The sequence below is a fragment of the Colossoma macropomum genome, unplaced genomic scaffold (assembly GCF_904425465.1).
Source record: "Colossoma macropomum unplaced genomic scaffold, Colossoma_macropomum, whole genome shotgun sequence".
In the NCBI taxonomy this organism is placed as follows: domain Eukaryota; kingdom Metazoa; phylum Chordata; class Actinopteri; order Characiformes; family Serrasalmidae; genus Colossoma; species Colossoma macropomum.
Window position 1 is genome coordinate 38,826,353 of NW_023494792.1, and position 266,167 is coordinate 39,092,519.

General features: G+C 39.5%; 13 protein-coding genes across 24 annotated transcripts; 3 read left to right on the forward strand and 10 right to left on the reverse strand.

Moving 5' to 3' along the window:
• Window positions 1-223: 223 nt before the first annotated feature.
• On the reverse strand, window positions 224-54,755 carry lrp6 (low density lipoprotein receptor-related protein 6). Of its 2 annotated transcripts, none has more exons than XM_036577121.1 (23): window positions 54,499-54,755; window positions 50,696-51,095; window positions 33,623-33,820; window positions 32,998-33,194; window positions 31,179-31,313; window positions 28,053-28,449; window positions 26,277-26,448; window positions 20,613-20,829; window positions 19,085-19,374; window positions 17,611-17,837; window positions 14,665-14,849; window positions 13,722-14,048; window positions 12,452-12,654; window positions 11,936-12,147; window positions 11,042-11,232; window positions 6,313-6,522; window positions 5,538-5,663; window positions 4,792-5,028; window positions 4,504-4,614; window positions 4,124-4,354; window positions 3,688-3,824; window positions 2,207-2,304; window positions 224-739 (listed from the first exon to the last, which is right to left on the reverse strand). In XM_036577121.1, exons 1-23 carry the CDS (start codon window positions 54,551-54,553, stop codon window positions 439-441), a joined length of 4,857 nt encoding a protein of 1,618 aa, XP_036433014.1. In that variant the 5' UTR covers window positions 54,554-54,755; the 3' UTR covers window positions 224-438. The 2 variants fall into 2 exon arrangements, with proteins under 2 accessions (XP_036433014.1, XP_036433015.1); XM_036577122.1 differs by having other exon boundaries at window positions 439-733.
• A 6,164-nt stretch (window positions 54,756-60,919) lies between these two features.
• On the reverse strand, window positions 60,920-66,446 carry mansc1 (MANSC domain containing 1). 2 transcript variants are annotated; one of them, XM_036577123.1, is made up of 5 exons: window positions 66,014-66,446; window positions 64,932-65,031; window positions 63,992-64,304; window positions 63,472-63,612; window positions 60,920-63,323 (listed from the first exon to the last, which is right to left on the reverse strand). In XM_036577123.1, exons 3-5 carry the CDS (start codon window positions 64,233-64,235, stop codon window positions 62,314-62,316), a joined length of 1,395 nt encoding a protein of 464 aa, XP_036433016.1. In that variant the 5' UTR covers window positions 64,236-64,304; window positions 64,932-65,031; window positions 66,014-66,446; the 3' UTR covers window positions 60,920-62,313. The 2 variants fall into 2 exon arrangements, with proteins under 2 accessions (XP_036433016.1, XP_036433017.1); XM_036577124.1 differs by lacking the exon at window positions 66,014-66,446 and having other exon boundaries at window positions 64,926-65,007.
• A 655-nt stretch (window positions 66,447-67,101) lies between these two features.
• Window positions 67,102-72,616, reverse strand: cunh11orf98 (chromosome unknown C11orf98 homolog). The gene is made up of 4 exons (XM_036577125.1): window positions 72,528-72,616; window positions 71,684-71,808; window positions 70,900-70,997; window positions 67,102-67,913 (listed from the first exon to the last, which is right to left on the reverse strand). The coding sequence occupies exons 1-4, from the start codon at window positions 72,561-72,563 to the stop codon at window positions 67,792-67,794; spliced, it is 381 nt and encodes a 126-aa protein (XP_036433018.1). The 5' UTR covers window positions 72,564-72,616; the 3' UTR covers window positions 67,102-67,791.
• A 4,103-nt stretch (window positions 72,617-76,719) lies between these two features.
• On the forward strand, window positions 76,720-127,852 carry snap91b (synaptosome associated protein 91b). 4 transcript variants are annotated; one of them, XM_036577130.1, is made up of 24 exons: window positions 76,720-77,715; window positions 89,201-89,343; window positions 91,655-91,730; window positions 92,116-92,218; window positions 94,022-94,115; window positions 95,169-95,280; window positions 95,403-95,509; window positions 95,644-95,685; window positions 102,289-102,350; window positions 102,927-102,932; window positions 103,039-103,051; window positions 103,143-103,270; window positions 103,547-103,623; window positions 104,671-104,685; window positions 105,699-105,869; window positions 108,409-108,507; window positions 114,335-114,409; window positions 118,133-118,252; window positions 120,666-120,690; window positions 120,814-120,880; window positions 123,716-123,769; window positions 123,851-123,949; window positions 126,178-126,275; window positions 126,718-127,852. In XM_036577130.1, exons 1-23 carry the CDS (start codon window positions 77,586-77,588, stop codon window positions 126,262-126,264), a joined length of 1,905 nt encoding a protein of 634 aa, XP_036433023.1. In that variant the 5' UTR covers window positions 76,720-77,585; the 3' UTR covers window positions 126,265-126,275; window positions 126,718-127,852. The 4 variants fall into 4 exon arrangements, with proteins under 4 accessions (XP_036433023.1, XP_036433021.1, XP_036433019.1 ...); XM_036577128.1 differs by lacking the exon at window positions 123,716-123,769 and having other exon boundaries at window positions 76,721-77,715; window positions 105,699-105,794; window positions 120,814-120,850; window positions 123,851-123,907; XM_036577126.1 differs by lacking the exon at window positions 123,716-123,769 and having other exon boundaries at window positions 76,726-77,715; window positions 105,699-105,794; window positions 120,814-120,850.
• A 1,202-nt stretch (window positions 127,853-129,054) lies between these two features.
• On the reverse strand, window positions 129,055-131,399 carry ccdc167 (coiled-coil domain containing 167). 2 transcript variants are annotated; one of them, XM_036577131.1, is made up of 4 exons: window positions 131,255-131,399; window positions 129,785-129,879; window positions 129,649-129,701; window positions 129,055-129,535 (listed from the first exon to the last, which is right to left on the reverse strand). In XM_036577131.1, the coding sequence occupies exons 1-4, from the start codon at window positions 131,312-131,314 to the stop codon at window positions 129,423-129,425; spliced, it is 321 nt and encodes a 106-aa protein (XP_036433024.1). In that variant the 5' UTR covers window positions 131,315-131,399; the 3' UTR covers window positions 129,055-129,422. The 2 variants fall into 2 exon arrangements, with proteins under 2 accessions (XP_036433024.1, XP_036433025.1); XM_036577132.1 differs by having other exon boundaries at window positions 129,055-129,540.
• A 2,647-nt stretch (window positions 131,400-134,046) lies between these two features.
• On the reverse strand, window positions 134,047-139,556 carry si:ch211-214j24.14 (uncharacterized protein LOC559160 homolog). The gene is made up of 2 exons (XM_036575526.1): window positions 139,447-139,556; window positions 134,047-135,232 (listed from the first exon to the last, which is right to left on the reverse strand). Exon 2 carries the CDS (start codon window positions 135,082-135,084, stop codon window positions 134,383-134,385), a length of 702 nt encoding a protein of 233 aa, XP_036431419.1. The 5' UTR covers window positions 135,085-135,232; window positions 139,447-139,556; the 3' UTR covers window positions 134,047-134,382.
• Window positions 139,557-140,001: 445 nt separating this feature from the next.
• On the forward strand, window positions 140,002-146,922 carry atp6v1e1b (ATPase H+ transporting V1 subunit E1b). The gene is made up of 9 exons (XM_036577133.1): window positions 140,002-140,221; window positions 141,422-141,487; window positions 141,707-141,816; window positions 142,378-142,444; window positions 142,553-142,642; window positions 144,666-144,734; window positions 145,337-145,431; window positions 145,591-145,678; window positions 146,267-146,922. Exons 1-9 carry the CDS (start codon window positions 140,189-140,191, stop codon window positions 146,327-146,329), a joined length of 681 nt encoding a protein of 226 aa, XP_036433026.1. The 5' UTR covers window positions 140,002-140,188; the 3' UTR covers window positions 146,330-146,922.
• Window positions 146,923-147,094: 172 nt separating this feature from the next.
• ada2b (adenosine deaminase 2b) lies at window positions 147,095-156,322 on the forward strand. Its single transcript, XM_036577137.1, has 10 exons — window positions 147,095-147,282; window positions 148,463-148,815; window positions 150,140-150,359; window positions 151,043-151,253; window positions 152,059-152,186; window positions 152,651-152,741; window positions 152,867-152,975; window positions 153,595-153,752; window positions 155,913-156,115; window positions 156,208-156,322. The coding sequence occupies exons 2-10, from the start codon at window positions 148,503-148,505 to the stop codon at window positions 156,293-156,295; spliced, it is 1,521 nt and encodes a 506-aa protein (XP_036433030.1). The 5' UTR covers window positions 147,095-147,282; window positions 148,463-148,502; the 3' UTR covers window positions 156,296-156,322.
• Window positions 156,323-156,341: 19 nt separating this feature from the next.
• LOC118812277 (probable polypeptide N-acetylgalactosaminyltransferase 8) lies at window positions 156,342-167,965 on the reverse strand. Of its 2 annotated transcripts, XM_036577134.1 has the most exons (11): window positions 167,773-167,965; window positions 166,431-166,674; window positions 166,057-166,223; window positions 163,960-164,143; window positions 163,548-163,745; window positions 162,859-162,973; window positions 160,898-161,083; window positions 160,487-160,624; window positions 158,517-158,612; window positions 158,261-158,410; window positions 156,342-156,509 (listed from the first exon to the last, which is right to left on the reverse strand). In XM_036577134.1, the coding sequence occupies exons 1-11, from the start codon at window positions 167,963-167,965 to the stop codon at window positions 156,366-156,368; spliced, it is 1,815 nt and encodes a 604-aa protein (XP_036433027.1). In that variant the 3' UTR covers window positions 156,342-156,365. The 2 variants fall into 2 exon arrangements, with proteins under 2 accessions (XP_036433027.1, XP_036433028.1); XM_036577135.1 differs by lacking the exons at window positions 166,057-166,223; window positions 166,431-166,674.
• Window positions 167,966-174,572: 6,607 nt separating this feature from the next.
• Window positions 174,573-184,854, reverse strand: LOC118811192 (dual specificity tyrosine-phosphorylation-regulated kinase 4-like). The gene is made up of 14 exons (XM_036575356.1): window positions 184,695-184,854; window positions 184,054-184,140; window positions 181,890-182,045; window positions 179,793-179,919; window positions 179,116-179,279; window positions 178,872-179,008; window positions 178,190-178,330; window positions 177,882-178,020; window positions 177,148-177,229; window positions 176,869-177,041; window positions 176,345-176,405; window positions 176,126-176,255; window positions 175,862-176,022; window positions 174,573-175,322 (listed from the first exon to the last, which is right to left on the reverse strand). Exons 1-14 carry the CDS (start codon window positions 184,716-184,718, stop codon window positions 175,072-175,074), a joined length of 1,833 nt encoding a protein of 610 aa, XP_036431249.1. The 5' UTR covers window positions 184,719-184,854; the 3' UTR covers window positions 174,573-175,071.
• A 26,893-nt stretch (window positions 184,855-211,747) lies between these two features.
• Window positions 211,748-221,590, reverse strand: rad51ap1 (RAD51 associated protein 1). Of its 5 annotated transcripts, none has more exons than XM_036575530.1 (12): window positions 221,291-221,590; window positions 221,051-221,094; window positions 220,234-220,378; window positions 219,999-220,105; window positions 219,819-219,875; window positions 219,632-219,712; window positions 217,957-218,094; window positions 217,678-217,842; window positions 216,136-216,273; window positions 215,851-216,021; window positions 214,080-214,223; window positions 211,748-212,168 (listed from the first exon to the last, which is right to left on the reverse strand). In XM_036575530.1, exons 1-12 carry the CDS (start codon window positions 221,305-221,307, stop codon window positions 212,041-212,043), a joined length of 1,335 nt encoding a protein of 444 aa, XP_036431423.1. In that variant the 5' UTR covers window positions 221,308-221,590; the 3' UTR covers window positions 211,748-212,040. The 5 variants fall into 5 exon arrangements, with proteins under 5 accessions (XP_036431423.1, XP_036431422.1, XP_036431421.1 ...); XM_036575529.1 differs by having other exon boundaries at window positions 211,749-212,168; window positions 219,632-219,715; XM_036575528.1 differs by having other exon boundaries at window positions 211,750-212,168; window positions 219,819-219,878.
• An 8,020-nt stretch (window positions 221,591-229,610) lies between these two features.
• Window positions 229,611-231,852, reverse strand: fgf23 (fibroblast growth factor 23). Its single transcript, XM_036575533.1, is given in 4 exon segments — window positions 229,611-230,042; window positions 230,044-230,354; window positions 231,348-231,451; window positions 231,598-231,852. Coding segments are annotated over 4 exon segments (771 nt in total). The 5' UTR covers window positions 231,833-231,852; the 3' UTR covers window positions 229,611-229,921.
• Window positions 231,853-239,346: 7,494 nt separating this feature from the next.
• On the reverse strand, window positions 239,347-243,869 carry fgf6b (fibroblast growth factor 6b). Its single transcript, XM_036575357.1, has 5 exons — window positions 243,807-243,869; window positions 243,429-243,659; window positions 242,375-242,723; window positions 241,736-241,839; window positions 239,347-239,636 (listed from the first exon to the last, which is right to left on the reverse strand). Exons 1-5 carry the CDS (start codon window positions 243,867-243,869, stop codon window positions 239,460-239,462), a joined length of 924 nt encoding a protein of 307 aa, XP_036431250.1. The 3' UTR covers window positions 239,347-239,459.
• Window positions 243,870-266,167: the final 22,298 nt, after the last annotated feature.

The window sequence follows — 266,167 nt, forward strand, 5'->3', positions numbered from 1 at the left end:
TGGAAATTTAACCACCCGCAGTCTTTTCCCATGTTTCCCGTAAATCCTTCCGCCTCGAAGAGAAGGTAGTTTGATTCCGAACTCCTGGATTTAAGGCAACATATGGATGTTTGTGTGAATTTAATAAAACTTTCCTTTAAAAAATGTACAAATTTCTTTAATAATACAAAGCTCTATGGCATAACCAATAAACGCTGTATAGAAAATATATAAATATGCTTTCTTTTAAATGTACAAGGATCTGTCAGCTCTGTGCACCAAAGTCTCTCTTCTTTTTCTATTTCTTGCTCTGTACAGAACAGCCTTTCAGCTCAAGCATCAGTCACTTTCTCTTTTTTTTGTAAAAAAAACAAAACCAAAAAAGTTCATTATATGCACAATTGCTATTTACACCAATGGGGTGATAAGGGGTGGGGTTTTGCACACGATTTGCAAGGCTCATGATGAGTCTGTGCAGGGCGAGGGGGGAGGGGGATAGAGGTGGTGTGAGTAACTGCGCTCTGTATAAGGAGATGGAGGGCAGCTCTCGCAGTTCTCCTCGGCTGATAGGTACTGGCTACGTGGGGTGGGGGGAGGGGGAAAGGGCTCTGAGTCATAGTTGAGGTCGCTGGTATAGCCCTTGGCCACAGCGCTGGAAGCTGGTGGGGCCCGGCGCCCCGGTGTGTAGTCACTGTCACACACATCTGTGCTACACGGTGTGGTCGGAGGGGCGAAGTGGCGATAGCTGTATGGCCTATAGCTGGGAAGACAGGGGTTTGTAGTTAGTTTAATTACAACAACAACAACAACAACAACAACAACAACAACAACAACAACCATCATCAAACAACAAATACACACAAAGGGTGGCTTCAAGATATCTGCTACTAATGTTTTGTACTGTAACAAACTTTTACCCATTATTACAGGTTTTCTAGATGCATTTTTACAGGTAACTGCAGGTCATACCACATAAGCAAGTCTGGTACTCATTACACAGCCTGAGGCAAGCGTGTTTTAATCTTTTTTACCTTATTAGTTCATATTAAGCATTATTTATTATATCACTTAAAAGGAAAAAAATACTTATTTTCCTGGAATACTACATAAAAATGTAATGACTTCTGGCCATCTCTTCTGATTTTTGGCTACAGCACCATACACCAGAGGAAGAAGGGGAATAATATTAATCAATATTAATATTAACCTATCATCAAGCAAAATTGCTCAGCTAGTTCGGTGACCCTCCATAATACTGTGTTTCACTTGGAAATATGTCAGAACACCAAGAAAAATGAGTTATGATTTGCAATTCATACTGACTTTAAGCAGGTGGTCTGCAGGCTGCTAAGTGGTCAATTTATAAAGCGGTCAAAATTTATAAAGTGGTCAAAAATATAAGCTTCCATTACTTGTTAGCTACATTAGCTGTGAAGTTATAGTTACAGTGCCAAAACGCAGATTCAAACTTTGGACACCAAATGTCTTAGCTGATCAACTTCATTTGGAGTAAGGATAAACCTGAGCAGACGAATTCAGTAAAACTGGAACACTTTCTGGTAAACGCACTAGAGCATACTCATAAAAACTATACACTTGTGTTTTTGTGAATTCATACATGCCTCCCATATGTAAATGTGTTAAAATTGTACTGAATATTTTTTTCTTAGGACATTATGGACCCTAGAACACAGTTAGGCAACATTTATCACTTCAGCTGTTTTTCAGGTAATGTGGGACAATGCTTTAGTCTCAAGAAACACATTTACAATGGCTTACGGGCAGTACAGCAAAATCCTATGTAGAGCAATGAAACACTTCACATTTGTTTGAATGTATAACAACAATGAACTGAACTAGCCTCAAATTTGTAAAAACAAGGATGGATTTGAGCAACAACCTTTCTGACTGAGTCTGCTCACTACTTCAATAATGGCTGCTTTCCATTCCTATGTAGTCTATACATTCTGTCCTCTCTACACAGGGTTTCAGTTCTTTTTCCTTCATGCTGTCTTTTCTCTCTGTCCTCTTTTCCTTGAAAACTGTGTCCAACTTGACCTAACATGTTGAGCAAAAGTGGGACAGTACTTAAAAACACACATGGCCACATGAACTTTCTTGTGCATTTGCGACATAGCATTAATTGCCACAGGTCACCGTTTTTAATCCCAGTAAAATAAAGCCATGCAGTTAAATGATCCAATCATAGCAAGTCACCCTGCATTACCTGTATGAGCGATGTGTGGAGGGACTGTTGGACGAGTAGCCAAACTCCATAGTGTACTGAGAGCGAACTGTAGCAGGAGAGGGGGGAGGGTTAAGGATCTGCAAAAAGAAAAGAGAGGGAAGAAATGGAAACAGGAGAAAAAGAACATTAATCTTGCACATAAGCCTTCCAACTATGCGTGTATTTCTCATGGCGACACCTTAAGCTTTAAAACTTAAAATGTTTTCTTTATAGCATCATTTAAACGTTGCTTGGGAGTTTTGAAGGCTGTTAATCAGTTTGCACACTCCACAGTTCACCCTCCTTCTACAAGACCCTGAGATATCATAAAACAGCTTGTTCAAGAAGACTGTGGTTACGTTTAGGCATAACAATGGAAAGAGAGCATTTGGCACAGCCATAAAACTGAGGTACAGATTGCTCAAATGGAAGGAACCATTTGAGTGGGGTGGGTAAGAGTCACAAATGCATGGCATATTTTCCCTCTGGCAAGTTGGAATAACACTGCAAAGGTCATGCTGTTGCCCAAGCAAAGTATTAACAAATTACACTTTCCTTTGGCCGGCAGCCTCTGAGGATAAACCAAATGCACTAAACTGAATAGGACAAACATTTGTAAACTCGCAAACAGCCACTATCAACACAAGTATCTACATCATAATATGGAAATTAGTCTGTTTTACTGCCCTTTGATGACGACACCAGCTTCACACTACGCTGAACAAATAAGAGATGGAAATATGAGAAGTAGACTATGAAAACTGAGATGCAAGTGGTCATAACTATCTTACATTATGTTAGTTTAGGTTAGCTGTGTGAGAAACTGGCACATCACAGCAAATCACATTAATGATCTGGAAAAAGGCCTTTTACCACCCTTGCAATAAGACTTATTTCTAATAGCCTGTTTATGGGGTTTTCAATGTTATGTTGGTCAAGCCAGTGATGATGAACTTTTTACTTTGCCAGATTTGATTTAACATTACCCTACTTAAACACAAGATGATTTCAGACAGATAAATCACACCCATTCAGTCCTTCCCTCTCTGTTTTCATTCTGGTAAGTCTCTCTCTCTTTGTGTATGTGTACTAAGACTACAAGAAAGTGTAAGTCATTTTGTAAAAGGATGTATTTGTTTCATCAGCCTTACTCTAATGGTGTTAACAGGCTAGGTAAGGCGATATAGACTGCGTAGTATTACTTTCTCTGTTTACTTTTTTCCTTCATAGCAACAACCTTTTCTTTCCCAAATGGTCCTGTGTCTCTCCCATTGTTGAGCTTTTTTCAAAGTTGAACTAAAGCTGAAGTTATATGAAACTAGGACTGGAACTTTAATGCTCATCGTGCTTTTAGGCTTTTCCTGCAGCTTGTTTGGATGTGTTCTACAAAGATAAATTGAAGTGAGCTCTTACTTTATTTACAGTATTGTAAATACGTGAGGTGTACTTGAAGAGCTGATATAAAGTTGCTTTCTGCTTACAGGAGGGAAGTAAGTGCCCTTGGTGCTGGACGAGCTGCTGGAGGAAGCTCCTGTTACGTGGGCACGGTCATATGGAGGTCCGCTGCTACCACCCATTATACTTAAGGAGCCAATCACAGATTTCCCACGGGACATGCCTACAAGAGAGTGCATAAGACATTGGTGAAGAACAAGCCAATCTGATAGAAAAAGAAGGAATGGAGACTAAATGCAATCGCAAAACTGTTTCAGTTGCTATCTACACTAACATGGCTAAGCCTGGCCTTAGATCCACCATTCTTTCCATATACACAAGTCAAACTACACACAAACATGAAAAACTGAATATAGGAGGGGGTGGCCCTTCATGCCCTTTGTCATTTATTCTTGAATTCGTAATTCATTAATTTTACTTCTATTCTTCCTCCTGTACTCTCAAGGGACCATCAAGTCTCACCTGGCAGAGAGCCTGACAAGGAGCTGGGGTGCGGCACATAGCCTAGTGGCACAGAGGATGGTCCGTGCACTACAAAGTCGTTGGTCATGGTCTCACCGTCGTCCTTCATCTGTGGGCATAGCACCCGTTGGCACACAAAGTAGACAGCGCCTACGACAAACAGGGTCATCACGACACCAACGATGGAGCCGATGGTGTTGGTGGGCTGCGGGGAGGGCTCTTCAGTGGGGTCTGAGAGAAAGAAATTATTCATTTATGAATATTATTACATTAAACTCATGTTAAATCCTATCTGCAAAGGCAAGACAACTGCCCAATAAAACATTCTGTACTTTCAGACAGTAACAGTGGGATAGAATGTAGTTTGAAAGTGAGCTTACAGCAGCCAATTTCATCAGAGTTGTCCATGCAGTCCATGTTATGGTCGCACTTCTTGTGTTTGCCAATGCACTGACCATTGTTACAGGTGAATTGATCTGGAGGGCAATAAACTGGATGGGAAAGACAAATTTGTTAGTAAGCAGACAAGCCCTCTTACAGACAGTGAAACTGAACAAAAGTCAATAAAATAAATAAAATCACGCATAAACACAAGAAGAGAAAGAAGTCCAATTTCCTTTCAAAATTTACTATGTGACTAAAAGCAGTAGCGCCTAGACAAGGTGTACCTTCGCATTTGTTCTCATCCGAGCGGTCCTGGCAGTTGATCTCTCCATTGCAGCGCAGAGAGATGTCCACACACTGCTTGCTGTCACACTGGAACTCCTCATCTGAGCACACAGGGCAGTCGCGCTCATCACTCTCATCATCGCACTCGGCGAATCCATCACAGCGCCATGCCTGCGGGATGCAGTCCACCTCACCTGACGTGCATGAGAACTGCACCGGTGAACAAGTGGGTGGCTCTGGGGGAACCACGAAGCGAACAGGTCAGCACTGGCATGGCACAGCTTTCATGAGGTTATCTGGACTGGTTTGATAACACCTCCACTTTTCAAGCGCATGTATGTATGATACTGAACTTTTTGCCCTTCATGCCTTTAACATTGGGCTTCAGGGTTACAGCTGAAAATCAAGACAGTTGGCTAATACTATCACATTTAGCTTTATTACTGTGCACTGTCCCTGATTATCAACATAAAAACTAAAGAAAAAACACAAACATACTGACTGACTAATGGTTGAGCTCACTGAGAAACAGCAAACAAACTGGAGGCCTATAAGGATTTCAGTGCTCTAAACTGATGTTTATTTAACCCCTTAAGATTCCAAGCTTGTTACATACTAAGGCTTATTATTCAGTAAGTACAGGGTCTTCAATGTAAACTGGCTGAGCTATTCTCAGGTTATAGAAGTGTATAATAAACATTGGGCCCACCGGTGGGCCATTTAAGGGGTTAAAGAGTGATATTACCTCCACACGAAAGCTCATCTTGCAAAAGAACCAGGTGAACAGGGCAGGAGCAGCGTGTGGTGCCGTCTCCCTTCACAATACAAATGTGGGAGCAGCCTCCATTGTCAGAAGTACAGGGGTGTTTATCTGGAACACAGAGGAGGAGGACCATCAGGTCTTGCTTTGGTTTTAGATGTACTTATTTTGGAAGATTAATGATGGTTTTCAGACATAGGTTTGGCTTTTCACATATGAACGTCATTTCCCTGGGGCAGATGTCTGGATCATTTAGGGAGACAGCACAGTGTATGTTTATATGTCACAAAACAACATGGGTTTTGATGCTGGGGAGAGAAACATTTCACATTAGAAAAATGCCGGAGTTCCGACAAAGCATGCTTAACAACCTGAAGTCTAGTCTTGGCTTTCTTTTTAATAGGGATTCACCACTGATTATGATTAGGTTTAGCCTTTTGCTGGAATTTAAGCTCTGTGTGGCTGACCTTGTAGTAGATCTTACTGACAAACAATGCAGTCAGCGCATATCTTGTTTACTGATGAGATCAAGTGCTCGACCCCAAGAGGCAAAAGTATTTCTTAAATAAACAAACTTTTACTCAGTGACTGCACTGATGGTGAAATGAGTCATTTGTTCCAAAACCACACTATAAGCTCAAGAAAGCAGCACAGTTTGTTTCTGAACCCTGTGGAAGGGTATCAAAATGATCAGAGTCAAAAGAGGGAGGACTCTCTGTCATCTCTTTCCATTAAAGTGTTGCAGGGGGTCAAAACTCACTGTACTCCTCCATGTCGAGCTCATGAACAGCATGGATGTCTGTCAGAGAAGCAATGCGCGCCTGGATCTTGGTGCGGCCCTCACGTGTCGTCTTGTCAATTCGCTCAATCATCTGCTGCTGTCGGTCAATCCAGTAGAGGTGATCTCCAAACACAGTCAGGCCGACTGGCTGCAGGATGTTCGAGTCCTCGATCACGATCCGATTGGCACCTGAAGGGAAAGGCACGGCAACAGGGAAGCAGAGAGAAGGGACTGATCAGGAAGGACTATGGGAAGGGAAAGGAACCCACTGGTCTACGGGGAGGTTCAGTGTGTGTGGGAAGCAGCAAGGGACAAACACGATTAACCAAAAAGGGAAAGGGGATATATTTGGATAAGCGAGTAAAGCTCAAGCAAAAGAAGTGATTTACGGTGTTTTGGCAGTGGGGAGCATTTGCGTAACCTTCTAATGTGTTACAGCAGAGGGGAAATCATTTTTGCATGATGAGAATAATGACTAAAATGTGTCTGAATCCTGGCCAGACCTCACAAAAGGGGAGGACAGCTTTTGTGCAGCGATTCAGGGACCATGAGTACATGGTGCAGAGAAGGCAACACCAAAGCACTCTACCTGTTTTTCCTTCAAACTAGTAAACACAGGCATTAAAGTACATTTTTCACCTAGCCTGAACTAAACTACTGATTTTAAACCTTTAGTTTAAAACCCTTTAGATTTTAATGGTGACAATTTGAAACAGTGAAACAGACCAATGACCAACACCCAGTAACAGGGTGTTGTGTGCTGTGATAAGCCTTTAATCTAGTTACTGTCTTGTTTGTTTCTGTTCTGTTGTACAGCAACGAAACAGAGTTCACTTTGCACAGCAGGCTACGTCTCATAACTCGCTAAAATGCACTGCACTCTGCTGGGGAAAAAATGAACACAGAAAAAGCTATATGTAGTTAAGTTAAAGGATGAAGAATACCTGTCAGATAGGAGATGTGTCAGATGCGGATATTTCAGAAAGGGAGAAAGAGGCTCCTAATTTTACAAACTTTGGAAATACACAGAAGTGGAGCATTTAACATAAATGTATTTTAATGTTTATTAAAACTGAATGAGCTGTAACAATTCTATTAAGTCTGACTGAACATTATATGCCTCATACTGAATACCTGACTACAGCATTAACGTAATACAATATGTATCTGCTATTTCTCCACTGCATATTCTGATGTGTAAACACTATCATAACCAACTCCACAGAAACTCTTGTGCAAGTAGTCAACTGTGAACACATCCACTCCAAATCTACAGATCCGAGGCTAAGCTTGGTAGGGTATTTGGGGTGGGCTGGTGCATTTACTTCTGTAATACCCTGACTGCAAAACACATTCCAGTGGTGGTGGGGGAGGCCAAAGGTCGGGGTAAGCACGAAGCCTTGTTGTTAACACACCAAGTGTGTGTTTGCTTTGAAGCCCCCCTGCCAGAGCTTCAGCCTGTATCACTGTAGTCCTGCTCCAGCTGGTGTGGTGTACGCGCGCAGGACATGGGGTGTGCTGGGAATGTGCTAAGCACGAGGCAGTGGGCCAAGCACTCTTTATCAAAGGGATCTGCTCATTGGGGGGGAAAATTTTCTTAACTTCTCTTAAAAATAATTCTGACGATAGTTGTCACTCCTGAAATAAATATTATATTTCTTCTAAATCTTCTATATTCTTCTAAAGATTCAGAAACTGTGGCCGACAAAGTGCCTGCTGGTGTTCACTTGGAAGCTGCTGAAACAAGCAAGCTTGCTAGCTAGCTAAAATGTATTTATTTTCCTTGACTTCCTAGTTAAGGTTGGCTTACTACACACGCTTTACTATTTTACCATCACTGACAATTTTTGTTTAATAAAGTTTTTTGAACATTTTATAGCTTTTTCCTCTATTTTTGCATCGTCATCAGATGCAGAGCGAATTAAACAGAATCTAAAGCGCATTCAAAATGTCTCTTGCACTGACTATAATGGGCTGTAATTGACTGAATAGGACTGACTACTTGACTACTTAAGCCCACTTAAGACGTCTATCAAATATTCTTTTGAGAAAGTCTTTTTTTTCCTCTCAAGAATCACATTTAAAAACATTATGAACTTCAATTTTTTTTTGTAAGATACTTTGAGGTTTTTTCCCCACTGAAGTGCTATCATGACTCCAGACCCTGGTCTGTAAGCTCTCCTGTTTTCTCTACTGCTCACCTCATTTACCTGCCAATTGAGTACTCCATGTATCTGTGTCTCTCTCTAAGAATGAGGATCTGGCCTAAACCGGCAATTTACAGTATGCCCTCTTAAACAGAACATCAGCCATGTTATGCTAGTGCAACTCAGAGTCTTTGGTGAAGCCATGGGGACTGGTGCACAAAATCCAATGCAAACATTCCCCTTCTCTGTGTGACCCACATGATGTACGTGCTCATAAAAAAGGTGTCGGGATGTGACGGCCAAGTTCAACACTTCTGACACAATTATAAAGTGGGGAGTTACTCAATCACAAATATTTAAGACCTACATAAATTTGTCTTCATAGAGGACCAATGTGCCAGTTAAGCTCCTTTATAAGCATACCTTCTAAACAGCAGCCAAATATAAAAGAGCTTTTTACTACCTCTAATGCTCTGCCAGATGCATCTCTCACCATGTAGTTATATGGCATAGTTATGGTCACACTACACATATTTAACACAACCCTGTTTCCAAAAAAAGCTGGGACCCTATTTTTCATTGAAAATAGTACAAAGACAACATATCAAATGTTGAAACTGAGAAATTTTGTTGTATTTGAAAAATATATTCCCATTTTGAATTTGATGCCAGTAACATATTTCAAAAAAGTTGGGATGGGGGCATGTTTACCACAGTGTTTTATCACCTCTTCTTTTAACAACACTTGCGTTTGGGAACTGAGGAGACCAACTGAGGTCCCAATGCTGTTTTTTGGCCTTGTCCCTTGCATACAGAGATTTCTCCGTCTTCTCCGAATATATTTTAATGACACTATGTACCATAGATGATGAAATCCCCAAGTTCTTTGCTATTCGCTATTTCATGTTGTTTAAGAAAGAGAATGTTGAGAAACGTTATTCTTGAGTTGTTGGTGAACCCCTCCCATCTTTACTTCTGAAAGACTGAGCCTCTCTTGCATGCTCTCTTTATACTTAATCATGTTACTGACCTGTTGCCAGTTAACCTAATTAGTTGTGAGATGTTCCACCGGCTGTTTTTTTTTTGTTTTAGCACTATGCCACTTTACCAGTCTTTGTTGCCCCTGTCCCAACTTATTTTGAAATGTGTTGCTGGCATCAAATTCAAAATAGGCATGTATTTTTCAAAAAATTATAAACTTTCTCAGTTTCATCTTTATCTAAATATAGGGTTTAAATAATTTTCAAATCATTGCATTCTCTTTTTATTTAGGTTTTTGGGAAAGGGGTTGTACAATTACATAGTTAAACACACAACCCGATCAGCCATCACATTAAAACCTCCTTGTTCCTACATTCACTGTCCATTTTTGTATAGCCCACCTGTTTCTCTGCATGCTTTCACCTTTTAAAAACTATGTTCACTCACTGTCCACTCTATTAGACACTCCCACCTTGTTGGTCAACCTACAGCCAACAGATGTAATGTCAGAGTAAAAGTGAGCTCATCGGGGCTCCCGAGTGGCGCAACCGTCTAAGCGTTGGCCCTATCATCAGGAGATTGCGAGTTCGATCCCTGGTGATGCTACAGCCATCCGTAGCCGGGAGTCACAGTTGACCTCGCTCTCTCTGGGTGGGTAGGATGGCCCCTCCTTCTCCCCCCATCACTCAGCGCGATGCTAGTCAGTGCAGGCGTCTGTTAGCTGACGTAACAGATCTGGCGGTTGGCGCTTTCCTCCGAGCGCGTTCGGCTGTCCAATGACGTTGCGTGAGCGGCAGCTCGAAAAGAAGCGGTGGTTGGCTTCACAGGTCTCGGAGGAAGCCTGTGTTAGCCTTCACCCTCCTAGCGTTGATAGCATCGTGTGATTGGGGGAGTCCTAACTAGCGGGTGGAATTGGAGACGACTAAATTGGGGAGAAAATCGGGTAAAAATTTAAAAGTGAGCTCATCTGTTGTTGCGGATTCTGTATGTTATCCTTTAGTTCTTCTTCAGTGGTAACATGACCCTGCTGGCTGGATATTTTTGGTTGGTGGACTATTCTCAGTCCAGCAGTGACACCAAGGTGTTTAAAAACTCCAGCAGCGCTGCTGCGTCTGATCCACTCGTACCAACGGAACACACACTAAACACACTACCATGTCAGGGTCACTGCAGTGCTGAGAATGATCCACCATCCAAATAGTACCTGCTCTGTGGTGGTCCTGTAGGGGTCCTAACCATTAAAGAACAGGGTGAAAAGGGGGCTAACAAAGTATGCAGAGAAACAGACGGACGACAGTCTGTAATTGTAGAACCAAAAAGTACTCCTATATGGTAAGTGGAGCGGATAAAATAGACAACGAACGCAGAAACATGGAGGTTTATATATACAAAAGATATACAGACAGGCGGTGTGTGTGTGTGTGTACCTTTGTTTGTATCATATGAAGCTTTTTCCAAGTGGTTTGGCAGCCTTATTTCCATCTTCCAGATGCACTAAGTGGAACGCCATTTACTTCTGATAAAATCCCCAAATAGCTTTTTAAAGATTTCAAGGCAATAACCTTTCCCTGAAGACTCACCAGACAGGTCACTGCTCTCAATGCGGCGCAAGTCCATGTCCACCCAGAAGAGCTTGCCCAGCTCGTTGTCAATAGCCAAGGCAACAGGCTTGCCCAGACCACTGAAGAACAGCACCTCTCTTTCAGTGCCATCCAGAGCCGCTCGTTCGATCTTAGGAGAGCGCTCCTGCAGATTGGTGAAGTACATGTACCTGTGGATGACAAAAGCAGATAGCACTAGGGTCAGATCAAGAGACAGGCAAAAGGTATCGGGTCTATTAATTGACAATGATTTATAGAAATATATAAAAGGCTTTTACTCTTTGTTGCTCATTAGTATTTGTATGTGTTTAGTACAAATACTGAACAAGCTAAGAATCATAAGGCAATCTCAAAACATTTAAGCACACAAAGTCAAATACAAGAAAGAACTATATACTATGCTTACAATGCTTCCACAGTTATATTTTAGGCTTATGTCTACTTTAACCAACTTAAAGAAGGTAACAACCAAAAACATGACAAATCAACTGATGTTATTTTGTAAATATTTCTCCTTTCAGAGTAATAAATTTTATTGCAACAAAGAGCCACAACTTGACCCACAACTTGACCTTAAAGACGCATTCTAATTATAAAATAAAGCTCTGCAATTTGGGTTCAATGGAAGTTATTTGGCATAACTTTCTAGCAGAAGCGAGACCAAGAAATGCATGACCTTTTATTACTAAATATAGCCAAACAACCAAATGACCGGGGAAAAAAAAACAAAAAAAAAAAACATAACTTCCTTACTGGAAGCATGCCCAAAAACAAAGAGCCAAAGCCATTGTTTTCTTCATCTGAGTACAGAAAAGCACCAAATGAGCCTGGAAAGTAAAGTATATATTCTGGAATATCCTGGAAGCTACTCACCCTCTCTCTGGGTTGACCACGATTGCTCGGGGTTTGTCAAGCTCTCCGCGAAGGACAACTCCCACGCGTGTACCATCAGTACGGGTAACATTAATGACGTTGGTGACCTCACTGGTCCAGTAGATGAAACGGCTGTAGATGTCAATACTCAGGTCGAATGGCTGCAGGCCGAGGTTGTGGCCCCCCAATGAATTGGACACCACAGTCATACTCTGAGGGAAAAGAATGACCAGTCTGACTCGGAAAGGCATGCAAATTTGACATTTGGTTGAGCCCAAGCTGACCAATACTGTCACCATTGCCATTGCCCAGAACCGTATGCCAAAAGAACCTTTGTGTAGTTAAGTGGTTCTCAAGTTACCCTATTTTAACGGGTTATTATAAAGCACTTCATTAATGGAGCCAGGTGGGTCACAGCACAGCAACACACAAAAGAAGAATCACTGGGATTAAAAAGTATTTAATTAACAAGAATTAGCACACAGTTCTATTGTGCACTGATGGCTTGATGTTTACCTGATTGCCGTTTTCTTGGGCACGACGAATGACGTTCTGTTTGGAATCAATCCAATAAAGCTGCTTGTCGAGCGGGTCATAGTCGATGGCTCGAACATTGCGCAGGCTGTGAATTGGCAGGATAATGTCAGGGCTTTGTTGCTCATCCATCACCATGCGGTTGATAGCTGTTTTCTGGCTAAACAGTAGAAAGGAGGTGGGCGCTGAGGGAGGAAGAGGAAAAGATAAAAATTGCGAAGTTTAAAAACAAGGTCAAAACGTTTAAGAACATCTTGCTTTCTAAACATGGGCAGATGTAGATAAGACTGCCAAGCTTTAACTGTACAAAAAAAATCCCCTTTCAAAAAGTAGCACAAGCTGTGAATGAAGAAAAAAACTTTCTGTGGATGCTGTTCTTCTACCATGTTTTCCTCTGGATTTATAGCACATTACATACTGCAGTGGTATGCAAGTTCAATTAACTCCTTTGAACTGGATTTAAAAGCTCTAGCTGTTAGTATGTTCACCCAGTGACCTCTGCATGACCAAATCGGTGGTGGGAGTAAAGAGAGTAATCAGTCACCATGGTGGCTATTACAATAAACACACACATGCACACACCTCCCCAGCGCAAATGCATACACACACGCAGCCCTCGCTGAGCCTCCCATGGGAGAGCCGCGGCGTGATTCTGAAGTGTTTTTACTATGTCAGACACGGCGAGGGAGCCGAGGACGGCTTAAACCAGGCTTTGGTTTCCCAGCGCCTGCCAACTTGGCAGCGGCTCGGCCAACCGCGAGAGCTTTAAAAAGAAAATAGCCTGCAGAGAAGCAGGCAGGCAGGGAGCAAACTCTCTCCATCTCCAGGAAAAAGGCCTCTACACTACCCTTGCAAGGGCCTCTCTTAGCTCCAGAGCTACACGCTTCCTCTTCCCTCATCCATCCAGAGCCTCCCTAAACCTCACACAAGCTACTCTCAGCTGTACAGGACAGAGCAGAGGAGAGAACTTCTGGTAATACACACATCATATTCTAGCTATGAGCCTGGGCTACAGCAACACGAAGAGGGCAATGCTTCTGAATATAAGCAATCATCGGAAAAGTTCAATATAGTTGGGGGAAGAGTAAAATGCTGAATAACTGCCAACCCAGTCTTGCAACAATGTCCAAAATGAAGTTGTGAAACCTCAACCACTGTGAGACATAAAGTGAAATGTCTACCCTATTCTGATTCAAATAAATGCATGAGGAGTGAACAAGGTTCACAGTATTAAGGCAGTCATATAGCTCACCACTGCAGGTTTTGTTGTCGTTATTAAGCGAATAGTGGGCTGGACAGCCGCATACATAGCTGCTAACAGGCACAGCCAGGCAGAGGTGGGAGCAGTGGCCGTTGGTGGATGCGCAGGCATTCCAGCCGCCCTGCCGCGATGAGTGGAACACGAGGATGTCCATCACATAGTCCAGATGACCCTGGATGAGAGTACGATTCTGACCGCTGGTCTTGTTAGCCCGCTCGATGCTGCGCTGGCTCCAGTCGGTCCAGTAGATGTAGTCCTGGTATTGCGTGAGGCCAAATGGGTGAGGCAAGTCATCGGCAATCACTTCACGTTCGAGACCTTAAAAAGAAGGAGGGTGCGTTAGGATAGTTATCAAAAGTGTGTGTGGGGGGAGCCATTATCAAAGTTATTCAGCATCATTGATTGATTAGTGTACACACAGAGCCAAAGGGAGAATTCCAGGCCGAGACTCCTAGCATGTTAGTGCCAACAGCTTGAGTTTCCGGCCTTTTTAACTCCCTTTTGAAGTCCCCGGCTCCCCCATCCACTATTACCCAGCGGCATAGCAGACTCAACCGGCTAATTGAGAACATATCTGCTTTATGTAAGCTAATCACTAAATGAGGCTCATATGAACATCGGTGTGTTAAATGAAAATAAAAATAAGAAAGAAGAAAAGGGAAGACAAAAGCAGTGTGAACAGAAATGATTATACAATGAGATTATGGATATTTATAACTTGTAGAAAGGGCAAAAATCTACCACACAATGTCAGACTTTCTACAGCACGTACAAACTTCGATTTTAGCTAAACTAACCCAAATCAACATAATAGTGGATTGATGCAACACATTTAACAATGCTGGCAACATGGGATATTTCAAATCCATAAATCCAAGTAGAGCCCCATAAACTGTAAAAGTAAATGGTTTAACCAAAAGGAGACGGCAATCACCAAGCATGTTGGATGATTCGATGAGCGTCGTATCCAGGTCAGTCCAGTAGAGCCGTCTCTCGGCGTAATCGATGGTGAGACCGTTGGCCCTGCCCACGTTGGGCACCAGCGTTATGCGGCCTGTTCCATCCATGGCTGCTCGGTCAATCTTGGGCCTCCCACCCCACTCAGTCCAGTACATGAAACTGCGGGGGGGTGAAAAATATCATACTAAGAGATTGCAGTGGTTATGTCTGATTTCTGGTTTGTGATTAAAGCCCTCTGTCCAACTACCATGCCAAGAAATGGCACGCTGGCAATATATATACACACATACGCATGCACAGTTGCACTCAAAACTATTCAAACCCTTCTGACACTGTAAGGATTTCCAAAATCAAGCTTTTATGACGACCCAGACAATTTTTAAACCACCTGTGTAACAATAAGTGACCTATTCAAACTGATAGTAAAAATGTATGATGTCATATTTGAGTAAAATGATATTTTCTTAATAGAGCCATTTCAAAATTATGCAACCCCTATTTCATATCGGTGTTTTTTAAATTACTTCTGGTCTATGAGGCTACAAAATTGTGCTACAACACAATCAAAAGTAATTGCATATTGAAGCTTGGTGGTCCCAATAAGACAATGGCTATGTTTACACGCAAAGATTTTTGCCAATCCGATTGAATACAATCCGATTACAGATTCAGACTGAGGTGTTTATATGCACACTCTATTCAACGATTTGATGGAAAATCTTCGTTTACATGCTCACTACAAGTAATCCGATGCAAAATGACGCGCATGCGTGGAGTAGCGTTTAGAGTAAACGTTACCATGACAGCGAACATCACGTGAGGTCCAGTCCGCGTGATATGAGTTTCCAGTTGGCGCGCTTGTGTTTTAATTGCTTTAAAATTATGTCAGACTCAGGAAAACGTCCTTCACATGTCCTTATAAAGGAAGCGGCGAGAGGAAGACGGCGTGTTCTGAGACTCATAAGCTAGACGTCCGTCCCATCACCGTCTTTTAAAGCTCAGAGCATAAACTTCGTCTCCTCTGCAGACCCGTTTCTGCTCCGCCATGCTGAACGGTATAAACTTTCGCCATGATGCGACGCACATGCGCAGAACATACTTACACGTTCCGATTGGGAATCGGATTCAGGCGTTTACATGGTTATTATTCTTATATTTAACGGATTATTTAGAGGTTTACCCACCTCGTTCAATCGGATAGAAATTGTATTCCGAATGGCCTCAATTGGACTAGTCTATTCCGATTGAGGTGTTTACATGGACGTGTTCTATTCCGATTGAGCTATTAGTCGGATTATTAACGGATTATCAGGCTGCATGTAAACGTGGCTAATGATTCCAAGCATGTATCGGAATCATCCAAAGCTCGGTCGAGGGATCGCTCCTTGAATGGCCATTTCAGTCCCTGGATTTAAATCCCACTGAAAATCTTTAGTGGGATTAAAAGAAAGCCGTGATGGCACAAAAACCAAGGAACATTAATGAGCTAAAAGGTTTTGCACATGAAGAATGGGCAAAGATTCCAACAGAGAGCTGTCAAAAGCTTGTGAGCACCTACTGGAAGCATTTATTGGAATGCAAAGGATGCACCACAAAATACTGACTTGAGGTGCTAAATAAATTAACTTGAATTTATGTTCTCAAAATCACTTAAACATGTTGTAACCAACCTTCTTTAACTGTTTACTAAAGGCTTGGTTAAAAGATTTTCACCGCCCCCCCCCACACACACACCCCAACACACCCACACACACACACCTATACAGATGTTGAGAGATTTGTGCAATGATAAACAGAAACTAATACAGGCCAACACTGCTATTAAATTAACAGCTCAATCAGGAACTGAAGTAATGCTTTGCAGTTGGGAGGTATTTGGCCTTTAATCTTTGAAACTTCATTTTAGAGAATATTTTAAGAGGGCTTGAGTGCTATTTAATAACCTGCACAACAGTAAACCGATCATTACCTTTGTTATGGCTAATAGCCTTGCCAGCTAAAATGGAGCTCTGGTGCCAAAACATTTTGGTTAAGGGTCATTTAAATGGATATCATACCCGAGACTGCCATTACCAGAAAACAATCCTTTGGCCCTAAACAACAGCTTTTATCTGAGAGACAAGTAAAAAAATATAGAAAGGCTTTCAATTACTCATAGTGCCTAACGGTTAGTACTGATCAGTAGTATGCTATGGCTGTCACGATTGCTCAATTAAAAGCTATTACCCTGCTTAAAACAAACATACAAATAGAAAACAAAATATACATTAACATTCCTGACAAGATTATATATAGCCACACTCAGGTGAAGATTCTCTACAAACCAGAGACACTGGAAGTTGTTCTGTGCGTAACTGAAAGAAGAAACTCACACACTTAAAGTTACAAAGTGAGGGTATAAAAAGTAAATGTCTGCAACTGAACTATTTACTCAAGAAAATCACTGTAAAACTGCACCACACAAAGTAAAGAATATGCCACCACAAAATCTCTTAAGCTTTATGTATTCATGTTTAAATAGATTTGATGTATTTGAGCCAGTGTGTAAACTGAATGCACACCATCGCTAGCCTGGCACTAACATGACCCTGAAAATTCCATAGAAGGAGACAGCAGAGATTAGCATTATTGTGGCAGTGGTACTCATATTGGGCTCTGTATGTTGCTTTGACTGAACAGTTGACTGTAGCCCTCTTGTTCAAATAAACAATGACAATAACAATGACTAAAAACTTCTTATACATAGAGTCCAAGTATCATTTAGCCAAGCAACACTTATGTGGCAATATCAATGATTATGTACACACACATACAACCATACACACACCTCTACCTATCTACATATTAACATACACAAACAAAATTAAGTACATATATACACACACATGCGTGGATATATCAATCATCTCTTTTCTCTTACCCTTCAGCAGGGTCCAGTGCCAGCGCTCGCGGGCTGTCCAGGTCCTTCCACACCAAGACCTGCCTGTGTTGGCCGTCTAGTTTGGCCACCTCAATGCGGTTAGTGCCTGTGTCTGCCCAGTACAGGTTCTTGCCTAACCAGTCCACCGCCATGCCCTCAGGGTAGTCCAGGCCGAACTCCACCACATGCTCCAGAGCACTGCCGTTCATGAACGCTCGGCTGATGGTCTGTTGAAGGACAAGGCAAGAGAGAACACAAACCACATCTCATTAATAATCAACAAGACCTTAAGAAAACACTACCCTTCTCAGGTGTGACTGCTTTGATTTTAGTTCATGAAATAGATGCTTGCTGACTCATCACCACTGCCTTTCAATTCAGTTTACAAGCACCAGACACTCCCGTACAGGTGCACAATGACTAAGGTGAGATGGAAAGGAAAAGCATGAAGGGGGATGCTGCCTCTTTAACAACAAACCATTTCTCTCTCTCTTACAGAGAGAAAACTGACATTCAAGGTCTGGGTTAGTCTAGTACATAGGAGGGCCCCAGACGCCTCGTTAGAGAAATGAAAAACAAAACCTTTGACAAAAGAACTACGGTAACTCCAGCTGCTGGAAGACCCGAAGCAAGGTCACACACACAGACACACACCTACTGTATCTCCCAACCCCCATCACACTTGCAAACACATACATACACAAAACTTACAAAATTAACTGAACAAGTTTAAACACAAACACACAAATAACACCATCTGCCAGAGTACGCTCAACTAAAATGAAGCAATTTCTGCATCTCTCTAAAATTGCACTTATACTGCCCCCATTCTGTCTGTCTCTAATGAATACAATGTCCAAAAGACCAGTGTTTCTGTCTTTTTTCTTATTTTTTGTTTTGGGGGGAAAGAAACTGAACCAACAAATTAATCTAAAATAAGAACATAAAAGAACTCTAGCCATACTAATGCTGAAATCTTCAAGTTTTACTGAGCAGGTGTGGGAATATTCAGCTAGAGAGGGCTTAGTCAACTACAAGAGTTTTGCAGTTTTTATTTAATGGTCTACCTTACTTACCAAAACTACTTTGCAGAACTGCAGAGTGCAGTAATAAGACACTAGAAATACTGAATACACCATCCAAGGCTTACAGAAAAAAAACAAGTTCAGGAGATATGAGGGAGATTAGGGGAATATGTGCGAGGGAGAAGGGGAGAGAGAGAGGGAAAGGGGGGAGAGAGAGGGAAAGAGAGAGAGAAAAAGCCAAACAAGCAAGCGAGAGAGAAGTGGGGGGGGGCATCAATTATTTCCAAACTGGCATCTCCGGGGAGCCCATTATTGAACCATGCTTTGGGCAGAGAGCCAGCCAGTCAAAAAGAAGAACAGGCAGGCTCCTGTGTGTGTGTGTGTGTGTGTGGGTTTGTGTGTGTGTGTGTTTGTTCACACTCCATGCTCATTCTCATTCTCATTCTCACCTTCAGTGTGATGTCAGTCCAGTAGATACGGTTGTCTGTGACATCGAAATCCAGCGCGGACGCTTCCTTCACACCAGACAGCGGGATAGCCACGTTGTTATTGTTGGTTTCCAGGGAGATACGCCTGATGTCACTGTGGCGGGAAAAGAGCAGGAAGGCCTCAGGCACGATGCAAGTGCTCATGTCAGCAATGAGCTCAAGGCCGATGGGGCACGCGCATGCCACACCCTGCGGCTTGTACAGGCACAGGTGACTGCAACCGCCGTTATTTTCAGCACATGGGTTCGTACCTGAGAGAGAGAGAGAGAGAGAGAGAGAGAGAGAGAGAGAGAGAGAGAATAAGAATGAGGATGAGGATGAGTGTGGGGGGCAGGGGAATGTAGTACCTCAGTCTTGTAATCCTCTTGGAGGCAAAGGGAAAACAACAACAGTCTGGATGCAGGCTCCCACCATCAGCTGAGGTGAAGTGCTCAATTATTAATAGGCAGACAGCTCCCCATTTCCCCAAGCAGCCTCCAGCCTGCACTGCCCACAGATTCAGCTTTGTGATTACTGCAACACAGACTTTTCACTGCCTACTCTCACAGCTAGAATTATGCTGCCAGGAAATGTTGAGGAAAGATATTTTTAAAATGCCTCACATGTTCCACATTTTATTTAAAGGGTCTTTTTATTCACAGATTAACCTATTTTTTGCATCAAACAGGATGAACCAATATAGAATTCCTGGGCTGATATGACAACTAATAACACTTTGTTGTAATGGTACCAATAACTGGTCTTTTCAGACACAAAGCACCTTATCGACCTGGCCCGCAACTCACACACACTCACGTGTAGCAGGCTGAAGATTCTCCACAAGGGGGCACTATTAGCACTAAAATAGCTTCTGGTGCTTTGCTGCAGTGACAATATACCCTTGTTTTACTTTTTAGATATTTCTTTTTACACCGTTTTCAGGCTATAATGAATATATTAAGTGCCACAAGCATTACACTCTAAAAATCATAGCCACATCACAGCTAAATCAGACATGACAACTACTGTAAACATTCACATTATGTAAATATTTTATATTCTTTTGCAAACACTTTTTACAATGGGAGGTGAATGAAGGTAACTTCACAAATCTTGTCAAAACACTAGTTTAGTATAGTTGTGTGTATGTGTATACTCATACTGACCTAATTCCAATATGTGAACAATAATAACCTTTGCCCATTTACCAGTTTATACTAATCACAATAATATGTCACCATATATTATGCACCCCTACTTCAAAAAGCTACTGGTGCATTCATTTGTTTATGTTGTACAATGGCATTAACGGTAGTTTACTGAAATGCTAAAGCGGAAAACAAATGTAAGCAGGCATGCCACTTGCTAGGCTTCCAATATATGCCACCCAAGTAGGTATGTTATTCCTTTAAGCGGGTTATGTGAAATTTATAACAGGCTAACAGTTGGTTACCAACTGGATTAGCTATGGCTCCTTGCATTACTGTTCGACAATCTGTGGTCTACTTACCAAATACTTGGTGCACATACGTGGCCTTCAGGCCCATGAGGTCGGGCAGCTGGTCGACAATCACTTCCCTTTCGGCAGTGCGTTTGTGAACACGCTCAATGCTCCTGAGTTGCCAGTCGGTCCAGTAGATGTAATCACCAAGGAGTGTGAACCCAAATATGTGAGGGAGTTTGTCTTCAACCAGGATTTTCCGGCCTGTTCCATTCATATTCATCACCTGAAAGATGATAAATGGATTGAACGAGGGGAGGAGGAGGAAGATGAGAAAGAGCAGTGAGGACTGATATAATCACTGATATTTCCAAGATCCACTTAATGACATTTACATTTTATGTTTACAAGTGTTTAGACAACTGCTCATCAAAAGTTAATCCTGAAATCAAGGGTATTAATAAGGAGTTTTCTCTCCCCACCAGTCTCTACTTTTCTTGGAGGGCTTTACACTAGATGTTGGAATGTTGTTGTGAGGGGCTGACGGGCTTTTTACAAAGGCTTTTATATAAGAGGTTCTTCAGGTTGATGGAAAATTTGCATGACTGTGCTATACATGGTTCTATATAGAACCTTTTTGAAAAGTGTTCTATATAGCACCCAAAAGGGTTCTTTTATTGTTACATGATAGATTAACCTTTTTATGTGCTATACAGAACCATTTTCAAAAAGATTATATATAGAACCATCTACAGCACATTTTCCATCAGTCTGAAGAACACTGCCATGATGCAAAGAACCCTTTAATCGTGCAAAGGGTTCTTTAAATGTTCATGGTTCTATCTTTTTAAAGAGTGTAGCTGGGACTGACAGTAATGCGTGAGAGCTGAAGCTTAATTTTGTGAAATTAAAGAACATAATAAAAGGGCAGTTCAGTGAAAGTTGTGGTGGTGTATATTGTCACCTTTAATATGGTCATGAAACTTTAATGTAGAAATAAAGAACAGAACTGTGAATGTCACAAGAACTTGCGAGGCTGTTTAGCTTAGCCTATTGCCTTCTTTTCTGAAGCAATTTCCCTGAGGCTGTTTGCAATTGGCTGTTGTGCCTTATGTTGGACAGCACAGACAATTTTACTCATGTGTTACTCTTGATACCTGAAGCTGTTTTGTCAGATGCCTGAAACCTGATGCTGTTTTCTGAGGATGTCCACCGTTTCATACAGAGTGCTTTCTGCACAGACAAGATATCTGCCTGCAGCACCAAGCACATGCAACCAGCACAGCACAACAGCTGCGTTTACAGAACCTATGCTAGGTACAACAAATGTGGTATTAATGTAGGTCACATAACCCAACATGTGTAAAAGCTCAAATACGTTCAGGTATGGAAACAGTAAGTTTAACCTGGTGGTAAATGAGTTTTTACCAATCACTGGGTACTGATACTGCAGTAACTGTGTTAACCGCCACCTAACACAGGCCTAACTAAAAGTCTTACAATACTTCTCTCTTCTGTCTACACAGTATGCAGCCATGCATTAAACAGATATTAAAGTCTCATTAATGAAAAAAAAAACAGCCATGATCAGGTGAAAAGTCATGGATCATTGGGAGTCCTTGTGAATGTTAATCAATAATGCTCAGTAGGGTACAGATTTTCTCTGAGCCATACAGGTCTTATCAGCAAGTACAGTGCAGATTAAGTATGTGACTATGATTTTGCAGGGTGGGGGTATATTAGTGAGGAAATCTGACTTCAGAATTTTTTCGGTGTTTCTGTGGGGGGAAGTGAGAGAGCGCAATGAGAACTCGTTGCAAACTGGGCAAAACAACCAGCCTGTATTAATTGGCAGCAGCCGGACAAACAAACAGCAGCACACATGGCTGCCACATTGCCTCTCCTCTGAATTGCAGAAGTGCGTGAGAGAGAGTGAGGGTGAGAGAGCGAGCGTGTGAAAGAGCAAGTGTATGTATGTGTGACTGTCAAGGAACGTGCACAGAGGGAAGCTGTTTTTCGTCACTCTGAATACCACAAGTTTTTGTTTACCTTTGCTCAGCCAATCCAAACACACAACCATTCAACACTTTTTTTCTGAGTAAGAAAGTGAGCTTAAACAGGACTGCCCATTCCATTGCTTTGTTAAGCAGCTGACACATTGGTTTTCTATTTTCTTCTATGATTCAAACACAGCCAAAAGTATTCTTGGAATATATTTTAGTTAAGTAATCGCCTACCAGCTGTTTAATTCATCTAAGAAAACAAACTCCGGCTTATAAGACAGAAACTTCAACAGCCTGACACATAGCGACAGTGATAGGCCTTTGATTTCAATCTCTCTCACTTCAGTCATCCGTCCAGATCTTCAGGCTTCAGAAAAACTACTCGGGCTTCCTTTCAGTCCAAACTTCTTGCTCTTTGTTTCTCACTCACCGTCATTGTTCAGCTTATGAAATGAATGTATTCAAAGTCCTGGTTAACATACATTGATAGCACTGAAAGCTAAGAGCCAATCTAAATGGCAAAATGTAGCATCTGCCATTGTATGGATTTACACATATCACAAAACACAACAGCCTGAAACAAAAAACTAGAAACTAGAGAGTAGGCTCTCCTCATTTTCCCCCCATAAACACATATAGACACAGGCACAAGTGAGGACGCACAAGCACACAGAGCATATATAAAATGGAGTTTCCATCCTTAGTGTGATGGCCTCAGCCAAAAGGTCTCCACTGGTTTGGGAGTTGTGACCACACTGTGGTTTTGGTTTCAGATTCTGGGGCTATTCTAAACAGTGCCGACCGCAGCTGGAGTAGAGGCCGCAATCGGAACCAGATGTGGGCTGCAGCCGCAAAACACCGCCTTGCTGAGCGGACCCAGGATAGTCTGTGTGCCCCTCCCCCTCTCAAAACCCCCACGACACAAACACACACACAAACACACACAATCTCCTTCTCTTGGACGACAGACAGTAACCTCCAAGGGACTGGCCGGAAGCAGGTACCGTGAAGAGGAATGGCCCTCAATAAAAAAGGCAATCATTATCCATACAGTCCGTGCCTGTGTGTCACAGAGATGGTGCTTTAATGGAAGACTGAATCCATCTCTAACTGAATCAACTCCGTTACAGTTTACTCGTTTCAGAAAACTCTAGAATTGCAGAACTAGATGTGCCAAGGTTTGTTCACTCTGGCAGCGGAGCCGTAGAATTAGAATGAGTTGCAACTCCTACTCAGATCAGTGGTGCAGAGTGGGTCGGCTCTCAGCCATTTTTTAAAATACCATTTGGAACATCTGAGTTAGGCAAGAAACAAGTAAAAGCAGTGGTTCCAGCTGCTTTACTCGTCCTAAAGTACCTCCTTGTTTTTTTTTTACTAGGCTTGGGGTGATTTGAGAATACTAGTGTTGCAATATTTACAGCCCTGTCCAACAATATTTGTGTGTTGAGACGGCAACTGGCAACCTTACCGTGTCATTGTGTGCATGTTTAAATGGTTCCAAAGGACGCCTTCAATAAGCCAAGCCTGTTTTAGACCAGAAAGGGTTACCTGGTGCGTGGCTTATGATCTGGATGTACAGGGCAAGGAACATATCAGCAGTCACATGCGCAGGAAGTACAGATTTACACTTGGAGTCTATTTTTTGTCAACTGCTGTGAGTGGCCACTAGAGGTTTCTAGTTAAAAACACACTAAAACCCCATCCATACTACATATTTTAATGGTTTCTCTGCTTTAATGTGCTCACGTAACTCAGAAAAAGTTGGAATTTGCTCATTACTTAAAGCAGTCTTAGCAGAGCTATAATTGCACTCACCAGGTTATGAATCAATAATCTGTGATTACTTCAATAATACAAATGTGTTCTTGACAAAGTCAGAATGTTCTAGTTTAAAGTAAAATCCGATGCTCTTTGCAGACCAAAACAGAACAAAACAAAAACAGACCAACATGCTCTTCGTTGCTGTATGCAGAAACTACCTCAACCACCAAAAGAAGCTGGCCCAGTGGCAGTTAAATCACAAAACCTTTGATGTATTAGCTTGCACCAGCACAGAGCAATGGCCTGTGTCCATTCTCCTCAGTCTGAGTGGAATGCCTCCAGGTCTCTAAAAGCAAACCAAAAACTATTCACTCATAATTGAGCACTTAAATTTGGCCCATTCAAAAAGAAGACACAATTACCAGGGCCCGGTTCCATGAGTAACGGCAGCAGCTTTGAGACAAGATGCTGCAGCGGCCTGTGTGAAGTTTTACTGTGAAGACATAAACACCTTACACATGTGGGCACTACCTTAAACGGCCATGTAACCTTCCATTCTGTCTGCCGCCATCCTGTCGACACCTCGCAAAGCGCTAAACTTTAACTATCGGATTTCCAAGCAGCAGGAGAGCTGTGATGTGGGGATGGAGAAGGGTGGGGGCGAGCGTGAAGATGTTGAGGGGGCAGATGATGTAGGTTTTACCACTCGAGGCCAGGAAAATGAGGCCGTCCGAAGTGGAGGACGTGAACAGAAACTAATCACCGCCTTGTTTGGATTGGCACACGTCAGGAATACGCACTGGCCTTGTGCTCGGCTATGGCAAGCTCTCGCACTCCAAGCTGCATTTCATTATTACAGGCTCCAGGCGAAAGGCTCGGGTTTGAAATTCAAGGAGATGTGCCTGTTTTTCTGCCGGTGTACATTTACAGCCTTTCCCATTAACCATGAAAAATAACTCAACTGAAATTCATGTGGGCAGGGAGAGGGCTAAATTATGGACATGAGCAGAGCACTACAGCAAAACCTTGCCAGGCTTAAAATTGCCCTCAAAAACCCTACGGATAGAGGGAAACAGCTCACACCCCCTCTATAAGTTAAGAGAATCAATCAATCAAACTAATGTACTATTGTAACCCATTGGAGGTAGCAAAATGCACAGCCACACACACTTAATAAGGATAACAGGTTCCATTCACTTATTAAAATCAGATTAAACATTTGTACAATGCATGTCACACACAAACAGTATTCATGGTTTACTATGAATTGAAATGGGTGGGATTTGAAATGGATGGTTGTTAAGTTTTTCAAAATCCCAACTCCCATTCTCAGTGCTCACAAACCCACAGAGACTGCCAACATCCTTAAAGCTGATTGCTGGCAACCTTCATGGCGTGCGTGTGTGGGGTGGGAAAAAGGGGGGGATATAAATTCCTAAGAGCATGGTCTAGTGTAGCTGCCAGTCTCCTGGCGCTGGCGTGGTGTGCTGTTAGCATTGTGACAAAGCCAGCACCAGAGTTCACAGCATGGGGTAGGACTACTGCAGGCTGCCAGATAGTGCCAAGGACAAAAGGCCTCCTGCAGCATGCATGTGCGCGCGCGCACACACACACACACACACACACCACACACACACACACACACAATCTGTCTGGATTATTGGTGCTGTCCGACCCCCACCACTTAGCAAGACAAGCCAAAGCAGAGGAGACTAAACGGAAGAGGAGGAAGTGAAAGGAATGAAACAGTACATGGGTAAAAAATATTAAAAGCAGGGACACTATGATGTGTCACTTAACACAACATACAGTTTTGTTTCTCTTTTTTCAGACAGATAACTACTGTTGATGTATCCTACTTGAGGTACTGGGGAACGACATGGGACAACAAAGATTTATCACAGAGAATTCAAACAGCATATACTGCTGTATACATTATATTTAGATTCCAAACACAGCTCAAGCCTACCTCAATCTTGTCAGTCTTGGCATCCCCCCAATAGATCTTTCTCTCCACATAGTCGAGCGCTAGTCCATTGGGCCAACCAAGAGAGGTGTTCACCATCACTACCCGCTCTGTGCCATCAAGAGCAGCACGCTCAATCTTGGGAATCTCTCCCCAGTCGGTCCAGTACATGTACCTAGGAGAACAAAAGCCTTAGGGATCACAGAAATACTTTAGGTAAAGGTACTCCATCTTTAAAAAAAACAAACAAACAAAAAAACAAAAAAAAAAAACAAAAAAGGTCTACTCTATAATATATAAATACATGCAGTCTAGTCACTGCAGCACTGCAGAACAGGGGCCACAGTTCCTTGGAAGGTGGGGGGTAGGCAATATGAACTAAAGTTATAACGCAGTATTTCTACTATTCAGACGACAACAATGTCACATCACAATATCAAAAAAAGTGAAAAAAAAAAAATGTATAATACTAACAGTGATAATACCAATAACAAAACCTTGCAAATTATAATTGTTGTGACTACTACTGTTGCCATTATTATTGTAGCAGCAAAAGCAGCAACTAAATATTATTCTTCATTGCGTACCTCTTCACTCTTCCTCAATTCCATTTTGCATCTTGTATTTGGTGTCTAAGATAATATTTCATTGTTTGCCATATCTAACAACGATAGCTCACTATTCCAGGCTTGTTAAGTTTATCACATTAAGTTTACTCCATGCCAGCTGGATGGGTTTTACGAGCTAATTCATTCTTCTTCGTCGTGCTTAACAGTTTCCTGGTCCACCAGGCTTGAAACGATTGCCCAGTCACAAGTCAGAATGCTGTCCTGGATAAACAGATGTACAGTGCTCTTTTAAGAATTATATTTTTATTGAACGAAGTGACAGATTTGACTGTTTATTCATTTGGTAAAAGTATATCTTTCCTGCTGTTTCAGTCAGCAGCACAAAAACTGTGTGAATGACCAGTGCACACGAGCTGTAGCAGTCTGAAACTGACCCAAAATGTGTTCATGATGCTTCATACACAAGCATGTCCAACAGTTCACTCGTTTTGTGCGTGTGCCCGCGTGAACCTATACTGACTAATGTAGGAGCCACTGCAAATAGCACTCAGCGATGGAGTTTTGTCTAAAACACCATTTTGTTGAGTTTATGAGAGTTATTTAAGCTGTTCATATTCATGTTTAGTTTGTCTCGGGGAAAGATAGAGGAGGAAGGGAGAGAAAAAGATCTGCAGCTGAGTAATGCTGCCACCCTATAACCCCTTCCCTGCAGATGCTGCAGCAATGGCTAGACTACGGAGAGAAAATGATGTAATCGGCTGCCAACTCTCTCTACCACTGTACAATGACCTGCAACAAGGGAGACCAAGCAGGAATCCCACCTGAGCTGGAGTTTATGCCACAGACATACAAATACACTGCGCTCTGTCCACTATAGCTAGCCATCACAATCTGAGGCATTCTGCAGCTGTTGCTATGGAGACTGTTGCTCAGCAACAGGAGGCTGAGAGAGAGGCCAGCAGTTCATATTGATGACCTCACTTCCTTGAAAACATTTGGTTTACCTCAGGCTTGTGGCTAATCTTGCACCCAAACAAAACTCTTGCAGCTGGCAGTAAATAAATTCAGATATAATCTTAACCACTGACTTTAGTACAACACAAGAACGAGATGTTGTGCTGCTTTTAGGATAACTAGAGTTTATACCGTGGACATTTACACATCTGTGACCCTCTATTATAGTATATCAGGGGAAAAAAAAGGGACCCACCCTGAAACAGGATCCAGAACAATGGCTCTTGGCTCATCTAGGTCTTCCGAGATCAAAATCTTCCTCATTGTTCCATTTAGCCGTGTCACCTCAATTCGATCCGTGCCAGTGTCCGTCCAGTAGAGGTTCCTTGCGATCCAGTCCACGGCAATCCCATCTGGGTGGTTCACCTGGGAGGTGACAATGAACTGGGCTTCGCTGCCATCTAGACGAGACCTGCGGATGGCCTGCACCTCATCGTCTGTCCAGTAGATGTGGCCGTCTACAGGATCGTAGTCGATGGCGATAGCATGTCGGATGTCCTCGGCGTGCAGCACAACGTCTGTAAAGTCTGGAGTGTCCAAGGAGATTCGTCGCAGGTCTGTTCGACGGGCCAGAAGGAGGAGCTGTGTGGCACCTGCAAGAAGAAATGTCATACATGTTACTGAGAACGCTAATACAACACTTCTCCTACTCTGAGACCCAAGGAAGTGCCTTTAAGCATCTGGGTTTCTTTACCTACCAGCTGTGAGCTCTACTTTATAAATCACATAGCTATAGGCAAATGTACTAGGTAAATGCAAAACCTTGGCAGGTGAAGCCTATTCCCATCAAAACAATTTTCTCAGCAAAAACAGAGGACGCAAAGGACCTTGTTTCTATCAAACAGTGTCTTGTTGATCTGCAATAATAAAGCCTTTATGATCGTAATTAGTAAAATCCTATCAGTTTGTGTGTAGTGAAGGTGGGCATGGGCAAAATCTTCTCTTTCCTAATAACACCCCAGAACTCTGGGTTTCCACAAATCATTAAATTTAATGAAGTCATCCTTCAACCTATAGTCTTGCTGTCACCCCTCAGGAGACACCTTGGAACTGCAAATTTGCTTAAAAAAAACCTGCTGTTCACAAGAAACTTCCAAGCCTACATAATCCTAGAAATTCATTCAAGCACAGGGCCTTTATCTTTGATCTCAGTGCCCCATGTGGAAGACTGGGCGTAGTCCAAAAAAGGGCACTGGACATCCTTCATTCATAGGAAGGCAAGGCTGCTTTATTTAGCCATCAGACTCAAAAGGTTTCCAAGCTAGAAATGCCTGGCTTTTGCATTTTCTACTAGAACTTCACTCTTGCTTTGCATGTATTTCACTACAAAAGCTTTAAACTTTTCAAAACAAAGGCAAGAAACTGAACCAGTATAAGAAGGCATGAGTATTGGCCAATAACAACACACTATCTAGTTCCTGTCAGAACTGATGTATCACTGCTCTACTGTTACTTAGAGTCCTGAACAGAAATAGACAAAACAGAGCTGCTCATGGGGTGCCTGTGTTATTGAGTGTACTGGGAGCATGGCAAGTGTACTTCACGTTTTAGTGCAATTATTGAAAAGCTCACATCTGTTGCAAAACTTAAAAGTAGACTTCAGGTTGCAGTGATTTCTAGAAACTGAAGACATCCTAGTAAGATCATGCCCAATTAGAACATCGCTACAGCAGTGTCATGTACTGAATGACTAATACTTTCACTGTTGCTATGCACGTTTCAGAACAATCTGAATCAGCCGCTTGGGAGGCCCCTGGACGCATGTGACCAGCAGCTTGGGTTGCAGAGAGTGCCCGCATATGAGAGAGAGACAGAGGGAGAGAATAATAGAGGGAGGGAAGGGGAGACAGGGAGAGAATAATAGAGGCAGGGAGGGGTGGAGAGACAGAGAGAGAAAGAGAGATAGAGAAGGAAGAGAAGGAAGAGAGAGAGAGAAAGAGAGAGAGAGAGAGAAAGAGAGAAAGAGAGAGAAAGAGAGAGAGAGAGAGAGAGAGAGAGAGATAGAGAGAGAGAGAAGAGGAGTGTTTTTTTCCCCCAGTAACAGAAAAAGATGAGAGGTTCTTGGGGGGAAGGACAATACAGAGATGTCACTTTGTCAAGGGGCTGGTGGGTTGCCCGGTGAGTGAAACTCAGGTCTGTTAAATGCTTAAGGGAGAGTGATGGAGGCCCCCAGCGGGACAGACACACAGTGCTCTTGAGCTGTTAAAGGCTGACCAGTGAAAGGCCGTATTGTGAGCATGTGATCCGCTGCTCAACAAAAGCCTGCTCGTCACTCTTTCTGCTGACTGGGGGAAATGAAGCAGAAAAATACAGAGAGAGAGAGAGAGAGAGAGAGAGAGAGAGAGAGAGAGAGAGAGAGAGAGAGAGGAGACAGAGAGAGAGAGAGAGAGAGAGAGAGAGAGAGAGAGAGAGAGAGAGAGAGAGAGAGAGAGAGAGAGAATATGAATAAAGAAGGAGAATGGCCACAATTGTGAGATCTACAAGCTCCCTCAATGAAGCCATGTTGCTATAGCGACCACAGGTCAGCTCCCCCTGCACCTTCAGCTGCACACATCAACCAAGCAAAAGTGAGAGAGAGAGAAAGTCAGTGAAAGCTAGAGAGAGTGCAATAAAGGAGTAGAGATGGTAAACGAGCAAAAGAGAAAGGCAGAGACCGCTTGAGAGAGAGCAACAGAGAGAGAGAATGAATATTTGGGGAGAAAGTCTCAATTGCACTAGCAGCCTCAGCGCAAAGAATTCTATTACTCTGAGCTTCAATATCACATAGGCAACAGAAGACACACAGACAGACTGTGGTTGTGTAAAATTTAGAAAAAGTGCAGTTTTCTGGCAATTGATTCACTGAGGAAAGAAAAGGGGGGAACAGCAATATAATCTCAGCCTCTGCCCTACTAACAAACGTCTGCATATCAGCTCAGCAGTCTTTGTGCTACTTGAGTTCAGATTTCTTATGAAGTGCAATACCCTCCATTAACAATCTCCTACAACAAATATGCTTCAGCTGAAGCCTAAAATGCACAAGCTTAAAACTCAAAGAGGTTTCCTTTTGGCCACTTCAAAAGACAGAACAAGAATTTCACTCACATATGTAGCAAACAATGTGAGGCTGTGTACATATATTTATGTACAGGTCTGGGAATCTCATCTCCCTGGGAAATTATCTTCCTTACACAGTTCAACAACAACTGATGAGAAGTGCACTACTCTAGTTTACAACAGCTTATCTGATCTGACTGTGATGATATAAGCTTATTAATTGGGCACAATACTCATGCCAGTTTGCTGAAGAGTGTATATGGGTGAGAAAGAGAAGGTATCTCACCATCTCGGCAGGTCTTGTTGTCCTCCAGCAGTTGCACACCGGTGGGACAGGCACACTGGTAGTAGGGCTTCATTGGAGACAGCAGGCACAGGTGCGAACAGCCACCATTCATCAGAGAGCAGGGAGTACTCACATCTGTAAAAGACCAAAAGATACAAACTTTAAGACCAGGCAAAAATCTTATCACAATATATTTTTTCTCGCATTTGATATTAATAGTTATAAATAATGCTATATGCATTTTATAACACTTTCTATTAAGTCTGAGTAGCATTTAGTACCCTGTAGAAAATAAATGGCTTATTCTGGAAGAACATACAAAATTATTCACTAAGATAGCATATAAAAGGAAGTACAAATAAAAGAAACCTCAACAATTAACATCCAGTACCTTTAAAATACTCACATGATTTCAGCAGTTAAAGTAGTTTGCTAGCTAACTCTGCTAACTGCCCCACTGGTGTGTGCTGCTGTGAGTGAACAGCTAGACTTCTCCCTCCTTGTCTTGCAAGTAAAAAGCACACTTCATGACCTAGAGTACTGAAGTAATATCTGCTCATAGCTCAAGCCTCTGCTGCTAATGAACAAAATGGCATAATCATGATCAAAAGCAGTCTACCTCAAAGACACACTGTCAATATTATAGATGTTTGATTTTTATAACTTTTACTTTTACTGCATTACACCCTTAAACACACCAGGTTCATTTTCTGATATCACTGTGCTGGTGTGTTTCAGGTCAAATAAAGCAGAAGAACCTACTAGGAATGTGAATATTTAAAAATGTTTAGGTTTTTTTTGGGAAGTGTCACTCACTATTGCATTCATAGCTCTGTCTAGGGTTTTTAGATGAAGACGCCCACAGCTCCACTCTGTTTTTGTTTCAACAAATTCAGTGCCGGATCTGCTCTTTTGTTCTGAAAACGACTGTTATGGCTTTAAAAAGACTTTTGAAGGGGAGAAACCTTCAACTACCTTTTGTAGCACATTCAGCTACAATCATAGATAGGGCTAAAAATGATTTACAAAGGTCTTTGCATAAAAATGGCATGCAATGAGCATTCACTTGTCTGAATTAAATGGAAGACAAAGTGGAAACAAGCTGAACTGCTCTAGCCTGGAACACCCTTTATGAAGTCAGACCCTCAGTGAAGCCAGAGTACAGTTTTCCAGGAATTTAAGTCAACGTGTTTACATAAAGCCATGTAATGGAGACATTCAGCACTGGATTTCTCAAGAGAGAGTGCAAGCGAGAGAAAAGCAGTATGGCAGCGTAGCTCGGATTGGTACTATGACCGAATCCCAGGCTTTTCTCTCAGCCATGAGAAATTCTCTGCATTCAATCAGAACAGGGGCTCCATTGTATGTCCTCAGCACAGAGAAGCAGAAAGGTGACTGTGCCATAATCATTTCTGCAGAGTAGTATTACCAAACAAGCCAATAGAGCTTTGTGCATTGTTTCAGGAAAAGACTCTAAAAGGCACCAGTGGGAGGGAAAATAAAGGCTAGACGAAGCTCTAGCTCTTGAGTCTGGTTTGTGGTACATTACGCTTCAAAGCAAACCTGGCACAGGTAATGGAAAGCGTACGCGCTTGGTGGGACGTAAGCCTGAAATAAAGGGATGCACGTTTTAATGCCTAACAGTAAGAGAAGAGTGTATTTAAATCCCAGTGAATAGTTCAGCTGGCTTGTAACGACTGAGGGGCCTTAAACATGCTGTTCAATGTGTTAAATAAATAAAGAACACCACTACGCAATTAGCCTCAAAGGATTCTTAAACTGGCTGTGTTGCAATTAGTGTTGCTTGCTGATGGTTTACCAGTGGGCTGTCTCTTCTGGCTGAAGACGTGGATGTCCATGGGAGAAAAGATGTTGGTGTGGATCTCACGACGTTCCTGTCCCGTCTGCTTCTGGCAGGAGTGTATAGAGTGTGTGTTCCAGTCTGTCCAGAACAGCGTGTCTTCGTACAGCGTCAGAGCAAATGGGTGTGGGAGTGAGCCCTTCAGCACAACCTCTCTGAGAGTAAAGAAACATCATAGCAGTAAATAAACAAGTGAGTAAACAAACATAAGAAACTGCAGTAGAACTTGCCACCACCTGGGGTGGAATTTGATATGAGGCAAGCTGGGAAAAGTCAGCGGCTTTGATTAAAGCCCCAGCCATGTAAATTGAATGTCATCGACTTTCTCGGTTTACATAGACTACATCAAGAAAACATGCCAACTTAAGGAAAAAACCTCAACAACTCCAAAAAGAATGTTTGTGCAGCTTGACTGGAATTTTAAAAAGAGACTACACCTCAGTGAAAACAAGGTATGACAACATAAGTCACAGATTTGACTACTTTGGTTACAATTGGACTAATTGCAGTGACTTTGGTTTACATCATGCAATTCTTTTAGTGAACTGATCAGAAAGTAAAATGAAGACTGGACAAGGCTTACCTTCCCATGCCATCCAGGTTGGAACGGTGAATAAAGTTAAACTTAGCATCGGCCCAGTACAGTTTCTGCTGGCTGTAGTCTAAAGTAAGCCCGTTGGGCCAGTAGATTTCAGTGTCAACGATAACAGCTCGATTTGTGCCATCCATACCCGCCCTCTCAATCTTCGGAATCTCACCCCAGTCTGTCCAGTACATGTACCTATGGCAAAAAACATTAGAACTTAATTAAAAAAGAAAACAAGTTACCATTCCTTTTGTTCTTTGGTGCACCTGGCACCCTTTAGCACATCCTGTCAGCAATAACTTTGTTATCTTCACCTCTGTGAATCCCTGGGACCCCTATCTGGGCCACTCACCTTCTGTGTCTTTGGCCAACATAATTAGTAAAGTTCAAAAAGGATCTTTCAATAACTCTCTTAGTAAAGAATACTATTTATTTATTTACCTGTATGCACATCAATTATTCTCATTAATATCTGCTTCTGGCTCACTAACCTACACAATTTAAAAAGATGTTTTTTTCTGTAGTAAAAAAAAAAAATAATAAAAAGTTCTATATAGAACCATGAACAGTCAAAAACCCTTTAAAGGGTTCTTTGCGTAATAAAAGGTTTCTTTAGACTGATACAAAATGTACTGTAAACAGAACCTTTTTGAAAAGAGTTCTATAGAGCACAAACCTATTGTTACAAGCTTGATGTAATAATTATAGAAGAACCCTTTTTGGTGCTATATAGAACCTTTCAAAATGTTTCTATATAGAGGCATCTGCAGCACATTCTCCATCAATCTGAAGAACCCTTTCACCATGCAAACTGTTCTTAGAGTCTTCACACTTTTATGTTTAACCACTGTATTGGCTAAAGGAACGCTTGAATAACCATCTTTTTTTTTTTTAATAGTGTACATAACCCAACTTGCCTGTAATTCCAGACAATGGTGTATTGCCCTGATTCTTAACTGCTCTTTATTTTGTCATCTAAGGGAGTAACAAATGCTTCATGACATTGTCCATCTGCTCAATTCTGGACAAATAAAAATGAATCAAATTAAAATGGATGTACTCTGGACATCAGCATGAAAAAAACCATGATCAGAGGCAGGGGAGGGAGTCTTGCTAAACAAATAGAAATAGTAACAACAATCTGCAACTGACCAAATCAATTTAATAAATAAATAAATAAATAAATAAATAAATAAATAAAACAACAGGAGTAAACCATCAGACTTAAATAAAGTTTAAAATATCACAGGACCTCAAGGTGCCAAACAAGCACATTTACAACAACAGAATGCACCTTCTTAACAACCATATTAAATCCTGTATACATTCAAATGTACAGTTAAAAAAGATTACTACAGCACATAAATAGCTAGTAACAAATCCCAAACACTGCTAAAAACTACAGCATAATCTACATCAACACAGTATGTTGCACAGTGCAAAACATCCGGCTGGCTTTGTGTGCATGCGTGTGTGTGTAGGGCAAAGGTTGTGCCTGTGACAGCGGAAGGGTCACTAATTGTAAATCAACACTGTGGCTGCAGGGAGCGCTGACCTTTAATCTTTACCAATGCAGGGCCAATACTATGGGGTAAGTGGCGGTCACATGGCTGTCGGAGGCCAGCATTTCCGACAAGGAAAAGGGTAAGGTTGTTGAGGAACAAGAACAGTCAAGGTTTTAAGTGGGCATCTGGACACTGGCCAAAGAGGGGCCCAGCAGCAGAAGGAGCAGGTTTACCTTTCAGCTGTAAAGGCAAGCTCACATTGACCCAGCCGAGGGTCCTGGAACAGGGGGGGTAGACCAACAAGCATGTCAGTTAGTGTACAGTGGTCATGGGGTCCACGTCCCAAAATGAATATGTAGGCTAGGAGAACTGTTGCTGAGCAACATGGAAATACATAAAACCAAAGCAACTCAGTGCATACAAGGAAAGAATGATGTTAGAGTCTGTCTTTCAGGGCAGAAGAGTTAACTGAGCCTTTTTCTCCATCAGCTGAACGGATGGCAGGAATTCTGAATCTTTGAGACCAGCACCAATAAAACAAGAATATTACAACAGTAATAGGATCAGATCCTTTGTGGGTACTTGGTACTCTTTCCATTCAGCTGCTACTCAAACCATTGACCCCCACATTACCTTGTGGGGGTGGGGAAGTGCAACAGCTGGGTGGAGAGTGCTGATGGCTCATGGGAAGTGGAAGATCAGGTAACCATTTAAGCATTTAACATAAAGCACTACAAATGTTTAGCACAAATGAAAGGACAGTTATAAAAAGGTGCACAACACAGCAGGGGCATCACTACTACACCAGTTCAGCCCCGATTCTCATGTCAGACACATTTTTGGGATCTGCAATTAACCCCTTAGCTCAAACTACTGCATGTGACTTTCATGACCGCTCATTTGCGTCACACGATTCCCAGTCTGGGAGCTGTTGCAGATGGCCTGATATTTTTAAGCATGTTTGAAATGTTCTAGGGTGATAACCTGTATGGCAAGTAGTAAGAACAGTGCTGAGCAAAAACCAATAAGAGCCCAAGGGGGGAAAAGAAGGGTGGGGGAAAAAAAAACAATTATTGGAGAAAGGTGCCATGAAAATTGAGTGACAGGCTCTGCCTCTGAGGATTTGCAGGACATTTCTCCTTTGTGCTGCTGATGGTCGCTCATGGTCTGCATAAACATTGAAAACGAAGGAGCAGCTAGCACAGCTCTGGAAACAATACTGATTCACAAGAAGTGTGAAACTACAGAACACTGTTGTTTTTGTAGTTGTCTCATTTTTGTAATTCCTATTTCTGCAAAAGTTGGCTAGGGTCCAGTTGTTTTTTTTTTAACTGTAATTTTTCCAAGACACCGGTATTTTGCTTTCAGACTCGCTTTGTCACAGGAAGTCTCAGCATGAAAAACTGAACAGTATTTATAGTGTAAAGTGCATACCTCTATATAGGGCTAAAGGATTAAGCATTTTTATATCAAAGAGTGCAATTTTTAAAGACCTACAACTGTTATTAGAGCCTACATAATCATCAAGCTTTAACTGAGTAAATTAACCCTAAAAACAACAGAGCTTGTAAACTACTTGTAGATGCAAAATCAGAAACGTCAGCATGGCAGCATTCAAGCCTCAAGCCAGAAAAAGTGGATACGCTGGTCCTCTTGGCCAAAAAACAGGCCTTCAAAAGTCCTAACTCACAATATTAGCCAGAAAAAAAAGCAAAGCAATAAAGTACCAAGATGCATGAACAGCGCAGTGATTCTTAGATTTTGGAAGCTGTGTAGTGTCTACAAGAAACAAGACCAAAAATAGCTTTGACCAAGAAAGTAACTGATTTTCCTTCTGCTATCATTTTCTCATGAAGGCATAAACATCTAAGCAGAGCTCACCTACTAAGCAGGGAAGAGTGTGTGTCTTACAGCAGTGAAACAGAGACAGCAACTTCCTGACAGGCCACTAAAGAGAACTTGTCCGTTGAGTGTTTTAGTGCTTTGTCACAAATCTGGGGAGTTCATTCTGCACCACAAAGGGCAACTTGTTTGTGGAGGTGTTTGACAGAGGGGAAAAGGGAAAGGTGTGAGAATGGTGAGATCCAGAGCTTTTGCCCAGGTCTCCTTCCATGAAAATCTGAAGACAAAGAGCGAGTGGAGAGACAGGAAGTTGTGTTTGTTTGTATAAGTGTACTGAGCTAACGGGTGCCTATGTTTTCTTAAACTGCCCTCTGACCATCCTCACAGCTAGAACGTGCTCCTACATTAACCTGTGGAATATTTCTATCCCCCTCTCACTGTCATTCTTTCAACGTCTCTCTCTCTTTTCCTCTCCCAGTCTCAATCTTCTTAGCATTCTTCCTCCTTCCATAATTTCCATAAATCTCTTTAGCCCCACCACCCTCTTTTTCCTCTCCAAGGACTCTTCACACATTCTTTACTTAGGGTGACTTTTCTCTGCAGTTTAAACTGGCCTGCTGTCTCCTTTGCTCTCTTAGCCTGATGCATTCCATTACTAACAAAGTACACACACACACACACACACACACACACACACACGCACACACACACACATCCCTATGTGTACTACAGAGTAGAGATTAGTCAAATTAAGAAACAACAGTTCAACTGAAAAAAGACCCTTTCAAATGCCAAACTGAACAGACTGGGGAGGGGAAAAGGGACAAAGGAATATTCTACACCAAACCAGCTATAATTTATTTGTAGCATTTTCCTTATATTAACAATAACTAATGTACTTAGGCCTTTGCTTATTAATCATATAAATGAGGCAAAAAATTTAATGACTTGGATTCAGATGTAGCTTTTGAATTCTAGAAAGAAATAAAAACACCACCGTAATTAACGAATACTTGAGTATTTAAATTATTTAGACCAGCCATAACTTACGCATAATCGTTTCTAGAATTGAGTCGGGGACACATGTACCAGGATTAGCATTACAAAAAATACAGCATTCACTTATATAGCATTACAATGCAGAAAAATTTATGAAATGCAGATACTGCAGCATATTAGTCCAACACTAAATATTATCATTCACAGATCAGTCACATTTGACCAAGAGCTGATCTGTTCCACAAAAATTAGCATTACGTTTGGATGCTAATGTAACTTTAGACAAACAATTATCATCTGCAGAATTACCACGATAAACAATATCACTGATCCAAATACCACGTGAGCGTTACAGTGCCTTAGTTTAGCTTGCATTTTTCATTGACTAATATAATTACCATATAATTACCATCTGGGATAGCTTCTTATACTACTTATTTACGAATAATGTGCCTGTTTGGTAATATTTTGGTTTCCATCCAAGCAAATGCAGAGAACCATTGCATGTTAACAATATTACATGCAGTCTGTCCAGAAAACAGATTATAGGTGAGGGTGGAAATACTCCCAATTTGCAATTACATCTCAGGACACATCATCCAACTCAGTATGCTGAAGTGGGACTGGTTGGTAGCAGAGAAGACAGTCAATCAAGTCATTTAATAGTCAAAATCAACAAAGTGGCCCCTTTTACCCAGACAAACTCGCCCATTCCTTCGACAGGGAGTAGGTCTCATGCACTGGAGTCTTTGTTTCATTTGTATGTATCCCAGCATTCTTTGCAAGGGTAGTCCATGTTATAATGTACCTACGTTGCACGAACTCTAGCATTCTTTGGCTTAAAGTCTACGTTATAGTGCTTCGGTGTGCTGTTAAAAGTATGTATGTAATGACTTAGTTGTTGATGTTCTGTTTTGTGCAGTTTGTACATAAAACACGATATAGCATGTGAAAGAGAACAAAAGAACAATGATCTGTATAATATTAATCACTCCTTTAAATTATTACAATATTCAATATCAACAATCTGCCAAAGGCTAGCAGTATCAGTGCTAATACCAATCTAGTAAACAATTAATTGAATTTTCGTAATGGTGCTAATCTCTAAAAGTTCTGAAAGCACATCACAGGCTACCCTCCCTCACTCCACCTCTTTCTCTCTCCAGACCACGAAGGCCAAACACAGAGTGCCAATGTTAACCACAACATACACGGACCAATGCCATACAATGGCAGCGCCAAGCTTAGTCCTTTCTGCATGCACAGTGAAGTAAAACACTGCAAAACTAAGCCTGATTCAGTGCACTTCAGTTGAAGTTTCATTAATGTTACATATAAAAGTTCTTCACATGAAGCACAACGAGATCCCTGCATAGAATTAAAAGTTCCCTATCAAGAAAAACTGAATTTTCTTTTCTTAAAGAGCCTAGGCAACATCTAAAAATAATTAGCAAGATATTTTCTAGTTAAAAAAAATTAATAAAAAAAGCATGATTATCGATGATATCGCTCTTCCAACCCCTTATGTGGTTTTACTAAAACCACTTATTAAATAATACTGAGCAACCCAACATTTATTGAGAACAACTTTATCTGTCATTATAAAACACTACTGCAAACACACGCATTCATGAGCTTCTTCTGCCACATATTTGTGGTGACTTGCGTGCTAACACAAACTTTAGACTGTACAAAGCCGTGCTCACTTGCTTTCCACACTAAAAACAAGCCGTTTTCCATCAATATGTAGCATTTTCAGTCATTAAGTAATTCAAATAACCACTGCACATTTTACTCAGTAAATCACACACAGCAGACACAGTGGGAAGACTTTTAAAGGACCCATTAAAACTCAGTGTTTTAACAAAGTGTGTATAATGCATACATTTAATTAATACTATTTATTATCTTTTCCTTAGAACATCAGCTGTAGACGCACATCAGAAGAACTTTCTCTCAGGTTAGAGCTAACTTAGCTGCTCTTCTGTCAGTCATTGTAGCAGTTATTTTTCCCACTGCAGCGAGTCACTTTAAGCCAAGCTAAAGTTCTAAAGCACGACAGCATTTATTTTCAATTCTCTTCCAAGTATGGCAAATAAGAAGGGGAAGCTGTGTGGCAAAAAAGTGGGAACTGATTTTCCTTCTGCTATCATTTTCTCATGAAGGCATAAACATCTAAGCAGAGCTCACCTACTAAGCAGGGAAGAGTGTGTGTCTTACAGCAGTGAAACAGAGACAGCAACTTCCTGACAGGCCACTAAAGAGAACTTGTCCGTTGAGTGTTTTAGTGCTTTGTCACAAATCTGGGGAGTTCATTCTGCACCACAAAGGGCAACTTGTTTGTGGAGGTGTTTGACAGAGAGGGAAAAGGGAAAGGTGTGAGAATGGTGAGATCCAGAGCTTTTGCCCAGGTCTCCTTCCATGAAAATCTGAAGACAAAGAGCGAGTGGAGAGACAGGAAGTTGTGTTTGTTTGTATGAGTGTGCTGAGCTAATGGGTGCCTATGTTTTCTTAAACTGCCCTCTGACCATCCTCACAGCTAGAACGTGCTCCTACATTAACCTGTGGAACATCTATCCCCCTCTCACTGTCATTCTTTCAGCGTCTCTCTCTTTTCCTCTCCCAGTCTCAATCTTCTTAGCTTTCTTCCTCCTTCCATAATTTCCATAAATCTCTTTATTACAATATTCAATAATATCAATAATCTGAGAAAGGCAGCGAGTCACTTTAAGCCAAGCTGAAGTTCTAAAGCACGCCAGCATTAATTTTCAATTCTCTTCAAGTATGGCAAATAAGAAGGAGAAGCCGTGTGGCAAAGCTAGCATTACTCATCGTAGTAGATAAAACACACACAGTTTCTTAGCAAACCTCTCTCTCGCTTTGTCTAAGAGAAAAAACTGACTACCTGTGTGCACCCACATGTTAACCCCAATTTCCCAACATACGTACAAGCTGTTTAATGCTAAATAAGTCGTCCACCATCGATGATATTCAATTACATCGCCTTATCGCCCAAGCCTAGTAAAATGTGAACATTTTTAAACGTTCACTTGTTCACTCCACAGTCCACACAGTCCATATATGGAAATTAAACTGCAAAATACAGCCTACACTTGAATCAATGATTTTGTAATGTCATGAAAACCAGCACATTTACATATATTCACCTTTTCAGTCTGCAGTGCTTTAACCCCACCCATTCATGCTGAAGCTGTAAGTGTAAGCATAATAAGGTTATAAAAAGAATGAGGCACAATACAGGACAGAATTTTAGAACTTGGGGATAAAAAGGTTAGAAAATGGTCATGCAAAATAAATTATGCCTGTTTCGGTACATACCCAAACATAAGTGGACCTTGGGTATAAAAAAAAGAGAGCAAAAATGAAGAATTTAGAGCCTTTAAAGTCAACTGTGCATTCTCTGGAGTTAGATAATTTTGTTGTTAATTGAGATAAAAAGCAGTCAAACATAAGCATAGTAAAAGCTGCTTAGTTGGATCACTAACTTTGTCAAGAGTACAAAATTAGCAAAAGAACTATTTTTTTTCCCCAGCTTCCACAGGCAAATATATAAAAAAAGTGCATTCTACAATAGTCTCTGAACTCTCTGCTACAATTCTGTAGCAGAGCCACAGAGCAAGCCACCTCATTCATCACTACTCATCACACAGCTGAGAAAATACAGCCCAATGGCTTGGTGGGGTGCAGTGAAGGTGGGCTGTGGTGGGGGTGGGGTGTGCCTGTGTGTATCCTAGCACATTAGGAAATGGGGTAGTACTTTTTACTACCTAGAGAAGACAAGAATTGACTGAACATAGCTAAGAACACACCTGAGAAAAAAATGCCACAAACTCATTGCTGAAGTGTAATGTGTGGCAGCTGACAATCTATTACATATTCTCGAGTCTTCTACGCATGAGCTTGGCATTTTGCCACATCTCTGCTCTACTGAAGGCAAGTCTAGACATCGCTGATAAGTGTGTGTGTCCATGCGGGACATGACTCACCACACGCGAGCCTCTGCTACAAACTTTCAAGGAAGTACCCTGAGCAGAGCGCAAGACCACGGTTAATGCTTCAAGAATATGAATGAGCCAGGGATATTGAAACATGAGAGATTCCCCAAAGTAGGCATGAAGCCATTTCCTTCTAGTGTGAGGAGCACAAGCCTCAGACAGGGAGAGACAGAGAGACAAAGAGACAGACATACAGGAGCCTGCAGTTACACTGCCAAAGAGTTTATACTTATACCAAACAGAGCACAGAAAAAATGTGAACAACACTGCTGTAATATAGAAGTCATTGAAAATGGTAAAACGTTTTTTGGTTTTCAGTCAGTAAACACTATGCTGATCCATGACTAATGCACAAATCACAAAACTTTTTTTTGATGAGAAAACATACACAATTTTCCACTTACCCCGAAAATTGATGGGCCAAGACATGTTTGGTGTCCAAATGTTGCTTCTTTAGTTTTAAACTGCAGCTATGAGGCTAACGTGGCTGACAAACACTAGAAGTCAACAGTCACTGAAGTCTTTTTAGTAAACATATGCCTAAAAATAACCTGCATCCAGGTCTTGATGAAGGTGTGCAGACAACATCGATGGGTTTTAGGACAGTATGACCTACTGTGAACGACAAAAACTCTGTTTGAACATTTCAAACAAAGGTGTTGTGTCAAAATCAGGCTTGTTTGCAAAATCTGGCTCCTCTTTGAGTGCACATACATCGCACAGGCATATGGACACCTGATGAGTCCATATGCCAACAACTGTTGTTTCTACATCTAAATATACTTTATATTTTTTATCTTCAAGTGAAAAATTCAAGATCAACAGTTATTTGTAAAATAAAACAAATCGCAATCATAATCCGTAGCATCCACATGACAATGATGAGCCAAAATTCGACTGCCAGTTGTGTTCACGTACAACACCTGCTGTCCCCAGCATTCAGCTACACAGTAAAATTCTAATAATTTACCACATCGTCAAGTCTCTGCCGCCTTACTGAAGCCTTGGATGTGGTTTGAGATGGTTGAGAGAAGTTTTGGGGGTGTATTATAATGGAAAAAATCTGGGTGACTACTGACTTCTGTATTTTGTTCCACTGCAGCTCCAGAGCTAAACTGAAGAAGCAAAATTTGGACACCAAACATCACCGAGCTATTCCTTTAAGGCCCACAAAATACTGACAGATATTGTCTCATGTACATCACTACATACAAATCTGCGCAATGCATAAACAAATATTTGAAATAATAAAATCTTAATAATAAAAAGCCTCTAACGAAATGAAGGCTAACAAAAACTAAATGTCGCGAGAAAACAGAAAACAATACACTGGAAACCAGAACAAAAACAAAAACAAAAACAGAATTCTAGTCCGTCCTGGAGAAGGAAAGGAGAACGAGGGTTTACAAGCACAGTCGCACAGAAAGCCACTTTGGCCAATTACACGCCTTTTAAAATGCAAGTACACAGTCCTCTTCCTCTGCAATATTCCTGTGGAATTTTTCCAGGGGACTTGTATTGTGAGCTACAACCACCTCAGCATTATAGTGATATATCTGTGGTCACTGGGCCTTGCTAAATTCTCCTTCAACCTTTCAGTATAAAAGACAGTATATATATAAAAAAAACAAACAAAAAAAAAAAAACACAAATGGCGGAAGGATTAAACATTAAAAATGCAAAAAAACAACACTAACTTTAACAATGCATTTCTGTTGAGGCAACGTTTGCTTGACATGTAACATCTGTTCAGGTTCTGCTGTGAACTTCAGTGGCATTTTGACCTTTTCTCCCTGACCTGTGCTATTTGCAACTTCCATGTAAACAACCTCTGCATGCAGTGCATTACCTGACCCATAATCTCTCGAGTCAATAAACATCAAGCTGGAAAAAAGCAAGACACCCAGTGCACAAGAGGTGCATCGTATCTGGTACCTGAAGCATTATTCATTTCTGCTGAACCTGGTCCAATGATGTGTTCCAGACTGGATTTAGGGTAACCACACGCTCTCTTTTTCTAAGATCTCACATCAGCAAGCTTTGCTCTCCAGGCCACTGTATGAATTGGACAGATGGCAAGTTTTCACAACGGAATTTGAGGAAGAGGAAGTATGTTTCAAATACAACTCAATCGTGTTCCTCTAGCTACCCAAAGTAATTATGCAAACGGAATACTATTTATTGTGTGTGGTTCCACTCAGCCAGGGTTCTGCTTCCCAATGAAATTATTCTAGGTGTAAACATCGCAACAGTACTCCACCTTTAATACTGTTCACCAATGCACTCCTCTATTCACACTGTTCTAGAATGTTCCCTCCAACAGACACAGTTCTAGAACACTCATCTTCATTCAGGTTCTAGAATGCACTCCTCCATTCACACTCTTCTAGCACATCCTTCCCAATTCACATTGTTCCAGAATGTTTTCGTGCATGTTCTGAAACGCTCTCCTCCATTCACAATATTCTATATATTCACAATATTTTCCATTCGAAGTGTTCCAGAATGTTCTCTCGCATTGATCCAGTTGGTTTAATATTAACATTCTAAAATACCTGCCAACATTGGAATGATGGTGTTTGTCGGGGCAGCGTACTCTGGCATTTAGCCTTGATGTCAGTGTAACTACATATCTGCTCATTTGTGTCTGAGCGTGTGGGTTAAAAGCCTCATCATGAGTAAGTAGGTGTGTGTGTGTGTGTGTGTGTGTGTGTGTGTGTGTGTGTATATGTGTGTGTGTGTATGTGTGTGTGTGTGCGCGCACAAGTAAGTGGGTAAGAGTAAGTAAAGTCTGTCCCATGCAGCGAGGCCAGGCTGCAGCCCGGCTCCTCCAGAGGAGGATCAAACGGGTGGCACACGTATGAGCCAGACACCCGCTGAGACCCATTAACACGCACACACACTCCCAGCCCACACAGCAACTGCCTGCTGGAGTGCTCTGTCTCTCTCTTTCTCCTCTCATTCTCCCTCTCACTTTCTCAACATCATTCTTTTTTCAGTATTTTTAGGGGAGTGTGTTTGGAGGCAGGCCGATATCCAATGCAGGATGCCAGCACAGGCTGGCTATTATGCTGAGTAAATATGTGCCAGTGCCTTATAAGATGAAAATAAAGGCTTCCAAATCACTCCCTCTGGCTGGCTTTGGATAAAGAAGAAACAAAAAAGAGAAGGTGGATGAGGAGGAGGAGGGGGTGTTTTATAGTAACGAATCCTGTAAAAGGATAAGTAAAACTGGTGTGTGTGGTAATGAAAGCATTATCCTGCTGTTAACAGTCATGCCATCTTGCCACACTTAAAACAACAAATAGAGCAGAGGTGTGTGTGTGGAGACCCATTTTGTCTCCAGTCACCCAAGCGATGCAAAAAATAAATAAATAGATAAAATAAAATAAAAAATAAAAAAAATAAAAAAAAGCAGTGACAGTTCAGGGGCTGGGAGTACACACAATGATATGTTTTAGCTCACTCAGCACTAGTACACAACAGTGGGTATGAGTGACAATCTGATTAGAACACTGATCAGATTTTATTGAATTTACTAAGCAGGAATCAAATGAGACAAACAATGGAGTAATGTACTCATCATACATACAAATAAAACTGACACAGCAGTGTAAAACACTACAGAAAAAAGGATGCTTTCGCCCTTCATAGTTAGACACGCAGCAAAAACAGAAACGTGCAATTCAAGCCCATATCTAAAATGGCAAAGAGCTCCACTGAATCTATGACTGAAAACAGCTGGCAGGACAACAATGGACCTTTGTAAAGACCACGCTACCAATAAAAGGGGTGTTTTGGGAAACAAAAGTGGAATTAGGGAGGGGGGAGCATTATATTCGTAATTTCACAAGCATATAAACCAGATTCCATCCACTTGTACGGTCACTCTAATAAGCTAAAAGGTGCTTTTACATAGCTTGTTTGTACTTAGCTGAGATGGTACAGTGTAACATAGGAGCTGGTATCAAAGCGCAACTGTCCGAAAAGTAAAAATTAAATAAATAAAAAAAAAAAGTTTCATTTTAACATTGTCTCCTGTGCGATATGTAAAACCGAGCCTAGCAGGCAGCACGACCGGTAGTTGATGGTACGAGAGAGAACATACAGGGTATCCACAGAAGAAACTCGACATGGTGAGAAACCTGTTTTAGTTAGTGTGATCTGTATTATTTGCCTTATTTTTAGAGAAGAAACAAAGAAAAGCAGCCTATGATATAAATCTATATCATTTTGTTTCATTCTGAATCAGAACCACATGCAAATGAACTAGAAGTTGATACAGAACTTTCGCTTTCAAGCAGACTGTGCAACTAAGATTACAGCTGATTACACTGAAACAACTACAGTTAAGAGCTTACTTTTATGATTACAGAGATTATCATCAAATCATTCAATTCCATAACTAATCAATAGTTTACTGTGAATGGAAGTGGCAAAGCTGTGGAAATGTCACTTGCACTGTCTATTGCAGGCTTTGTTTTGTAATCTCTCCATAACCCACTAGACAATGGATGCTGAAGACATTCCTTTTCTTTCCTACAGCATGGAGCTAAAACTCCAAATGATTATTTTTCAAAATTGAGCAGCAAAAATCGAAGCTAGACTATCGTGGTCGCATATGGCTTATGTTGCCTAAACACACACTGGACCACGACGTTGCCGGCTCTACTTACCAAAAGATCATGTTACATTGATAGCTCCATGTTTTCTGTTGGCTTTTCATATCTTTTCATACCTCAACTAAACAACCAGCACTTCAAAGAAATTCCACACATTCCAATATAAAGGAGGAAAGGATTGTAAGTTACTAAAATTAATATGACAAACATAAAAACCCAACAGCCCAACTTTAAATCAGCCATATGAATTACCAGTGTCTTTCTAATGACAGGGAACATCTCAGATTACAATAAACTAGAAAAGTAACTGAGTAACGCACGCTTAGGGATAATATGCATCTGTGTAATAGGTCTGGAGAGCAGTGAGAACCAATTTTTAATACACTGACCTGGGAGATAATCAGGATAGGTCAGTGCTAGTGCAAGTCATGGAATCATTAGGATTTGGACTCCGATCCCAGCGACAGGACACAACCCTCTCAGCTGCAAAACTCTGAGGTCTGTAATAGGCTGTGTTTAATGCATTCTCTTTCACACCCTCAGATACAGAATGATTTGATTTAAATAAAGCTAATGAATAGATTAATGGTGGAGGGCCTTTCATCTGCATCCGCATGGATTTAGATGCAAATGCACTTCTCTCTTTGGAGATGGGGGAGAGAGAAGCGACGGGGTGGACGCGTCGGGGTCTGGTGATGTCAGAGGGTATATGGTTTTATCAATGAGAACTCCCTGCTCTCATCCTGTTTAAGATGCTTATTTTGAAGCGCACAAACAGCCTAGATACAATCTGTATATGAATCTGATTGCTGCCACTACTATAACAAACCATGAATATTAAATCGTATTCTTTTCATCCTGGGAAAACCGTCAGGACGTAGAGAACGTGTGTTAAATTGACTACTTCATATGATAATTATTTAAAACCTGGCGTTCCTCTTTGAACTGACATGTCAAGTAAAGAATTGAGAAGATGCTTGTCGATAGACTCAGGGTAGAAGAATAAGAATACAAGCTGTGGCTAAACCAATTTTTTTTGCAAAAGTTTAGTCTACATGCATATAAAAATACATTCAGAACATAGGGAAATGCATATCTATCTGTTTATGGGATACTTAATGATGAATGATTACACACACACACACACACACACACACACACACAAAATACTTAAGAAAGCATACTGATAAGAAGACAGATTCTGCCAAACAGATTCTGTTGTTCAGCCACAGTCAGGGCCAATTTGGTTTCATCTGTCCAAAGTATGGACAGGTAGTCAGCAATGGTCAAGTACCAGAACACTATATAGTTTTCAGTTCACAGCTTTGAAAGGCAGGTTCTGGGAAGCTTTTTGATCAGGTTCTGTTTATGTGTGTGCACGCTGGGGGAGGTTACAGAGAGCCAATAGCAACAGCAGTGTTTAGTTACCCATCAGGCTTTTGTCAGCCCTGTTGCTGCAAAAAAAAGCCACACTCGGGTTACGTCCATGTTCATCTGGTTCCTACAAGCAGTCTGCCACAGGTAATGAGAGCTTCAGCGTAGCACATGACACAGGTGAATCACCACTGCCACTTTTATGAGAGTCATCCAAAAACCATTTGACACTTGAAAAAACACTTTTCACTGCCAGATGTTTGCCAGAAAACTCTATGTGGACACAGGATTTGAACTCTCTTAACTTCAAACTGACCCATAAGACTTTTTCTTTTTTCTTTAAGAAAGAAAAAAAACATATGGTCTATTGTTCAAAATACGAATCATCTACATAAAACCACTTTCCTCATCAATAAAAGCTACACAATTCCATGCTTTACATTATCACACACAACAGTCAGAACAAGCTTAAAGTAAACCTAAAATCAAAATGGACATTTTTACCTTGTTAATTCATGGCCATTTTAAGCACAATCCATAACGTCATATCATTCAAAACACAAAATTCTTGTCTCCCCCTAATCTTTGATCAAAATGTAGTGACTTTGCTGCCTCCAATATTTAGTGGTGACTACACTACACTTAATAATTATATCTTAGCAACTGTCCTGCAACGTATTATTAACCTAATATTCACCAACTGAATCTTTAGGTGAAACAGAGGGCCATCAGCAGGGACCCAAACATTGTTAAAAAAAAATTTGCTTCTCAGATTACAACAGCCATTTTGAATATGACAATGGACTGGTAAAAAGTGATATGTAAAAGTATGAAATGGCATCAGACCTTCAGATGAACTACATTTTTCTATGTTTAGTCACTCACTCTTACAGCGTCAGGCTATAGCAGTATATAGGCCAAATGTAAACCAAAGAACAAACCAACAGTAAAAAACCAATAAATAAATCTTCAACATACTGGAGACTATAGCTTTATTTGCCCCAATGAACTAAGAATTTCTTGGGGTTAATCATCTACCCTTGCCACTGAAAACTCAACAGAAGCGGACCAGACATGTGGCACTTTAGTGAATAAATAGAAACTGTGGAAAAATAAACAGATGTGGGTAGACAGATTCTTGGTTAAAAAAAGGACAAAAACAAGCATTTTTCTAACAATATCTAAGGCCAAAATTAAGTACTGTAGGAGGCTGGCATCTGCACCCACAAGGGTTGGGCAGTGCTAAAATTCTCATAATGCGCCAGTGTGCATTGTTCTCACAGTTTGGATTTATAGAAATTCTAAGTAGAGCACTAGCTAAAAATTACAGCTTTTAAATACATTCTTGGCATAGCAAGGAACACAAATATCTAATATTTGAATGAGTAACACTGTGTGGCTGACACAGTTTTCATATTAGGATGCAAAATCATCTTAATCCCACTGGGAGTTCAGTTGTATGCAAATTCAACGTCACCTCTTTGGCCATATGCCTCGGATTTTACTCATAAAGCAGCTGAACAGAATCAGTTATAAAAGAGTCTTAGTTCCAGTAGTATCAGCTCACCTCTGTCTATATGAATGTATTTTGGCCAGTATGAAATTGAAAAAACTAAAGACTAGCAACTTCAACCTGACTGTTCCGTCACTAGTCAAACTCATGACCCAAACCTTTAGCATCTTCATTTTGTATCAAGGGATCATCTCAAATTAAGATCAACTCAAGCAGCTTAACTCAATTGGCTGAGAAAAGTAAACCCTGGTGTACATCCGGGCTCTATCATGCAGCTGAGAAAGGTAGGCTAAATACCACTCTGTGCGACTCTTAGATCATAGAGATAGAAGTCATTTCCAGGGCATGAGTCAGAGGCAGCGAGAGACTGAGGCATGGGGGGAACTCAGTGAATGGCTTTTGTTGGGCTACAGTTAGTGGCTGATTTCAATCTACACCAACAAAAGAGGATATTCCTGTCTCTCCTCTCAATGGAGGTGCAAAGAAAAGACAACTATTGAGGGAAACATAATCTTTGCACATAGTTTCATCCTGTTCTTTAACTGCAGAATATGAGCCAGTCATATCTTTGTGAAAAGATGACAAGAAAGGCTCATTCTTTGTAATTTCAACTGTCAAATTAGAAAATCTGTCATACAAAGGCAAATGAATCCAGAGTTACACAGACAAGATGTACACAGCTGAGCTTGCAATTTTCAAGCAAAGCAAAAGGGTGTCCACATCTGTTTACTCAACTTCATCGAGTAGCCTCACAGCCATGCTGAACAAAACACAGTCAGTTCCGATCAGCCTGACTGACTTAAGAACTGTACCAAAGGCATGCAAATATTCACTTGCAATACTTTTTCTCCTTTGTTATTGTTTCTGGGACATCAAAATATTTTCCTTACTCATCATGGATCATAAACCTCTGACATCACTACAACTCAATTACGATTCTTCAAGAAACTAATCAATGTGTAATGAAATCTCAAATTTCATCATGGATTATTTTTTATTATTTATACTTTTATTATTTACTTTGGTACAATCCAAAATTATTGTAAAAATACACAGATTTTAATCAGTAGTGGAATCTAGAAAATAAACCCATACTTTACTGAGTAACATTATTATTATCATCATCATCAACTACAACATTCCAAAAATCAATGCAGCTGAATCACCACCATGAATTTTTACATAAAATGCTCACTCACCCTCTGCTTGGATCCAAAGCAATTGCTCTTGGCTGATCGAGGCCCTGCCAGAACAAAACTTTCCGAAACGATCCATTAAGCTCTGCCACTTCTATCCGGTTGGTTTCTGAGTCCGTCCAGTAAAGCTTCTTCCCTAGCCAGTCACAAGCCAGCCCATCAGGGGAGGCCAAGCCGGACACCACGATGGTCTGGTCGCCGCTGGGGCTAGAGCCATTGAAGACCGTGCGCTTGATGGCCTCCTCGCTTACATCACTCCAGTAGATCAGACCCTGGGCATAAATAAAATCCACGGCCGCAGCATCCTCCAGGCCACTCACTACCACCGTGGCATTCCCACGCCCATGAGCCGCGTCCACCAGCCGCAGGTCGCGCCGGTTCGCGTACAGGAGAAGTGGTGCAGCTGAAAGAAAAGAGATCACACATTGAGCATGCGCTGTTTATTCACAGAAAGACCAATAGCCACTGTCTATCAGATCATGTCTACATTTTTTCATGCCTGAAATTACTGCTAGCAGTTTCTCACACTGCCGCTACCATATAGCTCATGAACATTCTTCATTTGGTTAGTCTCGTCATACAGATTTTACAGTTACAGCTTTTGAAATTACATTCTGGAACTGAATGTAAGTGACTTCGGTCTTGAGTGGTTCTGGGCTGAACTATCATTGCACTATCATATCAGAAGGCACAATTATTACGGCTATGTGATGTCATTTCTAACTCTATATTCTGATTTGACTTTTTAGTTTCAGGTAAGTTTATTATGAATAATAAGCATTATTTGAGGCCCTTAAAACAGCTGTGTCCTTGCTGCCAAAAATTCTGTTTTGTGCATTTTCCTCACGCTACCCAATCAACCATGTTTGCTTGATGTTTCAAGTAGTTTTTAAAAACAGTTTAAAATCCTTAAAACTAAACAGTATGTTTGCTTTCTATAAATGTGCTTCCAGCCTGGATAACATTTACAATGCTGTGCAACATTCCTTAATTTTAAAATCAAACAACAAAGCTTAGTCAAAACATGTCAGGGACTAGGCCTTTGTTAACCACAGAGCATGCTTGTAAGGAAGAATGGTATCATTAACTTTATTAACAGCAATTTAACTTTATTAGCACTCACTTGAATATCATCTCCTATCAGATTATTTGGAAAATATCATGATATTTGGACAATTTCACTACTCAAATTTTATCAATATTGCCCCACCCTAACAATGATCCAACATCAATCATGCTACCTAACTATTAGATGCCCATTTCTCAGCTACTCCATTCTAACTAGCACAAACTGAGCAAAATATTTGACTCAGCAAATCAAAGTTGGTCACATGCATACAAATTTTAAACCTCAGAGATCGTGGGACACTTGTAGTTACCAACATGCTCTACGGGGAAAAATGAATGGTGTTTTCTAAATATCACTCTTATCTCACACTGTGGTAAACAAAAAATGTTCCAACACAATTTGTCCTATGCAGCATTTCCAGTGAAGGACACTGGATCCTCTGAATTATGAGGTCACTACGAAGTTGAACATCACAACATACATATTACAAGCAAGCGAATATTTGCACATTTAATTGCTGTTCAGTACTTTGGTAGGGCTGCAAGTCTTCACAGGAACAGAAAACTGAATACATGCACTTTCTCACCCAAACGGTGTTACCATCTAGTGTTAAGCTGCATTAAGGCCAAATGAAAACATGATAATCAGATGAACATCACTACAACCACAAAAGAAACTCTGAAAAGGTAGCTTAAACGCCATGCAGTTGGCATCCATCTAATCAACGGTTATGAAGTCATTTTACAGTCACACAATATTCAGGTGCCAACATAATTCAGAGCTTATGCAGGCAACAATAATCAACCAGCTTGCCATTGACACAGCTGCCTTCTCCAGTAAAACTAGTGTAAGCTAAACAGATGGGAGTCTTCTAGAGCCAACACAAGTCCTATATTTCTCAGTCTTTAAGTCATCAAACAAACAATAAGAGGAACTTAAGACCAAACTACATTGGCAAAAAGCCATTATTGGCTGAACTCACGGTTAATTTACTGCCTTTTCCTGAGTTCTGAAAGCAATGAAGAAGAGTTCTGCTTATTTGCAACTGTTATCCAGGCCTCTGCACTGAAGCACACTAACCTCAGAACTTCCTCAGCTCTGTGTCTCTTACCTCTGCAGGGTTTTGGCACAGACTCAAACCCCAATTTGACACATCGACCACCGCGCACCAGTGGATAACTTTCGAGGGCAACCTCAAGCTCTCAGCCCTCGACTGGCTCTTTTTTTTCTAACAGGGGGAATTTCCTTTTCCAAATATTTATAAACTTGCAGAACACCGGGACAGCTCACTGAAGTCCATCCAACACCCTTCACTCACTCGCCAAGTGTAAATAGAGGAAAAACTGCATTTTTTGGACACTTAATATTTGGCTTTTGATAATATCAACTTTTTTGTAGGTGCTGTTTGCACATTTGTAAACCTTTCTCAGTGTTCTGGCAGTCAGCTGTTCACATGAAGGTGACCTGGCCTCTCCACCATCCTTTTTACTGGAGAACTTGTGTTATAGAAGAACGAGCCCTCTCCAAAAAGGGACACTATTGAGAGGACTGAACACTTTAAAACCAGGATCTGCCTACTGCTTGCTCATATAAACTGAGAACAGAACAAAACTATTACGTTTGCACACTATAAGCGTTTTACATGTAAAAGAGTTTTTTAAAAGATGGAGGGTTAATGGCAATATTGTTTACAAACATAACAAATGCATTAGTGACAAGTTAAAGAATGCCTGGCCTATTTATAACAAAAATATCAAGAATAACTGCCATCATTCAGTGATCATGTAGCTCTGTAACACAGCCCTTTTCCAGAAACTACAACAAATAGCAAAACATCTCACAACCATAGACATAAACACGTGTATTTTGAGGACTGAAGCAAACGGCCTAAAAACCCTACAAAATAACTCAATCACATAATGAGGATCAGTCAACTCATAAACTGGAAACCAGTGCACGTTAACTATAAGCACAACACTAAATATGGTGTTAATTTGAATACAAAAGGAGCTGACAAGTTTGGGAAAGCCACGCCATCCACAAACCATGACTGAATGCAAGAGCCAGAGTTTTAACTACTGACCCTTACCGTTAGCGAATGCCAGCTCAGATTTAACCTCAACACAACAAACTTGCTTCTCAAATTACAGGCACAAAAACATGTACAGAGCAACTGACATGCATTTAACGCCATTTCAGAACGACCAATATTTTCAAATTCAATCCAGTCTTAAATTACCGAGCTGCTTTAGCCAAAGTTAGCAGCACAACAACCAGTTTAGCTACAACAATACAGGCAGGACGGCTAACTAGCTACCGAAGCCAGGGGCAGACAAGTGACGGAAAACACGTTATTATTTTGTGAAAACACAATACAACATTGTCAGAGTTTTATCCTTTGTAACAGGACAAATGGCTCGACGTTTCTGAGCTCTGGAAGAAAGAAAAACAAGCATAGTGTAACCTTGGCTAGCGCTACACGAACACACTAAACCACAGCACACAGGCTAGTGGCTGTAGCTGCGTTTGCTGCTAGCTGGAGTGAAGAGCTCTGGTTATAACCGGGATCCTATAGAAATACTTCTAAAGCCACACTGTTGTAAACGAACTAAACCAACAGCAGGATACCCCTGCTCGGTCATGAGCTGTCCGTGAGTGAAAAAACACACAGCCCTGTTTCGGACCACCGTTTCCCAACAGCTTTCCCAAAAGAAAGACGACGTAGGTCCAAACTCACCCCGTATTTGCAAACAGAAACTACACAAAAAGAGACTCCGTAGTACGGCGCCCATCTTTTCCTCCCGTTTTCTCTCCTCTGCTCCTTTTTGGGCTTTTTTTCAGTGCGGGGCTCGCATCGCTCCGTCGTGCCCCTCGCACATAAGTTATTTGTGGGTTTACGACAAGAGATTTTCGGAATAACTGTTATAAAACGGCCGCGGGTTTTCTCCGCTCCATTCTTCCTTTCCTCGCTCAGGCTTCAGTGGCGCTGCGATTCCAAAATCCTGCCGCCGGAGCGCAGCCACACGCTGCCTCTCAAGCCGTGTCCTTCCGCCAGCAGGAAAAATGCCCCCTTCGCTTCTCTCTGGAAACGCTCGGCCGTGGTCTATTGTTTGTAGTGGATTGTCCGGAGGCGAGCAGATTCTTCAGCTTAAAAACACGCGAACTGGACCTTGATATTAGCTCTGTACAGTACCAACGCAACGGTACTTAAATAAACGAGAAGAAATCTGTACGCTCACCGCGCTTGTTTTAATGCAGGAAAGCGCATTCCGACGGAACTAGTTTTTCACGGAATTATCGGTGATTCGGCTCAGAACACACTAACACGCATTCGCGAGCCAGCTCAGAACACGCAGGGACACACACGGATTGGGGGATCACTCGGGCGACGCATCGCGTCACGGCGCAGTCATCGATCTAAATGAGCCGTTTTAACACTGTGAGGAAAGAGCTTGCGTAAAGCAACGACCACTGAGTCATTCCACTGTGATCGGTGCCGAATGATCATGAATGACATTTCTACCTCAATAAATTACACTTTTCGTTCTCCATAGTCTTCATTGCACTTACCAAAACAGTTCAGTGATCATATTTATTTTTTGTGCCAAGAACACTAAGAAGAACTTCATCAGTCCACAGCTGTGATGACTGGTAATGTGACGTGGTGAAACATTTCAGGCTTTGCTGGCTGAATTATTTTTATGACTGATGCTAACCGTACACTAGAAGACTTTGAAAAGACTTCTGAAAGACTAAAGTCTGACACCCTCTCACATCTAAAGACAGTGTCGCGTTTTTTAGTCAGAGACTATGATTTTGAAAAGACAGGAAATCTTGCAGTATCACTATTTACAAGTCTGCAACTAGACATTTGAGATTATTTCCCATCATGCATCTGTTGGAAATATACAAGCAGAGAAACCCTTTTCCTTCCACTCTATATTGGTACAGATGGGAAGATACGCTGGCTGAGCATGTAAAGATCTGGGGCTCAGCCCAGTTCACTGTAGAGCTGTATATTCTGGCAGATCATCACCCAGAATCTTTTAATTAACCTATAAAATGTGCAGTTACTTTTTTATTTAACATAAAGATTTACACATCAACACAACATGCAGCGAATCAGCCTTGTTGATTGGATATTATGAACTAAACCATAAAAAGCAAACAGTGTAACAGAAAGCCAAAAATAAATAAATAAATAAATAAATAAATAAAATAAAATAAAAGGAAACGGCAATGATTCTTCAATGATGCCATTCTTAAAGTCAGTTTACATTTTAAGTGAATATGATTATTGTATTAAAGTGAAGCAGATTTGCCCTTTTTCAGGCTCTCATACGTACATCCCCCCGCCCCCCCTACCGCGCCGCGCGCATGCGTTCGCCCGCAAGCACTCACGCGCGCCCCTGACGCGTCACTATTTGCATGAGCCAAGACTTAAAACTTACGAAAATATTAAACACGGTTGATTTTGTCGCAGCGTCAAGACGAGATAAGGACTGATTTAAGACCATCATCTTGACCACCTTACACTAAACGATCGAGATGACGTGAGCGCGAAGCAACTCTAGCAAGACTCTCATGATTTTATCCCGACATGGATATTTGTCTGCGACAGTGAAATCGCTTGAAAAGTCGTGTGGTGTAAGGCCGGCATAAGTAAGTTGGTGTGACAGGGTGGAATTAAGCAAACTCCAGGATGCAGATCAATTACAGTCCAGTTAAAATTAATTTTTACATTAATTAAATAGATTTTGTGTTAGAAACAAGAAACACATTAGAGCTCGGCAAAGGTTTAATTTGAATACAACCTTTATTTGTATTTGAGTTTCAATGACTTCAATGTTCACTTGCAATAAAAAAAACTTCAAATTCATGTATTTAAGCTAGTAAAACACTTAGCACATGAAATATGGACATATATTGTGAAGCCAAATGGCACTGTTTTCATTAAAATACTCTATTATGCTGGCACAAACGCTACTGGGAGACTTAAGTGGGCTGAAATAGTTTCTAATATGAGTCAACATGGATAGAAAGGCATATTATTTAAGCTGTAACCTGGCCTTTACCAGGGCTGGCTTTTTTAGGACCCAGGCAGCATGTTTGGGGCCCTCCTCTTGCTAACTGATGTACTGTCAAATTAGAGGCTAACTAATAACAGTGACTACCACAAGCTGTCTAAGTAATATAAATTTATATCTGGCTAATTGTGTATTACTGATGATTGGATGCTCATTTGGATTCTGATAAGTTACAATTTAAATTACAGATAACCTTCTCAGCATTCTTGATCCAGGAGTCTGTCTCACAACGCGGTATTTCTTGCATACCCAGCTAACTTTAAGCTTAGTTTGATAGAACTGTGATAACATTTCCTTTTCAGTGTTATAAATGCTCTACTTTCAACATGTTTACGTAGTATGACCTCTTTTTCTTTCTTTGTCGACTCCTCCTCATTGTCCCACGCAATCGGCTGTTCATCATAAACATTACACTTTCATGTGCACACAGGAATTAATCGCTGCCTGGGTATCTAAACCTGTGTTAAGTGAGAAAGTTCTTAGTTGTTGTTGTGTTTGATTTTGATTTTATGAAGCCGAGTCAGAAAGCCTGTTTAAGTTAAACCTATGTCAATTGACAGACCCCCAATCAACTGCTTCTTGTTGTGCAACTACAAGTCAAAACAAAGGTTCACACCATAAAGAAAACATACCGTTACACTGTTAGAAATAAAGGTACTCTGCAGGTACATTTTTCGTTCATCAAAGTACAAACAATATAAATGTTCCCTCAAAGGCACAACAGTAGTTCTAAGGTCCAATTGTGTACCTTAAATTAGTTTTTCCCAGTGGAAAAGTACATATTTGTACCTTTTCATAACATTTTAAAACAGAACTACACAATGAAAAGCCTGGAGACGATGCAGGGTGTGTGGAGTCAATACAACTTTGAAAAGTATAATTTTGGATTATGGTACAATTATGTTCCTGAATAGAAGTACTGAGATGTACCTTTGAGGGTACCACCCCAGTGACAGTTTCGTACCTTGTTTTCTGAGAGTGTAGCTTTAAGCATTTTCTCCCCATGTTCTCTTCTTCTTCTGTGTTTTTTGGCTCCAAATGTGTGTATACTTTTTTGAGACTTTGAGATTTTAGGCTTTCCTTCCTGGGGTGCCCTGGTGACCCTTGGGGCTTATTAGGTAGAGCTGGCACTGGTCATTACATTATTATAAGGAGTAATAAGAGTATGCTTTATTAGCATTTGTTCTTGTTTTGACACAGTTGATTATAACATTCTTCTGGAGCATCTCAAACTACAAGTTGGTGTTCAATGTACTGCATTAAATTGGTTTGCATCTTATTTAAATACCAGTACCTTTTCAGTTAGCATTGGTGATTTCTCCTCTCTACAGCATCAATGAACTGTGGATACTTATTCTGTCTTCATATGCTCTGATTAGGTTCTGTCATTCAAAACTACAACATATAGTACTGTTTTTATGTTGACTATACACAGTTGTACCTCCCACTGAGACCTGGGGAAATAGTTCCATGCTATCCCTATTTTAATGCCTTAGAAACATTGAAGCATGGATAGTGATGAACTTCCTCCAGTGAAATGAAAGCAATATAAGAAATGATTTAGGTCCTTTGTCCTTGTGTAAAAGGACACTTGTGTAACACATATTTGAATCAGCCTTAAAATGTGACAGATTAATTCTGTAGTTAAAGCAAGTTTTCCTTGCACTCTCAGAAATAAAGGTATGAAAACTGTCACTGGAGCAGTACCCTCTTGTCACTGGGGGGGTACCCTCAAGGGTCCATCTCAGTACCTTTAGTCAGGGAACATAACTGTACCATAATCCATTCAAATTATATTTTCTAAGTTGTACTGACTCCACACACCCCGTCTCGTCTCCAGGCTTTTTATTTTGTTGTTCTGTCTTAAAACAATAGTTTATGAAAAGGTACAAATATGTACTTTTCCACTGGGAAAAAACCTATTTAAGCTACACAATTGAACAACTGTTGTTCCTCTGAGGATACGTTTACATTGTTTGTACCTTAATCACCGAACAACATACCTGCACAGAACCTTTATTTCTAACTGTGTGCTTAGTGCTATTCATAAATTAAAATTTTTCCTTCTATTTAAAGACTTAAAAGTGGTTGTCCATGCATTGATCTCATCTCTAGGGCAGACTTTTGCAATTCTCTTTACATGGGAATCAGTCAGTCATTAATTTCTTAGTAGATGGTTTTTCTCCTGTACTCATTAAATTTTTTAGATTTACAATTTAAAGTTTTATTGCTTGTTTTTAAGGCAGTACACGGCTTGGCAGCTCATTATCATCTGATAAATTGCTTTTGAATATTCCATGGTCGAGACTGAGGTCTAAGGGAGATCGTTGTTCCATTAAGTCCTCCACTACTCTAAATATTTTCAAATCCTGTATGAAGACCCATGTTTTTTCCTTGCCATTTGCCTTTGTTGTAAGGTCTGTGGTGTGTCACCTTGATGTTTTTATTCCTTATGTTTCTTTGTTGATACTGTTGCTCACTGTTTTGCTAGTTTAAATAGTTAATTTAGTTTAAATTGTTGTGTTGGATTTGATAAATTGTTGTACACCCCTTTGGCCAGTGGGTGTTGATTTTAAATGTGTTGTATAAATAATCTGCCCTCCCCAAATATTGGCTCACCTGGTAAACATGAGCAAAATGGTCTATAAAAAACATTAAAAAAAATACAATAATTGGTAGAAAAAAACAAACTCATCATAAAATAAACCATTTTCTTAAATCTAAGTGTATAGGAGTGAAATCTAACTATTTTCCCATTTATATTTCATGTTTTAAAGTTCACCTGAGTGTTTAGGAACACTTAACCCAGAGGTGTCCAATCTTATCCACAAAGGGCTGGTGTGGCTGCAGGTTTTCACTCCAAACAAGCTGGAGCACACCTGATTCTACTTTTAATCAGCTGGTTTCGGTCTTCAAACTGCTGATCAGGTGATCTCCTGCTTTGTTGGAATGAAAACCTGCAGCCACTCCAGCCCTTTATGGATAAGATTGGACACCTCTGACCTAAACGGTCAGCCATGACTTTCTGTTTCACTGGGGTACAAATATGAGATGACACACAGACCAAATTGACTTAGTCACCCATCAGCATGAGAAGACGAGAGAATACAGTAATTGTGTGTGACTAAAGGTTTTTGAGTGGCACAAATCATGAAACGTCTACAAGAAAATAGCTAAACAGCTGTAAATGTCCATTTCAACTACCAGAGCAATTACCAAAGAGTTTTAAGCATGTGGAGATGTTAAGAATCTGCCAGGAAGAGGACATATGTCTATACTGACCCCACGCACAAGGAGGAGGTTGGATTAAGTGGCCAAAGAATCTCCAGGAATCACAGCTGGGCAATTAGTTGGGTCTTGGGGTCAGATCGTCTCCCAAACTACAATCAGACACCATCTACACCTACTCTTCTTTTGGAAGGTTGCCAGAAGAAAGGCTCTGCTGTCAAGGACCAACAAACTCAAGCGCCTTCAGTTCGCCAAATATTACTGAAACTTTCACTGTTCAATGGTCTGATGAGACAAACTTTTTGGCAACAAACATCACAAGTGGGTTTGGCGTAGACACAAAGATGCCATGCAAAAAATGACCTCATCCCCACCGTGAAGTATTGTGGTGGATCTGTGATGTTGTGGGGCTGTTTTTTCTTCCAAAAGCCCTGGACAACTTGTTCATACTTGTATTAGATACATGGGATCATGGACTCAAGTACCAGCAGACATTAATTTGAAACCCTACTGCCTCAGCCAGGAAGGTTAAACTGGGCCCTCATTTGGATCTTCCAGCAAGACAATGATGCAAAGCATGGCTCAGAATCAACGTAAAAATGTTTCACGGACCACAGCATTAAGGCCATGACCCCCCTTCCCCAGTCCCCTGACCCAAAACCCTTAGAAAATCTGTATAAGTGAATGTGATCTTGATTTTCAGACTAAACCATGAGCTGTTTACCAGCAATTTTTGCATTTTAGTCTATTTATGACTCTTACTGATGTGAGAAGAAATCATTTAATGGGAATTTACTAGGGAAATTAATAAGACTATTCTGAGTGACAGCAGGCTGCCAAGTGTTATTCAAAGACATTTTATTTCTTGCAAGAGAAAAAAATTACATTAATCAAAATCCTTGGAAAAGCAACAAGTCACAAAAAACAAGACCAAACCATTACCATCAACGTAGAATGATATAAAATAGAAAAGCAATTGAAGAGAAAAAAAGAAAAGGTTTGTGCAACTTAAACCAATTTGGCTTCTTGAAAGTGTAGTGTTGAGTAAGAGGTGGCAGCGCTGCATGCCAATAGAGTGTGGAACCGAGGTGAGGGATTGCTGCCACCTTGTGGTCAACCATGTCAGTACATCCAAGAAAAAACATTACATTTGCTTATCACGTTTGTTACAATGCTCTGCCATAGACCACCTCATTGACTGATACCAGCACTCACTCTCACAGGCGTGCACACACACCTATTAATTAATAAAGATCTTCATATGAAAATAGTGCACAACCAGTGTAATGTACCTCTAAGAATTAGTGTTCATTCAAAATGTGTGCAGGACACAAGCTAGAAGTGCGCCACAAGGTGAACTTTGCATCGGTAAGTGAGTTTCCTGTGGATCAGTGCAATTAAATGTAAATACAGCAGTACAACAGAGTGAAACGAAGAGACCAGACACAGAGCATACAATAAGTACAGGTTGAAAAGCAGTCATTTCCATTGAGGGAACAGCAGTGCTGAATGGGTGTGTTATAAAGGTGCTTTTAGTTTATCCAAAGAACGATACTAACCTTTAGTTTACTCAGAGATTTTTATTTATTATTGTTCTGCAGTTACCCAATTAAACGTTAAACTATCACAACCAAAACTTTGAGAAGATATGCTTAATCTGATAATCTGACCAGGAGTCAGTACCAATCCTGGAGTACCAATCCTGGTATGTTTGAACTTCAAATCCAATCTGAACTAAAACCAGTCTTACCAAAACAGGCAAAAAAGATGGAACAACTGAAGCCTCTGAAAGCAGTGGTTATGCAGCTGTCCTACCACAGCTCAAATGTTGATTGCCTCTGTTTTTGCACCATGAACATGTTAACAACCACTGCATTGGGCCTCAGTAATGTCTTGCCATAGCAAGGGATGTCCATTAGTTTGATAGTCCTTAATTCTAAATGTTGAGGCTTCCTGAGTTCATTGTATTGCTATTCATTCCCCCCTAAACCTTGTGTCCTTTCTCAGTCCCCATCTTGTTGTTATCTCTCCATTGGTATCTTACAGTTATAACAACCTTATGTAGACACGTGGGGGAACAATCTCATTTTCTTAACCAAAAAATGCCCTAAATATCAAAATACAGTATTTTTTGTTCCAGTGAGTGGACAGAAAAAATACATTTTAAAATTCAGCAGGATTGTCTCTTTGTTTCTTTCAGTTAGTAGTTGTGGTGGGTAAGAGAGTTTGGTCAGGCTTCAGATTTCATAGTGCAGGTCGTTGAGCTCCAGTCTCGTGTAGTGTCTCCTGTCAAAGGATTCCATGGCTTTGCGGCCCACGATGGCCAGGACCAAAGTGAGGCATATCAGCGTGACCACCACTATGGCCACCAGACTGTTCCTCCACGTCATTCGCGACCCCTTAGCCTTATCCAGGCCAGAGCCCACAGCTGGAGGCAACAGAGTATCAGGCCCTGACGTCTCATCCTTTAGATCATTCTCCATCTCTACAACCACTATAGTTGTCCTTTCAGTGGTAGCTGTGGATGTAGTTGTAGTACTGGTGGTTGTACTTGTAGTAGTGGTGGTTGTAGTAGTAGTAGTGGTAGTTGGAGTAGTAGTGGTAGTAGTAGTAGTAGTAGTTGGAGTAGTAGTAGGTCGAGTGGTTGTTGGTTTCTGAGTTGTGGTTGTGGTGGTGGTTGGTTTGGTGGTGGGAACTTTGCTGGATTTCCCAGCTTGGGGTTCTGGTCTTTTTTGTGGTTTAAGGGGCTTTTTGGGAGGCCGGATTGGTTTTGCAGGTGGTTGTGGTGGCTTTGGTGGTTGGGGTGGTCGTGTAGTTGTAGTGGTAGTGGTTGGTGATGTTGTGGAAGCTACCTTTGTGGTTGTACTGGTGAGCTGTGTTGTTGTTGTAGTAGTTGTTGTGGTGGTGGTAGGAGGGCTACTAGGCATGGTTACAACTGGCATTGTAACCAGGACAATGGCAGGTTCAGTTGGTGGGTGTTTGGTGGTGGTAGTTGACGTAGTTGTAGCTTGAGTGGTGGTGGATGTGGGTAAGGTTGTGGTTGTGGTGGATTGTGTAGTGCTTGTAGTTGTAGTTGGCTGGGTTGTGGTTGTTGTAGATGGCTGCATGATTCTAGGTGTTGTGGTTGTTGTTGGTCTTATGGTCGTTGAGGGGGTCTGAGTAGCAATTGCCTGTTTTACAGGAGTGGCACGAATAATGGGCATGACAGTCGTCCTCCCGTTTCCTTTTGCAGTAGGATGAATCACATCTTCAAGTTCACAAAACAAATGTAATCATTAAGCATTTGATATTAACAAGTAATCTAAAAAGAATGGTGTAAACAGTCAAACCACAATGTAAGACCAATTCCACACTCTTTACTCTAAGTTACATTTTAATTTTTAAGGAAAAACTACCTTTAGAAATATCGTAAGTGTTGATCCCAGACTTGGCAGGCACCAATGGGCAGTCTTGCTCAGTCTCACAATGAAACAGGTAGCAGTTGTCAATGCCGGCTTGGCTTGAAGGCTTATATACAACCATGTTACACTTTATACCTGTGAGAGAAGTTGAGAGGGAGTTACTTCAGGTCTTTGAGATATAGACCAATACCACTTAAAAGGATTAAATCCTTATTAATCATCTGAATTAATTGTGCTTGCTTTAAAGACATAGTTTTAGCACAAACTGGCTGACTCTGTACGCACTTATCATTTATTTTAATCCAGTTCTATGTGACAAAAATACAGACACAAAGGCCTCCACTTTGAGTAGAAAAATAGTGGTGACAGCTTGAAAAAAACTGTGAATGATAAACTCAGTGAACGTTTTTTTTTTCTTTTAAGTATCAATCAGTAAACGCTTTGATCCATATTTAGCATGCTCAGCTGATATGTAAGTCCAAGATAGAAATCAGCTTCTGCCTCAGAAACCTACCTGGCTCCACCTCTTCTGAACAGCAGGCCAGGATACAATCTTTCTCTGCCTGTTTCACCCTAGAACTCGTTATGGCCCCATTATGTTCCACGGCTATGCGTACATTCACAATGGCATCTCGATGCTGTCTAGAGTAACATGTCTTCCCATTGGAGCCCAAGGCAGGACCACTGGCCTGGAGGAAGAGCAAAGCCGCAAGCAGCAGCATAGCTGCCTTGTAGGAGCCTTGGTAGACAAACGCCATGGCTTTAGGGCTCAAGAGATCCAGAGGGTTCTCAGGGGCAGCAGAGTTCCGTTGAGAATGGTTTGAGGTCTGTTGGATAGCAGTTGGTTCTCATTTATTATTGAGTCAAATATTGCTCAAATTCATGGCAAACATGGGAGCTTTATCATTTTAGTGATGCCCTCACAACTAATATTTACTTCTTTATATACATTTCTGTAAATCTACAAAAAATGAGCCATTCATAACCAGACTTGATTCTAAATACACCAGTCCTCAGGGACCCTCAGATGGTCCAAATTTGTGCTCTGTCCCAATGTACTGCAAGTCAGATGGGCCATCTGAGTGTCCTTGAGGACTGCTTTGTGAACCGTTTCCCTAAAGTAATTTTCTGTTCATGGATTTTCTGTCAGACCACAAAAGATCAGAGAAAGAACCTTGCTGCTACTGCTACACTTAACTTTAGATACAATCGAAAAAACAACATTAGATATGAAATTCACATCACAATCATGGATTAAAATAGCCCGATTTTGAAAAATCTACTAGAAAAGAGAGAACGTGTAGAATATCTTAGATAAAATAAGTAATTTGATTAACTACCAGTAATCCACATGCAACACTAGAACACACATTACACAAATCACTTTTGTAAGCCATTAAACAAAATGAAATCTAAAATCAGTTATTAAAATTATTCGAGTTACTGACCAGTACCTGGTATACACAGACAAAACTCCATCAGATGTTCTCACGTCCTCTGGGTCCACAGTTCATACACACTCCTCTATGTCAGCAGGACTTTGCTCCTTTTTTTCTGTAAAATATTTCTCAAGTTATCATGTTATCTTAAGTAGTTGATTATGTGCAGTAATAGTAAACCAACCAGCTTATCAGTAAAGGGTTTCATAGCCCATTTATCACCATGCTATAATTTTAGATGAGTGGTGAAAGTTGGTAAACACATTTATGTTTTCGACAAATGTAAACTACACTGGTTCTACAATTACAGGATTTTTAAAAATAGATAAGGTGATAAGAAGTCTGACAGTGACCAGCATCTTCGATTTACAAAATTCTGGGTGTTGCTGTTTACGATGGCCTCCAGAATCGCTGGCACCCTTGGTCATCCCAATCTCCCGACCAAAACCTCATTGAAAACCTGTGAGCTGAAGATGAGGATAGTCCACAAATGAGGACCAAGGACTGGAGAGGTCTGGAATAGATAATAGCCTCACCCTTTTTATCTAGCGTTACAAGAGAAGACTAAATTGTGACTAAATTTACCTCACTGAAAGGTTAGATTTTACTACTATTTTCAGTGCATGATCTAGCTGAAAAACAATGTACTCCCCACCTCCATTATCACCAAAGGTGGCAATAATTCTGGAGGACACAGTCGAGGCCTTGTTGTTTGCAATTAACACAAGGTAGTTACTCGTGTAATTCTCTGCTCTACGGCGGACTATATGAGAGTAGCGTATTTTCGGCTGGAGAACACACTGACTATTCCAGCTGGAGAGCTCTGATAAGCAGGGCCTGCCTGCTGGTGCTGAAGCTGAGCTGATGCGTCGCTAGGATACCGAGCATCACCCGAGAGGGCATCCCGAGCCGAGACCAGACCGTGATGCAATCCTAATGAAATATGCAACGTCGTCTTTCCTCCGGCCTCAAAAGCCAACCGCCACCTTCATCTTTGTCCCCAAAACGATTCGCTTTGCTGTTCGAGGTCGCTAACTCAGCCTCGGGACGCTGCTCGAGCTGCAGCCGCTGTCTTTCTTCATCGCGGGTCCACTTACTTTCACTGAAACCGTCCGAACGACCGCCGGTCAACGTCTTCTCCTAACAGACGGTCGCGGGCCGGTTATGCAAACGAGTCTAGCTAAGGAGTTCATCTCCACATATCCTCCTCGTCGCGCTCCTTTAAGACGTTCAGGGGTCCGTCGCTTTAAAATGGTGTCTGTGGTCACGGACTCGCGGAGTGAGTCTCTCTCCCGAAACAAACACAATCACAGTCTTCTTTATTTCTCGCCTCGAAGCCGCTCCGCGCGGGCTCTGGAGCCGAGCTGGTTCCCGCTCAGCACACAATAGGAAAAAGAAAGCTGCGAACGCGACACTCCGAGCGACCGGACTACAAAACCGTAACGTTTTCACAGCAATAAACGGTCCAAACGGCGCTACTAAACGGTACCGAGCGCAGCACGCAGCCTTCGCTCTGACCCACTTCGGTCTCTTTGTGTGCTCCGCGCGACTGGCAGGACGGTGACGTCACACGCTCGCGCACTCAAAGCCCCGCTTCTTACGTTACGAAAAAAACATACCCGAAGGATGTACTGACTACAGAGCTAAATCTGTTTCATTTCCTGAAGTAAATTTCTTTCTATTGCTCAGGTTCATTTACTTAAAATTAATTTTTCTTATCCTGAGGTAACTTTTCACACCCGAGGTAATTTATTTCTGAGGTAAATTAACTTCATTTCACACCTTCAGGTATTTCTTTTTCTTATTCTTAAGTAAAATTGCTTAATGCTGATTTTCGTATTCTGAGGTAAACCTGCAAATCCCAAAGTAAATGTCACACCCCGAGGTCCTTTCTTTCTAATTCAGGTATTTGTATTTTGTTTTACACCCTGATGTAAATTTTTGTTTTGTTTCTGGTGTAAATTCACATCTGGAGTTGAATGTACTTCATTTCACACCTTGAGATAAATTGTGTTCTCATTATGAAGTAAATTTCCCTCACATCCTGAGGTAAACTTATTTAACCATGAGTCAGGTAATCCCTCAAAACTCCAAAACAAGACAATGAAGTCCACTTAGGTGAATATTTTGCTTTGTTTTCTGCTAAACGTGATAAGGACACAAATAACATTACTGAGAAAATATATGCATTTTGGCCTGTGTTTAATATGGTTCAGAAAAATAACCTAACAGGCACATATAGTTAGCTTTGTAGGTACTTTCTGGTCTGCTGAAGCCCCTCCGTAATGTTACTGACTGCACTAACGTACAGATGTTAGTGCAATTCACAGGAGACCAGGTGTGACCGTATGCTTACCCAGAGAGACAGTGAATGCACATCAAAAATCGAGCAATACAAAGAAGAACACTTAAGACTGCTGGTATATTAATAGCCTTCACACACTTCAACTCATTTCAGTTCTTTTGAGCATTATCAAAGTAGTCACTCTGGCATTTATCTTCCTGATCAAAAAAGAGAAGTAACTCATGTACTTCAAGGTATCTCCGTACTATTTTAAGTGTTTTGGTGTGGGTTTTTGATATGCAGATCTGGTACAGGGCACAGACATACACAGTCTAAACCTTGACAAAAATGAAAATAGGAGCAGCATTGGGGGGAAAAAACAGCATTACAACCACTTACTGTTTTTTGCACCCATAGCATTTAAGACAATGGAATTTGTGTCTGAAAACGTTGGCCTCAACGCAGCAAGCAATATTACTAATCACTTGCTTTTATATATACATTGTACATCTAAAAGTCAGCATAATAAACAAAAACTTTCAGTCCTTTGTTGAAGCACAAACGTTAACATTGAATTCCAGTACTGATCACTTATTCCACATCCATCATTTCCATCTCAGCAGATGAGGTGGCACGTTTTGTTTTCTTCGGTTGTTGTGCAGCAGGGGTCGTCTTCTTGACGGCAGGAGCTTTCTTCTGTGGTACTGTTTCAACTACAAAGAGAAAGATATTTATTTGTCAAATTGTAGAACTGCTCTCACAAGACATGTTTAAAGTCAGTGCTAATTAACTGGACAATTACATTTTTGTGGAATGACAATCTTTACATTTTTACCACTAATTGAAAAGTTCCTGCATACAAAGCAGATGACAGTGTTCTGTTCAAATAAATCAGAGAAATAATAGCACGTTTCTAAATGTGTTCTCTCTTTGTGTTCTGTCCTGCCCTATAGTTAATGAAAAAACTAGCAGCTGAGCTGCTTCCACTTGCATCAACTGTTCTTTCTATTAGCACTGGCTTTTAGTTCTGCCTTTGGAGTTCTTAGGCACACAACAAGACTGAGAAACTGGTTGAAATAACAAGCAGAAAAAAGCAGGATATTATCGGAACCACTACACTGTAAATAACATAAAACAGCAACATAAAATATCTTATGTGTTTAGAAAGTATCCTAACAAAGCACTGTATTCTTTGACAGAAAATGAGCAGATATGTCAAGAAAAAACTAACGTAGTGTGGGGAAAAGACAGCAGATGGCCTAAAGAATGCTACATTACCTGTAACATGTAATATGATTAGAAAGCCTGTGGTATTGGCACACTCTCTAATGACCACTACCACACTGACTGGCTTTGTTCACTGACTTCGCTTCACATTTCATCATTCAGCATGGCAATAACGCAAAGCAAACCACAAAAGCATTCATCGGCCAGAAATTTTGATGTTTTGAACTGTCAAAAGCAAATGTTTATAGCAAAGGTCTGGCAAAGCATAGCAAAAGAAGATGATGGTAAGGGTCAATGTTTGTACGTACTCAGTGTATAGCTGTATACTGTATTTTACTTTGTTCTAACACTTATGCACAATAAAAAATGAGGTGCTCTAAACGTCAAAAGTGCTGCACAAGTGAGTCAGATTAGAGCTGGAATTAACTCAGGGCAGCTCTCCAAGGAAAACAATATTTGCAAGGAGCAGATCTGTGCTGTCTGATCATGGAAACAATGCAAACTGACAATACAAGGTGCTCCCATGTGAAACATGAAAGGACTGACATCATCAAATTACAATTACTTCATTATTAAGAATAACACTGAGAAAAAGACAGCAATGGCCCACAGTTGCATGCAAAATTTCTGGCACCCCTGGCCAAGATTTACATTTTTCTGTAAATGTTAATGCACACTTTATATATACTTCACTTAACAAATAAATAAATAAATGAAATAATAATTGTGGCTGTGCAAAAGTTTGGACACTCTACATCTTAGTACCTACTAACACACACTTTGGCAGATATCACAGCATGCAAATGCTTTTTATATAACCAGCTAGATGTCTTTCTATTCTTATTTTAGGAATTTTCACCCACTCCTCCTTGCAGAATGCTTCTAATTCTACAATATTCTTGGACTGTCTTGCACAGACAGGATGTACCCACAGATTTTTGACAAATTTCAATGATGTTCAAGACAGGTGACTATGAGGGCTATTCCAAAAGCTTCAACTTGCGTTTCTTGAAGTAGTTCACAATGGATTTTGCTCTAAGTTTTGAATCATTGTTGCATACTTCAGACATTAACTTTTGTGAAGAGATCACAAATAAGTCTTCCTTCTGATAACTCCTCCATGCAGATCATGTTTGGGCAAGCAACTCCAAACAGTGGAATGGTGCACTGTGTCGGCTCAAACTTCGTGCAGATCTTTTGCTGTCATATTGGGGTTTTGCTTTGCATTTCTAAACAGCATACAAGCAGTTATATCCGAGAGTTTTCTTGGTCTTCCAGATCTTGCTTTAACTTCCATAGTTCCCCTTAACTGCCATTTGTAATGACATTTTGGACAGTGGAATCTGTGAGCTGGAAGCACTATGATATATTATTATAGCCCTCCTCTGCTTTGTAGGCATCAATTAGCTTCATTTTCAGAGCCTCAGCCAGCTGCTTATAGGAGTCCATAATTGACTGTTAGCACAAGGCTTGGAGACTCTTTATTTATGCTCATCAGTTGACAGTTCCTAATGACAATTAGGCTACATTCACACAGCAGGTAAAAGTGGCCCAAATCTGATTTTCTCAACAAATCTGACTTTTTTGTTTGAATGTTCACAATATCTTTTAATGTGACCTGCACGAGACATTAGTCTGAACAGATCACACCCCTAAACTGACCCGCATGTGCAAAAGAACAGTGCTTCACGTTGCTTCACATGGCCGCTCATCCAGAGGTAAACAATCATGACTGCCCATGAACGCAATGGCTACCAACGAGCTTGCTGTAAAAAAACGGCACGGTCACTTCTTTGGTTTGTGTCCTTGGATTCTTTAAACTTTGCTTTCAGACTTTTAACTTCTCTTTGACACCGCAGCCTCATTCTCCTACAGCCATGTTTGGCCTTGTCTTTTAAAATCTCTTCGGACATGGAGGGGTTTGGACAGGTTTCTTCTAATTTTTTTTTGTACAGAAACATTACCTGAAATGTTTGAGGTCTCAGCAGCGTGAAATTATGATGAATTTTGAGTTGGATTGATGTAAAAGTCGCATGAATTTCGACGTGGCTGTTCAGACTGAGTCGCATTGCCGCATATCGGATTTCAGTACCACATGCCAGAGAGTCTCAAATTGGAATTATATCAGATTTACTGTGTTTTTGCTGTTCACACTGACACACACATAACAGATCTGTGTCACATATGACGAAAAAGATTGGATTTGGGCCACTTTTACCTTCTGTGTGAACTTATTTTTATGTTGAAATAGTTCAAAAATCAACAAAATATGGATACAACTGTATAAGCCAAGAGAGCAGATACAGGATAGATGCTCTAATACACCTCATTCAACTTATCTGTTGTCAGGTCTAGTGGGTGTGTTTAAGTAGGGAATTCACTAAACTGTGCTAAACACCAGTCTGCCATGACCAGAACTGAAGAACCCTGCCCTACTCGAATGTAGAAACTGCTCTAGTTTGTCATAACTACCTTCCATGCTGGATTTTTCTTTCTCCATGTGCTGCAGCTGCTTGAGCAGTTTGCGTCTTTTCTTCCCAGACAGGGTGATGTTCGCCCTGGAACTGGTGCTGTACACATACAAAAAGAAAAAAAAATAATCCATATTGTAACAAAAAATCTTAGTTGTATATTATATACACACATACCAACCTGTTTTAACACTCTTTGATGCTATTTCAGTACTGCAGCAGAAATACATGGAAAAATTAAATGTGAAGTAACTAAATCACATTTACAAAGGCAGCTACATAGATGAGTCATATTAGAGGTAATACCAATTAAGAGTATTTTTCAGCCAGTACATCGGTACAGAAATCTGTAAAAGTATATAACTGGGGAATGAGAAGTCTTATCATGAAAATCATGAGAAAATATGCCACAGACCAACAGCATCAGTAAAGTGGTTGCGAATCAAAATAGCAAGTAAATAGCACTACATAGAATTTAATCTACTTTTGTGTTACATTGTTGCAACAAAAACAAATGTACATGTGTACATGTTAAAGTTTGGGGGGGAAAAACTGTATAACTGACAACAGAATTAGGCTAGGTTCGCCTTGTGAAGAAAACACTGTTCCCTCACGATGTTCCTATTGTTCATGCAAGCTACAAATCAAGTTATAAAATGATTGAGTTCAGTACCTGTATGGACAGTGATGCAAAAAGGACTAACACTCCTAAATATGATGATATCTATCAACAATAATTTAAAAAGAAAGATGCTGTTTGCCCTTCTGCGGTTCAATTCACAAACCTCCTCTTTTTCAGGTGATGTTTTGTTATAAGGCCACTGTCCACCACTGCTCCAACGATACGATGCTTCTTCTTCTTCTGCTTCATTAGAAGTCTTCGCCTTTTGAAGAGCTTCTTCCCTAAATCCTGCATGATACATCAAGGGCTGTATTAATTTCCTTAAGATTTAATAACTAATTTTCTTCATAATTTCATGACCTTCTCAACCTTTTGTATGGAAATTATAGAAATGGGTGTAATTTGATCTTACTCATTTTGGCCAGTGTGTTGGTAATCAGTACGTTTGAACAGTCTCTGGAGAGACCAAACTGTTTCTGAAACCTAAACCTGGGGTGTATTTCACCAAGCAGTTACATCACTTATGCCAGAGCTCAAAGCCTGTCGAACTGAGAAATCCTGCTTTGTAAAATACTCCCGTGATAAAATAGTGGTTAACAACTATTCTACCGTTGTAGGTTCACCCTCATTTTGGTTAGTAAATAAAATGTCTAAATGTGTGTGGTGTAGACAGTGTAACCACTTCTTATTTTTTCTATCACTTCTGTTTGTGGATGGATTCAATGTAATTAAATGTTACTTTCCAGTTATTGTGCAATGTATTTCATGGTTGTTCAAATCAAATTCAGAGAAAGAGATGAGAGAAATGCAGGCTGATATATTTGCTATATTCAGGTAAAAGGAAAACTACTAAATGCAAAAACTGTCGCTATAACAGTCAGTTTGTTAGCGATTATAACCTGCATCACCTCCTTTAAGCAAGCATACAGTGTAATTTGATAGAAATTCAACTTTATTTAGACATCTATAAAAAGATAGCCGTCTGACATACAAATAAAAAGACGTACTGTTTTTGGTTTGTTGATCTTTCCTCCCGGAGCCATGCTTGCTGAAAACGTGAGTGGTATTTAGGTCAAGTAATATAAATGTCTTCCGGTTCACCAAAGGCAAAATATAAGTCGAACTGAAAGCCTTTAACAACATTACCTAAGCAGATGAATCTTGTGTACGCCGTCGTACGCAAAAGTATGCAAAAATAAATGAATGAATGAATAAAATACCCCAAAATCACATTTTATTGTTGAACGTTAATTTTATTGTTAAACATTAAACGTTCTACTCATTTCCCGAGTTTAACATATTCGGAAAAAAAAAACATAAATATAAAACGTGCCATAACTTTTGCATAGGCTGCATTTTACGTTTAATTTTTTTTTCCAATATTTTAATTTCAGCAAAAAAAATAAAAAATAAAAATAAAAAATAAATAAATAAATAAAAAACTCAATTGTGCATTACAATGTGCAAATATTAATAATTTGACCAACATTGCATACAACTGCAGCTCTAGTGTATAGACTTTCTTTGGCCATACTGTTCAATAAATTTTAAGATAATCTCTTAAAAAGCCCAGTACAAATTAAATTAAGCCCAGTACAGATTTGTTTTAAATTAAAGTAAGATTAATTGACGTTAAGGTGTGTTAAGAGAATGTTTAGACATTAAACCTTAAATTCTTAAATTAATTAAATTTGCCAGTCGGCCTCCTGAGACCTCCTACGATATCCTTATTAGGAAATAAATTAAAATGGTATCTTCTAATTCAAAAAAGTTGCTCTTTCAGTTATGCCATAGGCACTGACTATGGAGTCCTAAAACAGCCAAATGTGAAACTGTATGTAACAGACCACAATAAAAGACATTTTACATATCAATGGCTATTTTTGGCCCCCTGCAGCAGGTTTGACATGGTGGTCAGCAATAGCAAAAGACCAGTATAGCATCAGTTTTTGCAACTCAATTTTGTATTTTTATTATGTTTTATTTTCACTTGATAATGACACTGTGATATCAATTAATTCAGAACATATTTTAAGGACTCATGGCTTGTTTTATCTATTTTCACACTTTTGTGCTGTGTCATTTGATCATAACACTACAAGACACAAGAGCAGCACAAGGCAACTACATTAAAGCGATTTTTATTTAGAGACGGCACAGTAGTACTTTTTCTTTTCCAATACTGAGTTTTTGAAGCTTGAGTTTTTCCCCACATTGTTCTGCTATTTCTTCTTTAAAAACTTTTTTTTAATCTTAAGCATCTAAAAGTAGGCTATCATGTTCTAACTACTCAGTCACTCTGCTGCCCCACAGAAAGAAATACACAGCTAACAACATCAAATCATTCAGTGTGTGTGTCAGGATAGATTTGTTACACAATTGGATCAGATTCGTTCTTTTTTTCCTCCAATATCCAACCCCGTCTTTTCTGCTGACATCACCCTAATACCAATACCTGTTGACGCAGAAATGCCATCTCTAATTTTATCTGTCCTTTTTATTTCTGTGCTGGTTTTAAGCACTTTGTTTATTATTTACAGTTGATTGCAATATCCTTTGTAATACTTTTTTGTAAAATTAACTCAATACATTTACTAAAGTGTACGATAATGAAAACTAAATGAATTGTTGATTGAAATCATTGGATTGGAATCACTGCCTTCCCAATCAAGTCGGTATCCATGAGTTGCATTGCAGTCCCTGGTGTTTGGCATGTTGCATCCACATGCAGTTCTCAAACTTCACCACTGAAGGGCAGAGCAGCAGCAATATGCTGTCCCTATGTTGTGTTAAAGTACACAACTGGACCTTAAAACCACAGATGTTCCTTTGAGTGTACTATAACTTTGTTTGTACCTTGATGAATTAAAAATGAACCTGCATAGTACCTTTCTTTCTAACAGTGTAGCCCACCACACACAGTAACTAACAACAAATTTCACACATGTACAGTCACATAGACTGATTAACACCAAGGGTATTTTCTGCAGACCTAATAATATGCTGTAGTTTATGAATGCTATTTTTGGTTGGAGGGATTCACCAATGATGAAGGTGGTGATGACAGACTCTGTAATGGCTGTATAGAACTGAACATGCAGCTCTCAAGGCTTTTTCCCCTGGCTCAGTAGCTACATTCTCTGCTGCGTTTTCTTTGTAATGGAGTAGATTTTGGTGTCACACTTTAGCTCCCTGGTGACTGTAGTTCCAAGGAACTTAAAGGACTCTATAGACATCACATTCTTGTTAAAGATGGTGGAAGGGGTGGGGAGCTTCTCCTGAAGTCGACTGTCATCCCCTCTATTTTGAGTGTGTCCAGCTCCTCTGGTGACTGCTCAAATGGGACCAACAGTTTGACTACTTGTCTGTAAGCAGACTCGTCACCGTCACAGGGAGACCAATGACGGCAGTGTCATTTGCAAACTTTAGGATTTTGAGGGGTCTGTGGAGGTGCAGTGGAAAGAGCACACAACCTTGTGAAGTGTGAGTACTGATTTTTTGAGTACCTCATGATTGTGTTAAACGCTTAGCTGAAAAAGAATATACTTACGTAGGTCCTTGAGTGGTTGAGGTGTTGAAGCATAAAGTGAAGTCCCATGTTTACTGCATCATCCACAGGGGGTTTGTAATATCCTTCAGAATTGTATCAAAGGATTCTATGATTACAGAGATCAGGATGGTGGGTCTGTAGTCACTCAGTTCTGTGATGGTTGTTTTTTTGGGGATAGGTAATATTGTGTAGCCTTTGAACTAGGAGATATTTTGCCCTGCTCTCGTGTCCTGTTGAACATATATGTGAACACAGGTGTGAACTGTTTAGCACAGACCTTCAAACTGGAGGGTGAAACAGCATCTGGGCCTGGTGCTCTCCTAACCTCTGAAAGAGTTGGCACAGCTCAACCTTGCAGATCTTCAATGTGAGCTGGGTGGCCGGCTGTGTGGTTGTCAGGGTTTAAGAAAGGGCCGCTGGTGTTTCTGTTGTGGTTTGTACGAGGAGTGAATTGGAGCTGGAGAAGTGTATGAAGCCGAGCTTTTCAAACCCCCTGCATTATGTATTCAGCTCAGCGGCTGACGATCACCTATTGTCTGGATGTTGTGCAGGCTTTTTCACCCAGTCTGCCAGTCTGTAATACAGGAAGCAACAAACTACATTATGCCTTTAGAACTCAACAAGGGATCCATAAAATGATAGGAAAAAAAATCATAGAATCACATATGGGAAGCTCAAGCAGAAGCAGAAACCACTGTAAACATAAATCTGCATATCGTCGCTGTCCAAAGAAAAACAAGTATCTCCAAAATAGTAACTTTACTGGAGAAGGCAAAAACACTTACCTTTCAATGTAAGTTAATGTAAAGAGGTTTTATTACAAGTGATTTTAGAGCATTTCTATTGGTCCATTCATCATGAAATTTTCACACACTGTAAAGGACAGCTGGTGTGTTGAAATGATCAGAAAAAATGAAAATGGACAAAAATGGAGATACATGGTTTTCTTTGGACAGTGACAATATTCTTAATCTTTCTCAAACCGTCGTCTTAGCATATTGAACGTCTAGGCTCAGGTCCACTCACTGGCTACTTTATTAGCAACGCCTCCCAGGTTCACGTAGCATTTAGATGCATTTTTGTGACTTTACAAATATGAATTATTGTCCATCTGTTTCTACTTTGTGAAAAAAATATGTTGTTCATCAGTGGTCAGGACCCCCACAGAGCAGGTATTGTTTGAGTGGTGGATCATTTTCAGCACTGCAGTGACACTGACATGGCTGCTGCGTCTGATCCGCTTGTACCAACACAACACATGCTAACTCTGCACAGCTGAGAATGATCCACCACTAAAAAAAAGTGGCCAGTGACTATAAATGTGTTTGATATGTTCAGCTTATTTCTGCCTGTATGAATCTGTTACTGTGATATGGATCGTGATTTACGTATGTCCTCTTGTATTTGCTACGCACAGCATGTTTCTCTTCCCTATCTAAACGAGATTTTCATTTAGCAGGCAATATCTATCTATCTATCTATCTATCTATCTATCTATCTATTTTATTAACCTCGTCGGTAGGATCTGTCTATCCCCCTATTATAATACTGGTATCTGCATCCGGAGACTCTTCTAACCCCTACAGCTTTCCTCCTCTTCTCCTTTAAGAGCCGCACTGTGCGTTCACCGGGCGTCACGTGACCCTTGGCTAAACGAGAAGGATAGAGGACCGACAGAAACGGCCCAGCCGCTTCACAACCGCCGCTCGACCGCAGAAACTGTAGAAGAATCTGTCTCTGAAACGTCTCTGCTCGCCCTTCACTGCGGCGCTGTGCTGTGTGTGAGGCAGACTGAAGACGGACCGAGGCTGCTCCGCTCTCCTCACTGTCGGCGGACACTGAACCGGAGAGTCCTTCAGGAGCCCGCGCGTCACCCTCACATATCCGCTCCATATATACAGGGTGTTTTTCTCGTTTACGTTTACATTTTCGCCAGTATTTCTTCTTCTTCGTTTTGGGTCCCTCGGTATTCTGTGTTGTATTCTGTCATCTCATCGTCGAGATTCGGTGGAACAGTCGACCGTCCGCCACCGAAACATCAGAGTTTGATCAGAGTCTGTCGAGGTTCGGCCGTTTTTAAACCCCGATTATTTGAATCCTCGGGTTTTTCCTCAGACAGAGCCGCTGATCTACGCTGTGTCTCCAGCGGAGGGCGTTACGTAAGAGAGCCGTCAGAGAGAGAGAGGGAGAGACAGAGAGAGAGAGTGAGAGAGAGAGAGAGAGAGAGAGAGAGAGAGGGAGGACAACCGGAGAAAATCCGCGGCACCCCGGGACCGAATCCCCTCATGTCCGCGGACCCTCTGAGCGCTGTTGTGTGCAGTGGGCATTGAGAAGGACACCGCTCGCCTCGCGCTGCTGACCGCGTTATTTGGTGTGTGAAGGAGCGGACAGGCCTGTATCTGGCGCAGGAAGGCTCTGCTGGAAAAGGCTGCCTTCGATTTTTTTGGTCGGCGAACGACCTATGCTTGTGTCCCACCGTTGCTCTGCTGTGTGGTGAAGTGGCTTGTTGGAGAAAATGTCGGGCCAGACGCTGACTGACCGCATCGCCGCCGCGCAGTACCAGCTGACCGGGTCAGACGTGGCGCGCGCCGTGTGCAAAGCCACAACGCACGAGGTGATGGCGCCCAAGAAGAAGCACCTGGACTGTAAGTGTGTGTGTGTGTGTAGGGTGGGGAGGGGGTTAGTCGGTGTGCGTGCTCGTGTAGTGTGTATCAGAACTGTAGTTCAGTCCAGTTCTTTCAGGAAACAGGCGTTAAGAAGGTCACATTTCTGTGTCGGTTAAACCTGGATCTCTGGAATAGAGGTGCACCGATATGAGAACTGTGGGCCGATGCCGATATCCTGTATTTTTTCATGTACATATCTGCAGATGTCGATACATAAACATTTACATAATGTAAAATTAGCACTTGGTCTGCTTGGTTTAGCAGTACAAAGAAATATGACATTCATTTATAAGGCTACAAATGCAGTAAAATAAATAAAACACAGACATTTCAGCTCAGTAGCCTAGAATCACCTAAACATTCTGCTCTTCCAGAGGATAAACATAAATACACCATCAAATATTGGTTTGAAATATCCATCCGATCCAAACATCTGCCTCATGATGAGCCGATCCTTTTTTTAAATAAATTATTTGCTTATGCCAGTATTATTTTAGTATTGTTCTGCATCCATCTTCTGGAATCATGAACATCAAAACCAGTCAATAGTGTCAACAGAATGAGATATATGCCAGGACTACAATTTTATGAGCTGGTTTCCAGGTCTAGACCAGGCGCTCAAGAGCATTACATAGTTGCTCTTGAGCTCAAATTTGAGCTAAAAAAAACTACAAATAAACAAGCAATGTGATACTGAAATGATTATTATGTGTTTCACTAAGGTGTGCATGGTTTTAGAAGGTTTGATTTGTTAAACTGTACATATATAAATTATGTGTTTGGAGCAGGGGTCCACAGTTAAGCCAGGTCATCAGCAAATTTGAATGCCTCTAGCAATAAAACGTCGGCTGCTAGGGGTCACAGAGGACTGGACTAAACGCCTGGTTTAACAAGTGTCCTTTACCCTCCAGGTTCAGTCCGGTGGCGCTGTCCATTTCAGCACCACATTGTAGTGATACAGTGCCCTCTACTGAACTTCCTTTTTTGAAGGAGAGGATGGGTGTGTTGGATAGGCATGCATGTACACACACACCCGCATGTGATAATGTTTAAGTGCATAGTGCTACTACTGAACAACAGTACCCTTGGGTAATAACTAGGGCTGCACAATGAAATCAAAATTATATCATTGCAAATTAGTAGCGTCGGACAGATGTTGCTGGTCCAAAAAGGTTCTCTCTCTCTCTCTCTCTCTCTATATATATATATATATATATATATATGTGTGTGTGTATATATGTGTGTATATATATATATATATATATATATATGTGTGTGTGTGTGTGTGTGTGTATATATACGTATATATATATATATATATATATATATGTGTGTGTGTGTGTGCAATGTGTTACCAAGACTTCTTCTATTATGAACTTCTGTAATGAGCGGATTTTGTGATAACTTAACAAGGGGCAACATAAGCATGGGTGTTTTGGTGATATTTACTGTTGTTGGGAAAAATTACATCACATTTTGTCTGAGCATTTTGTGGCTATTGTCAGTACTTAAAAAACACTGACCAGCTGCATATTTCATTACAAAAGGAGCATAATAATTAATTGTTTCAGTGCAATGCAGTGTGTGAAACAACAAAAATATTGTATTCATAGTGTTAGATAGTATTTTATGAGGTGTAACACCACTGGTTCATTTTTCTTCTGTTTTCAAACCTAAGAAAAAGCTAAATGTCTTAATATAAAATGCAAGTATTGTTAAGTATTGTAACATTATAAATTTGATATGGCAACACTGTGCTTGAATCATTTGCATCAAATCATCTGAAATGACTGTGCTCAAGCTGGGCTGTAGAAACCTGTTAATGTAATGTCCCTTCTCGTCTAGTTGCATAAGACAAAATTAATGTGACATAATTCTGGCTTGTAACTTTGTCATGATGGCCCTAACTGATAAGACTCACCTTGTGTCTGTTGCTAGCTCAGGTTCAAGCGGTAGTGTCGTGCACACGATTTCTTAACTCACAGTGTTTGTCTGCCTAAACACCTCAGTAATTCACTTTACCAGTACTTCTACAGTTTCTGATATGCAGTAATTGTGTACCTGGGTGTGTGGAGGTCTGTTTATTTGTATTAGAAGAAGGATAAAGGAAACCTCTAATCCAAAGGTTGTCTTATAGTAATAGTCAGATTCAAAGTAGACTATTTCTTTCAGTGGAATTACATGAATATATTCTCAATTATGAACTAATAATACGGAGCTCAAAACTGCGTTTTCATTAGCAAATGGAGGCAGAGCAGTGTCTTCACTGCTGAAGTGGCTATTGAGCACTCCGTCCTAGAGGACAAGGCCTGCTGAATTATAAATTGATCAGCCCATGCATGCATTATTCACACAGCTAAAGATGAGGGCGCTAATACTGGGACAGAGAGGGAAGTCTGCATAGTTGCAGACTTAAGTGTATATGTCTGTGTGTATGTACACATTATTGTGTGTGTGTTATATGAAGGTGTATGTGTGTATCAGAGCTATAGTCAAACCCAGAACCTTTAACCCCTTAAAATCCCAGTAACTACAGGGACTTCTTTGCAAACTGGCTGAGCTGTACTTAGGTTATAGTACTGTGTAATAAAACCTTGGGCCTGCCGGTGGGCCCTGGCCGTTTAAGGGGTTAAGAATTAAGAAGCAGACGAAGACTAATTCAGATCTGAAAATGAGGTGGTTTGAAATGGCACATTTATGAGGTGCATGTATTATGTACAAATCTAAAAATGAGGACAGATACTGGGACAGAGAGGAAATTCAGCATGGTAGTCTTAAGACAACAAGTCTTAAGACTGTATTTACATCAGTGGAACGCCTAATGATTTCTGTAAACTAAGAAATACATGTCTGCAGTTTCAGTTACATGTTTTACGATCTTCATTCTTACGATATTAGATTTCTGGGAGTATTGTGATAATACTCTTATGCTATTGTTAAGAATTGGTTGTAAACAAAAGATCTTGAAATGAGCAATGGAAAATTATCCAGTCTGCATAGATACAGCCAAGTGAGCTATCCTACTAAGTAGCCCTTAAGGATCTTGGCTGAAGGCCTCACACAATAGATTAACTAGCAACATAATTAGGAAGTGACAGTGGAATCAACCAATCACATTTTGATTTACATGCCAGGCTTTCTGAAAGACCTCAATACACTCTTAATAAAAGATTGGGCTTCATCTCGTAAAAACTGTGTGGATTTTAAGAAAAGTGGATTTTAAGAAGACATTTCTTCTTAAGAACAGTTGGTGAATAAGGCCCGTAGTTCTTAAAAGGTTCTTTAGTAAAGAAAATTGTTTTCTATAGAACCATGAACATTCAAAGAACCTTTTGCATGATTAAAGCGTTCATTGCTTCATGAATTGGCTCTTAAGATTGGTGGAGAATGTGCTGTAGGTGGTTCTATATAGAACCTTTCTAAAAGGATTTTATGTAACACCAAAAAGGGTGGTTCTTTTGTTACAATGACAAGCTTGTAACAATAGAAGAACCTTTTTGGTGCTACATAGAACCTTTTTAAAAATGGTTCTGTGTAGAATATCTATAGCAAATCTAAAGCACATTTCCATCAATCTGAAGAACCCTTTTATGATGCAAAAAAACCCTTGAATCATGCAAAAGGTTCTATGAGTGTTCATGGTTCTATAGAAAACAATTTTCTTTACTAAAGAACCTTTGAACAACCATCATTTTGAATTGTGTACATCACTGACTGTTTTCAGTCTGATTTCAGTTAATGTTAGAAAAGGAAAACAGAGGCGGAAACTCTAAGCCAAGGCTCTTTACTGAAAGAATCATGGTAAAACCGCTACATACAAAGTTAAATATATGTTATTGTCTGTTACAAGTTTCAAATAAAATATACAGAATTACCTTTTCCTGCTTTAAATTGTGATGGTTAATCTAAAATGGCCAAAAAAGTTTATGTGCCCCAGTGTTAGCTTACATGCTATTAGAAATGCAATTGGGGCATCAGCAGAAATAAGAATTATCATAGAGGTGTTTTTTTTCTTGTTTTTTTAAATTGAGTTTTGACATTTATTGGTCTGTTTACTTGCTTAAGCACATCTAATTACAAAAAACACTTCGGTCTTATTGGGAAAGTAGTAAATTGGTGCTAAGAAAAACAAAATCTGTTTGGGATTTTTGTACCCAGTGAAGTGAACATATGGCGTATGTCAAAGGTGGGGAGCTGTTTTTGGCACAGGTGGTGTGCCTTAATTGAAATGTGCCATTTTTCCTGTCAATGGTCATTAAAACAGTGGCCTCTAGATAGGACTGAGTTTCCATGGAAACTGGAACAGTAGGGAAAGGGTCAAAGGTGAGTGACCAGATGGCAGGGCTCATATATTGATGAGAGAATTGCTCAGGGAGGGCTTCTCAATAAGGATCTACACTTTAGCAGCTTTCAGGGAGACATTGGTCTTTTATGTCTAACCTAGGACTGAACGATTTGGGAAAAATATCCAATTGTGATTTTTCTGAACAATGTTGTGAATGGAGTTTAAATTGTGATTATTTTTTGTAAATTAAGGTCAAGAAGACCAGATTATCCACTTTTTCTGGCTTGTACACAGCATGTGATTGTGGTTGCTTCTGATTGGTCTGACTCATTTACAGGCAGATCACAATCTCTGTGTTACTGGGTTAAATTTACGCTTAAGACAGCATTGTTGATAATGTAGCCTGTAATAAAAATTGCACTCTTTAAAATGGTAATTTCAGCCCTAATCGTACCACATGGCTAACATATATTGCTTTTATTCTATTATTTTTTTTAGAAATTGTCTTCTGTCACCTGCTCAGTGCCTTTTAATCAGTTGGTTCACGTAACCGAACAGATTCCACATTGACCGACGCTGCTGATAACAGTCCAGCCATGTGTTTGCTGTAACATGGCAGAGCAGATGACAGTTTGTGTGTGTGTCTGTGTGTCTGTACTCTACCTCTATTCACTCTAATCACTTAATCTGGTCCCACCACAGCGGTGTCGTAAATAATACTGTAATCCCAGTACAGTATTACTACTTGAACACACATGAGCACATACACACGCATGTGAGACAAAGGAATTCAACAGTCAAAAGTAGGAGGACAAGGAGTGGCTAATTTATAGCTGTAAATTATAACAAATGTCATTTATCATCTATAGTTTTATGCACATTTAAAATGATTATTTTTAGAGCATATTTTCATTTAACATGTTTACCAGCCACTTTATTAGAAACACCTACCCTATACTTTTACTGACTGGCTACTTTATGAGGTTCACCTACTTTATAGGGCCACTATTTCGGCATACAGTTACACACTGTAAACCATCTGTTGTTATGCACCATTTGTCAGCTCCCTCTATTCCATTCATCATTTGTCAGTTTCTGACCACAGGACCACTGCTGACCAGATATTATTTGGATCATTCTCAACATTGTGGTGACACTGACATGGTAGTTAATGGTAGTGTGTGTGGTGCGGGTATGAGTGTATCAGACATAGTGGTGTTGCTGGAGTTTTTATCATTGTCACAGCGGTGTTAAGAATAGTCCACCCTCAAAACATATTCAGCCAAGTTCAGAAACTGACCACTGATGGTTAACACAAACTGTGCATGGAAAAGATGAGCTATACTATCTAACTGTATACCTGCAAAGTACACCACATAAGGTAGGGTGTTCTAAAGAAACAGGACAGTAAGTGTATATTAAGACTTCTACTTTACAAACAACTTTTCTATTGTATTAGAATGCTTTATAATCAATGAACAACTAGTACTTTTATCACATTGTACAAGTTCTTTAATATTGTAAACTCAGCATCACAATAATAGAATTCACCCAGTCCAAATGAAAACACTTATATATTTTGCTCTGTCCGAAATTAGCCTGTGTATTGTAGCTTCTTTCTGGAACCACACACAACACACACACACACACACACACACACACACACAACACACACAGACACACACAGGCTGTATATACCTGTGTTGGGCTAATCTGGGCTATTCCTGCCTCTTACACAGTGCAGTCTGACCTGTAGCAGTTGCATGGGCACTTTCCAGAATGCTGCAACCACAACTGTATTTAAGAACTAATTTGTGATTGCTTGTACCAGTCTTCACCTCTCTGATCCAGTTTTCAATGGGATAGTTAGATCTGACATTAAAACAGTGAGTAGCACTACTACAGTTTGTGTTTCACAGCTGTCCTTGGTGGCAAGAGCAGTAGTATGTTCTATATTTACACTTGTCTATTATGGTTAATTACGCACAAGTAGGGAGACTTCGGGGCCTTCTAGGCCTTCAGAGAGGCCTAATGATTTCTGTGAAATAAAAAAAAAATACATCTGCATACATTTTTTTCCTTTTTAATTAAACTGAATCATCATGCTTGTCGTAACTGATAATGGTATGCTGTGTCGTTTCTCAGACATTAATCTTTTGTAAATACCTTAATGACAGTCTAAACAACTCCTGAAGTTCCAACATTTAACTTAGCTAACTAGCCAAAGTGGGCTTATTAATGTCAAATCTGCATTACAGCAAATTCCTTTGTTTTAGAAGAATAAGCAAAGCAGGACAAAGTAGCACACATTTAACTAACTAACAAGACAGTGAACGTCCAAACTGTGCTATTTTCCCGTTAATTTAAATTCATTTCACAAACTTCGGACAACAAGAGGTTTGTTGATGTTACAGCTTGTAGCAGGCAGAGGCAGTAACCCTGAAAAATAACTCTGACACCATCTCTTACTGCGATCAGGTTTAGCTACAGCATCGGTACAAACACTGTGGTAGTGCAAGTACCTGCAGGACTAAAAGGTTGCAGCTTCTAACGTGAATATTTCCATGTAATATATATAATAGCAATGATAAGTAATGATTCTGTCAAAATTAACTTGAGCTAATGTAAAGTACTATGTTAATGATCCAGTGCTGCACTCATGACCTGTTTTTTGCCGTTGCTAAAGAGAACTATCAGAGCCAGTTTATGAGGAGCCTGGCCTCTTTCTGTTTCCCCCGTTATATTAAAAACAGGACTGCAGAGGGCGCCCGCGAACGAATTCTAAATTAATGGGGGTAAATGGAGGTAAACGGCTAAAAACAAAAAGTTAAAATAGTGTCTAATTACCTGCCCAGAACTTTCCTTTAATTTTACAACGTAGAAGGATGTATTTCACTAAAAAAGCAGAGAAAACACACCTGTATGTTTCCCTTTTTTCTACAGCAAATAGGTTTTGGTCAGTACAACCATAGCATTACTGCTAGTGAGTGATGATTGGTTGGCAAGCGGAGCAGCTCATTGGCTGTTCGTGCTTACTGATGTCATAAACGTACATGAGGCGCCGTATATAACTCCTATAACTCAAGTTAAAAAGTATTTTAAAATATAACAGTGGTGTTAAAATGTTTTATGCTGCTCTGTGTTTAGGAAATGATTGCATTCTTTATCTTAAAAATGTTTAAGCGGCTCCCGAGTGGCGCAACTGTCTAAGCGTTGGCCCTATCATCAGGAGATCGCGAGTTCGAGCCCTGGTGATGCTACAGCCATCCGTAGCCGGGAGTCCAAGAGAGCACAATTGGCCTCGCTCTCTCTGGGTGGGTGGGATGGCCCCTCCCTCTCCCCCCATCACTCAGCGCGATGCTAGTCAGCGCAGGCGTCTGTTAGCTGGCATAACAGATCTGGCGGTTGGCGCTTTCCTCCGAGTGCGTTCGGCTGTCCAGTGACGTCGCGTGAGCGGCAGTTCGAAAAGAAGCGGTGGTTGGCTTCACAGGTCTCGGAGGAAGCCTGTGTTAGCCTTCGCCCTGAAGCCGAGTGATACGCTTTTCCCCAAAGCCAAACAGCAGAGGATTGCCATGTCCCCTTATGTTAGAGAATCTTTGGTTATTACTGATAAAGCCATCCTAAAATCAAAATGGACCTTTTTACCTCGTTAGTTCATGTCCCTACATTATACCTCATTTCATCACTGTACTGAAGGAAATGCATTATGATTTCTGGCTCACGTTGACGTAAGATGGGTGTATGGAAATGGATGGTAATACATTCTAATAATCTTAACATGAGTGAGAGCTACAATAATACCAATTTCCTTTAAAGCCCGCACGTTACTTTCAATGTTGTTAGGCTCTTAGCTTGTTAGCTGTTTGATAAGTTATCTTGTGAGGGCAGTGTTTATTTATGGAGAAACTGTTAACAGGAGCCCGCAGTGTTACATTTTTCACCTGGTTGGTTTTGTTTTCATAGATTCCAGTGATGACATACTGGCAAACTGCATTGTTTTATTTGATTTTTTTCATGTAAGAACAAGATATGTTTGTAATTGCGCTTGTTGGATGTTTTCAGGCCTGAGGCCTTGAAAATGGACAGAAAAATGGCAGTTAGACAATTTCTGTAAATTGTTCAGCCCTAAGCATCACCAGTATGTTCACTGGTCTTGAAGTAGAAATGGACTGAAGCCTAAATGACCTACAAAAATAGTTTACTCAGGTAAAATGTTAACATTTTTGCTTGCACATTTGCTTTTTTAAAGAACGTTAAGTCTGCAAATAAAGAGAGAGAGAGAGAGAGAGAGGAGAATCATGGCCTTTGAGAAGTTGAACCTGTGAACTTCCCTTGAATGTTTGAAGAGATTAGCTTCCAGTGCGCTGCATAAATACAGCTGAAAAACAGCCCCACGCAGAATTACACTTTGTACAAAACCTCATTGCGTTTCTAGGGAAAAACTTGATGATATTTCTCTTTTACTATGTCTTATGCCATATTTAATATATTTTTCTTGTCATGTCTGCTGTTTAAGGAAAGCCGTTAGCAAGGTAGTCATAGATATATTCTAAGTATCTTAGGGCTCAACTGAAAAGAACATTTTGTGGCCAATACAGATTGGCCATTATTATAAGTTAGTTAGGTGTGTTGATATAGTGTGTGTTGATAGCAGACTGTATGAATATAGAAAATGCATATGAGATAGAAAAGTAGAAAGAATGATTCACTGACGAAGACTCCACAACAAAAGACCTCAGTCGCTGCTCACACGCTCTCCGTCTCCCACCGCCATTCCTCAGGTCTCTTTACATCTCAATTTCTATCCATTTTACCCATTTACCTCCTTTTGCTCGCAACTTTAGTCTTTCCATTCGTTTTTCTCTGTTCCTCTGTCCTCTGCTACCCAGCACCATCCCTTTTCTGCTTCTCTGCTTTTTTGTTTTTCTCTGATGAATAAAAAAAGTACGCCTTGTATGATTAAGTCCCAATCCCATTTCTTATTTTTAGCCTTAGCCGTTGTTTTCGAGTGTCACCTTGCCCCTTGGAACCGTGTTACAAGGGGTAGTGGATGAAATCTTCCCCTACGAAATGGGACAACCCTGAAATAAAAAAGAACATTACTTCATTAACAGGCTATTAGCGGTGCTCTGTAGACGACCCTGCCAGTCTGCAGTGATAGCAGAGGAGGGTAAAATTCAGCGACCTCGCTGCTGGGCTTTAGTTACATTTATCGCCCACCCCTAATTCTTTAGTGGCAATGAAGCTGAAGTCAGCTATTCACCAGCTTCTTGTTTGAATTTTCCTGCTCCACCTTAACTGAAACAGCAGTTACGTTCTGGCACTTCAGGCATCAGTACTGCTGGCTTATTTAAGGTGGAATGGGAAATTTAGCTAGCTTGCTACCGAGACATTTGCATACTGTTAGCGATTTTTATGCTTGTTATGAAGAAAAGAAACATAGTACATTAAAATTACTTAAACAAAGACATTACAATGGTTATTGTAATTTTTCAGTGGAGAAAATAACCACATTTGTGGGTTTCTTTGGCCGCTTATGCAGCCGTCTTGCCGTTTTTTTCTCACAACACTCCGTTTGGAGTGTGCCTCTAAAAAACCTCTGTTTGGAGGGCCATGTAGCCCTAACACTCCGGCCTGCCCCTCTACCTCAACAAAAATCGGGACACCCTACCCCTAGGCACGAACACGCAAAACAAAGAGCTAAGGGCTAAGTGGTAGGGGCAAGGGGTGAAATGGGATTGGGCCTAAGTTTGAGGAGAAGTATCATGCAATTCACATTTTGCCAGATTTTAAAACTATTGTCACATTTTACACTTTTTTTCTGTATATTCAGACTGATGTAGTCTGAATACACCAAATTGAGCATGAAATGAGCAATAAAATGTAAACATGAGGACAGCAGGTTTCTTTAAGAATCAGTGTCTGGACTTAGTTGGAAGTAAACAATGAACAAAATAATTTTGCATTAAAATGAATATTATTCAACAAAATTGCTGTGGAGTTCTCTGTGGAGCCTTTTAAAACTAAACTATTATTTAAAAAGACTTAATTTCTTCTTGATCAAATTCCTATTGTACAGAATTAAGAAATATGTTTTATCTAATAAAGCTGAATCCTTATCTGCTCAAATTAGCTCCACTGGGAATAGTTCCCTTGTCATGTTGCCTAACATCCTCCAGATGTTAGCTGATCTAATGCAGAATCTGGAGTGGTCCTGGAGAGGGATACCATTTAATGGTGGTGATTGAAAGAGATGAAAGCATGCAATAAACAACAGCTTGGAAAAGCTTCCTTATTTCCTCAGCTGAGCTGCATTGATCTGAAAATGCATGCATTCAAAATGAATTACTTTTGCTTATTTACAAATCATACTGCATGAAACAACAGCGTATAAATAGTTGTTTATGTGAGATGGTTAAAATTAGTTGTGACCAGCTCATATGTGACCAAAGTGATAGTTAGCCAACTTTACACATCAGAACATGTATAAACCTTCTCTCTTTGGCCATTTCAGCTATACAGACCTGTATGTTTCCTAACAGTGACCTCCTATGCAAGATGTCCTCTGAAACAATGGTTGTCCGTATTCAGGGATTTGGTATCTAAATCTGTTTAATGCATTAATCTAAACTTTCTGGCTGTCAGATATCAGCTAAGGCTTCTGGTACTGTGACCTGAGGTGGAATTTAATTGTTTAAACAATATGTAGTTCAAATAGTGAGCTTATAGTAAATCATTGTAGATAATTGACAGTAAATGAGAATTTAAAGAGATTAGGGATGTTGCTTTCGTTAATGAAGTAACAAGAGGCTAATTAAATTAGGGCTGCAGGTTGGTCCATCAAGGTGCCTCCTGCTTGACCTTCTCACTTTTCTCTTGATGATTTATGTTGATTTGTTTGCTTGAACAAGTTTCAGTTCCAGCTCAAATTGGTTTGAAAGAATCATGAAGAGAGACAAGCATCTGTATGCCAAGATCTCTGAAAATTGCTGTGATGAGAGTTGAATTTTAAACTTAACCCTGAAAGAATCTGTGTTGCAGTGTTTTACAGTCTTTTTAGTTAAGTGGTTTATGTATGTTGTGGTAATCCAATTGAGAAAAACACACTTCATTCCCTTTATTTTTATGGACCTGTTTCAGAATGTTTCTTGAACTTTACTGCTTTGTGTTCCTCTGCAGATCTGATCTCTGCCACCAATGAGACAAACGTGAACATCCCGCAAATGGCTGATACCTTGTTCGAGAGAGCCATGAATGCCAGCTGGGTGGTCGTCTTCAAAGCCCTCGTCACCACCCACCACATATGCATTCATGGCAACGAGGTCAGTGACCACAGAAGGGTGGACCTTACATATTGTTTACATAGTGTTTTATTGAGATGTGCAGAACAATATCAGTAGCCAGACATTTTCATTATCATTAATATGGGTTGGGTTGATTCTCTCAAGTTGTCTCTCAAATAGTAATTTTCCATCTACTTCTTTTATGCAAATTTTCTTAGAAATGCTGGAAGAAAAAGCCAGAAATTCAAAAAATGACTAAATATTGCTGAAGGAGTTGTTATGCTTGAATAATGTGGAAATGTTGGTTTATCAAAAATGAAAAAAATTTGAAAGAGTGTTTGAATAAATGTTGATGAAGCGGGAACAAATTCATATGTTTAGCACTATGCTGTGTCCAGACTTGTTTGTCCTAGTGGTGTTCGCAGGGTTTGGGTGAGTGGACGTGAAGTGGACCAGTGCTCTGCTCAGCATCTCTGAACTGTTAGGCCAACAGCTGTGTACATCTGATAGAGGGCTGTAAAAGCTTCTTTACTGGGAGCTAATGAAATTTTGAATCTTTCCATTGTATACGCCAGTCACAGCGAGCAGGACTATTGTCTGACGCTGACTGGTGCTGACTATTGTCTTGCACAAAACCGTAGCTGATGGAAACACTGCAGTGTTTCCCACAGTTCTGAAATAAACCCTGGGGGGAGCGTCTAGCAGGAGGTGGAGTTGAAACTGCTGGGCAGGAGGTCTCCAGGCCAAGGATTGTGAAACATCTGTTTTCTATCCACCTTTTTTATGCATTTTTTGACATAAAAAAGACTGAATGGATAAAAAAATGACCTGAAGAAAATTCCAGATATTGAATCAAATGTGAAAGGTTTGCATAAAAGTTTGTATGCATGCTTGAGGTGGATATAGAATAAGGTCATATGACTGATCAGCCTTTTTCGTTTCTGCCCAGCTGTAGCTACAAAACATCACAGAAGGCAGCAGGTAGCAGTGGACTAACAAGAAAAATAAAATGTGCCTTTATCTTACCAAAGGAAAAAACATAGCTGTGATTAGACAAGTGTTGATATTCAATTAAAAAAACTTTGAAATACAGTCACTACATACATAACAACCAACTGTTAAACTGTTTTCTATTAAAAATGACACTCAGAGCAATGCATGCATGCATGTGTTAGTGGGCTGTATGGACAAAAGTGTATATTTTCAGTTCCACCTTAAATAGAGCAGCAGTTACATTCTGGCACCTACACAGGCACTTGAATGTAACTGCTGCACCACTTGGAACCACGTGGAACAACAAATTTGAATAAGGAGCCAACTTCAGTTTCATTGAGTTTCTCAAATCATTTGTCCTATACATGTGTCCTGTACACTCATACCTCAGATTTGCAGACACTGCTGCATTTGGATCTTAATCTATGGGGGTCAGGGAGATTTGCAGAGCTGTAGTGCGCATTGTCCTTAGTTACAGTCATTCACACCATTCTTACCAACTGGTCTACAGCTTGTAGACCACACAAGGTCTGCAGCTGAATGTGTCAGGCAGCTTCTCAGCCCACCCTCATCGGTTTGGGGTCAATGTTAAGGGTAACCCCAAAAGACCAGCAATACATTTATGTCTATTGCCTCGAAAACAAAGTGGACGACTTCAGATGCAGTATTAAGTCAGTGAAAAGGTTCTGCAGTGTTTTCATTTTCATTTGAAATGTGACTGAAACATTCCAGGCTTAGCCACTCAGCTAAAAGGGATAATGTTATCATGGTTTGCACTGTTTGTATGTCATGTTATCTGCACTTATTTGCAGCATGTAGATATAGTGGTTCAGACAAAACTCATACTTGAGGAAGAATTTTGACCAATATACTGGAGGAACTGGTATACCACTCAGTACTATGTTCATGTATTATCTGACACAGTGTTTTTTTTTCTTAATACAATATCATGATATCGTATTGATAGGTAATATTAGGTCATTATAGTGATGTTCTATTTTTACAACAGCATATGACCCCGATGTTAGTCAGTAAACAGACGTTAGATACCTGACACCTATTAATGGACAATTCCTGAGCCGTTAGGGTTCAGTGCCAAACGGCAACGAAAAGCTGCTGTTCATTAAAGATTTCTCTGTAGACACATATTCTGAGTGTTTATAAAGTGACGTAGAAAATTCTCCTGTACAAAACTCCAATGAAGTCACATGATTTTTTTGTGATGAATTTCATTTGACATCTGGTTGGAAAACTGTTTAGCGATGTAGATAAGACTAATTCACCTTGATCTTAATCTATGGGGGTCAGGGAGATTTCCAGAGCTGTAGTGCTCATTGTCCTTATTTGATTTTTCCAGAGGTTTATCCAGTATCTGGCTTCCAGGACCTCTCTGTTCAACCTGAGCAACTTTATCGACAAAACTGGCAGCCACGGTGAGTGTGTGTATTTATGCATGTGTCTGAATATTGCTGACTATACAGTATATCGTCGCTGTTGGAACAAAACTACGTATCTCCATTTTTTTTGTTTTTTCATTTTTCACCATAATTTGAAAATATCAAATGTCCTTACATTGTGTCAGAATGTCATGATGAATGGATCGTTAGAAACGGTTGAAAATTACTCAGTACATTCACTAACATCAAAGTTTTAATATTAGAGATATGAGGTTTTGCTCCGACATCACCGATATTATAATATTATGTCTGTCTATTGGTACACTCAATACCAGCATGAGATTGTTGATGGTGGGTCTATACTTGTAAAAGACTGCACTTCCAGACCTATTTTAATCTCTTCCTTCTTTTGCATAACAAGGCTATGATATGTCCACATTCATCAGACGATATGGGCGGTACCTCAATGAGAAAGCATATGCTTACCGCGCTATGGCCTTCGACTTCACTCGAGTCAAGAAAGGGTACGTCAGTCTTTTCTGGAACTGGTGCTTATTTTGGAAACTCTTAGCCACTGGTCACTCAATGCTGCTATATTTGGCACACCCTTGTTTCTTGTTGCAGTACATTTGATGTCATTTCTTAATGGGGATGACTGACCATCATTAGTTGGTGATCAGTAATTAACCAGCGTGTCTAAAATCAAGTACACAGCTTATTAAAAATATCAGTTATAAAATAGATATTTCCAGTTTTGAAATGTGATTGGCTAAAACATGTTTGAAGCTTTTGTAAAATACTTCATATATGTACACTTATGAGCACACACCTCAAATCAAGTCTATTTAAAAGTTGATAGGTGGGCCAGGCAAAAGAATATACTTGAAGTAAACCTGAAACCATATTAAACAGAATTTAAACATTTGTTTAAACTGAGGGGCTGACAGCTATAGTATATTTAAGCAATAGAACACGAGAGGGAGTGTGTTATCCAACATACAACAGTAAAATAAATAAAGTAAAAACAAAATAAAATAAACTGGGCCGCGAATGTGACATTTAATATGTTTTAATTCCTTAACGAGCAGCTTGTTGCTACGTCAGATTGACGAGCTCCGCCCACTCGCTGCACAGCCGGCATTTCATTCTCCAGCTCCACACAGACCAACTGACAGTTTGGGAATTTAGTGTAGTCTCATCTTCACAGTCTGACCAAATCGGCTGTCGGTCAAATGTGATCATAAAAGTATCATTTTCTGTTTGTGTGTAAAGTATGAAGTGAAAATATTCAAATGGCTTGAGCGTCTCCTACAGCTGTCACTTAGCAGTGGCGTCTCAGTGGAGTGATACAGTGTTTGTGAGAAAAAAAACCTGTGCTGTTATGACGAAATAAGAACACGATTAGAACTCTTCTCAACCAATCAGCTTGCGTGGCCAGAACTAACTGTTGTATAATTATGATTATGTGACCAAAAACTAAAAAGTTGATTACAATGACTGGAATGTACGATGATGAGGTGCTACAAGTTCTATATTTCAAAGTTCTAATGTTACTTTACTGCTCATTACTAGCCCAAACAGATGTAAATGCCCTGTCTGGTACTAGCTTTGGCACAGAGTACCTCAGCAACTCCTGCCATCCACCATCCTTCTCTTTAATTTTGAACACCCATGTACTTTTTCTTGTGGAGAACATGGACAAAACTGTTGTCTGCCTCATTGCCTTCAAATGTTTGCTTTAAATGTGGTATGTATCATAGTATTGTGTTGCTGTCCTGATCACAATTATTTTTAGTTGCATGCTTTATCCCTGCTGAAAACACCAGCACAGAGCAGTATAAATTTCATTCGGGTCTAGGCTGGTTTATGCTGGTTTGTGCTGGTCTGGCGCTAGTTTACCTGGTCATCGAGAACATGGTGCTAGCATCATGTTCATGCTGGTTGACCAGCATACATCCAAAACGCAGTATATGTTGGTTTTGCTAGTGACCCGCTATGCTGATTTTTCTCACAGGTCTCATGCGTACAATCCAAAAACATTCCATAACTTGAATGATAAACCCATCTATTCAGAGCTGTAGTTTGTTGAGAATTAAATAAAATTGCTTTAACGTTTCTTTAACTGCTAGTGTTGGTCAAAAAATGGTATTAGTCAGTTAATGGTAATCTGTTAATCCCTCTTTCTTGCATTTCTCGTGAGGTGTCATTTGATTAGAAAGTTGTAATGCCATTTTGTGTGTTATACTTGCACAGTAATTAGATTAAAGAATGTGTAATATTTGATAGCAAATTCTTTTCACCCTCTTTGTGTACATGTATATGTTCAGGGCTGATGGGGTAATGAGGACTATGGCTCCTGATAAACTGCTCAAGGCTATGCCTGCCCTGCAGACTCAAGTGGACACTCTGCTGGAATTTGATGTATGTACAGTCAGCAACAGTAAAGCAATGTATAAGATTGTACAGACATATTCCTTTAGATATGAAAGGTAGTAACTGGTCCTTACTCAGAGAAGATTCATGCATACAACATGCATACAAATGACGGTGCTACTCTAATGCTCTGCTGCTCAACATCTTTTTCATAATTACATGGTTAATATGTAAACAAAGTCCGTCAGATTGGTTTGATGTAGGGGTGGGAATCTCTAGGAACCTCACGATTCGATTCAATTATGATTCAGAGGCTGCAATGCGATTATAAAACGATTATCGATGCATCTCGATGCATCTTTTTTTCTGTACAGGATTTCTATTTTCTCACTGTGTGAGGACTTTCAAAGCAAAGTATTTGTAATGATCCATAATGAATTTACTTCCAAAATCTTTTATTAATAAAACAAATGGAAGTGATGTGGCAAGTGAACTGGAAGGCTCTCATTCACTGCTCTTGTTTGGTGCACATGAGATGCAGGCTGCCACTCATCTGCGATAAAATGCAGTTACGGTGACATAAGACTCTGTGGCAATGGATGTCCACGCAGCACATGTTCGGTTTTGGTCTTGTTGTTCACCACTTCATCAAACCACTCTGAATGACTGTTCACATCTGAGCAATTGAAATATGCGGAAAAATCAGTGTAATTCTCCTTAATGACTGAGAAAGCTGCATAACATTGAGAAAGAAATTATAGTAAGCATTCAGAATGCCTTGTATTTATGCCTTGTAACTTTATGGTGACCAAATCTCAGGTAGGTAATGGATCAAAAATTACTATAAATAAATCTTATCTTAAACTAAGCTTATCATTTACCATTACTCCAAAAAATCTGATATTATATATATATATATATAAATTTTGAGCATCAAGCTATTAAACATACAGTAATACATTTATATTAACCCTGAGTACCTTGGGTAATCTTAATTTCTTACTCTTTGTAATCTGGACCTTCTTTAACTTTTTCAAAGTGTTTAAGGCTGTAGTTGTCACGTGTGTGCTTCATGGCTTTCACTGTTTCTTTTTCTTGCAGGTTCATCCCAAAGACTTGAACAACGGCATTATCAATGCGGCTTTCATGCTTCTTTTCAAGGATCTGATCAAACTGTTTGCCTCCTACAATGATGGAATTATCAATTTATTAGGCAAGAGGCATTTTACTGAAACCTCGCTTCCACTAACCATAGGATTCTTTTGGCATTAATGGGGCTCTTCTTTCAAAGTGTCGTCAGTAAACGATAGAATGCTATGATCTGTGTTTCTGCAGAGAAGTATTTCAAAATGAAGAAGTCTGACTGCAAGGAGTCACTTGAGATCTACAAGAAGTTCCTGACTCGAGTGACCAAGATTTCAGAGTTCATGAAAATTGCAGAGGTATGAAAAGCATGAAACCTTCTTTATGAAAATGTGTATTTTAAAAAGTGTGTATAAATAATGCTTGCTGTTTTGTATGGATTAATCTGATGCTCTTGTGATTTTGTTCTGAATGTAAATATCCTCTTTTTCAGCAAGTTGGAGTGGACAAAAATGACATCCCTGACATATCTTATGTAAGTCATCAGTAACATCTTTCACTTTCATTCTGTTTCAAACACTTACAAATGTTGGTAGTTATATATCTACCCACTTTGAGAAGGGGAAATTGAAATGAAAAATGGTGGCATTTGTGTTTCCCTTTGAAAAATTGAAGGCAGTCCCTAAAAATAATAACCCTATTTTGCAAAAGTATTTGTAATCTGATATCGATTTATTATTTCTCAAATGGATCACAGATTCTTATTTTAATCCTATTATATGTATTCTGTTTCTCTGCTCATTTGATGAGTTCGAATATGACCCAGTTTAGGCTTGTTGTTAAGCTTAGATTCTTTCAGTTGAAACACCCTGCAACAAGGTCTGTGTGATATGGTTAAAAATGGTGTCTCAATATTTTCCTGTTGGTGATGTCTCAATATTAATACACTCTCTCTGAAATGGCTGAAAATTATTCTTTGGTTGGAAAAAAACAGAATTTGGACTATACAGCCTTTATGCAGCCTGCCTCCACCTTTAAAATTTTTATTCAACACAATATAAAATTAAGCAAAAGAATAATTTATAATCAAGGTCTGACTATTTTCCACTGAAGTCTGGTTTTTACTAAATGAACATAAGAAAGAATACTATACAATCATAATTCTTTTGTAGTACAAAGGATGTGGTTTGAACTGGTGAAAGATGTTTGTTTTTAGATACTAAGTCTTAGTAAATCTAAAGAGTAATCCCTCCATTTCTGTCTCCCAGTCTTGCGGGTCCAGGCTGGCGACAACTTTTGGCAATGAATTGTGCTCCAAACAAGAGTATGTCACCTCCGTGAAGCTGGCCCCCCATATGGTCAGAAATTGAATAAAAATGCAACTATTGGTTTGTGCTGCATTTGTGCTGGTTTGTGCCGTAGAAATAATCATTTGTGCTGGCACCATTTTTAAGACATTAAATATTACATGTTATTGCCTGTGACGTCACACAGCCCCCCACCAACGTCCAAATCGCACCAAAAGGGTCTCATTCGTTTGTGCTACGTTTGTGCTCGTTTGTGCCGTTAAAAGAAACATTCCAGCTGTTTTAATTCTCGAGTTATAAAGCCATAAAGGTTGGATGTCTGACGTCACTCAGCCCCCCATCAACGTCCAAATCACACCAAAATGGTCCCATTTGTTTGTGCTACGTTTGTGCTGGTTTGTGCCATTAAAAGAAATGTTTGTGCTCTTTTAATTATTAAGTTGTTGTATAAACAGGTTTTGTCACTAACGATGACATCATTTACCACAGGATTAACACTAGTTGATGGTGAAGATCTGAGAAAGGCCTTTTTGCCTCCTGAGGAGCAGCTGTCCCTGATCACTACAGAGTCATCTGGCTTTTTCAGCTTTAGTTATTCAGCTTCATTATTGCACTGAGTAGAAGTCCAGAGCTGAACTAAAAGTGATGATTAGAAATGACTACTTTGCTCTTTAAAAACACTTTCAAAACGAATCAAGGGGTTTGTGAGGTCACACTTAGTTTAAGGAATAAAAACATTCATGTTGGTCTTTCAGTGTATCATGTGTGCTCGTGTTAATGTGTGACTTGTTAAAATGCTCATCAAATATCAACGACAATTTACTGGACCCACCAAGAACACAACAGATTTTAACAGTGACCAATGTGGGCTTTATCCCACTCTGGAATTTTTGTGGATATTTCCTTTTGGTAGAAATGTAGGAGTAACACAGAAAACCTATATATGGCAAAAATAACTTTGAGAACTGACTGAAGAATTCAGTTTCAATGATTGCATTTTGCACATAAATAGCATGACAAAAATACAGCCTCAAATGACCTGGCCTGTTGTGGGAATTTATTAACTTTAAGCTAGATGACTTAAAGTGAAATATAGTTCCTACTGTATTTACATAGTTAATATTTCAGCTCAATTTGTAAGAAAACTGCATATTTAAGAAATAATGTACAGCAAGTTGGGCAGACTTTACCAACAACTCAAGAATTAAAAGAGCACAAACATTTCTTTTAATGGCACGAACCAGCACAAACTTAGCACAAACGAACGAGACCATTTTCATGTGGTTTGGACGTTGAAGGGGGGCTGAGTGACGTCACTTATTAAAAAAATATTTTTAGCCTATAACTTGATAATTAAAAGAGCACAAATGTTTATTTTAACGGCACAAACGCAGCACAAACAAATGAGACCCCTTTGGTGCGATTTGGACATCGATGGGGGGCTGCATGATGTCACTCGTCCAACCTTAATGGCTTCATAACTGGAGAATTAAAACAGCGGGAATGTTTATTTTAACGGCCCAAACCAGCACAAACGAATGAGACCCCTTTGGTGCAATTTGGACATTGATGGAGAGCTGAGTGATGTCACTCGTCCAACCTGTATGGCTTTATAACTGGAGAATTAAAACAGCGGGAATGTTTCTTTTAATGGCACAAACGCAGCACAAACGAATGAGACCCTTTTCGTGTGATTTGGACGTTGATGGGGATCTAAATGACGTCAGAGGCAAAAATGGTACCAGCACAAACGATGATTTCTACGGCACAAACCTGCACAAACACAGCACAAATGAATAGTAGCATTTTTATTCAATTTATGACCACATGGGAGGCCAGCTTCACGGAGGTGAGTACGTCCCCTCTGAAACCCTCCCCCAAAGTCCTCTAGTCTGTGCTCTTTTAACTTTTGAAATTAAATCGAAACACAAACAAAAGAAGCTAGGTAGCAAAATACTGTAGTTAGCTATTGGAACAGTTTTTCGCTTGCAAGAGGTCTTTTTTTTATATTAACTGCATTATTTGTTTTCCACACATTTGACACATGTCTATATACTTAAAGTTTTCTGGCAGGACTAGCTATGCTAACTTATGTTACGAGTGCCATCGCCCCCTACTTCAGTTGGTTTGCATCCTAATAAATCTACTTTCCATCCACTTTCAAATGTCTCATGGTTGTCCCCATGGGCCTCATTTATAAAAAGCACTTTAATTTCATATTGAAAAAAAGTTCTGCAAATGATTTATCAAAAGACCTGTATGAGTATACACATGCAACGTTGAATTGCAGCTGATTATTTATAAATTACAAACAGTCCTAGAAGTGAGCACATGTGAACGAGCTTTTCAACTCCACCCATGCTTGAATTGATTTGCATATGAATGTTTCCAGCACTAGGGACGGCGCAGTGTGTTCTCTTCAACATGAGTGAATGAATGAATGAATAAATAATAAATGTTTTTTTTCGTGCAGCCTGCCGTACTAAAGCCTTATTTGCCTGAACAATTTTGAAAAAAAGGCAAAACAGTGTAAATTGTATTTTACTGTGATTATTCAAATTTGCACAATTTGCAATAGAAAGATTAGACCTATAATATCTGTAAGAAGCATTTGTTCACAACTGTCTGTTACTGTTTGTCTCAGTTTGGTTCATTTTCTGTAAGGAACCTAAAATATAAGAAAAGTATGGTATACCTCATGAGAAAAAAAAATTCATTGAGCTGAACTTGGATTGCAATACGTAATAACTACATCATTGCTATTGTTCTGAACATGTTTGTTGTGAGACTTTATCTTTTGTGAGAGTCCCTTCAGCAGAGCCGCATGAAGAATGTGGTGGTAAGGTGTGTTAACATTAGTGGCTTAATCATTTATCATATTGTCAAATAAATTTTTCAGCTGCGTGGTTCTGATGAGGTGGGCTAGTGGGCTAGATTGCTCATGAAGAAAATCTAGTGAAACAAGCCAGGCCCGGTCAGGTGGTCATGAACCACTGCTGTTTGTACGTGCTGTTATAGCGGCAGGCGGCAAACTCAATCAAAGTGAAGCAGAAGCAGAGCGCATGAAGTGTATTTTCACTTTGATTGCTTTGCTGTCTGTAACTATAGAAGCATGAACAGATAGTAGTATAAAAGGCTAGATCGATTAACATAGTAGGGTTTGAATGCTTCATTCTGCCTTGGCTGTATTATTGGCATGTTGTGAGAATATAAATCTGCAGATTTCATAGAAGCGTGGACGTTTGGTGACTTTAAATGTGGCTCTCCTTTTGATTCTTTCCTGTATATCATGTGGTTCTTTTGTGAATATCACAGAGCTCTCCTGCTACCCCAGGTCCTCTGTGGATATCCCCACTGATTTATCCTAATGAATCATTTGGCAGGGATTAATTGCCAAATGTTTGTACGTCAGGCTGGAAATATTCATGCATACAAATGTTTTATGAATGAGGCCCAAGATATTCTCGCTACGAGATCACATCTGGCCCTCTGAGACTACATTTTAGCAGACAGTCATTCAGAGCAGCTTAATATGGTAGACAAACACAGCCTTAGGAGTCATTCTTGTATTCCCATCCCAAAGAGGAATCAAACCCAGGTGTCCTGGTTGAGGTTTCTGTTAATGAGGCTTAACAGTGCTCAGTGTTGTTATGTGATTCTCACTGTCTTTACACCATCTGTGTAAAACATACTTTAAAATCAATCCCCAAAACCAAAATCATGAATTTGTCCTAATTATTTGATACTTTGCTTAGCCTTTTCCCCAACCACTAGCTTTCATGTTCCTACATAGCCTGTAGAGTTTTTTTCAGTTATTTTCTTTCAAATGTGTTGTAGAGAATTTTTAAAATCTTGACAGAGTATGGATTCAAGTAGCAGTAAATCTTACTGGGTCTTCCTCCTCCATCCTGTTCCTCCTGATACTGGGCATCTTTAGTGTCTTCACCCTGGAGTGGTGGCTGACCTGGCGGACTCAGACAATGAAGATTGCCCCTTTAACAACTGCCGGGAAGAGGGCCCGGTAACCATGTTGACAGCAGAGTCGCCCAGACTGAAGCTCATTGCATTGCTCATGTTGATTGTCAAGACTTAGCATATAGTGCTGTGCAAAAGTGAGAGACCACCCATTATTTATTTAATTTACAGTCAAAACAGCCATTCAGGACAAATTTATTTTTTAGTGTTACAAAAAGCAGAAAATGTTATAGAACCCTCAGCAACTAAATATTATATTCTCTCTCTCCCTCTCTGTATATATATATATATATATATATATATATATATATATATATATATATATATATATATATATTAGTAATTAATGTGTCCATCCTTTGTTTGAGTTTTCCAAAGAAACCTGCAGGGATATTTTAGAAGTTGCATTTTCTGCTTCAAGTAATTCAAGCAATTCAATCCAAGTAATTCCAAACGCATTCAGTGATGTTTAGGTCTGGACTCTGAGGTGGTCAGTACATTTTTCTGATAACACCAGCAGCCTCTTTGTTTGACTTGGAAATGTTCTTTTTCCTTCTTTTTCCTTTTCTCCATAAAGTTGTTGATAGCTACAGATCCTTTGAGACTTACAGTGTGAGGTTGTCTTCTTACAGCGGAATCTAAAGCAAGAGTGAAGCTTGATTTTCTGTCAAAGTGCTGTTTATCTGATGGTGACAAGTTTGGTGGTCTACCAGGTCTTGCATGGCTGCTAGGCATCCCATTTTCTCTTTATCTTTTAATTGTTTTTAACTCTAGTTTTGGAGACTCCTGGTTTTTCACTTATTTTCCTTTGACTTTCAACTTCCTTATGTAAGACGATTATATTCTGTCTAATCTCTTCAGAAATATCTCCTGAAAAAATGAATAAGATTGCTCTTAACTCTGTCTATTATATTCCAATCCCTAAAGAACCTTTAGTGTCATTGTTAGGAGTTGTCCCCCAGGGATTTGATAATAGGTGCCAAATCTACCTTCTTCAAATTTTATTTGTAGCAGCCATTAAAGGTATAACTGCTGATTGGCTGAAAACTTCTGTCCCAACATATGAGTCCTGGATTCAGCGTTTATGGGAACTATATAATATGGAAATGACACACAATTTTAGACTACAGAAGCAGAAATTTGTGAAAAGATGTCCAGCATTGTCAATAATGCTTTGAAGATATGGTATAATTAAATTTAAATAGGTAGTAGGCATCAATCCTGATGCCACTACATCTCCTCTCTTCCATCCAGGTTATTGTTTTTCAAGTTCGTTGTTAGTCTTTGACAAGTATATGTGAACACCAGTGTGAATGTATGTATATATGTCTATATACACCTGACTTACTGTGGCCTGACTGCGAAGTTGTGAATCTTTTTGTGATCCTTTAATAAATAATAAGTTCCAAAATAAGACATACTTAATGGATGTTTTGACTGAAAATTAAATGAGTGAAGCACAGAACATTTAAAGTATCTCTCTCCTAGATTTTTTGTAGAAACTGAACTAAACTCTAAATACCATGTGACAATTTAGCTGTTCCTCCCTGCATTATGTGTTGATTTCTGATTGGTTATTGCTTTGAGCACACTAACAACATATGGACAAAACAAAGCAATGAGTTGAGATTCAGCAATGTTGATGGGCCTCTGTGTGCACTGTGTGTGCTGTGTGATGGTGTGATGAGCTGATTTGAAGTGCCTTTCAGAGTGTTCTTAGTAATTATGTTAATGTGGTTTCAAGGCTTGCAGCTGAGGTGTGCTCTTGCTAACTGACAGTGTGGAAATGAAAGTTTGGGGTATTTTGCTGTTTCCATGTTAACAACCAACTACTTTGTGTGTATAACGCTTCTTAGGCCCCCAGCAGTATTCTGGAGTCTCTGGAGACACATATGAACAGCCTGGAAGGAAAGAAAGGGTAAGAGACGTCAGTTTCCATCTGTTTACATTTAGACCTCCTTCATGTACAAATCTCAATGCAAAGATGTATTTAACACTGGCAGATATGTTCCTGCTTTCAACATCTTTGATCTAGCACGTAATTTTTTCATAAGCAATGTTTATGTATTCCTATGTGTTCCTATCCTATTCCTATACACTGTGCAAATGGACTATTAGAAATGGTCCCAAATTAATGTTCAGGTTTTTATGTAAATTAAGAACATTTTTCACTCTATAACAGGGGTGTCTCTCTGGGCCACTGCTCTGCAGATTTAAGCAAAGTGCCTGAACAAACTAGCTAATTAGCAACATCTTCATGAGTTGAATTCAGAGTATCTGTAGAGGGAAAATGCTAATTGTTGCAGAGCTGTGGCCCAGGATGTACCTCAACTGTATAAAGTTACAGTTTTGAAGATACAAGATTTCTTACGACAGTGACAACACACAGAATACAGTTCCACTCGGGTTTGTTCAGTGTGCAAAAGTGTATGTATGTATGATCGCATGACACTTTTTCCTTTTTTTCCTATGTGTGTGTCATTTGGATTCTCAGAGAGGGGTGAGTTTCTTTGTGTTCTATGCTATGTATGTTTGTACTTACTTATTTGTTGCTGGATATACAGTCTTTGGTCTGAATGGGTGTGCATTCTTTTCCCATCTCGTAGGTCTCCAACAAAGGTAAGTATATAAATTCTCATATGCACACTCCTATACACATGCAAACAAACACAAACTAAAACTCACACCCTCTTTTTGTACTGTGCTGCAGGGATCACCCACCAACAATGTCTCCCCAACCTCCACTCCTGCCAAAACCGCAGGTGCTCTTCCCACCCTGGAGCCACCACCTAGTGAGGCCACGCCTGCGGCTGCTGCACCTGCTGAGGCTGCCACTGAGTGAGTGATGACTTCCTTTGTCTTACGTTATAAAGAAAAAAATATCAAAATAAACATTTTTTTTACATTCATGTTTATTGGCTGTAGATATAGATAAAGGCCATATGATAATCTTACGCATAGGTACTCATCCAACATGTGAAAGAAGTTTATGAAAAAGATGTGAAGAAAATTTTACAAGTTGAAAATGAAACTCATGAATCTAAACACTATTCTTTTCCATTTTTAATACTGAGTTGGGAAATGTGGCTTAAATTCTTCACCACTTCTCTCTAGTTCTCTGTTGGACTTGGACCCGCTGTCCTCTTCAGGGCCATCTGGGGGTGCTTCAGCTGCTCCTACATCCTGGGGAGGTAAAGGGTTCAATTATACAATGACATACAGTTGACGTGTCTCACACAAAGCGAAGGCTGCAGACAAGGTAGAAGAGACCTTCCTACCACAGGTAGGAAGATCGAGATGGTCTGAGCAGGTTGCAGCAACATGTCACAAATACTGAAAACAACGTGACATATTTATGTCCTAAATTAAACAATGTTAACTTAAAATGTACATTTCATTACAGTTAATTACATTACAGCATATACTCTGGTGTAGGAGCTTCTCACCAGGCATTCTCAAGTTGTTTTCAGATAGGCGTAAAGGATTGTGGTTGACTGGCAGTCTCGAAAGATACACCAGATGCATCTCGCAATTTCTCTCAAATGAAACATTTTTTGGCCACATTCGTAGGATCCTACAAAACAGGACAGACTTCAGTGATGTAATGCCAAAGCAATACAGCCTTAGCTTTTAGACACAGCTTGTATGTCCAGAAGTTTGTAAAGGCTTTACATTGGATGTTGTAACATTGCTGAGAAGATTTGATAGCATTAGTATTAGTGGGGTCAGGTACTGATGTTAGATGATTAGTTCAGGATCACAAACTCCACTCTAGCTTATCGCACAATTATTGGATGGTGCTCCATCAATCCAGATGATGCAGTTCCACTGCTCCACAGCCCAATGCTGGGGGACTTCATACACTTCTAGCCAGCACCTGGCTTTGGACATGATGACCTTAGGCTGATATGTGGCTTCTCCAGAGCATCCAATTCAATTGGCAATGCTTTTATATGGAAGCCTTGTGTGTAATTGAACACCTATGTCAGCAGTGGGTGCACCTTAAAGTAGCTGAATTCACTCATTAGAAGGGGTGTCTGGATACTTTTAGACATGTTCTGTACCTTGAACCACTCCACTGACCTGAGTAACAACAATGCTAGTATCAGGGAACGCCTTACTTGGACACTTTAAATTGCAGTTTTAAATATTTATGAAAAAGCAGCAATGACACTTGTTAACTTGCTGTTGATGTGTTTTCCTTTTGTTTCTTTTTTCTTTGTGCTGTGCTGCCGCAGACCTGCTGGGGTCAGGTAAGTGTCTTTTTGAGAGTTTACAGTGTTTTTTTTGTGTTTGGTGCCACATTCTCTGCACAGGAAGACTCCTGAATCCCAGATATTTCTAACAGTTATTACATTCTAGATGGTAGATTATCAGTGTAATTAACCCTTGTAAGTCTAGAGTTATTGTTGTTTTGTTGTACTAACAAATACAGAATTACATATAATTAAACATAATTACACCCTCGATCATGTACTTAGTTACATATTGAATTAATTTACAAAGAGGTGGCACAACGCCACATTTTCTTTTCCAACATCAATACTAAAACCTTAAAAATCGGCCAATACTGACACCGATCCATATTTTTTTCTTTCAAAGCTACTAAGATTTAAAATTAGCTGTTTGTAATTTAAGTACTTCACTTAAGATGAGCATCTAAAAGTAGTCTATTATGCTCAAACCACCCGATCACTCTACACTACAGGAAGAAATACACAGCTAACAGCATCACATCACACATTGTGAGTGAGTGCTATTTCAGGATACATTCGTTGCAGGATTGAATCAGATTCATTCTTTTTCTCCTCTGATAACCGATCCAGTGTTTTTGCTGAAGGAGGCCTGAATTTACATTGGAGTTTGCCTTTGCAACTTTTGTCTTATTATCCAATGAACACTGAGAAAAAAACATGATAAAAATGAAATGGTTATTTTTTCTTTCTGCAAAATAATACACACATCAGTACCATCAAATGTAAATCATAATAAATTAATTAATATCTAACTACAACGTACTTTTGCTATCTCTTGCAATAACTATGACTTCTAAGGGTTAATCAGGTTTCTGGACACACAACTAAGAGACAGACTTGTAGTTTTCCACTGTTTTCCTTACATGCTGCCTTTCCTTCCAGCCTGGTCTTAGCTTGAATCTCTCTTTTTCTCTTTCTCCTTTAAATGTGCTCCTGTCCTCTGTTTTGCCTTTGTTTTTTGTCGTGTTGTGTTATTTTTCGGTTCTGTTTCGGGAACATGGCTTTTGTAGAATTTGGTTCTCTCACCACGGAGACTCTCCTCCCTGATCCCTCCCCTGCTGTAGACTCCGCTTCTCCTGCACCAGCCGCACCTAGCGCAACAACCGGTGAGGCAGCCGTCTCTTTAGCTCCTCCCACTACCGCTGCTGGCTCCGCCTCTAGCTCAGCGGATCTCCTCGGAGGTCAGTAGGCAGGTTCCTTTCACAGGAACGGCGAAACAGAAAAAAAGAAAAAAAAACAGAAAAGGACTTGCTCCATATGTGACTTGGAATCACATATGTATTCAACATTTCCATGCACCAGTTGTGTGGAGGGGAGGTTCACCATTGTGATTGTAAGAAGGTTGCACAATCTTTGTTTCAGGATCTTATTTGGGGGAGTCAGTTAGGCTAATTATAGCTTTAATGTTGACCTAATTCAGCTTCTTTTAAAGAGAAACTCTGGAGGCAACGCAATTATTAACTTGCCAATCTTATATACTTTTTATAAGAATATGATTATGAAACTTTGAAGACAAAAAACTCAACTGGTGAACCCTTCCTTTAAAAACTTGGCCAGCTGAGCACAATTCCTGGTAGTTAGACCCTTTTCCCATCCCTGTTGCTTTTCCATCTTTCTTTCATTTTCTCTTTCACTTCAATTTCTTCCATTTTTGCCCTACATCTAATTTATCTTCATTCAACCCAAGACAAACCTGTGACTAGTCAAATTTTTGTGTTACAGTGAGTGAAGTTTTATAGCAAATAAGATCAATATTCACTAAATTGTATTTGAATTAAGTTGTAATTGAATTGATTTGCTCATAGTTTCTGAATCAAGGAAAGTGAGAATCAGTGTTTTAGAGCAAACGCAGTGAAATAAGCAGAATGAGAGAAGTGTGCTAAAAATGTATGAAGTGTGTATTACTGTCAACATTGGACGGTGATCTTGAACTCTTGTATAGCTCTTAGGCCTGTTTCACACATACTATCTCAATCAGTCAACCTTTATTTTGACTTGGAAGTACATTGAGGGTGACCTTGATTTATGATTATAGCTGAGCAAGTTGAACAAAAATTGAAAATGTAATAAAATGAAATTTATCAACTAAAACAAATCAAAATCAGTGAGACACAATGAACAAAAAGATTTATAAGAAATGGAAAAACAAAAGCTCAAATAAGAAATCGGCATAAAATAGCATACATTGCTATGAAACAAATTAAAAGTATGTAAAAGACCAACTAAGATAAGCAATAAGAAAAAAAAATCGTAGGAATACAGTTGTGCAATGAAATAGTAAAAATAAAAAAATGAAAGAACTAAAATAAAATAAAACGAGGGGAGCTTTAGAGTTTCCTGTAGTGTATCCCAGTTTGCTGGTGCACTGTAGCCAAAAACTAAAAACTAAAAACTCTTGGAATCTGACAGGTGATTGTTATTAGAGCGGGTCTTATAAATACCATAATTTACGGAAAGCTACCTCTGCATGGCTTGAGTGATGTTCCCTTTGGTGCTCATGTTAACAAGTCAGAGCTTTCAGACGGGCCACATGAGCCATGCAGCAGTGCGTTCCAGATGCAGCACAGAAGCGACGTGGTGTCTAGAGAATGACTAGCTATGGAACCTAGACAATGAAATAAGCCACGAAACACAAAAACAATGAAAAGGAAACAAAATACTGAATGAAAACTTGGCTGGAAATGTAAGAAAGTGCAGTTGGCCTTAGTCTCCCCCATCACAGCAATGCTAGCCAGCTCTCTTAGCATTCTCCTCCAAAGTGTTGACCTGTCCATCGTGCTTTTTATGAACTGTGTTTTGTATATGTATGTTTATTTGTAAAAGAGCATGGATTTGGCTCTGTACCTAGTATCTAGTACATAGCACTGGTAGTATCGTTTTTTTGTGGAAGGCCTTGAGGTGTGATCAGGCATGACTAAATTGGGTTTGGGAAAAAAAAGAAAAAAGGATTTCTGTAAAGCGTACTTACTGTACACATGTCTGCTGTATATATGAATGACCAATGTTTGCGAACGGTAGCAGTCACAGTGCTGGATCGCTCATGTCACACAGACATAGCATTTGTAAAACAGGCCTTAGACTGTTAACCACTTGACGTCCTAAGCCTAACAGTGGCTGTTTGGGTATGACTTTGTATTTTTGCCTGTGAACCTAGTGAAATATTACACCATAAATAAGTGATCTGTGTCCTCGGCCTTTTCAGTAACCCCAACCTAAATATATAGTAGAAAAGATGAAAATAGTGTGCAAAAGAATCACACGCAGTGCCTTGACTGGTGTGCTAGTATATTTAATCCTCTAATTAATCGTGTGTTGTGGTCTAGCAGGCAGAAATTCCAGAGGAGTCTCCATTTGTAGTCTTGGTTGGGCTTGTGATTTCACAGGAAAATATGATGATGCATATCAGCTCAGCCTCTCTAGTTTAATATAGAATTTAAAGCATGTTGGTTCCTCCAGTGGTTGTAAAGTCTGCAGTGACAGGTTTGTCTCTTGAAGAGTTAACAAAAGAGATCTAGAGATCTGTCCTTTGATGGAGCCGTGATTCACTCTCAAGTGCACTCACCACTTTTTATCAGATTGCATGCCCGTTCTGTTCTTACTCAAATCTCCTTATCTTTTAGACCTCTGAGATTCTGTTTCTTCTTTTCTCCTGTCTTTCTCTCTCTCTGCCCTTTGGTTTGGCTCGTCATCTTGGCTTTTGACCCCTTTTCGGGGATTCAGGCACGTTTGCGAGTCCAGCAGCCGAACCTGCTGCTGCTGCAGAGAGCGGAGCTGCAGCCACCACAGCTACTCCTGCTGCTGAGGCTACTGCTGCAACTGGTGGGTGGTGATGACAATGTGTGTGTATGTGTGTCATGGTGACAGAGGGAAGCCCCCTTTGCGTATGTTGTCCTCAAATGCATCATTAAATGTGTGTTTGTACGTGTACAGTGTCCTCCAGAATTGTTGTCACCCTGGGTAAAGATCAGGAAAAAAGGGCTATGAATAAATGTCTTTGTTGCTTATCAATTCATTTTTTATGGATTTGTTGTTAATTTTTTTGTTTGTACAGTAATGTGCAAAAGTCAGGGACCACCCTTTATTTGTTTAATTATCAGTTAGAACGGTCATTAAATACAAGATATTCATTTTTCACTGTTAAGGAAAAAGCAGAAAATGTATTTTTAACAGAAAATTAAACAAAATTGCATAGGTGTGTTATTATAGCTTCCGTTCATTTCTGAACACTTGCTTTCAGTTGTTCAAAGAAATCTGCAGGGATGTTTTTCTATACTTCTGAAGTTCAGTCTTAGAGGATGGATGCATGATTCATGTACTTTCCATTATATTGGGTGTTGTTGAGGTCTGGACTGTAGAGTGGTCAGTTCATTGTTCTGAGAACACCAGCAGCTTCTTTATTTGATTTGCAAATTTTCTTAATTTTTGTCTCTTTCCTTTTCTTAGTAGATCTGAGGCAAGAGTTGAGCTTTATTTTATTTAAATTAAAGCTTTATCTGATGTTGACAGTTTTGGTGGTCTACCAAGTCTTGTACAGTTGTTGTGGTGTCCTGTCTTCTCTATATCTTTTAGGGTTTTTAACTCCAGTTTTGGAAACTCCTTTTCCTTTGACTTTCACATTCTTTATGCAAGTGGATTATCTTATGTCTTATTTCCTCAGAAATATCTATTAAAATGAAGAACTTAATGGCTGTTTTGACTATAAAATTAAAGAAATGAAGGGTGGTCTCACTTTTGCCCAGTACTGTGTTTGTTTGTTTTTTTTTTCTTTGTATCATTTACCCCACTAACCAAAAGTTAGATTTCTCTCATATGTTCAGTCTAAGACATATTATCATAGCCTTTTTTCTTCTTAACAAAGGTGCTAATATTTTTGGAGGAATAGGTTTGAATGTAACTCAGCCTGATTGAGAGATCTGTTACATTATGAGGCCGTTACCCTGAGTAGCGCACTGACGCAGCGTTTCCAATGATAAGAAGATGGTTTGGTTCTCTCCCTGAACTGGGATGTGTGTTGCCATGGTGATTGCTACTCTAGGTTGTCATGGTGAAGTCTTTTCAACGTTTTGAGTTGCGATCGCTGTGGGGAAATGGCCAGCTGTCACACTGTAGCTTCATTACACACATGCTGTTTACAGTGTGGGCCGAGTCTTATCATTCTCTTTTAAACAAAGGGGATTTTTGACATGGTTTCATATTGAACTCCACAGGGATCACGTTTTATTTTCTTTTCCCATTACTCATCCTCATTTCTGACCTTCTCTTGCTTTCTCACAGCTCTCCTGCTTCAGGATATTCTTGATGCTGCTTTAAAATGCGTTTGTAAATGAAATATTTATAACATCCGTATGGTTGCCCTCCTCCGGTTTGGTTTGCAGAGCATCCCATGTCTCAGTATTTTTACATAGACTGCGTTTGCCCCAAAAGTAATTGTGTTCTAATGGCTTTTAACAACTAATATGTATTTTTTTTTGCCCATGTTGTTTGTTTTTTATACAGTATGGTGTTTACAGTGCTGCCCTCTAAACTCATCTTTTCTCTTTTTGTTAAGACCCTTTCGCCCCAGCTGCTGATCATGCACAGCTGGACCTGTTCTCCATGCAGCCTGTAGAGAGCAGTATCTCCTGCTTCAGCTCTGTGGCACCCCCTGCAGTTCAGACCCCACTCACGTCTAACAGTCCCATCGCCCTTAGCTCTGCAGCCCCCACAACAGACCTGTTTAGTGGTAAATGCTCCCTGTGTGCCCCTCCATGAAAAGACCCGAGTGAAGCATATACTTGTATCTAAAAAAAGTAAATTTACAGGAGAAGGAAAAGTGTTCTTATTGTCTGTTGAAGGGACCGATTCTTTCATTATAAAGACATACAGTGGAAAATGAAAATGTTTGCAAAGATTAAGTTGACTGTGGTGTGAAAACATTGTTCAACTTTCAGAACATACTGTCCATACCCCAGTCCATGCAGTCCATAGATAGAAGCCAAGCTGCAAAAATGGCCTGTTTGGATACATTGTTTTTGTGATGTCGCAAAAACCAGTGCGTTTTACATGTATTTGCCCATTCAGCAGACAGCACTTAAGCGCTGCCCATTCACCCTGAAGTTCTAAGGAGTGTTTCAGCCCACACTGTTTTTTGAATGAGACACAATAGAGCAGCCAGTCAAAACAGAGCTCATTTACATGTATCACTCTTAAAGGCAGAGTTCTTTCTAAAGGATAAAAATGGTCATATAAAAATTAATTATGACTGTTTTTGGTACGTAAACCAACATAAACATCACGTGTAGACTTTGGTAAAACTAGAATACAAGGAAAATGCAAGTTGAGGCTTCTTGTAATGTAATTTAAAAGGGTTTGCTTTTTAAATTTTATTGCTCCATTCATCATGAAGTGTTCACACAATTTAAAGACAGCTGGCATTTTTAAAGAGTATAAAAAATACAAGCAAGGTCTGAGGTTTTCTTATGACACTGATATGCTCTAAAAGAGAGTTTTTGTTGGAAACATTCTGTCAGTTTTAGAGAACATGCTAGTCTAGGCACCTTTCAAATAATCTGTCTTTCTGTTATTAAAGGAGGATTCCACCCATTTTTCTGATTTTCTGCATAACTAAATAGTTAAGGAAACAAAGTTATTTAGAGTAGTGTGATGTGAAATACCTTGTTCTAGAGAATCAGAATCAGAATTGTTCACAGTGGTGGTAACAGGAACCAGACATCTGAAGAGTTTAACGCCTATAAAAGCTCCCTCACAGAAAATTATTACATGAAATAGTTATGAAAACACTGCCTGATGCCACAGACTGTTTTATGTTAGTTTTGTGAAAAGCTTTTGATATATATAAATTATTATATTTTTATATTTTATTTATATATAGTTATTATAGTTATAAAACAGTTTCATTAAAAAAAATAGTTATATAGTTATATTCCGTCACTACCACTGCAAAGAATTCTAAACATTCTGAATGACTTTGTTTACGTCTCAACAATTTAATTATGCAGAAATGTAGAAAAATCTGTGACATTCCCCTATAAAGGCTAACTCAACTCATTTTTCAACATTTCTGTGTAATTAAAAGGCTAAGATATAAACATCATGCAGAGTGGTTTGATGTGAAATGCCCTGTTGTAGAGAAAATGACCAAGTCAGAATTCTTCATAGTGATAGTGACAGGAACCAGACATCTGAAGTGTTTAATGCCTCCAAAAGCTCCCTCACAGAAAGTTATTACATGAAATGATTATGAATATGCTGTCTGAAGCCTAAGACATGGTAGTTTTATGATAAATTTTTGAACTAAAACATATTTTTTAATCCATTCATGGTGGGGAGGAACATGCAGGGCATTGTAAGGCAAAATAGTCCCCAAAGAAAACATATTTCCTCAGATTTACCACTATTTTACCATTATGAATATAACATATAAAAACTCAGAAGACACAAGGAGGTTCATTGGTGGTTTTGGAAAGTAAAGACAATGTGTTTGTGTTGTAGACATTGTGACCCCCTGGTTCCTGTCACCACTATTACAAAGAAATCAGAATCAGTAAGATGCTTTACATCGAACCACTCTGAATGACTGTATACATCTCAACCACTCAATGCAGAAGTTCTGAAAAATCGATAAAGAACATGTTTAAGATACAGTGCTGTCAACTACCTCCTCAAAATCAAAATACACAGAAGTGCCATGAGGCACTTATAAGGCCCTGTGAGATGTTTTAGAAAAGGATTTTGCTGCTTGACAATTGATTTTTAAATGAATGTGAATCATATGTCTGAGAATGATTCATCTGGTTTATTTTTTATGTATGAATCATTGTATTTGTGCTCAGATCCACAGAGGTGTTTTGATGTGCGGGCATGGTTTGTGTGGATTAACATGACTTACTCAATTTGCTCTCCATTGGGTTCATTTGCTGGATTTTTTTTTCAGTCATTGCCTGTGTCCCCGTGTGTGTGCTGCATGTGCGTCTGTGTTCTTGCTCTAGGTTTTTTTGATTCCGTGCCTGAGCCGGCCGTTCCCAAATCAGACCCTGCTCCTAGTCTAGACCTGTTTTCGTCAGGTACAGGATGTCCCCTCTGGTGTGTGTTTGTTCCTGTCCTCTCACGCTCTTCTCGCCATCTCAAATACCTTCTTGTCCCTCTCTGCTCTGACCTTGGCCCCTAAAGGACAGCTAAATTTGCTCATCCCCTGGGGGGGCCAAAAGGAGCTGGACCCCCTTCCTACACCTCTACACACACACTCTCTTGTCCTCTCTTCCCTTCAGCAATTTCTCTCAAAATTTCCATGGTTCATGATTTTGTTGTTAATTTTTCAGCTTTAAAGCAATAGTTTGCCAAAAAAAAACAGATTTACACATTTTCCACCTTACTTCAAGTGTAGTCAAACAGCCAAGACATGTTTGGTGGCCAAAGTTGTCTTCTTTAATTTTGCACTGGAGCTACGAGGCTAATGTAGCTAACAAGTAATGGAAGCCTGTAGCCTACAATTAAGCATTGTGCTAATTATGCCCAAATGATCACATACTTGCCTTAGGTAATGTCTAATTATTTGAAACTACACTTTGTAAGATTTGGAGATTCAGAGACCTCTTTGGTGGAAATGTCTAATTGCACGCAATTACACCATATTGTAGTGTGTTTTTTTTCTTCTGACTCACTAATGCTACTTGTTTCAGTTTTAACAAAGTTTCAGTTTCTTACATAGTGCATCTTTAAGTAATCTGAAATAGACTTGCCTATGTGGTTTCTGAAACTGTAAAACACACTGTAATCTACAAAAATGCACAAAATATGGACAAAATATTTTTGTGACTTTTTTGCCAAACTATTTCTTTAACTTTTCAAAATCTCTTCTGCTGTGCTTTTAAAAACCAGAGTACACAGACTGGAGAAACATGGACACAAGCACAAAGGTGTGGTTGGTGTGTCACACCTGCGTTTGATTGTTAAAAGAATTTTGGATGTTCTTTTGGTCATTTATTTGGGTTCATTTGGCCTGTCAGTTTTTTAAACTTGCTAAGTTTGTCTGGCTGCTGTACTCTGGCCTTAAAGGAGGTACTTTATATGTAATTGAAAGACAAATCGGTTGTGCTTCTAATTTCTTTTGTGTCCTATTTTTCTTCTGATTTAATAATTAATGAGTTAGTAAAACCAGCTATATGAACTAACCCCCGAATTGATCCTATTGTTACAGATGTGTTTTGCCCCCCTCCCGCCGCTCTCTCGGCTCCTGTGAGCTGGCCAGACAGCGGGGCAGCAGTGGTTAGGGGTGGGTAGTGAGTGGTTGGATGGGGCTCTGTCTAGGGTGTGGTGCTTTTGGTGATTTTCTGTGGCCACCTTCAATTGTAGGTGTTCACGTCATGCATATTTGAGTGAAAATTGTCTTGGGAATTATGTGGATGCCAGTTATGAGGTGTAAAATGTAAAGATCTTTCCACTTCTGTGTTGTGAACTTTAGCAACTGTGTTTGTGTGCACTCTCGCAGGCATGTTTCTCTCCTGCCTCTGGGTGACTAACACTCTCCCTGTGTTCTTGGGGTTTTCTCTCAGTGTGTCGGAGATGGCTCATTCTTAACCATTCTCTGCCCTCATGCTGCATGGATACTCTCTCTGTGGCCTGGCTTTGGTGCGGTCTGGTCCTCCAGACTCTTCGGCTGCTGGTAATGGCCAGCCTGCAGCTCCAGCACCAGCAGCATCTGCAGGAGGAGATCTGATGGGAGGTAAGCTAGCCCTCCGCTTCTTGCCTGTCTGCCGTTCTCCAGTGTTCTTTGTTATTGTGATCTGTGTCTCATAAAAAAAATTCTGCTACAGCTTCAGTCATGACAGTGCGTTTCAGCTGTGAACTGTGCTTAGGCCTGGGCGATGAACTGTAATGATAATTAACTAAATGAAGTACAAAAATCAGAGACCACTCTTTTGTTTATTTCGTTTCCAGTCAGAACAGCCGTATGAGTTATTTAATTTTCAGTGTCAGGAAAAAAGCAGGAAACGTGAAGGGTTTCGTTCTAAAATGCATTATAGGCTATTTTCAAGAATTAGCTTTTTTTCATAATATATGTTTTCATGATATAATTATCAGTGCTATATCATGATTAATACCTCCTTTATTGAAGAAAGTAAAAATGTGTTTTTCATTATATGTCAGTTGTTAATCTTAAAAACTGTTATACTCAAAATTGTTACAAATTGATATACAGCATAAAATAATACAAAATAACACAAATTTTGGATCGTTGGATAACAAAAACAGCCTGTTTAATTCTAAGGGATAAAGAGAGGTTGGAAAATGGTCATGTAAAAAATGCATTTTTACTTTTTTTGGTACATAAAAACACAAACATCATAAGTGGACCTTAAAAAGTAAAATAGAAGAAAAAGTAAGGATATGGGCCCTTTAAGGAATAAGCCTTTTGTTTTCTTCAGTTTTAGGAGGAGGGGACTATTCTTAAAAGCATTATTAAAATGGCTGTAAAAATTGTTGATACTGAATGACATAGGAAAATATATTATGGTAAGACTGCTGGCCATATCACCCAGCCCTAACTGCTGAGTGTGTGAATTACATTGTTTGCGTGTGCAGTTGACTGAAGATACTGATCAGTGTTGTGTGTGTTCTACATGACATTACTTGTGTGTGCTACTGTTAGGCATTTGATTCTGGTGGGGTCTGTTGGGGTTTGGTGGGGATCGGGCGTGAGTGGGACATTTAAACCAGTGTGGTCTTGCTGTGTGCAGAGTGACTGCAGGCAAAAGCCATTTTTCATCTGTCCTCTCATCTGTCCGTGCCTCTCTGTGCACCGCCGTTCATGTACTTACAGAATTCTACCTGCTTAATGCTCAATTCCTCTGTACTGCTCTCTTCCTCTCTTTTTCACTTCACTCTTATCTTCTCACACTCTGGACATCTCAATCTCACTGCTTTGATCACGCTCCTCATTTTTCTCTTCCTACATGTTCTTTACTCTTTGTCATTGTTTTTCATTGATTTTTTCATCTTCCTTCACTCTGCCATGATTTCTCTCCACTTCTCCCCCTCTTTCTCTCCCTCCGCTCTTGGTCTGGGTCATTGCTTGCTTCCTCCTGTGCCACGGTGAGTTCTGACGCTCCTACGCAGGCTGCTATCCCACAGTGCATTGCTGCATTGCAGTAAAATCCTCAGCTCTGGCTCTCTGGCAGCAGCTTAGTGCTGGAGAGGGGGGAGGGGACTGCTAGCCAGGGTGCCAAGCCAGGCAGACTGTAGTAAAACATGTCTATACCTAACAGTCTGCCACTCAGGCTGAATGGATGGATGGATGATTAAGGAGGAAAATTAAGGAAGGAACAAAGGAGAAATGACTGAATGGATTAAGACTTAAGTTAATGAATGGAGGAGGAAGGGTGCATGCTTCATAGTGCTCTCTAAAATATAGTATAGACACTGTAAAAGGGGAATTTCAACAATTTTTAAAAATTTCTACGTATTCAGTGTTTGAGATGTAAACAAAGCCGTTCAGAGTGGTTTGGCATAAAATGGGTCATTGTAGAGAAACTTACAGTCTCAGATTTCTTTATAATGGTAGTGAAAGGAGTGATATTTACAATGCAAATATAGCCATTTTATTTACTATCCAAAACCACCAGTGAACCAGTGAAGGTCCTTTGAGGTTTTATGTGTAATGTTAATGGTAGAATAGTGATAAAACTGAAAAAATAAGAGGTTTTTGGGGAGTGTTTTGCACCACAATGCCCTGCATGTATTGATGGATTTTAAAAAATATGTTTTAGGCCAAAACTATCTTAAAACAATGTCTCAGGCATCATGCAGCATGTTCATAATGTAATAACTGAAGGTGCGTTTAGAGGCATTAAACTCTTCAGACGTCATTTCACATCAAAGATCTTTGTTTACATCTGTATGTTTTAATTATACAGAAATGTTGAATGTCGATGGAATTCCCCTTATACATGTGCAGTCTAGTGCAGTCTAGCAATGAATATTGTACTTAAGAAGTAGTCCAATGTTTTTTTCCTCTAAAAACATTTATTTTTTCTTGTTTTCAGATTTAAAAAACAATTTAAGTATATTTTTTGAATTTTTTAAATTAAAGTTCTCTTCGAGCAGGATTATATGCTTTATATGGGAGGTTTTGGGTGACATAATTATTGTCGGTGTTTCTCTGTGATTTTAGTCCTGTCCGAATCCACCATGTCAGTAATTTGTACAGACTCTGCGTTCCTGCATTAGTAATACCTTTAACCGATTGTAAAGTGAACCCTAGAAATAAGCCCAGATTATATTAATTCTGTGTGTGGAAAAAGAGTTCTCACCTTCTTCTTTCTTAAATCTGGATTTAAAAAACCAAATCTAAATGTGGCCTACATCAAGCCGATATATTGTCCCACCTCAAGCAATATATTGTCCCACCTCAACTTTGAATATTAAACAGGTAAATGATAGAAAAGATTATTATCTCAGTCAAGTACCGACTCATATGGCAATAAAGTATTGAAACTTAAGCAAAAATATGATGAAGTTTTTTTACTTGTGAGCTCATGGAATTGTATTCTCTACTTGTGAGCGACCAAATGTATTGTGTGGAGCTGCATAAATTGAGTAGCTACTTTTATTTCTGTAGCTTATTCTGAGATGTAAACATTATAGTTGTTCTGTGGTAAAATTACAATTCCCCACCTGCCCATATAAAAATAATTGTTTTTGAATAGTATTTAGGATGGTGCAAGAATTTCCAGCTATTAACTTCCCTAGGGCATAGAACAGGACAGCAACATTACACAGCACAGTATTCTCCAATCATTGTACAGTTATTTCTGTTTCATAGTCAGACCTGATAAAGACCAGAATTCTTAAAATCTCTCTTAAAATAATTTGCTTGTGTGAATGTTGTGGGTAGTGATGTGTTTCTCTACATCATATTTTCCATTTTCCTTCCTCTAAGGAACGCAACTAAAGCTGGTATAACCAGAGTAGTGGTGAATAAGCAAATACATAAATCATAGTCTTATGTTAAAATGTGTTAAAATATGTTTAAATGTTTAAAATATTTCACCCAATGCAATTCTCCATGGAAGCCTATGGGAGTTCATTTTTGCACCATATCCTAACTTAGGAGCATGCAAAAACATCAGATTTTCATTAAAACTGTGAAAACTGGAAAACTGTTTTTGAGGAAAATTATTGAATGTATGATGATGGTGTATCTGTGGTGTGAGTGCTGTGGTGTGGCAAAGTTGTCCTGTGCTGTACAGGTTCTCTGTGTGAATTGTTTGATTTCCTACAGTTGTATTAGGTTTTAATAACAGGTTATGAAGGCTCACCTTTCTGTTTGGATGCTGTAAGACGTGTGTGGTTGTGTAAATTGGCTTTACTTATGTTCATTGGTGTGAGCAAAATAAGCAAGGATATTTTACTTATTCTGTCTCTCTTTCATCCTTTTCTACTGTAGCATTCGGTGACTTGGGGGACATGCTCATGCCAGCCATGGCTCCTCAGGCAGCCGGAGCAGCCTCCCCTGTTAAACCAGCGGGAGGAGACTTGGACTCCACCATGGCCAACTTGGCTGGAAGTGAGTTTCAGTTCATGCTCATACTGAACATTAGGGCAAACAGTACTGCAACTATTCAGTAGGGCTGCACAGTATATAGTTAGTTTATCTGCATTGTAATACTGGCCTTGTACTATTATCACAGAGGACTATAGTATGCAAATGAGCCTCTAACTTCTTTCTGCACCTCCCCTAGTGTCCATTACACTGGCAGAATGCAAATTGACTTGGATATTTTTTATCAGTATGATCAAATAACATATTATTTCCCCATAACTCTGTTATCAAATTAACTAGGACTCTGTTGGCTCTCTCAGTTTGAAATGTTGTTACTCTGTGTTGACCCAGTAGCAAACATTGTAGGGTGAATGGGGAGGGCTAAGAGCTGCTTTCTTGATATTCAAAAATTGTGTACAATTGTCACAATAAAAAATAGCATACACAACACAAACACTTTTATACTTTTGCTTTGCTTGGTTACCTCCAAAGATGACAATCCAGTTTGCGTCGGATTTTGTAAATTATACACTTCTTGTTACACTTATTGTTGCTGTTGTGCAAAAACCTTGTATCTCCAGTTTTGTCGTTCTTTACTTTTTTGCATAATTTAAAAATTACCCTTTGGATTGTGTTAACTTTTCCTGTTGCATGGACAAATAGAAATGAACTAAAATTACTTGGAAAAAAAGCTTTTTACATAAACCTCCATTAAAGTTAAAAATGTTTTTGCCTTCTCCTGTTTTGTTATGACCGCAGCGATATATTCTATCAAGGTTATTCAAATATTAATAATAGTAATAAATTATTGCTAAAATGCAATTTCGACAGGCTAAAAGATGCGAACATGCAAAACAACTCCAACGTTAATATCACAGGCTTGAATTACTCATGATATATTAGGGGTGGGAATCTTTAGGCACCTCACGATTCGATTCGATTCGATTACAATTCAGAGGCTGCGATGCGATTATAAAACAATTATCGATGCGTCTCAATGCATCTTTTTTCTCTATACATGATTTCTATTTTCCTACTGTCTGAGGACTTGGTAGTTTTAAAGCAAAGTATTTGTAATGATCCATAATGTAAATGCATTACGGATCATTACAAATACTTTGCTTTAAATATCTAAAATATCTTTTATTAATAAATCAAATGGAAGTGATGTGGCAAGTGAACTAGAAGGCTCTCATTCAGATCCAGTGGTAATGGGTCTCCACACAGCGCGTTACAGCCATCCTTCCCGTTTTCTTTAGTGATTTTATAATTTCGGTTTTGGTCTCGTGGTAGAGAGTGTGTGTGTGTGTGTGTGTGGGGGGAGCATAACGTGAAAGCCGACCGAGAACAGACAGCAGACAGCAGGTCACATAGCACCGAGGTCTGGCCTCACTAGCAGCGACCGAAAAAACAGAGATTCAGACGAACATTTGGAGGACTTATTCACATTTATAAGCAGCACGGTTGGTTAAATCTGCTGAGAGACTGTCTTTCTCTAAAAAGTTGCGAAAATGAACTCGCTTCTCTTTCGAATTTTCCAGTTCCACCTTAAATGGTGCTGCAGTTACATTCGGCGCCTAAGGCAGAATTTAAGGTGGAACGGAACAATTAGAACGAGAAGCTGGCAAATGAGAAGCGACTTCAGCCTCGTAAAACAGCCGGACGCTGAGACATTTTACAAGAAACTCTTCTAGTTTTGAAGAAAAGTTTTCTGTCGGAGATGGGAGGAAAGCGGCTGTAGCTAAAGCTTAAAGCGGAGCGAAGTGAATCTGCGCTCTCGTTTATATTGTTTAGTCTATACTAGGACATTAACACACACTGAGACATACTGGACATTAAATGTTGTGGCTCCCAAGGTGGTTTGATTTTTGTTGAAAGGTCAAAATGTCTCTTCTTATCATTTGTGTTGTGACTCCTGATCTAACCTGACTTTTAATGCAGAGGGAGCCGGTCGGATTTCTCACTCATCCAGTTGTGTTATAGTTATGTGCCGCCAGAGACCGTCCGGGCGCTGCACTTACCCACTGCCAGTGCAGCCTTTTGCGTTCCATCAACATTACATTATAAATTAAATATTTAGAAAATCGATTTTGACGTTGAATGAATCGATTCAGAATCGTTCACGTCCACATCGCGATGCATCTAAGAATCAAGTTTTTCCCGCACCCCTTATATATATATATATATTTTTTTTTCCTCATTCAGTGGTCAGTGGTTGCTGAGCAACGATGCCATACTCTAAAGGAACAACATTTCTTGGCGGAACACTTGTTTATGTCGATTATTATTAATAATAACATATTTTATATGGGAGGAAAATATATTTATTAGAAACTTATATTTTAGCTGGGAGGAAATATACAGAGTTTTGCTTCTTCTGTATAGGAGATGTAGGAATGCCCAGTTTCTAATATGAGTGTCTATGGCTCTCTTTCAGATTTGGGAATGGGGACCCAGAAACCGTAAGAGCCCTCATCTCTTTCACTTTGTCTCTCTCCTTGTTCTTAACTTTTTGGGTTTTTTTCATTCCTTTTTATTATTATTATTTTTAACTGAATCTTTCTCTCTCTCTCACTCTCTCTCAGAGGTGAAGCAGCAGGAGGTGCAAACTGGCAAGCTCAGGTAGCAGCCCCTAGCTGGGGCATGCCCATGGTAAATGTTGTGTTGTCCTGTAGTTCTGACGCATGGTTTGGAGCAGCATGGCCTTGAGTGGCATGGCATGGAGCCAATCATGTGCCCTCTGTTTTCCGCTGGTTCTTCTAGCTCCTCCTATAAGCTGATCACAGATGCGTTTGGCTATAGACAGCCTGGGATTGGTTATGCTCACGCTAATCAGCAGGAACAGTTTTAACATTTGCAAAAAGGAGGAGGGATAAAATATAAAACCAATGTAAAATAACAAATATTAAAAGAAAAAACAAATATACAGTATAATGCAAACATATGTAACGCCATTATTCATTGTGGACCAAATCAGTAAGTATGTATTTGTTTGAAAAACACTAACATTAGAAAAAACAAATAAATAATGTGATTTTAATGGATGTGTTAGCTTAACCCCCTTTGCAACTCAAGGAAGTTCTTATTCACAGGTAGAATCCAATGCTTAGCTAATCAGTCCTTTATTAAATAAAATCAGGTGTTGATGGAATTAAACAGATCCATGCAATGACTGAAGAGCAGCGAGAGGTCTGAAAACAAATGTGTTCTAACCAACATATCAATGACTTGTATGAAAACTAAAAATCATGTTATTTCTTATTGTATTTATTTTATTTATTGTATTTATATAATTTCTTCTAATGTTATATAGTGTTTTACCGATAAAACACGTTTGCTGCTGAGATGAATAGTTTTAAACAGTTTTCATGGTGGCCTAAGATTTTTGCACAGTACTAAATAATATATCCAATAGGCTAAATGGGCATTTACCTTTTAATTGGTAAAGTTGACAGTTTGGCTAACATCTACTCTGAGTGTGGCCAGTTTTTGCCATTTATTTCTGAATAAAAGCTTCATATTGACAGGGGGAGCTGAACTTTTTCTCTGATAGCTCTGACTTCACTAATACCTGATACAGACCAGGGCCCAGGTCTTTCAGCCCATTAGACTTTATTACTGCTGCTGATTCTAAAGGAGATCCAAAGCTTTAACTGCATGTTAAATTAATCTCTTTACTCTTATTTTAAAACCTGAAGTCTGGTTTTAAAATCCCAGGCCTGGGGACCCTTATGCTGCATACTTTTTTCCCCTGCCCCAGCACATTTGATTTGACTACCTGATGAGTCAAACCAGGCACGTTAGCCAAGGAAAAACACAAAATTGTGCAGTGCCTTCTTGCCCCAGGACTGGAATTCAGAACTGATGCTTTAGACACATGTAGTGCATTGAAGACTAAGAAAGCCCAAAAAGTGCTATGGCTACTTAAAGCGATAGTTCAGTGGAAAATCAAATTTATGCAATTTCCCCCTCAGCCTAGTTGTCATTATTCACCTGAGATGTGTTTGGTGTCTGATGGTTGTTTCTTTGATTTTGCACTGGAGCAACAAGACTTATGAAGAGTGAAGGTCATATTACTGTTTCAAAAACAGATTTGAAATCACTGGTAAAATCTGACAGAAACCTTGTACAAAGTTTGTAGCACATAACAGAAAAACATGTTTTTCAGGTAGTTTTGGTTACTGTGCTAACACAGATCTCCACATCGAGGGGCTTTCCCCACTCACAGCATAACCAGCAAGCTGACTGGCTCTTTTATTGAAGGGTGGGACTTTCTCCGTAAGCTTTCCCATCCAGTTTTCAACCAGTGACTGGTCTCCCTCCTTTATAACGTCTCTGGTTTAGTGTGAACCTTAGGAGAAAGCAGAGGTGTTTTGCCTTTTTTATACATCATAGAATATTTATAATAAGTGAGTGACCCTCACTAGTCCCACAACGGGGAAATGTCACCTCTGTATTTGACCCATACGTGCAGTGAAACACCACATACACACTAGTGAGCACACACGCATACTTGGGGGCAGTGAGCACACTTGCCCGTAGCGGTGGGCAGCCCTATCCACAGTGCCTGGGGAGTAGTTGGGGGTTAGGCGCCTTGCTCGAGGGTACTTTAGTCATGTACTGTCAGCTCAGGGGATCATACCTTCTGATCACAAGGCTGGTTCCCTAACCTCCAGCTCACGACTTTCCCCAATTCTTGCAACCTACATAAGCAAGTCTCTTGAGATTACTTAACAACTTGACACCAATTAAGGCAAGTGTGTGATGATTTAAAAGCAACCTTAAATCAAAATGGGGCCTTTTTGTAGTTTGTTGGTCCGTGTCCCTGATCATATTAAGCACGAATCATCATATTATATTGTTTGAAAGACAAAATTCCTGTTTTCCCATTATCTTCCATCAAAATGACATTTGCCTTACTCTAAAAGGTTTTCTACATGGGTGGGGAAAACAATATTAACCAGTAATATCATGTTTTATGTTTCATGAAAGGAAGATGTGTTATGATTTCATTTTGTAGCCTCGTAGCTCCAGTGCAATACAAAAGAATCAAATTTCAGACACCAGACATTTCTGGTAGGCTGCTTTTGGGGTCGGGAGTATGTTTTATTGAACTATCATTTTAAGAAAAGGCTTTAGATGAATCTACATGTAAAGTAGACTTTCAAACATGTTTGGCTTGCTACTTTCTCCTCTACTCCGGTTAGCTGTTGCTACTCAGATATGCATGCTCGAAGACTGGATAATGATCATTAGCAAAGATGCAAATCAGATAGCTCTGAGTATTCACTTACTCTTCAGTTTTCTACAGGTTGAATTATAATCACTCCAGTGTGTAAAGGTTCTGTGTACATCTTTGTGTGTCTGTGTGTGTCAATGTGTGCAGAGATTATGTGTATGTGTGTGTTTGTGTACTGTGTTACTGTCCAGTCTTGTTTTGTGTTAACCCCCTCCGACTCCCTCCCCCTGTAACTCACTCCCCTTTAGCCTGCTCCCTCCGGGGTCTCTCCTCTCATGGGGTCCCAGCTGCCTTTTGGCATGGTAAGGCTGTGTGTGTATGTTTGTGTTTGCGAGTGCTCGTCCGTGTGTGTGTGTATCTCACACTCCTTTTCTCTCACACAGCCTGGCGCTGCTGGAGCTGCTCCCAGCTCTCCGATGATGTTCCCTCAGCAGCCTATGGTGAGACCACAGTTTCCTGCTGCAGGAGCGCCTGGAGCATCGGTAGTACATTAATGCACTTACAGTATCTGAATGAAAACTGCAGTATCTGTAAAAAGTTTGGAGACATTTGGATCTAAAAGCTTAGGCTCAAATGCTTGGAATTTGTTTCTAAGTCATGTTTTACACTGTGAAACTTATTTTATTAATTTCAGCCTAAGTTGCATGCAAATAGCCATTATGGTTATAGACTTGATGCCTTGTTAATCAAGGACTATGCCTCAGTGTTCTTTTCTGTAATAACTTTCATATTAGATTCCAAATTAATCTGAACACTGTGCTAAAATTAGGAGGCATCAAAAGAGCAAGCGGCACAAGCTGACAACTACCAACCTTGACCCTTACAGAAAAGTCACATATATTTCACATGTGAAGTGTGCAAAACACACGTTTTATTCACATGTGAAATTTATTTTGTTTTCTGTAAGAGGATTCCTTGTGATCTCCTTTTCAACTGCACAGTAAACCATCTTTTTTTATTAGGGGTCCAAGTGCAAAGTGCTGGAACCCTATTGTAATTGTTTGGATTTTTTTTATTTTCTTTATTTTTGTTCAGTATGATCACTTGATGTGTTCATGTGCTAAGGAAACTTGTTTCATTAAATTGACATGCAAGTGAGTTGCAGGAATGTTTTACTTTATGCAGTATGTAATGTGCAATTTAGTTTCATGTAGGCTTCAAACAACTAAAGTTGCATGTAAGTTCCACTGTGTAAAGCCAGTCTAAGGCAAAGACAAATAGCAAAGTTGATGCTTGTGTATGAATTTGTTTCCTAAACAAATGTTTAATAGTAAGACATTTTTTTTAAAATGCCCCAGTAGTTTTCATCAGCTAACAAGATGTCAGGATATATGGAGCTTCTTCAGGCCTCATGAAGCTGACTGAGAAAACGCCAAAAGTGTACAAAGCTACATCAAGGCAAAGGGGGGCGACTTTAAACAATCTAAAATATACTATATGAGCAAAAGTATCCAGACACCCCTTTTAATTAGTGAATTTGGCTACTTTAAGGTGCATTAATGTGCACACAGCTTGTATAATCTCCATAGAAAAGTGTTTCTAATATAATGGGGATGCTCTGGAAAAAGTTCCTCGGCCCCACAGCCTAACGCTGCGTTCTCTAAAATTCTTTAGGATGAGTTGGAGTGGAGTTTGTGATCCAGAACTAATCATCCAACATCAGTAGCTCAACTCACTAATGCTGTTGTGGCTGAATGCAATCAAATCAGCAATATTCTAACATGTATTGTAAAGCCTTCCCAGAAGAAAGCTGGATGAGCATGTATTTTTTATTTATAACATTCACACATTATGAAATATAAAAAATATTGTAATGAAGAAAAATCCTTCTTGAATTGATGTGTCAAGACTTTTGACTTGTACTATACATAAAGCAGAGTTCCAGTTTATGTAATATGCATGATAGTTTGTAGGCACACTGTATGTATTAGTGAATGCAAATTATTTCTCCAAAAGTAGTTTTACGCTTTTCTTTTTTCTTTATTTCATTTATTTTATTTCTTTTTCACGAAGGCAAATCAGAGTGGTCAAGCAGACAAATCAGAATTCAACATTTAAATTATTTAGCAGATACTTGTGAAGTAGACAAACAACATTTAAATATGTTTTCTGTACATCTTTAACAAATGCTGTTATCCAAAACAATTTAGAATGGCAGGTGAGGGTAACTTTAGGAGTCTTGCTTAATGACTCATTGGTATGTTATAGTGGAGTGTTTGATTCATGTCTGGATGGGTGATGGAACGCTGTTCTCTCATGTGGTTCACTACACTATCTAACCTAGTGGTCACCAACCTTGGTTTTGGAGATCTACCTTCCAGCATAGTCAACTTCCAACCACAATCTGCCACACCTGCTCCAGCTAAAAAACTTCTTCATACATCCTTCATTGGCTGGATCATATGCATTAGCGTTAGGTGTTAGATGCATGTGGAATGAAACTCTGCAGGAAAGTAAATCTCCAGGAAGAGGGTTGGAGACCATGGACTGTTACTAACAATTACAATTCACAGACAGAAACCTTGGTCTCAAGAGAAAGAAACAGCGCCATCTTGTGTATTAGGAAAACAATGCATTTTGATCATTGATCGAGTCTAACAATGGGCTTAATTTACAATTCACTATGAATAATTAAATAGCAAAACGCTGATACTTAGGTCTCTGTGTATCAATACTAATTTTAAACATAAAATATTGTGTGTTTTCCCAGATGTCTCCAGGAATGGCTCAGAGCCCTAGAAAGCCACCTCCTCCCAAAGATCCCCTCGCTGACCTGAACATTAAAGACTTCCTATAGATCAGCATCAGGTACCTTCATACAGTTTAAGAACAATGTACAGTTGTTTGCAAAAGTTTGAATACCTCTGGTCAAATGACATGTTTTCTTGATTTTAGAATAGAAGTTAGAATAAGTTAACACATCCTTTAGAGGGAACATACTTACCTTTTTTTGCATTTTTTCTGCAAGGTTAGTGCCATATGTTAAATCAGTTAATAAACAGTAACTGTACACTAAAATGTAAAATGTGGAGCATGTTACCTTATTTTCACTTAAAAAAATCAACAAGTCATTTGACCGGGAGCACTAAAACTTTTGCATATGACTGTACCTCATACATCATACATCTTCAACCATTTTCTGATTCTTAATTATTTGAGTATGTTAAGTAATATTTGGAAATGGAATATGAAGAACTGCAAAAGTGTACTAAAAGCAGGTTTATGTTTTTGTCTCTGTGTTTGATCATAGCTCCTGTTACCCTGAGGAAATGGAGGTGTTCTTCTCTCTTCTGATCAGTAGCTTCAGGGTCTCCTTTCCTCCCTCCCTCCCTCTCTCTCTGTCTAATGTTGTACCACAACCTGTGAAAGTGATCCTGTACACGTGTGTTTGTATTTTAATGTTATCCTTTTGTTTCCAGGCTATATTTAAAAAGATGAACCGTGTAAGGTATTGATGGATGCATCCTTGTACATCTGCAGTGGTGGATGTGTGTTCCTTTTTATTTCTCCTGGCTCGCTTTTCTGTGAGAAACCCCAAACAGATGTTTGACGTTTTCTGTGGAAAAAAAAATAAAATGAATAATATTTCGGTGTGGTAAATATCACTGGCCAATCTTGGGCTCACTTGATCCATGTCGTCATTTGAGGAATTAATTGTCTAGCTTTTAGCCATACAGCTTATGGGAATATATGAATGGACATGACATATACAGATGTATTAAAAGATTGTGTAGCATCTCATTTCTGTTTTTACTGACGTATCGACCTGGTCTTCTTCCTCTTCTGTTGGTCACGTGCGACATGCAACATTTGACTAGGCCTGCTGAGAAAGAATATGCATTTTAGAATATTTTATCTTTAGTCTTTATTTTGAGATAAACAAATGTTGAATATATTTTAGTTATGTTAAAAGTACCTTATGTATTAATGAACTGGTGCAAAGCATTTCATTTGTAAAAAAACATAAAAAAACACTTGTATTCCTCTATCCTGCCGCCTGAATGAAACCGAGTTCAGTTTGAAGAACAGCACTTCGGCATGGATAAATTTCCATGTGTCCAGCCAGATTCTAATATACAGCTGCATCTACAAAGGCTCCCAGCGTCTTGCTCACTTGTAATAACCGAACAGGATATAAACTGGCTGTTTGATGTTGTAATTTATTGCAGTTGACTATAGCAAGAGCAAATGTGAAAGATTGTTATAAAGACTGATGGAATAATGTTATATTTACTGTGGCTGTGCAGGTCTGCTTTGTTTTCTATTTTTCTTTTGTTTTTTTTGATGAATTTTATTTTGGATGGAATATCCCCTCTGCCCCCACATCCCTCCTCTGTGCATGTGAGTCCTGTTGAAATGCAATAAATGATTACCTGGAAAACCCAGGAGTCACTGAGTTCTTAAGGGGCATTTCACTTTTCGAATCGTAAATTCAAGAACAACCAGTGGACAATTGTTCCTTTCAGAAATCATGAGTTTGTGTCTGAAGTGAAACTGACCTCAACCCTGTCATGTAACATGGTTCAGTTTGAATAATGTGTTTTAAATCTTAACAATATTCACTGAATCATTCTTGGCAAAATACTTTCTAGTGATTGAAAAACGCTTTTGCTTGCAATTAACATTTTTCTTTGCATATCAGTCAGGAGTTATGGGTTATACATATTTTAATTAAAACATCATCTGATATTTTGCTCATGGACCATATTTACAAACAATCTATGCATAGCCTCCACCTGATTGGATTGGATAAAACACTAGAGCTTAAAAATGCTCTTCTAGAATGATTTGAGATTAGCTGATATGGGGATTGTTGGCCAATGCAGATATCCAGTATTTTTCATGGGCGTGCAGTTATATGTAAAAGTCATAGGTTAATGTTTGTTGATTGTAATTTGATGTATGTTTTCTCAAAAAAAAATGCAAATAAAAAATTAGTTTCAAAAAAGTAACATCCTTTACAGGGAACAAACTCGAATGTGACATTTTTTCCCACATTTTAGTGTACAATATTGATTTATTTGCTCAGAAAAAGAACATAAAATATAAAATGTGACCACCTTTGCACAGACCACGATTTATGCTTGTTTCCCCCAACATGTAAGATTCAGCAAATAAACAGTCATTGTACATTACAGTGTGAAGAAGTGTGTTCTCAGTACAGCATGCATCAACATTTTCACTCAGAAAGCCAACCCCAAACTTTACATACAACTCCCTCTGCCGACGCAGATATATAAACATTTATAAAATGTAGAAATTGATACTAAACCCACCTGGATTAACATTAGGCAGAAATGTAACATTAATTTGTAGAGGTTACAAATTGTTACAAACGCAGTAAAATGAATTAAACGCAGACATGTTCGCCCAGAGTTGCCTAAACATTCAGCTTCTCTACATTCATGATAAATACATCGTGTCTGTTTGACATATCAGTCAAATGTAAACACCTGCCTGAAGCCAGTATTTTTTATTAATTTTCTGCCCATACTGATAAAATTCTGATATTATCGTGCATCCCAAAATATTCTGAAAAGATACCATTCATGACCTTTAACTCCAAGAAAATGTTAAATTACAGTGGTCAGTTATTACGATATATCATTTTTATTAAAAATTATTCATTACACAGCAAAACATGTTCTTGCGCACACCAACGAGGGATAAAGCACACTAAAGGAGTCATTTCAAAAGTTCTCCAAGGAAGCAAACCCATTTAGATTTCGCATAAAAGCAGAACCATAACATGAAAACTTGGCAGGAGCTTACATAGTGCTACAAAATGTAGCTCAATCATGCTAGATAAGACTCCAGTGTGGTCCATATCACTAAGTTTTGGCACAACACATCGTGAAACGTTGCCTCTATAAATAGAAGGATACAGTGCTTCTGACCTATTTAAAATGTCCCATAGTGTCAGAATGGTGATCATAATAGGTCAAGGCCGTAGTGTTAGATAGGTGTCCTCAGTAGATAAAGGTATAATAGAACACAGCACTGATGGCCAAGAGTGCTACAGAGAGTATCATATTCCTCCTGTTCTCTCCTCGCAGCACCTCCAGCTCCTTCTCTGAAAGACAAGCAAAGAACAGACGTCTTCAGTAGCATAAATACAAGAAACATCACTACACAGACATTTTTCACTATGATTACTATCAGTAGCATTCTTTGACCATACCGTATTTCTGTATGCTCTCATTCATGATCGTCATTTCATCTTCTAGGGCTTGTCTGTGGGCAAAATGCATAACTTCCGTTAAAGCTTTCTCCAGTATATGGTCACTGTCATTACTGTCCTCTGTATGCACTCTCACCTGTCCTCGTCTGAAAGCTGCTCCTGTCGGTGCCTGAACTCTGCCCTTTCCAGACTACTCTGACAGCGCAATCGCTGCTCCTCAATACGGTCAATCTGGGAAGAAAGTGTTCCATTTAATACATATTGATCCCAATTGGAAAAGAAAGAACGTCCTTAGAGAGGATCATTGCGACAAAACTTTGGTTTATTGCTTCTTGAAGGCAGGAAAATGCATCAAGTCAGTATCACATAAGCAGGCATATCATCAGAATTGTAACAATTTTTTTGTTTTTTCAGAAGGTTTTAACCATATGAGTGGCGTAGGTCATCAGCTCATCAGTGTCCTCTCTCTACAATACCCAGCATACATTATACAAATACATCAAACAACCATTGGGAATCCTTGTGGTGTCAATCAATCCTGACTGCTAGCCTAGCCACCAATCTATAGACTAAAAAAATACAACCAAGGTAGCATCAGTGTAACTGACAACTGTTTCAACCAGAGAGAAGGAGCCAAAGGAACTATCTTGCCAACTTTAACCTGTTGCACTTTCATATCTGATGAGTCAATTCTGTCATTCAGGTAATGTCAGGTAAAATTCTGTCTTTCCACTGTAACGATTATTTGATGACAGTTAACACAGTTAATACGTTAATAAGATATTTGGAGTTATAGCACACAGCCTTAGCCTTCAAACTGGATATTCTCACTCTAGAGCAGGGGTGCACAACTACAGTCCTGGAGGGCTGATGTCCAGCACAGCCTGAAGGCTTCCAGCTCAAACACACCCACTGAAACTGACAATTAACAGATGAGTGTAATCAGGGGTGCAAAACATGGTGATGAATAAATTCTTCATTTTGGCTGGAAAGTGTCTTTAACACCAGTGACTGAATCACTTCATTTCAAGCTGTAAAGCAGAGTAGCTTACAAAGTCCATGTGATGTGGTCCTCAATTCCTTACCTGGGAACCTACAGCTTGACAACTTCAGGTCCTCCCATCTCCACCAGACCCAATTCACACCTTTATTTATTACTTACTAAGCCCCCCCAAGAGATTCAGGTAGTTATGTCTTTAGTAAGATTAACAGTAGTGCTGGGCTAAACTTTGTATGGAAACGCAGAGGACGGTTTTAGTGAAGGAAATTCCTTTCCTGAGAGCATTTCAGTGTTTTTTTCCCTTGTAGTACGTGATTCAACTCATCAGGTGATTATGACGCCCTGAAGACTTAAATAAAGAGCATTAAACCGAAGAAAATACTGAACTATTCACTGCTGACACTCAAGACTGAACCTGCCCCTCTCTGACACAGAGTCTACGACTAGCGGGCTATCAAGTAAAACCGTGTTTCCTAGCTTCGTTCATCTTATTGGGTTCCTGTATTTCTCCTTTGAACACGGTCCCAGCCGACACTACAGCACAGCATGGAAGGATGCAGGATTAAACCGCTGTATAATCAGTAAACGTAGCACATTCCAGCTCACCTCACTCGCTACACTTATCTTCTCTTTTTTCTCTTTCTTCATGTTCTTTGATTTTGTCATTTTGATCACTGGTGTGAGTAAAGAGAGCTATAAAATCCCTCTCTGGTTAATGCTGACGTACTGCTTCTCCACTCTCTGCAGTGAAGGAGACGTGTAAATGCGGACACCGCCCCCTGCCGCACTGTAGGTAAAACAGTCTAACGAGGCCGTGTTATACAAGAAAAGAATAAGAGAGGAAGAACAGTCGCCACGGGATAAAAACACACGACATGTAGATATAATAATAATAATAATAATAATAATATTCATCATCATTATTATTATTATTGTTATTATTATTATTATTATTATTAATTTATAATAATAATAATTATTATTATAAATTATTATTATTATAAACGGTGAGATTCTTAAAAACAGATGTATATTATTACCTTGGGGGGTATAATAATCAGTATAACCACACAGAATAGCCACTGTAAAACACTGTGAAGAAAAAGCAAATCCCAACTTCTGTTCTCGGCTCCATGTACATACACTTTCCAAGCCATGGAGATTCAGTGGAGATCTAAAGGGAACTCAGCATTTGAGAAATTGGTGGCTAGTTTTACTTTAACCTGAGTCATTATTTCCTTCAAATTAATGACTTTTTTGGTGATTTATGGGTTTTAGGGAACTTTTTTACTCTATAAGTAAGTGTTATAGCTATGCTGATCCAACTTTATTTCATTCAAAATAAACTTTGTCTCAAATCCATATAAGAAAGTGTCAACAAATCCCGGTCATGTCATTGTTGTGTATATGTACATAATAATATGTATAGGTAATCTTATGGATCTGTATGTATGTTTAATAATAATAATAATAATACATTATACTTGTATAGCGCTTTTCAAGAACTCAAAGACGCTTACAGGTTTTCGAAATACAGAACAGTAAAGACAAGCATGAGAACATGAAGCACAGTCATAACATCACAAGCAAAACATAGCAGGACTTGGCAAAGGGCTGGTTTAGGATTGAGAACAGTTATAAGCAATAGAAAAGAGATAGGTTTTAAGTTTAGATTTAAAAGTGGAGACAGAGTTGGTTTGTTGAATATGTGAGGGAAGAGAGTTCCAGAGTCGGGGAGCCAGCCTAGAGAAAGCACGATCACCTTACCCATGTAGGTTGGAAGGTGGGACAGTGAGTAAACCAGCAGAGGAAGACCTGAGAGTGCGAGTTGGTGAGCAGCAGAGCTCTGTACCATCTGGAGTTTGCATAAATGGGATGAGTTAATACCAGCATGTAGAGAGTTACAATAGTCCAGGCGACTAGAAATGAATGCATGAATAAGGGTTTCTGCAGCAGACTGAGAGAGTGACGATCGAATTTTTGCAATGTTACGGAGATGGAAAAAAGAGGTTTTAACTACAGAGTTGATGTGTGCACTGAATGAGAGAGTTGAGTCAAAGAGAACACCCAGATTTCGTTTCGTCTCGATGGAAAGAGAGAAAAGAGAAGTTTTAGAGAGAGTCGATTTGGATCCTATAAGAATAAGTTCTGTTTTGTCACTATTTAACAAGAGAAAGTTGTGCTTCATCCAGGTTTTAATGTCTGTTATGCAGTTTTCAAGCTGGGTGAGGGGTGGATTTTTAATAGATTGAGTGCTAATGTAAATCTGTGTGTCATCCGCATAACAATGAAAGTTTAGCTTGAAACTACGTATTATGTGGCCAAGAGGAACCATGTACACAATAAACAAAAGAGGTCCAAAGACTGAGCCTTGAGGGACCCCCTGAGTAACCACAGACGTGTGAGAAGTATGGCCACCGAGGGTGACAAACAGGACAGTGCCCCTAAAGCCCAGATCATGCAGCCTTGATAGGAGGATTGAGTGGCTCACCGTATCAAAGGCTGCACTCAAGTCAAGTAGTAGAAGCATGCTAAGGGCACCAATATCGGCAGACACTAGGAGGTCATTAGTGACCTTTATTAAGGCAGTTTCTGTGCTATGAGAGGGACGAAATCCGGACTGGAATGGTTCAAAGAGGCAGTTAGCTGATAAGTAATACTGAAGTTGGCCAGCCACAGTTCGTTCAAGGTTTAATGCACTTTATTTAACTATTATCTATTATTATTCTTTATTCTATGTATTGTATTTTTATTTTACTTTTTCCTTAGCTAAATACTTGATAACAGTCTACTTGCTTGTCTGGTCTGTTCAGTATGTTACATGTCATATATGTGTGCACTCACCAAGACAAATTCCTTGTATGTGTAACATACTTGGCAAAATAAAGCGATTATGATTATTAAGTGTAACTGTGTGTATGTGTTTGTGTGTGTGTATATGTGTGTGTTTTCTGAGGACACAGATAGTACAGTGGCATGCACATTTTGAGGGTGCATCATGTGATTTTACAGCATACATGTATACTGCATATACTATACATGAATGAGTTCACAGAATCAAATTCCTCATAATTTATTGGCTCATATGATACAAAAGTTGCCCTGGGCACTGTTTGAATATTATAAGCAATAATTGCTGATGTATATACACTATATGTCCACACATTTGTAGACACTTTCTCCTCCAGTGTTTCTTCTGGGTATTAATAGGGAGTTTGTCTCCTCTTTGCTGCAGTAACAGAATCTACTCTTCTGGGATAGCTTTAGAAGTTGGAACATTGCTGTGAGGATTTGATTGCATTTAGCCACAAGAGCATATGTGAAGTCAGGTGCTGATGTTTAGTTCTGGATCACAAACTCCACTCCAACTCATCCCAAAGATACTGGATGGAGCTCCATTACTCCAGAGAACATAGTTTCACTGCTTCACAGCCCAATGCTGGGGGGCTTCATACCCTTCTAGCTGACGCTTGGCATTGGGCATGCCACATTGGGCTCATGTGTGACTGCTTCAGAGAATCCCATTCTATTGGCAGTGCTATTCTATGGAGACTATATAAACTGTGTGTATGTAATTAAACATTGTCAGCAATGAGTGCACCTTAAAGTAACTGAAGTTACTAATTAGGAGGAGATGTGTAGATACTGTTGGACACATAGTGTATCATAAAGAAATGTAAAAAAGAAAAATGACATCATAGATTAAAAAAAAAACATTTTCCATGAACCTCCTCTTACTTCCTGGTTAAAACGTATGTCATTATCACTACAGCCACTAAGGCAACACCACCAGTCAGCAGCACTGATAGCTCAAATGAACGGGAGGCAGGAGCAGCAAGCTGAGGCTGTGCTTTTAGTGGGGCTTTTTCAATAAGTGAATCTGAAGACGGCTCGGAATTATTGGGTTCATCAGTTAACTCTGACTTAGAGCTCATATGGCTTTCTGCTGGTTCTGGTGCTGCTGTGGAGAAAAAAGGAAGTTCCTGTGGGCATGGAAGGTAATGTAATGCATCCGAGATCATTTCAGGTGCTGAGATGAAGGCAGGGGACTCAGGGAGAGGGGTTGCAGGAGTAAAAGTGGTCAGTGGAACATTGTCCATCATTTCTTCCACTTCTGGCTCCTCCACACACATCAGAAGCTCTCCTGCCTCTGGAGGCTCCAGGTCAGATTCCTCTAGGGACAGGACAGGTGAAACGGATGCATCAAACTCTGCTCTCATCTCCATAAGCTCTTTATCACTCAGCGTGCTGCTCTGGACCTCCATCTCTGCTGACTCCACTGACTCCGCCCTGCCTAAGAGCCCCACCTTTTCCTGCAGTTGGATGATATCAAAATGGTTCTTGCTGTGATCTTCTGGAAGCAGAGCATTCTGCTCGGCATCCAAGTTCTTTGCACCAGACTGCGTAGAACTCAATGAGGCCTTGGCTTCAGCCATGCTGTCAGTCTGTGTGTATGTTGGCCTGCTGTGACTTTCCGCTGAGTAAAATTTCTGGGCTCTTCAGGTTGCCTATTTCCAGACAGGATGAAAAATTCACTGCTGGCCTCAAAGAATGAGACTTCTTTTCTTTAGCAAGCACATCCACCTATACCATGCAATGAGATTGAAAGAGCATTCTTTTAGTCCTCTTAGCAGATTTAATATTCATGTACACTGCCTATTAAACATTTGGAAACACTTTGCCTAAAACAATTGTTTACTTTGCCAAATTAGAGAGACCAGAGGTGTCAAGTTTTATCCACTGTGGCTGCAGGTTTTTATTTCAACAAAGCAGGAGAGCAAGTGATCAATTGTTTGTAGACTGAGATCAACTGATTAAACAAGTGGAATCAGGTGTGTTCCAGTTTGTTTGGAATGAACACCTGCAGTCACACTGGCCCTCTGTGGGTAAGACTGGACACTCCTGAGAGAGACCCTTTCAATAGTGTGGATTTTTGGTGAAATATTTCTGTCTGGAACAATTATGGTGCATCATTAGGGCTAGGACCACATATCAGTTTATCCATAGTTGCCGATAACTGCCATGGTCAATAAGTAGAATATTCATTTTTCTTGACATTTTATATGCATGAGCGTTTTGCGCTCTGATTCATGATCTGAAACTGCAGTCCAGGTTTTAATTCATTTAAACACATAGCAGAGAGTGTCACAATGGAAACACAGACTCACATATTTTGTTTTTTACAGATGTAACACAGTGAAACATTGTGTCACACAATGTTTGTTTATTTAACATTGTGTTATTTAAAGGTGAATTCCAATGTTTTTTCATAAATTTCTATATGATTCAATTGATTACTCTGTTCTAGAGAAATGTACTGTGTCAGAATTGTTCACAACAGTGGTGATAGAAACCAGATGCCCAGGCCTCTGAAAGGTCCCGCATAGAATGTAAGAACATGAAATGTATATGAACACATTGCCTTAAACCTGGAAAATTGTTTTATTTTAGGCTTAAAATAAGATTTTATTATAAAACTTGCTTTTTTAAAATATTAAATATTTCTAAATATTTTAAATATCTTTAAAACCATACAGTAGGGGGACCATATGTCCTCTCTTTTTAACTAGTGAGTTCTCTACAATGAACTATTTCACATCAAACAACTCTGAATGACTGTGTTTACATCTCAGCCATTGTACTATGCAGGAATTTGAAAAAATAGTGAAATTCCTCTTTAAAACTGAGAACATGGAAGAAGGCTCACAGGAAGAAATGGATCCATGGATCAGTTACAGTGACAACAACCAAGTTAGCCTTTTTCTTTTTGTCTGCCAATCAGAAAAAGGGCAGCAAGAAAACTTGGTTCTTTTGTATGAAAAATCAGGACAGCACATAACTTGGTTGATAAAACAAAGGCATTAGAGTAACTCTCCATGTGAGTCATATGGGATATTTTACTCAATGTCACACACCTGCACCGATAAAAATGCAGGCAGGGCAACGGTCCAATCTGCCCTTCTCTACCCCTGCATTCTTGTCTATATATAGGTATGCATGCCCACATCTGACTATGTAAAACCTCACCATGTACACTGCCATCTGCCCCCATGAGTGGAAGCTATTCCAGATATTTCGCATGTCATTAGGAAGAGGACATGGAAGCCATCCTGGTGATAGAGGATTGGTAGCTCTCTTAGAAAAAACACCCCAGTGATTTTTTTCTAACAGAGCTATTCTTCACCAGCCTTCACACAATTAGACTGAACTGAACTATAAGTTTTTTATGCTGAAATTGCAGAAACTTGAATTCTGCTAAATTGCAGACTTCTACTTAAATTCACTGTAAATTATGGCAGTATCAAGAGTAAAGGTCTGAATTATAAGAAAGAGGTCAAAGTAAAATGGGAATATTCTAACAGCACAACAGGTCACAAAATTACCGACTTAATATGACAGCCCCTCCTACAAACATAGCTGGTCTCTACTCTGGAATGTACCCGGTCTCTACACTGTCCATTCCTCAGATCTCACAGCCCTACCCTAAACCACAACATACGTTCACCGGAGTCAAATAACTGTGGCTCAAATTCTCAAACCGTGTCACCAATGTTGTAACAACAGCAAAAATGTTCTTAGGGTAAATCCAAAATCAAAATATACCTTTTTAATCTTTGTTAGTTTATATCCCTTGTCATTTTAAGCATGATTTATCATGTATCATTTAGAAGACAAATTTCTTGTTTTCACATCTTCCATCAAAATGTAATCACTTTTGCTCACCTTTGAAACCTCCTATGGGTTTTGATTATGTCACTGTGCACCAATGGGCGGGGAAAATATTAACCAATGATATCACGCTGCACCTCTTACTTCCACCACCTCCCACTTATTATCTAGATCAGGGGTGCCCGATCCTGGTCCTGTAGATCTACCACCCTGAAGAGTTTAGCTCCACCCTTAATCTAACACACCTGATCTAATAAAGGCCCTCAGGGGCATCTGAATATTAGATCCAAGTGTGTTGGATATGAAATATCCAGGACCTGCATTGGGCTCCCCTCCCTGATATTGTATTTCAATTAGAAATATACATGATAGTATGGAAGGAAAATGCACAATGATTTTTATTTCATTTATTTAGTCTAATGTATGTTAATTTAACAAGTAATTTGAAACCTTTCTATTGGTTTAGTCTTCTTGAAATGTTCACACAATATACTTACAGAATAATAAACTCCAAAACAGTTAGATTTTGATTAATAACTTCACTCAAAGTTAGGTCCACAATTAAGGCATTCATGTCACTACATTAATAAATATACATAGAGCTGAAACAGCAATGAGTTAAAGTCACACAGAGCCACATAAGCCTCCATTACAAACACCATCAAATAGTAGAACAATTACAGAAGAATTTGTACATGGGTCAAATTCTTTTACAACTTGGCAAAAAAGACCTAAGATTTGGCAAAAAGCAACAAATTATTTTTAAATATTTCATTAAGTAGATTGTTCATAGACTGGACAGGTTTCAAGAAGGACATGAATCATTACTACAGGTGTGATAAAAAACACCAAACAGGCTGGAAAGTAATCCGGCAAATTTGGTGCTACTTTGGATAAATCAATTCAATCTTATTGCATTGCATTTGGGAAACTGTCTAATAGTAAACAGAACAGTAGGTGAGTAAGTAAACTTTTTCCCATGCTAAACATAACACTTGACGATTCTGATGCAACAAAACAACACAACACATTGAGACAAGTCATAGGTAAACAATGATTTTACAGTAGAACATCAACTATACTGTGTTTCAAATATAGACATGTGTTTCACTACTCTATACAAGATCTATTATGCTGGACAGAAAAAGTGCACATCATACATAATTTAAAAGTGTTTGAAATAAATGCAACGCTCTCAACCAAAGCGCTGTAAAATGTCTTATATATGGTCTGATTAGCAATAAAGGAAGCTAGCTAGCTGAGAAAATAAAGCCCTTGCTGCTCCCTTTCTAGGATTTACATTGGTCCCATTTCGGCTTATTATCTAGGACTCCAGTATATTTACTCAATAGGTTGACCTTTGCTGGTGGTCAAACAACTTCTAAAAAAAAGGAAGATAATATTAGCTAGTTTGAGCTAGAGGTCAGTTAGATCTCATTCTAATGAATAGAGTGAATACAACGACTAATAGGATTTCTGTCTGATGCCAATGAAAGATCAGATAGTTGAAACATTAACTCATGAATGGTTTTGGTTGACACCAAAGGGCACAGCAGGCAGGTTAGCTGTCTGGTTTAAAAATAACTGAGTAAGTTTATTTTGGTCCTTAATGTTATGAAGCAGAGAGACACAGTAATAGTCTCTCTCTGAATTCAAACATACACAGGAGATGATGGTGGCAGTTCAGTTTAGCACTGTGACAGTCTAAACCCCTTTAACATTCTGATTTAAAAATAAATCACCCTTAGTCGTCCTCAGAGGTAAGTAGTAAGTTATAGTTAGTTACTTAGTTTCTCAGAGGTAAGCAGTAGGTAAGTAGTATAGTTACTCATTACAATGTCATGACTGTTAACATCAGTGCTCTATTCTTACATTTGGTCACACATTCATGACGTTGGTTCAGAATGACCATTTTCATATTACTGACATTAGTAAAAAAGATTTCTTCCACTCACTACATGCTTCCAAACTGGAATCAGATTTTTTTTATTCCTATGTCTATGGAGTATTTCCACTGTTTAGCTTTTTTTTATGCAAATACACCCACATACATGCAGAATAACAACATTTTGGCTTTTTCACACATAAATCTGACTCCTGTGAACACAAAAGCTCAAAAGAAGCCTTACCTTTCTCATCAGTTACTTCTTAGCAAGACTTTTCGTACTGTGGAGAAGACACACATTCACACACATTGAATCAGCATGCTGTCAGCTCTCTTCAGCCCCCCTTCACCGCCCCAACACCCACCCCCCTACCACCAAAAAAAATAAATAAATAAATAATCCTGCTCTGGGAATGATCGGCTATGTTCATTCTGACATGGCATAAAGATAAACGGACGCAGCGTTTTAATCATTCAAAACAGGGAATAATAAGTGTAAAATCAGACACGGTATGAAGGACTTTGGTATAACAGAGCAAAATGTAGCAGTCTGTGAAACATGCCGACAGACCGAGGATCAGTACGATAAAAATGGCGTTTCTAGATTCTGGATTTTTTGTTCACATTTGTGTGGCTTATTAAAACAATAAACTGTATGTCATGCTTCAAATAATCATTTACAAATCATAAAACAGAAATAAAATAATGTTTTAAAATTCGTCTCTTTAATCCTGACTAATCGTGTGTTGTCTAAGCAGCTGATCGCTGATTGGTCTCTGAAGGGGAAGTGACACGTCATGTGACGCTACGCTGTTGGCTGAGAGTCAGCTGATCCGCTCGGGACATTTCTTTTCTCCGTCACGATTCTGTGCTCGGTATGTTTTAATGGTTTAGCAGCTAAATTTCATTTGGAAAAGACCAAGAAAGCAGGTGTTCTGTCTTAACTCCGTTTTACTCTGTGAGACGTTAGAAACACTCCAGCAGTCATGGCGCTGAGCGACGCGGACGTGCAGAAGCAGGTGAGTGAATGAGCGAGCGACGCTGTATAACCTTCAGACCCGCTCTGAGGGAAAAGACAGACCCACAGACACCATAACATCTCGCATCATCCTCAGCTCAGGCGGAGGCGACCAGATCGTGCTGAAATTGTCGACAATGTGTTCTAGTCTTCGAGTGTTTTTTTTACTGCAGGGTGCAAAACACTGTAAACGCGAATGTGTACATGCGTTGAAGAAGCAGTTAATCTAGAATGTATTTTAAAAATAATTTTAAAAATATTTACTTTCAGATTTGCTTTGAGCGAACTTATTCCTCATGATGTGTGAGTAAATGTGTTAAGAAGTGGATGAATATATAAGTATATGGATAGATGAATGGATGTATTAATGATTAAAAGCATTAATACACGGATGAATGAATGAAATGGATGAGTAAATAGATCAATGTGTGAACGAATAAATGGATGAAGGGATGAGTAAATAGACTAATGAGTGAATGAAGGAATGGATGGATGAGATTAATGAAGGGATAGTTACGTGGATGAATGAGTAAATCAAAGATGGAAGATATTTATTTGTGCTATAAATCACAGGAACTCTTCTAAATACAAATAAAACTGCACCTAATGAAATGAAACCGGCTCACTGGGCTAAATCCTTATATGAAAGACTGGAGAGGCACTCCGGCCACAATGAAAACTGTAACCATTGCTCATTCTCAATAGTTGTATGACATATTTGTGTAATGCATGCTGGGCATTGTAGTGAGAGAACATGATTTCTTTTAAACCAGTGGGGCTCATGGATATAATGCTGCACTGCAGAATTCTGCATAACAGAATAACATGATAAATAATGTGTTACACTCTAGTTTTAAGCTTAAATGCCCCTTTAAATCACTGAAGCACACACACACAGACACATTCCACACCTCTGTTCAAGAGGCCTTGGGCTCCTAATTAAAGTCTCTTAATAAATACTGAAAATTCTGAAATTAATGTCCTTCACTGAAATAACATCAGGGTTATATGTTCTGATTGGATACATTTATGTGGCATATATTAGATGAGAGCACTTCAGTGGCCTCAGCTTAGTCTTGTGGAAATATTTTGTTGCTGTGAAGAAGTGTCTTTTTAACATTTAGAATCAGTGAGAATTTATTAATATGAATTGAATTTGTTGATTTTTATCATCTTTTTTTTTCTTTCTCTCTCTTACCAGATTAAGCACATGATGGCTTTCATTGAGCAGGAGGCCAATGAAAAAGCGGAGGAAATTGATGCCAAGGTAAACATCTACAAAAAGTATTAGTTATAATGTGGCAGGGATTCAGTAATAAATATTTTAGTCTATATATAGTCTCCCTGATCTCTCAAAGAAGGTGTATTTGTAATGTTTCATTATGGAGCACAAACATTAAATGTTACAAAATGTTTTTGGAAACCTGAACTAAAAAGGATTTAATTAAGTTTTCAGTGGCTTGACTGTAAGCATCTCCTTCTGTAGGCAGAAGAAGAGTTTAACATTGAGAAGGGTCGTCTGGTGCAGACTCAGAGACTGAAGATCATGGAGTACTATGAAAAGAAGGAGAAGCAGATTGAGCAGCAGAAGAAAATGTGAGTCATGTTCTGCAGAGAGACGTGCCTGGGTGATTCCAGGATTAGACCTGAAACTTCCCTTCCTCAATCTAGAGCAGCAGCAATTCAATAAATGATGAATCTGTGGACTCTATTGAATAATCTATTGGTGGTAAATCTGTTGATTGGATTAAAGGGGAATTCCAAATTTCTACATAATTTAGTTGTTAAGATGTAAACAAAGTTATTCAGAGTGGTTTGATTTGAAGTGCTCCATTCAAGAGAAACTTAAAAAGTATGAATTTTTCACAGTGGTGGTGATAAGAACCAGACATCTAAAGCGCTTAATGGTCTCTTAAAAGCTTTCACAGAAAGAAAGCCTACATGAAATGGCTATGACTATCTTTGACACCTCCACTTTTTCCATAATTATTATCTTTGATGAATGATAGACTTTGTCAGCTCACTGTTGCAGCCCTGTCTCAAACTGTCAGTACTCATTTTGCATGTGCAGAATAATTTAATGTATATTTATGCAGTCCTCATGGAGGACCTGCTTGTAAATATGTAAAGTAATAATGATCTCCTGCCCTTCCACAGTCAAATGTCCAATCTGATGAACCAGGCCAGACTGAAGGTTCTGAAGGCTCGTGATGACATGATCTCGGTTTGTAGCACTTTTCCTTTTGGGTTTCTGCACAAATAATCAGGATATTTCAGGCATGCTGGATGGTGTGTACATGTTGGTAACAGTTTTGCTGTGGCGTTTGTGTAGGACATGCTAAACGAGGCCCGTCAGAGGCTGGCTAATGTAGCCAGGGACCCGTCCAGGTACTCGGCCCTGATGGACGGACTGGTCCTACAGGTGAGCCAGTACATTTCAGAGGAATGGTTTGATTGTCCAGCCATTATCCATGCATTCTTAAGTAACTATAGTAGTTCTAAACTTCAGGGGGTGATCAAGTACAAATTATTGTGTCTGTAAACTGGTTCTGCATCAATTACAATAATAGAACAATGGTGGCAGGTCATAATATGGATGAGAGTTTTGTTTTTTTAACCATCAATAGCTCACACATGTAGCATCAAGTCTGAGTAACAAGTCTGAGACCCCCTTCCCAGCTACAGCAATCAAACAATAAAGGAAATTGTATACCTAGCTACTGGTCACACTTAAAGGTTTGGAAGTTGATGTGCATCATTACCTATCAGGTATAGCGGGCTAACATCCAGTATATTTCACAGCAGCATTACATTTTTCATCAACTGTAATGTAAATAGAGCATGACAAGTTTTAAGTTCAAATCATTACTCTGTAAAACAGCAGTATACAAATTATAAATATAGATCTAACCTGAATGTCTGTTACAAGCAGTTCTAAACTTTAAAGTTCCCATATCATTGAAACTGAATTTCTTGCTTTTTGTAGTACAAGAATTGCTAAAGTTTCAAAACATACCATTCACACTTCAGTCCATACTGTCCATATATAGAAACTGAGCAAAAACAGCCTGTTTTGAATTCATTGCTTCCGTGAGGCTATAAACACCAACACATTTACACATTTCTGCCTTTTCAGCAGTTTAGACTTTTTTTTTTTAAATTAGGCATAATACATAGCCAGTCAGAACAGAGGATATTTACATATATCAGGTCTTAAAGGCACAGTAACAGAAACAGCCTGTTTAATTCTAAGGGATAAACAGAGGTTGGAAAATGGTTAGTAAACATGAATTGTTTACTAAAACTGTTTTTGGTACTTATGAAATGAAAGAAAAATGTAGGATACAGGCACTTTTAAAAGCTTCAAACGTCCATGTTCAGGTCATGACACTAAGCTAATACCGCAAACTGTTGGAAATTAGCATTCTTGCGGTGTTGTAAATCCAATAAACACACCTCTTATTAAGCAAATTAAAAGATTTCCACATTAAACATTGCCATGTAACGACATACTTACAACTTGACTGTATATGACTCTCAGTGTAAACAAAATACTTATAAGCAAAAAACCTTTGAGCATGTCTTAGCCAATCAAACTTTAGAGCAGATCCTACCTGCCCCATCAAGAGCAGACTGCAGAATGAGGAGTTAGGCATCCTGGGCTTAAAAAAATTAAGGACTCTACGGGGCATTTTACTCTGTGTAATGGATTTGATACAGAATCACAGATAGGCTGCGAGAATCTACCACCTCAGCCTGTTCATATTTCTCTTACAGCCTTTTGGTGGTGCTGTTGTTCTTGAATCTACAGAAATCAAAACTAATCAGCTTCTAGTCACTTATTATCTGCCACATGGATGCCAAAAATGAAACATTATTTTGATGCCTCTTTTTCTATGAGTTTTTTCTATAAGTTTCAATATTTGTTGAATGGTTAAAGGAAAAAAAGACTACATCAGGGGTTTGAAACTGGTCCTCGAGGGCTGAATTCCTGTACAGTTTGGTGATTTTCCTTCTCTAGTGCACCTGATTCAATTAATCAAATAATTACCAGGTTTAGCTGGTTGACTAGAACAGAGAAATCACCCAACTGTGCTGGTCTCCACCACCCTTGGACTAAATTGAAGATGAGGTGTGCAAGTGAGCAACGAACTGAGCATGCACACTACAAGACAGCTTGGTTAATGTCCACCATAGAACCACTACAATGCTCAGAATCCAGCTTGGCTTGTGTTGCAGTTTGAATTGTATTGTGACTCATCTTGGATTGCTGCATCACGCGTGTGTTTAGGGCCATAAGTTTATGACCTTATTCTCTGATTGCTAGCTCCAGATATACTGGAAACACTCTTTCCCGAAGATTCTGATTTCTGAAATTCAGTTGTGTTCTGAGACCTTGTGATGTTATTCACAAAAGCTTTTCTTTTTTTTTTCTTGTCTTTCAGGGTTTCTACCAGTTGCTTGAGCCCAAAGTAACCATTCGTTGCCGCAAGCAGGACTTGGCCTTGGTGCAGGTCAGTTTTTACTTATTTTTAAGTATTAAGCATTAGGTGTGAGAGAGAAAAAATTATACAGTGTAATATTGTGATATTCTGTGTAACAGAAGTCAAAGTATTATTTTATTATTTAATTCTAATATTTTTAACATTCATTAATCCCATTGTTAGAGTAATAGCTTATCAAAATGCATTTCTGTCTCAATCCACTAGATGCCCCTGTTTTAAATCTTTGTCTATTAAAAAAAAAAAAAAATGTGTGTGTGTGTATATACATGTAAGGGCAATGTTTTCAGAATATTTATTTGTTCCACTTAACAGTTCTGTTTCTCTTCAATAAATATTAGAGAGGAACAAAATTTAAACTTTTAAAATAAGAACATGCCCTCAAAAGTAAACAATTGCAGTCACAATACGTAGCACATCAAAATTCTTTATATATGGTAGTGGAATCATATTGTAGTTCATATATTGTGATATCGTATTGTGGGGTGTGCAGTGATTTGCACCTCTGCGAATCACTGTTCACAGAAAAATGAAGAGGAACACAGTATTTGCACTGAAACATCAGTTTAGGACAAATATCTCTCTCTCTCTCTCTCTCTCTCTTTGGTCCTTAGGCTGCAGTGCAAAAAAACATCCCAATCTATAAAGCAGCTGCGAAGAACAATCTTGAAGTCCGCATTGACCAAGACAGTTTCCTCTCTCCAGAAGTGTGAGTAACAATTCTAATCAGTTCTAGTTTCCATATTGTTTTACATTGAAATCCTAAACCATGCACTGGCTTTCACTGATTCCAGAGTTTTTCTAATAGCTGTTGCCTGAATCTAAAGTTTTATAGTATATGTAAATGTGAATATCCCTGTTTGTGCAGCTCGGGTGGTATTGAGATCTATAACGCAGACGGAAAGATCAAGGTGTCCAATACTCTGGAGAGCAGACTTGACCTCATAGCACAGCAGGTACAGTGTGATGATGTAGAACTGCAATGCTAAGAAGGCATCATAATTTAATTCCTATTATTAATCAGTAGCTATTTTCCATTATATAAGAATCCAGCTGTTTTGAGTTAAACTAAACTTGGACACAGTACAGCAAGGTTAGGTCTGTCAGTCAGGGGTGAAAAACGTGCATCTCCTCCATCGAGCTCCCTCATACCAAGTGTACAGAGCCTCTTTTCAAACTGATTGAAGCTTGAATCTTAGTGGTAGGGCTGAGTCCGTACTATTTCTACAGTACTTTTTAAAGATACTGCAAAAATAAATAATGAAATTTACAGAAATGTAACATCATCTGGAAACTTTTATTATTATATTATTATATTTTATTATAATAAACCTTTCTTTGTATTGTGGGCAGTCGTCAGTGCAATTATGATTGCAGCTATTTTAGCTGACTGCAGTTATTTTTAATTGTTATTCGCTGTTTATGGAAACTTTTCAAATTGTGTATCATGAAAATGTTAAGTATTATAATATCTGTCTGCCACATTTCCCACCTCTACACACATTGCATAATTAACCCAGCTGTTCTTTTACTTTCATGGTTAGATGATGCCTGAAATCCGAGTTGCCCTATTTGGAGCAAATCAGAACCGCAAATTCATGGATTAAGCATCTCTGTGAACCCAGGGGCACTGAGGACCACGACAGAAAGACAGTGTTTGTTTTTTTTTGTTTTGTTTTTCTTTTTTGCTTAGTCTGTCTAAGTAGCATTTAACTTGAGAAAAGACCATTTATGTGTATGTCTGTGCTGTAATTTGTGATATACTATTACTGTAAAAAAAAAAAATCACAGTAAGTGAGGATTGTGTCTTGATTGGCTGCTAAAAGGTATTTATCATCTCCTGTTCCTGTTGGCTGTGCCATTCAGAGGCTATGCTACATATGTTTACAAGTAAGTCTGAATGGTTACTAGGACTAAAATTCAGTCTTAATCATATGCGAACATTCTCTTATTCATTCATTATTTAAAATATTGCCTCCAAATGTTTGTTTTTATTTTACAGTCCACTCTTTCTCATTGGAAAAGAGTCACACTCAAGGCAGTTGTAAACCCCTTGTAATTTAACTTTTTAGTGGATACCACTTTGTTATTTCTGTCATTCTTGTTGAAGAGCATTTACTATTATAACTGAACCAAATGCATTTCTGTTGAACACTGAGATTATATTGATGTGGAAATAATATAAGGAAAAAAGAACCACCAGGGTGTCCTGTCTGTTCCTCTTGACTCAACAATGCATTCACAGTGTCCAGTTGCCTGCAAAGAAATCCAAAATGGTAGACATTTGGGAGAAGAATGTACTACTTCAGCATTTTGACAGAAACGTCTTTCTGTGAGTCATCCTTGGTTCCTCCATTGTTAACACCATCTATTGCAGAGAGGGAGGAATAATGAAGTGCTCAGTTCAGCTGACCACCATGCAGTTAGTGATGGGGGAAGTGGAATGTTTTAAAAACAGGGTTAATGGATGGGAAGTTAAGGCTCTGTTCACATCCCTATGGTTATCAAGCAAAGTTCAGTAGGAAGAAAATTTTGTGGAAGAAATCCTATCAACTCATGGGTAAGTGTGCTCATGATTCAAATCCTTTACAGCAAACCCTGTTTAACTAGTGTAACAAATCAAGGCTTCACTGGGAGAACTTAAGATGATTCAGCTATTCAGCTGTGTTGAATTAGTCATGCTTTAAGCTTACCACTAAAACATTTTAATAGCTGATTACGATGTTCGCCTTCAGCTGGTGTAAAGCAAGGTGAGAGCTTTTTTTTTTTAGCTTGTATACTTGCATATTCAATTATATGCACAGAAAACACTGAGAATGTTTGGACAGTGGACAGATAGCCTTTGATTGCCTCAAACTAGTTCATGCTGTGGCCCTGTTCAAAGTTAAACATATGCTTCTGTGATTGTGCTAATGATGGAACGAGACACTCAAAAGCATCTTATTGATCAAATCATCAGCTAGTAGAAGGATGTTTTAGTGTGATACGTGCTCTACTGTTTAAGGGTCATTTTTGTTCTAAGATGCTTTTGGGAAACTCAGCCCTGAACAGTTTTCCTGTTTGCAATTTTCTTGCATAATGGGCTTCATTATTAGCTGATAAGCGGGAGCTGTGAAACATAGATTGTGGCAATATGTCTAAAAATATATGTTGTGATACTTAAAGAAATTTTCAGGATACATGACATGTCACAATATTTATTTTTTCAGACATCTAAACAGTTGGGATTGAGAAAAAAGAACCTGCAGTGTTATATTTAAAAAACCACTGCCCAGAAATGGGATTCAGTGATTTTTGTTCAGTATGTGGCATACTGTGTTGCACTAAATCCAGTTAAATGGGACTAATTTTGCTCTTTTTATAATGAAACATGCAGTTGGTCAGTGTTTTGTGAGTACTGACAATATGTACTAAAAATATGTTCAGAAAAGCGTATTGTATTGTGACATAATTTATTACAATAACAATATATATTGTTTTATAGCGGAGCCCTAGTGACACATTAATCTACAATGTTGTGGACCTGCAGGATAGGGAATGAAAAGTACTGAATTAGTGTTATGAGTCTGCATTCACTGACCACTCCAGGAGTAGGAACGCAGATCTAGAATTAAGTTTTTGTGATGACCATCATAAATACAGGAGGCACCTGTTCTGATGATCAGTCCTCTAACTCAAGACTGTTCAGTGAATAGCACGCTGATCTAAGAAGAACTTGTGACTCTCTGTTCCATTTATAGACATGCTGATTTGACCTTCATACTGCTATCTGCACAGACCATGAAGAGGTTTTCCTATACAGCATGCAGGGTAACAGCTCTGATGACCATAATGATTTTAGGCTCTGTGAAAGAGGGCAAAAGTATACCAGACCCTCACCAAAGAGAGCTGATGCTGCAGGAGGAGGCCTCCCAGCAGGTAGGGGGCAGAGTGGAGCTCAGCGCAGCAGAGCAGCGACTGGATTCCTTCTTGCGTAAGCTGAAACAGCAGGAGATGGTGGCTCCACAGTTTCCTCCTGCTATGCACTTCTTCAGAGCAAAGCCCCACATCCAAAAGAGCCCTGTGTTTAAAGTGCTGCAGAAAATGCCTAAAGGTAACAAAGCAAGTTGATGCCTTAAACCAGTGGCTCCCAGCCCTGGGCTTGGAGCACCCCCTGCCCTGCACATGTTAGTTTACTTGGTCTAACACACCTGATGCAACCAGCCAGTTCATTAACATACCCTTACTGAGGTAAAATTTAAAGTTCCTTTACCACAGTGGTTCATATTTTGGTCATTGTCTTTAGTTCAAAAGGGTTTCTTTTTTGTAAATTTTACATATTTTATGAAAAATTAAATGTCTTCCAATCTCAATTTGATCATTTTTATACAGTGACCAATATCATAACAAATCGCCATCATCATTTTAATTACCAACTTACACACACCCATATTATGCACATGCCTGCATGCATTTTGGACCAAAGACTAAAAATGTACAATAAGAAAATGGCTCTTATTTTCCCAAAATTTGATTTCTATCCGAGATATGAAACATAATGGTTATTAAGCATTTTATATATATGATCCTTACCATTAGATTTCATTCAGTTTTATAGAGCAGGAGTGTTCAGTTCTGCTCTTGGAAGAACAGAGTTTAGCACAGTTTGGTGGTTTCCATTCCAGGTTTTTCAGGTGTGTTTGAGCAGGGAAATCACAAAACTGTTCTGGACACTGGAATTGAAAACCCGTGCCACCTGTTCCAAAACTGTTTTTTACATGCCTGTGTTGGCTTCGATGCCATCTAAGCGGCTGTTCCCTTGCCGTATTAGCACAAGGTTATTAGTGAGGGATTGAGTGACATCACTGAGTTAGGCAGCAGAACTTATCAGGGAATCTTTGTAATTGGTGCATATCCCTCTCCAGCCCTGAAAAAAATGATGGAAAAATACTTTTAAAAAATCAAAAAGCAAAAGCTGCAATGCTAGAAACCAAAAAATAGAGGCAATACACCATGCTTCTAAACCAAAGCTTGTAGCCAGTTATTCACAAATTCTTTCTACATTTTGTACAGACCTTTGCATGGCTAGCTAATGAGGTCACTAAAGCTAACCTAGCCAGCTTCTTGTGCTGTGAGTGGCCACTTGTGTAACATAAATGTGACGCACTTCTGAGTCATGGGTCAAAGTTGCAGAGGGCAATGTTAAATAAAGTATTGAAACAGGGTGTGTATGTACCCTCAGTAAAGAATTCTCAGGGATCCCCACTCAATCCACATTCTATGGTATTCCATTTATAAAGGTAATCAAGAACTGTCGAGAGCTCACATGTTTCAGGAATTGGAACTGAACAAAAAAGTGGCTGGGGGTTCCTGAGGATTCCTTAATAGGTCTGCACTTCATGATCTGTCATGCAGTCTGACTATTCTGTTCCTTTAAGGGGCGGTCCTACACGTACACAGCTCTGCTCTGGTGAGCGTGGATTGGCTTGTGATGAATGTGACATACAGGCCTCATTGCTACATTTGCTTCACATGGTCGGGGTCAGTGAAGTTTTTGTTTTCTGCCCAGCGACCCTTCCCGCACTGGGGCTGCTCTTCTTGGAGCCTCCTGGAACAGCTCAGGGCTACCATCAGTGATATTCCAGCTTTTGACAAAAGGTGGTCCACTTCAGCCCATCACATTATTACTATTATTATTATTATTCAAGAAAAGTAAGTAAATAGCCACACCCTTATATGTGTAGGCCAAATATTAAGTGTTTCTACTGCAGTTACTACTGCAAATATTGATCTAGTAAGCACTTGGCACTAGTCTAGCTGTTATTTCTGTTTACATTGTAAAAAGTGTAGTCAATGTAGTTGTGACCACTAAGAAATATAATACAAACCTGAGCCAGTATTCACAAAACTTCTTAAAGTAGGAGTGCTGATTTAGGATCAAATTCCTCTTATTTACTTTGATTTTACTCACTGGAACAGGTCCTTAATCTAAACAGATCAGCACTCCTAATCTGAGAAGCTTTGTGAAAATGGGTCCTGATCTTATATCAGTAATCTTATTCTTTTTCAAAGATATTACATCAAAGGTGCAACTGATCTAGGATCAGACTATGCCCCTGCTAAGGTCATCATAAAACAATTGTATATCACTGTTTCTAGTCTGCAGTAGTTTAATACCAGTCTAGATTTGAACTAATACCACATATATTTCATTTATGCGGACTATTACATAAAAGAGGAATACAGATTTTGTTGTGAAGGACTTTCACTGTACAGCTCCCAAAACACTTGAAAAAAGTACACTGAGGTCAGACAAACCTATTCTATTCTTTTATTCTCAGTTTGATGCAGAACCTCACACTGTTCACTGAGGACCCAGATGTGGCATATCCTAACCAGGACGTAGTGTGGGAGCGCTTTGAGAAGATATTCATCGCAATCTCAGGGCTGATCTCCTATGCACCTGTTTTTAAGGATTACCTGTACCAAGGCCTTCAGCAACTCTATGATGACAACATCTTGTACCTGGAGCTGAGGGCTGGCCTGTCCAAGGTTGGTGACTGTTCGCATTTATTTCACTCTTAAAGGTGTCAAAAAGGGTTCCTTCGAAGAGATGCCATAAAAGAACCACTTTTGGTTTCAGTGGGTGGTTTTTTAAAGAAACATTTTTGTAAATGAGTATTAAGAACATATTAAAGAACAGATTAAAGAATCTCCATATAATATAGATGTTTTAAACGCATTTAACCCCATTTACCCCAGACCATTTAAAGGTATTTCATAGAACCAAGGCTGATTTTGCTTGCAGTTGTTTGCACAGATATATTTAACTTCTGGGTGTGCTGCCTACTTTGGCATATATTAGTAAATTAACCTGCCATGCTGGACTGAATCACATGTATTAGAATAAATAAACAATGAACTCCTGTGGCACTTCAGAACTGGAACTGCCCATACCAGTTTAAGAGTTATCTTAAATTGTTATCTTAAAATTAAATGGGCCATAAATAATTAACTGCAGGCTATGCCAGGCATCGCCATTTGTAATTTCCCATGACACTGACAATTACTTGGATCATAAGAAGCAGAAAATGCAACCAACCAATAAGACTGAATTTTGGAGGTGTGAAAAAATATCCCTGCACATTTCTCTGAAAAACTGAAAGCAAGTGTTCTGAAAAGAATGGAAGCTGTAATAAAGGCAAAGAGTGGACACATGAAATGCAGGGATACTGATACTGAAAAATGAATGAAACAGCTGTGTTGACTTGAAATGAAATTGAAGGGTGGACTTTTGCACGGTACTGTTCATTCTCACCTGCTTGAACCTATTAAAATTCATGATTTTCTGTTTCAGACATACAAGCTTGATGGCACCATCCACGACAGAGAATGGTCCCTCCAAACATACAAAAACATAACTGAACAGTTCAGTTTAGAGCATCCAGACTTTATTGGGATTCGGATCATTGTGACTGTCCATAGGTAAAGCTGATGGAAAGTTATATTGATGTATATCACAGTATAGACTAAAATCTAATTGGGACAGCTATGAAGGTCTAATATTGTAATATGACGGTTGAAAACTCAATTCACAGATGTGGTTTTACGAATGTGTTTAGTTTGCACATTCTGTAATGTATTAGATAGTAGTGACTCAGCAATGAATTGAAGGGATAGTTCAAGCAAAATGTTCACAATGAAAGCAAGCCAATATTGACATTTAGCGTTATGTAAAGAAAGTCAAGCATTTAGACATACTTTTAGCTTGAGTCAAGCAGTTAGACATACTTTTAGCTAGGAACAGCACAATGTAGGGTGAGGATGGAAAAAGTGTTTGAGAGAGTGTCAAATAAGCTTACTTTAGCTGGTGCCTTCCAAAAAAAAGGTTTATAGAAACTTGGCCAACTACTTTTCTGTTTCCACATCTTTTCTGTTTCTATGTACAGAGCGCTCAGTTTGTCTCAGGTGAAACAAACAATCAGTGATACCATAGAGATGCAAAAACAGTATCCAGAGATCATCGCTGGCTTTGATCTGGTAAGATTCCTTACTTTAATGAATTTCTTAATTTATTCATAGATCTCTATATCAAATACACCAGATATCGAATATCTAAAACTGTGCAAGCTTTTGTTCTCAGTTTGGAGTATGTTTTGCTTTAGGTAGGACGAGAGGATACTGGAAAATCCATCTGGTACTTCCGAGAGGCGCTCTCAGTCCCCTCAGAAGTTAAAGCCAACCTTTCCTATTTTTTTCATGCAGGCGAGACTGGTGAGTCCCAAACTTTGGGATAGTATGTGAAATGCAAATCAGAACAGAAAAAAGTGATTTGTAAATCTGCTCTGACCTGTATTTAAGCAAAAGCAGTACAGAGGCGGGATATTTAATGATTTATCTTTAACTTCATTGTTTTTTTGTAAATATATGCTTATTTCAAAATTGATGGCTGCAACACATTCCAGAAAAGTTGGAACAAGGGTAGTTTCAGGCTGGGAACATTGTTAAATGTTCATAAAACATTATATATTATAATTATATATATAATATTATAAATGTTATATATTCATACTTCAGTATAAAAGGAGCATATAGGAAAGTCCTAGTCTTTTATGAGCAAAAATAGTTGAGACTCACCACTTTGCCAAAAAATGCATCAGCAAATCAGCAACATTCTTCAACAAGTGTTTGCAAGGATTTTAAGTATTTCACTCTCTACAGCGCATAATATCACAAGATTTAGGGAATCCAAAAAAATTGCTGTGTGTAAAAAGCAAGCACATATTTTTTGAATTGGGCTGTATAAACATGTTCCCTGACAATAAGTCGCAAGATCAGATTTGACTGAATTGTGCAGCATGTTCTGGTATGAACTCTGTGTATGTGTGTGTAGACTTAGATGGCACGGATGTGGACAGGAATGTTCTGGATGCTCTGTTATTTAACACCACCCGCATTGGGCATGGTTTTGCCCTGGCACACCACCCCCTAGCAAAGGAGCTCTCCAGAAAGAGAGGAGTGCCACTGGAAGTGTGTCCTATATCCAACCAGGTACAGTCTCAGCACTAATATAATGGATCCAGATTAATCACAAACCACAAAACAATTTTGATGTAACCGATTTTCTTTGAATCTGTGTACAAGAAATTGGCTCATCATTTCAGTTGGGCTTTGCCCAAAAACATGGCCTTTGAAGACTTTCAAGAAAAGAGAAAACTGTTCTTGGATTTACTTGCAGTTGAGTGTTGGTACACTTGATAGGTTTCCACTGACTTTACAGCATTTTGTAAGTGATAAAATAAAAATGTGTTGTGAATTTTGCTGCCAGTAGCTTATTTCTGTTATGTTGACTGAAAGCGTCAATGTTTTATGTAAAGAGGAAAAAAAGAAAAAAAAAGAAAAGAAAAAAAAATGCTGTTACATAAGTTTATACTGCAAACTGCAGACACACTTTCTTTTATTTGGCTTCACATCCTTGGTTTATTGGTTTTGTTCCCACCTTATTTGGATAGCCTTCAATAGCTTATCTACAACTGTTTACATTATTAAACGATCTGGTGAAACTATCTGTTTGATTTAGGACTGAGGATTATGACTGGGTTTTGGAAAATTTTTGGAAAATTAAGGTGAATTGAATTGATATTTCGTTAAATAAAAGTTAAAGGCAAGGTGAGCATCTACAAAGTACACTATATAAGTATTGGACACCTCTCCTAATTATTGAGTTTAGGTGCTTTAGCCACACCTATTGCTAACAGATGTATAAAATATAGCATATAGCCATGGAATCTCCACAGACAAACGCTGGCTGAAGAGCTCAGAATCATTAAATGTAGCACTATCAAAGGGTGCCGCCAGCAGCATGGTGGCGCAGTGGGTAGCGCTGTTGCCTCACAGCAAGAAGGGCCTGGGTTCGATTCCCGGCTGGGCAACCGGGGTCCTTTCTGTGTGAAGTTTACATGTTCTCTCTGTGTCTGTGTGGGTTTCCTCCCACAGTCCAAAGACATGCCAGGCTAATTGGACATGCTAAATTGCCCCTGCCCTGCGATGGACTGATGACATGTCCAGGGTGTATCCTGCCTTCCACTGCTGGGATAGGCTCCAGCTCCTCCTGTGACCCAGAAGGATAAGTGGCTTAGAAAATAATAGGATGCCACCTTTGCCACAAGTCAGTGTGTGACATTTCTGCCTTGCTAGACCTGCCTTGGTCAACTGTAAGTGCTATTATTGTGAAATAGAAGCAACAACAGCTCAGCCATTAAGGTGAGGTGACAGATTTCTGAAATAAAAACTGGGGACATTTCAGCAGTCAGTATATCTTTAAAATAACTAATAATTTTATCTATGACATAAAAAAATTCCAGTTCCAGTTTCATGTATTTTGACCATGGTAACTGTTGTACTGTAATAAACGATTGCGAAGGCCGACTGATAAAATTGAGCACTAACTAACTTTGTAAACCGAGTCAGGAAAACCTACAGTAGCCTACCATGATGCTGATCAGAAATCGTCAGCATGCATGGGAATAAATTACAGTAGTCCTATAAAAAGTTCATATTTCTTGTTATCCTTTTTGTGAAATTTGTCGCTCGTTGCTTTTTAGAAATAAAGATGCTGAGTAAAAAAATTCTCAGAACTCTAGCGGCTCAGGCAGGAATACATTTACCACAAAAGATTCAGTGGATGTACAAGCCCATAATTCATATTCATATTAAATATTTTGCCAATAAAAAAGACCTGTAGCTATAACCCAATAGCCAGACCATAAAAACACCCCTGGGCGAGCTTCAGTTCTGGAGAGACAGAGAGCTGCTATCAACATATGCCATGTGTCATATATGGATGGCTGAAACAGTGAACACCTTTGGGGTGAATTGGAGTGTTAATTTTGACTTCTTGTCCAACATCAGTGTCTGACATCACAAATGCTCTTTTGACTGAATGGGCACAAATTCCCAGAGACAGACTCCAAAATCTTGTGAAAAGCCTTCCCAGAAGAGTGGAGGCTATATATATCACATCACACCTGATTTCAATGTAATTATAATTAGTTGCGATTTATTTGGTCAAAAAGATTAGCTTTTCATATTCATTAAAATTACCATTAATTGTTGTCATTGAAAAAAATCCAATAAAAGTGTTTTTTGCATGAAATCTCTTAAATGGAAACCAGCGTACAGATGATTTGATTGAGTCTTTTGTGTGTTTAGGTGCTGAAGCTGGTCTCAGACTTGCGGAATCACCCTGCTGCTGTGTTAATGTCAGAGGGGCATCCAGTGGTAGTGAGCTCCGATGATCCAACGTTGTTTGGGACTACTGGACTCTCTTATGATTTCTATGAAGTCTTTGTTGGAATTGGAGGTCTGAGCGCTAATGTAGGCACACTTAAGGAGCTGGCAATGAATTCAATCAGGTGAGTGGAATTTGTTTTTTGAATGAAAGCTCTTTTTCATTTATAGTTCCAGGTAGCTTTAGTTCCAAGCTAACTTTTTTGTTTTTGTTTAGGTACAGTTCCTTACCGCCAGCACTGAAGGACAAAGCCACAGCCATATGGAAACAAAAGTGGGACAAATTCATACTGGAGAATTCATGACTAAAGACCTAAATGACAACTTTTACCACTCTTCAGACTTGCGGAAAATTGGACTTATGGAACAAAACACTCAACCGAAGCCTCGGTCTTTGATCACATGCTGTATTGTCCACCTCTGTCCACTGCAGTCCTGAATGTACAGTTGATAGTATCCATCTGGTCCAATAGCAATTTCAAGACACCGGCCTGTGTCTCTATTTTTTACAGCTTGCCCCTGGAAAGAAACCAAAAAATCCATTTTAACAGACTCTGGGAAGCAGTAAAAAAAAGTCTACTGATATTTCAATTTTTTTTGGCATAATTAAATAATTAAGTGTAAACAGAGTCATTAAGAGTGGTTTGATATGAAATGCACTGTTTTAAATAAATTTACTGAGTCAGAATTGTTCACAGCTTTGGTGATAGAAAGCAGACATCTCTTAGAGTTACCATATAAATAATCAAATTTACATGATTTTCCTCTTACCCCAAATGCTGTCAATCAACCAAGACATGTTTGGTGTCTAATTTTTGCTTCTTTAGGGTAGAACTGGAGGTATGAGGCTAACGGTGGTAACAAACACAGGACGTAAATACTTGCCAAACAATTTCCGTAAATACATACCCAAAACTTCTCAATCCGCTCAAACCGCATCCAGGCCTTAAGTCAAATCATGCATGAGTTGTGATGTAGAACACATTACACACACATTATACAATAAACTAGAAAACCAAAAAAAAAAACATATTTACTTGTTGAACTTAACCTTAGTGGACTGAGGACTGCACAGGATATTTAGACATTTTAAGGGTTATTCCAAACAATAACTGTTCCATTCCAAAAACTTCAGACTGCACAGGGAGTGCTGAACAGTGGTTTATCACTTTGCAAGAAGTTCCAGAAAAGTTTACCTATCAGTCATTGCATGTTGATGTTTTACAACATGCAGCCTTACAGAGTTTTGAGGCGGAATAGTACAGGAAAGCGAGGTGTTTGCGGATGATAATTCCAGTTTTAGCTTAAATGTGGAAATAAGGTCTGTTCGTGCCATTTTATTCGTTTAATTTTTCGAAACAAGGTTACGAAAAATCTATGAAGATTTTGGCATATATATGTGGAAACAGGATGGTGATTTACTTTCAGTGTTTGTTAGCACTAATGCTGTAGCAGCTCCAGTTCTAAACTAAAGAAGCAAAATTTGGAAACCAAACATGTCTTGGCTGATTGGCTGCATTTGGAGTCAGTAGAAAATCATGTATTACTATTCCTTTGAAGCTACCTCACAGAAAGCCAGTCTGATGGCTAAGACACTATTTTGTAGAAATTTTGTGAAAAGATTTGGGCCTAAAACGTGTTTAAAACGACATTCATGGTGGAGAAGTGCATGCAAGATGTTGTAAAGCACACACACACATCATCTAAACCGCTTATCCTTATGGGTCGTGGTGGGGTGCGGGAGCCTATCCCAGCTGTCATTGGGCAGAAGACAGGATACACCCTGGACAGGTCGCCAGTAAATCGCAGGGCTGACAAACAGATATACACATTCACACCTAGGGGCAATTTAGCATGTCCAGTTAGCCTGACTGCATGTCTTTGGACTGTGGGAGGAAACCGGAGAACCTGGAGGAAACTCATGCAGACACAGGGAGAACATGCAAACTCCACACAGAATCGAACCCAGGCCCTTCTTGCTGTGAGGCGACAGCGCTACCCACTGCACCACCATGCTGCCCCCATTGTAAAGCAAAAAAAGAACATTTTAAAAAGTGGAACAATGTACCATTTCACATCAAAGCACTCTAACTTTGTTTATATCTCAAGAGTTAATTAAATTTTGAAACATCGGTGAAAGTCTCTATTAAGGTAGAGCTGATGAATCATTTTTTGTGTCAGAACATAAGGCAGCCTACTTTAAATGTATGACCGTCACTGCAGATTTCATACCCAGGCTTTTTACTTTTATGGAGTCACTATTTGATCACCTGTTTGAAGTCCCAGTACTTGTAGATTTGCTGCTTTGAACATTTGTGCAGTACAGGTAGTCTCCCTGAACCAGGGTCAGCCAAACAGCGTCGTTCCTGAAAATTGCTCTGTCCAATATAAATGTCTCCACGTTTTCTATAGCCACAGGCCTGTAATGATTCGGAATGAAGAGGGAAAAATAGTGATGGACTAATATGTTTCCTAAATATACTGGAGATAATGACAAGGATGTGCAGTAAAGAGAGGAGAGCTGACCTGTGAAAACTGGTGATGACATGCGTATAAGATGGGAGTGTTGCCTGAAAGGAGTCCTTGATCAACACATACATCTGTCTTCAGACTGTTGATCAACTGTGTTTGTAATTGAATGTGACAATAGAAAGTTTTTAATTTGTAATACCAAAATCACTACAGTGTTAATTGTTGCAAATTTGTACATAACAATACATTGTGCCTCAATACATGCAAGAGCATTGCACTGCCATGCGCAGATAATCTCTTTGCATTCTTAGCGTATATATTTTATATAATGCAGCCGTATGCAAAAGTTTGGATGCCCCAGGACAAATGACATGTTGATTTTCTAAGTGAAAATAAATACACTTATTCTACAGAGAACATGTTTCTGCACATTTTAATGCAAAATTACTATTTACTTGTTGAACTTAACATAATGAAGCAAAATAAAACATAAAATGTGTCCTGTCCAAAAGTCATGGGGCATTTCATATTTAAAGTTTGTGTTAAACTCAGCAGATAAATAGAAATTGCGCACTAAAATATTTGTTTGTTCCCTCTAAAGGAATTTTTTTCACTCAAAAAATCAACATAACATAATTTGAGTTTGTTGTCTGCAGTGTAAAAGCATACAAAGGTTTAATGTGTACATAAATGTGAAATACATTCTTTACTGTAATTTCTTACACAATACACAAAGGTGGGATATCAGTAGGCCTATCTATAGTCAGGGCCGAAGACAGCAGGGTGGCACTGGCTTCTCCTGAAACTGACTGGCCACCCTGGATGCCACCTAGTTTTGCATAACTGGCAGATTGGAACGCTTCCACCCACTCAAGTAAGAGAAAGTCTTTCAGCATATGACGTAACGTGCAGTTTGACAAAACTGCAGCATGATTGTAATGTTTTCTCCATGTCCTCCCTTTAACGGCAGCCAGCTGGCACTGTCTCTTTCTAATGCATTCATTTCCAGCAATGCTGATATGAAGTAAATGTGAGTGAGTATTTTGTATTTCTTCCAGCATCATAATTCCGATTTTTCTCTCTGTTACCGACAATTTTATTAAAACACAGTCCTCGCCAATTTTGTCCCATTATAATCACTTTTTAGTTAATAACCCTCAGTTTAAAAATGTGAGCAAACTAAAGAGCCTAGTGCATGTAAGATTCGTAGACCATGCATTGTGTCCACTTTAGGTGTGTAGGGTTGCCAGATTGTTTCTGTATTTTTCAAAACCCACCAAATGTTTGTCAAAGATTTCATAACTAATGACAGGTAGGGAGAATATCAGCTGCTTTATTAAGCAAGGCAGTTTATTACTTTTATACACTTTTTAAAAACTTGCCAAAATCATGGCCAAACAGTGCAAATTTTGTCCACCTGCAAAAGCACATTTTCCCTTGCCAAATCCAATCAAAATTTGCCTAATTTGGTGGAAAAATGCTCAAAGTAATGAGTTACCTGTTGAATGTGTCAGTGTTATAATTTGTTTCCACAAAGAAAAAGAAAAAAATGGAATATTCATCATCATTTTTTGCGAGTAATATTTGATAATTACACATATTTTTGGACCACCTAAAATATGTGCCTTAGCTGCCCAATGGCCACCCCATTTGTACAGTCCTAGAATCACCACTGTCGATGGGTTTCAGTTTTGTGAACATGCTGGATAGAACATTGGAGGGAAAAAAGAATGAATCTGATTCGATCTTGGAACAGCACTCATTCACACTGTTTGATGTGATGTTTGCTGTGTATTTCCCTTTTGGTCAGTAGAGTGAGTAGTTTGAGCATGATGGCCTACTTTTAGATGATCATCTTCAATAAAGAGCTTCAATTAAGCTTAGAAGTTTTTAAAGAAGCAATATTATATTGTACTCAAGGTTTCAATATCTGTATTGGAAAGTAAATAGTGCCATTGTGCCATCTCAAAATAGATTGCTTTCCTTTTCAGTGGTTTGTGACTTGCTTTATAAAGAGCACTCACCATGCCATAACCAAGCAGGTCATCCAGTGGATCTAGCTGAGGATAGACATTATCCAAATACCACTTAAAGGGCTTGCACTGCAGCCTTTCCCTCAGTCTCTTTCTCTCTGACACATCTCCAATGTCTATGCCATGGTCCTTGAAGAAACAAGAGGAGTTTGTTCCTCAGTCATGAACACAAAGGCGCCATTTAGGTTGCCTTTGATTAGAAAAGGTTATTTGCAAAGTAAGGATTAAAACATGAGCACAATACACACTGGTCACTGATGGCACTTCTATGGTGAACCAAGCTATTCACAAATTCAAAAGCAAACATCTGAAATGAGAACTTTGACAATTTGAGACTGAATCTCTTGAGGGAGAGAGGCCATTGTTTATTCTTGCACTAGTGTACAGACTGCAGTACCATACCGTTGGTGGAAGGTTCCAGGCTGCGTTGACATTTATCTTGTATTCATCCAGCCAGACTTCCCCCACCCTGAGAGCATTCCTCTTCATTAACTCACCAAGATTCTGTGCATACGGTTTGTGTGCTCTCTCAATGTGCGCCACTTTAGAACATGGAATAATCTCAACACTACCTCCACACAGCCACACCTGTGGTCAATAAAACATAACAGAGAAACAGTCATGGTTTCAGTGAATACTTTAAGGACTAGTCTGTTTCCTTGGCTAGTCTGGACTCAATGAACTTATAAAAAGCAGCCAGAAATATATTTTTTCTCCTTTAGCAGCTGTAGCCAGTCAGCAGTCTGTGCATGTTGTCCACCCTCACACACACACACACACACACACACACACATATACAAACATGTACACACACAGACACACACACACTAACAGCAGGCCATGTAGGAGGAGAACAGAGTGAAGGGACACAGCACCTCCACATGTTTATTTCCCGCGGGTTCATCCCAACACCACATGTGTCATATAGATGTGTAGGGGGTTTATAGTGTGAAGTCAGCTGTCCTCCTCCTTGACCTCTACCTGCCTGAAGGTTCAGTTCCATCCCAAATCTAATACACCTGTTCCAAAAAATCAGGAATGTCTGAGGTGTAACAGATTAGGGTTCAGACTAAATCCTGCAGAAAGTTAGATACCTACCATAGAATACCTGACTATTCTTCTTGATCACCTTCGAACGGAAATCCTCATAATTAAAATTGTTGAGATGTAAAGTCATTTAGAGTGGTTTGAGGTGAAATGCTTTTACAGAATCAGAATTGTTTGCAGCACAGGAACCATCCATCCATCCATCATCTAAACCACTTATCCTTCTGGGTCGCGGTGGGGTGCTGGAGCCTATCCCAGTTGTCATTGGGCGGAAGGCAGGATACACCCTGGACAGGTCGCCAGTCCATCGCAGGGCAGACAGACAGACATACACATTCACACCTAGGGGCAATTTCAGCATGTCCAATCGGCCTGACTGCATGTCTTTGGACTGTGGGAGGAAACCCACGCAGACACGGGGAGAACATGCAAACTCCACACAGAAATGACCCTGGTCACCCGGCCGGGAATTGAACCAAGGCCATTCTTGCTGTGAGGTGACAGAGCTACCCACTGCGCCACCATGCCACCCAGCACAGGAACCAGACATCTAAAAATGCCTCTAAAAGCTACCTTCCATAAAGTTATTATAGGAAATGGTTACAAAGATGTTGCCTGATGCCTTAAACATTGCTTTATAGTTAATAGTTTTGAGAGAAGGTTTAGCCTAAAGGTGGCGGCTTAGTGGTTGGCACTCTAGGCAATTAAAACTTGGGTTATGGGTTCAATACTTGGGTCTGCTAAGTTCTGAAGAGAAGAGTTTTGTTGTACTGTACAAGTATAATGATAATAAAGGTACTTAAAAAAAATAAATCCATTCAGTATTTAGATATACATACAGTGTGTATAAAGCTTAGGTTTTCAGATGTATTATTATCTTGCTATTATCAGCATTACATATAACAACTCAGACGACACGTGTAGTTCACTAGTCGTTTTGGATGGTTAATAAAACTGGAAGGGTTGTCCTGACAAAGCCGTTGTTATGAATTTCCAGGTGGTTGTTAAAGTGTTAATATGTTATCCTAGGTGATTGCTAAAATGTTGCCAGGCCGTTGTAAACAAAATGGTTATATTAGCTTTTGTAGACATTATGACCCCGGTTCCAATCACCACCATTATGAAGAGTAAGTTTCTCTACAGTGAGCCATTTCTCCTCAAACCACTCTGAATAATTTTCTTTCTTAACCGTTGAACCATTGAATTATGCAGAAATTTTGAAAGCAATTGATTGCTACTCTAAGCCTGTTGTTGGGTAAATAATAGAAATAATACTTTGGTACTATTTAAATAAATTAATGTGATCAGCAGCTCACCCTGATGCCTAGCTCTACATTCTCCCCACCATATGTTTTCATTCCTCCATCAAGTGTTCCAATCTCTCCAAAGAAAAGGCGATCTACCACAAGAATACCCATCACAGAGGGACTCCTAGTGAAGGGAATGGACAGATATAGTATATTTCATTTTACAGCACTGTTTTGTTACAATAGAATTTAAACGGTTTCATTTGGTTTGGTTTACAAAAGGGCATCATGCCATTACTAAAAATGGCAAGTCTGTGGTTACAATTACAAGTGGTGTGGTGATAGTTCCATGAGTTGACAAATGTTTTCCTACCAGGTTATAAATGGTTTTAAATGGTTCTGTGCTGTCTTACAACTTGTAGCTATAGATGGCACAATACTGCTTTTTTTCCTGTACTGGTGCAGCTCCAATATTTATTTCTTAAAACTGTTAAGTGATTTAATTGAAGCAGAGAAATAAACAACTAACAGTGTGATGTCTCACAGTGTAAGTGTGCGGTGTTTCAGGCTAGAAACATTCTCTTCTCCTTCCGATATCATTTCAGTGCCATCTCTATTTATGATGTGATTTCATAGTGTATAAATATGTACCTTTTCATAAATATGTAACTTTGGCATACAACTAAGTTCTTAGTGTATTCTGGAGGAAAAGCTATCAGACAAAAGCATTGAATGCAGGAATAAACAAAGACACTCACTTGGCAGGTAGCGATTGGTCATTGCGATGATACCATTCCTGTTTGAAGAAATCATACCGACACCACAAAGCCCAGTCAAAACCTTGAGCTGCAGCTGAATATGGAGTCACTTCCATGTTGTAGAAATTCACCCTATCAAAGACTGGGCTCAGCACCAGCCTGCGGTCAGCTTGGATACGAGCAAGTAGAGGCTCAGCCCTTAAATGAGCAGAAGGTAAGTGCATGTTGGAGCTGTTCTTGTGCCTTTATACTGTAGATATGGAGGGCGCAATTACAGATAACATTGATGGTTTCCAAAACCATCTAACCCTCCAGCACTGTAATTGAGCACCCCGTCTGTAGATCATGAGTTTTTCATTAGATCTTCATATACAGTATTATACATGCTTGCCAGTGCTGGCTCTTGGCTTACCACTGAACATGGACCTCAATATGGGCATCCAAGATAGCGACCACATCCCCTGTGGCTGCCTCCCAACCAGAGAGGCGTGCTTGAGTCAGGCCCATCCGCTCTGCATGCCTCACCTTCTTCACCAGGCCTGGACGAGTTTTGTGGATGAAATCGATGAAGGCATTCAGCTTTCCTTTTAAATCCTCTGTGAAGGCAATACATTTAATATTCTTCATCACATCCTGATGAAGCTGATTAACTGCATGTAGAGAACATGTTCTGTGTTTTTTAACAAATATTAGGTAACTAATATGAAACAAAAATATAGGTTTTGTAGTTATGAGACTAAAGTGTGGGCCCACATATTAACCCTGGCAGTTTAGAGGTTAAATGTTCTGATAATTACTAAAGTTAAAGGTTGGAGGACCCCACCTAAAGCTCCTCCTCCTTCCTATAAATTTCCATCTATTCCTTGTTTCCTGTGACAAAGCCAGTGAGGAGAAACACATTTTCAGACACTTTTGTTTTTGTTATTAAATATACTTCCAGTGTATATATCCACTTCAGATTTACACATGTCTGCACTTACAAATATGAACAAAAAAGTATGTATTCATTACCATAAACAAATATATATTTAAAAAATAAATCTGATAGGAAAAGATACTTTGCTGCAAAGTTGTTGTTGGCAAATGCAGCTTCAAGACATCTACAATAAGAAGTCACCACTTGCAGCATTTTGGGTCAATATTGGCACATTCCTTTTGAAAAACTGTTTTCAGTTTCTCAGTCCTACCAGGATCTCTCTGATGGACTGGCAGTTTCAAAATCCTCCATGCACATCACTGAGAAGAAGACCCATATCATGATGCTCCCACCTCCGTACTTCACTGTGGAGGCTCTTGGAATCATGCGCACAACCCTTCTTCTCCCAACATGACAAGCTGAAGTTTTGCTAAAGAGTTTTATTTTCATTTTGCCTGACCAGAATACATTGTATATAAAGAATAAAGAGTTCAGCTTTCTCTAAGTGCTTGTGTACATCTCCGTGCTTTTTTAGCAGAAAAGTTCTGCATAGGGTATGGGAACGGTGATGACTGCAGTGCAGTTCATTGCTTATTGTTCTCTGTCTAACTGCTGTTCATACTACTTTCAGGTCACCCTGCAGCTCTTTTAGAGTGAATACTGCTTGCTTTCCAAAAAGTTGGAACACTAGGAAAATGGAAAAATTGAAAAAAGACAGCAATGATTTTCCATCTTTTTTAACTATAATCAACTTAAAACAGTACAAAGAAAAGATATTTAATGTTTTGACTAATTAACTTCTTACTGTTTTGGAGATACAAGGTTTTATTCTGACAGCAATGATTTGTGGATGCAGTGACAAATGGGTTTTACTGACAACCGTTTGTCAAAGTATTCCAGAGCCCATGAGGTGACATCCATAACAAAAACATGTTGGTTTTTAATGCAGTGCCATCTGAGAGGTTGAAGGTCATGGGCATTAATTTGTGGTTTTCAGCCTGTGCCTTTACACACAGAGATTTCTCTGGATTCCCTGAATCTTTTGATGACATATTACACCTTTATCAAGAGTGAAATACCTAAAATCCTTGCCATTGCTCATTGAGGAACATTGTTTCTAAACTATTGGATTATTGACTGATGCATTTTTTGTCAAAGTGGTGAGTATTGACTAATCTTTGCTCATAAAGAGCTGGGTCTTTCCTGGATGCTTCTTTTATGTCCAAGCATGATTACATTGCCTTGTCTTAAATTGCCTCTGTCCCAACTTTTTAGAATGTGTTGCAGGTATCAATTTCAGAATGAGCATATATTTATAGAGAAACAATGAAGCTGTTAACACATGAAATATCTGGACCTGTTTTTTATTTGCATTTCACACACTGTTCCAGCTTTTTAGAAATGGGTTTGTATCATTCATCTGACAGTGCATATATGGACTGGAAGTACATTAATAACTAAATCAAAAGTGTCTGAACACTTGTTCTTCCTCACTGTACGTGTTTATTGGGCTATGGGTTTATCTAAAGACTATGGAAATCAGTTAGACATGCGGTCTAAAACAATTATTTCTGAAATGAAGTATAGGCATACCGTTGGTGCTTTGGTCATCCACTAAAATGATCTCCTTGAGCAAATGGGCAGGAGTTCTGTTGATCACGCTGCAAATGGCTCTTTTAATCACAGACAGAGCCTCATCCAGATATATCAAAATTACACTGATGGTTGGGAGGTATGAAGGATATTCCTTGGTTAAACACCTAAAGCATGAAAACGAAGTTGTTTTTGCATGCATAATTGTAGATTCCGAACAATGTTAGATTACTCAAAACAAGGGCATCTGACTATTTGCCTATGAAAACACAAGTTATTTGTTGACGTTGAGTAGTTAGAAGGATGAAGTCATAGCCGCAGCAAGATTAGAGTTCTGTGCTCAATTTGATAAAAATGCACAGACTAAGGCTGACCTGTGGTCTCGTGTCTCAGGCAGTTCTCTGTCTAGGGGGATCTTATCACTGAGAAAGACGTTATATCCATATCTCTGGAAAAGCTCTTCTGCTTCTCGCTGCTCTTCCTCAGACAGATCAGGATGCCATTTCTTAAATAGTTCAGAGTTTGGGAACAGGTTCTGAGCTGCCCTCCTGTCCCTTTTCAGTGTTGGACTTTGTGTAACTGCACGTGCATCCCTCTGGTCAATGTGGGAAGACTGAACTGAGAAAGTAGTGTAAAAGATCAATGGCAAGTAGTTGAAGCAGTTATGCAGTCTATACATCATAAACCTCTTGCTTCTGGTGAAAATGAACAATGTCCATGAAATAAACTGAACAGCTGAACACTGTCTGCCTCTTCAAAATGATTTGTAGACCTACAGTGGAGGAAAATTCTTTAACAGATGAAGAACTTTTACTTATGAAGGTAGAGATGTAGCTAAGTTCACAATATACAATATACAATACACAATGTGCAAAAGCTTGAAAACCCCTGGTTAAATTGCATGTTTTATTGATTTTCTAAGTGCAATCAGTTAACACATCCTCAACACAGGACAAACTGCATTTTTCTGCAAATTTTAGTGTGCTATTTCTATTTATTTAATACACATCAAACATGAAATAAAACAGTTACGTGCCATAACTCTTGCACATATTTTGCTTTATTTTTCTCCCCAATATGTTGAATTCAGCAAATATTTGTGCATTAAAATGTGCAGAAGTGTGTTATCTGTAGAGGATATATACTTTCCTCTCAGAAAATCAGAAAACAAAACGTGTAATTTGACCAGGGATGCCCAAACTTTTGCATACAACTGTATGCCGAACAACTTTTAAACTTATGTAAATGTCTCTTGCACTGTTGCTGCCCTTTAACATGGCATAAAGGTTTTAATGCCTGCTTAATGTGGTTGAAAATGAGACTTAGTATGCATTATTCAAGGAACTACTCAAGATTAAAAGAGCACTGATATGGCAAGGCTACAGACGGTCATTAACTAAAGTCTATTGACACAAACAAATTTTTTTTTAAAACCCAGTTCTTGAATTTTCATGCAAAAAGAACATTCTGTTCGTGTCATCTAATCATTTGATCCCAAATAACTCTTTTGGTCCCACAAAAAAGTCTACCTCAGACGTGTTCACCACTAGTCTTAAAGTGCAACTTTTTTTTGGAAAGATCCCAAATTACTCTTTTGGGTCAGATAAAGCAAAATACTTTTCATCTGCCTTCAATTTTGAATGCTTGAACAAGATCAACAAGATCTTTAACTGTGATTTAGGAAGAGGGTGAATGAAATAATAGTCGTTCTCTCACCAATTGCCTGTATTTGAGTCTCCATTCCCTCCAGCCTGTGCAGGATGTCCTGTCTGAGGACAGAAAGCTCCTGTTGGGCTTGATAGAGATGTTCTTCATGGGTCCAGATCTCCTTCCTAACTGAGGCTACATACAGAAGCATTACTGCAACAGTCAGGACCAAAACTAGACCTCGCGTCCAGCCCAGCCTCATGACTTCTGCTGTATCAGTGCGTATGACAACCTGTGCATGAGGTGTGACTTTCAGTGAGGACCTTCCCCAAGTTCTCAGTGGTTGTAAATGTTCTTTGTGCAGTTTGCCTATTCACACAGCTGCTTTATTCTGCTGTCAAAGTAGTTACCACTCCCCAAGGGCTCACGTGCAACCTAGGCTTGCTTAGCTCTCCAGCTAGGATTCAGGTTTGATTTGGTCAGATTCAGTTACAAACATGTAGGGTCAGTCCAAAAAATAAATGATTATTATAAATAATTTGCCCCATACAGAATTTGTCTAACTGCATGTTGCTATATCCTGACCTGCTGTTTCTAAGCTACTGACTGTTGCTGTTCACGAGAGATCATCCTCTAGGATACATGCATAGGATCAGATAAATGCATAGACATGTTTAGTTTCTGATTTAAGAGACTTTCCTTGGTACCTGTTCTTTTTGCATAAACAAGAAAATGACTTTTTCTATGACACTCTATGACACTCATTTATTAATAAATATGAATAAAAATAAATTACTTCTGATTATAAGTTTTGTCCCAGGTGTCTGTAATAAAATACAGTAGAGCACCGTAGAGCAGTAGAGTGGAACAGAAAGACCAGGACACTGTATCCTGCTGCGCCTGTGCGCTTTGGGTGAGGTTATATCATATCATACTTCTGAATGAAGTACACAGTGCATAAGCAAACACTAAGTAATCAAAGAAGACGGATGACTTTAAGACATCTGCGGTTATCTCAAACAAATACATTCATACTGTACATACTGCAACATTTACAATAACATACTTCTATTCTCCATCCTGTTAACATTATTTACATCTTTTGTGTAACATTTTATGGAAAACAGACAGAAACATTTGAAGTGTCAAATCTGAATCAGCGCCAGGCTGTCATTTCACTTACAAAAAAAAAAAAACTTCCTTGAGAGAAACACCAACTTTGAAGACATTGACTTCTCTTTTGCATGAATATCAAGATATTTACAGTACAAACAGTATTCAGCACTGACTATTATAAATGTTTTGTACAAGACACTGACACATCAAATATGTCAGGATCAAGTAAGTAAATGGCACGGTTTAACAAATATATTTGTTTCACATCTAGTCATATCAATGTCAAGACCTTTGACACATTCATAGTGATATTAGTCAGATAATTATGACCACAAGATAATCCTGTGCTTCCTGTTTACAAAACTCAGGAAAACAAAAATGATAGTGCAACAGGCTCCAGAACGGCAAGGCACACTCTATTTATGGGGTGTATTCAGGGTTTGCTTAAAGGGAAGAATAGTTTCAAGACTCTTTTTGAGTGTTAAGCTGTTCAACTGCACAGAGAATTACCTGTAGATGGCAATGTCCATCCTGAATTTCTTTTTTATTATTGCTCTTGCTTGTTTTAAAGCACTTTTAATGCACACATGGCGTATCACACTCACACTGTATGTCCAAAAGTATCCAGACACCTCTCTCTTCTAGTTGGTAAATTAATCTACTTTACAGTGCCCTCATTACATATACAGGTATAGCTACAGAAAGCATTGCTAATAGAATGGGATGCTCTGTGTCTTGTCTACCTTTTTTAAGATCATGTTAATCGATTTTTTTGGTGTATCTATGTATCTATTGATTTGTTGTAATTAGTGCATACTGTATACACATATCTAAAGATTTGCTGAAATTAGGTTATGCTCAAGGGTTGATCATATTAGAATGGTGTGTGTTTAAGGGTAAAGGGGCTTTCTCTCTATCAGTATTACTAAATGCCAGTTACAGTCGTAAATAACAGGTCATGCTGTGCCCAAAAGGTAATTAACTGTACAAAAAGAACGGCATGTATCATCTTGGATGTCTTTCCATTTTATCTACTTCATGCACTTGGAAGGTGTAAAGAAGTACTTCAAAGTGAGTGGACAGAGGCTCTCAACAACTGCACATAAGACAGGCTTAAAAAAGGGTTAAAGGAAGCCAGCTGGCTAGTGACAGGCAGCTGGATATTCTGGAACTCAACAGTAGCAATCCGTTTTCTGTGTTTTGGGAACAGAGAGAGAGAGAAAGAGAGAGCCAAGTGTTGGAGCAATGCTGCCCCGGCCTTTTCATTTAATTTTACATTTATTTATTATTTAATTTTTTATTTTCCTGTTATTTTACCTGTTGTTTTATTTTAAACATTTAATCAACCAATTTTTCACTATGTCAATTTTTCTTCAAAATCTGACAAATTATTCAAATAAACCTGGCAAAGACAGTGTTGACGGTGCCGCCACTTCATTTCTGCACCAAATGAACCCATATGTTACAATATCATCCCTCCATGTCTCTTGAGATATTTAACATTTGCTATATTTTACATTAACATAGATGTAGTTGCAGACCTTTTAGATTACTTTTTGACAGCTTTCTTCTTTTCTTGGACCTTTATAAGCAGCTTGACACAGTGAAGCAAAACAAATTTTTTTGAGTTGCCTAGAAAGTGTTAAATTATTTTCTTTTCAAATCTGAAGTTGTATCAGTATGGAAACAGATCAGTAGCAAAATTTTAATTAAAATGTAATATGTAAAATGGCAATGTAATTCAATGTTTACATTTACATTTCCCACTTAAATGCAATGTTGGGTTCAAAATGAAAATGCTAATTCAATACAATACTGCACATAGATTTATTTAAATTAAAATGTATTTCCAGAACTGCAGGGGTATACTTAATATGATTATGCAACAATGGTGTCAAAATGATAATTAAATGTAGTTTACCTTATATGTTTTGGCACTCTCAAAAGGCTTTTGAAACTGCATTATCAAAGAGAACCCCCAAGCTAGAAAGCTGCCAAAATTCAAATGTAAAAACGGAACAATGCCTCTTCTCTTTGCAATTACATATTCTTACTTAATGCACCATTTAAGGTGGAATGTAAAATTAAAAAATTAAGCTAACTTCAAACTGACGTTAACTTTGGTGGCTGAATGACGGTTCTTATAACTAAGGGAGAACAGGGAGGCCTGTCTTATAGATTCCAGTTGCCATAAAGGGGTATCTTCTACAAAGTTAGCATCAGACTGCTCCTCTTCTCAGTTGGATTGCTCTGTTAACACTGCAAAGACTAATATGCTACGTGAATTGTAGAGATAATCAAGCTACCTAACATTACATTCCCAAATAAGGCAGCATCTAACATACTGTTTTTTGTAATATTCATTTGTTTATATGTAGCTAACTGATAGCTTTGCTGTTGGCTAACTGGATACAGGTGCTAAACTTGCAGTAGCTGGCAACACACTACCTTGTCGTATTTCAATTGAATTCGGCTGGGGGACACATGGATCCATGATAATACTGACACACTGTGTAACATTCTTGTGAAACTTAAATGAGCAGGCTGTGCGAAACTGCGTATGATAGTCACACCATGTGACAGACATATTAGGCTACTGCTAATGTGGCCAGCTGGGGAATGGCAGAGCTACCAGTAAGCTAAGCATAAACTAACTCTTGTCAAATTCACACAACATACTTTTAAAAATAATATCATGAAACAATGCTGGTATAGGAGTGGCACACTGAGCTGTTTCACGTTAGCCAGCAGCAAAAAAACACTAGATGGGGTCTTGTTGGGAATGTAGCTAGCTTAATTCTGCAGCCATCCACAATTGACATAGTGTATTAGTAAGTATTAGCAGTGAAGTGATGGCAGAACAATAAACACACATCAGATGCTCACTTTGTATAAGATATCTCTACATGGCCATCAACCGGAATCCCGTATGGCGGGATTCCCTGCTCCCTTGATTTTAATAAAAGCCACTGGCCTAAGTTTAGCAATAACTTTCAGACTAATAAACCAGAAAACCTGGCCACACGTTTGAGTAAACACTTTTTCATCAGGCTTGTGTAAGGATCACAAGCAGACATATTGATGTGCTTCATCTCATCTGCTAAAGTTAGACCAGCTGTAAACTTTTTCAGATAATGGCTTTTCCGCTGAAGGTGCTGTTGGCCCCCCCGAGAGGATTACTGACAGGTGAATGTCTATGAAATGCAATTGGGTCAAATGCCTTTTCCAAATCATTTTGCCACAGAATGAGGGCAGTTGATGAAAAGATACAATTGCAAAGAGGAGAAATGCTGTTTTCCCTTTTTATATTAGAATTTTGCCATCTTTCTAGCCTGGTGTTCTCTTTGATAAAGCAAATGCATTATTAGAGAGTAAAAATGCATGTAAGATAAATTAAATTGCAATTGTCATTTGACACAATTATTGTGTATGTGTGGGAATACTAGTATGTAAGTGGGAAATTTAAATTTAAACATTCAAATAAATCGCCATCTTACATATTCCATTTTCATTGTGGCTATTGATATTCCTCAATATGTTTCAGTAACGTATATAGCATTGTACTGGAATAGGTTTATAGATCATATTTGCAGGAAAAATGTATGGTTAATGCTGCTATTTTCATTTCTTACAAACAAGGTGTAGAAAGAGTCCTTTAAAATCCTTCATAAATTTTACCCTGCAAAATATTAGATGGCTTAATGCTGTAAAAATATCCAACCTGAAATGGTTATTCACCTCTTCTCAACGTTTTTCACTCTCCCTGGATAACGAACCTACATAATAGAAATTCATAATCGAAATTAGCCTGTCTTCCATGGCCTGTAGTAGGAGCCACTGAGCAGAGCTTGTATGCACTTGTCGAAAATATTTTCTCTGTTTGATAAGATATATGTTTTGTAGCACCACTCTTGCAACCCGTACAATGGTGTAGGAGCAGCATATTTATCTGATATGTTGAAGCGATAACAGCCAAGCAGAAGTCTCAGATCATTAGGAACTAGTCAGTTAATCCTGCTAATAATCATTTAGCTCCTATCCTGCTCTTAATTGGAACCAGCTGACAGAGAGTATTAGAAAAGCCCTGACACTGTACACTTTTAAAACTACGCTGAAAACATTCCTATTTGAGCAGCTTTCAACTCAGTTTAAAACACTGTTAGCTCTACTGCATTTCTCTCCTGTAAAGGCACTTTATTATCCTAATTTAATTTTTAATTTGATTTTTATTTCAATGTTAATTTCTTCTCTTTTAAATCTATTGTTTTAATCATGTTTAATCATGTTTTTAATTTCTATTCTCCAACATCTTTAAATCTGAAGTGAATTTTCTCATTTGTAAAGAACTTTGAATGACTGTAGTATATGAAAGGTGCTATATAAATAAACTTGCCTTTCCCTGCCTACTGGGACCACTTTCCTGACTGCCAGGTTAAGTACCCCGTCTCTAGAAGGTTCTGGCTATGTAGATTTACAAAAGCTATGTAGATTTATTACTGATCTGTTGTATAGAGATTTCTTCCTGTTGTGGAAAGAAAGTGCCTGGTTCTTGATTATGACAAAGCCAAAGAACAGTATTATTACTTAACAAATTTAATCTTATTTTTAGCTAAACTGTGCATTTATATTTTTAATTCTAAGCCTTCATACCTAGTCTTTGTGAAGGAATGTGAGCAATATCTGAACCTGACTAGTTTTTACTAACAATAAAAAGCTGTTAAAACTATTTGTAATAATTTTGGAATTGTTTCATCAAACTTGTAATTTTATTTATTTATCTAGGTGTGAGTGTGTGTGGGAATGTATATGTCTGTCTGTCTGGCCTGCGATGGACTGGCGACCTGTCCAGGGTGTATCTTGCCTTTCACCCAATGACTGCTAGCATAGGCTCTAGCACCACCCCCCCCGCCGCGAACCAGGAGGATAAGCGGTTTAGAAAATGTGTGTATCCACCCTGTCCTGTATGTTATGGTAAATGCTCATTAAGAAAAAGAGACATTTGACACAACAATAAACGACTTCCTAACCTCTGGCACAGTTCCTACTTGTTTCAAACATACACCTCCTCTAAAGAATGATCTCTACACTACCTTGCGTAGAAGTTTTTGACCAATTTCATAATTATCCTTCCTTTCTAAAGTAGTTTGTGCTTTCTTTAGTGTCTAAATAAGTGTCTGGTTGAAATGAAAGTTTGGATGTCAGACAGCTTCCTCTAGCAAACTGAGCTTTTTCTCTTTGATCCTTCTAAGTTCTTTGATAGTTTATTGAATAATCTCAGTGCACTGTCAGAACATGAAACCTCAGGTTAAGAACCTTGGTGTGATCTTTGAACCCGACTTCAGGTTTGATAACCAAATCATCAAAAGTCTACCATTTTTCTACCATTTCTGGTCAACTGTGAAAATTAAACATTTTCTTACACTCCAGGTATTGGAAAAGGTTGTACCTACACTCATCACATCTTGCTTACAATACTGTGATGGCCTGTATGTAGGTATCAGTAGGCTTTCATAGGCTCGTTTACAGTCTGTGCAAAATGAAGCTGCGAGATTGCTCACAGGCACAGAGAAAAAGGATTACATTTACAACAGTTTTAGCCTCACTTCACTGGCTACCTGTCTACTATAGGATCCAGTTCAAGTTTCTTTTATTTGTTTTTAAGGCCCTTAATGGACAAGTGCCCTCCTATCTCAACCTTCCTCTTCCTCCCGGTCCCTGAGGTTTTTGGATCAGTTGTTTTTGGCTGTTCCATGGTCTCGGCTAAGGTTCAAAGGCGACCAGGTTTTTGCAGCACCGAGGCTTTGGAACAGTCTACTACTGACCCTCTGTCTCCAAAAAACATATTTTTGTTTGTTAACTTTTTGAGTTTTGTGAATGTTTGTAGCTGTTTGTGTATATATTGTTTTGTAGTTATTTTATGTTTTTATTGCTTTGTTATAAGCTTTATGCAACATCTACACAGCAATTGAAGGCTCCCTCCTGGCCATTAAACGGCCACTAAAATAGTAGAAAAACACTGACACTAATAAACACCTAAGTCCTTCTTTTTGAATGTCAGTAACATCTTCATCACATTTTGCTAACTAATAGTTTAATCATTTTGAAAAACAGAAGTCTGTATAGCAATCTATCCCAACAGTGCCTAAAAATATAAATGGCATATTTTCCAGTTTATCAATGCACAATGATTTTGCAACATAAAAGGTCACCTCTTCTGTCTTATACCCAACCTGACGCTGTCAGGCGCTGCTTCTAAAACTGCTCCTGGCAGTCTGGCTCATTGGTGATATCTTCTGGTGGCTCAATGATAATGTGCACATAATGTCCTCCCAAAGATGATCCCTGTTTCCCGCTGCTCTCTCTGCAATTCGAGACACAGCCTTCCTCATTCTGATCCACTGCAGAGGCTCTTAATGGTCGGCAACGCTCTGCTGACATGGGCTTCACTTGGCTTGAGAGCTCCTTCCTGGACTTTTCAGAGCCATTAAACAGGGACTTCTCCCCTAATACAGGAGAAAAACATTGACACTAATAAACACCTAAGTCTTTCTCTTTGTACCTCAGTAACATAGTTTCATTTGCTCACAGTAACAAATGTTTCAATAAGGTCAAAAACAGAACTCTGTAGAGCAATCTATTCGCAAAACAGTGCTTAAAAATGTAAACAACATATTTTCCAGTTTATAGAAGCATGTTGATTTTGAAATATTGGGTTCAGTGTCATGATAATTTACAAATACATCATGGTATCAAATATATAGTTAGTTAAATTAATAAATTAATACGGCCTACTGCAATATTGATCCCAAAAGAATTTCTTTAATAAATAGTTTATTAAAAACTATTTATTGTTTATTATTTTATTAAAGAGTGTTTTTGTCACTTGGCTCTTCTTAATACTGAACTGCTAATGCCAATTCCATACCCTCAAATGTTGCATGTCTTACTTAAGAAAAAGAATGTCAACAAGACATCAGTAGAATGGTTTTAAATGTCTCGCAATCTGACAAAACACTTTCCTTGAACTTATGACCAGACTCACCAGCCCTGTTATTAACTGCTTTGAGGTAGGCAAGCCCAGTGTGGGTGTCCATGCTGCTGTTCCTCAGAGGTCGAGTCTTGGGCCGGCTCTTATGGCAGCAGTCCTGTATCCACGCATGTCGCATGGCCTCCTCTGGGGTGAGGCGCTTGTTAGGGTCCCACCTATAGCGAATGGTAAATAATAAATGCACAAATACTACATTAATGCAGATATGAGGCAAGAGACAGAAATTTATTGAGTTGGCCTGATCAGTGATAAACATACCTGAGGCAGCGCTTGATAAAGTCCAGAAACATCTGGTCATTGGTCTTTAGAACAACAGCCAGATCTTTGGAACTGGGCATTCTACTCAAGCCTTTGCTATTGATTATGTTCCTGGGGTTTCCCTTAAAATCTGTGCAAAAATACAAAACAGATGGTCAGTACCATTTCCATGCATGTAATTCATTACATATTCACAAAATTCCAACATAAACAGCTCACCAAAGAACAATTTCCTCCTGGAAGAAGTCTGGAGAAAGTCAGTGGGTGGAAGTCCAAGCACCTGAAATATCACAAAAAACATAAACACTCACAGGTTCATGTTTGCAGTTAATATTGCATACACGCACTATTAACTGCACCCCCAGTCACATCCTCCACAGAGAACACAAATACATATGGCATCGTTTCGCACATTTATTGCAGGATTTCTATTTCTTTGCAGAGTTTAAAAATACTAGGAAAACATTAAACATTAAATAACAAATGTGCTATAACTTTTGCATAGGCTAGTTTTATCTTTTCCATTATGTCAAATTCAGCAAATAAACAGTAATTGTGCATTAGATGCATAGAAGTGTACTGTCTGTAGAGGATACATACTTATTTTCACTTAGAAAATCAACAAAATGCGTAATCTAACTGGATGTGTTCTAACTTTTTTCACTTAGAGAATAAAAAAAATCATTGGACCAACACGTTTGCATACAACTGTATCTAACCAGAGGAGCAATGCGTGTCCTTACCTCCATCATGCATGCGATCTGCTCAGCCTCGTTCTCTCCAGGGAAAAGAGGCAAGCCTGTGTAAAGCTCAGCCAGAATGCAGCCCAGGCTCCACATGTCAATAGAGGAGGTGTAGGGCTGACCCATAATCACCTCTGGAGAGCGGTAAAAACGACTCTGGATGTACGTGTACACTAAAGAGGAATTCATGAGAAGAGAGAACAGGATTTATCGATGAAAGAAGAGAAATATAAGACAGCTGAAAAAGACACATATACAGACATCATTTGTTTCACTCACCTCTCTGATGCTCATAGCAGCTGGATCCAAAATCAATCACCTTGATGCTGCCTTGGCCTTTTGGTGACAGCAGGATGTTCTCCTTTCCGGATAAAAGTGACAGGTGATCATTGTTGTGACAGGTGATCATTTTTGACTTCATGAACTTCATGATCTTTGACTACTACTTCTTAAGCCTTTAATGTCTGTGCAAAAATGGCTATATCTGCTCTACAGACCAAGATCTAAGAGCTGAAAATTTCACAGATTTTTATTTTGTTTTTGACACAAACTGCTACTCTGAGTAAACAATGAACATGAATAAGCATCAGATTTCAGTTGTCTTTTATTGTTTACTTTTTATTGTTTTATTGAAAAAAACAATAATAATGCCCTCAGTAATATAATTATTCTGTTCTGAATGTGCTTGCCCACCTAGAAAAATACTGGATACAATGATAAAATCAGCATTGTGTGTATTTTATACAGTTACAGAAAACATGGTAGCGCTCAGAAATCTCTGATTCCACATGCTTATACATATCACAACACTATGGAAAAAACAGTTTCAACTTAAAAAAAAAAGTTACCGGGCTATCTGGTAAATAACTGTGTATGCATCACATCTACAATACAGAACACCACTTATGACCACAATTTGCTTTTGCGAGCTACCACACTTCTGTCGCAGTTGATGCTGCATGGTTTCTACACCATGCAGGGCTCAGCTCTGAGACAGCTGAGGTGGTACTCACAGGCTTAAGGTCACAGTGGATGATCTTCTCCTTCTTCAGCATCTGCAGGCACTTCAGCAGAGCTTGAGCAATTCGGCACACCAGAGCCTGGCTTAAGCCATGATAGCGGTTCTTCTTTACGAGCTCATACAGGTTCGGTCTGAGCAGATAAAGAGGGGCAATATTAAGCAGGGGCAAAATTCTGAGGCCAGGCTTAATACAGACAACATTGTGCACCAAATGGAGATCGCTTCCATTTTCCATGATCTCTGCAGCATCTCTATTATGTTACCTGTCCAAGCAGCATTCAAACACACACATACACTCACCCCAAGAGCTCAAAAGTGATGCATAGGTGATTGCGGAAGTAGAAGTAGTCCTTCATGTGGATGACATTGTAGGAATTTCCTCTGTCCTTCCTCCGCAAGACATCCAGAATCTTTAGTTCCACCATTGCCTGCTGATGAAACCTAAACACAGGCCAAAGGTCATTTAAAGGAAGCCACTTAACAAAAGCACTCTAAAACATTTGCTTACAACAAATGTTTAAGCTAGTCTCTAATGCAATATTAACTAATACCAGAGTGATATTAGCAATAGCAGTAACATTATATCTATTAATCGAAACTGAAGTGTGGACTGTTATCAGCCCCTTGGAGGTCAATAACAATGGGCCCCATTCCCCAACTAAGCTTAAGAAGAAATTTCTACTTAAAACCCACTTATGCAGTTTTCACAAAGATTCTGACATGCACCAATGGTTTTTTATTTGGGATTTGTTCATAGGTGAGAACAGAATCTACACGCACTCAAGAACTGCAAACAATTCTGCGGTTTAAGAAGACGCCAGGAATCTGGCAGTTTTTCTTAGGACCTCTCTCAAGAACAAAAAAGCTTAAGAAGATATTGGTCAATGAGGCCCAATGTTTCTTCTGTATCAAATATGACATGGGGTTAAATGCATGTTGTAAAAAATCTAAGTTTATGTATGCAAATACAGAATATCTTTACCTCTTCTTGTTACGAATAATTTTAATAGCCACCATTTCATTGGTTCTGTGATCCAAACATTTAAAGACCTGTCCAAAGGATCCCTTTCCAATCATGTCCAACACTTCATAGCGGTAAGCAATATGGTCATGAATAACCTGAAAACACACCAAACGAAAGCGGTTCATGTTTAATGATCCACTAATTTAGTGAAATGATGAACTTGCTATTCAGCTAGGAGTGACACACAATCATCAGGACTCACATTTTTGTAAGTGCCACTCTCATCATCATAGCCAGAATTATGGTCCTTGCTAAGGGATCCATCAATCTTCTTTGAGTTCAGGCCCAAGTACCAGATCTCGGAATAGTCCAACACCTCATCCTGCTCAAATCCAGTCAATGTCTTTCCAAAGTACTTCAGCACATCTGGAATACACACAAAATGAAACATGCAGCTATTAGGCTACATGCAGACTGCTGGCCTAAATCCGATTTTTGGCATATCCAGATTGTATCCAGATTGATCTTTGATAGTCTGGACAGCAAATAAACACATGAAATGTAATTTTTGCTAAAATCTGGAGGTGGTCTGAAATGAGATTCCAATCAGATTTGTCCAGATGCGTCTCACTCTGGCCACTCAAATCTGATATTAAAGTGTTTTTTGCATCGCTCACAGCACAACAAACAACAATGATGTCAAATCCAGACTGATGAAAGTGCTGGGATTTAAGCAGAGCGCCAAAGATTCACGCTTATGCTAGAGAATTCTGAAGAGTTTAGAGGGGCGAAATGATGCACCTCCATCTCTCCAGCACCTGCGTTTGGAATCCACATCATCAGTGTAGCTATGTAGTTACTGACGCTGTGTCGTTACCACAGCAACCTATGCACATAGTGATGTTTGCATACCAACCTCTTCCTAATCACATTTTATACCTGTGGGAGCCATGGGGAGTGCATATCCCTCCAACAGTCTCTCGCACTCTTGCTTGTTGAATGGGCTCTTGGTGTCAATGCACTCTGAAAGGTTCTGCCGAGTGGATTTGAATTCCAAGGTCTTCTCCTATTTATTAATATATATCGCAGAAAATACACAGTATTTAACCTAAAGATAAATGTACTAGTGAAATTAGACCATTAGACTTGAATTATTCAAACCCTTCACGCTTCATGCTTTGTTTCAGGATCAACTCTTTCTGCAGATTAAGGGTACAGCTATGGGTGCCTGCTATGCTCTCAGCTATGCATGTTTATTTCTAGGATATTGGGAAGAAAGATCTGTTCATAGCTCTTTAAATCCTTTTCGAGATAACGTTGTTTTACGGCAGGAATATTGATGACTGTCTTTTATTTTTCAGGGGTGCTAAATCACAACTTTTGGAGTTTCATGGCTATCTTAACTCGATCAATCCCAACATCAAATTGAGTCTGGAGTATAATAAATCAGAGATTTCATTTCTTGATTTAAAGATCACTAAGGATACGAACGGGGACCTTCACACTTCAATTTATAGGAAGAGCTCTGATCGCAATACTATACTTGGAGCAGATAGTTTTCATCCTCCAGGCCTGATTAATAATATTCCTTTTGGACAGTTCTTACGGTAAAGGAGGACCTGTTATATAGAAAGAGATTTTGATAAACAATCTAGTATCATGTGCTCTAGATTTAATGATATGGGGTTATAAATCAGACATTTTAAATAAGGTGTATCATAAAGCTAAAAGCGTGGATAGGAGTGGATTATTTCAGGGAGTGGTACGATGTCAGAGACAGTCTCAAGTCCATTTTGTGACTTAGTATAGTAGACAGGCTGGCTGTATTAGAAGCATTATTTTAAGAAATTGAAATATATGTGTGCAAAGTGACCCTCTTTCACGTACAGTGTTTCCTGACCCTCCATCTTTTTGTTTTAGAAGGGCCCCTATGCTTAAAGACAAGTTGGTGCACAGCCGGCTTGGAAAGACAATGAAGGACACATGGCTGCGCAGACCCAAAGGCAATTTTAGACGTGGTGGGTGCAATCTTTGCTCCAATATGATTAGAGATTATCTGTTTGTGGATTTGTTTTCTGGTAAATCATTCAAACTTAATTAATTTGCTAATTGTAACACTACTTTTGTAGTATACAGACTTGAATGTGGTTGTTTTTATATTGGTCGTACGAAAAGGAGGTTTAGAGTTGATTTCTCTCCTTGTCTTTGAATTCCGCTCCTGACCAACAGGTGGCAGAAGCCTGCATGTATATATACATGTGGGTGTTCTCAGGTGTTTTATTCTATTGACATTCTATTGTTTTGTATCCTGATGAAGGCCTAAGAAGGCCGCAACACGTCGGCACATTTTTATACATATTGCCGTGTTTCAATAAAGGCTTTTTATACTTTTTCTAAGGACGGTGTGCCCGGGATTTCTTTGCTTTGGGATTTATTTTGCACATGCCTTGTGGACGTGGATGCATACTTTTTGGATTTTTTGCCTTCCCCAGCATGGAACCCTTCATGCTTATTATTCACTAACTACAATGAAACTTTTATGTAAATTATATAGTTATGAGAGTGAGGAATGAAAGTCTGAAACTGATGCTGGGTTAAGGATGCTTTTAATTTAAAAAATGTTGTAAACGAAAGCACTGACTGGTTTGCTGAAAGTTATGTAATGTCTTGCTCTGTAAAATGAAAAGAGGACAGGAAAGGTAGTATTTTATGACCAGGTTTGTTTTAGGAAAGTAGAACAAAAGTAAAAGTAAAACATTTTTTACTGCTTACTATACCACTTAAATTCTACTGCAGTCAAGATGTGTCAGTGCCAGTGTTTAAGTTAAGTTTAGCTTTAGTATAACTTGAGAGCTTAAGTCAAATACAGGATAATTTATGCTGGCTTTTATTACTTAGGAGCATAAATCTACATGAGATTCAGTGTTCTTCAGGTCTCAGGTTTAAACCTGAACAAAGCTCACCCTAAAAGGTGCTAATGGTTTTGAAAGCAACGGCTTCAGTGTCTAAAGAAAAGCAATGAGCTAGCCTACTTACATGAAGACGTCCCTGTTGGACTGGAAGGTTGTTGGGCTGGCGTTTGTCGCTGATGTGAGGCAAAGTGCCACAGAGTTGAAAGTTGGATTTAGCAGGGTGGACAGACTGTGGCTTTGAATTCAGTTTTGGGAGAGCGCCAACACCTGTTCCATTGCTCTATATAAAGACAAAAGATAGGTGAGTGCCCATAGCATTAAAATTACCTTCTGCTATTCCTGCTATTTCACCAGCAGACCATCTTATTCATTCATTGAACTGCATGTATGTTACTCTCCTTTGTCTTCGTTTGATGTTCATGGTGCTCTGCCTAGTAGTTTGATATATCAAAGTATACACCACTTACAGTACATGCTGGAGATATGATGAGATATGTGTCCTTATGCTGTACAGTTTTATACAAATAGCATGGGAATAAACTTAAGCTCTAGTCAGATCATATCACCAAAAACATCAACACCTAGAACAAAAGCTAGCTGCATATAGTATAGCTCATCATCACATACATTGAAGGGAATGGTTGAAAACTAGGGAATGCAAATGGGAGATGCATAACCCCTCCTGTTTGCTACACAGCTGCTGTAGTGTAGTAGACACCCAGTGGCAGACACCAGGACCCTCCAGGTAACAGGAAAAGAAAGTAAAGAGTAAAGAAGTGAGACAGGGAGATAGGCATGATATACACACAGTTGACATTTTGTGTCAGAGCATACTTACTGGCTTAGCTTCACTTACTCATGCTCTCCTTTTAACATCTCTCTTCTAGCCAGTGAGCACATGTCTGGTACATACCCCTCTACTAGAGTCATACACCCAGAAGCACCTAGTCATCAAGTAGGTGCACCTCTGAAGTATTTCCATACACCATAGGTGCCTTATCTTATCCACAAAGGGTTGTGTGTGTTTGCACGTTTTCAATTAAACAAAGCAGGAGCTTGTCTCATATAACTACACTGTAAAAAATGTTTTCATTTTAAAAAGTTAGTTACTGGGCTGCCTAAGAAGTTTGACTTAATTAACAGCTAATACTGAGTTATCTGAGCAGAAACCTGTGCCTTACCCTCTGTAAACCTATTTATAGATCTGTACTGAACTCAAAATGTTAAGTCAGCCTGGTTACTAACTTTTTTAAGTACACAGAGTACACAGAGTCTTTTGATTGCACAAAGGCTTTAGGAAATGCACCTATGACAGTAGAAAAAAGGAGGTATTAGCCCCATGTTGTTAAATAAAATGGTGGTAATAGGAACCAAGTTCTGCAGCATCTACAATACAAATACAGACATTTTATTTACTTCTCAAAATGACCAGTATATGTACATGTGTCTTCTGAGTGTATATGTAATGTTGCTTGTATGGTAGTGGTAAATTTGAAAAAAGTATTCTTTGGGTACTCTTTTGCCTTAGAACACCCTGCATGTACCTCTTCACCAAGAATGGATTAAAAAAGGTTTAAGGACAAAGGTTTACTTCAAAACTATTGTAAAATAATGTCTTAGGCATCAGGCAGTGTGTTTGTAACTGTTTCATGCAATATCTTTATGTGAGGGAGCTTTTAGAAGTAATAAACTCTTAAACCTATGTGAGATTCTTCTTTAAAATGAAAAGACTCCAAATGTTAATGTTTTACTGCAAGCACTTAATCACACCATCCCAATGCTTACCCCTTTAAACTTCAATTTTTATTTGAACATTCATACTGTTCGGCTCACTCCGGCCCCACTGCTGATGTTGAACAGAATTTCAACCTCACTACCGAGCCTACTTGACTGACATTTTCCATTTAGCCCTTGTGAATGTCTCTTCCAAAATCACTTGTTTTTTCAGGCTATGTTATAGATCCAATTAATATAATTTAGAAAGAGTAAGACAGGTCGCATTATGTGTAATTTAGTTTTAAAAAGTGAAGGCTAAGCAAGCTACTAGTCAACGCATCAGTCAACAAAGAAATGCTTTTTGGCATAAGAACAATCTTGACAACAATTCACACTTTTTCCACAGACACACACAGCATGCTCTGATACAGTGAAGCCAAACTGGAGCAGGAGCTCTATTAATAGGATCAGTGTTTTGTCTCCAGAGTTTCTCTCTCTGTCACAACGCTGGGTGATAAAGGGAATCCCTTCCAAGTGTGCTGTACCATTGCATGGATTAACAAGAGTCTTACCAGCTTGCTGGGCCGGGCAGATCCCAGGCGAGCATTCTCACTATACAGTTTGTTAAGCTGTTGTGGGAGGGCATCAGGCTTCCCACCCTGTGTGGGCAAGAAACTAAGATCAGTACATGCTGAGATAACTATAAATAAATATTAACCCCTTTAAAACTCCAAGGACCTGTTGCTGTTGAACTGAGTAAATTGTAGCAGTTACTGGATAATAAGCTTGAGTGACGAACTTGGACTTCAAGGGCTTAACAGTGGTTCAAAGTCATATTCTACACTAACATAAGAATATAAAAGCAAGTGGAAAGTAAAGGGGAAACAAAGGGAAAGCAACTTAAACTAATCTGATATTGCCTGCTTTAACAACACTGACGACAAAAATCGCATCGTCTGTTGTGTACCTGTTTAAGCATGTTTAAAGATGTAAAAAGCATCTCTGAACAGTAATCTGAACCTCAAATGCAAAGAAAAAAACGACCAGAGCAGGTTTTGAAAAAAAAGCAAACAGCAGCAACATGTAAGTTTCAGATCTATAACGACACGCCCTCCAAACACATTTCAGAGCCAGTGTAGACGACACGACACGACACGACACCGCACGGCACCGCAAACGGCGCTCGACAAAGGTTCATATGGTTTCCACTCACCTTGCTGTTTATCTCTGGAAACATCTCTTCATCGATTAACTTTGACTTTCTCGTGTGATTTCAGTCCCAGCAGTCACTCTCCGTCTCCGTCTCTGAATACAACTTCATAGTTCGCTTTTGTGACGCGCGCGCGTCACCTTCAGCCGCTGATTCCACTGATTCCGCTGCTGATGTCACATAGCAACGCGGGCGATTCTTCAGTCGCACCTCATCGGCCCCCATCGAGTTACGGCATGTGAACGACGACGACGAGCTCATAAAGGTCCAAAACGTCCCTTGAGAAGAGCGGCAGTATTCCTCTCGGTGGTGTGTGGTGTTAAGCTGAGCAATACATTTACAGTTCGTGGGCATTTTGTTTAATTCGACTTGTATGTCTGTTGTTGCACATTTGTAGTGGCTTTTAAAGGTGATTGATAAGACTCCAGACAATCGTTCAAGCTAAAACACAGATTTGTCAGTATGAGCTGCATGCTCGGCTGTTGGGGACTAGCTGGTGGCGAGGCACAAGAACAGAAGCCTCTCTGTTAATAATTAGTTCACGTGCACCCCCCGCGGAGTTTTCCACAGAATTAGCTCATTTAAAGGCTAATTTATAACATATCTGTGCTGACTTTAAAGGTACAGGTAAGATTAATGATGGGTTATTTTTTTAAAAAATGACTTTATTAATCTAATATTGTCAGAGTAAATGTACAAGTACTTTGTTTTAAAGGGGAATGTCATCGATTTTTCTAGAGAAGCGTATTGAGTCAGAATTGTTCACTGTGGTGATGATAGGAACCAGACATCCAGTGCTTCTAAGTTGTTATAGATATTATATATATTATATTAAAGATATTATATGAAATGGACACGAATACACTGCTGATGATTGAAATCCTGTTTTATGTCAGGTTTTAAGCTAAAACGTACTTTTAAATCCCCCTCAAACATATTTTAATTCATTCAGAGAAATATGCAGTGTTGTAAGGCAAAATAGTACCCAAGGAAAGTGTATTGGCATTACATATAAAAACTTAAAATTCACATAGGTTCACTTGTCATTTTGGATAGTAAATAAATTGATTATGTTTGTGTAGACATTATTACCCCTGATTCCTATCATTGACATTATAAAAAATCTCAACTGCTAGGTTTCTCTACATTATCTACAACACAATTTTACCAAAAACAAACAAACAAACCAATAAACAAACAAACAAAAAACCTCTATGATCTGAATGACTTCTCAACAACTAAATTAAGCAGAAATTAAATAAAAAGGTACTTTTCCACTGAGTAGTCCCTGTTCTTTTTTAAAGTTGCAGCACTTCTAGTGTAGATTAGCTCAAAGACACAATGTTCAATAGCAGTAAGCAGAGGAACGAACATTGGGCCCTGCTGCCCTGCTAGTACCACCAAGGACCATCAGCTCCACATCTGTCTCAGATAGTGGTTTACACAGATCTCTGCTCTCAAGAGATCTCAAGAGGTATTATGAAAGCAGCTCATTTGCAGATATTTGCTTAATTCATATTATGCAATGAAAACCTAGCCTGATCATTCTACAGTAGCCACTTTGTGATGTTGAGGGAAGACTCTCCTCCACTTTCTGTTTCCCTCCCACTCACACACATGCCCATGCACACACACACACACACACACACACACACACACACACACACACACACATGCAGACACCCTTTCAATATGATAAGACCACACAAAAAGATCAAGGTCATAATAAACAGTAGAAAGACTCTGTGGAGCCAAATGCTTATGTATGCAATCTGAAGTGCTGTGGGTAATATTGCTCAAAAGCAGCCTGCATCAGAACATATGCGTCATCTCAAAGATAAACCCATCTAGTCTTGGGGATGACTGCCAACACAGGGAGGAGGGAAGGCACAACTATGGCGTCAGTTATGTAATGGGTGAATATGGCATCTTAAAGCACACTCTCTCTCTGTACACAGAACCGTCCCACAGACAAAGCACTTTATTCCCACTTCCAATCCTCAACTCCTACTCCACTATCAGGGAGGTCCCAAAGGCATCTCTGGGTCTCTACACTACATTTGGAGTGCATAGATTCTCACTCTTCCGGATCAAAATGAAGTACTCATTCTTTTTCTCTATGTGTCCACAAAAGAAAGTGTGTATACAAAATAAGTAATTGGGATTGGGGGCCAAAGTCAGACGTTGCATAGGGCCCCCATATAGGGACATCATGTCCATTCAAGCTGGGGTGGGGGGGGGGCTGATGGGAGTACATGCTCCACCAGATTTTTGATATCTGTAATTCTTACATTTTTGATTTTATTTAATTACTATTATTTTTTATAATATGTGGTTATGGTCATTTTATATATTGATTCAAATGCATTCTTCTAATTTCATCATAGATCATCCCTTAAAAAGTCACATACCCCCTTTCCCTATGGTACTGGTTTGGATGAAAGTTGCATGAAACTGGTTTCATGGCACATCAGTGCCGAACGGTGGGTTGTTGAAGTGGTTAGTGGTGCAACAAGTTTGCAAATGTATGAAAATGAAATGCAATTTAAGAAAAATAGGCATAGTTTGCTTTTTTGTTTACCCTTCCGGCTCGCTAGCTAGTTGTGACTTGTGATAGCACAGCATGCTATCTAATATCGGTAAAGGAGAGCTGTGTGTGAATCTCATGGCAGTAAACAGTCTCATCTGTACTCATGCTGCTTCCTATTCATTGTGTTTGGAAATACAGCTATTACCATACTGGTGTTTTCTTTCATCTGTGGCTTTGTTTTCTAAATTAATAAGGATTGTGGATGTAGTTTTTTATGTGAGTTTATGCCCCTTTTAAGTGAAGCAGACAGGATTTAGCTCTTTTTCAAGAAAAGTGGCAGCAGTGTATGCTAGTGTAGAAGTGAGTGAATAAGTGAGTGTCATTTTCAATAATCATAGCAATACAAGTAATTGACATGAAAATCTCTAACTGAATATACAGTATTTACCCTAATATAAAGTAGGAGATTACTAAGGTATGAAGGAAGATTTAGTGAAAATTTAAAATATTAAACTTTGCCCACAATCAAAGTCAAAATGCAGAAATTTTGGGGGATTTTTTTTGTGGGGAAAGACCCCCGATGCCCCCTGCTGTATTTGTGCCCCTCCAGAATTCTGGCTTGCATAATGCCCCTGCCCCTATATGTTCACAAACGCCCCTGGAGGTTTGTAAAAATACAGGTCGGTCAAACGTCTTCATTGAGAGAATCCTTTGAGGCTAGAAAAGCATGATGCTCTCAGAATCTTATTGGTATCTGCAGATGATAGCTTAAACCTGGATTATGTAAAATTTGGGGATTTGGAGGCCTCTCTGGTGGAAATGTGTAATTGCATATGATGTGTAGAAAAACACCCCAATCGGATGAATCTGGTGATTGTAAATTCTCTGAAAGAGTATTCAAAGAGAACCCAAAACTGGGTGAACAGTGGGTCTTCTGAGAATGTAAGTGAATTATCTACTATTGCCATGATGCACTATATGTCCAAAAGTTTGTAAACATCTGCCCATCCAGCGTTTCCTCTGAAATCCCTCCTGTGCTGCAGTAACATTCAGCCACAAGAGCATTAGTTAGGTCAGGTGCTGATGTTGGATGATTAGTTCTGGATCTCAAACATAACTCCAACTCATCACAAAGGTATTGGGTGGAGCTCCATCGCTCCACAGCCCAATTCTTTGGGGCTTTATACCCATCTAAACTGGCATTGGACATGGTAAACTTAAGCTGCTCCAGAGTGTCCCATTCTATTGTCTGGATACTGTTAGACGTGGTGTATCATCATCAAAAATGTTGATTTTGCTTTTGAGACTTAAATATTAAGCTGAACTTACTTTTTGAGCCTGTGTAAACAACATTATGCAAAGACATATGATGTGGTCTGAAAAACCTCTGCAAAATCATTGGACAGATCTGTAAATATTTCAAAACAATATTTGTTTACTTTAGAAGAGCAGAATGTTTAGGTGATGCTGGGATACTATACTAAAATGTCTGCTTTTTATTCATTTTATTGCATTATATATATATATATATATATATATATATATATATATATATATATATATATATATATATATGTGTGTGTGTATATATATATATATACATATATATATATTACATATTTCTCCATAATGCTAATCCAGCTGTCCCAGTTTGTAAAGTTAATAAATTATGTTAAAAAAAAGTTATTAAATGATGTATCGACATCAGCATCAGCAGATATGTACTTGAAATGATTAAATATCAACATTAGCGCACAATTCCCATAACAGTGAATCCACCAATTGAGACCTAAAAATAAGCAAGCAAGCAAAGTTTATTTATATAGCGCTTTTTATAACAGGTGTTGTCACAAAGCAGCTTTACAGAAAAATCCGGGTCCCAGCCCCCATGAGCAAGCCAGTGGCGACAGTGGCAAGGAAAAACTCCCTAAGAGCAGGAGGAAGAAACCTTGAAACCCATCCTCCTCTGGTTGACACCGGATAGCAAACAGCGTTAGTATAAAGTATTATAGTACAAAATGGGGAAAACAGGCAGAGCAATGGTTAATTAGATTAGTTTTAGTTTATGCAGCAGCAGTAGCAGTAGCAGCAGCAGCATCATCGGGAGGGTCAGTTCATGAGGGTCAGGTTTGCACAGCGTTGTACAGCATGAAGCTCAATGGTGGTCAAGCCGGTCCAGAAGGCTGGCGAGCAGTGGGCACCCGATCAAAGCAGAAGAAGCAACAGCATCACACCGCCCAGGATGGGCAGCTGTTCAACTCGGCAAAGAAAGGAAAATACACAGAGAGTTAGTTCTGTAAAGGGTGACTGATCACAGATTACAGTACTAACAGAGCAGCAGAGACTCCGGCAGATCTAGTTATTACAGCCCTTTACTAAAAGGGAGAAACCAGAAGGTAACAGAGACATGAGGGCACGCTGAGATGTCAGCCCCCTCCGCTCCACCGTCAGTAAACTTGAGTGAACGCATGAGAGCAGCAGAACGACAGCACCAACACTCCCAGTTTACCATAGTACTCTAGGACCAAGAACCCCCAGATCTGCACCTTTTATATGACAGGGAAAACTAATTACCAAAGGCTTGACTAAACAAGTAAGTTTTTAGCTTAGACTTAAAGACTGAGGCTGTGTCTAGTCCCAAACACTGACTGGAAGATTATTCCAAGAAGGCTTTCCCCCCCTGATGTAACTTTATTAATTCTAGGTACTAATAGTAAGCCAGCACCTCGTGATCTAAGTAGGTGCAATGGTTCATAGTAGGAGAGGACTTCACTCACGTACTGAGGGGCAAGTCAGTTTAGAGCTTTATAGGTCAGTAAGAGAATTTTGTAATCGTTGCGAAATTTAACTGGCAACCAGCATAGAGTTGATAAAACTGGGCTGATATGGTCAAACTTTCGGGTTCTAGTAAGAACTCTGGCTGCAGCGTTCTGGACTAACTGAAGCTTGTTAAGGCTTTTGCTGAAACATCCAGACAGCAGGGCATCACAGTAATCTAGCCCTGAAGTAATAAATGCATGAACTAGCTTTTCTGCATCCTGTATAGATAATGCATTTCTTAATTTAGCAATATTGCGGAGATGCAGGAAGGCTATTCTAGTAAAATTCATTATATGTGCGTCGAAAGACAGATCAGGATCTATCGTGACACCAAGATTTTTTACAGATTAACCTGACACAACTGAGAAATTGTTAAGTTTAAGTGTAAAATTACACAGTTTGTTTCTTGCATCTTTTGGACCAAGAAGCAGAACGTCTGTTTTATCCAAGTTAAGTAGGAGAAAATTACTCGTCAACCAGTCTTTTGTGTCTCTTATACAGTCCTCAATCTTGCTAAGTTTAATTTTATCATCCGGTTCACTTGATATTGTGATGCCGTGTTTGCTGATAATGGTGCCCAGTGGTAGGCATATATATTGTGAATAATATAGATCCTAAAACAGAGCCTTGTGGAACACCATTTACTTTTGTGAGGACAGATGATTCACCGTTTACATTAACAAACTGATAGCGATCAGTGAGGTAAGATCTGAACTAGGAAAGAGCTATTCCTGTTACCCCTACCAGGTTTTCTAGTCTATCTAGTAATACAGAGTGGTCTATCGTGTCAAATGCCAGATCAAGGAGGACTAGCAAAGACACATTTCCTTGGTCAGAGAATTATAAAAGATTGTTTATAATTTTTACTAGTGCTGTCTCTGTACTATGATGTGGCCTAAAACCAGCCTGAAATTTTTCATGTATATGATTCCTATACAAATAGGAACTTCATTGTTTTGCTACAACTTTTTCCAAGATCTTAGATATAAAGGGGAGATAGGTCTATAATTTGATAGTTTGCAGGGATCACAGTTAGCTTTCTTAATCAGAGGTCTAATTACTGCTAGTTTAAGAGTTTTTGGGATATAGCCAAGGGTAAGAGATGAGTTTATTATTGACAGAGTAGGCTTGGTTATTTCTGGCAAAATTTCTTTGAGTAAACCAGTAGGAATTGGATCTAACATACAAGTAGAAGAATTTGTGGAGGAAACAATATTAACTAGTTCATTTTGTTGAAGTAAGGTAAACGATTCCAGAATCTCTGCAGTAATTATAATATTCTCACGATTTAGACTGGCATTATAAGGCAGCAGGTTTGTAGAGTTTAACTGTGCATTCTGAATTTTCTGCTTCATTTTTTCAATTTTATCACTAAAGAAATTCATAAAATCATTACTGCTATAGGCTAATGGCATCTGGGGTTCAGTAACTGTTTGGTTCTTTGTTATTTTAGAAATTGTGCTAAATAATAATCTAGGATTATTCTTATTGTTTTCTAAAACAGAAGAGAGATAGGTTGAGGGTGCTGTAGTAAGTGCTCTTCTATAGTCTATAAGGCTCTCCTTCCAGGTGGACTGGAACACTTCTAGTTTAGTCAGGCACCATAGTTGTCTGAGAGTCTGTTTTAAAGCTCGAGTATGATCATTATACCATGGGGCAAGCTTTTTCTGCCTTACAATTTTACTTTTTAATGGAGCCACACTATCTAGAGTAGATTGAAAAGTATCCTCTAAGCACTTGGTCATAATATCTAATTCGGTAGGATTAGATGGACAGCTGACAGAAACTGATAATTGTGGAAGGTTTCTGATAAAGCTACCAGCTGTGGAGGACGTTATAGTCCGCTTTACACAACAGCATGGTGATGAACGTACATTACCACTAAAGCGAATTTCGTATGAGATTAGGTAATGGTCTGAGACTGCTGTGCTCTGGGGGAGAATGGCTAAGTTATCTATGTTCACACCAAAGGTCAGAATTAAGTCTCAAGTGTGGCTGCAATAATGAGTGAGCCACTTTATACTTTGGGGGAAACCTACAGAGTCTAAGATAGATATAAATGCCTTACTTAGTGCATCTTGAGGTTTGTCAAAGTGGATATTAAAATCTCTGACAATTATTACTTTATTTGAAAACGTTATTAAACTTGATAGAAACAGAGAATTCCTGTAAGAACTGAGAATACTGCCCTGGCGACCTATAGATTGTAATTAGTGAAAAGGAACTTTTATTTGTTCCTCAATCACTTATATAAAGAAAAAGAACTTCAAAAGAAGAGAATTTGTAGTCTACTTTCTGGCTCACACCTAAAGCTTTAGTACGGATGGTTGCTATACCTCCACCCCGGCCACTTAAGCAAGGGCTATGCGCATAACTGTAGCGTGTGGGGGAGCATCAAAATCATGATCAGTAATAATTTAATTTACAAGGATGGTTTAGATGTAAGAGATCTTATGTTAAGCAGTCCTAGTTTTATTCGGGGAACAGACACAGTCTCAATTGGGAGGAGCCTATGTGGCGTCTCAAGGCAGTTTGCGATATGAGCATTAGTATTTCTAGAATCAGTATTTTTACTAGCACTTGCCTTATTTGCAGTATGAGCACTAGCATTTGCTTTATTTTCAGTATTAACACTAGCATTATTAGATATAACGTTTCTATCGTTGGTGCTACTTACGTGGCCTTCACTTCGTAGTTAGTGGATGGCCCTCTCGATGTTCCGTGAGAGGACAACTGATCCAAGAGGACTAGGGTGAAGCCCATCCCTCTGGTAAAGTGCTGACTGTTCCCACAACGAAGACCAGTTGTCCACGTAGCCCAGGCCATTAAGGGGGCACCAGCCGCGGAGCCAGGACTGCAGTGCAAAGAGCCTGCTGGATCCCCTCCTGTATGTGGGAAGAGGTCCGGAGATGACGATCCTGGCAGTGTCCAGCAGCGTCTGGTAGTGCTCCTTCAGGACCTCACTACGCCGGGCAGAGATGTCATTGGTCCTGACATGAATAACTACAGTCCCAAAGGCGTTGTGCCTGCTGAGAGCCGAGGGCAGACGCTTGGCTATGTCTAAAACACGAGCACCTGGAAAACAAGAGACAGTGGCATGGCTGTTTATACCTTTTACTTTTACGTGGCTGACAATAGAGCTACCGATAACATATACTGAGTCCTGTGTAGAGAGCCGAGGCGCTAGGGCGTGCGGCGAGGTCCGAGACATAGGTGAAGGCATAGGCGGTGAGCCGAGGTCGGTGAAATGGTTGCAGGAGGTGAAAATTGGCTGGGGTGGCAGTGTGGGTCTGCAAGTCCTTGGTGGCGCTGGCGTTCCCAGGGACCATGTGGGGTTGGCTTGAGAACGGCATCTCCCAGTGCGTAGAGATGAGGCTGGCGCAACCACCAAGGGGGAAACTTCCTGGGCGGCTTCGAGCTGCGACTTCTGCCGAAGGAGCTCATCCTGCTTTTTCAGGAGGGCGGTAATCTGCCAGTCCAGCCGGGCCAGTTCTGAGCTCAGTGCCTGGAGAGCGCGTTCTTGGGCAGACGCCATGGTGAGTGGAAATAAATGCACACAAAAAGTGAAAACCAATAGGAATAAAATAAACAAAAATACTAATGGAAAGAATATAGCAAACATTTGGCTGTGGGTACCAAGCCTGTTATTCAGCAACAGTTTAATTCCCTAATAGTTTATTATTCAGTTATTAATATAAAGACTTTTACTATAAATTATTTGGTAACTACAATAAACTGATATAAAGTTTTGCAGTTATGAGTGTGGGGAAAAAGTGTGGGCCCATATACAAGCATTGCAGTTCAGGGGATTAACCAGCTTGCAAGGTTTTTATTTTTTAAATTCTCTTCTAAAAGAGACATGCATTATCACTAACACAAAATCTTGTACAACGTCTGTACAATCTGTGCCAGAACAAAGACCAGCCCAAGTTCTGGTCTCCATAGTGATAGTGGTTCTTTGGTATAGTGAAGGGGACTGAGGCAGTGAGTCTGGCATCAACACCCACAGAGAACCTGGCCTACGGAATCATGGAGGCATCTGTTCACAACTATGACACAGACTTACAAGCAATGAAACAACAAGGCCATATGTTATATACGCCTACAAAACAAGGCTGTTTGAAGATATCATACACACTCACAATAATTCCTTGTTAAAAAAAACAGTGCACAATGCTACGGGAATTAGTTAACTAATAAATATAGATCATTACACAGTGTTCTTTATGGCTAATAAAATTGCTTCCACACATAGCCCATTGCATTTTCCATGACCATTTTCAGTTCAATAGCCTGATTGAATATTTTGACAATTCATCAAGTAATCAGTGTATAATCAGGCAAAACTATTCAAATGGGTTTAACTGCACGGTAACATACTATGTGGATTCCAGAACAGTTTATTGAAAAGATAAAGTTTTTGAAAACACACAGACACACACACACACACACACACACACACACACACACACACACACACACACACATACAGTCAAATTACTTATTTTGTTGACTTTCTAAGTGAAAATAAGTTAATACATCCTAATACATGCACATTTTAGTACACAACTATTTGCGTTTAACATATTGGAAAAAAAGTACATAAAATGTACCATAACCTTTGTATAGGCCGCATTTTATGTTTTGTTTTTTTCTCAATATGTAAAATACAGCAAACAAAGAGTAACTGTGTATTAGATGTAGATGCAGAAGTGTGTTCTCTGTAGAAGATGTGTTAACTTATTTTGACATCAGGCTGTTTTATAATCTGAGAGAGATAGCAGAAGAGAATTTGAAATATGTGTGATCAGGGCATTCTTAGGTTTCAACAAAAAACAATTTAATATTTTATTAGCAATTTTTGTTTTCTTTTTTTTATAAATGGAATTCTTCATTTTAAGTCCTTAATGAACTTGTCAATGCACGTCAGTATACAGCAGATAATCACTGATCACATGATTTTGACACTAACAACATGGACGCCTCAGAGAAGATAACAGCTGATGAGCCTGGTGATTTCAGGGGTCCATATCTTTGGTTTCAGCTGTGGTTTTCATGAGGAAATCAATGATTAGTCGATGTTGACTTGATTTTCATTGCATAACTGTCGACTGAAAATCTGAAGTTGTCCAACCTCTAAACTAAGAAAACGTTCAGTTCCATTAGCATTTCTATGGAAGTTCAGTTATGTTAGCACCAAGCTAGCAGTGATGTATTTTCACTTTCCACATACAGTTTAACACTACTTAAACTAGCTCTACTCAAACACAGATATTTTAAGCTTCTGAAGCTTAACAGACATTTTAGCTGTACATTTTTTTTCTTTTGCATGTTTTTTATAGTGAATCCTTCAGTAAAGCTCTGAATATTTCTTGAGAAACCTGTTAGCCTGTTCACTGTATACTGAGCTGTTCAGCTTAGAAATTGACTTTGATGGAAATAGAAATTGAGTATGTTGGCCATTTTTCTCTTACTGAATCATAAAATAGACTTCAGGAATTAAAAAAAGATTATGCCTGTATCTATTAGGTGATACAGAGTGGTGGAATATAAGTTGAGGAAGTTTCAGAAATCGTTATTTACCAGCTAACAGTAAGGTGGTCGAGTTCGTTTTCCAACTCACTAGCTATTGATACCTTTACCAAGGGTCAAATATGTGCCCTGGCAATATTATTTATTGCTTAGGATTCTCTCTATTGTGAAGAAGTTGCACAGGTACATTCTGCTCGTCAAACATCTTCAAAACTTTATATCAACCACTAGCCAATAAAGGAGCATTTTCTTTACATTTAATTATCTTAAAGAAATGACAGTTAAAGAATTTTACACAATGCTTGAGGGAAATCTGATCATTAGGGGAAATTCTAACGGTGTATTATGATTTCACACAAGGAAACCCTTAAGTACCACCTAAAAGTTTTTTTGTGCAATACACTTAACCTTAGGAAATATTTAAGGGTAATCTTACGGAAAAGTTCAACTTAAGTTGTTTATGCATGTAAGTTGTAAGGTACAGCTGCCATACATCAGAGTTCTTGTTCCAGCACATCCTATCTATGCTCAATCAGATTGAGATCTGTGGAGTTTGGAGGCCAAGGCAACATTAAACTCTTTGTCATGTTCCTCAAACCATTCTTGAATAATGTGTGCAGTGAGACACGTCAAACTGACATCCACATAAATGCACAGACCCAGGGTTTCCCAGCACAGCACTGCCTAGAGCATCACATTTCCTCCACCAGCTTGTTTTCTTCCCACAGAGCACCCTGGTACCATAATTTTCCAGGTAAACAGTACACATGAACCCAGCTGTCCCCAGGATGTAAAAGAAAAGGAGCCTCATCGGACCAGATCTTCTTCCATTGTTTCAAGGTCCAGTTACACAGCTATGCAGCCCCATTCACACAGGATGATACATTCTTCTTGAAACCATCATTAAAATTTTCTGTGACTTGTGCCATAGTAGCCCTTCTCTCGGTTTGGACCAGACGAGGCAGCCTTTGTTGTCCTTCCATGTTGATGTGCATTGGGTGCCAAACACCTGGTCATCACTTTGCACCACTTGTAGTAGGTACTCCCCACAAGGCTTGGCTTTTTCGGAGATGCGCCAAAATGCGCTGTTGCCTTTTTTTAAAGTCGCTCGGGTCTTCATGCCTGCCCATTTCTGCCAACTACAAGAACTGACTGTTTGCTTACCAACTAATATGTTCCCGACCTTTACATGCACTCTTGTAAAGAGATAATCATTGTTATGTATTTCATCTGTGAGTGGTCATAATGTTTTGCCTCATCATTATAGCGCAATGCTAATGAGGGATCTTTTACTTCATATCTATTTTACATCATTTTACATGCAATTTGTAACAGCAAACATTTCATTTTAGTTCATATACATGAACGTAACTGCAAAGATATGTGCATTCATGAGACCCAGCTGGTGTTGGCTTCCTCTGTTTCAATGATGGACACAAAGCAAGTTGAGTGCTAATAGCTCACCTTGTGGAGAATCTGCTAAAAATGGCTTGTAGATACTCTGTTTGTCATTCAAACGGCTAACTATTAACTATCCCATTTCTTGTGAATGTAAATTTTAAGCAATTATTTTTTCAGTCTGTTTTAATCCTGACGGCCCTAATAAGGTGTCACATGTGCCTGGAATAGGCTAGCTGTTAGATTTTTAGCACTAACTTAGTATCAATAGCTATCAAATGAACTTAAATTAACACCGACTGTGATTTCTTTATCCATTTTTAAAGTGTTATGGTTACCTGTCAGTTTTTATTAAAAACACTGTCCAGTCTTTCAATCTCTTTCATAGGGCCTAGACCAGGAGCAGGGTTGGGAACCTGTGGCCTAGGAGGCCATTGCACTGCACAGTTTCAAGCAGTCCCTGCTCTAGCACACCTTATCAAACTCATGAAAGTGCGATAAACAGCTAAAGAGCTGAATCAAGTGTGCTAGAGGATAACCTGAAACTGTTCTGCGCAGTGCCTCTCCAGGACTGGAGTTGAAAAACCATGGCCTAGACTACAGCAAGTCTACAGCCACCTTCAGCCAAGAAATCATGGTGCCAAATATTGCTGCTGATGCTGTCATTGCTTAATATACTACATGACTATGTGTAAAGAGAGAGTGACACGTACAGTCTCAGCAATAGCCATATTTGTTGTTTATGCTGAGACTGTAGGTGTCACTCTCTCTTGTTCAGATTAGATTCAAGTAACAGGGCTGAACTCTACTTGGTAGGTAGTTTAACATGCCAGGTCAGGTCTTTCACTACTTTGTTCACAGTGCTTTCTGAAACTGTTCATATAGAGAGACAGATGGACACAATCTCCTGCTCAGAGATGTCATTTGACATAAACAATGCCTTAAAAGGCCCATTTCCTACATTTTTCTTGTATCTCATTTTCCCCCTGAGATTCAACCATAATATATGTGTGGTTGTATATACCAAAAATAGTCATAATTTATTTGTAAGTAAGCGACCTGTCCAGGGTGTATCCTGCCCTCTGCCCAATAACCGCTGGGATAGTCTCCAGCTCCCCCCCGTGACCCAGAAGGATAAGCGGCTTAGAACATGTGTGTGTGTGTGTGTGTGTGTGTGTGTGTGTGTGTGTGTTTGTAAGTAACCATTTTCCAATCTCATTTTGTTCCTTAAAATGAAAAGGCTGTAGGCTGAATTGCAGGTTATGTAAATCCATTGGTTTTTGTGAAATCACAGAAACTGTGAATTCAGTATTGGTTCTTTATGCAGCATAGTTTCCCTATATGGACTGTATGGACTGGGGAATGAATTGAATGTTTTGAAACTTAATATGTTTAAATACTGCATTTCAAAACAGTGACACAAATTCAGTTTCCCATGTTATGGGCCCTTTAAGCACTGCAGAACAAGTATTTGCCATGTATTGTAACAAAACTAAAAGCTTACAGAAAGAAAGAGTGAAGTCTTATTACAAATAAGCCACAACATGTGGTATAAAAAAAGCAAAATTCAACATGCAAATGACCACTGGTCAAAGGATATTTGAGCATAAATCCTTTTACTTCACAAAGGTGGACTCCAAATTTAACCACACCAAAGCTGCTGGCAGCAGAAAATTAAACAATGGACATCTGAAGTGCACACAAAAATCTGCACCCTCAGTTTATGTAGTCATTATGTTGCACCTTAACTGCCAGTGTTCTGCAAGCAAGATGCATGTCAATACAGAGTCTCTAATGTGTCAAGTATTCTGCTCTATGGGGCTTGGTGCTTTGACATTCAGTAGATCAAGGCTTTCCCTTCTATTCCCACTCTAATTCTCACTTTCCTCCTGTGCCACTGGTGCTATTTATAGACTAAGTTTCAGTACCTGCTGCCTCCAATGTGTTCCAACATAGAGGAGATTCAAACTAATAAGGCCCCAGTACAGAGTGCAGTGCAGGGCATTTAGAGTGAAAGGCAGTATGTGTTATGTAAACTTGCTGTAATGTTTTTACTTGTATGTCAAATGCAGGACATGCCTAACCTTACCGTCAGCTCCATAATTATTGGCACCCTTGGTAAAGGTGAATTAAAAATGGCAGTGAAAAATGTCTTTGTAGTTAATTAGCTCACCATAGAACCCGGTACCAGTCAAATTACCAGTGCCATCTGGCAAACCCATGTGCTTACATGTGTGGTTAGAAGAAAAGGCCTTCTCCCAGCATGCTCTTTGAATACTTGGCATGGAGGTGGCATCTAACTGTAGTTTTGGAGACTTAGTGCCCCAAAATGCTACCATCTTCTGCAAACTTCCAACTGTGATTTTTTTAGAAACGTTTGCCTAACCATGCTGCTCACTGTGCGTGGATGCGAAATATACTTGCATCCTCTTCCAATAAGATTCCTTACGGCTCTATTTGTTTTTAATTTCTTAATTGTTTTCTTGGCAGCCCCACTCTGTAGGTTTGTGTGGTCTACTACTTCGTAGCTAAGCAGCTGTTCTGTCCTAAATGCTTCCATTTTACAATAATAACACTTACAGTTTATGGGGCAGATCCAGCAGGACAGAAATTTCATAAACTGACTTGTGGCAGAGATGGCATCCTATGACGGTGCCATGTTTAAGGTCACAGAGCTCATCAGTATGACCCATTTTACTGCCAGTGTTTGCCTATCGAGATTGCGAGGCTATGTGCTTAATTTAATCCACCTGTTAGCAATGGGTGTTTTTGAAACACCTCAATAAGTGGGGTGTCCCAATAATTTTGTCCATATAGTGTATGTTTAATGCAATTGATAGGAGAAAAAGACACAACAAATTAATATTAGTACTTTGTTACAAAGCTATTGTTTGAGTTTCGAGACATCTGTGCTAAAAATTCATTAGTTTTGTGCAGCACTATGGTTCAGTTTTTACCCATATCTGTTTTCCCAAATCTTCAGTCAATTTTGTTTTCAAAACGTGTCTTTGTTTACGCTCATGAATACATACATTTTGTTAATATTTATAAGCACAAATTTAAAAGACATTATATGTGTACATTTGAAGTGGATATAGCACTGGAAGTATATTAAATTTACGATCAGAAGTATGGAGAGGTTTTGCACTGATTTTAAGAAGACATTTGTGGTTAGTATTGGGACAAAGTTTAAAAGAATAAAAAAAAGATGCTTAGAAACCCCAGAACCTACAGTTTCTATGAGGAGCAGCGTGGTGCAATGAAGCATCTGTGAGTAATACATTGTGGAGGAACACCTAAAAAATAGGCTCTCCTTCAAAGTTTGTTTTATTCTTCAATTAAAGCTCAATTTCTGTCAATTTCTGTGCTCAAAACTCATAAACTATGTTGTTTACATTCAGTAAGTAAACCTCATGATGTCATCATTGTCACTGATTTGTCAAAGAGTCAAAAAAAAGGGGGTCTGTGCCTCTAAAAACCCTGCATTTCACTTTATTTCCACTACTATTATTTACTTTCAGGGCTTCTAAAATATTTACATTCAAATCAAATATTTGATTAGATCATTCAGTATTATCCACCGAAAATGCTTGAATGTTCTAGTGCTGAAAGGAAAGGTGGAAAATGGCGCCTCTTCATTATTTATTTACTTATTTTTTTAATTTTGACATTTTACAATTGTCTACCATTTTATTTATGTAGACTTAAAGTTTTTATTTTTGTACATAGTTCTTTATTGTGTGTGTTCTAAATAAACAAGTATTTATCTAATCATTTTGTGGAAGGACTCTTTATTATAATAGTAATTGTCATTATAAGCAGCTGATAGTAAACACCCAGTTTACCTAAACAGTTTTTTATTAGCTGGAATATTAGCCATATTGGCCCTGAACAAAAAACTCAAAGGCTTGGCCTGCTGTGACAGTCTGTCACTTGCAGTTTTAGCAATATAACAGTAATGAGCCATGTAATAAAACAACATCAAAATTCTTAAAATTTCAACTCATAGACATATCAAACTTCTGTTGGCATTTACACCTCAAGTGATTACATATTTGAGAAGCCATGGCTTGGCCTCCAGCATGGTGAGTAACCACATGTCATGTCTCTTCGCTTTTAGTTTCTCTGCTCAAAGTGAAGGTTTTTACGCCTTACTTTTGCAGTGGGAATGAGGGCGTGTGCCACCACCGAGCCTCCTACGTCGAGCCATTCGCCGCCGCACAGACCGACAGGAGGAAATCCACCCTGGGGGAGTCAGAGGCCTGCCCCAGTACCTCGACATCCGCCGACCGAAAGCCTTCACCTAAGGGCAAAGCGCCCAAGGTTCCCCACAGATTCACCACGTCTGTAGTCGTTAAAGTCCTGGAGGACTTTCGAGAGTTTTACCTTGGGGCCGAGCCCACAAGGAAGGACAGGGAGAATGCCAATCTCTGCAAGAGCCATGCCACACGGTTCATCCTACACATGCACCACCAGAGCAAGACGGACCGCTTCACGAATCTGAAGTGCTTGAACGACTTCCAACAGATCTGAGAGTAAGTCCCGAGTTCCCTGTTCCAACTTTGCCCAGATTTTTAAGCCATGCACCACCACCATGAGCTTTGAGGCCTGCTTTTGTTCTCTTACAGGTGGCCTGCCGTCCTCCTACAACAAGGCTACACCTCCATCTCCATCAAGAACATGCTGCTCAACGTGAGCACCTTCATAAGGCATGTAAGGACCTTCCACCCAGAGATGCCCTGCCTGAGCAGCGAGCAATTTGAGTGCATCCTGCTACAGCTCAAAAAGCTCCAGAAGGACAACTCCCGGAGGATTAAGACCCATCAGCAGACAGTCAAGTGGAAGAGGTCAAGTGAGTATATCACAGCATGTATTAGGCTTATGGGCCTTTTTGTGCAAGTTGCATCATCCTTGCATTTTGCCTTCCAGAATTGCTGAGACCCAGCAGGATTTGGGAACCTTCATGCACATTGCCTCTTACAGAACCAGGCCATGATATGGGTAAGTTTGGCCTGTTTCAGGTTCCATCTTTCATTTCTCTTGGGGGGTGGGGGGGGGTGGGGGGGTCTGCTTTGGGTGTAGACTGAACCCCGTGCCATTTCAGGTGGACCAGCACAAAACCGGCCAAGCGTATGGGATCACCTTCCTGGCACTCCTCCCGTGAGAAGGTGGACTGGCTCAAAGGCTTCATGCAAGTGTCATTGCACTTTGGCGGGGAGGGCTGCCCCTATGTGTTCCAGTACAACAGGAAGCAGCTCTCCAAGTTAAACACTGCCAGGATGCCTGGCCAGATCAGCTTTGGCCTGATATGGACCACCATCGGCAACCAGGTAAGGAGCCATCATCCATGAAATGTGGGTCTGTGGCTGGGCTCCATTGTTTCACACTTGCCCCTGCCCAAAGCTCCACTCTTATATGCTCTTTACTTTTGTATGCATTCAGGTGAGGAAACACCTGCCTGCTGAGGAGCGGAAGCTTGTGTGCGAGGGGATGTGCCACGACATTGCGACAGCCAATCGCTTTTACACAGTGGTACCCGACATCCAGGACGTGTTCTGCATCTGGGACCTGCGCATGAAAGCCATGGAACAGGGCAGCCTGGAGCTCAGCAACCAGAGTTTGGCCAGTGAGGACGAGGACACAGACAGCTGGTCACCCACAAGTGACAGTGTTTCAGAGACATACCTTTAATAAAGTGTTTGAAAAGAGTCACTGGTCTATTTGTCCTTTGTCCACACAGTAGCACAAAACACCGGTAGAGGGCTTACACAGGTTTAGGCGGGGAAATGAGCCAAGTCTCCCCTTTGTGTCTTTCGCTCCTAGGCTCCTACATCCAGACAACTGACCAGAGGGCAGAAAGCTCCGGTTGGCTAATGACTTCCCTCTCCCCCCAGAGGAAAGCAATAAGCACCATCAGAGCACCCACCGCAGAGGCAGACACTGGTGAGGAGGTAAAGAGAGAGCAAATAAGGGTCTACTGTTCACATGCACCATCTTTCAGGGTCTGCCAGAAGGCCATAATATTATACATTCCACCCCACTGGGGGGGGGGGAGGGGTGTGAGAAGGTTTAACCAGGGAGATCATGACACACTCCCGGGCTGGGGAGTGTGAAAGCGTTTAACCAGGGGGTCTTGGAGCACGGAGCCCTCCCCCTTCATGGGGAACCAAGTCCCACACCGCGAGGGATGTGAGGACTTGGCCCCCAGAGCTCACCATCTTTCGGGTACCATCGCGTGCGCTTTTCAACTTTCCCCTATGGTACTTGTTCGCTATCGGTCTCGTGCCGGTATTTAGCCTTAGATGGAGTTAACCACCCGCTTTGGGCTGCATTCCCAAACAACCCGACCCCGAGAAGAACCGCACCCCGGTGGGGCGAGGGCTGTTACTGGCCCACGAGACCCCCGCCCCACGCCGAGCGAAATGGACTTCTGTACGCCACATTTCCCCAGGGGGTCTGGATTTAGGAGGACGCAGGCGCGCGCGCACAGCCCCGGGCGGGGGTGTGGTGGCACCTGCGAACCTCCAGCTGCGGTCCCCTGAAACCCTGGCAAGGGGAATGGTGAGTCTGATCGATTGCAATAGCGAGCCTCAGACAGGCGTAGCCCCGGGAGTGACCCGGGGCCACAATGTGCGTTCGAATTGTCGATGATCAATGTGTCCTGCAATTCTCATTGGTTCTTCATCGACGCAAAAGCCGAGTGATCCACTGTCGGAGTAGTACTTTTTTAGGCCCAGAATCAAACAGACAAGTTGGATAAGGTCCAGGACAGGCGATCTGGGCAGTCACCCTCCTAAGACTTAGGAGAGCCTGGTCCTTCGGGTCTTTGAACCTCGCTCACACGCCCACCCTAGCCCACATCCATCGCCAGATGGAGCTCGCGTAATGCGGCAAGCTGTAGGTGCCCACACCATGTGCCACGACACCAGAGAGGCACATGCAACGGTGAGAGTAGGAGACTGAGCCCGGAGGATCGGAGGAGGAGGGGCGGCGCGGATGCCAAACGACAGCAAGGTCTCCCAGCGTGGAAGCAGACCAGCGTCCGAAAGCACCTCCGGTGCCTCAGCGCCGGAGGGTAACGGCCTCACCTGCCTTCGAGCCCAGAGCCTCGCAGCGCAGCATTCACATTCGTGCACAAGCACCTTTGAGTTCAGCGGAATTGGAGATGGAAGTGGAACGGGAGAGCGGTGTTGGGGTGTGGCTTGCAGGCCGAACCAAGCTGGAAAACAGAGCAGCGTCCGAAAAGCACGGAGGCCTCGCCTGCCTCCAAGCAAACACACGCTCGCATGCACACACACCCAAACCTCCAAGTCCAGCATGGAGGGATGGGGGAAAGTGGAAACCACACCGATCCAGGGTGGAAACTCACATACCACCCACCACCTCCATGCCACCACATGGGGAGAGGAAGGAGAAGGGTGGAAAGGCTCCCCACCCTTGGCATCCCTGCGCACCGAGGGGACAGGCCAGCCACCCGGTTAACTCAACAGCTGTGACATAACACCAGGAGGTGTTAATGCTGGCTTTATGAGAAACCGAGGGGTTCAAGGTCGCCCACCACCTGGGCGGAAACCAAAAGTGTTAAGCCTTCAGCGGCGCACCGAGGGGACAGGCCAGCCACCCTGGTAAACTCAACGGCCGTGACATAACACCAAGAGGTGTTAATGCTGGCTTTATGAGAAACCGAGGGGTTCTGGGTCATCCACCATCATGCGCGTTGTGCGTCAAAAAGCACTTAACGTCTGTGCCCACGGTTGAGGCGTGGACGAGCCACCAGCCCAGGCAACCCAAGAAGCCTTTCCATACTCCCCCGGTGAGCAGGGGACAATATGCGGGGCTTTATGAGAAAAGTGTGGGGGGTTAAAGCTCGCTACACACTCGGCACAGTGGGACTTGGGACCGTTAAGCAGCCCCAATGCGGGTCGCGCCACACCAGCTTCCCTGGGGGGGGGCGAAAGCTCGGAAGCTCGATGGTCAGATTCGGGTGCCCTTCTGACCGGAGGGTGATTTTTCAACCAGGAAATGTTTGATTCATGGGAAACGCCAGTTACGAGGTGAGTCACCGGGACATGGGTTTAAAAGAAGCCCACAGCGCACCGGGACCTGAGTGTGTCCCGCCGGCATGCCCCATCCGTGCTCGCATCCGTGTGATCAGACAGACTGAGCGGATCAAGACCGGCCTTCTGAGTCTCTCTCGGATAGGTTCGGGCGGGCTTCGTCATTGTTGAAACCCCCCTGGAGGCTGGCCCACAAAGATGGGGAGGAACACACATGCCCATAGTGGCCATATCTAGCACCGGACGGTGGCCTAACCCCTGGCGGGCTGGGTATGCCATTCAATCGGAGGGGAGGGAGAGAGAGCACGGAGCTCTCCCTCATAGAGAACCAAGCCCCACAACTGCAGGGGGACTGTGAGGGCATGGCAGATAAATTCACCATCTTTTGGGCTTAATTTCACATAGTCCCCTGCTGACTTTGTGCAATGATTTGAATTTACCACAAGCATCTCCATCCACCAACATAGGATGCTTGGGCTTTTTTCCCCAGCGTTAGCCGCGTCCTAACACACTCTGTTGGGCAGTGTGAGAGGCTAGTTCCGGTCCGTGTTGTGAAGAGAGAGAGCATGGAGCTCTCCCTCATGGAGAACCAAGCCCCCACACCACAGGGGATGTGAGGACTCAGCCCGTAAAGCTCACCATCTTTCGGGTTTATTTCACAAAGTCCCTGTGGACTTGGAGCCACCTTTTGCTCCTAATCAGCCTTCCCACACACTGGCAGGGCTGTGTGAGAGGCCGCCATGATGGTCTGATGATTTATGGAAGAGAAAGCATGGAGCTCTCCCCTCACAGAGAACCAAGCCCCACACCACGAGGGATGTGAAGATTTGGCCCCCAAAGCTCACCATTTTTCGGGTTCAACTTCACCAAGTCCCTCACGGACTTGGAAGGCCATAATCATGACAACAGAAGAAGGTTTATCCAGGGGGTTGTTAGAGCACGGAGCTCTCCCCTTCATGGAGAACCAAGCCCCACACCACGAGGGATGTGAGGACTTGGCCCCCAAAGCTCACCATCTTTCAGGTTCAAAGTTCCACGGCCCACAGCATGCACTTTTTTCAGCCCTGCACGGTGGGTCATGCACCCTGGAGGTGCCACCTAGGCGAATTTTATGGATTTTATGGATATTTTTTCACACTGTGTTCATCCAGGGGAGCTTTCCTACTCCCTGTAGCCCATCAGAGTGCACTATTTTCGGCCCGTTATGGGGGGTCACGCACCCTGGAGGTGCCACCTTTTTTTTGGACTTTGTCATTTTTCTGTGTCCTTTTTTTTACCACCATTTCCAGCCAAAACAGCCACTTCGGCGAATTTTATGGGCTTTGTTGTTTTTCGGCCTCGGGGAGCCCCGGGGGTCCTGGGCCGGGCCTGGGGTGGTCCCTCGCGGGCCCCCGGAGCAAAATCTCGCTGCTGACTTAAAACCCTAATTTCTCCACGACGGAACCACCTATCCCCACGGGCCTGGTATCGTTGGAAAGGGCTGGGGCTGAGCTTTCGAAAAACAGCTCGATCTCCTAACCTCTGGGGAACCGGAGTTATAAGCTCCGGAACCCGGGGAACCGCATGTCCCCGACACCCTAGCTGGACCAAATTTTAAATGATTACTACTCTCCCTCGCCTGGCCCGAATTCCTTTTGAACCGTGGCTCCACCGGAACAGGCTCCCGACAAAGCACCTCACGCTCCTAAGCGAAGAAACGTCACACACCCACAAACCATATACCGTTGGAAAGGTCTCACAAGATGCACCCCTTTATCCAGGAAAAACCCCTGAGTCGATACACATCACTGTTACCGAGATATGACCACCTTCCCCTGTTATTTCAATCTCCCGTTGCTCCGGGGCTAAACCACCCACCACCACCAAACTTCACTGGCTTACTCTCCACCTCCACCCGCTTCCAATGACCCATCATCTGATACCCTAGCCCACTCCCTTCTGGAGATCCCCAGTACCCACCCTTCCATACCCCCACAATACCCATACACTTCCTAGGCCCCTTTTTCCCCTACAAACCTCCCTTAAAGTCCTTCCCCGGGCTTTTTTGGATTGCCCACGCCAACCCATCCGAGGCAATGGGCCTCCACGAACCTAGCGCACCATCCAAACCCTTCTGGCCCACACTTAAGCACTCCTAACTAACCCCTAACCCCTAACTAACCCTAACCCCTCAGATTAAACCCCTTAATATGGCTGCTACAGAGAACCAGGCCACTGGGAGACCGGAAAAACTTTAACTCTGAAACTGATACCCACTGGGAGACCATAAAAACTTTATTCTGAAACTGATGCCCACTGGTAGACCATAAAAACTCAGTCAAATTTTCAACATTTTTACCAACCACTGGTAGACCATAAAACCTTTTTTCTATTAGGGCTTGGTGGAACCTGACTTTTTTAAAGCTCTATTGAGTCCTAAAACAGAGGTGGGATACTTTAAATGGCCAATACTGGAAACCAGCCTCAACCAGTGGCTCTATGGGGGTGGGAACCCTTAGGTTTGGCTCGTCTATGAAGCTAAGTAAGGCTGGCCCAGGTCAGTGACTCGATGGGAGACCATGCTGCCTTGCCAGGAGTTCAAAACTTTTCAAGCAAACCGTTATTTCAAAACTGAACTATGGATACAGTGAAAAGAAGTTCATACTGTAGGACCTAGTAGAAGGCTTAAGACAGCAAATAGGAGGTCTAAATGTACTCGGTTATATATTCTACTAATTACTTTAGAAGTCCTGTATTGGCTTCCAGCTTCAGCCAGTGTATACAAACCTAAGAGAATCCTTGGTCTGGTCTAATGTCAGAAACTAAGCAATGTGCGGCTTGGTCAGGACTTATATTGAAAACTAACTGACATTAAATGTTGCAATTAGGTTTTGAACCTAATCTTTACTTTGAAATAAAAATAACTTCGTTTCAAAATGAAGAACTTTACAAAAGTCAGCCTCTGTTGGGTCCTATGAGAGAGGTGGGATGCTTTAAATGGCCAATACTGGAAGCCAGCCTCAACCAGTGGCTCTAGGAGCGTGGAAACCCTTAGGCTAGGCTCATCTATGAAGCCAATAATGCTGGCCCAGGTCAGTGACCGGTTGGGAGACCATGCTGCCTTGCAAGTGTAACCCGCATTTTAAGTGGTTAACATAGTTTACACCTAAAACCTTCTGGCAAACGAAGGGTTAATCTTGCTGAGCGCTGTAAAGAATTAGCTGTAACAAGGCGATAAATGGCGAGTAAACCAGCAGTTTCTATAAATAATATACACAATGAGAGATTGGACCTTTTTGTCTTAGATGGGTCTTTGATTTTTGTATTTTATAATTTATTTTTGTAGCACTCTGTTCCATGTTGAGTATATAAATAAAGCTATATAAATAATAAACGTTTGATATAATGTATGTCTTTATATTAGTAATTCCTTTTACACATAATTTGGTAATAAATTAATTTAAACAACAAAAAATCTGAGGAGCCACTTGGGAGCCAAAAGAGCTGGCTCTTTTTAGTGAGCCGAGCCAAAAGAACCGGCTCTCTAAAAAGAGCCAGAATTCCCATCACTGAGAGCTGGTTGAGGCAATCCAACAGACATTCTAGAACATTCCAGAGGTACATTTTCATTTGTTTTGTGAAACGTGCAATTGAATGTGTTTGTGAACTGGAAAAAAGAGACAATGCTTACTGAATATTGGTGAAAAAGGTGTATTTTCATTTAAATATGTTGTTTACATATACATATATATGCAGTAAGAGTTACCCTGTAAAAGTTAACCTGTAAAAGAAAGAGAAGTTCATTAAGTTAATTGTATGAAAATGTGTATAAACCTGCTAAACTTACCTGTTGATGTTCTGAACCTGAAAAAGAAAAAAGTATTTTTTTTCACAGTAGTTACTGTGAAAGCTATGTATATTCATTTGTTGTTAAGTGAAGAAAGTGCTTGTGAATAACATTGAAATAAGAAGTTATATAGCCACCTAGGCTTAAGTGTAGAGAAAGTGTTACAGTACCAGTTTTGTTTAAACAGGTCAGGTTTTTTTTTTGAGGATCATCAGAACCTTGGAATCAGAGCCTAGTTGGATCTTCCGAGAAGTTGATGGCGAGCCACCCACGAATAGAACGGTTTTCTATGACCATCGTCTTCCCTACGGACTGGTGAACTAACAAAAACACAAGACTAAAAGACTCTTTATTCTCTATTTCCTTTTGTGAACAAGCATGAGTATTTAAGTTAATTGTTTTGTTATTTATTTGTATTTTTGGTTGTTTATTTTCCCTGTTGATAAACAGTCATTTCTGTTATTACGGTGAAAACAAAGGGTTGAAATCTGTCTAAACTACATCAAACTAAAATGGAGAAATAATTCTAGCTAAGCTTCATACCAAAGTAACAAATCCTAAGCAGTAATAATCCAACTAAACTAAACAGATAATCTAGCACTAAACCCAAAGATTTAATCCTTAACTAAATCAAAGATAACTAAACCTTAAACCCTTTAAACTAGAACACAAATAGGACCAAATTCGGGGACAAATAGGACAAATAGAACTCAGGGACAGAAGGAAAAGTGGTTCAATTATTGAATGTTTTCTTTATTTTGTGTTTGTATATACTTTTGTCATTCAGTAAAGTGACTCTTTTTATTTATAACACTACTCCTGTCTCCTGTGTATGCTGTCACACACCTTCCACCTTCTCAACGAACCTGGTTGTACTGGTCCATAGCCTTATTGCAACTTCAGCTTTTGCATCTAGTTTGCAGTGTTGCTGCTGTAGTTCATTAGTGGACTAAAAGGGGTTACACAAGCAGAGTTCAAAGCTTTTCAAGCAAACCTTTATTTTGAAACTAAACTATGGATACAGTGAAAAGAAGTTCATTCTGTGGGACTAAGCAGAAGGCTTAAGACAGCAAATAGGAATTCTGTGTGGACTGAATTACTTTAGAAGACCTGTTTTGGCTGCCAGCTTCACACACACACACACACTTTCTAAGACGCTCAACCTTCTGGGTTGCGGGGCGAGCTGGAGCCTATAGCTTCAAGCAGTGTATCAAATCTATGAGAACCCTTTCAGAACTAAGAAATGTGGGGCTTAGTCAGGGCTTGTAATGAAAACTAACTGACATTTGAATTTGCAATCAGGTGTTCAACCTTACAAATTAAAGATATCAATGTTAAGTGAAGAGAACTGTTAGGCCAAATATTTTTGATACTTTTTGATTCTGCATGATTGAATTCGGTACTGGACATTTCAACTTCTATGCAAAACTTAATGACCCTACTTCTATCAGTGCAGGAAATTTATTACTCTCTTTAATTAGTTTCTCCGGCTTCTTTTTCATTTCTCTCCTGGAGAAAGAAAAAGTATGTAAGTGAAGTCATTTGTCACAGATCAGGTCATCACTAGCCATCCACCCTGAAGTTGTGTGTTAATTAAAAGTGACCTAGGGTTAACCCAATATTTAGACCTACCTTCGATCATCTTCTGTAGTGGGAGAGCTCATTTTCATGGTTTCAAATTTCTCTGAGCTGAGGAGAAAGCATTTTACATGCATGCAGTAAATTTAATACGCAAAGCCACATGTATGCACATATGTTTAATGGTTAGGCATATACTCTCAAGGTTTTTTGCATGAAACCAAGTGCAATAATAGGCCAACTTAAATTAAATTTCCTTAATTCCCAAATTAAACTCAACTGAGGTTTAACAATCAAACCTGCGCTGTATTTCATTATGAAAACCAGCAGATGGTGACAACGCTACATTGTAAGGTGTAAAAAGACCTCTGTTCCTGTGCATCAGGGAGTGGACAAAATAACGAAAACAGCACATGTAAATCCCAACCACCTGCATATGTCAACTTTAGAAGTGCCTAGATAATCAGCATTTTGACAGTGCCAGTTTTCAATACAACTAGAGACAAATAATGACCATAGAAATTTACCATAGAATTTACTCTGTGACCCAGCCTTAACTAAACCAGTTTCACAACCCTGCTGGAAAGAAACAGCATCACCCAGCATAGCTAGTCACCAGCAAAACCAGCATATGTTGTGTTTCAGATACCGGCATGCTGGTCAACAGCAACTGGAGTCATTAGGCTGATCACCAGCAAAATCAACGCATGTTGTGTTTTGGATGCTGATATGCTGTGTGTAGCTAAATCAACATCAGACCAGCAAAATCCATGGAAAGCATACTGGTCTGTGTTTTTCTTTTCCCCAGCAGGGAAAGTGGTTTCCTGAACACCTACCATTAAGTCAAAATGCTCCCAAATTACCACATCTAAGCAATATTCTACATTTTTTGATGTTCTGGGGAGCAAATAAATTTGCACCTCCTTTACTCCAAGAACTGGAATTGGCTCATCCATCTTTAAGAATGAGCCAATAAACCACTACATACAATTCAGGACTTAAGCAGATCTGAAGGCTATCCCTACGCAAACTGAGATACTTGATTGCCATATATTGTATGTACTGTTTCCCCTTTAAACTCACCTGGTCAACAGCACAGTTCATGAAGAAGAAATAATCTCAGTTGGAATGGTTCAGGTCTTCACATGAGCAGATCATGGGAGAGTCAGATGATTATCCAGGACCAGCAAGTTAGTGTTACAATATTTTTAAGAGAACAATGTTATTACACCATTATTTTATTATTACCTGTTAAATAATATTCATTCAAAATGCCACAGAATGCAAAATGGCAGTCATGAATAACCACAAATGAAAATAAATGAATGTGTAATGCTAAAAATCATTTATTTTTATTGCATATCACTGTGTATACAAGATCGGAGGAAATGCACCACACATAAAGACATTATAAATTATAAAAATGATAAAGTGTCATACATGTCAAATAGACAAAATCTTTCAATTAAAAAGAACACAAAAGATAATTAATTGAAAGAATTAAACAAAGTTACCAGTATGATGCTGTCAAAAATGCTTTGACATCAGAAACACAGACATCAGCCATACTATTTGTACAAGACATAGCAAATAATTTACAAAGTCAACTCAATGCGCTGCAGCATTAGGGTGCAGAGGTTTGACTCGAGCCAAACGGGACAGTCCTAAACGCAGACCCAATCCAGGAGATTTCACGGGCGCACTTTGATGCGAGGTAGGGCTATTTCCCATCAGACCTGATGACAGACAATAAAAAAAAAAAATTATCATTTTCTTACTGCCTCAACTGCACAAATGAATGGTACTGTGTTCTCGCCTCCTTATCATACAGTTCTAGACATTGTCATTGGTGTGTTTGCTTCCAAACTTAAGTTTACATCAGAAAAGAACAAGACCTGAATATCTTCCATTAAAATCAGACAATCCTAAGCACTTTAAGCGAAAAAACTCCATGGTGCAAGGGTACACACCATACTGTTTCATTCCTGTCATAGCTGAAGCAAAATAGAGATGGCACAGAGCAAAGCAGAAAATACCGGATCAAATATCAGAGGGGAGAACAAATCCAATGTTTGTCACAAAACCAGTCTGAAATAGCACAAAAATAACCTGCACTGTAAAATGTAAAGAGAAGTAAGTGGTATACATACATACATAATATAAATATATACATATACATATACATATATATACACACACACCAGGGGCTAGTTGTGTAGATAACATATAGTGGAATTGTTTGGGTGGTACATCATTTTCAGCACTGCAGTTAAGCGGACGTTGTTACTGTGGTGTGCTGGCATGAGTGGATCAGACAATTAAACAAACCTGCAGTTGCTGGATTTGCTAGTTTTTAAACACTGGGTCCACTAACTGTCCACTCTATTAGACACTTACCTTGTTGGTCCACCTTGCAGATGTAAAGTCAGAGATGACAGTTCATCTGTTGATGCACAGTGTGTTATTCATCCTCTATTACTTCATCAGTACTTCACCAGTTGTGGCTGGTAAGAACAATGCAGGTTTGTTTACTTGTCACCTTTAAACAAGGTAGGGTGAGCTACACTCACACCTGATTGAATTCTGAATGATTGAACCTCCTGACCTTAATTATCCCCTATACCAAATTGATAAATCTAGAGGTTCACATACTTTTGTCAAACAAAATATATAGTGATGGATCACTTTATTCAACAAATAAAACTATGTATTTGCTTATGGTATTTGTTTTATTGAGTACTTTTTATCTAATATGATTTCAAGGAAGACCTCATTTTAGGTCAAACGTGCAAAACTTTAATGCTAAAGGATTCACAAATTTTTAAGCAGCACTGTATATATCATTATTGGAACAAAAACTACAAAAAAAAACAGGAGAAGGAAAAAACATAACTTTCAACTTTTTTGTAAGTTACTGTAACAAGATCTCGGTGTCACTGCCTAGAATCTAGAATCGGAAAAAAACCCACACACACACACACACACACACACATACATACATATATATATATATACATATATATATATATATACACACATATATATATACATATATATATATATATATATATATATACACATATATATATATATATATATATATATACACACATATATACACACATATATATATATATATATATATAATATATACACACATATATATATAATATATATATATATATATATATATATATATATATATACACACATATTAAAACATGACTCACTTTACTTCACTTTACATTTCGCAGCATTACAATAAATTCATTTGTGGTCAAAACACAACCTTGTATCTCCAAAACGGAAACTTTACAGGAGAAGAAGAAATAACATTCTTAACATGTAAGGCAGTCAATGTAACACAAGGCAAAGGGCAACCAGTGCTTTCAAATTATGCAAGAAACTAAAACAATGACAAAAGTGGAAATACACGTGTAAAACATTATATAAAATATTTCATTTTAAGGCATAGGGATTTTCAAAGAAAATAAATATCGGCCAAGTGTAAATATCAGCAGTGGTGATGAAAAAGTGGTATCGTGCCATCTCTAAATTAGTCTAATTTGATTTTCATGGACTCTCTCACACACACACACACACAAACACTCACTCTCTGTGAGCACAGCCTTCAAAGCCCAGCTTACCAGGAGGATTCCACTTTGGAAGTCTGCCACCTGCAGGACTGGAGCAGAGTGCATGCTTAGCCATAGGAAGAGTGATGGGACTCCTCTTCTGTGCAGGCACAGACTGAGCAACACCTGGACTCCTGCTGAGTGCTGTCTTACTAACTGTTAAGGAGAGAAAAATCCAAAGGTGCATGAGGCAGTTAATAATAATTTATTTGCTTCAGTTGAGCTTAATGAATTCTTTTTAAAGGCTACTGTCATTTATATCCTGAGCACAACAACCTTTTAAGCAATGTTCAGTTATATACTCACTGGTCACTTTATTAAACACACCTATCTTGTATACATCCGTTTTATTATGCCCACTGACCACAGAGATGTATGTTGTGTTTCTCTGCAGCATTTGATGCTGTACTACACTGTATACATCAGCAGTCAGGAGCCTCACAAGTATTATTTAGGTGGATCATTCTCAGCACTTCACTGACATGGGTCCACCCCTCAAATAATGCCTGCTTAAAGGTGGTCCTGTAGGGGTTCTGACTGCTGATGAACAGGATAAATAAAAGCTAACAAATGATGCAGAGAAACAGCAGGACTACAGTTTGTAATTGTAGCACTACGAAACATACCTGTATGGTAAGTGGACCTGATAAAATGGAAAAAGAGTATAAATACAAGGTAGGAGTAGATAATGAAAGTGGCCAGTGAATGTATGTAAAATAGACTTTTTGAGATTTACAAAAATCAGAGACCATTCATTTATTCAATTTCAAGTCAAAATAACAATTAAGTTACTCTTTTTTTTTTTCAAAGTCCCTAAAAAACATTTGCAGACACTGCGTTCCCTTGCTAAATTTCTGCATTCACTTGCAAATGTGTTGCGTTCTCTTGCAATAATTACATTTACAAAATCCTTTGCATTTGCAAGGGAACAAAAATGTGCGAGGGTACGCAAAACATTTGCAAGACAATGCAAAATTATTGTGAGGGACACAATGTGATTACCTGTTTTTATTCATTTAACCACAGCCCGTTAGGGATTCACACAATGAAAAAAACTACAACTGAAGTTTTTTCTGAGTAATTCTATTTCATTTTATTTTGCAGTGGATGTTATAGATTTGATTTAGTTTTTTAGCTTTTGGAAACTGTCATTTTTAGTGTTATTTCAGTTAGCAAGTACATTTTTTCACTGCTGGTTTTTGTTTGAGTAATAGTTTTAGTTAACTATAATAACCCTGCCCTGGAGCCCAAACCTTAACATCACTGCTTGGGATTACTTGGATTGTGAGAAGAAAATGCAACCAACTTAGTAACAGTAAATCTACTGAGAACAATTGAAGCTGTAATAAAGGCAAATGGTGGACATAAAAATACTGAAAAATGTGATGTTACACTTAGTTGTTAGCTTGCACTTAATGCCTTTTGTGACAGTAAATTACATACTGAAAATGAGAAACTAAATAAATGGGAAATAATTAAATAAATGAAGGGTGGTCTCTGACTTTTGCACCATACTGTATCTTTAGTCCTAGCATAAAATATCATGCGAAAACCTTAACATTCAGAAAAACACAGCATGCAAACAGCTCATCCACTGCTTGTAATACCCCAAAAATGTATAACTTTGCATAACATTTTGACCCAGCGTTTTTTCTTCACTGTAAAAACGTTAAACACTGGACACCGATAACCGATCACAGTCTGCTACAACAAACCTACCAAGACTGACACTTCAGTGTGAAATCAAACAAAAAAATTAATAAAAACTTAAATTGTGCACAACCTGCAGACTTCTGTGTAGCTTTGGGTAATTTTGGTGTGTTCCTCTCTTTCTTGGCTGCCTTTGGGGCTGTCTTTTTCTCATTCCTGCTTGTTTTCTTTTTCTCTCCTTTTCTCTTTACTGTGAATTCTTCATCCTCACTCTCGTCAGAATCACTGAAATCTGCGTCACTCTCTGAATACGTAAAGGAAGGAAAGAATAGCATTAAAATTTTGTGCAATAAAGCTGAAGCCACTTTATATACCATGGAGAGAAAGTGGACTGTGTAGGCTAATGTGCTGTGAGTACCGGGTGTGTTTTGAGGTTTGTAGTCTTCATCCCCTGCGCTGTCGTTCTCGTCCTGCAACATCCGTTCCTGAGGCTGTCTGGTTTTTGAGGTCTTTGTCTGTCTGGAGGGGGTCTGCTCACTAATGATCTGATCTAAACCTAAGATTGTAGAGGGTTAAGGGTTATGTAATAGACTGAATAATGGTAGGAGCATACTTCCAAAAAGTCAGCGCGTCAATAATCAATACAACACCTGGACTCCTGCTGAGTGCTGTCTTACTAACTGTTAAGGAGAGAAAAATCCAAAGGTGCATGAGGCAGTTAATAATAATTTATTTGCTTCAGTTGAGCTTAATGAATTCTATTTAAAGGCAACTGTCATTTATATCCTGAGCACAACAACCTTTTAAGCAATGTTCAGTTATACACTCACTGGTCACTTTATTAAACACACCTATCTTGTATACATCCGTTTTATTATGCCCACTGACCACAGAGATGTATGTTGTGTTTCTCTGCAGCATTTGATGCTGTACTACACTGTATACATCAGCAGTCAGGAGCCTCACAAGTATTATTTAGGTGGATCATTCTCAGCACTTCACTGACATGGGTCCACCCCTCAAATAATGCCTGCTTAAAGGTGGTCCTGTAGGGGTTCTGACTGCTGATGAACAGGATAAATAAAAGCTAACAAATGATGCAGAGAAACAGCAGGACTACAGTTTGTAATTGTAGCACTACGAAACATACCTGTATGGTAAGTGGACCTGATAAAATGGAAAAAGAGTATAAATACAAGGTAGGAGTAGATAATGAAAGTGGCCAGTGAATGTATGTAAAATAGACTTTTTGAGATTTACAAAAATCAGAGACCATTCATTTATTCAATTTCAAGTCAAAATAACAATTAAGTTACTCTTTTTTTTTTTTCAAAGTCCCTAAAAAACATTTGCAGACACTGCGTTCCCTTGCTAAATTTCTGCATTCACTTGCAAATGTGTTGCGTTCTCTTGCAATAATTACATTTACAAAATCCTTTGCATTTGCAAGGGAACAAAAATGTGCGAGGGTACGCAAAACATTTGCAAGACAACGCAAAATTATTGTGAGGGACAATGTGATTACCTGTTTTTACTCATTTAACCACAGCCCGTTAGGGATTCACACAATGAAAAAAACTACAACTGAAGTTTTTTCTGAGTAATTCTATTTCATTTCATTTTATTTTGCAGTGGATGTTATAGATTTGATTTAGTTTTTTAGCTTTTGGAAACTGTCATTTTTAGTGTTGATTCAGTTAGCAAGTACACTTTTTCACTCATGCGAAAACCTTAACATTCAGAAAAACACAGCATGCAAACAGCTCATCCACTGCTTGTAATACCCCAAAAATGTATAACTTTGCATAACATTTTGACCCAGCGTTTTTTCTTCACTGTAAAAACGTTAAACACTGGACACCGATAACCGATCACAGTCTGCTACAACAAACCTACCAAGACTGACACTTCAGTGTAAAATTAAACAAAAAAATTAATAAAAACTTAGATTGTGCACAACCTGCAGACTTCTGTGTAGCTTTGGGTAATTTTGGTGTGTTCCTCTCTTTCTTGGCTGCCTTTGGGGCTGTCTTTTTCTCATTCCTGCTTGTTTTCTTTTTCTCTCCTTTTCTCTTTACTGTGAATTCTTCATCCTCACTCTCGTCACTGAAATCTGCGTCACTCTCTGAATACGTAAAGGAAGGAAAGAATAGCATTAAAATTTTGTGCAATAAAGCTGAAGCCACTTTATATACCATGGAGAGAAAGTGGACTGTGTAGGCTAATGTGCTGTGAGTACCGGGTGTGTTTTGAGGTTTGTAGTCTTCATCCCCTGCGCTGTCGTTCTCGTCCTGCAACATCCGTTCCTGAGGCTGTCTGGTTTTTGAGGTCTTTGTCTGTCTGGAGGGGGTCTGCTCACTAGTGATCTGATCTAAACCTAAGATTGTAGAGGGTTAAGGGTTATGTAATAGACTGAATAATGGTAGGAGCATACTTCCAAAAAGTCAGCGTGTCAATAATCAATAAACTCGATATGTATTTTCATGTCATTATTTTCTTAAAGCTCTTAACATATTTTCCTAGTTTAACCCTTCTAATCAGCTGTAGCTCAATCCTGAAGCCAAGCTGTTGCATGTTGCTATGACTCCAAACTGTAGCCCTCTCGTTTAAGTACAGCTTTTAAATGGCAAATTTCTTTGATGGACCTCTTGGTAAAACCAAAGTTATTTCTAGCTACTGAAGTATCATTTACAAGCACAACATCACTAATATCACTAATTTATCAGAGTACTCTGGACAGTTCTCACATGATACCCATGGACAAATCAATGAGCAGCAAAGTATTAAAAAAAAAAACTACTACTCTCACTGATGAAAATTGGAAACTGTGTTCACTTTCACATGATTTTGAAGTTCAGTTCATGTGTACCCTGTGTTCGTGTGATGAAAAATAAATGTTACTGAATTACTGAAAACAATAAATACATTCTGATCAAACTTATCTGACCATTTAAACAGTTATAACAAAATGCACTTTTATTATTATTTTTATATGATTTTAGTTATTTTTCATTTATTATTTATTATTTTTTAATAAAAAAATCTGTGAGGTCAAATTTAATTGCAATTAACTATTCCAAATGCCTGGTCCATTATTTTAATTGTCTGACAGTCCCACTTTTAATAAAATATATTTGGTATAATGCACATTCTACTACTGTTTTTAATAGTACTGTCTGTCTGATACTGCACTCTGTGTACTGCTTTAACCACCTGTCATTATTCTGCATTTTATTATTTGTCTAGGCTGTTCTGTATTCCAGTTTCCTGTACTTTTGGGCTTTTGTGCTGTGCTGGTCTAGGATAATCACAACGTAACTGAAAGTTATCCTCGTATAAGCTGGGTGTTGATCAAATTTTTTAGATATTAATTAGATTTCGATATTGACTCCTGAATGATTTTTTGATGTCTTCTTTTAAATTACAAACCATAACTGGGTATAGCGTAAACTACAAATAAGTGTGAGGTGCTGAAAGTGGACATATTTACAGACCACAACAGATTACCAGCTAAACAAAAAGCGCTGACTTATTAAAATGACTGTTAGACAACCAATTGGCAGTCTAGATTTTAGAATAAGTATGTTTATTGGCCCACTGATGCTGATCAGACTGACTGCTAAGGCACTGAGATTTGGTACTGGATGTCATCACCTTCTGATACCCAGCCCTACTCCTCATCAAAGTACCACCCTACAATGGCACAGTAATTCAATAGCAGTCTACATTCAATAGCACGTTCCTGCACTTCATGGGATCTAACGTCCCAAAACATTTCCCATTTAACTTTGTATTTGAACTTTTTATCTGTATTTGTTAGCATATGATGCTTAACAGTGAACATAAGATGCCTAAATGTATCTATTAGCAATATCATTGCAATATCATTACATGCAAGTGACAGTGTGTCCTACCTAAGCAGCTGACATCCACACTGCAGTTTGACAACACAGGAGGTGAATCTCGAGGGAGGAGGTGGTTTGGAGATGTATCGTCTTCTAGGAAAGAAATAATTCATTTTTAACAATATAACTTAGCAAAATGAGCATACTCAATGCTATGAATTCAATCATTAGTTAAAACAATCTTAACATGCATTACCTACGCAACTGCCATCCATGCTGCAGTGTGTCAGCACAGGAGGTTGACATGTTTCATCTTCTTCAGAGCAGAAATAAGAAAGATTAGGTTTATACTAAGATTAGTAAATAAGACATGCATACTTGAACTATCAAGACATTTCCATCATTTATGAATACATAAATGACAAAATCTTCAAACCTAGAGCATTAGTAAGTGGTTCCTCCACTTTTTCCACACTCTGCTGCAGAGAGAGACTCAGTGCTGCTTCCAAATCTCTTTTATATAGTTTTTCATCCAAAGACACTCTGAAAAACACATTTCCACAACTTATTAAAGTGTATTTTTATTCACATATAACAGACATGATTATTCAGGGAAGAAGTACACTTCCCACTTCATGTCTAATATAAAAAGTCAAAAACATTGGTAATACCTCTCTTTGGATCCTTTCCCAGTTATAGCATCCATTTCTTTTGGAGAGTTACTTGGAGTTTCCCTCTTATTTTCATTATGAGGCTCCTGAACAGACGCCCGAGCTTTTTTATTTGGAGGACCCTTCACTGTGGCAAAATCTTCCTCTGTCGTGGACATAAAATGTATGATTAGCAAAACAGTTTGTAACACCTTGTTTAAAGAGAACTCCAGCGATTTCAAAAGTTCCACATTATTCAGTTGCTGAGATGCAAAAAAGTCATCCAATGCATGTTATTGTAAAATGATGTAATGAAGACACATGTACAGATTCAGGTTTCTTTACAGTCGTGGTGATTAGAAACCAGGGGTCACAATGTCCACAGCGCATATATAGCATTTTATTTACCTTCCAAAACGACCAGTGAACCTACACGTGTCATTTGAGTTCTTATATGTGAGACTACTGCAAAACAATAGTTCAGGCATCAGGCAATGTATTTGTAAACATTTCATGTAGGCGCTATCTGTGAGACAGCGTTGAGGCATTCGAACTCTTCGGACATCTGGGTACTATCACCACCACTGTGAGCAATCCTAGGTTAACTCATTTAATGTTAGCTGCTCTATACGAATTTTACCTTAAACCACTCTGAAAGTCTTTGTTTACAACTTCACGTTTTAATTATGCAGAAATGATAGAAAATCAGTAGAATTCCTCTTTAAAATGTATTGCTGAGTGATACAATAAACTAAACTACGCTAGATGTGATTTCATATGGATAACAAACAAGGGATCGTCTTACAAGCACTGTAAGTTAACGTAATCAATGCATTACCATCATCATCCAGGAAATCCGAATAATTAATGGTTTTTCTATTCCTGAAAAAAAAAAATTGGTTATGACCATTGGAGAAGGAAGAAATCACAAAACTATTTCGACACAGCAGTTACGGGAGAGAAAGAATAAGGCAAGGTTACATAATTGACCCAAGTTTGCCACTACAGATAACGTTAGAGAAGTTTATATACGTTACAGAAGACAGTCAACACATGAGAAGACAAATGCTAAACAAACCTTGCTGGCCGGTCCATTTTATAGAGAAGCAGACAAGACGAACTTTGTGTTTATTTTAGAAGCAACATAACGCTTCTATCTATCAAGCTAACGCATATGCTATGTGCTACATGCTACAGTTCACTACGCTTTGAAAAAATCTGTCTGTTTAAAATACTAACTGACTCTTACACTTAAGCTCCATTAAAAGTCCATTAAAATAATTATGCAGTGATAGTCGGCAGAACGAATGGAGCTACAAAATATGATCATAACAATTTCGCGCTTTAAGCTTCTGTTTGACACAGACCAGCTACCCGCCTGAAAAACAAACGAGGAAAAGTCATTGAGGATTCCCGTGCCTAGATTCGTAAGAATCGCGATTAAAACAAGACCGCTTCCATCTGCAAAAAACATTTCTTGACTGATACACAGACGTATTCAATCCCTGCTGCGCAATACATTTCCAAATTTAATTTCATTTAAAGCACAGAAATTTGCCATCTATTGAAAATCGAATCTGCTGGCGAGCTGGCGCAGAGACAAACAGCGGGGCTGCGTCCAAATAGTTGAATGAAACTTGCTAGACATTTTAGGTGACCCCACGTGCAGGAGTAGTCAGCAATGGACCAATTAAAAAACACATTAATAACTGAGCGCTTCAGCACCTTTTTGACAGGCACTAGAATGACTCAAACTGATTTGGTTAATGATATGAACAGTGTAAATACCTCATCGGTGCCATATTCAGTTTCTAGAGTTTTGAAATAATGAAAAACTATTCCTTGGTGACCATGTTACAATACCTGACATATTCTAGCCTCAATTTCAGGAATAAATCTGTGATAAAATATGGGTCACTTCAAATCTAGACTTGTTTCCAAACTAGAAATGTAAAAACAGAAAAGGGTATGTTATTCATTTCTGTTACCTAAATCACCTCGTGGATGTGGACCACAGTCTATACTCCAAATTGTGCACTTCTGCTATGTGGACAAATTGTATGTAGTTTTTACCAGACAAGTTCAAAAATAGTTTTGTTGGTTTTTGAATCCTCATAACCAGAGAGGATTCATATGATCTTTAATTTATTTTCTGCCATATTCCACTCAGCCACTGGTGCATTTCGCTCAGTTACTGGCATACTTCACTCAGTCATTATAGGTAGCCTTTTAGTAACGGCTTTAACTGCTTGCCTGGCTAGTTAGCAATCTAATGACAATATAACTGCACTAAACCTCACAAAAAACATATTAGATCACATGTGGCTTAGGTTTGCACTGAAGTAGCAGTAAAGTATTTATGAGAAACAGACAAATGATACTTGACACCTCAGTTAATGTTACTAGCCTAGTCACAGCTTCTTATTCAAATTTTTCATTACACCTTAAATGGTGCAGCAGTTACATTCTGTCGCCTATGAGTTAGTTAGCCGATTCCAAACGTGATAAATCCCATAAATGATGTTGAACATTTTATATCATTAAATTCCATTCGATTACAGTATAAAACGAGCCTGAGCTTGATGTTTATCCACACTCTCACTACAGTGCTTCCTATGTGCTGTTTAGAGCTGCAATAGTTGAATGAAAATGTTTTGTTTTCTGTCTGCTTTCCTTGATTTTGCTCTGAACTTTGTTCTGATAGTCATGTAGATCAATGTGTCTCAAATCTGGTCCTGGAGGCCCACTACCCTGCACATTTTAGAGCTTTTTCTGCATTACCACTACCACTTTTGCTCAGTATTGGCTTTCAATAAGTGGATTGGTTGGATCAGGTGTGTTGGGAGCAGGAAAAACATTAAAAAGTGCAGGCCAGTGGGCCTCCAGGACCAGGGTTAAGAAATTGTGATGTAGATCCACATGCTCTGCAAACATATTGAGTGAGTCCATGGGCTACAGATCAGCCAAAATCAAGAAAAGTAGGTAGGAAAGGAATATTTATTAAACTGTGCTGAGCCAGCCTTGACCAACAAAACTTGCCACAATGGCGGATCATCCACAAGACACTGAGTCAGAAAATCACTTTCCCAAGCCTTACAGGTTAATAAATACAACCAAGGTAGTATTACTGTAACGCTTACCTCAAATATTGAGCAAACTTTCTTTCTCTGTCAAAGAGACAATTCATTTTAGGGATACCTGCAGAATGCAGTATATCTAGATATATAAAGGCAAATGCTGAAGCCGAAAGGAGAGTCTGAAAACAAGAATACTACCATTCTTGGGACCTATGGGTTAAAAATAGTTCGGTTCAAGGTGGGCATGGGCTCTGAGTGGGTTTGTACATGGGTTGTTACTGGGGCCCAAGTAGGCAGCCCTGAAAAATGTACATGGGTTAAACTGGGAAACTCATAAAATCTACATATATAATTGCAGCCCATGTACACCTTTGTGGATTTATTTCAGTCTATAAATATTTTGTATGTCTGGTAAAAATGTTGCTCATATATATTTCAGAAATTAAGATCAAAGTTTTTTTTATTGGTTATTGTATTTTTTTAAACAATTACAGTGAATGCAACTCAGGTGCATTAAAGGGGCAAAAATATGAATACCTCAGAAATATGGCTGAAATCTAATTATAAAAAATAAATCTATTACTCAGAATGCTGGTAACATTTCCTGAGGACATTTTCTCAGGACATTCGCCAGCTTCTTGTTCGAATTTCCCTGTTCCACCTTAAGTGATGCAGAAGTTACATTCAGAACTGCTGCATCATTAAAGGTGGAATAGTGAGAATTTGAACAAGCAGCTGGCGAAAAAGAAGCTGACTTCAGCTTCAGGGAGAATTGGAAGGCATGATATAAGGCGATTTCTCTATTTCTGCTTGACAGCTGAGTAACATTAACTTATTTTGGTGTTTCACAGAACGAACAGGTAAGTATTGTTTTGTCCTGTTTGCTAATGTGTGTGAAAGCTAATCACAACTGCTGCACCATTTAAGGTGGAACGGGGAAATACAAACGAGAAGCTGGCGAAAAAGAAGCTATAATTCAGCCTCACAGTTTTAACACTGATAGTATTTTTGATAAGAAGTATTAGCCTATTAAAATATCCTACCTAGAGGTTTTATTTACAGATATACCTGTAAATATGCGCTGTGATAGAAGATTTTGATAAGGTAACACAACTCGCAAGAACACCGCCACAGCCCTCCTTGGTTTCATGTAACTTAGTGATTACAATGACTACATCCACATGTGAGATTTACACACTACTGGAGTTATTCATGTAACAAACAAGTTATGATCTGGGCAAGTTATGATCTCACTTTTTTCTTTGGTTATGCTGTGAAGTATTTTGGCACCACCCTGTTGTACTGAATTCCAACTCTGAGGGATCGTGAATGAATGGCTGACACCTGTTGGTAAAACAATGAAATAACAGGCTCCAGTATAAGTGTTCTAAAAAAAAAAAACTTTTTCTCAAAAAGATTTGAAACAAACAAGCAATCAAACAAACTCAGTGCTGTATTTAAAAGTAGATTAGCTGTTGTGGAAAGGGATTTATATATAAGGCCACATTAAATTTTCTGCACATCAACGTTTCCTTACCTGAACAGCATGAGCAACTGCTGTAAGCATTTCCAGGTTCATGTTTTTTTACGCCAAAGTGGGTTAGTCTGAAAATGATGCTCAGGAAGAAAATTATAGCTTCTGGTGGGCATCTTTTATGCAAGCTTTGGGTTGGAGATTTTTGCTGGACCTGGCAATGCTAATAATACAGCTGTTAAAAAAACAAAAACAGTGAGAGATGTTTTAATTGGAGTTTGTAAACTTTGGGGTTGATCTTAATATTTAATTAGTTGAAAGGTAACGCTAATATAAAAAGGCAGCACTACCAGCAGGTACTCCAGAATGAGAATGATAAACTAACTAATATTACTGTCAAAGTGTTGCTAACGGTATGGTGAAGAGTGTTAACATGATGCCTGATAATCTAAATTTTGTTGGTAATTGCTGTTGAGAGTTTTGTTACAATTAATAAATTGCTGATTATAGAAATAATATGTTGAGAGGCAATAATAAAATTAGCTAGCATTCCACGTAGTGACCAGTACTGAGTAGCTCACGTCTTGCAGTTTTTTGAGGATACAGGATATCTACATTCAAGAGCTGCCAGAAACTACAGAATAGCTCAGAGTCTGACAGGGGACGCAATTGACCCCAATAGACCACTGTAGTGGTGCGTCATTCTGTAGCCCTCGTTATGCCCATATTGGGAACTCGGGGTCTAAGCTCCATTTCTCTATGGCCAGAATGAATAGGGTTTTCGAAAAATAGCCTCTATCGCACCCTGTGTTAAATAAAAATGTTCAGAACCCGATACGTTTTGTCCTGTGTACATTTTTCTCCCGAATACCACTGGATCCTCCGAATTATGAGGTCGGTAAAGAGCTATAATACTAATATTGCTACAAGCGAGCTAAAGTTACTGCGCATCAATTTGATGTCACTGAACTACACGAACCTAAGGCGGGCTGTGGCGGTGCTCTGATGAGCTGTTCTACCTTATCGAAATGTTCTAGTGTAGCGCATATTTACGAGTATACCTGTAAATAAAACCTCTAGGTGGGATATTTTTATAGTCTAAAACTCCTTATCAAAAATACTATCTGTGTTACTACGAGGCTGAATTTAGCTTCTTTTTTCGCAGCTTCTTGTCTGAATGTTCCCGTTCCACCTTATATGGTGCAGCAGTTGTGACTAGCTATCACAAACATTAGCAAAAAAGAGACAAAATACTGACCTGTCGGTTCTGTGAAACAGCAAAAATAAGTTAATGTTACTCAGCTGTCAAGCAAGAAACCTCCTCATACCATGCTTTTTAACCTTCCATGAAGCTGAAGTCAGCTTCTTTTTCGTCGGCTGCTTGTTCGAATTTTCCCGTTCCACCTTAAATGGCACAGCAGTTCAGAAGGTGGCTGCTGCACCATTTAAAGCTGGTACGGGAAAAGTTGAACAAAAAGCTGGCTAATGTCCTAAGAAAGTGTCCTCAGAATAATGTAACCAGCATTAAAATAATAATTAGGATATTCTTATAACCTAAATTAGTTCATCAGGGTCAGCGGTAATATTAAGCTGAGTCTGTACTGGATTAGCCTGAGTGCAGGTACGTTTGTAGATCTTTTCAAATCCATCTAAAAGGAAATATCTATCGTGTTTCAGTGAGCAACAGATGAAGAACAGAGAACTGTTGAGAAACTTGCTTATTTTGTTCTGACTTCTTTTCATCTGCCCTCAGTCTGTACATGAAAATGTCTACTGCCAAAAGCTGCTTAAGGAGGCTGCCCGTCTAATGACGTGAATTAAGTGCGCAGTATAGCTTTAGCTCACATGTAGCAATATTCATATTTCAACTCTTTAATGACCTCGTAATTCAGAGGATCCAGTGATATTCGAGAGAAGAATGTTCACAGGACAAAACGTATCGGGTTCTGAACATTTTTATTTAACACAGGGGGCGCTAGAGGCGATTTCTGGCCATAGAGAAATGGAGCTTAGACCGGAGTTCCTAATATGGGCATAAGATCATGGCGTCGACTACAAAATGTAAATAATATTGTGCACTGCCTAAAAATAAATTGATATAAATAAGTAAATGTATTTATTTCTGAAATAACTTGATTAGTCATAAAATTTATTTACCCAGGTCATCGTAACATTATCTATTTCTCTTCACATATGCTTGCATGGTAAGAATTCAAAGTCATACATTTTAATACCTTATAAAAATAGCGACTGGGCACACTCTAACATGCATGGAAGCATATTGGTATCAAAATTAAAATGAAACAATGCAATGTTAAGCTCAAAATAAAAATTCAGTATCAATACTGTGATTTTAATTTGCTATTTGTTATACTAATATTTAGATGTTTTGTGAGTAGCTTTATATCCATTAAAATATTTCAAAAACAGCATATTTATGCTTCAGCACTGTTTCGTAAACTGAGAACACCGATTGAAAGTGAGGCTGGACATAGCCATGCCATGTGGGGATATCTTCTGCAGAGTAAGCATCAGAGCTCAATACATTGCTTTGCCATTAGCTCACCTGCTAATGTACTATGTGAATTGTGGAGGGCTGCAGAATTAAGCTAGCTAAAAGCCATTGTTAATGCTAGCTAATGCTACATTCCAAAACAAAGCCCCCTTTTGCTGTTTTTTTTTAACAGCTGGCTAAATGACCCAGCTCACTGTGGCACACACATATGCCAGCAACTTCTGTAAAATTCATTTTTAAAAAGGAAAGCAGAGACCCCCTAGGTGAATTTGGTTGAAATATGACACAGTACAGCGGCTGTTGCCAAAACAATTACAACCAAATAATTTTTGGTAACAGATAAAGTGAAACACAGCAATATATCCACATCTGATGCTTACAATGTAAGTTAGAAAATAGCTCTTGATGCCTGTTTAATCTCTTTCTGCCACATTTGTAGCCTAAGGTCAGCTCTACTGTTGGTCTGGGCCTGTTGGGATGATTAACAGGTTGGGAAGACCATGCAAATGAAAATGCAGTCTGGTTGAATGCATTTTCAAAGGCATTTTGCCACAGAATTCCAAAGAGGAGAGGTGCTGTTTCCCATTTACAGTAGAATTTTTGCCATCTTTGTAGCTTGGTGTTCACTTCGGTAATGCAATTTAAATGCATTATTAGAGAGTGAAAATGAATCTATGATAAAATACATATTAATTATCATTTTGACACAAGCACTACATAATCACATTAAGCATATATATGCTGTTCTGGAAATACATTTTAATTTAAACAAAGCTACTCATAAAGCATCTAAGTCTTTGTGTAAATGAAATGTCAATGTTAGCATACCAAATGGCAAATTAAAATCACAGTATTGAATTTGAATTTTCATTTTGAGCTCAACATTGTTGAGCATATATTAGTGGGAAAATTTAATGCAAACAGACAAATACATTGCCATTTTACATATTACTTTTTTCATTTTAATTTTGATACTGACATGCTTCCATAAACATGGGCTAAAATGTCACAAAGATTTATTCAATGGTTCCCTATGATCTAAAGGAACTGAAGGATTTTTAGATATTCAATTTGTATGTTAGATTCTGTGAATGATTTTCTTGTGAGGTGTTCTTGTTGCTTTAGGTAACTTTAAATTGTGCAGTTGTGCAGCAACAACTGAAGAAATATTCTGAGCACTAGTGTGTACCTTGTTGCACAGCTTCTTCAAAGCCACTGTCTCTACCACTACTCCCGAAGTGCCATCTACAGATGTTATTATGGAACACAACTCCTGTGCTGGTGTAGTTAGACATAATTATGCTAACTAGAAGCCATTGCTAGCAGCGGTTGTTATCCCAAACTGTTGTCCAGCTATCATATAGACCAGCAATTTTATGCTTATATCTTTAAAAAGCAAATTATACAGACAATACAATTTAGAAATCAAAAAGGTAAATACTTAAAAATACTTTAAAAAATTATTTTGAAAAAAATTACAGTATTAACGTTTATACCTTGCAATTCTATTCAGTCATACAGAGTAAAGTTATAAAGGCATATACAGTTTTTGGTAGCATGTGTTAACTATTTCGCTTCTGTTTTGCTAGCCTCTGTGTCTCCATTCATACTGGGGAAGTAGTTGTGCTTGTGTTTAAAACAGGCTAAAATCGCACACAGTATGCCTGGCGGCAATATGCCCAGGTGGAATGTTTAAATGGACACAACATGGTGTGAACACATCCTTGTTTGTTCTTTAGCGCAGCAGCTTACACTAGGCTTACGTATCAGGTAATGCCAGATAGTATCGGATGTTGGTTTGGGAGCATTTTTTAGTATTACACGAGTACGAGTATACGAGTATCGGTATTGATGCATCCCTAGTTGTCATGTTTCTCAAATGTCATGGTAAAATGTTTTGTTTAAAACAAACCCCAAAGAGTGTTTTAGAGTTCTGCTGGTATCTAAACCTCCCTACATTTTATAAACATTTTTGTTTGGGGTTGAAGACAAGACAGACTTGGTAATCTGGGTTAGGTGAAGAGCACTCCACTGGAGTTGTAATGAATTTGACTTCTGGGTGTTGAATTAGAACATAAAACAGAAGAAAGTCAGAAAAAAAGTTTTTATTCATTTTGAATGGAAAGTAAAAAGAGTATAACTTTTCCACACATGTATATCAAGAAAGCATCAACATAAATACCATAAATAAAACAAATGAATGAAATTAAATAAATAAATATTTGTATTAGTATACAAATCCTTTCCTCAGGTGGTGTCCTGCACCATCTGATTGGGATGAGAGTTAGGACATAAATACTTAACTAACTCGTATTTTACCAGAGAACAACATGGTATAAAAGTAATTTTAAGAGACAGTTTACAAACACTCAAATTTGGTCAGTCAAAGTGGTTTTTTGTATAAAGGCACAACAGGACCTCAAACACAACAGCAAGCCATTTCAAAAGATTTGGACACATTCTGACTTTGATGCTTTAAAACATGCGTTAAAAGACATCAAAAGCAGCAAACTCAGAGAGAAAAGTAAAGTGAAACAAATCAACACCTCACCACCTCACTGTGCTTCAAATACTGTTTTAAAGCTGGGTTACAATTTGGACCTGTGCTCTTTTTGCCAGACCAGCTTTAGTCCGATCACAACCTCAGCCAACAACTCCTGACATACGGGGACTGCCTGGGCTTCTCGCATGGATCATGTCCCATGGGTCATCATCAGAGGGTGAGAGCAGAGCTTCTCTGGAGGTGTTACGATCCTCTAAAAGGCTCCAGCTCCTGCTCAGCATCCTCTTCCTGCACTGCGTGAGAGTCTGACTCCTCCTCAAAGCCGAGTACTTTGAGGGGGTCGGAGGGGTCGACCTGGCGGTTCTTCCTCTCTCTGTGCTTAAGGCGCTCCAGTGGAACTGTGTTCTTCTCCGACAGGAAAAGCGAAGAGCGAGGGAGGTTCTGACTTGCCGTGTACCTGTGCTTCACCCCGTCCAGGTTCAACAGGATGCCGGTCTTTGTGGAATAGTAAATGTCACAATGGTTCTCCAAAAGCTTGTGGTGGAAAAGACAGTCATCTCTGTTGCAAACCGTCTGTGAAAGTGAGAAAGAGGGAGGAGAAACGGCCTTTCTATTTCGCAATCTCGACTCTCTATCTCCCGTCTATCCCACCCCTTCCACTCTTCTAGTCTCTACCCCGCTCCACCTCGTCCAATCTCATCAGCGTCGTCTTCCTCCATTTTGCCCTATCATCCTTGCTATCACACTCTTTACCCAACCCTCTTCGTTTCACCTCTCCATCTCTATTCATACCTTTCTCTCTCTAGCTCTTCCCCTCCAACTAACGCTTATTTCCCTTCTCTCTTCTTTTCTTTCCCTACTGATTTAGCCCCATCCTACACATTATTACTCAATCCCCTATTCTCCTTATGCCATCTCCTCGGCAGACATATCCAGTTGTTCTATTTTCCTCTCCTTTCCTTTAACTCAAAAGTATAACCAATGGTTATGTGTACATATATATGTTGCATGTATAAGTTTTGTTGCCCTGGTCAGTTTACATGTTATGTTGATTTTCTAAGCAAGTTAACCCATCTCCTACAGAGAACACACGTTTGCATGTTTTAATGCCCAATTACTGTTTATAAGCTGAATATAAACCATGGTGCAAAAAAGCATAAAATGTGGCTTGTGCCAAAGTTATGGCACATTATATGTTTTCTGTTTTCCAATCATTTAAATTCAGCAAATACATAGAAATTGTGTACTAGAATGTGCAGAAACATGTCCTGTTTATTGTATTCATTGTTGTATTCTTTGTCGAGGTTGTGTTAACTTGTCTTTGCTTGTAGAAAATCTACAAAACATGTAATTTGATCAGGGGTGCCCAAACTTTGGAATTTCACTGTTGAACCGTGAACACCCAAAGAACACTGTGAGTGCTTAAAAGGTTCTTTGCATAGTTGTATATGGTTCTTTAAAGTTAACTTTTTTTTAAAATGGTTATATAGAGCATCAACTAGAGTTCTGTTGCTACAAGTCATAGAACCCCACCTTTTTATTTTTTTGAGACACGAAAGTTCTCACCGAAGTAAAGAGATTCCCCTCAGCGTCCATGCACAAGAATCGACTGCTTTTCACTCCAAATATCGCCACACGGTCTCTGCTCTCGGCTTTCAGCAGAATGACACCTGTTGAAACGGTGCAAAGAAAACTGGAATACGTGCAGTAAACGGCGGCCAAATCAAGTTGTGCAAATTGTCGTGCAAAAATAAAAATATAAATATTAATCGGTCGGAACAGTATTTGGTCTAGAGTCATTAAAGTCCGTACTCACTGTATGAGCCCCGATGAGCCGTTTTGCGCACGTGCCCATTCAGACTTATCTCAAGGTAGAAGTTGTTGAGATCTGTGCTAGTCTGCAGGTGAATGAATCTCCTCGGGTTTCCCCAGTTAGAGCTCTGCAGGGGAGACGCGTTGGGGGCAGCAGCCGCGGGTCCACATCCCTGTAGCATCGCGAGCCACAGGGCGAAGAGCGAGCGCAGGTTGAGGCGCGGAGCGAGAGGACGCATGTTCACAGACTGCGCGGCGGGGACTGACAACTTGGTGCAGCAGAGAAAGAGGCAGGAGCTGAAGTCGCTCTGATGCGTTAAACGTGAAGCCCGGCTATTTAAACGCACCCCGCGCCACTGCTTGCTGACAGTCTTTACGCAACACCCGCCCCCATAAGAGAGATGCTGCGAAGGAACGGAAGAGCGGAGGGGCGGCTCTCTCCGCGCACCTTGGTCTGTTTATAGTGAACTTAATTGGCCGGAACGAGCCAAACCATAATTGCGTTGAGCAGCAGCCCACCAAACACAAATATGACTCTTATTGTGCCCACACGCCACAACTTTCATTTCGAGAGTTTTATAACAGACACTTTCACTGAATTTTGTTTTCAGCACTACACGGTGAAAAAGAATACACCGAAACATCGGGGAAAACATAAAAAGAACGTGTTAAAACATTAGGAGAAATATTTCCTAATCATCACTGATTGGAAAACCGAAAGTTAAACTTATTGTTGGATCAGGACTGTGGTCAGAGCTTCAGGTGTGCGTCATCGCTTCAGATTGACCAGCAGAGGGAGCTTGTGCAGTGCAGCAGTTTTCACTCCATGAAGTTTTCTATCCGCGATGTCATTGGTATCATATAGGACTATGTAAATCTGTCAAAATACGTTGTATAAAAAAAGTTGATACGTTGACTAACATACTTTATAAGTCGGTCAATACCAATATAAATGATTAATTAATGAGAAATACAGAAGATTAGTCAGCTTATATTGAGTTGTTTAGGATAACTATTAATATCTTAAGCCATATCAATCTTACCTTCAGTGGTCCCATTCTTAACAGAAAATGTAGCAAAAAAAAAAAAAACACTCTTTGAAGAACAATATACAGGTTTTCCATCACAGAAAAGAACCATTTGACCATGCAAAGAACCATTTAAACATTAAAAGCGTTCTTTGAGTCGTCATAGGTCATGTCATGAGTACAATCGTTGTCTTTGAAGAACCCCCTTTTTAGGGGTGTAAGCTTATCACCAAGTTGTACAAGGAAATTCATTTCTTGTCTATTTTAGACATTAGAGACTTTTTAAATTAAAAACAGAAGTCTTGTGTGCCATGTTAGTAGTCAGTAGTAAGTGTGACTAAAAGAACTTGTACTTAGTAGTAGTTTTTTTATTTTAACTTTGTACGTTTGTGAGTGAGAATTTTCAGTCGTTTTTTGTGAGAGTGAGAATTTTCATTCACTTTCTTTTTTGTAAATTTATTATATTAATAGCATCTGACTAATTTAATCCAAACATCCTGGCATCTTGACAGTCATAGCACACACACTCACACATCATCTAAACCGCTTATCTTTCTGGATTGCAGGGAGGTGCTGGAGCCTGTCCCAGCTGTCATTGGGCAGAAGGCAGGATACACCCTGGACAGGCTGCCAGTCCATCACAGGGCAACAGTCACAGCAGTGCCATTCAAATAACTCATACAGTAATGTTTACTGTAGACAGCAGCATAGATATGTAGTTATCTTAAGAAAAAGTAAACAGATATCAGTTTAAACAGATGTTTGGTTAAAGAGGTGATTTGCTTGGCTACATTGAAAATGAGGGTTTTTACTTACGAGTCGGAATAACGATTGATTGATTGATTGATTGATTGATACTAATTTTAATAAAATAAGTCATTAGAACTGCAGCTCTATTTGGAAAGGTTTTTCGAACTAATGCTTTTTACCCTTCAGTCAAGTTGCATGGCAACTATTATTTTTATATCAACAGTAGCCCTACTTGAAAATTGTCAGTGTTGGAACAAAACCTCCAATGGTCACTTTACAGCAGAAGGGAAAACATTCTTAACCCTTAATGGAAATTAATGTGACAGTTTTTTGGACCATTTTTTGGACCATTCATTTATTTTGGACAATTTATTAATTTTGGACCATTTATTTAGCTGGTACTTAATACATACTTTATGTATAACAAATCAATCAGTGAATAAATAATAAAAAAACAACAAAAATGTACGTACAAGGTTTTGTCCCCATATTATATTTGATTATTTCTCCCACCAGCTGGTACTGTTGGACATTACTACACTCAGTGTGAAGACATGATGAAATAGAAGAAACCATTACTGACCATTGGAAGATAATAATGTAAAAGACACGTCTTAAAAAATCAAACTTTAATTGTTATCAGGAATATGGTTACACTGCTGTGCACAGCACATACGTACAAAAATAAAAGGAAAACCACTTTTTTATATATATATATATTTGTTTTCACACATAGCATTGTTGGTTTTCAGAAACAAATGATTGAAGACGTCTGTTTCCTACAGCTTCACAATCTTTGTAAGAAATCATAACTAAGGCAGGAGGTGAGGTATATGTTAACAGTGAGAAGGAGAATGGCGGGCACAACATGCCCTTCAGTGCCAAGGTTTAAAACCGAGAGAAAGAATGAGGAAGGGGGGAGGGGGAAAGAAAGAAAGAGAGAGCATTCTGAATGGTCACACATGCCCCCAAAAACTGTTATTAATGTCTGTAATTAGCCTGTCATCAATGATCCCCTTATTTTCATGTCCTGTACTTTTCTGCAGAATGTCCAGCTTTGGGCATCTGCAGTCTTGCTGAATTTGGGGGAGCCATGTCTGACACCACACATCAGATTTATTACAGTGTAATTGCTACTAAAATGTTAACAAGAAGGTAGTGGCCCACTGTTTACAAAAGAACAAAGCATCTGAAGTTAATGAATCTTATTTGTATCACTTGCATGAAAAAGTTCCATTAAATGGCTGATAAACCGTTTTCTGGAGAAGGGTTTCTATATAAAGCTAACTAGCAACAAGTTCAGCCACACCCTTAAAAAAGCAGTCTGTTCTCACTCTAAAGGACAACAACATCCCAAATTCTATAACTGGCATGACATTCTAATGGCAGGTGTGCCACAGATTTCTCAGCCCTCTCCATGGCTGTGGACTGGATTCAGTTTGTATGGGGCTCTATTGACAAGTGACATGCACAGACATTCTCCCAAGGCTGACAGGCCACATCTAACAGGAAACCAGCTTTCTTATTCTCTGCCCAATAAACATTTTTACAGCTGTTGCTATAAATCTGCTTGACGTACACATCAACGATTGGGATTGCTCAGATTCTCCAGCGTTCATGCACCCTGCTCCATTCTTCACTGACTAAGATAGCTATGGCTCCTGTGTAAATCTGTCATTCTCCCAGGTTCTCTAAATCCACAGGAAAGACTTCATCATATAAGGAGTTACTAAGAACATGTCAATAAGGCATAATAATACAAAGCTTTCTTAGGCAAGAGAAAGACTTAACATGCAACTTGACAAGGTTTTTGTCAAGTTTTTGTGAGTTTATATTTACAGTGCACTGTAATACAACATAGATGTTACGGACATGTGGAGGTGTTAATGGTGAAGTGATGGCAAACTGTGTAATTGGTCTTGTCTGGTATGAAGGTGTGATTCATACCGAGTGACATTCTTTAGGATTTCAAGCATTCCCTCCCATTCCCATTCTCCGTTTGGTAGGGTGTATTGCCTCTCTCTCCACATGTCATTATGAAGTGATTCCTACCAGTGATCTTAAAATGCTCTTCACATAACTATCTACATAACATACCTACAGATGCAGCAATGGTTGCATTTTCAATTTTGGCCAGTGTGTCTCTTTACCCTGAAAATGTTAAAAATGAATAGTTATGAAAATACTTATGTTCATATCTATTAATTTTTAACATTTTCAGGGTAAAGAGACACACTGAACAAAATTGAAAATGTAACCATTGCTGCATCTGTTGTAAAAGTGCCAGCTTGCTTTCTACAGTGGTACCACAGGAGTCTCTACACTGAGATTTTCCAGTTTAAAGGCTAAGAAAACACCCTTTTTGATGTATCTTGAACGTGGAAGAAACTTTTGGAAAACTACAATGGCTTAGGAGCAGATGTTTGGGTGTGGGCTATTTGAACTGTTTTTTCCCTGCTAGGTGGCTAATGCAGAAAGAAGCCAGATAGCTAATGTTACGAAGCCCAATATCACATCTGTATTTACTACCCTCTACATCAGAGGCTACACTATTTCTTTCTTTTTGTGGGGCATTCCAAATGGTTGTGATGTATTTGTGTAATGCATGCTGGGTATTATAATGAGAGAATATTGGTGGACCAAAAAAAACACAAATAACACACAAAATGGAGAATTTTTGAGGCTGAGGGATGCAGTGCTGTGCTAGAGAATATTACATCACATGACAAATAAAATGGCACATATTAGATGTTTTAACCAGTGAGTTAAATGAACATCTTAAATGTTAAGGTGGATGTGCTAACTGATATTGACAGCTGGTTTTCTGGACACAGATTAAGCATAGACATAGACTAAAAAGTATGTTCAGTGGAAAATCCCCTGTGCTCTTTCACAGAACGAGAAAAGGCAGGGACTTACAGTAATTCTGCTTTTCTTTCTTATCCCTAAAGTACTGCATCAAGGCTGTGAAGCCTCATTTTGTTGGACTGCAATCAGCTGCAAGTTATAATGAAGGGATTGGGAGTTAAGGGCACAGATAACCCATGAACAGGTAATCTACAGCACGCCACATCGACATTTTATCAACCGTGCTTGCACCTGCAGAATAATGGTGTCCCTACACTACAACAACCCAGCTTACTAGCTTCAGTCAAAGATGAGGATTCGAGTCAGCAACTTGGACTTCAGTCAAATGTTGACCGACTCACGTCCTGACTCGGACCCGCCCTTAACTGACTCTCAACTCAATTCGGATTTAAGACTTGTAAAATTTCAGCCTAAAAAGAAAAAACAAATTGTAAAATTTCAGCCTAAAAAGAAAAAACAAACAAATTGAGTGCACCAACATTTATGTGGCAGATGAATAAAAACTTCATCTGCCTGATATGATATGTGTAACTTTGCCTGTCAGGGTTTCTACGACCATGTGCAGTCATTACTACAATGCCATTATTCTGCAGCTCACAGCAGTGTCAGGTTTGACAAGGCTTTAAATAATGAATCTTTCATTACAGGAAAACATTAGAAAGTGTACTAGCTAGCGCAATCTGGCTAAAGTTTTAGTAAGTTACATTCTTTAAAACATATTAAAACTTCAGCTGGGTTAACTATTATAATGGTTAGCTAGAATACTTGTGAAACCAAAACTGTTTTAAGTTGTTTTGCCTCTTTTTTTTAAATACTACTTTCACTGCATGTTGCACTTCAGTTGTGTCCCTCAGACTGAAGATTTTTCTAGAAGTATTTTTTTTGTTGAACCTGACATGTACTTAGTTGGCATTTACTTTTGCACAGTGCTATGCCTGCCGCAAATAACAAGACTTAACTAAATTCTCTTCTAAAGACTTGAGACTCAACACGCATACCCCAAGTGACTCAACACTCAATTCGGACTCACAGGATGCAACATGTGAACATCCCTGACTTTTGTACAAGTTACCCCTCAGACAAATGCAGATGAGTCTACATTAATGATGGGAAAAGAAATTGGGGAAACTCATATGCGCAGAGTCACGGTTTTAGGGCTTGTCTGCAGCCCTGACCATGAACTAAAAATGGGTCGGACCAGACACCCCTGGGTTACTGCTGGAATCTCAAGGTCTCTGTCCACAGCGGCATTTTACAGGAATAACAGGGCAGGAGGCTGATACAGACAGCCGAGCCTTTGCTCAGGTATTTGGGAACCCATTGTCTCCCACCCCCTCCAGGCAGGAGCTGCATACTTGCAGCAGAATGAGCAAACAATCTGGCCGCAGTGCCTCATAAGTCTCCCTCTAGATCAAAATAGCATTCCCCTGAAAGAAAGAAAGATATTTCTCTAAGGTTGGGCAGGGAAAGTGGGTGGCCTCAAGCTTCAAGCAGATGAGGGCCCATGTACCAAATCTGTAAGAAAAACCCGCAACCGTCTTTACATTTGAATGCCACGCCGGCAAACCCTGTAATTTTATTTGCCAGCAGCAGCAGTAGCAGTGGCCTCTAGACAGTTCCCTGTGCCACTGCAGTGCTGCTGCAGCAGAAAGGCTTAGCCTTGAAGCAAGAACACTGCCCATCTCGCACTCACTCCTGCTTCCCTGGGGAGCTCTGCCACAAACCGCTCCCCACAACACATACACACGTTCACCCACACCCACTCCCTACAAACATGAATAAATAAATATGTCCTGCACACCCCCAATCCCTCCCCAAATAGCAGACACCAGCATCGATGGCCTCTTCGTGCAATCTGAAATACGTTTAGTTTTGCAATTATCAGCAAATGGTGAAGCTCTTCGCTCCCAGCTTTTTTCAGCAAGCTGTCATTATGTACAGCATTTTCATTGGTTTAGTAGAGTCCCACATATATACTATGCAAAAAGCTTAATTTACTATGTCAAGTGCTCCATCTCTTCAGCCGTACCAGAAACAAGCATTTACCAGCAGTGTTTCAATTCAATTCAGAAATATATTTAGTATGCGACTGTGTATGTTTCCCTGTACATATCTGTATATATATATAATATATATATATATATATATATATATATTATATATATGTATATATATATGTGTGTATATATATATTGTTTTGTAGTTGCAAAAACATCTGAAACTAGAGGGCACAAGTAGAAGTTACACCAGGCCTGAAGCAACTCTTGGGAAAGCTCCACCGGAAAAGATTGTGTTTCACTGTTTTTTTTTTACCTACTTCGGAGATGCTGAGAGAAGACAGTAAACTGCAGAGAAAATCGGACTTGCCTTTGGCTTTACCATTTTCATTGCTTATTCTCTGCTCAGACCAAGACCGTGATTGGCCAGAATGTTCTCTAATCAAAGAAAAGAAAAATCAAGTTGAGATACCCCAGCCGTCAACCAACACCCCCACCCCCCCACCACCCTTGGGCGGCCCTTGCGGGAGAGTCCCTCCAGGGCCCTGGCTAACATATCAGCCCTATTTCTGACTCCCCGGGGCGTTCGGAGAATGCATGTTAAAGGGGCGGTGTGGAGGAATGCCAAGGCACCTCAGTTCATCATGCAGCAAAAAGGGATCCGCGTTGCTTTAAGTGCTCTCATGTTTCCATGGCAAGAAAACTAGAGAAAAAAAATAAACAAAACAAGATAAAAATAGAAACTATGACAAAAAAAAAAAAACGGAGACCATCAAGCTTACGTTGGCTCAGACAGAAAAATAGGTAAGGATAAACACGCATTCTCTGCATAACTCCGTGCATCCCTTTTAACCATACAGGGGGCTCTGAGGTAATAAAAAATATCACTTCACTGTATAAAGCTGAGAGGACATCTGCCATCCATTCCAGTGTTTCCCCCTGTCCTGGTAAGCACCCGAGTAAGGTGAGGAGACTGGCAACGCCTCCAAATCCAGAAGCGATAATATAAAAAAGAAGAAGCAGCAAAAATGGCAAATACATAAGTTTAACAAAAAAAAAGTTTAGCTATCCAAATATACATATATAAAGACAGAATAAATACTATTGTAGTGATATTCTTGCAGTCTCTTTAGTTTCTGTGGGTACGTAATTATGTTTTCAAATCTCTCATGTGAGAGAACATCCAGATGTGCAAAATGAGAGAGCGCTACTGCCAGCCTTGTTCATATTCGGGGGAGGAAGTGAGTGACTGTCATGGAGGTGCTGGCTTTGTTGCCTCTCTTCACTCTGCCGTGTTTGCTGAGAGCAATGTAGAATCCCTTGTAAACGGAAGACTCATAGGCATTATAGTTATTTGGCAGCAAGGTCTCCTTGAACTTGCACTCAGATTTAAAGGTACGCTGAAAAGAAAGAGAAAAATGACATCAGAAACAATGACATGTAGTGCAAAATACAGTTGCAGATAAGGGCATGCTAGCAAAGCAGTTACATGCAAGTTTAAGCATACAGTGGCACTTTATTTGCTTCCACAGCTGGGATTATTGGAAAGACTGTGTGAATCCACTACTCCTTTACATTCCCCTTCCATAGACATTATTAGTAATAATACTCTAGAAAAGCATTTTTTAATAATAATACTTTTAAAACAGCAGATTATTTGGTTTGCATGGCCATCCTTTCCTGTGAAAAAGCCAAGTTAGAATTAGATGATTCCCCTTCAGAGAAGCCCTAATGATTTCTATGAACTGAAAAAAGTCTGTAATTTTAGTTCTTTTTTATTTATTAGAAGCATACTTGTTGCATTTAAAATAATCCAATCAGGATTTCTTTCTCCAGGGAATCTAGGTTGATATAGCCCAATGAGCTCCCTTTGGGAGCTGAACTGAAGGCCTGATGTGTCAGTTTAACTGCTAACATAATTAAGAAGTGATAGTGGAATCAACCAACAATGTTTTGGTTTCCAATTAGTGAGACGCATTTTATGAGAAAAAAAAGGTCACTATAGGCCTTCTGGATGTCCTAAATATGTTACTGTCTCTGAATACAAGTGGTAGCTTAACTAGTGCGTTTCAGTCAGATGTTATAAGTCGGTGTGGAAAGGAGTGCCAACTCTGTGCCATAACATCTTAGTATAAAAAAGATTTATCCTGTTGTCCTTGAGCCATCTTTTCACTGTCTATAAATTTGGCTTCTAGTAAAGTAATGGGGAGTCAAACATGCCTTATCAAAAAACTACAGGGAGCAGGGTGCAGGTTTCACAATGCTCCACTAGAGCTGTTTCGGATACTGCAAGCCTGCTGATTTTGTGCTTCTCCTAGCAGCAGAACCTGTACTGACTGTGAGCATTTCCCTTTGCATGCTAAAGTGTTACTTGGGAGTATTTCTGAGCTACAGCATTAAATATTTGTCATTTTAGGACCCTCTATGTGAATGAAAGCAGATTTCTCAAACCTGCTCTCTTAATTTCAAGAGAGGTCAGATTAGTAATGAGCTCTTTAAAATGTTTTTATTACCTCATTTTAAGTGCCAACTGACTATTATTAAAAACATTAACAAAGCTGCTGTGTTTGCACAAACAGCTGAAGAGAACTTGTTGAATAGCTACTCCAGTGCAATTGTCCATTCTTCACTTAAAATCTATTTTCCTGATCTTCAGCTCCTGGCTTTGGTTGTTCTAATTCTCTTTTGGCTTGGCATTAGAAACTCACAGTAGCATGGACCATCACTGAATTGCACAATTAAAGAAAGACTTAAGCTTACAATAGCAATGCAATGTGTCTTGGTTTTGGGCCTGGAGGATCCCCTGCACTGCACATTTAAGCACTTTCTCTACTCTCAACTCATGATTAGCTCAAGTGTGTCACAGCAAAGAAAATACAAAAATGTCCAACGCATGGGGATTTCCAGGATCGAAAGCCACTGCCCTACAGCTGTAAACTTTCATCATCACCGTACACACCAAGTACACAATGATGAGGAATACGTCGGCACTGGAAGAAGTTGTGGATACCTTTGTATGAAATTGGTTTGTTGTCTAATGAACCAGATATATTAGGTCACCCAGTGCTCAGGTCAAACAGAGATCAGTTCAAACCCTGGTAGACCTGTCCTAACTCCGACGTGGCATTAGCATAGACTAATTGCTGACAGCTCATGAACTGCCCATAAACCTTTTCAGCTGCTGGCTTCTTCTTGTCCAAATATTTGACAGCATCCATGCATGGAAGCTGCTGCTCAGTGTGCTGCACACTGTCAACATCTGCATGCAATCACATCACTGCAAACTGCAGCACCCCATTTATATATATGCATAAATTATTCACGGCAGCCCACTTGTGTTGTTCTCTATTCAGGGTCTTACTGAGCTCTGTTATTATCAGGCAATTAAAACAAGTGATGAATAAGCCACTATTAATCTTGCATAACATCTCCAGTTTCAGTCAGGCACATCAGTGGCTTTGATGCTGGCTGGAATGGGAGCACAGTTGCGCACACCTACCGTTCCGTACAGCCTTCCCCTGCTGTTCATTGCGACAAAGAGCTCGCTTTTCACGCCGTACAGACTAACCACCCCTCGCTCCACTGTGGAAATCTCTATCAGACCTAATCAAACAGAACACCGTGTTATACAGAATGAGCCGGCTCCGGCTGACACTGGATCAATGTGAAAGAGGAAACAAAGGCATGCAGCGGTGGGTGGAACCTCGTAAGGTGGCGATTCGGGATGCACGGCTTTGTTCAACCCCCTCCCCAAAAAACACATTCATATCACAAACGAATATCTCTCTCAAAGTGCACTCGCAGGCGTGCATGGCGAGCCTCTTTTGGGACGCAGAAGGGGTCGGTGTAAAAATAAGTTGGCGTCTATATCCGTCCATGCATTCATGTCATGCTTTAGCCAGGACTGTTATTTTGCTCTAACAAATCCGGGGCTTTTCTTTCTTACTTACTTACTTTCTTTTTTTAATAGGTTTGTCTTTGCTTATGACATACATTCTACCTACTCAAATGTATTAAAACGTGAAGAATACTAGGCATAGCAAACCAAAGCGCTCGAGTCGCCGTTACTTGCCACACAGGGGCAGGACCGTGTGTCATTTTACTGCGTTGCATTTTTTTTTCTCTGCATGGAACTCACTGTACTGGTTCTCATTATGTGCACCGTTTATCCGGCCGTCCGGCAGGACCTGGAGGTGAAACCCGATGCCCACGTTGCAGTACAGCCTCCGCACTCTCTTGATGCCCAGCAGATAGTCGCTCTCCCAGTTCAGCTCCGCTCTTTCGCCTGAGATCCCCAGTACGGAGCGGGCGAACAGGCTCTCCCAGCGCCTCTCCAGTGAAGTCCCATTAGTCGCGCCCGCCGCCAGCTCCGACGCCGCGAGCCCGACAAGGAAGCCCAGGAGAAGGAGCGTGGTCGGCGGCCAGCGCGCCTCGGCCTCGCGGGCCATACTGACGGGCGACCTTTGCGCAACGGCCGTCCGGTTTGCCTTGGGGGCACGTGGTCGCGATGAATGGCCCTAAAAATACCGCTCTCCTTGTTTTCCTCCCTTCGGCATGGCGGCACGCGCTTATTTTAGCGAGGCAGAGCGGACTTGGGAGCATGAAACAGGAGCCCGGAATGGGAGAGAGCGCGGCGGAACTAGTGCTGCTACTGTTGCTGCTGCTGCTGTTGCTGCTGCTGCTGGTGCTGCTGGCGCTGAGAGCGGGGATGAGCATGTTGTGCAGCTCTGCGCCTCTCGCATTGAATGCCGGCCGTGGAGAGTTATTTCGCCCCTCTTCACCGGAGACCTAGCGCGCCGAGCGCCAACATCTCCATCTGTGACATCACTCTGACTTCAGCAGTGGCCCGCAGGAAAAAGTAAAGAGGAGGGGAGGGGGGGTGCAAGGGGAGAGAGATAGAGAGATAGGGAGAGAGAGAGAGAGAGAGAGAGAGAGAGAGAGAGAGAGAAAGAGAGAGAGAGAGAGAGAGAGAAAAGTTGCAAGGCAGCAAGTAGATTTGGCCAGCACTGCTCGTGGCCGCTCTGCTGGGAATCGGTGAATGAAACTGCGCTTATGGGACGCTTTTTGGAGCGAGCGGTTGATGCGACGGGACACGCTGGCAGCAGCGTCCAAATTGGGACGATGGTCATATGCCTAACAGCCCGCTTCCTTATTTAGAAGGAAGGTGTAAAAAAAAGCCATCCAGTTGTCACCGGAGAGGCAGTGGCACTCCCCTGCGTGTCTGGCGCAGGAAGTTTACACAACGGGCCCGAGTCGATTCGGACGGCCCACGCTCGTCTTTGCGCAGCGAAACTGGCAGCGCGGCACCCACAGTGGTCCAGAGACCCTGAACATGACCTCGGGTTCGTATGGTAAGGGAGCGCAGACAGGCTGTCCTCAGGCTCGGGGAGAACGAGCGCGTCGCCAGCTACACCCGCGCGTTCCTGCGGGAGCAAACGGAACGCAAATCACGCAGAGACGCTGCTGCTGGCGCACGAACGTCCATTACACCATAAAATACAGAGATGATGTGTAGTGTTTAGTTCGCAAGCAGTTAACATGCTTCATATAACAAACCACTGAGTCAAGACTGAGGTGGGCAAACGGTTGTTATCCGGCTCATAAGCGCCCCCCCCCTCGCCGTACACCTTCATAGTGAGAGAATAACAGTAACATGATTACACAGGGTAACACTTAACAAACGTTAGAAGTAGGGGCAGCGAGGTAGGTTGGTAGTTTTCACTCTTAGTGCATGTCCCAGACATACCATTCATTAGGATAACCCAACCAGCAGCAAGCTGCACATCTTAGAAAAAACGTCACTCTGTCAAAGTCAGAGAATATTTTTTAGAATTACTGCATTCTTAACCAAATTTATGTTGTGCACTTGCATAGTATGGGCATGGTTGGCACAACGTAGAAAGGCTGTAGTTTAAAAGAATGAAGCAACGCATAGAAATAGTAATAAAGTTAAACCAAACCATAAATATAGGCAAAGCAAAGGCAACCAAATCCCATCTTTAAGTCATTTAAACGTTAGGAATGCTTCATTTAGTTTGGAATTGGCTTGGATTGAAGAACAATAAGAACAACATAATAAGCAAAAGAAAACTTTACCCCTCTAAAGCTCTGTTTTTTTCCATTACCTTGTATTAAAACAAGTGAATTCTAAACATACTTTTCTTAAATATTGTCTTATGGAAATTAAATATAAGAAAATAAAAATAAATGTAATCTTTTCATTTAAAAAATCATATTTAAAGTATAAACAGGTTGAGTTCAAACTTATGTGATTGTCTCGTTAAGAGACTTTCTGATCATGAAATGGTCCAAATTTTATAAGTAAGAACAACTTGTACCAAATTTAATGTAAATTTACTATGAACAGTGAAATAGTACAGAATTTTAGTTGTGCACTTAGTTGTTGTTGTTGTTGTTGTTATTGAGTATGTGTGCAATGTATGATAAAAAATGCATGTTTGTGACAGCAGTCCTACACTTTGGCAGGCTGACACGTCAACCACACCCACACCAAGACACAACTCTGTATTTACTATATACTTTAGTATATAGCTATCATTACTTATCATTGGCTTTCAGTTCATATTTTAAAATCTATCTGATTGCCGGTTCTACTAAGTAAAATTAATGTATTTCCAATATCTCTCCTTAGAGCTTTTCTATCATTTACATAGGGATATACTTTTCTGTTTTTACACTGAAAAATAAAAATATTAACCCCAGCTTAACAGATTGTAAAATTCAGCTCTTGATAAAATAGATACATGCTGATCAAAAGGGAAATTATGTTTGTTACAATTTTGTTAGAGTTACTCCTACTGACCCAGGAGTTAACACTGTGTCAACCAGCCTCATTCATTTCTATAACCCATGGCTAGAACTGAAGTACAAAATGTCATTTGTGAGAGTGGAGTGCTCACAGTAGAGTCTAACTGCAGCCTGAAATCAAGAAGAGCAGAGATATTAATGTCTCAAAGTGTTTGTGCCTGAAAGGCTAATGCATTAAAGAATATATTTGGATCCACAATTAGTGGGTCTGCAAAGGTAAAAAGCAGAAAAGCATGAAGAAAGTATGTTGGCCCCTCAGAGAAACTGCCTTGAATGGCAATAGGCCATCACATTGTTAGCATGCGCTGGTGTAATTTTAGTCATATGTTGTAATATCAGCAGTCTTAGAAATGATGTAAGAGCCCATAGGGGACTATAATGACAGTCCAATTGGCAGACTAAGCCTTAGATCAATAGTTAAAGAACACCAGAGTGAAACATTTCAATAGCAGTGTTATTCTGCTGAGTAATGCGACTGTGAGGAACTGCCTGGTTTGCAACTTGCTGTTTCACTGTCCGTTTTGTTGGAACTCTGGTTTCACAAAAATGGTCAGACAAAAATAGGACTATCTGCCAAAAATCACAAGAAGTGGGTTTGGCATAAAAAAGAATACAGTTAGAGTAGTGATGTGAAGTGTGATGATGTATGGTGGTGGATCTATGACGTAGTTTCAAATGTTCTGCAAATTAGGATACACGCAATCATGGACTCTGCAAAATTACTGAAGATTTTAGATCAAAATCTTAGACTAAGATTAGGTTGTTGTTTCGTTTTGTTGTTTTTCAGAAAAGCTCTGAATTCGTGCTATAGTGGTTTATTGACCTATGATGAATTAAACAAGTGCAGTGTACAGACCAGTCCGCTAACCTGAACCAACCACAATGAAAATGAACAAGCTGAAGACTGAGACACAAAGACAAAAGTCATAGGCAGCCATGAAACTTGTATATAACAATATATCTTGGCATTAAGTGTGTTTTTGCCTGTATAGGGGACCTCAAACCTGAACCATTTTATTTTATTAAAATAAATGATTGAGCATTCATTATTAATATCTTGGTTAGAAGAATATAGGTAGAAGAACGCAGGTTTGGTTTCTGACTTCTTGCAGCATTCTAGCCATTACCTGGATTTGTTAAATTCCTTCAGCAGGACAGCTGATTTTAATTTAATGAAGGATTGATTAGATAAACTAGATACTGGATGTTGACTCAAATACTGGAGGTTCCTCGAGGAGAAAATTAGAAACGGTTAAAATCACAGTGTGTGTGTATGTATACAAATGCACACATTTGTATACATTTGAAAGCACTCTGCAGAAGGTAGTCAACTGCCTTTGATTGATGTTTCTGAAACCTAGACCTAGTGTATTGTTCACATCACATTTGTTCTGGATCAGTTTCTTTTTTGTCTGTTTTAATAGCATGAAAATGCTTAGAAATAATGTAAAGTATTATATGATCTGGTAGCAGAAGATATAGATGACCTAGTAGATTGCACATTGTAAAATATGTCCTTTCAATACGTGTGGGGAGGGGAGGGATAAAATGCATGCACATTGATAGAACTAGGTCGGTCAGCAAATATTAAGGCTAGAGGCAAAGCACAGGAGCCAATCCTATGTGGGACAGTGAGGAAAGCAGTCACCAGGAAGCATTTTGTTGAAATCTTTGAAGGTGCCAGAGAGAGATAAAAGGCACTAAATTGTGTTTTCTCTCTTTATCCACATCTCTCCATGACTCTGTCTAAACATATACAAATTAGGAGGTTTTGATTAAAAAAACTAAATAATGAAATTAGTCAAAACATTGCAGTTTGGTAAAACAATGTCTTGGGCATCAGGCATCATACACATTTCATGTGTTAACTTTCTGTGAGGTAGCTTTTAGAGGCATTAAACCCATGAAACATCTGGTTCCTTCAACAACCACTGTGAACAATTCTGACTTCATAAGTTTCTCTAGAGCAAAGCATTTCACATCAACCCACTCTAAATGATGATTTAGATCCAATTTACATCTGATTTACATCTGAACGGTTTAATGATGCAGAGATTTTGAAAAATCTGTGAAATTCACTTTTAAGCTGTCCTCAGACTAGAATGTCCACATAGCATACTAGTCATGGTTGTTGAATGCAACTTGAAATCCGAGGGGTGTGAGGAGCAGTGTCATGAATGTTACTTTTGTCTTTGGTCAGCTGTTTCTTTCTGTCCATCTCATACACACACACATATGTGCAGTGTGACGCCCCAGGCACAATATAATTCTAAACTGTTAAGAGTGACATGGCCATACCACAAGGCTTTGTGCATCGGAGGAGTGCACCAGTGTGAGTAACTGGATCTACTGTGCTTTCAAGCCTTTTCAATTAGGTTTTTATTAACATAGCGTTAGACAGTATAGTTACAACAGCTGGGAAGAGCCAGTAAGAGAGGAGAGCATTTCTCAAGCATGACATAAGTACCATACATGTTCATTTAACATTTAATACACAGTCTGAATTCTCCACGGGAGGGCAGCTGTGTATGCATGTCTTTTGAACAGAGCCTTGCTATGCCTTAGTTTAATGGACAAAAAAACATACTAATAATGAATTAAAGGGGTATTCCGCCATTGTCAAACATTTCTACATAATTCAACGGTTCAGATATAAACAAAATCATTTGGCATGGTTTGATGTGACATTGTGCCTTGTATACAAACTTACCGACTCTGATTTATTGTGGTGACAGAAACCAGATGTTTCGATATCTACAAATAAAGCCATTTTATTTGCTATTACAAACCATCGGCTACACGTGTCTTCTACAAGAGTGTGTACTCATGTGTCACAGACTGACTGAGTGACTGGCTGATACCAATTGTTGAAACATGCATGTGTAATTGTTGCAAAAAATGAAAGAAATTAAGGAAATGAAAGAAAGCCAAAAAATTCATTCACTGAAACATGTCATGGGTCTTTGAGCTTGGGTGGTATTAGACTTAAGTTGGATATTCACACTGTGCATTATAAGCTGTGTTGTTTAGCATTTTTTCACTCTCTCAGGTAAGGATACTCATTAAGTGCTAGCACATGACCATTGAGAGCACCAGAATGTAAAGGGAATTAGTATTTTGATATGTTGATTGCTATTTTTAGAAATATGCTTTTGAAAAGAGTTTGCCAATGTAATGTTAGCTAGCTTGAAAGCTATGATGTTAGTACTATAAGCCAACATACCAGCAGCGAGAGAATGAGTGATTGCATGGTCAGAGATTGTGGGTGCTACGCTGGCGTGCCTGCAGTCCGGACCTGTCTCCCATTAAAAACATGCGGTGCGTTATGAAGTGCAGAATGTGACAACAAACCTGTACGGTTGCACAGCTGAAGGCTTATAAGGGAAGAATTTCATACATTTTCACTTGGATCATGAGATCAATTGGTCAGTTCGATCGATTTGCTTGGATCAAGCTGGATCAACTAATGTCTTCATTAAATACTGATTAAAAGACAGGTGATGTAACACAATAGTAAACATAGCCCTGTCCTAACTGAAGGTAAAACAGACAAACAAATATCATGTTTTTGTACTGTTTTCAATTTAATACATTTCAATCTATTCACTGTTTTCTGTTTTTTTTATTATCAATTCATGTACTTTGTTGGAATTGAGGTTTGTGTCTGCACAAAAGAATGAGAGAACCAGTGTGCTGAAAGAGAAAGGTAGTTTGTACGTAAAATAAGCAAGATGAATAAAAGGCTAACGCAATGGTTTTGAGAATATGGACTATATTCCAGATGACATAACTGAACCATAATTCTACAGGAAAAAAAATGCCCAAGCTCATCTTTTTGTCATTTCTGCAAAATGCAGAATGCTAAAGCATATAAAATGGAAACATAGTACATAGTACATGGTACTATAATACTATAATAACAATGTCTTAAATCATTAACTCCGCCATAGTTACCACAGACATAGATGGCTGAAAGGATTAAAAATGGCTATATGATTAATTTGTTATCAACACCATATCCTGCCATATCCTGCTGATTTAGTCGTGGTGATAGCAGCCAGTCTTAGTGATTGCTGCAGTGAGGTCGCTTGGCTTTAGCGCGTGTGGCATGTGTTAATGCTGAAGTGTGCTGAGTGTGCCCCAGCTGACAGAAGTGGAGGCAGAAGAGTGGTTTGTGAGGACACAGCATCTGCCCCCTCCAGAGAGCTGGAGAACTCTAGGTACTCAAGCACAGTGGAGAATGACTCAGGCAGAAATCCTGCCAGCTCACGGATATAGAGGACACAGTTTCCTTTGCTGAGTAAGATCAAAGTGTGCCTCATTTGTCTGTTTGTTTTCGTCTTTTTTTGGCTTCATGATGTATGAATGTATAATCATAGTTTATTATAATATTCACTCTTGAAGAAGATTCAGTTCACACTGAGAGATGAGAGAGAAGTCTCACAAGAGTGATATCAAAGGCATTTTACATGAGGTAAGTCATCAGTAGACATATTCACAGCAGCTCTATAATTATTGTCTGGGCATGAGACACACACACACACACATGCACGCAGACTAAACGAGACACAGGTGAACACAATAAATGAAGTCAGGGCGGATCAAAAAAGGGGTGGAGCAAAAGAAAGGAAGACATTCATTGTTTGTGTGTGTGTGTGTGTGTGTGTGTGTATAAATATCTATCTATCTATCTATCTATCTATCTATCTATCTATCTATCTATCTATCTATCTATCTATCTAAATCGACTAGGAACCAAACAGCTACTGAAACCCAGATACCATCAGCTTACAGCAAAAATGATTTTATGAATTTCTTCAATAATAAAATTGAAACAACCAGGCAAAAAATTCAAAACGCATAGTTAACCTCTACAAACCTGCTGCCGTACAAAGCTAATCCAGATCTTGAGAATATTGTAACTACTGCACAGAGGCTGGAATCATTTACCTTACTTCAACAAACTGAGCTGGTTAAAATGGTGAATCATCTGTTCTTACAAAAGTAAAATATGGTGTTCCACAAGGCTCTGTTTTAAAACCTCTACTATTCATGTTATATATGCTACCACTGGGTACCATTATCAGTAAACACAGCATCAATTTCCATTGCTACACTGATGACACACAATTATATATTATCAACCAAACCAGATAAACTTCAACTTAATAAGATCGAAGACTATAAAATACATGAAAGACTAAATGTTGAGTAACTTTCTCCTACTCCACTCAGATAAAACAGAGGTTCTTCTTCTTGGTCCAAAAGCTGCTATAAGCAAATCGTCTAATTTAATGCTTAAACTAAATAGTTTCTCAGTTACATCAGGTGCATCTGTAAAAAAAACCTTAGTGTCAAGATAAATCCTTATCTGTCCTTCGATGCATATATAGCTATCATTACTAGTAAAGCTTTCCTCTACAATATTGCTACATTAAGAAATGCACTGTCTTTACAGGATGCAGAAAAGCTAGTTTGTGCATTTATTACTTCAAGTCTGGATTACTGTGATGCCCTGCTGTCTGGAAGTTCCAGCAAAAGCTTTAACAAGCTTCAGTTAGTCCAGAACACTGCAGAACGAGTCCTCACAAGAACCTGAAAGTTTGACTGTATCAGAACAGTTTTATCAAACCTACACAGGTTGCCAGTTAAATTTCGCAATGATTACAAAATTCTCTTACTGACCTATAAAGCTCTAAACTGACTCGCCCCTCAGTACGTGAGTGAAGTCCTCTCCTGCTATGAACCATTGCACCTACTTAGATCACGAGGTGCTGGCTTATTATTAGTACCTAGAATTAATAAAGTTACATCAGGGGGGAGAGCCTTCTCATACAAAGCCCCCCAGCTTTGGAATAATCTTTCAGTCAGTGTTCAGGACTCAGATACAGCCTCAGTCTTTAAGTCAGGGCTAAATACCTACTTGTTTAGTCAAGACTTTTGGTAATTAGTTTTCCCTGTTAGATAAAAGGTGCAGATCTGGGGGTTCATGGACATAGAGTATTAGGGTAAACAGGGAGTGTTGGTGCTGTCGTCCCGCTGCTCTCACACGCTCACCCAAGTTTGTTGATGGTGGGGGGGCACTGTCATCTCAGGGAGCCCTCATGTCTCTGTTACATTTCTAGCTCTCCCTCTTAGTTAGGCTGTAATATCTAATCTCTGGTGCACTCTGTTAACACTGTATACTGTAATCAGTTTCTCTCGACAGAACTAACTCTCTGTATTTTTTCTTTTGCCGGGTTCGAACAACTGCCCATTCTGCACTGTCTGATGTTGTTGTTTCTTCAGCCTTGATGGGGTGCCCACTGCTTGCCAGCCTTCTGGACCAGTTTAACCACCATGGAGCTTCCTGCTGTACAACGCTGTGCAAACTTCACCTGCATGGACTTGATGCTGCTGCTGCTGCACAGACTCAAACTATTTAATCAAAGCCATTGCTTCACCTGCTTTTCCCCTTTGTTAAAACCTCATCCTCTGTTAATTTGGCTCTTGTGTTATTGTTTGCTAACCGGTGTCGACCCTTTTGAGTCGTGATTCCTCCCAAGGGATACACATTCATGCAGTTATCTAATCGGCCAATGTTGTGGCAGCACTGCAGTGCATTAAATCATGCAGAAACGGGCTAGCAGCTTCAAGTAATTTTCACATCAACTATCAGAATGGGTAAAAAATGTGTATATTTCCATCACTGCTGATCTCCTGGGGTTTTCATGTAGATTAGTCTCTAAAGTTTACTCATAATGGTGCAACAAAGAAAAAAAAACATCCAGTGAGCAGCAGTTCTGCAGATGGAAACACATTGTTGATGAGTGAGGTCAATAAAGAATGGCCAGACTGGTTTGAACTGACAGGACATAACTCAGATAACTCAGAACCACTCTGTACAATTGTGGTGAGCAAAGAAGCATCTCCTAGAATGCACATGTCAAACCCTGAGGCGGATGGGCCACAACAGCAAAAGACCACACTGGGTTCCACTTTCGTCAGCCAAGAACAGCAAGCTAAGGCTGCACTGGGCACAGGCTCACCAAACTGGAAAAACTGATGAATCCCAATGAATCCCTGCTGAGGCACAAAAATGGCAGGGTCAGAATTTGGCTCCAACATGAATACGTGGACCCAAACTGCCTTGTGTCAACAGTCCAGGCTAGTAAAGGTGGTTTAATGGTGTGGAGATCAATCATCGCTTGAATGCCACAGCCCATTTGAGTATTGTTGCTAACCATGTGCATCCCTTCATGGCCACAGTTTACCCATCTTCTGATGACTACCTCCAGCATGACGATGCACCATTTCACAAAGCAAAAGTCATCTCAAACTGGTTTTATGAACATGAAAAGGGCCCTCATTTAACAACCATTCTTAAGAAATTTCTTCTTAAAACCCTTGTATACAATCTTCACAAAGATTCTGACATTAACCAATGTTTTCTTATTTGAGATTTCCTCTTAGGTAAAAGCTGAATCTACACAAACACAAGAGCCAAAAGGTCGTGAACAAGTCTGCGGTGTAAGAACCCATCATGAATCTGATGTAGACTGATCTGTGTTTTCTTAGGACCTTTCTCAAGAACACATTTTAGAAAGAATGTAGGAAGATGTTGGTAAATGAAGCCCAATGAGCTTTGTGGCCTTGCCAGCCACCAGATCTGAATCCAATAGAACACCTTTGGGATGTGGTGGAACAGGAGATTCGCAGCATGAAAGTGCACCTGAAAAGGAATTGTATTATGCAGGCATCTTAACGTGGACAAGAATCTCAAAGGAATATTTTCCAAGAATTCATACTATGAAGAATTAAGCCTGTTTTGAGAGCAAAGGAAGGTCCTACCGTTTCAGCACACTGTTCCTAAAAAGGGAATAATAAATAAATATGAAGAAAAATACATTTCTGTATGGCTTTAAAAATGTACGGCTTTTGAATAATGGAATACATGTTGTACTATTTATTTATGAGGGAAGGACCTGAAAACACTTAATTTGAACTACAAATTTGTGTTTTTGTTTCGACAGCTCCATTGCAGCATTTCCATTTGATACAACTGCAGTTAATATAGCATAAGTTCCCTTTCTATTAACAGCCTCAGTTTTTATAGCTTACCTTTACCTCTGAAAAACTGTGTGAAACTGTCTTCCTCTTTTTGGTATGGTTCTTTTTTGTTTTCTGGTGTTTTTGAAAGGCTGATTTGTGTTTTATTTGGCAGCATCTTGATTTTAATTAAAAACGATACTCTCGCTCTTCTTACCACTGAATATTTACATGGGGGTGATACTGTATCTCAAATTATGTACAAACTTCTTATAAATTATAAAATCCTCTATTATTATTTAATAAATTACAAAGTACGAATTTTTCAGTAAGCCCTAAAAGTCACATGCAAAAAAGCTAAATTTTTATGGTCTCTGATTTAAATCTCCCGCCTCCTTATTGCACCCCTGCCACACTATGCACATTTTTATGCTTTTTCTCATCTAACATGTCTGATTCAACTCATTAACTAATTAATAATCTTCTTCTGATCTGGAATAAGCCAAGTGCAAATGCTATAAGCAGTGTAAGATGTCCATTACGGCTACCAAGGGATCCTGAATTTTCTGGGAATTTTTTGGACAAATACTATTTCAAGTCCTGAGATATTTTTACATTGTTTATTTATCAAGATGATTTTGCATACAAAGGAATATGATTAGGGTGTGTTAAGTGTGGGGTCTCTCAAGTGGGATGCCCCCAAATGTTCCAAAATGGCCCTGCTTATGTTTTACTGACTTCAAAAATTACATCTAGGAGACATTCTACATTGAAATTGATGAAGACCAGGGTTCTTGCTTGGTGATCAAGCTTCCAAGCTGTGGGACACTTCTTGATTTAAAGAGCGACAAGCAAGTGAGAGAAAGACATCAGAGGAGTCAGTGCTGCTGAGTCAGCACCCTGTTCCCCTGTCTCCCCCCAGGCTCCAATGGCCGGAACCCAACACCAGGCCTCAGAGCCCACTGCCCAGGCTAGGAATGTAAGACATTCTGTCAGACATTCGTGGGCCGCTTCGCACGTTCTCACCCCCTCCAGGTGTCAAGTGCATCGCCAGATCTCAAAGCGGGTGCGAGAGCGTGAGCACCTTTCCCCACTGCCTGATTGCTGGACACACATTCTTGGAGTGGGTGAGAGGCAGCAGGTCAGGAACGTGAAGCAAGGTAACTTTGCAGATGAAAGGGGAGCACATACACATCCACAGATTGCAGTGACAGTAAGTGGGTCATTTTAGAGATTGATTCTGCCCCTATGCCAGCAGATCCTGCAGAGACTAGTGAGACAAATGCTTTACTTTATATCATCTTTACGTGGACACAGTAATCTCAAATCTATTTGAGCTTAGTAAACCCTTTAAAATAGAATATTAAACAATTTTCTCAGTCTCTGTGTTGGGTTTACAAGCTTATTTAGTCATGTCATTCCTATTTCCTTGCAGTGCAGGTAAAAGTGCTTATGACAGTCCGTCAATGACAAAAACAAGCTGTCTAATCTCTGTAACCTGGCATGACAGTAATACAAAACAAAGGCTTTCTGCATCTGAGTGAGATGAGGAAGCATTCTGGATCACAACCAAAGGTCAATGCATAGAAATGTTAAATGAGAAAGCACTTTCAAAAACGGAGTTTCCCTTTCAAAGAGTGAGAGCTAATGTTTTTTTGGAGGCATCGCCCTCTGGTGGAAGAGGGGTCCACCCTGTGCACTAGATAATAATTCACTGCATTGCAGCACTAGGACACTGTTGCACAGTTTGGCAAAGCTGCTGCATGCAAATTAGCCACTCAGAGTAGAACTCGCACCCAAAGGGTAAATTGAACATTATAGCAGTCTGTACTATGTTAACAGTCAAGAAATTTGTCAGTGTCTTATCAAAACCCCAAATCTTTCTGTCTTTATTATTTTTTTTTTACATTCATCATTTGAAAATGTTGTCATACTTTCAATCGCATGATGAATTTATCAATAGAAATTACCCCAAAGTACTTTGGATAAATCTCTTTACATTAACATACACTAAATGTCAAAAGTTTTCAGACACCTCTTCTAATTATTGAATTCTTCTGATTGAAAAATCTCCATAGAAAAGCATTGCCAAATTGGGATGCTCTGGAGCAGCCACATATGAGCCACATATGAGTCATGTCCAGTGCCAAGAGTCAGCTAGAGGAATATAAAGCTCACCGGCATTGGGCTGTAGAGCTGTGTAATTACATTCTCACTGATGCTCTGAATACTGTGGCTGAATGCAATGAAATCCTCATGTTAAAGTTACAAACATTTCTGCTTCACATATAAAAGTACTGTTTTTCAGGTTTTGTTACAACAGTAACCGTTTGTTTAAAAATTTACATTTACAAGTGCATTATAATCTTAACAACTCAGTATACTTCAATGAGTAAATCTCTCTCAGGCAATCTACTCCTGTTTGGCTAATTATACACAGGACAGAAGTTCATTCTTCATTTCCTCTCCCTGTCTATACGGTACTTCTTAAGTGTTGTAGACTAAAATACAAGTACACTGTAAGTCTGCAGACACCTACGTACCCTACATTCTGAAATCAAGGGTATAGACAGGGAGTTATTTTCCCCTATGCTGCAGTAACAGCCTCTTCTCTTCTAGGAAGGATTTACACCAGATTGTTGGAACATTGCTGTTAGGATTTGTTTGCATTCAGCCACAAGAGCATTAGTGAGATCAGGTACTGAAGTTGGATGATTAGTTCTGGATCACAAACTCCAACTCACTAGATGGTGCTTGCACACTTCCACTGCACTACAGCGCAATGCTAGGAGTCTTTACAACTCTCAAGCCGACACTTGGCACTGGGCATGGCAACTTCCAGGCTCGTATGTGACTGATCCACGCACGTCCCATTTTACTGGTAATGCTTTTCTAGAGATTCTATACAAGCAGTGTGTACGGAGTTGAACACCTGTATCAGCAATGGGTACACCTTAAAGTAGCTTAATTTATTAATTAGGAGAGGTGTCAGGATATTTTGGGACATACATATACACTCAAAGCATTTGAGGAAATTAGATTTATTAAATAATGTACTGAACAACTGAAAGGTGAAACTGGTAGAAAGGATGTATTGATCAATAGGATCCAAAGCTGGCTGTGTGTGTGTTGAGTGTGGGAGGATCCCGAACTGACTCAGCTCGGAGGGTAAGAGAGTAGAGATGAGGGAATTATACAGAGTCTGAGGCAGCAGATACTGAGGGAGTCCCTTCTAACCTTCTGTCAATGTATCAAACATGACTGGCACTTCAGCATGTACAGGGAATACATACGAGTATGCCAACTCCCCCTTTGCGCTACAAATGATACAAAGTTAATTCAGCATAAGATGTGCAAATTAACCCTCATTAGTCGTTGCTTGTGTTTCAGTGCTGTCTGATCTCAAAGCATTAACTACTGAATTACCATCAAAGCTTCAGTAATGTTCAATCAATAATGTCCGGGCAATAGGGATATTGTTTCCCCAAAACCTATGGCAGCCCCCACGCCAAAGACTTACAGGCTGATTCTACATGCCCTTCAGCCTGCAGTTTAAAGTGAAGAAAACAATGTTGCTATTTTGAATGGTGTTGGAGTATGAGTTTGGCAGGATTGCTCTTATATAGCCCTTTGATGCTGTTTATATCACCCCTGTGACTGTCAGCAGGCGTAATCATACAGCAGTGACACCACAGTAACATGCTGTCAGCGACTTCATATCCACGTTCTACTTTTACACAGTCACTGAACCCTTGGTGGCCTATGGTGGTCATCTAGGCAAAGAAAACTGAGAAAACATGAATGATTCCCAAAGACATAGTTGCATGCTCCCAGTTCAGCTATCAGAACACAGAACTATTTAAGTACTGTTTTGCTACTACTCCTACCATTGTAACTTATGTCTGTAGGAGATTTTCTGCTATATTTACACAAATTCTTCCACTCTCAATCTCAGCCCTGGGGACCCTGTGCACTGTATATGTTTCACAAATATGTATATGTGTTATTTTCCTGCTCTAATATACCTGATTCAGTTTCCCAGTACTTAGCAAGCACTTCATGAGCTCAATCAGGTGTGTTAAAGCAAGAAATTTTACAGTGGTTTCCAGTATTAGTATATAGAACCACTGCAGGTAGTGCAGAGGCAGTTTATCCAACTATCTTCCTCTTATTATAGGAGAAGTTTATAGAAAAATCAAAAGTACATGATTTCCCCTATACTCAACCAAAACATATTTGGTATATGATGTTTGCTCCTTTAGTTTTACACTGGAGCATTAATGCTAACATACCTAACAGGGGTGGAACAAGCACAGAGCAACAGTACTTGACTGAAAATATGGGTACTGTGGAAACCTTATTAAATTAAAATAAAATAAAATAAAATAAATTAAAAGTGGCAGTATGAAAACCAAAAATATACTTTAGTAAAACTCAAAGTATCTATATACTTAAGTGTATGACATCAAAAGGTAAATTTTAACAAATCATTTATAAGTAAATTAGCATAGCTGTGGGCAATTTCATTTTACAATGATATGAATTTGGTTGGATGTTTTAATAAAAGCATTAAATTTCAATGCAGGGGAACTCTTGATTGGCAAGAGAAAGAGCTCCAGGCCTTTAACACGTGTAATGAGTACACTAAAGGTCAAAATGAAAATGTAAGAAGTAAAAAGTTTTTTTTCTCTTGGAAATGCAATTATGTGAAATTAGTTAATTTCAAAAATGCTTGAATAAAAAACAAATCTTCCAAAATGATACTTAACAAATGACGAATACTAAAGTATTTTCCATCCTTGGTAGCTAACAAGTAGTGTAAGCTACTCCACCAGTTGGCATCATGCAAACTGCATGCCTAACCATCACACACTTTCCTCAAACCCAATTAAGTTTTATTTTTATTTTTTTATTTATATGTTATTGAGATATTGTTAAAGATAACCATGTCATACGGTGTCATGAACTACATAAGCAAGTCTATTCCAGATTATTTAACAACTCAACCCAGTCTGAAGCCAGTATGTAATGATTTAGGTATGCAGTTTTCTCAGTTCTAACTGGTAGGGTATGAGACTCCATTACATGAACTCGTAACCTCATAACTTCAGAACAAATCTACAGAAACAAACTTTGGACACCAATCATATCTTTGCTGGTCGACTGTTTTTATGGTAAACAAAAAATGTTGAAGTTGATGTTTCACCAAACTTCTTCTTAAAAATGAGTCACTATACTGCTGAGGGATGTCACAGCACCGTGGTAAACTCAGAAGACGCACTGTTCTTGAACACTGCTGCCACCCAAACAACAGGGGTGAAGGGGGATAAACAGTGGTTACAAACATGGTCGTAAACGAGTTCTTCCTCGAGTTTCACTCCCCACCCCCTGCAGCAGTTAGCACATTGGCTTTCCAGACCATGAAGCTTCGAAAGCATACACTTAAATAGAGGAGTCCGGGGGGAAAAATAAACTCCGGAAAAACACAATGGCCATGTGAGCTCTCTTGCTACCCACTTGGCCCCCGCAAAGGTCTGTGGCGGGAGCCAGCGTGGTCAAGCTGTGGTCAAGAGCCGCCTCGGGCCCAGAGGAAACCTGACCCCAGGGTCCTTTTCTGGTGGAACAGCCCTCATGACCGGATATCCGAAAAGCCCCATCTAGACTGCTGGTCCTGTCCGTATATAGAAGACAAGGGAAGTGTCTAATCAGTAAACCACTAATTAAACCTCAAGGAGGTAGAGGTGCAGACTGATTGGGCATCATTAGAACGCCACGCTCAAGAGAAAGTAACTGTGTAAATATTTTTTAGTACCACAAGATATGTAGGACATTATGCCAGTCTGCTAGGTATAAGATTCATTCAATTATATGTGCTTTTCACTCAAATGCATATTGCAGACTTAGAGACAGTTTATCGCCTACAGTCAGAGACCACCCTTCATTTGTTTAATTTTCAGGCAAAATTGAATTACTATTGCACAGCTAAGGAAATATGAAAAAAAAAATCAGGTGTTTCTCTCTTGCTTCCTCTATGAGAAGACAACTCAAATCTGTAGGTCTGAAGGGATGCGTAGCTGTCAGGTAGCCTAAGATAAGATAATAGACAAAAACAAAGATGTTGCTGGTGTTCTCAGAAAAATGGACTGGGAACCCCAGAGTTCAGACATGAACATCGCTTACTTGGATTGTGAAAAGCAAAAAAAAAAAAAACCCTTCTAAGTCTTCTAAGTCTAAGACTGAACTTTGGAAGTAAATATCCCTGCAGAATTCTTTGAAAAAAATGAAAACAAATGTTCTAAAAAAATGGAAACTGTAAGAAAGGCTAAATGTGGACACAGTAAATACTTAAAAACACAGATCTTATATTTATTTTTTTTCCTGATGCTGTAAAATGAAAAACTTGAATTTAATTGAGGTTTTCACTGGAAATTCAATAAATCAAAGCATATCTGGTCTCTGATTTTGCCCAGTACTACTAAACACTAAATATTATTTTTAAAAAATACAACCCCATTTCCAAAAAAGTTGGGGTGCTGTGCAAAATGTAAACAAAAACAAAATGCAATGATGTGCAAATTATTTAAACCCTATATTTCATTGAAAATAGTACAAAGACAAAATATCAAATGTTGAAACTGAGAAATGTTATTGTTTTTTGAAAAATATTTGCCCATTTTGAATTTGATGCCAACAACATGTTCCAAAAAAGTTGGGATGGGGGCAACAAAAGGCTGGTAAAGTTGTGTAATGCTAAAAAAACACCTGGTGGTTAATGGACAACAGGTCAGTAACATGATTAGGTATAAAAAGAGCGTCCCAGAGAGGCTGAGTCTTTCACAAGTAAAGATGAGATGGGAGTTCCCCACTCTGTGAAACACTGCATGATCAAATAGTGCAACAATTCAAGAATAACGTTTCTCAACATAAAATAGCAAAGAATTTTTGCTTTTCATTGTCTACAGTACATAATATCATTAAAAGATTCAGAGAATCTGGAGAAATCTCTGTATGCAAGGGACAAGGCCAAAAACCAATATTTGCTGGTCATGATCTTCAGGCCCTCAGGTGGCACTGCATTAAAAACAGACATGATTCTTTAGGGGAAATCACTGCATGGGTTCAGGAACACTTCCGAAAAACATTGTCTGTGAAAACAGTTTGTTGCTGCATTCACAAATACAAGTTAAAACTCTAAAATGCAAAGAAGAAACCATATATACACAGGATCCAGAAATGCTCCCACCTTCTCTGGGCCTGATATATAAAATGGACAGAGGGGAAATGGAAAAGTGTCCTGCGGTCCGACACTGTGTCCTCCAGGTTAAACACCACCCAGCTTGTTATCAGTGCACAATTCAAAAGCCAGTATTCATGATGGTATAGGGGTGCATTAGTGCACATGGTATGGGTGATGTGCACATCTGTGAAGGCATCATTAATGCTAAACGATAATATACATGTTTTGGCAACACATGCTGCCTTCCAGACAACGTCTTTTTCAGGGAAGGCCTACTTCAGCAAGAGAATGACAAATCACATTCAGCATGTATTACAACAGCATGGCTCTGTATTAAAAGAGTCCGGGCGCTAAAGACCTGTCACCACTGATAACATTTGGTGCATTATGAAATGAAAATCATGACAAAGGAGACCCTGAACAGCTGAGCGGCTGAAATCCTATATCAAGTAAGAATGGGGAAACATTTCACTTTCAAAACTACAGCAATTGGTCTCCTCAGTTCCCAAACACTTACAGAGTGTTGTTAAAAGAAGAGGTGATGAAACACAGTGGTAAACATGCCCCCGTCCCAACATTTTTAGAATGTGTTGTTGGCATCAAATTCGAAATGGGCATATATATTAAATATAAAAAACAATCAAATTTCTCAGTTTCAACATTTGGTATGTTGTCTTTGTAGTATTTTCCTTTAAAAATATGCTTTACATTATTTGCATATCATTACATCTTATTTTTAATTACATTCTGCACAGCATCCCGACTTTTTTGGAAATGGGGTTGTATATTATCATTTACCTACATGGTTTTAAAAAGCATAAAACAGCTATCTACCAACATGTATGCATTTCGCAACACTCAGTGTCATTCTGTTTTGGTATGAAGAGCAACGCCGGTGAAAAACTGTGAATTGTATTTTGTTACTATACTTAGGTAATATTTTGGAAGATTTGTACTTTAGTATTATTGAGTATAATTTGTAGTGATGTTGGATACTTCTACTCAACAACATTTCCAAGGGAAAAAAAACACGCTTTTTACTCTTTCCATTTGCATTTAGACCTTCTTTAGACTTCAAAGTACACACTACTATTTTTTTTCTCTTTCTAAATTTTCCCAATCAGTGAAGTTACCGCACATTTTAGGATATTGCGTTTATTAAAACATCCAACGAAAACAATATCAATGTATGTTAATTTGTCTTGGGCATGGACCAGTATTGCCCATTATTGGCTGCATCAGACAGAACCAAAAGCTTGTATCTGTTGAGATATTTCCTTTTGCTTTTATATATGCTAAAATGTAGATACGACTTTCACTCAAGTATGTTTTTCGCTCTGTATCTGCACTTTTGAGTAAGACTGAATAAGATTTTGACCCAACGCACATGCTTTCAATTAGGGATACACATATAACATGCTCATTAGGGCTGCAACAAATGACTAATTTGGTAGTCGAATAAGCTATCGATTACTGAAACGAATAATCGATTATTCGGATTATGAATCACTACATTTCTAAATAACACTTATGTAGCTATCAGCAATAAAGATGAATAGCATTCAACAATTCACTGTTTTAATTAACTTTCCTGCTAATACAAAAGATAAACAAAACTCCAATAGTAGCAGCAATAAAATATAGCAAAACTAAATCAATTTTCCTTTAAAAAACACCCAAATTTAAATTTTTAACTTAAACTGTGTTTTGTGCATTCTGCTGTCTGTCTACACTCTGTTGCAAGTAAATTCTACAATCACAGGTCTTTATTGAAACGGAGGAAAGCATCTCTCCGCGCTCCTGTGAGAGTCTCGCTCTCCTCTGAGAGCGGATATTCCCGCTGCAGAGAAGATGCGCTTTGATGGAGCGGAGTGGAAAGTGGTGAACGTTTGTGGCAAACTTCTCTATGAACAGTCAAATGGACGATTTTGTGTAAAGTTTCATTTCACCGGTAACCCTTCGCCTAGCTTCCATGCGTGTTCACGGAGAACTACCCTCCTGAAACTGTTTGCGAGTGGAGAAAAATGTTCGCGGAAAACAGAAAACTGTTTAGAAACGCTCTCCTGTGTTTACCGAGTTTGAACACGTTCGTGGCCTCGACGTAACGGCAACGATGCGATGTTTAAAAGTGTTTATGTTATCTGGAACGTGAACAGGGTGGCTGTGAATAATAATTACTTCTATGTTCCAACTCCATTAACGATACCAGAGAACCTGCATTCCGAAACAGAAGATGTTACAGCTCAGAACATGAAGTAGGACGGCTTTTAGTATTAACATTAGCTAACTAACTCGCTAGCACAACTATCGCCGCGTCCCAAACCACACACTTCTGTACTTCATATACACTAACGAGTGCACCTCTAATGGTATATGGGCTATTTTTACACACTATAGTGCCAGCTAAGGTCGGCTTTACAAATAGCACAAACAAAATTTTTTTCTTCAGCGTTTAGCGTGAAATGCTCCCACATTTTGAAGGATTTTGTTCTTGAGGCTGCCATTGCGCTTTTGTTAACTTCAGTGAGCGGTAATGTCAAAACATTCCTAATGAGCGCGATAAAGACGCTTAATGATGTTACTAACTAAACTACTATTAAAATAATTGCTAACTAGTCAATTAAGTCGAATAATCGCACCCCTAATGCTCATTAGTATAAATCATCTTAAAAACATCTTAAAAAGCTAAAAGCTAACTTTGGTTGGCAGGGTAAGCAAAATACTTACACTAACCTTCAATAACAGTGTTCCAAAAAAGCCATCTTCATATTCTTAACAGTGAATCCAGAGGGTGCTGGGGGCAGTCAATGGGCACAAAGGGAAAAAGGTTCTCAAACAAATTTACCACCCATTTACTTTTATTTCTATGCCCTTAATATACCTACTGCAGACACCACGGCTCTAATAACATCGAAACAGCGTTTTACTTAATCTTTACATAAATTGAGTTTAATTCAGCAATTAATATAGCAGAGAACACTAATAAATCAGCCATGGGATTTATAATATGGCCAATAATAAGATGTATAGTCTATACTTCTTTAGGCTGTGTATGACTTTCATTTTGACTGGAGCATAGTGTGTGATTAATGTCTGTTCTGAAAAGACGATATCGACTCCTTCAAGCTCCAGAGACTACGAGCATTCAGCAGAGTCATCACATTACAACGCAGTGAATTAGTGTCCACACACACCTCACCGCCTCTACTAAAGAGACCCTGAGGAAAGAATAAGCTTGTATAATTATAAGGTTATCATAAGCAAAATGAATGGCGACATCAGTTTTCATTGCATTTTATATTCATATCAGGGAGTTTCCAGTAAAGTCTCACAAAGGAGAGGGGATGAAGAGGTGAAAGCACAATGTATTTGTTTGTGTGCATATGTATCCGCAAATACTTGTATAGAGTGAGTTTGCCACTCTAATGTCTTCTGGGTTTATCGAACGCTAGAGGGCGCTCCCAAATGAGTCCAAAATTAATGTTTTAATATCGAGCATTTGAGCAAAATAATAGTTTCTAAATGCTTAAACATTTTATAAAGAATACATTCATTTCCTGAACACAGAACAGCTTAAAACATTTTAACACCGCTGTCGTATTTTTAAGCGCTTCTGAACTCCAGTTACAGGAGTTTATGTTCATGACGTCTGCTTCACTCAGCCAATGAGCTGCTCTGCTAGCAGGAATACAACCAATCAGCACTCACTAGCAGTAATGCTAGCACCTTATCGCCCAAAACTTGTTTGCTGTAGAAGAAAAGGTAATATACATGTAAGTTTTCTTTGCTTTATTATGAAATACATCCTTCTACTTTTACAAAATTAAAGGTTGACTTGGGCAAGTGGTTAGAAACTATTTTAACATTTGTTTTTAGCTATTTAGCTCCATTCACCCCATGCATTTAGGACTTGCTCACAGGCGCCCTCTGGCGTTTTGCAGTCATGTTTTTGATATAACGGGAGAAATAGGAAGCAGCCAGGCTCTTATTAAATGGGGTCTTATGTTAGTCCCCACTGGAACAGTTGCAAAATGGAAGAGCTGTAGACAGTCCTGCTTACATTCAAGAAAGTTAGTTGTCAAGAAGCTGTTACTGAGAAAAAGAAATTGATAAAAAAAGAACAACATATGCACATCAAACAAAAAAGCTGCTGGTTTCTCAGAACAACGGACTGTCCACCCCAGAGTCCAGACCTCAGCATCACCGACTTTTTTTTTTTTTAGAATTCTTGGATGTGAGAAGCAGAAAATGCAACCAACTTCTAAGACTGAACTTTGGAGGTATAGAAAAATGTAATGGACTGTCCACCCCAGAGTCCAGACCTCAGCATCATGGACTTCTTTTTTAGAGTTCTTGGATATGAGAAGCAGAAAATGCAACCAACCTCTAAGACTCATTACATTGATTTATTGTTGTTTGAAGTACTGCACAGCGGAAAACAATATTGTTGTGTCTTCATTACATTTCAAAGTAGATTGTATTCAATTCTGACACAAATCCAGCATTTCATTTTTTTGATGCAAATCCTCATGCACTGCTTTTCAGTAAAGAGGTCAAGTAACATGAAAATGGTGTAATAGAGATTTAGTTTTTTCATTGTGGCACTTGTGTCACTATAGAAAAGTAATGTCATATGTGCAGTGTATTTATGTTTTTTCATTGTAGTGATGAATTCCTCTCCATAGTCTTAAGTGAAGCGCTTCAATTAAAAATCTCATTTTAAACCCTAAAAGTTAAAAAAAAAAAATGTTGGATGTTTATTGATTTCAATAATGTAACATCTATTTGTAGAGGGTAATGAGGGCAACAAAATGAATAAAAAGCTCATATACTGGTTTGAAATATTGGTCAAATCTCTGTCTGACCCCAATCATTTTTTTTACTCTGATATTATTATGCCTCTCTAGTTAAGACTCCTGAAAAGCAGATTTAGAAACATTTGTAAGTGCCACATTGACACATTGTTCAGTGGCATTCAATTAACCAATAGTTCAACCAAAAGCTTTGCATTATGTTGTTTGTGCTCGCTTAATTCTACAGTGAAACTCAGCACTCATAAAATGCTGGCCACACATACATCCCTAAACATTCTGATCATGTGACTTTGTTTGGGTGTCTACAATGCAGCATGGACATATGTTCTTCACCATGTTTTTATTGGAAGCTGTACATTCACAAGCTGTGCTTCCTGTTCAGAAGGACAAAATAATGCTACAGGGGCATGCTGTATAATTACAGACACACACACGCCAATGAAAATGTAGGCATGTAGTCTAGCCAAATTCTGGAGTCACATCAGGTCTTTACAGGCTTAACTAACAGTTACCTTCTACTGGGCAGCTGTAGCGACTACTAGATAAAAGAAATGCAATTTCAACACCTTCGGCCCACACTGGACGGCGTGTATTAATAAGTCTGAGTGGAGATTGGACTTTGGCTGGTATTTTTGGTGCAGGGCAGTGGGAGGTTCTGTGGGTTAAGAGGAATGCAAGGCCGCAGACTGTCAAAGTTGGATTATGGACCAGTCGTGGTCCAGGTCCTCCCTGCGTGACAAACCAAACCAAACCACCGCCTACTCACCGACGTTGAAATGACAGGCTTCGGAAGATCAGTGCACTTCCAGCACGGGCCGCTCAAGACAAAATAAAGGGGCTGAGGCCGTGATTGCTTGTGGCCAGAGTGTGGGCGGCGGTGGGGACGTGTCCTTTCCCTCTCTCACTCTCTCTCTCTCCATCATGCTGGTCCCATATGTGGTCTGAGTCCAGTGGTATAATGCCATCTGCTGGACTGACCCCTAAAGTCAGCACAATGCACCAAACAGTCAGTGTAATACCTGAA

What these genes read in the sequence shown, in the direction of transcription:
- lrp6 (XM_036577121.1), bottom strand. Translation starts at nt 54,553, where the DNA reads ATGGGCGCCGTACTACGGAGTCTCTTTTTGTGTAGTTTCTGTTTGCAA. An exon ending in CCAAGACTGACAAGATTGAG is followed by an intron (nt 20,830 to 26,276) that starts GTAGGCTTGAGC and finishes ATCATCTTTCAG; the next exon opens with GTGATGAATATGAATGGAAC. An exon ending in GGATGAGAACAAATGCGAAG is followed by an intron (nt 4,615 to 4,791) that starts GTACACCTTGTC and finishes TTTCCCATCCAG; the next exon opens with TTTATTGCCCTCCAGATCAA.
- mansc1 (XM_036577123.1), bottom strand. Translation starts at nt 64,235, where the DNA reads ATGGCGTTTGTCTACCAAGGCTCCTACAAGGCAGCTATGCTGCTGCTT. An exon ending in TTCAGAAGAGGTGGAGCCAG is followed by an intron (nt 63,613 to 63,991) that starts GTAGGTTTCTGA and finishes CTTCTCTCACAG; the next exon opens with GTATAAAGTGTAACATGGTT. An exon ending in CACTTACGATATTTCTAAAG is followed by an intron (nt 63,324 to 63,471) that starts GTAGTTTTTCCT and finishes GTGAACTTGAAG; the next exon opens with ATGTGATTCATCCTACTGCA.
- cunh11orf98 (XM_036577125.1), bottom strand. Translation starts at nt 72,563, where the DNA reads ATGGCTCCGGGAGGAAAGATCAACAAACCAAAAACA. An exon ending in AGATCAACAAACCAAAAACA is followed by an intron (nt 71,809 to 72,527) that starts GTACGTCTTTTT and finishes TGTATCATGCAG; the next exon opens with GATTTAGGGAAGAAGCTCTT. An exon ending in CATCACCTGAAAAAGAGGAG is followed by an intron (nt 70,998 to 71,683) that starts GTTTGTGAATTG and finishes GTATGTGTACAG; the next exon opens with CACCAGTTCCAGGGCGAACA.
- snap91b (XM_036577130.1), top strand. Translation starts at nt 77,586, where the DNA reads ATGTCGGGCCAGACGCTGACTGACCGCATCGCCGCCGCGCAGTACCAG. An exon ending in ACATCCCTGACATATCTTAT is followed by an intron (nt 95,686 to 102,288) that starts GTAAGTCATCAG and finishes AACGCTTCTTAG; the next exon opens with GCCCCCAGCAGTATTCTGGA. An exon ending in CTCAGCGGATCTCCTCGGAG is followed by an intron (nt 105,870 to 108,408) that starts GTCAGTAGGCAG and finishes TCGGGGATTCAG; the next exon opens with GCACGTTTGCGAGTCCAGCA.
- ccdc167 (XM_036577131.1), bottom strand. Translation starts at nt 131,314, where the DNA reads ATGACAAAATCAAAGAACATGAAGAAAGAGAAAAAAGAGAAGATAAGT. An exon ending in CAGCTTTCAGACGAGGACAG is followed by an intron (nt 129,702 to 129,784) that starts GTGAGAGTGCAT and finishes TTTTGCCCACAG; the next exon opens with ACAAGCCCTAGAAGATGAAA. An exon ending in TGAGAGCATACAGAAATACG is followed by an intron (nt 129,536 to 129,648) that starts GTATGGTCAAAG and finishes CTTTCAGAGAAG; the next exon opens with GAGCTGGAGGTGCTGCGAGG.
- si:ch211-214j24.14 (XM_036575526.1), bottom strand. Translation starts at nt 135,084, where the DNA reads ATGGCTGAAGCCAAGGCCTCATTGAGTTCTACGCAGTCTGGTGCAAAG.
- atp6v1e1b (XM_036577133.1), top strand. Translation starts at nt 140,189, where the DNA reads ATGGCGCTGAGCGACGCGGACGTGCAGAAGCAG. An exon ending in CGGAGGAAATTGATGCCAAG is followed by an intron (nt 141,488 to 141,706) that starts GTAAACATCTAC and finishes CTCCTTCTGTAG; the next exon opens with GCAGAAGAAGAGTTTAACAT. An exon ending in TGGACGGACTGGTCCTACAG is followed by an intron (nt 142,643 to 144,665) that starts GTGAGCCAGTAC and finishes CTTGTCTTTCAG; the next exon opens with GGTTTCTACCAGTTGCTTGA.
- ada2b (XM_036577137.1), top strand. Translation starts at nt 148,503, where the DNA reads ATGAAGAGGTTTTCCTATACAGCATGCAGGGTAACAGCTCTGATGACC. An exon ending in ATTCCAGCTTTTGACAAAAG is followed by an intron (nt 150,360 to 151,042) that starts GTGGTCCACTTC and finishes TTTTATTCTCAG; the next exon opens with TTTGATGCAGAACCTCACAC. An exon ending in TGTGTCCTATATCCAACCAG is followed by an intron (nt 153,753 to 155,912) that starts GTACAGTCTCAG and finishes TTGTGTGTTTAG; the next exon opens with GTGCTGAAGCTGGTCTCAGA.
- LOC118812277 (XM_036577134.1), bottom strand. Translation starts at nt 167,965, where the DNA reads ATGAGGCTGGGCTGGACGCGAGGTCTAGTTTTGGTCCTGACTGTTGCA. An exon ending in CCTGAGACACGAGACCACAG is followed by an intron (nt 166,224 to 166,430) that starts GTCAGCCTTAGT and finishes TTCATGCTTTAG; the next exon opens with GTGTTTAACCAAGGAATATC. An exon ending in ACCTGCTTGGTTATGGCATG is followed by an intron (nt 158,613 to 160,486) that starts GTGAGTGCTCTT and finishes TTACAAACACAG; the next exon opens with TTGATCAACAGTCTGAAGAC.
- LOC118811192 (XM_036575356.1), bottom strand. Translation starts at nt 184,718, where the DNA reads ATGTTTCCAGAGATAAACAGCAAG. An exon ending in ACTCCCCATGGCTCCCACAG is followed by an intron (nt 179,280 to 179,792) that starts GTATAAAATGTG and finishes TGTGTATTCCAG; the next exon opens with ATGTGCTGAAGTACTTTGGA. An exon ending in AGCAGTTAATAACAGGGCTG is followed by an intron (nt 175,323 to 175,861) that starts GTGAGTCTGGTC and finishes CTCCTGTATTAG; the next exon opens with GGGAGAAGTCCCTGTTTAAT.
- rad51ap1 (XM_036575527.1), bottom strand. An exon ending in TGTGGATGTCAGCTGCTTAG is followed by an intron (nt 218,095 to 219,631) that starts GTAGGACACACT and finishes CTACAATCTTAG; the next exon opens with GTTTAGATCAGATCACTAGT. An exon ending in CAAACCTCAAAACACACCCG is followed by an intron (nt 216,022 to 216,135) that starts GTACTCACAGCA and finishes TTACGTATTCAG; the next exon opens with AGAGTGACGCAGATTTCAGT.
- fgf6b (XM_036575357.1), bottom strand. Translation starts at nt 243,869, where the DNA reads ATGAAGGTGTACGGCGAGGGGGGGGGCGCTTATGAGCCGGATAACAAC. An exon ending in ACAACCGTTTGCCCACCTCA is followed by an intron (nt 243,660 to 243,806) that starts GTCTTGACTCAG and finishes TTGCTCCCGCAG; the next exon opens with GAACGCGCGGGTGTAGCTGG. An exon ending in ACATAATGAGAACCAGTACA is followed by an intron (nt 241,840 to 242,374) that starts GTGAGTTCCATG and finishes CTGTTTGATTAG; the next exon opens with GTCTGATAGAGATTTCCACA.